The sequence below is a fragment of the Balaenoptera acutorostrata genome, chromosome 18, assembly GCF_949987535.1.
Source record: "Balaenoptera acutorostrata chromosome 18, mBalAcu1.1, whole genome shotgun sequence".
NCBI classification, from domain to species: Eukaryota; Metazoa; Chordata; class Mammalia; order Artiodactyla; family Balaenopteridae; genus Balaenoptera; species Balaenoptera acutorostrata.
The window spans coordinates 28,675,805-28,964,162 of record NC_080081.1 but is presented as its reverse complement, the minus strand read 5'-3'; the positions used below and the strand labels follow the sequence as shown (position 1 = coordinate 28,964,162).

Genomic DNA, 288,358 nt, shown 5'->3' with positions numbered 1-288,358 from the left:
TTAGAGTGGACCCTAAATCCAATGACAAGTTCCTTACAAGAGAGAAAATGGGGAGAAGACATAGAGAAGAAAGTGATGTGAAGATGGAGACAGAGATTAAAGTGATGCATCTACAAGTCAGGGAACACCAAGGATTGCTTATAGCTACCAGAAAGCTAGGAGAGAGGCATGCAGTGAATTCTTCCTCAGAGCCCCCAGATGGAACCAACATTGCTGATGCTTTGATTTTGGACTTCAGACTTCCAAAACTGTGAGAGAATAAATGCTTCTTGTTTTGAGCCATGAAGTTTGTGATAATTTGTTACAGCAGTCCTGGAAACAAATATAGATACCTCTCATGTTCCAAACATTTTTCAAGGCCTTAAGGTGACAGCAATGACCAACAGGTTGTGACTATCCTGTTTTTTGCTTCTCTGCAGAACTAATAACTTTATTTTTCTCTTTTGTTTTGTTTTGGAATTCTATATATGTCTTCTTTTGGAGAACTTTACTGTGGTGATATTTTAGGGAGATACTAGGAATATGAATAATCATACAATATTCTTTTATCTTGGAAATAAATCTGATATTTATGTAAAAGCCTCTCTTTATCAGTCTGTCTGCTTGGATCTATATCAATAGTTATTAAAAGAAAAAAACTGACAATATATCAATATCACTTTGACAATGAGAAGCAAGACCAGTTTTTGAGCCTACAGTGACTTTTAGTGGCAGTCCTTCCATGCTAACCTTTAAGTAAATATATCAATACTTGAACACAGATTTCACTAACTCATTGGTGAATGTAGATTTCACAGCCAGGGGAAAAAGACACATATGTCTGCTTTATTTGTACTGTTTAAGAGAAAAGGCATTTTCAGTTTTCTCAGATTAAAATGTTTAGGCTTCCCAAAAGGAATTAATTAATAATTAATAATTACAGTATTAATTAAAGGTAATTAATATTGGCATAAGGATGAAAAGAAGAAAATCAATGGAACTAGATAAGAGTTCACCACAGGCCTAGCTGTATATGGTCATCTGATTTATGACAAAGTTGACACTACCATATAATGGGTAAAGAATGATCTTTTGAATAAATGTTTCAGGGTCAACATGATATCCACATGAAAAAAATCAACTTTGACTCTACCTCACACCATACACAAAAATCAACATCCACATCACGGTGTAAATATGAAAGAAACAGTAACAAAGCTTTTAGAAGAACTACATCTTCATGATCTCAGAGCAGGTGAAAATGTCTTAGGGACAAAAAACCCCTTTTATGTTTTAACCTCTAAAACATACAAGGAGAAAATGGTAAATTTGATTATATTAAAATTAATAACTTCTATTCATCAGAAGACACCTCTAATGGAGTAAAAAGGCAACCCATACAGTGGGAGAAAGTATTTGCAATCATGTACTAAGAGCTCCTACCAGTTAAAAAGAAATAAGTATAAAAAACAATAGAAAAATGGACAAAATACTGGAATAGTCACTTCACAAAAGAGAATATCCAAGTGGTCAATATGTATGTGAAACAGTGCTTAATTTTACTAGTCATAAGAAAAATGCAAATTAAAACCACAGTGTGATCCAATATACATCTACTAGAATGGCTAAAATGGAAAAAGAAAAAAAATGCAAAATACTGGTGAGGATGTAAAGCAACCAGAATGCTTGTACACTGTTAGTTAGACTGTAAATAGGAATAATCACTGGACTATTCTGAAGAAATATTTGGCATATTAATATACATATCCATGGTCCTGTAATTCTACTCCTACTTATATTCCCCAAAGAAATGCAAGTGTGTATTCACAAAATGATATGCACAAAACTGTTAATGGTGGCATTATGTATATTAGCCCTTAACTGGAAATTTCCCCAATTGCTCATCAATGATAGAATCAATAATAAGTTGAAGTATATTCATATCCTCCATATACTTCAATGAGAATGAATACACTATATCTATATGCAACAACATACAGGAATTTTGGAAACAGGATTGAATGAAAGAAAGCAGACACAAAAAGTGTCTCTTCTTCCATTTGTATAAAGTGTTTTTTAAAATCATCATCTTTATTCTATTCTATTTTTATTGGAGTACAGTTGCTTTACAATGTTGTGTTAGTTTCTGCTGTACAGCAAAGTGAATCAGCTATACATATACATATATCCCCTCCTCTTTGGATTTTCTTCCCATTTAGGTCACCACAGAGCACTGAATAGAGTTCCCTGTGCTACACTAGGTTCTCATTAGTTATCTATTTTATACATAGTAGTGTATATACATCAATCCCAATCTCCCAATCCATCCCTCCCCGCCTTCCCCTTTGGTATCCATACGTTTGTTCTCTATGTCTGTGTCTATTTCTGCTTTGCAAATAAGATCATCTATACCATTTTTCTAGATTTCACATATATACATTAATATACAATATTTGTATTTTTCTCTCTGACTTACTTCATTCTGTATGACAGTCTCTAGGTCTCTCGACATCTCTGCAAATGGCACAATTTTGTTCCTTTTTATGGCTGAGTAATATTCCATTGTACATATGTACCACATCATCTTTATCCATTCCTCTGTTGATGGACATTTAGGTTGTTTCCATGTCCTGGCTACTGCAAATAGTGCTGCAATGAACATTGGGGTGCATGTATATTTTTGAATTATGGTTTTCTCCAGGTATAAGTGGTATTGCTGGGTCACATGGTAGTTCTATTTTTAGTTTTTTAAGGAACCTCCATACAGTTCTCCAGAGTGGCTGTATCAATTTACATTCCCACCAATGGGAATGTAAATTGATACAGCCTTTTCTCCACACCCTCTCCAGCATTTATTGTTTGTAGACTTTTTGATGATGGCCATTCTGACTGGTGTGAGGTGATACCTCACTGTAGTTTTGATTTGCATTTCTCTAATAATTAGTGACGTTGAGTATCTTTTCATGTGTTTGTTGGCCATCTGTATGTCTTCATTTGTATAAAGTTTGAATCAGTTAAAGCTAATGTATGGTGATAGAATTCATGAGAGTGGTTGTCCTTGAGGATGTTGGTAGTGACTGGAAGAGGTCACAAGGGTGGATTCTGAAGTGCTGGTTATGATCTTTTTCTTATTCTGGGTGTTGATAAGTAGGTGAGTCATTTTGTAAAAATTCACTGAGTTGGACACAGGATCTGTGCCTTTTCTTTATATATGTTATACATGAATAAATATGTTTCTAAGAAAAGTACATCCTTTCCAGTCTGTAATGTCCTCACTCAGGTTTTGGTTCTAAGTAAATCTCTTGACACTGCTTCTATTAGGGTTGATAAAAGTGTTAAATTCTTTGATATATATCTGAAGATGACTAGTATATTGAAATGCACTTCAGACCAGAGGGTCTTAAGTTTCCTTTGAACTCATTACAGTATCCTGTAAAGGTATCCACATAATGCTGCAGAGATTTTTGAAGAGAACAAGAGCTTTTACAGCGTCTGATATGGATTGTAGTCCTGACTTCAGTTCATGCAAGTTAATGAATCATTCTGAGATTCAGTTTTCTGATCTATAGAACAGGGCTACGAATATCAGTTGCTATTGTTGTGGGACCTAAATGAGACAATGTTTGCAAAGCATAAAGTGTGATTATTAAATATTTTTCTCATTTAGATGTTATGGAATATACCAAATTGAATAACATCTACTTTTTTGCTCTGATGAATATAATCTTGTGAGATGTATGAAATATTTAAGTAACTATAATACAAGCTAGAAAGTGAATCCCAGACACCAAGGTGATAAAGCAGGGGGTGGGGTGGTAGTGGGATGAATTGGGAGATTGGGATTGACATATATACACTAATATGTATAAAATAGATAACTAATAAGAACCTGCTATATAAAAAAAATAAAATAAAATTCAAAGTGAATCCCACAAAAGGAACATGTAATGTTCTTTGTTTAGATACATGAAACACTTTTATTTATATGCCAGCTACTATATAACTTTATAAAATCTGAGGATAACAGAATGTGTTGACAAGGAAGTGCAATTTGAGCAAGGCCATGAACGATGGCCTCGAATAATGAAAAAGAGTTGTTTGGACATATAAAGATGGTGGGATGTTCATTACAGGAAAGAGGGTAAAGAAAGTGTTAAGAGCAGAAAGTACAAGGTGTATTTCAGAAATAAATGGTAAATAAGTTTGGCTGGAATATTAGGTGGGTGAAAGGAAAGGAATAAAGAACAAAGTAGAAAAGGGAAGTAGAGGCCAGGTCTTGATTACCATAAAAAGTAATTTTGTCTACAGGAGATGAGAAGACTTACAAGATATTTGAGAAGATAAAGTCAGAGTTCATAGGGGAGCTTCATTTAAGAGGAATGATGTTAGATGATTGGATGCAGGCAGGAATGATGGTAGAGATTATTGCTTATATCTAGGAATACAACACTGTAGACTTGAAGAAGAGTAATAAGAGAATACAGAGAGAGGATACAGGATACAGTACTTGTAGAATCTAGGGAATTTAGGAGCTAGTGTTCATGGGAGACAATTCTTCATTTCTGCTTTTCTGGGCCTGGAGCAAAGTTGGTGGAAGTACCCAAGTGAATCAGTTTCTGGATCAGGCAGAATCAGGCAGGTTATCTATTTCCATGGAGATGATAGAAACAAAGAGTAATCAGATAGCAGGTGTAAACAATGCCCTCAGTTGAGATAAAATCAGTTTCAGAGAAATAGGGTTTTACATTAATGGATGCATGGCTGACCACAGGATCCAGAGGGATTGTGAGAGAAATTAAGTGGGAAGAACCAAACTTCTTCAGGACAATGGAGGGAGCAAAGCACAGTGCTTTGTGTTGACTCTTGTCGGGTGCTCACAGAAGGGCAGGGTGGCTCTTAAGGAATGCCGGACCCCAGATTCAGCGGAGAGGGAGAAATCAAAGATGATGTTATGACAACAAGTCCCTTAGGCTACAGTATTACAAAGTCTATTATTAGAAATGAGAAAGACAGAACAAATAACAGTTTCATAGTTGGTGGTGTGTATGTTTGGTAGTGTGTATGTATAAGTTTAGTTGGTGGGGTGTATGTGTAAGTTTGGTAGTGGGGGATGATATGAGGTGTTTAGGTAAATGGAGAAATTATGTTTGTTTTTGGTACATGGTGAGTTTGAAATGCTGACGGTTCATCCCATGGAAGCATTTAGAAGCAGAGAAAGACATAGATTTGTTGTTCAGGGCTTCTGTAGGTCCCGGACATACACCAACAGGTATCGTTATCCAGATCCTTGGTTGGTCAATGTTCCCAAAGTCTGAGCCACCAATGGGCTAGATTTGTTGACTTTCTGTTTCTGTGGGTCCTGGTCAATGTCTTCGAGTACTCTGTCCACAGCTTGGAGCTGTTTTCTCCCAGCATGCACAGGGCAGAGCCATTTGGCTCAGCCATGTGTATTTTCTAGTGCAAACTGTAGGGATTTACAGTTTTCTTAGGAACTTACTCAGAAGTTTCTAGGAATATGAGAAGATGGTTTAGAAGACTCTATACAGTTTTCTTGCCTCCCCATGAGTTTTCTTGGGTCTTGGTGATTATGGTTCTTCTGTTGGCCCTCTATGCAATCTATTCTCCTCTCTGCCCTGCTTTGTGCCCCAGAAGGCTGATAATCCCTGAGGACTGCTCCCTTTCTGAATTCTGATTGGGCTCAGCCAATAGGAAACACTGGCAGGAGATGAAAGAGCTGGAAGAGAGATAATCTGAATATTTAATTTCCACTCCCTTTCTTCTTTGGTAGCCTGTGTTTGGGAGTAGCTGAAATACTGCAGCTCTTCCGTGGCAGATCCTCCTCTGTGGCTGCAGACTTCATTGTGCTCTGATGACACTATTTCCGCTCCTTGCTTCCTTAACCAAAGTAACAGTAATGACTTCCTTTTGTTGTTAGTATCTCAGTGCCTTGATATTCTTTATTGGTTCCCTTGACCCTACCTTCACCCCTGTAATTATTCCCCTTATTAAAGTCCCTTTATTTGAATAATTGTTCCTGAGTCCAAGCTGGTACTGCTTACTGCACGACAGACCAATAAATCGAGAAATGAGGTGCTGGGGCAAGGGATAGCAACTTTATTTGGAAAGCTGGCAGACCAAGAAGATGGTGGACTTTTGTCCCAAAGAACCATCTTGCCTGAGTTAGAATTCAGGCATTATACTAAATGGGGAGGGAGTAAAGTCAAACATTTCCTGTTTCCCGACAGCCTCCAGAGGGGATGTGTTATTCACAGGTGGGCCTGGTCAGGATGTTTCCTGCGAACTATACAAAGGGACTTTAGTTTAATGCTCATTACCTGGGTCAGGGGGTAGTTTAGGCAGGGTTCCCAGAGATGGGCCATCATGTATAATTTAAGCTTATAGACAACATCCCTTTAGTGATTAAGGTGTAATAAAATACAAAGGTTCTTCCTTATTACAATTCCCCACTGTCAATGTTCATTCCACAATCTTGTGGGAAAAGGGACAAAGATTACTATTTCCTGAACAGAGGTGACAAACATTCCTTAGAATCTTTAGTCAGTCCTTTTTTATCTACAACTATTTGAACCTGATGAAACCCCTTAGCACTTTGTCTAATTTGTAACTGAACTTGGGGTTTTTGTTCCAGTTCCCAATACGTATACTAAATTCCTGTGCTATTTATTTGGACAAGATTAAATTGCTTGACCCTTCTCCAGCTACAATGGAACTACCATCTATTTCAGTTGGATAGGCAGACCTGTTGCAGGCAAACTGATGAACAGAAGTTAGTATATTGCCCAAAGTTTTAACATAATTGGCAACTGCTAAGTCTTCAAGAGCATTTATGGATTCTCCTGCCTGGACAGACACCTGGAATGGCCTACCATACAATATTTTATAGGGGCTTAATTTAAGGAGATGAGATTTAATTTAAGTCTGCGTCTGGGAGTCACTGATCCATAGCAGGGCAACTGGCAAGGCCTTATCCCAAGATAGATGAGTCTCCTGACATATTTTAGAGATGCTTCTTTTTAATGTATAATTCATTTTCTTGGTTTTTCCTGCTGATCGTGGTCTCCAGGATGAATGTAGTTTCAAAGCCTTAATCCAAATCAGGGGATAATTTCCCTAAGGAGGGCTTTAACCACTTCAGAGACTTTCTGTCCAGTGGGATATGCTTCCACCCATCTTGAAAAAGTGTCCACAAACATTAGCAGGTTATCTGAAATTTCTTGCAGCTCGAGACATTTGAGTAAAGTCTGTTTTCCAGTCTTTGGTGGGGCAGGTTCCTCTGTGTTGAGTCTCCCTCTGGGGAGGTCTGACAGCAAACTTTGGGTTATTTTTAGCACAAATCATGCAATTCTGAGTGATTTGCTGGGTGGTCTTTTGTAGGTTAGGTCCCATTATATATTTTTGAATCCATTGCAAAGTGGCATCTCTCCTGTAATGGGTACTATTATAAATGTGCTGCAGCATAGTGTCCAAGAGGGTCTCAGGGATCAAAACAATGGTGCATTACATTTCCAGTGAGGTGTGATCCAAGCGAAACCCTACTCTTTGACCCTCTCTTTGTCCCTTTCTGAATACCCTGGCTGATATTTTGACAGTCTGTGGGAAAAATGATCCTCTTGCCTCAGAGGATATTGTTTTAGATTAGGTGTCCCAGCATCCCTTTTTAATGGGATTCCTATTGGCCATGTGTTTTTGGCCTTCCCAGGGGTGCCATTAGCACACACTTCTGGTCTTGGGGGGGGGGAGGGGAGGGCGGGGAAAGAACTCTGTCTCCTTTCCTGGGGTTTTCATGAACGCCATCTGCAGGACTAAAGCGTGTTCTGGTGGGACTCCGATGTCAAGCTGTTCTGGTGAAAAATTTCAGGGTGGGGTCTATCAGAAGTTAATCAGCTCATTCCCCACTGTCAAATTTACCTGGGGATCCTGTGGGGAGTTAGGCACCTCAAGTCCAAGGGACCCCCTGGGCCTCTTCATTCAGAGTGTTCCTCTCTTTCTACCATATGAGAAGCTCTTGTCTAATTGTTTTCCTTCTTCTGTTTTAGTCTAAGGCAATCTGTTTTCTTCCCTCCTTACATTAAGCACATTGTTCCTCCCCCAGTGGTGGCTTACCTCTCTTTGGGTTACTCGCCTTCTGAGAATCCAATGCTGCTGCCAGTAAAGTGGCGTTTCATTTTGCATCTTCTTTCTTCTGTTGCTGTTCCCTGTTGAACACTCGAAAAGCAACATCTACCAATTGAGAAGGGTTCATTCCAAATGCACCATCTAATTTTTGCAAGTTTCTCCTGATATCTGAGGCACTTTGCCCCCCACCAAAGGGTCAAATTTACCATTCTAGCATTTTCAGGGGTCTTAGGAGCTGCATGAAGATGACATCTGTAGGCCTGATAAATTCTTTCCAAAAACTGAGAGGTCTTCATTTGGGTTTTGTTTTTTTAAGATTATTTTAATATTCTTTTTTAAAAGAATTTATTTATTTATTTTGGCTGTGTTGGGTCTTCGTTTCTGTGCGAGGGCTTTCTCTAGTTGCAGCAAGCGGGGGCCGCTCTTCATCGCGGTGCGCGGGCCTCTCACTATGGCGGCCTCTCTTGTTGCGGAGCACAGGCTCCAGACGCGCAGGCTCAGCAACTGCGGCTCACGGGCCTAGTTGCTCCGTGGCATGTGGGATCTTCCCAGACCAGGGCTCGAACCCGTGTCCCCTGCATTGACAGAAAGATTCTCAACCACTGCGCCACCAGGGAAGCCCTTTTTTTTTTTTTTTTTTTTTTTTTTTCTGCTGAGTTTCTTGAATTTTGTTCAAAGTCTTTTGCTTTGGTTCCCCTTTTCAAAGCCCTGGCAAGATGTACTAATAAGCAGAGTGTTCTAATAAGGGCCTTCCTCCCTCATTGGAGTACCAATTTGGTGCAGCTGTGAAGTGGGCTTCAGGTGTAGAGGATCCTCCTTATAAGGACGTTGCAATCTTTCGAATTAAACAAGCCTGAGAAAGCCAGCTGACTGGTCGTTTGCACGTAGGCCCCCTATGAAATAATGGCATAAGGGAAATTGCCTGTCCCAGAAATGGCTCCTGGCCCAAATTGGTCGTCCTGTCGGGTCTTAGATGGTGATACCAGACCAAGTCCCTGTGCCCCAGAGGCTAACACAGGATTTTCAAATTGATCCCTATGAAGAGGGGAAGTCCTGAGCCCCAGTGTCATGAATTGGGGCTGGGTAGGAACGGGAGGGTGGTGGGAGAGGTGGATATATTGGCAGAACAGCTGGAGCGGCTGGGACACCCAGCTCAGTCAGAGGAGTTAAGGTTTGAAGCAACATATCCTCACTCTCATTCCCTTCCTTTTCTTATTTTCCCTGATAACAGCACAAGTGCTTGCACATAAAAGATTTCTTTATTCTTCCCTGCTTCTTCATGAAATAACTATAGAGGCATCAAAAGCCACTGTAAGACCATAAATAGCAACTTATAACCTCTAACCACTATAAGGATGCCTTTTTGGCATCAACCAACTGGGATTACAATGCAATTGAAAAGAAACTTGCTTACTGCTGTGACACACAACAATTTAAGATCATTACTAGAATTATGAATGATATCATTTACCAGGATATACCAGAATTTTAGGAGTTCCATATAATTTCTAGAATGTGTATGTTAATAACGTTTAGCCATGATACATTTTAAGTTTTGTCACCACTTATTTGACAATGCTTCCCATGTAATTTATCATAACAAATAAGCCGAATTAGTTTAATATTCTCTCTAAGAGAGAGAAAATAATTTGTGTTCCAGGGACCCTTTGGAAAACCTCAAAGTTAGCTAGAGGTCAAATGAACTTCATTTAGAATTTGATCTTTGGAAAGTTTGTCAAACATATCAGAAAGTTTTAACCAGTGACAATCAAAGATCTCAATGCAAATACAGATCACTTAAAGAAACTCACAATCTATTACCAAAAGCAGTTCAATATTTTAAGAAAACTTTGTCCTCTTAGAGAACCAGATTCAGGTTTTGTATTACTTTACCTTTAAAATTCATTTTCTTTTTTTTTTTAATAAATTTTATTTATTTATTTATTTATTATTATTATTATTAATTTTTGGCTGTGTTGGGTCCTCGTCTCTGCGCAAGGGCTTCCTCTAGTTGCGGCAGGCGGGGGCCACCCCTCATCGCGGTGCACGGGCCTCTCACCATCGCGGCCCCTCTTGTTGCGGAGCACAGGCTCCAGACGCGCACGCCCAGCAGCTGTGGCTCACGGGCCCAGCCGCTCCGCGGCACGTGGGATCCTCCCAGACCAGGGCCCGAACCCGCGTCCCCTGCATCGGTAGGCGGACTCCCAACCACTGCGCCACCAGGGAAGCCCTAAAATTCATTTTCGTAATTACGTTCAGTCTTATCCTAGCCAATCTTGACCATGCATAGGACTCTTTTCAGTGTTCCTTCTCCACAAATCTTCCACAACTTTCTGTATCCATATTAATCTGTCCCTTACTTTCTTTTCCATTCAGAAACAGCCAGCTCTAGGACAAAAATCACCTTTTTCCCTTTAACAAAATACATTTTCATTCCTCATACCTTCTTTGCTGAAAACACACATCCTACATCTTTGCATACTAAAATGCTTCCCTCATAATTCTTAACCTTAAAACCTTAGTCTCTAGTGAAAACCAAGAAGTAATTGTAAACTGTCATACCAGTATTTCCTGATTGACAAACTTATGCTTTAGTCTTCCTCTCCTAAGGAGGCAAGGGTAGGTAAACTTAGACCTGCCCAGCAGTTAATGTTCTAATTTTATCGTATTTGAAATGACCCAGATAGTCAATGAATTCTCTTCTTAACTTAGTTTAGTTTCAAGTTACAAAAATCTGGAGAGACTATTTTAGATAGACATTCCCAAAACATAATTATTCCTATAGAGTTTACCAAAACATAATTATTCCTACAGAATTTACCTAAAACTCTTACCTCGTTTACTTCTATTTTATTACTTAAAAGCTTTGTCATAGTTATTTTTTTGTTGACAAACTTTATAACAGGAATAATAAAGGTCTTATTTGATTTCTAGTAAACTTAGGTACAATAAAAGTATTATAGTTAATGTTGATTACTCTAATGACATATCCATATTAATCAAACCAACAAGCTTAAGCTAACTTTAATACCAGATATTAGTTCAATACTGAATATTTCCTCAATCACATGACCCCAAAATTCATTCTGGCCAGTTTTTTATATTTGAGTATTTATATAAGCACTTAATTTCTTTTAAGCCAATTACATAGAGCTCTTTTTACAAATTAATTTTGGTAATGTCACACATCTATAACACACGTACAAACACAACCAAACACAGGGATCTCAGTTCCCATTCCAAAATTTTAGCCATGAATCAGGCACGACAATGTAAAACCCATCAGTTACAAAAGAGGTTGGACTCTGGGTTTCTGGCAGATGGGACAAATCAAGTTCACCTGTCTAGATGGCTAGACCCTTTTTACTAATATTTATGGAAAAGACACTTCTATTTGTAGTTTTGGGAGATTTTAGGAACCAAGTGGAACCTTTCTCTTTTTCCTGGGAATGTCCCACTCTTGGACAAGAACAGAGAAGTTTTTTTTTCCCCTGTTGCTTTCCTCTATTTAATATCAGTAAAAGTTTTAAATATCACAAAACTGATTTGGCTGTAAATGGAGAAATAGTACCAAACAAAATGAAATGAAAAACCCAAAGGACAAACAGAAAATCCTAAATAAACCCTCAAGTTTGGTCTTGGGGTTTTACATATACCAATGACACAGGAGACCGTAAATGACATAAGTAACACAGCAAGGGTAGCAGTACATGGTGTACAGTGTCCCAAGATACCCTGGCCTAAACCCCTTGTGGAGATCCTAAGAGGTCCTGTGGCCACAGGCTGTTACAATAAAATATATTCCTCTCACTCATGGGCTCATAGCTGTAATCAAGTCACTTATCCAAAATGTGCCTCAGATGACTTTCTTTAGGGATAGTTGAAACATTCCCCGTTTTTAAAGACAGAAATTCAAGATGAAACACAAACTGCACACACAAATGCTAGCATCCAAAGAAACAAACAAACCGGTTCACCAATTGGGTGAAAGTCCAACAACTGTTTCCTCTCTCCCAACAGGGAACCCCACCCACATACAAAACAAATTGGCTTATTCTGGAGGAAAAAGCCACACGTGGAGAAGAAATGCAACTATTTCCTCTCTCCAACAGGGTCCCCCAAACAAATTGGCATATTCTGGAGAAAAAGCCGCAAACAGAGAGGAAATAAAGCTCCTGGCTGTAAACACCAGAGTGACTTACCCTGCTCTGCGGAGCCCGTCAGCTCCCAAATGTCTATGATTCCTTTCTCCAGCGGCCAAGCTCTGGGACAGCGGGTACCACTTTGGAGAATTTTGAAGGGACGATCCTCAGGACAAGTAGTCTGGACAGCTGCTAGGGCCTTACTTGAAAATTCCCCAACTGAGGCCAGCTAGCTACGAGTAGCAACGCTTCTTTGTTTGAATCATTGTTATCAAGTCCAAGCACAACAGGCCAATAAATCAAGAGACTAGCTGTTGGGGCAAGGAAGAGAGACTTTATTTGGAAAGCAGGCAGACCTAGCAGGTGGTGGACTCATACCCCCAAAGAACCATCTTGCCCGAGTTAGAATTTAGGCTTCTTTTATACAGAAAGGGGGAGGAGTAAAGTCAAACATTTCCGGGTTCCGGTCAGCCTCCAGAAGAGATGTGTTAATTTCTTCCTCCCTGTAGTTATTCACAGGTGGGCCTGGTCAGGGTGTTTTCTATGAGCTAAATAAAGGTATTTTAGCTTAATGCTCATTACCTGGAAAGCAAGGTTCCAGAGATGGGTCATTAATGTATAATTTAAGCTTATAGACAACATCTTTTTATTGATTAACTTGTAATAGAATACAAGGGTTCTTCCCTATTGCATAATCTTGGGAGTGAGTTCTGTTTCTTTCTGGGACCCTGACTAGTACAGTCATCCCAAGGAAAGATGGATAATGGTCCCAATACTCCCTTATCTTCAAGTGAGCTATCACAGCCCATAGGAGTCCAAAATTTGAACAGAAGACCACTCCCTGTCACCAGAGCTTCTAAAATTTGATAATATAGGTTATTTAGCTTAATACCCAGACCTACTGGGTAAAGTATCCCTGAAAATGACATTACACCCAAGATCAATGTTATTATAGGATGAGGTTTAATAGATGATATAACCACTCTACAGATATCAAATAGGTTGGTTAAGAATCTGAAAGATCTTTTCAGTAATGTATATTATAGTGACCTGGACGTGGCAAAATTATTAATATATGTACTGTTAATGATGTGCTAACACTTTGAACTGAAGTCTTAGATTTACAACAAGGTATAGGCTTACTCAATATTGTTCCATAATGGTTATTGTAAATAAATTATTCATCTTATTTGATCTAATAAAATGTTTCGTCCATAGAATTATAGACAGGAGCCTTACTGAATGAATTTCCAGATTGGCACTTATTTGGGCTTTACTAAAACGTGATATAACTCAATGCATTAATCAATCCAGGATTATAAATATGGCACGCAAGAGCGGGAACTTAATTTTTCTGCTATAAAAAATATGTTGTTATACATTTAGAGGTGTATGGAAGACTGAAAAAGTTTTTTTTAAGAGCATGAAAAGACACGTACTTAATTGTATGTACAGACTAGGTACTACTTAGCTCAGTTTGACAAACATTCAGTAAACATCTGAAAATGATTAAGAATCTACCTCTTTTAAAAAGTCTAAAAGAAGTATGCAAAAATGACTAAAACACTGGAAGTAGGGGACCTTCCTGGGGTCCTTAAAAGAATTAGGAGAGTGTAAAATGAAAATAAAAGATTGAGGTGTCAATTAATAAATACTTTATGGGGTGACAGGCACTGGTTATTCATTTCCGCTGGAGAAATAACACAAGGTAAAAACTTCTGTTGTCTCAGCTCCTCTCTGATCCCTGGCTGGAATTTCTCAAATCCAAGGTATCTTTTTTCTCTGCTTCAACAACTCTTCTGGGCCCTGTACAGCTGCAGAGTAGAGCAGGGCTCATCCTAAGAGACAATCATGACAGATTATCCAACTGAGACATGAATCAATAGGGATGGGGCACAGAAGCTGAACCTGACCCCAGGATAGACCCTGGGGTACCCCACTAGGGCAAGAGTTCAGCGCTGAAGGGAGCAAGTTCTTTTCCCAGCTCTCATTGTGTCTAACTTCCTACATTTGTTCTGCCTCTATCATTCCACAGGAAATTTCATGAGGTCAGGAATTATATCTTCATTTTAATTCCCCACAGCATCTTTTAAGGAGCTTGATGCTTATATTATTCGTAATTGACTTAAAATCAAGTCAAGGTTGAACCACAGACACTCATGCTGATAGAAATGTGGAATCTTTTTTTTTTTGAGCATAAATCATTTTCCATTTTACTTGATTGAGGACGATAGTACTTGTTTTGGAATGAGGTTTAAATTAGATTATCCAATAAGATCCCTACTGGTACTAGAATTACAGAATTATATAGCAATTAGTGAGGCCCCATAATGCTGATTTCCTAAAAACACCCTGACGACTTTAAGGTACATATTATGGAGTAGACTGGATGTTGGATACTGAATCCAGGTCCAGCCAGGTGTTCTTTTCCTAGAAGTCTATTGAGTAGTTTACACGTGTTGTGTTGGGTGAGATTGGGCTTTCAAGTGGGCACCAGAGACAAAAAGTAAAGTCTTCCTTCCAGTATTCATGTAATTGTACTGATCGTCAGGTCTCACAGCAATAAGCATGCTGTAGAGTTGATGAGAATGCTGGTTGAAAAGCCCCATTAGAGATGAATGGGGTCCTCTCTCTCTTATTCATCTGCGCTGCTGGTAGAGTTAATGTTTTGAGTCTGAAGGACACTATGTTATCAGTTTTATTGGACAAGTGAATATAAAGGTAATTAAAGAGACCATACCTAATAACCCAACTCTTACAATTTAAAAGTAAGAAAGAGGCCTGATAGGGTACCAGGGATATACCTATCATCCTAATTAAGTGCTAACAAGACAGTTGTCCTCACTTTGGTAACTTCAGTGTATTCCCCCTGTTAATGGTCTCCATCCAGTGGACTCATCTACAATTCTTAATTCTTATCCACAGTTACCCTTCTTCATTCTCCACATGAGCAATGTTTCTAAAGGTTTCAGTGTTTAGCATGTGGTGTCCCCAAAGCACTCACCTCAAATTGCCCATCCACTTTATTCATTCATCCACCTTTTTACACCTTCCCCCTGCAGTTCAGGTTGGGCCAAATTGCCACACAGTTTGAACTTGTCATCTCTCTAGCATTTCTACTTTATTAAGCAAGCACATCTCATAAATGAAAACAAGAGAAGACGTGCGGCAAACCCACTCTCTTTTTTATTTAAATTAAAAAAATCACCTAGCCACTTGCATTGCTTCAGGGGAGTGTGTAGGGACAGATCAAATATGTAAATGAATCAGGTGAAGATGAACAAATGAATATTCAAATCCAAGTGGCAGTTTTCTAAATCAGAAGAGCCTTTTACTCTGGCTATGTTCAAACCCCTCGATATTGTGATTTAAGGTGCCTAAAAGACAGGAAATGCTGTTTTTAGAAATATAGAATAATAGTTACTGATGTTTGTCTTGTACAAGTCAAAGAAAAACTCGTTGCACAATTATCTGCAAACTTCTTGGTTTTATTTGAGAGTTTGTTTAGCATCTTTTTTTGTTATTTTCTTTTTTCAAAAAATTTTTATTTTATATTGGAGCATAGTTGATTAACAATGTTGTGTTAGTTACAGGTGTACAGCAAAGTAATTCAGTTATACATATACGTGTATCTATTCTTTTTCAAATTCTTTTCCCATTTAGGTTATTACAGAATACTGAGCAGAGTTCCCTGCGCTATATAGTAGGTCCTTGTTGGTTATCTATTTTAAATATAGTAGTGTATATATGTCAATCCCAAACTCCCAATCTATTCCTCCCCCCAAACTTTACCCCGGTAACCATAAGTTTGTTCTCTAAGTCTGTGAGTCTGTTTCTGTTTTGTAAATAAGTTTATTTGTATCATTTTCTTAGATTCCACATATAAGTGATATCATATGATATTTGTCTTTCTCTGTCTGACTTTTAATTATAAGAAGTTTGAATTCTGGGAAGGGATCTGCATTGACATTTTCTGTAAGGGAGATTAAGAAAGTTAAACCCTGATCAATCTATCAATATTTGCTGAATGTTAACTCTAAGAAGAAATGGACTAGCTATTTCTGTATAGCCACAGGCCTGGGTATAGTTCCATGGACAAGATATTAGGTTAAATTGAGGGGTCAGTGGTGAAATGATGACACCTTCATCCTGATAATAATTTACAAATAATAATTTCCTTCAGGCATAATAAACTACTACTGGGTGCAACAGCGTATGATCCACTTCCAAGCCATCTCCTCCGAATTCCTAGAAACTTCTGAGTAAGTTCCTAAGAAAATTATAAATCCCTACAGTTTTCACTAGAAAATTCATAGGGCCATTCCAAATGGCTCTGACCTGTGCATGCTGAGAGAAAATAGCCACAAGCTGTGGACAGAGAGTAATTGAAGATGTTGACCACTACCCACAGAAATAGAAAAAGTCAACAAGTCTAGTCTAATGGTGGCTCAGACTCTTTGGGAACACTGACCAACCAAGGATCTGGATGAAGATACCTGTCAGTGTATGTCCGGGACCTACAGAAACCCAGAACAACAAATCTATGTCTTTCTCTGCTTCTAAACACTTCCATGGGATGAACCGTCAGCAATTCAAACTCAACATGTACCATTTTCCCATTATTAGAAATGAAGAAGACAGAAAGAATAACAGGTTTTTGGTTGAGGCTGTGTGTGTAAGTTTGGCGGTGGATGATACGGGAGAGTTTACGTAGAGGCATTCGTTACTGTTCTCCTTATGGAGAGAAAGCATTTGAAGAAAAATGCTAGTTTAATAAATGTTTCAACTATTAAAATATTGGATTCATGATAAAAAGTTATTTTCATTTTGGAGTTAAGCTCTCCTTTGTGTAATAATTTTGATTCCTATTGATTATTGTTTCTTTTTTTAAAAACTGTATCTTATTTAGGGATTATTTGGGGCCCAGAAATTCCATATCCCTAATAACTTATGACTGTACTGCTTTATCTCCCGGTTGATAGTTGTTTGCAGGAGTGATCCAGTCTCAATGAAAACTTTTCCCTCATCTTCTTCCCAATGATGGGCAGTCTGTATCTGCCTTCTGCCAGCCAGATTGCAAACAAAGTATGCTTTCTGCAACTTCAGTCAAAATGTGTGTTCTTTTAACCTGGAAATGATGTTTGGTAAAGTTCTTTAGCTTAAGGAAAAATATTTTGTACTCTGTCACATATAATAATAACTCCCATATGCTTGAGTCCTGTTGATCACATTCAGGGATTTTCAGGCGAGTTTGTTTTGCTGTTACTGTAGTCAGTAACAAGATGCCAGAAGACAACTAAACTCTTAATCTGCATTCTGCCACTGGAAGACAAAATAAAATTCCAGTGGAGGAAGAAGAAGATTCTGTTTGAATTTGTATCATGTTATAGCTGCTAGCATCTTGGTGCTGTCTCCATGCCTCAGTGTGGGTATGTCTGTGTTTACTATCTCAGAGGATAACTGCTAGAAGGCAGGGACCTGGTTGGTGTCATTCTTGGTACAGAATCAAGAACAATGAAGCACTTGTTAAAGCTATTGGATATGATGTCCAGAATTTTCAATCTGGAGCTATCATTTGAGATGCTTATGGCTGTTTGAGCAGAGATTCTTGGGATAGTTTGTTGATTGGGGTTCCAGAGCTTAAGACTAGCCCTTAGATCCTAAACAAAAATTTCCCTGATTTCAGAGGTAAATTTTTGACTGACTTACTCTAACTAATCTCATATGACACTCATATATGTCAGCATATCAACTAAATGATGGAAATATACCTTCTTTCCTTCTTTCTTTCCTCCCTCTCTCCTTCCTTCCTTCCTTCCTTCTTCCCTCTCTCCCTCTCTTTTTTCTTTCCTTCCTTCTTTCATTCCTTTCTTCTTTCCTTTTTTCTTCTTCCTGAAACCGATGAGTAAATTCCTCCTATTTATTTGAACTTTTATATAGTCTCTCTTATTTATGAATGTTCCCATTTTATTGATGAAGAAATTAAAGTTCAAAAATATTGAATAAACCATCCATGTTCACACAACTCATATATAGCAGAGTCCAGATATGAACTGAAGTTTGTATAACTTCAAAGTTTCTGCCATTTATTCATTTATTTATTTTTACCACATTGGAACATATATAGTCTTCCAGTCTACTAACTGCCTTCTTTCCTTACAGGAAAATCTTCATGGAAAGCTCTATTATAACCAGAATTATTTATAATCAGGATAAGAGATAAGCAGGATGATTCAATACAGGGCTACTATAATTGAGCAAATTAGTTGGATTATATTTTATTTTTTCTGAAGGGATATACCTACCAGGGGAATCCAATATTTAATTTCATAAGTCAGAGAACCTTTTTACCTTTAGAGTGATATACTCTAAAAAATGTTTCTTCTTTGGGCTCCCCCTTTTTGTTAAGCCAGTTGTCCTTCAAACAGAACACAGTGTTACTAATGAGATGAAAAGAGACACTGCTGAGACCCTGAAAATGGCAGAGCAAAGGAGGCTGCGTATTTAATAATTTCATTGAACCACTGGATCCACCTTGGTACTGCTTATCTCCACCACTTACTTAGAAAATGAAAAATTATATTTATGGTTTCTGTCACTGTTTGTCAAGTTTTCTGTGATGTGCAGATCAAAGTTTTTCTAACCAATACACTGAAGTTTATGAGAGTGCAGAAGAAATACATTCTGACTAAATGTGTTAAACACAAACATTAAAATCACATTTGTGATGGTTTTGCATTGCTTATCCTTTTGCTTGGGTCATAAATTAGGTTTAAGGCTAAAGGAGTAAAGTTCCAAGTAGTAGAGTTTTTTTCCCAGCATCTGAAAATACTTTTAGTTTAGAGGTGTCCCTACTCTAGAATGTACTGTTACATGAGGAAGTGATCTTCCTGTCTCTGGAGATACCCACGTGGAGGCTGAATAACCATCTGTCATGGGTACTATGGAAAGGATGATTGTGCTGGCTGGGAGATTGGATAAGATAGTCTCTTCTAATTCTGAATAGCTATGATTTTCGAAGTCTTAAAGCCTGTAAATGGAAATGGCCTCTTCATCACATACCTTATTCACCAGGAGAGCTTGGACAAAGGAATCATATCCAAACTTTGGTTCTGTCTCTACCTAGCTTTGTGACTTTGAGAAAGTATTTTCTCCAGGTTTCTGTTTTACTCTATATAAAATGGGGAAAGTTTTTATTTTAAAAAATTAGAGACCTTCAAAATGGCGGAGAAGTAAGACAGGGATATCACCTTCCTCCCCACAAATACATCAGAAATACATCTACATGTGGAACAACTCCTACAGAACATCTATTGAATGCTGGCAGAACACCTCAGACTTCCCAAAAGGCAGGAAACTCCCCATGTACCTGGGTAGGGCAAAAAAAAAAAAAAAACAGAGACAAGAGAATAGGGATGGGCTCTCCCTCAGGGAGGGAGCTGTGAAGGAGGAAAAGTTTCCACACACTAGGAAGCCCCTTCACTGGTGGAGACAGAGGGTCAGTGGGGGGGAACCTTCAGAGCCATGGAGGAAAGTGCAGCAACAGGGATGCAGAGGGCAAAGCAGAGAGATTCCTGCACAGAGGATCAGTGCCGACCAGCACTCACCAGCCTGAGAGTCTTGTCTGCTCACCCGCCAGGGCTGGTGGGGGCTGGGAGCTGAGGCCCGGGCTTCAGAGGTCAGATCCAAGGGAGAGGACTGGGGTTGGCTGCATGAACGCAGCCTGAAGAGGGCTAGTGTGCCACAGATAGCCGGAAAGGAGTCCAGGAAAAACTCTGGAACTGCCGAAGAGGCAAGAGACCATTGTTTCGGGGTGCGTGAGGAGAGGGGATTCAGAGCACCACCTAAACAAGCTCCAGGGACAGGTGCAAGCCGTGGCTATCAGCGTGGACACCAGAGATGGGCATGAGACGCTAAGGCTGCTGCTGCCACCACCAAGAAGCCTGTGTGCAAGCACAGGTCACTCTTCACACCTCCCCTCCCGGGAGCCTGTGCAGCCCGCCACTGCCAGGGTCCGATGATCCAGGGACAACTTCCCCGGGAGAACACATGGTGAGCCTCAGGCTGCTACAATGTCATGCTGGCCTCTGCCGCCGCAGGCTTGCCCCGTATTCCGTACCCCTCTCTCACCCCGGCCTGAGTGAGCCAGGGCCCCCTAATCAGCTGCTCCTTTAACCCCGTCCTGTCTAGGGTCGGAAAAGATGGCCTCAGGTGACCTACATGCAGAAGCGGGTCCAAATCCAAAACTTAACCCCAGGAGCTGTGCAAACAAAGAAGAGAAAGGGAAATCTCTCTCAGAAGCCTCAGGAGCAGAGGACTAAGTCTCAACAATCAACTTGGTGTACCCTGCATCTGTGGAATACCTGAATAGACAATGAATCATCCCAAAATTGAGGTAGTGGAATATGGGAGCAACTGTAGACCTGGAGTTTGCTTTCTGCATCTAATTTGTTTCTGGTTTTATGTTTATCTTAGTTTAGTATTTAGAGTTTATTATCATTCACAGATTTGTTTATTGATTTGATTGCTCTCTTCCTATATATATATATATATATATATATATATATATATATATATATATATATTTCCTTTTTCTCTTTCTGTGAGGGTGTATGTATATGCTTCTTTCAGTGATTTTGTCTCTATAGCTTTGCTTTTACCATTTGTCTGAGGGTTCTGTCTGTCCGTTTTTTTAAAATTTTTTTGTATAGTTTTTTTAGTGCTTGTTATCATTGGTGGGTTTGGTTTTTGGTCTGGTTGCTCTCTTCTTTCTTTCTTTTCTTTCCTTTTTTTAATTACATTTTAATTTTTAAAGTTTGAATAATTTTTTAATTTTTAATTTTAATAACTTTATTTTATTTTATTATTATCTTTCTTTCTTTCTTTCTTTCTTTCCTTTTTTTCTCCCTTTTCTTCTGAGCCATGTGGCTGACAGGGTCTTGGTGCTCTGGCCAGGTGTTAGGCCTGTGCCTCTGAGGTAGGAGAGCCGAGTTCAGGACATTTGTCCACCAGAGACTTCCAGACTCCACATAATATCAAATGGCAAAAGTTCTCCCAGAGCTCTCCATCTCAACGCTAAGACCAAGCTCCACTCAACAACCAGCAAGCTACAGTGCTGGACAACCTATGCCAAACAACTAGCATGACAGGAACACAACCCCACCCATTAGCAGAGAGGCTGCCTAAAATCATAATAAGGTCACAGACACCCCCAAACAAACCAGCAGACACGGTCCTACCTACCAGAAAGAAAAGATCCAGCCTCATCCACCAGAACACAGGCACCAGTCCCCTCCACCAGTAAGCCTACACAACCCACTGAACCAACCTCACCCACTGGGGGAAGACACCAAAAACAACGGGAACTATGAACCTGCAGCCTGTGGAAAGGAGACCCCAAACACAGTAAGGTAAGCAAAATGAGAGACAGAGAAATACACAGCAGACGAAGGAGCAGAGTAAAAACCCATGAGACCAAACAAATAAAGAGGAAATAGGCAGTCTACCTGAAAAATTATTCAGAGTAATGATAGAAAAGATGATCCAAAATCTTGGAAATAGAATGGAGAAAATACAAGAAACGTTGAACAAGGACCTGGAAGAACTAAAGAGCAAACAAACAATGATAAACAACACAATAAATGAAATTAAAAATTCTCCAGAGGGGGCTTCCCTGGTGGTGCAGGGGTTGAGAATCTGCCTGCTAATGCAGGGGACACAGGTTCGAGCCCTGGTCTGGGAGGATCCCACATGCCACGGAGCAACTAGGCCCATGAGCCACAATTACTGAGCCTGCGTGTCTGGAGCCTGTGTTCTGCAACAAGAGAGGCCACGATAGTGAGAGGCCCGCGCACCGCGATGAAGAGTGGCCCCCACTTGCCACAATTAGAGGAAGCCCTCGCACGGAAACAAAGACCAAACACAGCCATAAATAAAAAAAATTTTTTTAAAAATTAAAAAAAAAATTCTCCAGAGGAATCAATAGCAGAATAATTGAGGCAGAGGAATGGATAAGTGACCTGGAAGATAAAATAGTGGAAATAACTACCACAGAGCAGAATAAAGAAAAACGAATGAAAAGAATTGAGGACAGTCTCAGAGACTTCGGGGACAACATTAAATGCACCAACATTCAAATTTTAGGGGTCCCAGAAGAAGAAGAGAAAAAAAAGGGACTGAGAGAATATTTAAAGAGATTATAGTTGAAAACTTCCCTAATATGGGAAAGGCAAGAATCAGTCAAGTCCAGGAATCACATAAAGTCCCATTAAGGATAAACCTAAGGAGAAACATGTCAAGACACATGTTAATCAAACTATCAAAAATTAAATACAAAGAAAAAATATTAAAAGCAGCAAAAAAGCAACAAATAACATACAAGGGAATCCCCATAAGGGTAACAGCTGATCTTTCAGTAGAAACTGTGTAAGCCAGAAGGGAATGAAAGGACATATTTAAAGTGATGAAAGGGAAAAACCTACAACCAAGATTACTCTACCCAGCAAGGATCTCATTCAGATTTGACAGAGTAATTAAAACCTTTACATACAAGCAAAAGTTAAGAGAATTCAGCACCACCAAACCAGTTTTACAACAAATGCTAAAGGAACTTCTCTAGGCAGGAAACACAAGAGGAGGAAATGACTTACAATAACAAACCCAAAACAATTAAGAAAATGGTAATAGGAACATACATATCAATAACTACCTTAAATGTAAATGGATTAAATGCTCAAACCAAAAGACATAGACTGGCTGAATGGATACAAAAACAAGACCCGTATATATGCTGCCTACAAGAGACCCACTTCAGACCTAGGGACACATACAGACTGAAAGTGAGGGGATGGAAAAAGATATTCCATGCAAATGGAAATCAAAAGAAAGCTGGAGTAGCAATTCTCATATCAGAGAAAATAGAGTTTAAAACAAAGAATATTACCAGAGAAAAAGAAGAACACTACATAATGATCAAGGGATCAATCCAAGAAGAAGATATAAAAATTATAAATATTTATGCACCCAACAAAGGAGCACCTCAATACCTAAGGGCAATGCTAACAGTCATAAAAGGGGAACTCGACAGTAACACAATCATAGTAGGGGATATTAGCACCTCACTTTCACCAAATAACAAATAATCTAAATGAAAATAAAGAAGGAAACACAAACTTTAAATGATACATTAAACAAGATAGACTTAATTGATATTTATAGGACATTCCATCCAAAAACAACAGAATACACATTCTTCTCAAGTGCTCATGGAACATTCTCCAGGATAGATCATATCTTGGGGCACAAATCAAGCCTTGTATATTTAAGAAAATTGAAATCATATCAAATATCTTTTCCGACCACAATGCTATGAGACTAGATATCAATTACAGGAAAAAAATCTGTAAAAAATACAAACACATGGAAGCTAAACAATACACTACTAAATAACCAAGAGATCACTGAAGAAATCAAAGAGGAAATTAAAGAAATACCTAGAAACAAATGACAATGAAAACACGATGACACAAAACCTATTGGAGGCAGCAAAGGCAGTTCTAAGAGGGAAGTTTTTAGCAATGCAGTCCTACCTCAAGAAACAAGAAACATCTGAAATAAACAACCTAACCTAACACCTAAAGCAATTAGAGAAAGAAGAGCAAAAACCCCTGAGTTAGCAGAAGGAAAGAAATCATAAAGATCAGATCAGAAATAAATGAAAAAGAAATGAAGGAAACATTAGCAAAGATCAATAAAACTAAAAGCTAGTTCTTTGAGAAGATAAACAAAATTCATAAACCATTAGCCAGACTCATCAAGAAAAAAAGGGAGAAGACTCAAATCAATAGAATCAGAAATGAAAAAGGAGAAGTAACAACTGACACTGCAGAAAAACAAAGGATCATGAGAGATTACTATATGCCAATAAAATGGACAACATGGAAGAAATGGACAAATTCTTAGAAATGCACAACCTTATGAGACTGAACCAGGAAGAAATAGAAAATATAAACAGACCAATCACAAGCACTGAAATTGAAACTGTGATTAAAATTCTTCCAACAAACAAAAGCTCAGGGCCAGATGGCTTCACAGGTGAATTCTATCAAGCATTTAGAGAAGTGCTAACACCTATCCTTCTCAAACTCTTCCAAAATATAGCAGAGGAAGAAACACTACCAAACTCATTCTACGAGGCCACCATCACCCTGATACCAAAACCAGACAGTGATGTCACAATGAAAGAAAACTACAGGCCAATATCACTGATGAACATAGATGCAAAAATCCTCAACAAAATACTAGCAAAAGAATCCAACAACACATTAAAAGGATCATACACTATGATCAAGTGGGGTTTATCCCAGGAATGCAAGGATTCTTCAGTATGCGCAAATCAATCAACGTGATACACCATATTAACAAATTGAAGGAGAAAAACCATATGATCATCTCAATAGATGCAGAGAAAGCTTTTGACAAAATTCAACACCCATTTATGATAAAAACCCTCCAGAAAGTAGGCATAGAGGGAACTTACCTCAACATAATAAAGGTCATATATGACAACCCTACAGCCAACATTTTTCTCAATGGTGAAAACATGAAACCATTTCCTCTAAGATCAGGAACAAGACAAGGTTGTCCTCTCTCACCACTATTATTCAACATAGTTTTGGAAGTTTTAGCCACAGCAATCAGAGAAGAAAAAGAAATAAAAGGAATCCAAATCAGAAAAGAAGTAAAGCTGTCACTGTTTGCAGATGACATGACACTATACATAGAGAATCCTAAAGATGCTACCAGACAACTACTAGACGTAATCAATGAATTTGGTAAAGTAGCAGGATACAAAATTAATGCACACAAATCTCTTGCATTCCTATACACTAATGATGAAAAATCTGAAACAGAAATTAAGGAAACACTCTCATCTAATACTACAACTAAAAGAATAAAATACCTAGGAATAAACCTACCTAAGGAGACAAAAGACCTGTATGCAGAAAACTATAAGACACTGATGAAAGAAATTAAGGATGATACAAACAGATGGAGAGATATACCATGTTCTTGGATTGGAAAAATCAACATTGTGAAAATGACTATACTACCCAAAGCAATCTACAGATTCAATGCAATCCCTACCAAACTACCAGTGACATTTTTCACGGAACTAGAACAAAAAATTTCACAATTTGTATGGAAACAGAAAAGACCCCAAATAGCCAAAGCATTCTTGAGAAAGAAAAATGGAGCTGGAGGAATCAGGCTACCTGACCTCATAAAAAGAAATGAAACTGAATTATTTGTAGTAAGGTAGTTGGACCTAGAGTCTGTCATACAGAGTGAAGTAAGTTAGAAAGAGAAAAACAAATACCGTTTGCTAACACATATATATGGAATCTAAAAAAAAAAAAAAAGGTTCTGGAAACCTAGTGGCAGGATAGGAATAGACTCAGACATAGGGAATGGACTTGAGGACACAGGGAGGGGATGGGTAAGCTGGGACAAAGTGATAGAGTGGCATGGACATGTATACACTACCAAATGCAAAACAGATAGCTAATGGGAAGCAGCCACATAACACAGGGAGATCAGCTCGGTGCTTTGTTGCCACCTAGAGGGGTGGGAGGGAGACGCAAGAGGGAGGAGATATTAGGATGTGTTTATATGTATAGCTGATTCACTTTGTTATAAAGCAGAAACTAACACACCATTGTGAAGCAATTATACTCCAATAAAGATGTTAAAAGAAAAAAGTTAGTGGAACAGTTCCTTGTTTTTTTAATGGCTTATTACATGGAGCTCCCTTATTTAGACCCGTAAAATAAGAGATACTCTGCAAACACTGGCAGATCTGAAGGAAAAAATACACAATACAATAATAGTAGGAGACTTCAATACCTCACTATCAATAACAAATATAACATCCAGACAGGAAATCAATAAAGAAACAACAGAACTGAACAACCCTATAGACCAAATGTACTTGATAGACATCTATAGGACATTTCACCAAACAGCAGCAGAATACTCATTCTTGTTAAGCGTCCATGGAGCATCCTCTAAAATAGATCACATGCTAGGCTGAAAAAACAGATCTTATCAAATTTAAGAAGACTGTAATCCACCAAAGTATGTTTTCTGATCACAATAGAATGGACGTAGAAATCAATAATAGAAAGAAAATGGGAAAATTTGTAAATACATGGAAATTAAATAACACACTCAAACATCCATTGGGTCAAAGATGGAATAAAAAAGGAAATAAGAAAATATCTTGAGACAAAGAAAAACACAACATACCAACTTACGGGCTGAAGTAAAATCAGTACTAAGCGAGGTATTTGTAGCAATAAACATCTACATTAAAAAAGAAGAAAGATTTCAAATAAGCAGTCTAACTTTACAACTCAAGGCATTAGAAAGGGAAGAACAAACTAAGCCCAAATTTAGCAGAAGGAAGTAAGTAATAAAGATTAGGGCAGCAATAAATGAAATAGAGGATAGAAAAATAGTAGAAAAAATAGAAGTAAGAGTTGGCTCTTTCAAAAGATAAATAAAATTGACAAATCATTAGCTAGACTGAGAAAAGAGAGAAGACTCAAATAAATAAGATCAGAAGTGAAAGATGAGACATTACAACTGATGGCACAGAAATTTTAAAAACTTAAATGACTATTATGAATAATTATATAACAACAAATTGGACAACCTAGAAAAAATGGTTAAATTCCTAGAAACATACAACTTACCAAGATTGAATCAAGAATAAATAGAAAGCATGAGGGAGAGAGGAGAAGATGGCGGAAGAGTAAGACATGGAGATCACCTTCCTCCCCACAGCTACATCAGAAATACATCTACAAGTGGAACTGCTCCTATAGAACACCCACTGAACACTGACAGAAGACCTCAGACCTCCAAAAAGGCAATAGAAAGCATGAACAGACTAATAACAAATAAGGCAATTGAATCAGTAATCAAAAAACTCTCAACAAAGAAAGCCCAGGACCAGATGGCTTCATGGGTGAATTCTCCTGTCCTTTAAAAAATTAATACCAATCTTTCTCAAAATCTTCCAAGATATAAAAAAGGAGGAAATACTTCCAAACTCATTTTATGAGGCCAGCATTGGTCTGATACTAAAATCAGACAAGGACACTACAAGAAAAGAAAATTATAAGCCAACATTCCTGATGAACATAGATGCAAAAATCCTCAATAAAATATTAGTACATCAAATTCAATAATACATAAAAAGGATTACACACAATTGTCAGGTCAGATTTATTTCAGAGATGCAAGGATGGCTCAACACCCACAAAACAATAAATCTGATACCCCACATTAACAAAATGAAGGGAAAAAGTCATATGATCATCTCAATAAATGCAGAAAAAGCATTTGACAAAATTCAACATCCATTCATGAAAAAAACTATCAACAAACTGGGTATTGAGGAACATACATCAACATAATAAAGGCCATATATGACAAGCCCACAACTTACATATTCAATGGTGAAAAGCTGATAGCTTTTCCTTTAAGATCAGGAACAAGACAGAGATGCCCACTCTTACCACTTTTATTCAACATGGTACTGGAAGTCCTAGCCAGAGCAATTAGTCAAGAAAAAGAAATAAAAGACATCCAAATTGGAAAGGAAGAGGTAAAACTGATGGTAGTTGCAGAGGACATGACATTATAGATAGAAAACCCTTGCAACTCCATCTAAAACTGTCAGAATAAGTGAATTTGTTGCAAAATCAATACACAAAAATCTGTTGCATTTTTATACACAAATTATGAACTATTAGAAAGAAAAATTAAGAAAAAATTTCACTTATAATTGCATCAAAATGAATAAAATACCTAGGGATAAATTTCATCAAGGAGATGAAAGATATGTACACTGAAAACTATAAGACACTAATAAAAGAAATTGAAAAAGATGTAAATAAATGGAAAGACATTTTCTGCTCATGGACTGGAAGAATTAATATTGTTAAAAAGTTTATACTACTCAAAGTGATCTATAGATTCAATGTAATCCCACAGAAGTAGGAAAAACCATCTTAAAATTTGTATGAAACCACGAAATATCCCAAATGACAAAAGCAATATTGAGAAAGAAGAAAAAAGCTGGAGACAACATTCTTCCTCATTTCAAAATATATTACAAAGCAAAGGTGATGGTATTAGCATAAAAACAGAGACATAGATCCATGGAACAGAATAGAAAGCCCAGAAATAGATTCATGCCTATATGGTGAATTACTTCATGACAAAAGGGCCAAAAATATGCAATGGAGAAAGGATAGTTTCTTTAATACATGGTGTTGGAGAAATTGGACAGCCATATGCAAAAGAATGAACCTGGGCCCCTATCTTACACCATACACAAAAATCAACTCTAAATATATTAAACACTTGAAAGTAAGACATGAAATTATAAATCATCTAGAAGAAAACTTGGGGGGAATTTCCTTGACATTGGACTTGGCAATGACTTCTTAGATTTGACACCAAAAGCAAAGGCCACAAAAGCAAAACTAAGTAAGTGGGACTACATCAAACTAAAAAGCTTCTGCACAGCAGCAAAAACCATCAACAAGACAAAGGGCAACCTAAGAAATGGGAGAAAATACTTGCAAATCATATCTCTGATAAGGGATTAATATCCAAAATATCTGAAAAACTCATACAACTCAATAGCAAAAAAAAAAAATCTGATTTAAAAATGGGCAGAAGATTTGAATAGATGTTTTCCCATAGAAGTCATAGAGATGGCTAACAGGTGCGTGAAAACATGCTCACTATCATTAATCTTCAGGGAAATACAAATCAAAACCACAGTGAGATATCACCTCACACCTGTTAGAATGGCTATTATCAAAAAAAAAAAAAAAAAGATAACAAGCATTGGAGAGCATGTGGCAAAAAGGGAACCCCTGCACACTCTTGGAAGGAATGTAAATTGGTGCAGCCACTATGGAAAACAGTATGGAGGTTCCTCAAAAAAATTAAAAATAGAATTACCATTTGCTCCAGCAATCCCACTTCTGGGTACATATTCAAAGGAATTGAAATCAGGATCTCAAAGAGATATTGCACACTTAGGTTTATTGCAGCATTATTTATAATAGCCAAGGTATGGAAACAATCTAAAAGTCCATCGGATGAATGGATAAAAAAATGTGTTATATTCTTACAGTAGAATATGATCCAGCCTTTAAAAAGAAGGAAATCCTGCCATTTGTGGCAATATAAATGCACGTGGGGGTCATTATGCTAAGTGAATTAAGTCAGACACAGAAGGACAAATGTTGTATGATCCCACTTTAATGGTCAATATAAAATGGTCAGACTCATAGAACCAGAGAGTAGAATGGTGTTTGCCAGTGGCTGATAGGAGGGGAAAATGGAAGGATGCTAGTCAAAGGCTACAAAATTTCAGTTATGAAAGATGGGTAAATTCTAGAGATCTACTGTACAACATAGAGCCTACAGTTAACAATGTTATATTGTATATGTGAAAATTTGCTAAGAGAGTAGATCTTATAAGTGTTCTTATCCCAGAAATTAAAAAAATAACAAATATATAAATACATAAAAGGGGTCATAGGAAACTTTTGGAGGTGATGGATAAGTTTATGGCTTTGATTGTGGTGATGGTTTCACAATGGATACTCATCTCCAAACTCCTCAAATTGTATACATTAACTATGTACAGCTTTTTGTATGTCAGTCATATCTCAATAAAGTGACTTTAGAAAGAAAAGCAGAGCATCTCTATTCTTCCAGAGGCCAGCCCGGTTCGGCTCCTCCCACTTCCCTAACACTTCACAGCTCTCCTGTCGGCCCCTGTGGGACTAAGGAGTCTCTACAACATAGTTTGAGCAATTCTCTCTGAAATGTTTCCGAGGTCTCTCTAATCAGAACCTTATATGATTTGACTATAGGATGAGCACAGAATCTTAGCAGGAAGAAGAGCACAGAATTCACACCCACCTCATAAAGGCAATCTGACCTGTTGCTTTTTTTTTCTCTACTGTTGAGTTAGTACTGATTGAAACTATTATACCTATTGACTCATGAAAGTAAAGAAGTTTTATCAAGGAGCTATTAAAATATATGGAGTCATTTTGTTTAGTTCTTAGGCTTTATTCAAATTTGAATATATGGTTGCTTTGAATGTTAAGTCTTCAGACTATTCTGCTAAATTGGTGATCTCTCTTTACAAATATTCTAAGACAAAAGTGTGCCCACTTTTCACATAATGAGGTTTTTGAGGCCAGATACAAATGATGCTATTCTTACAGTAGGGTGAAATAACCTGCTCACATCCCTGCTTTGTGTCTGCCCTAGCACTTGCCCTCTTCTTGAATGTGTGCCTTGAAGTAAATATGCAAAGTACAAATAGGAATTCCATTCCTAAAGAGATTTCTTTATGCTTGTTTTATACTGGTTTCTTACTTCACATGCAAGTTCAAGTCATAAAATGAATAGATGTGGCTTTTATTAAGCTTTGAAGATCTGGTGTGCTTCTATGTGAATATCATTTCATCTGTAGCATTTGAATTGGAAAAATCCTTTGTGTGATTTCAACAACCTTTTGTCCACATAGTTAAATGCACTGACAGAGCCTTTTGACAGAACCACAGAAAATTCTCTGCTGAATACTTAATCAGTTCCTAAGTTGGCTTGCTTCCACTTTTCCTTTCTTCAAAACTATGTCGCTAGACTGCTAGAGTTTTTTGCATTTGTGACTCTGAGAGCGTAAGACTAAATAACGTTAGGTATAGTCTATATCATATTTTTATCACACACATTCTCTATTTTATGCACACACATACATTGGGATATGTTAAAATATATGCCTATATTTTTGAAAAACATGTGTATGTTTTGTTTTGTTTTTTTTAAAGGATTTGATAAATTATTTATTTTTTTATTTTTAAATTTTTTTATTTTTATTTATTTTTATTTACTTATGGCTGTGTTGGGCCTTCGTTTCTGTGCGAGGGCTTTCTCTAGTTGTGGCAAGTGAGGGCCACTCTTCATCACAGTGCACGGGCCTCTCACTATCGCGGCCTCTCCTGTTGTGGACGCGCAGGCTCAGTAGTTGTGGCTCACGGGCCCAGTTGCTCTGCGGCATGTGGGATCTTCCCAGACCAGGGCTCGAACCCGTGTCCCCTGCATTGGCAGGCAGACTCCCAACCACTGCGCCACCAGGGAAGCCCCACATTTGTATGTTTTTACTAGTACATTCCTTTAGATTTGATAATTCTTAATTACTTCACATAATAATATTATTATGATATCTTTGAATATTAACACAGGAATCTAAATCAGATTGAATACTATTTCTAGGAATCAAATAGGATAATTATTGAGCAATGAAGAATTTATCGAAAATTGCTGGCAGACATACTGAATAAAGAATGAGGGAGGAAAGCCAATGACATTCAAAATTCTCTATCTCTCTTTCTAGTGCTTCACAGCAGAAACTCCTTCTGGCAGATTCTGTGGCCAAAAAAGGTAATAATCTTTCACTGTGAGTCCTCATCCATTAGATGTCTGGAGTGAGTGGAGTAAAACTCAACTGGTTGATTCCTACTTTTCCATCTACTAAGGTAATCAAATCAACCACATGTTTTATCATTGTGACCTCTATATAAATAGACTGCCCTTGAGGATTGTGGGTCTTTTGAAGATGGATCAAATCTTGCTAAAGTTCCTGTCTTACAGACATGGGAAATGGTAGGGCCATTATAATATGCGAAAATATTTTTTTGGATCTTAATTTTAATGTGGAAAGATAAAGTCACTTTTGTTTAAACAGGGATTGAATTTTGGAGAAACATTGCTTTGAGAGACACAGCATGCATTACAACATTATGACGTACTCAGCCAGATGTCTGCAAGACAGAAAATCACATGACTAATCAAGCCACGTAAATGTTCTCTAAGAAGGAAAAAAAAAAAAAATAGAAAAGAAAAAACAAATGTGTGTCAGACATTTCCTTTTTTTGGAGCATATTATTCCAAATCATATGGCTGCCTTATGTGTGTAATTTGTCAATTACAGCTTTTCCCCTCATGTATATTAAACTCGGTGATCATTCAAATTTTGGTCTTGTATCAAAATCTTGCTCTATGTATTTGTTTTTATCTATTTAATTATATGGTTACATGTGAATGCAGCACACAAGGCTCCCCAGGTATCTGTTAGGGCAGTTGTTAGGATGTAGTGAGAAATAATCCTTTGTCACTCACGGCAACTGTATATGGATTCCATTTACTCTCTTGGGATCCTGGCCCCTATAACTGAAAAGTATATGCATTTGACAATCCTGAGCAATACTGGAATCACTGAATAAATTTATCTTTTTCTTCTGTGTTGGCAATCCCACCGTCAGTGTGTCAATAGGTATTCACTAAGTGACCACAGTGTAGATCATAGTTTCTCAGCCACACAGGAAGGGTGGCATTCCTCCAGGGATGTCCTTACCTGAAGATAAGGGATAAGAGCCCTTTTCAGAAAAGGGAAGGGCAATCCCAGCTGGGAAAAATGGTCATGGATTTACTGTCACTTCACTCTATTTTTAACAACACAATCACTTCTCTGGTGACTGCTGCCCCACACAGCCTCTGGCATATGGTAGATACCCAATGCATAATTGCTGAATGAAAGAATGAATTCAATCTCAAGGGCATCCATTTCATTTTCTCTGCAGCTACACCTTCGGCATGGCAACAGCCCAGTCAGCACATTATTTTAATTTTTTTTTCTTATGCTAGTTTCCATAAGGCATTGGTCTATAAATTTTTAGCCCTACATAACTATTAATTAAGAAGTTTTGTGTGTGTATTCGCCAAATAAGTACTTTATAAATAAAATATTATGTTATATTATAAAACATTTAAAAAGTAGAATGAGATTAAGTTAATAGTAGTTCCAATATTTTAATTTCTGCATTACAGTAGGTTGTCTTCCTTGTCTCCATCCTGGATACTTGGCTAAAGGGGCAAAAGAAGAAAAAAAAATGCAGTTTCTGCTTTGTGGAGCTTATATCTATCTATCTATACATAGAGAGAGAGATATATATATCTATATATATATCTATATATCTATATATCTATCTATATATAGATATATAGATATAATCTCCTCTGGTAGACCAGATGAACACAATGAAGGGCAATGATAGAGAAGGTGTTTTTATGGCAGGGTGTACTAGAACAGAGTCCCTGTACAGAATTTTCCTGAAAACAGATTTTAAAGCATGTTTCACAGTCTATGACCTTTGATTTGTAATAAGATATTTCTGATGTTGCAGTAGGTTCAAGCACACTTTGAACTTTTCAATAGATATGCTCTATTCTGTTGGCATGACCCACATTAAATATTAAAAACAATTTCTTTTTCATGTTAAGGCTTCTTTTTTTCTTTTCCTGCAAAATCTGACCTCTTACAATTGACCTTCTAATTGCCTGACCCAGTAAATTTTACTTTTTGATGGGACATTTTTGGCTTGAAGTTTGATTCTGAAGAAGGGAGAGCATATGGGACAGATGTTCTATAAATACATTGTAAAGTTTCATTTACTTCAGGCATGCAGGATGATGTAGTGATGTATTTACAGAGCACAAACATAAGCACAGTGATTCTATAAATAATCCAATCACCTCAGTTTTCTTTGGGCCACCAATCTAGGTACTGATGTCATGGGAAACATCCTTTTACTTTGATGTCTATATCTCTCTTCAGGGCTCTTTGTTTCTCATTATCTAATTGTTCAATTCTCTTTTTTTATTCCCACTTCTTGTCTTTTATGACGTTAGGTCATATATATTTCTTTTCAGCATAATATGGCCTCCAAATGGAGGAAAAGTTCAATCATTTAGAGTAAAACTAATAACTATCCACAAAGCAGATTTATATAGTCATTTGTAGAGCAATCCACCTTAAAAAATGGTTTCAAAATAAATCCCTTCCAAGTCTCTATCTACTGAGTCAGATATATCTGCAGGGAGATAATGATGTAACATTTATCTGCTCATTTTTACTATAAGTTGACTATTTAAAATAATTATGTCAACAGAATTGTGGTCTTCATAGAGTCTGGGGGAAAAAACGACTCAAAAGGTACGATTGGTAAATATGTTTCTTGGACTTACCGTGGGTATTCAGAATAGTATAACAGGTGTCATAGTAAATGAATATATTGGCAACAGGCTTTATAAATCATCTCTTATGAATTTGGCTAATGTGAGTTAGGTCACCAGAGCAAAGTTAACTTTGGACCCACCATACAGAGGGCCAGAACCTGTATCACGATGAATCTACGAAGACATTAAACAATATGAAGCTCTGCCTGAGGTCTCAGCTGGCCTCTTTGACACTGTTCTCTAACTTTGGTAGTAATCCCAATTCTCCATCTGCATTGACTTCTATAGTAAGCATATTGTGTAAGTAATTTGTTTTATAGATCAGTTTCTCTCTTTGAATAATTATAACATACCTACCATGTATTAGTTATGGTAATGCTAACTGCTATAAGACATAAATCCCCAGATTTTAGTCATGTAATAGGACAAACTGCATTTTTTGTGTAGTTTATAACACTGTATCATATAACACTCCAGTGCAGACGTTCCTGGTGGGGAGGTGAAGTGCTTTGCCCCATTCAGTTAAAAATGGTCCAAGTGGATGGGGGATCTGCCATCTTCAACATGTGGCTTCCCATCACAGCAAGGAAGTGACATACATCACAGCTGCTCCCATTCCATGGGGGCAAGTCAATCACATGCCCATATGTAGATGAAAGGGTGAGAGGATTAGGAAATGTAATCTCTGCTGGGGTGGCCACTTCCCAGCAACAACTCTCCATTAAGGAAGGAGAGCATGAAACCTTGAAAAACAGTTAGCCCTCTCTGCCACAGTCCATAGCAAGATGGAATGTTCCCAAGGGCAAGAGAAATGTTACTGTAATCATTAAAAATCCTTTGCTTTGCCAAGAAAACCTATTTTATGCTAAGAACAAGGCATGCATCTTATAGTAACAGTGAAAGTTTAAATTATGAATATACAAAGAGATGGCCAGATCTGACAGTTAACTGCCTAATTTCATTGGTGTAGACAACTGCCTTATATAGACCTAACACGGATTTTTAATCTGAATTATCTAACTTGGTATACCACAATCTAAAATATATAAACAAACTCTTCACTTGTTTTACATTACATAAATATTTATAATACAAATATAATATGAATATGTTTTTTCTTCTTTCCCAAATTATTTCTAATTGATTGGAAGAAAAAGTGTTTGAATTTTCTGGATATATAATAGAGCAGAAAAATAACTTCAACCATTTATTTTACAGTTTTAGGATCTATTTATGGAAATATTCAATGGTGTAGAAAGAAATTCCATGTGATGTATTAAGTTACAGAAAATATCACCCAAAGATAAATATATATATTCCTTAGCACATGGTATGTTAGGAACATGGAAATATTTAATGGGCAAAAGATGGACTGAAGTAAATATTGAAGCTACTTTTCCATAAAAGGACCTGAATTCTGTTTTAATATGTAATCCAAAGTGTGCCCAGGCTTCTTGTTAATGCAATTTTTCCTTGAAGGTGCTTTGACTCATAATTCTGTATTTAATGAAACAAAAAACAAACACAGAACCAAATGAAATATTTAAAAAGCAACTTTTGAGTGCAGTTGCCTTTGTCTATTTTGTTTTTAATTATTATTATTTTAGAATTTTTGTTCTAATAAACTGAATTTCTGTCAGCCTTATATATAGATTGGATGGCTAAAGCTTTGAGCAGTAACGTGATCATTTTGGTTAGGGAGAAGAGTCTTTCCGAAGAATAGACCAATGTCACATCTAATTAAACAAGCGGGGTAAGTGTCAGGGTTTAAGGGCTGAGGATGGATTATGCATGAGTGTGAGAGAATACCCTATAAGATCTAGCTGGGTGTTTTATTAATTTACAGTTAACAAGGGGACATGGGTCTGGCCTAGGACAGTGAACCTGAGTATGTAAAGGTGATCAGTGAGGATTCTGGGGCTGCCACCTTCCTCTCTAAAGCTACTGTATTGAACAGCTAGAGTTAGGATGGTGATACAATGATGGGAATTGTTACTGATTATTAAGTACATCCTCTGTGCTAGGCACTGTGCTGGAGGATTAAAATATACTTTATTAAATTTCAGAACAACCTTGCAACCTTCTTATTCCCATTTTGTAGATATGGACCCTGAAGTTGAAGGTGGTTGGGTGTTCGAGGCCACATAATTATTTGCAGAAGAGGCAGGATTCAACCCACTTGTGTCTGACCCCAAAGCCCTTGCCCTTTTCCCTAGGCTAATCCTCTTCTCTCAGTGCGGTACCCACAACAAACTTTTTGGAGCCTTAGACAAGTTTATCATCATACTTTTGCAGAAGTCGGTCTCCCCCTTGCTCTGACATTAGTGACTGCCCCAGGCACTAGCATTTCACTGCACACCGCAGCAATTATTTATAACTTGGAGATTTGCAGCCTGGGGCTGGTTTACCGGAACAAAAACAAAAGGAACTCTTTTCTCAGTTGATCCAGGATTCTTTGACTCTTTGATCCAAAGGAACGCTGTCTTCTATAGGCAACGTGCAGGAAGAGTACACACAGAAGAAAGCCCTGTTCCAGGCCAGTGGCCTTGCTTGTTTTGTGTGAGTCTAACTTTCATGCTAAATTTCATCAACTTCAGCAATTTCTTTATGGTTACTTAAAACTCCCTGTGACTGTCGTGGTGGGGTAAGAGTGAGTGGGGAGAACTGAGGGGTGAATGGGATGGATGCCAGACATTGGCAGGTGAAATGTGCACCATCTTCCAAGTGAATTTATATTAAATCTTTGTCCCTAGAATGTTGAGAGAAATTAATACCTGTCATGGACATACCCCTGCAATGCTGCCTTCATCTCCCTTATTGCTTTTCCACCTCTGAACATTTCTTTAAGACTCAGCTAATGCTGCAACTATTCCAGGAATCTTTTCTGATCTTTTTATTTTCTTTTATTTATTTTTTACTTTTTCTTTTCGCTGTACTGTGTGGCTTGTGGGGTCTTAGTTCTCCCACCAGGGACTGAACCACACTCTTGGCAGTGAAGGTGCAGAGTCCCAACCACTGGACCACCAGGGAATTCCCTTTTCTGATCTTTTTATACCCAGGCCCAAGGGGGGCCAAACTATGCTCCCATGACACTCTGGTATTGCATTTACCAAATAAGTATTGCCATCAATATTTGTGCCTAATAATAATTTAAAACAAAGCACAGGTACGATGTTTTATCCATCTTTATACTGCCAGTACAGTACAAAAAAATTCTGAAAATTCTCAGTGTTTGAGAAGACCTGAATTAAGTTTCATGTATTTGTATAATAAATATTTGATGAACACGTACTTTGTGGAGATACAAAAAAGAGGAAAATCACACACTGTCTGCCTTGCTTTTCTGCTCCGAAGGCCCATCAGTTAATGAAGGGATGGTGACTTAAATAAAGTGAGAACCACAAAGCTGATTCTTAGCCAAGGAAAAACCAAATCATTACAATAATAACAATCTTGTAGGAACCATCCTAGGAAGTTATTCTTCTCTTTCAGTTTGTACATACTAGATTAATAGTTTGCATTGGGATTTGACACCTGAAGCCATTCAGACTTGTCTATAGAAATGGTTTCTGTCCTTCAATTAAGCACAAACTTGTATAACTATCCCAATTGAGGACAATTGAGAAAGGGGATATCCAATAAAATATCATCTTAATAAATAATCAGAGGACAAAAATGAACTAGTAAGTTGTTAATGACATCTGGGCACTAGTTTACATATGGAAGAACTATAGTATGCAAATATACTTAGACACGGAGTTAGACGTGCCCTCTTATGAAGTTCAGTTATTATCAATTTCTTCCCCTTCATCCTTTAATTTTTGTTGTATTTATATTAGAGTGTTTGAACTACAAGCTCTGGGATTAAGCTTCCTAAGTACTCATCTCCTTTGGAATACCTACTACTATCTAAATAATTTAGTAAACTGAAACTCAGTTTGCTCATCTGTAGACTAGAAATAATAATACTATTACCCGTTGTTGTGAAGACTGAAAAAATAATATCTACTTTAAGGATTTGTCATTTTGTTATGATTTTTCACCCCTGGACTTGAATTTTAATACAGAGCTTAAAAGAGCAGAGTGGTATGTCTCCATTTTTACATATGTTGTTGTTTTTATTTTATTGAAGACTATCAAAAAGGCTGATATCTGAAATTTTCCTGTTTAAAGAGGTTTCCATTTGCTACTAACATATTTTGTCTGCCCAGGGCCCCTATTCTTTTTGTGGACCTTGCTTTGTCAAGTATGTATTTCAAGTTGTGTTTGTCAATCACGAAACCAGACTATTGGCCATAGAGATTTGTCCAGGGGATGAAACAGATGACATGAAGTAGACCAGTGGTTTTCCTTAGAATCTTATAACTGAGCCAGTGCTTCCCTGCAGGCAAAGCTGTGAGATCTGAGACCCCAGAACACTGTTTTCCCTGCTGTGTAGAAAGAGCCAATCTGAGTAAATGAAGGTGACCTCAGAACCACAGAGATGGTGAGGCAGGGCATTCTGACACCCTTTGGTCTCTGGTTCCAGCCACTGCTTTGACCCAGCTGTGCCCTGCCCTTCATCTGGTTACTCGAAACTTCCATGATATTCTCCTGGTAGCATGTTTGATTTCAACCTGGGCTTCTATCATTTGTGACTAGTGTCCACTAACACAGAAGCAAATTGGTATGGATACTGATTGTTACACAAGACTAGTTAGAGGCTGCTCTCCTGTTCTTAATATTATTATAACATTATAAACATGGCTACATTTTTAAACACTCTTCATACATTAATTTAACAGCTGTGTAATATTCCATCATACAGCTATGTCAAACTTTATTTAATCTTTCCCATATGAGGGAAGTTGAGATAATTTCCTTATATAATGATCCCAAAATTGAAGGATATAAAGCTCTTGATACATGTTTCCAAATTATTTTCAAAACAAGTTGTAGCCCTTGGAATCTCATTGGCACAGTTTAGAAATGCTATTTCATTGCAGTATCTCTAGCATTGAGTACTAACACTTCAAAATATTTTGATTATTTGTGTTGGTAGAGTTCAAAATTTTCCCACATGTTTATCCTTTTCCACTTTTCTATTTAGTTCTCAGTACATTTCCTATTTACGTATATTGATGCCTTCTTAAAAATAAAGTTATTAACCTTCTGTAACATTCACATTGATTTTTTTCTTACAGTTTATTGCGTGCTTTAGCATTTGTTACTTTTTTATATTAAAAGGTTTAGATTCTGATGCTATCAAATGTATCTCTATTTTCCTCTACATTTTTCATCACTGTTAAGCTTAGAATATCTTCTTATGCTAGAGATCAGATAACTATTCACCTATTTTTTTCCTCTCTTAAAATAAATATGTTAAAAACATTCATCAATTCATCAATCTGGAATTCATTTTCTCCAAAATAACTTGTTAGCTGTCTGAAGACAATGTATTGAATAATTCATTTTTTCACTCAATGATCTATAATAAGATATAATCACACAGTATATTAAATATTCTATGTATGATAAAGTTGTTGTTCATAGATCTATATCAATCATCCTTCTTTTCAAGTTCTATAAAATCTAATTGTTATAGTTTTATATGTTTTGGTAAGAACAAACAATAATACTCATAGCTAATATATACTGAGTGCTTGCTAATTGTGCAGCAGACGTTAACAGTAAATATTTTTCCTCTATTATAATTTTTAAGGCTCTCAAAAACTTCTGAGTTTCTGGGAAGGTCCTCTTCATTGCTCTTGTTTTTTGTTTTTTGGATTTTTAAAATTATCTTAGCTATTCCTTCTTTTCAGATGAATTCCAGAATAATCTTGTGAAGTAATATAATATTTCCTTCAAATTGTCAATTGATATTTTTACAAATACTGTCAAGATTCCCTTCTGGATGAGTGCAACAGGGTTGGCTGGGGCTGGGATGCTGTGGGCAGGGGCTTGACGGGGGCATATGAGAAGCTCTCCACAACTGGAGAGCAAGGGAAGAAGGACACTTGGGTACCAAGAAATAACAAAGAGCAGTGCTGTCTGTTAGGAATATAATACAAAATATATAATATAGAAGTACATATGTAAATTTGAATTTTCAGTGGCCATATTCAAAATGTGAAAAGAAACAGGTAAAATTAATTTTAAGAATATGTTTTACTTAACCCAAGCTACCCCATCACCATTTCAACAAGTTACCAACATATAAGCTATGAATGAGACATTTTACATTCTTTTTTCATACTAAATATTTGAAACTGTGAGAATATTTTATACTCACAGCCCATCAGTCTGGACCAGCCACACTACAAGTGCTCAGTAGGACCTGTGGATGGTGGCTACAGTCTTGGACAGCACATGTCTAGAGAAAACCTCCAGTCTTAGGAGGATAACAGGGAGGGGAAAGATAGACTAGAAACAAATCTTCGAGGTGAAGTTGACTGTTCCACAGGACACCAAGGGAGCGAACTTAGATTCCCCAAAGAAGGAAAACCTAAACATAGATCCTTTTAAAAAGATTCTACATCTTGAGCTGGGAGTGAGTGGTGGTACATGTAGGGTGCCCATCCTGATTGGACAATGATATTGCATCTTATTACCTATTCTATAATTTTGGCATGAACAAATAATAGATAATATGCAAGTAGAGAAAAAATTGACATTTTTTTTTACACACACACACTGTATTTTATTTTTACAAGAGATAAATAAACGGACACCAAGCATTGTAAATGGATGACCACAACAAAAGCAACAATGATTGCAATTACCAAACATGAAACACACTCATACTATGTCATAATATTGACATTCAGTCCAGTAATCCTCCACTGTAACAGCTCCTTTACTTTGCAGTGAAAATTGATTTGTATATTTTTTGCCTCTGAGTCCTTGAGGGATTTTTTTTTATTATTATTCAAACAGAAAGTCACAAAAATTATAATCATCCTCATCAGTTCGCTGAGGCCCATGTAATTAATTTTTTTTCATCTTGATCTTTTGTTAGCACTTTTATGAATTCATCAGTTTTCCACTAGAGTTCTGAAAACGCTTATTCATTCAGTTCAGCAGTATAGTCAGTTACCAGAAACCCGTACTTGTCAGAGTCTTTTCCATGAATTTCTTGAAGATGAAAGCCTTTTATAGGAACATATTTGCAAAAGTATCAGAGTACACCCAGAACTGTCTGTAATTGACAAAAGACTTAAAAATGACCACGGTTAAAGATTTGATGAAAGTTCATAATAATGCAATTGACAAGGAAATTTAGTTATTTCTGAGATATACATTTTAAAGTAATAACTAGAATTATGACTTACAACATTATACCAGAACATATAAGATTTTTAGAAATTTCATGTAATGTCTGAAACATTTATATTAACATATTTCCATACAAATAACCCAAAGAAAGTTTAATATTAGTTGCTTTTTATTGTTTGTTTTTTTGTACTGCAGGTTCTTATCAGTCATCAATTTTATACAAATTGACATATTTTTAAAGTGAGTTTTTAGTTTTGTATATACTTAGGTATTTTTGGAAGTATCATGGGAATGAGAAATAAGAAGTTTGAAAAGCTTGTTCTGAAAATATGAAGGTATTGAGAGAAAAACTTACCTTCTTTTCAATTGTTTTAGAAGGGATTGTGAACTGTTTATGAATAACAGAACACTGAGAACTATTTCTCTGTGTATCTGTGGAGGAGCATAACAAAATAGAGGTTTGTTTACTTAACATGCATCTAGAAGTTCACAAAAAAAGATCCAGAACTAAGGGAATAAGCTTTATGCTTATAAAGTCAAGGCCAATGTTTTCAAGAAACAATGGTGATCAAATAATATGTCATTGAAAATGAAGATTCTTAATGTTGTAGTCTTTATTGCCTCTTGTTAGCAATCTCCCATCTGCTTCTGTTGAAAAGGATGGAAAGAGGTAAAGCAGATGTCTTCAGAAATACTAATGAAGAAATCTGAAAAGAGAAAATAGCCAAGATGTGAAAAATAGCAGGTTATATCAGCAGCAATAGTGGGGGTCATAGGTTTGAACAGATTGAACCATTTGCAGTCATCGTATAAAAAGCTGGTTCAATCTAATATAACTTTATGTTTTTTTTAAAGTTTCTGAAGATCCCATAAAAATAGCATAAGGGGTTTTGGATGTACAAATTTATTTATTTATATATTTGTTTATTGATTTATTCATTTATTTAATTCCAGATTGACCCATATGAAACGGCCATTTTTGAGGTCATGAATGGTCCACCATCAACAATTTCATACAGTTAAATATATAAGGTGTTGGGAACCTTATATTATCAGGAATATAGGAAAATTTAGAGAATACTTCAAATTCATTAATCTAAACAACTCAAATGAAGTAATCAGGCTGGCTATTTTATTAGGAGACAGTATATGTGCAATGTTTTAGAAATGGGACTCTGAAGTTAGGCTGCCTGGGCCCTGGCTCCACTAGTTACTTGCCATATGCTATTGGGCAAGTAATTTAACCCCTATCTTACTCAGTTTCTTTATCCATAAAATGGGGCTATTAATAAATTATCTTATTTACTCTTCCCCCAAACATTTTGAATGTATAGTGTTTGTGCATTATGAATGTTTAATTTGCATTACTTTTATAATTTACAAATTTATATTTATACTTATATATCAATTTTATAATATATATTTGTATAATTTATAAATGTATATATTAATTAATTGCACAAATATTATACATTCATAATGTTTGGGAGAAGATTGAAAAAGGTAATTGATGCAAAGTAATCAACACAGTGCTTGGCACTTAGTAAGTGCTCCGTAAATGTTAGTTATTTTTAAACAGTTTCATTGAGGTATAATTTACATCATAAAATTCATCCATTGTAAGTGGATTCAGTAGTTTTTCATAAATTTAGAGGGTTGTGCAGCAACCACTATAATGTAGTATTAGGACATTTCTCTTTTGTCCATTTGAAGTCAATTTCCACTTCCATTCCCAGCTCAGATAAACACTGACCTGCTTTTTGTGTCTCTAGATATGCATTTTCCTAAATAAGCTATATAAATTGAATCATGCAATATATAGTTGTTTGTGTTCAGCTTATTTTATCTAGCTTAATATTTTTGAAGTTCAACTCTGTTATAGCGTGTAGCAGTAGGTTATTCGTTTTTATTCCCTTGTATCATAGACTGCATTTTTATCTATTTATCACTTGATGGTAGTTTCCAGTTTGGGTATATAATGAATAAGGCTGCTACGAACATACAAGTTTTATGTGGACATATGTGTTCATTTCTCTTGAGAATTGCTAGGTTGAATGGTAAGTTTGTGTTTAATTTTGAAAGAAACTGCCAAATAGTTTTCCAAGGTCCTGCACCATTTTATGTTCCCACCAGCAATGCATGAGGGTTACAATTTTTCCACATCCTTACTACCACTTGCTGTTGTCTTTTATATTACAGCCATTTTGTGTGAAATTGTGTCTCATTGTGGTTTTAACTTACATTTCCCTAAAGGCTAATTACGTTAACAGTTTTTTAAAAAATGTGTTTATTAGCCTTTGGTATATCCTTTTTTTTTTTTTGGTGAAATATCCATTCAAAAATGTCCATTTTTGGGCTTCCCTGGTGGCACAGCGGTTGAGAGTCTGCCTGCCAATGCAGGGGACACGGGTTCGAGCCCTGGTCTGGGAGGATCCCACATGCCGCGGAGCAACTGGACCCGTGAGCCACAACTACTGAGCCTGCGCATCTGGAGCCTGTGCTCCGCAGCAGGAGAGGCCGCGATAGTGAGAGGCCCGCGCACCGCGATGAAGAGTGGCCCCCGCTTGCCACAGCTGGAGGGGGCCCTTGCACAGAAACGAAGACCCAACACAGCCAAAAATAAATAAATATTAAAAAAAAAAAATGTCCATTTTTTAATTGGGCTGTTTGTCCTTTAATTATTGAGTTATGTGTTCTTTTTGTATTCTGAACATAAGTCCTTCATACGATATATGATTTGTAAATATTTTTCCCAGTCTGTGGCTTCCCTTTTCATTTTCTTAATAGTGTCTTTTGAAGAGGAAAAATTTTCACTTACAGTTGAATTTATCAATTTTTAATGGATCTTGTTTTTTGTGTCATATCTAATACATTTTTGTCTAACCCCAAATCACAGAGATTTTTATTTATTCTTTTAGTGAGATATAATTGACATATAACATATTAGTTTCATGGGTAAAACATAATGATTCAATATTTGTATATATTGCAAAATGGTCACCACAATGAGTCTAGATTTTTCTCTTCTAGAAAGTTTCTATTTTTCTAGGAGTTATACAGTTTTAGTTCTTACAGTTAGGTATATGTTCTATTTTGAGTTAATTTTTGTGTATGGTGTGAGGTAAGGATCTAAATGCTTTTTTCTTTTTCTTGTTTTTACACATGTGTGTCTTGTTTTCTCAGCAGCATTTGTTGAAGACACTATCCTTTCTGTCATTGAATTGTGTTGGCATCTTTATTGACAGTAAATTGATCATAACTATAAGAATTTATTTCTGGACTTTCAATTCTGTTCCACTGATCTACATGTCTATCCATATGCCAATACAACACAGCCTATTACTTTAACCTTATAGCAAGATTTGAAATTGGATAATTCCAATTTTCTCCAACTTTTTTTTTCAAACTTGTTTGGACTATTCTGGGTTCTTTTAATTGTCATCTATATTTTAGGATCAGCTTATCAATTTATACAAAAATTCCTGCTAAGATTTTGATCAGGATTTCATTGATCTATAGATTAATTTGGTGAAGAATTGTAAATTTTAACAATATTAAATCTTTCAGTCCACAAACATAAAATATCTTTTTATTTAGATCTCTTAACATTTCTGTCAGTAATATTTTGTAGTTTAGTGTACAATTCCTACACTTTTTAATTAGATTTATTCCTAAGTATTTTGCTCTTTTTGAATCTCATGCCAGTGAAGTTTTTTTCCTAATTTTTCTTTTGATTATTTGTTTCTAGTGTATAAAAATACAATTGATTTGTGTAAGTTGATATTTTAACTTGTGACTTTCTTAAATTTTTTTGTAAGTTCTAGTAGTTTAGGATTTATATATCATATATATTGTATACATATTTCATATAGATCACACAGGAAGGTGTCATCCTCAAATAAAGACAGTTCTACTTATTTATTTTTAATATGTATACCTTTATTTTTTTCTCATTTGACTGTTGTGACTAGAATCCAGTACAATGTTGAATAGACATGAGTTATATTACACATTTTTGTCTTGTTTGCAATTTTAGGCAGAGCATTTATCTTCTACAAGTTAAGTTTGATATTAGCTGTAGGTTTTTTGCAGATGCCTTTTATCAGGTTGAGGAAGACTGTTTCTGCTTCCTTCTCATTTGTTAAGAGTTTTTATCATGAATAGGAATTGGACTTTGTCAAATGCTGCTGGTGTCTGTTGAGAAGAGCATGTGGTTTTGTCCTTTACTATATTAATACAATATGTTACATGAAATGACTTTCAGATTTTAAGCCAACATTGCACACCTGGGATAAATCTCACTGGGTCATGTTGTATGGTTCTTTTTCTTTTTCTTTTCTTATTTTTCTTTAAGATTTAAAAAATTTTTATTTATTTATTTTTGGCTGAGCTGGGTCTTTGTTGCTGTGCGCAGGCTTTCTCTAGTTGTGGTGAGTGGGGGCTACTCTTCATTGCGGTGCGCAGGCTTCTCATTGCAGTAGCTTCTCCTGTTGCAGAGCACGGGGTCTAGGGGCACAGGCTTCAGTAGTTGTGGCACGCAGGCTCAGTAGTTGTGGTGCATGGGCTTAGTTGCTCTGCAGCATGTGGGATCTTCCCCTACCAGGGCTCGAACCCGTGTCCCCTGCATCAGCAGGCAGATTCTTAACCACTACACCACCAGGGAAGCCCCTGTACAGTTCTTTTTATACGTTGCTGCTTATTTCCTTTCTTTGGTATCACAATTGTGCAAAACCCCCTTAAAGTAAGTAGAATACTTGATAGTTGATTCCTATGGATGATTGATTTCTTGTCTCCAATATATTCTAAATCAATCTCATTGGCAGATATATGGGTACCAGGAGTGCCTACTCACTGCTATGACTCCCTGTCTCCCACACAAACCTGAATGTCTTTGTCCTGTGGCTTTGTCCTTTCTTACTCATCTCAGTGAAGATTCTTCTGCATGCTGTGGGAGCAGAAGGGCTTTTTAAGCATTCTTCTCTATAAATGACTTTATATTAGCAGTCTTAACTGAAAATAGTCATTTTCGGACAGTGCCCTGATGTCTTGTGTAATATATTCAAAATGTCTTAACCACTTAACTGACTTCCACTTACATGATTCTGTGGTTTAGCTGCCACTCTATTACCTCTGTAAACAGGCTGACCATTGCTCATGGCTTGCTAAGCATTCATGGGGAACAGGCTACTCTCCGGTAAACCCAACACTTCTGTTCCCACCAGTTGAATTGTATACTAGCAAGAGTCAGTTGTGCAAGTTTCTTAAACTGTTTATTCCAGACGTGTTTGTTATTGTAGTTGGATAACTTAATTAAATATTTAAACCAATGAAATGCAAAAAGAAAGAGATTTTCCATGGAAAGTAGTTTCAGAATATTGAAAAAACACCGCAAAGTAGAGGGATTTAAAAAATTATATTGAATTAAAGTTTGGTGAGATAGTTGCAAAATATTGGGAGAAAAATAAAATTTGTGATTCTGCATTAAGTTTGCTCTTTGCAAGTACTGTTAAGTTCTAGTTTCACTTAGAAGAATTTCAAAAGCAACCCTGAAATTCATAGATAAGTCTTTATGGGAGTTGTGCAGAGAATGGATCCAATGAGCAGATCCAAATTCAAGAATTCCAGAGATGTTGGTTCTAGATCAGAAGACTGGAAAACGAGTGTATAAGAATATTAAGTTAAATACGATGTGTTTGTGTGTACACATATATTTCCTACATTACTTGACTTTTCAGTAAACTATGGTCTATAAATCCTAATTGTGTCATTTAGTCAGAAAAGAGGTCTTGCACTAAACCTCGCAACATCCCCGCGGTTCAGAGGTTGGGGCCATTATTTAATTATTTTATGTCTTGTCTACATAATATGCCTTCAGATTGGAATGAGGCACAATAACAGAGCATGTGGTTTAGAGAAAGCAAACTACATTATTTTACTTTGCTTCTATAATTTGAATGTAAGGAAAAATATGTAGGATAAGTAGCTAACTTCTAACTTAGATGCAACCGTATGCCTCTCAAGGGGCAAGAGTCTTTGAGGACCATGATGAGCTACTGAAGTTTCTTTGCCAATGTCAGTGGTTTTTGGAAATCGAGGTGGAGAATGAAATAAGAAAATAAAGAGATCTGAAAGCATAACAAATGATGAGAGATAGGGTTAATTTTTAATTAGAAACAAGACTCCAAGTAAGCAAATTGCAAACCAAGTGAAAGAGTCAAGCTACTCCATGGTAATAAACTCTGAATGAAAAGGAGAGTTGGCCTGAGAATCCATTCTTGTGTCATTGCCCTATTATGTAGAGAAATATTCATCCAGAGCCAAAGTCCTTTTTTTGTGTGTGTGGCTTTGATTATTCTTTTTCTGGCAGTAATTTGGCCAAAGGCTTTTTGGTAGGTGTACATACTTGAGAAAAAGACCGTTTTGTTAGATGACTTCTTGCCATTTAATTAAGAATCAAGTTTTTAGTCTCATTGCAATCTGATTAGACTATTGTCTTAATATGATAAAGATAGGAAATAAATGTTTTTTAAAAAGACAACTTTCTGAGGACAAGAACAACCCGCCTTTCCCTCCGTTAAATCTCCATTAATAACGTGTGAAGAAGCAATAACAAAGCACTCAGTGTTCCCTTTAGAGTCTCCTTAAGAGCCCAGTCTGTCGGTAAGAAGCTTTCTGTTGCTAATGTGGGCTGAATTACTGACAAAGGTCATTGTTAATGGTCTGCTTCAAGACTTGAATCCCTGGAAGGGAAGCATTTCCTTGGATGGCTTTGTAACGTGCTTGTCAAATATTTTGAACCATTTAACAGAAAGAAGCGTTGTGATGACAAGACACAACATGGCCAGTTCTTTGGATGCATCTGCCAACAGAGTAACGCGATGATCCTTCTGGGCTCCAGTAGCTCAGGCACAAATGCAAACTCACGTGTGGAGTACATCTTGCAACTCGGTTTTAATGTTTTGCCTACTGAATTCTTAGTCTTGACTGGGCTTATTGGTTTCCTTTGTATGTGTTTCCTTGCAGAATATATTATTAATGTTTTATCCTAAATAATATACTTTTTGGTTAATCTTAAACTTCTTTTGGAAGGCTAATAAAGTCATATTATTATAAAAGTATGTCTTTTTACAATCTCGAAAAAACACTGGAACATTGAGAAAGAAAACCAGATGGAATCTCCCTTTTTCTTGCTGATCTAGGATGGCTTCTGCCTGCAGTGGCTTGAAGAAGGGTTTCGGTTCCCAGCCAGTGATTGAGGTTGGGTCATGGCTGTGAGAGCAGCAAATCCTAGCCACTAGACCATTGGTCAGTGACAAGGCCCTGGCCCTACCGCTTTGCAGAAAAAGAATTCCCACAAAGACGGAAAACAGTGAAACAAGTAAAGTATTTATTTAGAGAAAAAAAGAGTTCAGTATGTGTGGATAGACACACGGGCGGGCTCAGAGAGAGAGTCGCGCCCTCATGGCAGCTTGAATCACTTTTATGGTGCATTTCTCCCATGTTTCCTTTGACCAATCATTTTGATTTGCCTGGTTCAGAGTCCATATTTGGTGTATCTCAGGATTTTCCCATGTGTGTGCACGCATCTCTTAGCCAAGATGGATTCTACCGAAGAAGCCTATGGGTAGTTGACATCACTCCCCTTTTGACCTCCAAGGAGCCTTTCTGCGCATGTGTAGTCAGGGAGGTCTCCTGACTTCGAGAATGAGGAATATGTGGTCTCTTGTCTTCTATCTGGGCAGGGCCCAGCCTCCTCCCTCAATTGTCCTGTTATTCCCGTCTTAGAGTATCTGTCCACAAGGAACGAGTTTAAACTGTTTGCCCTGGGGGTCCATCTGTCTCCTGCCTCATTGCCAGTTGAAGACTCATTTTCAGTTTCTTCTCTGAAGCCAAATACAGTAAATATCCTGTTAGCTTGTTTCTCTCTGGGATATTGAATCTAATGCTAATTTATTCAGGGGATTAATGAACCTATTGTTCTGACTTAGCAATACATTTGCTTTATGACTGCCAAACACTGTTCTAAAAAGCCACATTAACCACAATATCCATGATGATTGCTGGGCTCAAAGATATGACTTGCCATATAAAATGGCACTCACTTCTAAGAACCAAAGATGATCAATATTTTTATCCATCTTTTAAATCAATTGAAAAAGAAGGATGAGAGAAAAAGACTTTAGGCTTAACTGAGACCGGGAATTGAGTCCACTTATATATTGAGTACTTGTTTATTCTCACACCATCTGCAAGAACTTGGAGGAAGAAGGCAATATTTATTACTTCTTGCTCTTGGTTAACAAATACAGGGAAGAGGTGGGGGTGAGGGTTAGGGTAGTAAACTCCAGAGCGACCGAGTTCTCAGAAATGCGCTAATATCTTCATCTCTTTCTTTTTTGTCTTTCTTTTTCCTCTCTCTTTTTTTTGTCTCCTCCTTCCTTTTCCCTATTTTTCCTTCTCCTCTCTTCCCCACTCCCCCATGTTGCCCATGAGTAGTGATTATTGCTTAGTCCTTGGGAACACATAAGACTCAACTGGCTACTGACCCTAGGCACTGGACAGATCCTCTCCCTCCTTCCTCTTATTCTAATCATCTGTCAAAATTCCCTTCTGACTTAACAGGTATCATTCTTGGAATTAAGAGCAGGGGAAAAAAGTGTTCTGGAATCTAGTGTTACAAATGAGAGCTTTTGGATATTATTAAATGGTCTATTAATCAAATTATTCCTGGCAGAGTTCCAAATTTGTTGGCATTTAGTTCAGTTACTGTGTTTAAATGAACAAAACAGAAATGCTTTTCTTTAAAACATAATTTATAATTCAGATTGATTTTACAAATTATTCTGTAATAATCATTTTCCAGACAGAATTTTCAGTGAGAAGGTATATCTCTTATTCACATTACTATTCAGAAATTCTGATAAAATAGTTTACAGATCTGTTCCCTAAGAAATCTTAAACTCTGTCTATCCTTTGATTATCCTCATTAACTCCCTCCCAATTCTCCTACCACCAAAAAACAAGTAAAAGCCTCAAAAAGTATGCTTTAATTTAATGGATGTGTACAAATTTTTAAAATTCACTAATTGTTTTATTCAGGGTTATCGTTGTTTACTTGTTTCTCACTTTCATTTCTTTTAACATCATCTTCTACTCATTCTCCATTATTACAACATATGCAGTCTCAATGGGTGAAAATCCACATGGATCCCCTTTAGCCAATGGATAGGCATTAACCAAAACTAGGTCAGTCAGACTCTTTAGCTCTGATATTTCTATCCAGGACACAGTGATGGAAGAATAAGAAGTCATTGGAACTGACTTATCATGGAAGAATGTAACCATTAATTTCTGCCCTCATTCCTGTCCTTTCTAAGTCTTGGATACTAAGTTTTACTCACGATTCTACTTGTATGCTTCCACTAAATTCCCTTTGTGTTTCATTAGCTGGAGTCAGCTGCTTACGACCAATGACCCTAACTGACCCACTACTCATCTACTTCCTTCCTGTTTGGTTTCCCTTCCTTTTTCTTCCTCTTTCAGCCTTCCTCCCCCCACCCCCCTTTCTTTCTAGTCTCACATTATTCTTTCTCTTGCTTGGAGGCTTTCAAGGATGAATGAAAAATGAAAAAAGCTAAGACAAAAATAGAAAAACAAAAATGTTTTGAAGGTGTTTAATCATGACTGCTTTATTTTTCTTTCCAATTTAAAACTGAGAGTTCCTTGACCATATATTGTGTATAATTCCAAGTCTTATCTGAGTACATATGAATACTATTATTAATAGCAAAAAAATAATAAGTGAAGCAATTTAATCTTCCCTTCAAAACTATGCAGTACCTCCAACTATTTTACAATTTTGGCCCATTAAAACACATTTATAGCTTGTCTAAAATAAATAGATGATTTGATTTATTCAGTATTTATTTTCAAGGGATCTGCTGCCAGATCTGTGTCTTACTAAAGCAATTAACAACGTTATTTTTTGAAGTAAGCATTTAACGTCTTCCCTGCAGCAGGCTGAAAGAATTCAAGTTTTGACGTTCAGTCTTTGCCTATAATTAAAGGTAAATTTAAATATTATCACAGTAGTAGAGGAGCCACAGTTTACAATGTTTACTTGAAAATGAAGTGAGTCATTTCACTGAGTCAATTGCTCTCTCTTATGCTTGCATGCATGATCAACAGAAGTTTGTGTTTTTTCCTCAGTTCCTTTCCTCAGATATCCAACAGCTGTTCTTTCCTTCAGACTGTAAACTACATCTTCCTGTTTTACCTTAACTGTTTTGCCCAAACTGCCTTAGATATAATGGCAATTCAAAATCTAAAGATTTTTGGTGTGGCCAAGGCAGCTGAGTAGGAAGACCCTGAGCTCACTCCTGCCACAGGCACATCAAAATCACAAATATTTACAGAGCAACTGTCTATAAGAATGACCTGAACACCAGCAGAATAGGTTTTCCACAACTAAAGATATGAAGAAGGAACCACAATGAAAGAGGTAGCAGGAATGGAGGCTTGGTATAATCAAGACCCACACTCCTGGGTAGGCTACCCACAAATGGGAAGATAATCACAATTGCAGAGGTTCTTCCCAAGGAACAAGGGATCAAAACCCCACATCAGGCTCCCCAGCTTGGAGGTCTGCACCAGGAAGATGACTTCCCCGAATGCTGGGCTTTGAAAACCAGCAGGGCTTATATTTGGGAGAGCTGGAGGGCTACAGGAAATAGAGACTGCCCCTCAAAGGGCGTGTGCAAAATCTCACACTCTCTGTAGTCCTAGTTCAGAGGCAGTAATTTGAAAGGAGACTGGCTCAGACATACTTGCTGATCTTGGAGAGCCTCTTGAAGAGGCAGGAGGCAACTGGGACTCCCCCTGTGAACACAGAGATGGCAGCAGCATTTTTGAGGACTCATTCTACCATGAGGACACTGGTACTCACAAGTGCCATTTTGGAGTCCTTTCTCTAACCTATTAATGCCAGAGGCTTATGGGCTTGCACCAACCCTGGGTCCCCCCCCACCACCGCTAGCTGCCCCAGGTCCTGGTCCCATCCATCAGCAGGCCAACACCAGTCCTGGGACTCATTAAGCCAGCCATCCAGCCTCGCTATCTGTGAACTGGCAACTACCATACAAGGCAGGGCCTGACAGCCAACCTGTCTGCGGGCCAGTCCTGCCTACCAGTGTGCCCACAATAGAAGGCCCCACTACAGTAGAAAGGCCCACACAGTCCACATAGGGGGCACCCCTAGAGCATACAGCTCTGGTGGCCAGAGGGGAGTGCACTGCTGGGTCCCATAGTACATCTACATAAGGCTACTTCTCCAGGACTGAGAAATGTAACTGACCTACCAAATATATAAAAATAAACACAGAGAATTAGGCAAGATGAGGTGACAGAGGAAGATGTTCCAAACGAAGGAACAAGACAAAACCCCAGAAGGACTAAGCAAAGTGGCGATAAGCATAATTACCTGATAAAGAGTCCAAGGTAATCATCATAAAGATGCTTAACAAACTTGGGTGAAGAATGGGTGAACACAGTGAGAAGTTTAACAAAGAATTAGAAAATATAAATAGGAAGAAAACACAGCTGAAGAATACAATAACTGAAATAAAAAATATACCAGAAGGGATCAATAGCAGATTAGGGGACTTCCCTGGTGGCGCAGTGGTTAACAATCTGCCTGCCAATGCAGGAGACACGGGTTTGAGCCCTGGTCCAGGAAGATCTCACATGCTGTGGAGCAACAAAGCCTGTGTGCCACAAGTACTGAGCCTGCGCTCTAGAGCCCACAAGCCACAACTATTGAGCCTGAGTGCCACAACTATGGAAGCCCGCACACCTGGAGCCCATGTTCCACAGCAAGAGAAGCCACCTCAATGAGAAGCCAGCACACTGCAACGAAGAGTAGCCCCCGTTCACCGCAACTAAAGCCCGCGTGCAGCAATGAAGACCCAACACAGCCAAAAAGAAAGAAAGAAGGAAATAAAGAAATTTATATATTAAAAAAATAGCAGATTAGATGATTCAAAGGAACAGATCAAAGAGTTTTACAGACAAGCAAAAGTTAAAACAGTTTAGCACCACTAAACCAGCTTTACAAGAAGTGTTAAAGGGACTTCTCTAAGCAGAAAAGAAAAGACCACAACTAGAAATACAAAAATTACAGAAGGAAAATCTTATTGGTAAAGGCAAACATAAGTAAGGGTAGGGGATATAAATGATTACTTATAAAGTTGGTAGGAAGATTAAAGGACAAAAGTACTAAAATCATCTATATCCACAATAAGTAGTTAAAGGACACATAAAACAAAAAAAATGTCAAATATGATAAAAAATTAAATGTGGTGAGAGGGAGTAAAAATGAAGTAATAAATATATTACTATGAACTTGCTGCTAACCACAGACCAATAGATACACACACAAAAAAGAGAAAGGAATCACATTTCCAGTTGCATCAAAAAGAATAAAATACCTAGCAATACATTTAACCAAGGAGGTAAAAGACTTGGACTTGGAAAACTATAAGACATTGATGAAAGAAATTGAAGATACAAACAAATGAAAAGATAGGCCATTTTTAGGGATTGGAAGAATTAATTTTGTTAAAATGACTATACTCGCCAAGACAATCTACAGATTCAGTGCAATTCCTATCAAAATATCAATGGCATTTTTCACAGAGCTAGAGCAAATAGATCTAAAATTTGTATGGAAACACAAAAGACCCCAAATAGCCAAAACAATTTTGAGAAAAAAGAAGAAATCTGGAAGTATACTATCTGATTTCAAACAATACTACAAAGCTTCAGTAATCAAAACAGTATGGTACTGGCACAAAAACATACGTGTAGATCAATGGGACAGAATAGAGGGCCCAGAAATGAACACACATTTGTATAGGCAATTAATCTAGGACAAAGGAGGCAAGACTATACAGTGGGGAAAAGACAGCCTCTTCAATAAATGGTGTTGGGAAAACCAGACAGCTACATGCAAAAGAATATGACTGGATGTTCTCACACCATACACAAAAATAAACTCAAAACGGATTAAAGACTTAAATGTAAGACCTGAAATTATAAAGCTCCTAGAAGAAAAGATAGGCAGTGTGCTCTTTGACATTAGTCTTAGGTGATTTTTTTTTGGATGTGATCCCTCAGGCAAGGGAAACAAAGCAAAAATAAACAAATGGGACTACATCAAACTACATTGCTTTTGCACAGTGAAGGAAACAATCAACAAAATGAAAAGGCAGCCTAGTGAAAGGGAGAAGATATTTGCAAACAATATATCTGATGAAGGCTTAATATCCAAAATATATAAAGAACTCATACAACCTGACACCAGAAAAACAACGTGTATTTGTCCTCAAGTCCATTCTCTACGTCTGCATCTTTATTCCTATCCAGCCCCTAGGTTCTTCAGAATGACTTTTTTTTTTTTTTTAGATTCCATATATATGTGGTAGCATATGGTATTTGTATTTCTCTTTTTGACTTACATCACTCTGTATGACACTCTCTAGGCCCGTCCACCTCACTACAAATAATTCAATTTCATTTCTTTTTATGGCTGAGTAATATTCCATTGTATATATGTGCCACATCTTCTTTATCCATTCATCTGATGATGGACACTTAGGGTGCTTCCATGTCCTGGCTATTGTAAATAGAGCTGCAATGAACATTGTGGTACATGACTCTTTTTGAATTATGGTCTTCTCAGGGTATATGCCCAGTAGTGGGATTGCTGGGTCATATGGTAATTCTATTTTTAGTTTTTTGAGGAACCTCCATACTGTTCTCCATAGTGGCTGTATCAATTTACATTCCCGCCAACATCGCAAGAGGGTTCCCTTTTCTCACACCCTCTCCAGCATTTACTGTTTGTAGGTTTTTTCTTGATGGCCATTCTGACTGGTGTGAGGTGATACCTCACTGTAGTTTTGATTTGCATTTCTCTAATAATTAGTGTTGTTGAGCATCCTTTCATGTGTTTGTTGGCAATCGGTATATCTTCTTTGGAAAAATGTCTATTTAGGTCTTCTGCCCATTTTTGGATTGGGTTATTTGTTTTTTCGATATTGAGCTGCATGAGCTGCTTGTATATTTTGGAGATTAATCCTTTGTCAGTTGTTTTGTTTGCAACTATTTTCACCGATTCTAAGGGTTGTCTTTTCGCCTTGTTTATGGTTTCCTTTGCTGTGTAAAAGCTTTTAAGTTTCATTAGGTCCCATTTCTTTATTTTTGCTTTTATTTCCATTTCTCTAGGAGGTGGGTCAAAAAGGATCTTGCTGTGATTCATGTCATGGAGTGTTCTGCCTATGTTTTCCTCTAAGAGTTTTATAGTGTCTGGCCTTACATTTAAGTCTTTAATCCATTTTGAGTTTATTTTTGTGTACGGTGTTAGGGAGTGTTCTAATTTCATTCTTTTACAAGCAGATGTCCCGTTTTCCCAGCATCACTTATTGAAGAGGCTGTCTTTTCTCCATTGCATATTCTTGCCTCCTTTATCAAAAATAAGGTGACCATATGTGCATGGGTTTATCTCTGGGCTTTCTATCCTGTTCCATTGATCTGTTTCTGTTTTTGTGCCAATAACATACAGTCTTGATTACTGTAGCTTTGTAGTATAGTCTGAAGTTAGGGAGCCTGATTCCTCCAACTCCGTTTTTCTTTCTCAAGATTGGTTTGGCTATTCGGGGGTCTTTTGCATTTCCACACAAATTGTGAAATGTTTTGTTTTAGTTCTGTGAAAAATGCCATTGGTAGTTTGATAAGGATTGCACTGAATCAGTAGATTGCTTTGGGTAGTATACTCATTTTCACAATGTTGATTCTTCCAATCCAAGAACATGGTATATCTCTCCATCTGTTTGTATCATCTTTTTTTAAATAAATTTATTTATTTATTTATTTTTGCTGTGTTGGGTCTTCGTTCCTGTGCGAGGGCTTTCTCTAGTTGCAGCAAGCGGGGGCCACTCTTCATCGCGGTGCACAGGCCTCTCACTATCGCGGCCTCTGTTGTTGCAGAGAACAGGCTCCAGACGCGCAGGCTCAGTAGTTGTGGCTCAGGGGCTTAGTTGCTCTGCGGCATGTGGGATCTTCCCAGACCAGGGCTCGAACCCATGTCCCCTGCATTGGCAGGCAGAATCTCAACCACTGCACCACCAAGGAAACCCTGTATCATCTTTAATTTCCTTCATCAGTGTCTTACAGTTTTCTGCATACAGGTCTTTTGTCTCCTTACGCAGGTTTATTCCTAGGTATTTTATTCTTTTTGTTGCAATGGTAAATGGGAGCATTTCTTTAAGTTCTCTTTCAGATAATTCATCATTGGTATAGGAATGCAAGAGATTTCTGCGCATTAATTTTGTATCCTGCTACTTTACTAAATTCATTGATTAGCTCTAGTAGTTTTCTGGTAACATCTTTAGGATTCTCTATGTATAGTATCATGTCATCTGCAAACAGTGACGGTTTTACTTCTTCTTTTCCAATTTGGATTCCTTTTATTTCTTTTTCTTCTCTGACTGCTGTGGCTAAAACTTCCAAAACTATGTTGAATAATAGTGGTGAGAGTGGGGAACCTTGTCTTGCTCCTGATCTTAGTGGAAATGGGTTCAGTTTTTCAGCATTGAGAACGATGTTGGCTGTGGGTTTGTCATATATGGCTTTTATTATGTTGAGGTAATTTCCCTCTATGCCTACTTTCTGGAGGGTTTTTATCATAAATGGGTGTTGATTTTGTCAAAAGCTTTTTCTGCATCTATTGAGATGATCATATGGTTTTTCTCCTTCAATTTGTTAATATAGTTTATCACATTGATTGATTTCCGGATATTGAAGAATCCTTGCATTCCTGGGATAAACCCCACTTGATCATGGTGTATTATCCTTTTAATGTGTTGTTGAATTCTGTTTGCTAGTAATCTGTTGAGGATTTTTGCATCTATGTTCATCAGTGATATTGGCCTGTAGTTTTCTTTTTTTGTGACATCTTCATCTGGTTTTGGTATCAGGGTGATGGTGGCCTCGCAGAATGAGTTTGGGAGTGTTCCTCCCTCTGCCATAGTTTGGAAGAGTTTGAGAAGGATAGGTGTTAGCTCTTTTCTAAATGTTTGATAGAATTCGCCTATGAAGCCATCTGGTCCTGGGCTTTTGTTTGTTGGAAGATTTTTAATCACAGTTTCAATTTCATTGCTTGTGACTGGTCTGTTTATATTTTCTATTTCTTCCCGATTCAGTCTCGGAAGGTTGTGTTTTCTAAGAAGTTGTCCATTTCTTCCAGGTTGTCCATTTTATTGGCATATAGTTGCTCATAGTAGTCTCTCATGATCCTTTGTATTTCTGCAGTGTAAGTTGTTATTTCTCCTTTTTCATTTCTCATTCTATTGGTTTGAGTCTTCTCCCTTTTTTTCTTGAAGAGTCTGGTTAATGGTTTATCAATTTTGTTTATCTTCTCAAAGAACCAGCTTTTAGTTTTATTGCTCTTTGCTATCATTTCCTTCATCGCTTTTTCATTTATTTCTAATCTGATCTTTAGGATTTCTTTCCTTCTGCTAACTTTGGGTTTTTTTGTTGTTGTTCTTCTTCTTTGTGTAATTGCTTTAGGTGTAAAGTTAGGTTGTTTTTTTGAGAGGTTTCTTGTTTTTTGAGGTGGGATTGTATTGCTATAAACTTCCCTCTTAGAACTGCTTTTGCTGCATCCCATAGGTTTTGGGTCATCGTGGTTTCACTATCGTTTGTTTCTAGGTATTTTTTAAATTTCCTCTTTGATTTCTTCAGTGAGCCCTTGGTTATTTAGTAGTGTATTGTTTAGCCTCCATGTGTTTGTATTTTTTACAGATTTTTTTCCTGTAATTGATATCTAGTGTCATAGCGTTGTGGTTGGAAAAGACACTTGATACAATTTCAGTTTTCTTAAATTACCAAGACTTGATTTGTGACCCAAGATATAATCTATCCTGGAGAATGTTCCATGAGCACTTGAGAAGAAAGTATAATCTTCTGTTTTTGGATGGAATGTCCTATAACTATCAATAAATCCATCTTGTTTAATGTATCATTTACAGCATGTGTTTCATTATTTATTTTCATTTTGGATGATCTGTCCGTTGGTGAAAGTGGGGTGTTAAAGTCTCCTACTATGATTGTGTTACTGTCAATTTCCCCTTTTATGGCTGTTAGCATTTGCCTTATGTATTGAGGTGATCCTATGTTGGGTGCATAAATATTTATAATTGTTATATCTTCTTCTTAGATTGATCCCTTGATCATTATTTGGTGTCCTTCTTTGTCTCTTGTAATAGTCTTTATTTTAGTTTATTTTGTCTGGTATGAGAAATGCTACTCCAGCTTTCTTTTGATTTCCGTTTGCATGGAATATCTTTTTCCATCCCCTCACTTTCAGTCTGTATGTGTCCCTAGGTCTGAAGTGGGTCTCTTGTAGGCAGCATATATACAGGTCTTCTTTTTGTATCCATTCAGCCAGTCTATGTCTTTTGGTTTGAGCATTTAATCCATTTACATTTAAGGTAGTTATTGATATTTATGTTCCTATTACCATTTTCTTAATTGTTTTGGGTTTGTTATTGTAAGTCATTTCCTCCTCTTGTGTTTCCTTCCTAGAGAAGTTCCTTTAGCATTTGTTGTAGAGCTGTTTTGGTCATGCTGAATTCTCTTAGCTTTTGCCTGTCTGTAAAGCTTTTGATTTCTCTGTCGAATCTGAATGAGGTCCTCGCTGGGTAGAGTAATCTTGGTTGTAGGTTTTTCCCTTTCATCACTTTCAATAGGTCCTGCCACTCCCTTCTGGCTTGCAGAGCTTCTGCTGAAAGATCAGGTGTTAACCTTAAGGGCATTCCCTTTTATGTTAATTGTTGCTTTTCCCTTGCTGCTTTTAATATTTTTTCTTTGTATTTAATTTTTGAGAACTTGATTAATATGTGTGTTGGTGTGTTTCTCCTTGGATTTATCCTATATGGAACTCTCTGCACTTCCTGGACTTGATTGACTATTTCCTTACCTATATTAGGGAAGTTTTCAACTATAATCTCTTCAAATATTTTCTCAGTCCCTTTTTCTTTCTCTTCTTCTTCTGGGACCCCTATATTTGAATTTTGGTGCATTTAATGTTGTCCCAGAGGTCTCTGATACTGTCCTCAATTCTTTTCATTCTTTTTTCTTTATTCTGCTCTGCAGTAGTTATTTCCACTATTTTATCTTCCAGGTCACTTATCTGTTCTTCTGCCTCAATTATTCTGCTATTGATTCCGTTACAGCATTTTAAATTTCATTTATTGTATTGTTCATCATTGTTTGTTTGCTCTTTAGTTCTTCTAGGTCTTTATTAAACGTTTCTTGTATTTTCTCCATTCTATTTCCAAAAGTTTGGGTCATCTTTACTATCATTACTCTGAATTCTTTTTCAGGTAGACTGCCTATTTCCTCTTCATTTGTTTGGTCTGGTGGGTTTTTACCTTGCTCCTTCATCTGCTGTGTGTTTCTGTGTCTTCTCATTTTGCTTAACTTACTGTGTTTGGGGTCTCCATTTCACAGGCTGCAGGTTCATATTTCCTGTTGTTTTTGGTGTCTGTTCCCAGTGCGTAAGATTGGCTCAGTGGGTTTTTTAGTCTTCCTGGTGGAGGGGACTGGTGCCTGTGTTCTGGTGGATGAGGCTTGGTCTTGTCTTTCTGGTGGGTGGGACCACGTCCGGTGGTGTATTTTGGGGTGTCTTTGGACTTATCATGATTTTAGGCAGCCTCTCTGCTAATGGGTGTGATTGTGTTCCTGTCTTGCTAGTTGTTTGGCATAGGGTTTCCAGCACTATAGCTTGCTGGTCGTTGAGTGGAGCTGGGTCTTAGTGTTGAGATGGAGATCTCTGGGAGAGCATTTGCTGATTGATATTACGTGGGGCCAGGAGGTGTCTGGTGGACCAATGTCCTGAACTTGGCTCTCCCACCACAGAGGCTCAGATCTGACACCTGGCCAGAGCACCAAAACCCTGTCAGCCACACGGCTAACTGGATGTGTTTTCTTGTTGTGAAGTGCTCCAGAGCTTGGTTTTCAGAACTCTCCTCATTATCTTCATTCACCCTCCATAGAAGCACTCTCATCCATTTCTACAACTAAAGATACAAAGGAAGCAGTGAAAAGGAAGCAGTGATCCAAGTCAGAGTATGAATTTAGTTGTGACTTCTCCAAAAGCCTCTAAATTTCTCCTCTACCTATAACAACTGGAGTCTTCTTTAAGTGTTTGTTTTCAATAAATCCTGAAATGACTTTCATCCGAAATAATCTGAAGACAAGAGGCTTCATTTAACAGCCTTGAGGAATTGATGCACAGCCTGATACTAATCCTGGTGGCAAGGAAAAGTCCACAGTTCAGCAGTGAGAGAACTTTGTTCTTGTTAGTCTTGGATGGTCTCCTGCAGAGGCAGCATGTGGCTGTGGCTCACCACAGGGATAAGGACACTGGCAGCAGAAGTTCTGGGCTATTTTATTTTATGTTTTGACCAAAATCAACTCTCTATTTTTATAACTATATAAATGTGATCCAAATGTGTCTACCACTAATTTTTCAAAAAGAAACATGCAATAAATAAGCAAAATACATCTACTCACTGATGTGTATATGGGCTCCATATATGTCTTGTTGGGTTTAATTACAGACCATTCACAGCAATACATTTTAGTAGAAAGTGTAGCATGATGTTAAGCCATTTTAGATTTTGCATGTACATGGTGCACTTCTGGCTGATGATGAGAAAAGATTCTCAGCATTACACTGTGAAGATGGGCATGATTTTACCTTTTAAAAATTACCTTTTAACTTATATTTTCTAGTGAACAGGAAATTTCTGGAGCTATATTAACTTACTTTAAATCTATATGTGATGATGTAGGTCTTAGGCATCTCCCACAAACACCAGGAGAAATAGTTTGTGGAACAATATGTAGTAATTACCCATTATCACTTCTCCAATCATACTATCTAGGTATTAAGTGCTTAGGGACATACTCCGTTCCCTTGACTTCATATTTGCATAGGAAGGTTTTCCACTGGGAATAAACTCTTCTGTCTTTTCCACCCATTTACTCAGGCAGGCCTCACTAAGGGAAGTGGCATGACTTATCTGACTGGGGAGACTGGAAGAAAAAATGGACAAAGTTTATAAGGAACATAACTCAATTCCTTTTTCCTGGTGCTCTTCAGGATCAGCTGCTTTCATCTTAGAGACTTTATAGGAGTAAGCGCTAAAAAACGAAAGGGCTCCCATTTATCTGCATTGCCAATGAAGTCCACTGAACTAATAGATCTAGAGCTCCATTTCCCAAGAGCTTTGTCAGTAATAAAGCTGATATTTTGAGTTCCATTGCTTACATCTGTCTCTCAAATGGTTTAGAACATGGATGAGGAAAAGGAGAGTTCTTTATTAGTCTCTCAAACTCTAGACCCAAGAAAAGGAACTGCTCTATGAGTCTTTCATATATAAATACATACATTGTTTTTGGTTTGCTTTACAACACATTACTAGATATATTCCTGGAATGCCTTAATAGAAATTGAAGTGATTTCAGAATAAATTTATATGACAGAGCTACATGGTGGAATAGAAATATCTATTTTAATATCTAGTTAAGTCTTAACTATTCAATTTTAGAAGATAAAGCTCTGTTCTATTTATATTACATCAGAAGATTTCTAAGAGTTTTTTCTGGGCTGTGATTTATGTTATGGGGTGTGCCCAATGCCCTGTATACCTTCTGTAAGGGACTTTTTTGCTCACTGTGGTAAGTAAATTAAGTTAGGGAAGTTTCAGATTTCTTAATATAGTTACAGACGTTAGAAGAATCCTAGACAAAACAAGGCTGACACCATCAAGATCCTCCAATGGTTTTGTGGCATACTTTATATCCTATAAAAAAAATTATATGATATTTTTCATGTAGTATTTTTTTAAGCTTCTATGTTAGATTTGTCTACTTAGTCCAATAAAACATTTACTAGGGAATTGTTACAGTTTTACATGGAGTACATAAATGAGAATAATGGACATTAATATCACAGATTTTGTAACATAAAGTATGGTTATTTAAAATGTGCAGTGCCAGTTACTGATTCCATGAATCCCTGAAGAGACTACCAAAATAACCTGTTGATAAAGCAAAGCCAAGTTAAGTATTACCTCAGTAAGCGAGACTTCTACCTTGGCAGTCTTTGTAGCTTTTCAGAAGAGGAGAAGTTGATGGGACATTTATAAGATTTTGAGGGTTCTGGTTTAAGGAACATCTTTCAATGTAGGGTAGGGGGACTGACTGGGATGGAAGCAAGTTTGTAACAAAATAGTTTAGGATTGGTAGATGCAGTTAGGTGAGGGTTTTAAAATGAATCTTGAAGAGTAAATGGTCGATTGGGGAGCCTAACACAGCAATCCAGTGTCCTGAGAAGGGGTATTTACTCTGAAAAGGACTAGTTGAGTAGTCTATTATTGGAACAAATGGAATTTTGGAAAGTTTCTCCAAAAAGCAATTAAGTTATTTGCAACTTCATCTTCCTGGGCAAGAGTTTATTGGGATAGTAAAGTCTTGTTAGAGCAAGCATTTGAATTGTAAAGCCATTTTGATGTAAACAGTATGCTATGCGGTGACTAATAATGTAGGTTCTCCACAGCAAGTTTTTGTAATGTAATTTTCAGTGACATTTAATTTTTTTGTCATTTGTTGATTGTCTCAGGATATAAATAAAATTTATCAGAAAGGGCAATTTAGAAACTATTGTTAAGTATTTTAGAGCTAAAAGAAATGGAAGCAATAAAAAATTTGGACTTTTTAAATGGCAGAATAGAAAAATGAAGACAGTTTTTTTTTAGATAGAATTGTTTTGTTGGTTATTTTCCTTAGGAGTAATTTGTAGTCTGTCTGTGATTTGTAGTGCTTCCAAAATAATGTCACTTTTATCGTACCTTCCTCATAGCAGAAATCTTTATAGACAGTAAGCTTATTTATATATTTTTAAATTCATGTTTCCTGGTTAGGAGTTAACATTAACAGGTGACATTAGTAATGCCTCTGTAAATTTAGAATTGGTATTTTGGCAAGTCATTTGTTTTTGAATATGCCTCATCTAGTTCTATCAAACCCATCAATGAATTTGACTGAAATTATTAACTGACTATTTCAGCATAATGTACATAGCTTTGGTATGAGTAGAAGTCAAAGCAAAATTAAATATCTCAGAGAAGTGAAACAGGATTCGTGATCCTTAGAGAAAGAGGTGCCATTGGAATAATTTTATGCATTATTTTGAACATCATAAGAATTCCACAGCAGGTGTGTCTGGCTTGTGGTTTTTGTCTCTTCTTTCCCTTTAAAAAATTTAACTTGATAGTTTTCATTCCTTTCCTCTCATTTTATTAAGTAGGTAGCACAAGAACCCAGATCTTCACTTTCTTTCTTTAAGTGGGGAAAATAAACATTTTTAAAGGTGAACAAATTTAATAATAAAAATATATAACACATGTTATGTTGCTTGTTTAATATTTTAATATTCATTATTTTCATTTATAGTTTCCAATTCCTACCTTTCAGATGCTAAGAAATATAACTACATAAAAATAACCCTGGGGACAATGTATATTGCTTCTGGTGTATATATATATATATATATATCATGAGCTTTCTGGGGACTTCAGCTAAGTCTCAGTATAGAGAAAGTAGTGGAAAAAGTCCTAAACAAAAGTCCATATTACATTCTAAGAAGACCAAGTATAATTGTGAAACATAAGCTCAGTGTTCATACCTTTGTGTGTCAACCCCCCTCAGAAGGACTGTTTGTTCCCAAATCAATCAGGTTGAATAAAAACTGAGTAAGTGGCTCTGAAGAGGAACCACATGTAGCTTTCAGGTACAGCCAATCTTGTAATAATGATCTCAGTCTTGGAACTACAGATTAATTCAAAGCTCAGGGTCCTAAGATGTGGATCAGGAAGGGAACTCATGGTGGAAAGAAATCGATTCACCTAGAAGATGGTTTAAAAATAGCTGAGTCTGTCTAATGCATGGTCAATCTATAAGACCCATATTGTCACCAAGGCAAATGGATGAGTTTTTCCTTTTCTTCCCAGACTTCAGTTACAGAACATTGTTTTCCTTTTCAGGACTCATTTTGATTTTTTTTTGGGGGGGGGGGCATGTTGTGTTGGAATTCATCACATGAAAACATTAATCTTAGATGAAAATTCTCTCAAAATAATCCATATGAGTTTATCCTTAGTAACTTTTTATTTGAAGACATAGTTTACTCTTTTATTTAATTGAGCTATATGTGTACATCTGTTTATTGTATGGTTCACATGTGACTATATGGCCATCATCAAAAAATCTACAAACAATAAATGCTGGAGAGGGTGTGGAAAAAAGGGAACCCTCATGCATTGTTGGTGGGAATGTAAATTGATACAACCACTATGGAGAACAGTATGGAGATTCCTCAAAAAACTAAAAATAGAACTACCATATGATCCAGCAATCCCACTACTGGACATATACCCAGAGAAAACCATAATTCAAAAAGACACATGCACTCCAATGTTCATTGCAGCACTATTTACAATAACCAGGACATGGAAGCAACCTAAATGTCCATCAACAGATGAATGGATAAAGAAGGTGTGGTACATATATACAATGGAATATTACTCAGCCATAAAAAGGAACAAAACTGGGTCATTTGTAAAGGTGTGAATGGACATAGAAACTGTCATACAGAGTGAAGTAAGTCAGAAAGAGAAAAACAAATATTGTATATTAACTCATATATGTGGAATCTGAAAAAATTGGTATAGACAATCTTATTTACAAAGCAGAAATAGAGACACAGATGTAGAGAACAAACGTATGGATACCAAGGGGGAAGGAGGGGTGGGATGAATTGGGAGATTGGGATTGACATATATACACTATTGAGACTATGTATAAAATAGATAACTAATGAGAACCTACTGTATAGCACAGGGAACTCTACTCGATGCTCTGTGGTGACCTAAATGAGAAAGAAATCCAAAAAAGAGGGGATATATGTATATGTATAGCTGATTCACTTTGCTGCGCAGTATAAACTAACACAGTATTGTAAAGCAACTATACTCCAATAAAATAAATAAATAAAAAGAAAAGAAAAAAAAACATTTAACTTACCAAACTCTAAATAAATTAGGCCAGATATGCATGTTATCTTGTCCCACAACACTATAGAAGATCATTACTTAATTTTCCATTTTTATTTTAAATTAAGAGGAACAAATGAAAGATAAATACACAGCTTGTGAATAATGTGGAACCTCTAACTTAATCAGCCATGCAAGGAATTTTTGGACTTCATGTGTAAGTTCCAACAGGTATAATGACATATCCACTCAGAATCAGGAAGCAGATTTAACTAAACAATTAGTATTTTTTAATCTCAGTTTCCATTTTGATTGCCTTTCCTATTTTATTCTGAATTTCAACAGATCTCATGTATACTGTGCAAACCTTGAGTTAAAATCCTTTCCCTATGCCACAAACTAAACTTACTTGTAGGGAGTTTAAACTAAATACCTGATTCTGCTAAAACAAGCTTATACTTTACTGCATTTTTCTAATATCTTTAAATTTGTTTTCCACATGTGACAAAATATAGTCACGATAATTTGACAATAAAAGCTGAAGGTATAGGAAATATTTGAGTATGTAACAGAGAGGGAAATATAGAAAACACTTATAAATATGAGATCAAATCCTTTAAAAATAATTTCAAATAAATAAAGAAAAAATACTTTAAATCAAGAGTCTGCATTTTATTTTTATTCTATTTTTTTCCAGTTTTATGGATATATAACTGACATAGTATATAAATTTAGGGTGTACAACATAATGATATATGTCTATATTACAAAATGCTTACCACAATAAATTTAGTTAACATCTATTACCTCGTAGAGCTACAAAATAACTTTGATATCAGTTGTAGTCTGATATCACTTGGAGGGGAGAGGGGAGGGAGGGGTAAGTCATAGGCCTAGACTGACATTCTGAACCCCAAACCAGGCCTATGTTGTCTTGGGAAGGCTAGCTCTGGGCCCAGCGTAGTTGATGCTGGCAATCCTTCTGAATTAGCTACCGTTGGATGGGGAAATGGCTCACTTCCTTGAGTAAATGAAAATGAAAGGGAGAGCTGAATGATACATCAGAGGGGGGAAGGGCAGTGCTTTTGTGACCCCATTTAGGACAGAGAAAATATGTGCCATTTCCTTGACACAGAATGGAGCATTTCATGTGTAGAGAATAAAGGGGAAGAGAGACCCAAGAGAGGCTGGGGGTAAGCTGGTATTAGTCTATGCAGAGATTTTTAAACCATGGGACTGATTTTTTTAAGCTTTTCATTTTGAGACAATTAGAGACTTGCATGCATTTGTGAAAAATAATACAGGGAGAATCAGTGTACCCTTTACCCCATTTCCCTCAATGGTAACATCTTGCAAAACTACAATACATCCAGATATTGACATTGGTACAGTCTAGATCCAGAACATTTCCATCACCAAAACGACCCCTCATGTTGCCCTTTTAGAGCCACTTCCACTTTCCCCTTGCTCCCACCTTCTTCTTTTGCTGGTGCAAACACTACTCCGTGCTTGATTTCTATAAGGGCAAATGCAAGTCTCTGCATAGTGAGTCTGAAGAGCAATTAATCCTTCAAGGTAGATGTTTTGCAGCAGTTAGAAATCTCAAAGAAAAGTTATGCAATTGGTCAATACTAGTTTTGGAATGTCAAAACATATTGAAAATTCTTAACATGAATTTGATATTCAGCTCTAAAGAAATCAGAAAATGAGTAAACAATTGATAAAGAAATCAATAGATGAATTAATAGCAAGACTGGTCAGCCACTTAAAGCCTAGGTAGCTAGAAGAGATGTCCAAGAACCTCTCCCAGAAGGTATTAAGAGGGATTACAAATGTGGAAAAAGAAAATGGAAAAGAGGAAGATGGAGTGAATCATTTGTATTTATTAGAACAAACAGTGTTTCTTTGTATGTGGGTATCCTTGCACTTAGCTAGTCACCTTCATAAACTGAAAGAATGCAGTTTCTATGGGTCTGGAACACTGTGAGAGGGGAGGAGATACAGGATGAGGGGGGCAAGTGCCCTGGGGCAGATTTGAAGTGTCACAAAACATGACACAGATGCTAGAGAGCCAGGGGAAAAGAAAGGTCACAAAAAGCTTAGGTTGGACTTCTTTAATAATTTTGGCCATGAATGTGTTTTAAGATATGGATAAGTGGGCTTCCCTAGTGGTGCAGTGGTTGAGAATCTGCCTGCCAATGCAGGGGACACGGGTTCGAGCCCTGGTCTGGGAAGATCCCACATGCCGCGGAGCAACTAGGCCCGTGAGCCACAACTACTGAGCCTGTGCGTCTGGAGCCTGTGCTCCACAACAAGAGAGGCCGCGATAGTGAGAGGCCCGTGCACCACGATGAAGAGCGGCCCCCGCTCGCCGCAGCTAGAGAAAGCCCTCGCACAGAAACGAAGACCCAACACAGCCAAAAATAAATTAAAAAAAAAAAAAAGATATGGATAAGGGAGAAGAGAGAGTATGGGTCTGTTATTTCAGCCTTGGTGCACAGTGGAATCACCTGTGGAGCTTTAAAAATGATCAGTGCCTCAACATCATCCTCAGAGATTATGATTTAATTGATCTTGGGGATGGTCTGGGCATCAGGATTTTTAGCAGCTCTCCAGGTGATACTGATGGACAGCCAAGATAGAGAAAGACTGGTTAGATGTAGACCTGTTCAATATTGTGAGATTGATGGTTTATATATTTATGTATGATGATTCTTTTATTGTGAAAGAAATTGAGTTAGGGTAAACAAGTTAGTTTACAAATAAGACCATTGGAATCAAAATAAAACAAACAAATGAAAAAACCAACAAATTTAGAGCATCCACAGAAATGACTCTGAACTCCCCCTATATATTTGAATCATCCCAGAGAGCACTTAAAATATTCCAGTACCTGGCCCCAACCCTTAGATCTGGGCTAACTCTGCACCAGACATCCAGTATTGTTGAAACAGAAGATTGTAAGGAGCAGCTGGGCTTGAGAGCTGCTGAAGCAAATTGCAGTATTCAAATAGACGCTACCAAGCACCTGAAATAAACATATTACCTCATTCAGACATTAAATGGAGTGGTTCCTGGCAACAAATTCAAAGGGAAAACATGTTACATGGCTTCCATTTTCTGGATGAAGTATACTAAACGCTCCTTTAGAAATGACATATTTCTGGAGTAAAATTTAAGGTTGAATTTTCCAGGATTGACCTTTGTGTAAGGTCTTGAGTAGTGACTTATGGCTTCAACCAAAGCCTTTCAATTGACACTGCCATGCTGCTCAAATGAATACTTCTTATAGAGACCTGTTATGGATGCAGAGGATATATCCTTAAAATGGGTCTGTGAACGAAATTTTGGCTAGGTAAAGAAACAAGGAGACCTGAGAGAGGAAGGTCTTTTATTATTAAACTAATTTAGCTATAACCCAGTTACCCCATTAGAATTAGTTTGCATCTCTTGCTTGGGGAATCATTGAGTAGCCAGGAATATTCCTGAAACCTGATTTGCATGGGTACCCCAGATTTCCATGAAAAGGTAATATAAACATTTATCTCAGCTTTGGCCAAGTTCCTTAGTTACTTGAAGTTACTTGCCTGGGAGACATCCTGATGAAAGTTGGGCAAGCAACTTTCAGGTAAAAGGTTACCTCTAAGACTTGAAAGGTAAGGACCTGACTTCTGCCTTAAGACCTAAATAAAAGGGAGCTGAGTTGTCATCCAGAAGTGTGACACTAAATCTTTCTGCAGCACATGTGCCCCAGAGCATGTGGCTCTTGTAGCTAATATAGAGTATCTGCTCTAGGTACCAGAAAGAGAATTCAGTCATGAAAGAGCTTCCAATCAGCACTTGATAAATGTGCAAAATATCTGAGTTGAGGAAGAATCTAACAGACATTTTTAAGTTCCTCAAGTTCTGTCCCTAAGCAGCCCTCTTGGTAACCTCCTGGTTGTCTAGTTACTGTTGGCTCATCTCTGTTAATTGGTTCGAGTCCTTCTTGAATTTATGGGCGCCTAGCCCCACTGGGATTAATGGTAGGAAACTGTTAATGAAGAATAAGAAAAATAAATTAATAATTTCCACCACTGTGGGGAGTCATATTCTGAGTCCTCATCTTTCTAGATTAAAGATTGGAAGGGGTGAGTTATTTAACTCCTTTATGCCTCACTTAACTCATCTGTAAAATGAAGATAATAATTGTACTAACTGGTAAGGTTGTTGTAAGAATTAAATGAGATAATGCTTACCAGGGGCATTACACAGTTCCTGACACACAGAAATCATTCGATAAAAACTGTGTTTGGGCCTTCCCTGGTGGCGCAGTGGTTGAGAATCTGCCTGCCAATGCAAGGGATGCGGGTTCGAGCCCTGGTCTGGGAAGATCCCACATCCCGCGGAGCAACTAGGCCCGTTAGCCACAACTACTGAGCCTGCGCGTCTGGAGCCTGTGCTCTGCAACAAGAGAGGCTGCGATAGTGAGAGGCCCGCGCACCACGATGAAGAGTGGCTCCCCACTCCACAACTAGAGAAAGCCCTCGCACAGAAACGAAGACCCAACACAGCCAAAAATAAATAAATTAATTAATTAATTAATTTAAAAAAATGCAACTGCGGAAAAAAAAGCAAAAACAAAAACTGTGTTTGTGGTTATCACTGATGTCTTCATTGTCACTATCATCATCATAATCTCTGGAGTGAAATGCAAAGGTTTCCCAGGTGGGCAAGACAATAAGATAGACATCTATTTCTGGAGTGTCAATTTTACTAAAATATTGAAGACTTGGATTGGAGAGAGAAACATTTTTTATTAAAACAAATATAAATATATTTTGAAATAAATTTCAAAAATCCCATGGATATTTAGGCTAAACTATGAGTAATTGGTGCTTGCAAAATGTCATAAATCTGTGCAACTTCATGTTAAGTCTCAAGACCTCAGAGGTCACATATCCTCTCTCTTCTGCCATCCGTGGAGCAGAACTCTAGGATCAATTGCATCTTTTTTAAAAAAAAAATTTGTTTCTATTTCTTTATTTTATTTTTGGCTGTGTTGGGTCTACGTTGCTGCACGCGGGCTTCCCCTAGTTGCGGCGAGCGGGGACTACTCTTCATTGTGGTGAGCGGGCTTCTCATTGCGGTGGCTTCTTTTGTGGAGCACGGGCTCTAGGCACGCATGCTTCAGTAGTTGCAGCACGCAGGCTCAGTAGTTGTGGCTTACAGACTCTAGAGCGCAGGCTCAATAGTTGTGATGCACGGGCTTAGTTGCTCCACCACATGTGGGATCTTCCCGAACCAGGGCATGAACCCTTGTCCCTTGCCTTGGCAGGCAGATTCTTAACCACTGCGCCACCAGGGAAGCCCAGTTGCATCTTAAATAGTTCCTTTCTCTAGAAGAGTTGAGCATCACTGTAATTCCCACTGGAATCTATAGTGCACTGTGAGTTCCCAGTGAATGGTGGGGTTGATGTGGTACTTGAGGAGTCAACTCAAGAGACAGATGAACAAACTGGGTGTGCACGCGCACACACACACACACACACACACAAAGCCCTGTATACTGGCAAGATCTGCTGTAGGGAGACAGCTGTGGAAGCTCTGTCTTCCTAAGAACAGCTGGGAGAAGGAAGAAACCACCAAGCCCTGGTGGTAACTGCAAGGGCAGCCACTGATGACCTGCTGCCCAGAGCTGCTACGAGAAGCAGCAGGTGGGGCTAATCCCAAGAGATGGTCCTTCCAGGATTCTCCACACCTCTCCATTACCTCAGCATGAATTACTTGAAGGAAGAAGCGTGTGTGTGCGTGTATGTGTGCACGCATATCTCATGCCCAGGGGAGAGAACCAGGAAAAAGTTAAAATTAGATTGGGATTTGTGGGAAGTGATGTTTTTTCTTAATCATCATCAAGGAGAGGGACTGTGTCTGTAGTGCATTCCAGTGGGACTGGATGCCTGGGAATTCAGAGGGGAACTTTGAACCAAATAAAAGCGAGTCAATAGGAAGTAGGCAGCCAATGTTGGTGTCCAAGGGAAGAGGGCTTACGGAAGGACTTGAAGGAGCAAGTGATGCCACCATTAGCCATCTCTGAGATTCTCTCTCAACTCTCATATATTTGGAACCCTTATCAGATACTTGATGGAATCGAATTTTACTTCTTAATTTGGTAGAGTAGGTATCCTGTATAGACTGAAGGAGAGCCATATTGAATGGATGCCAAGTTTAATCCTTTAGTTGTGACCTACAGGAATTTCTCACTCCTTCTGTGTTTGGACAGAAGTGGAGCTTACAGGTGGAACCAGAATTTTCATCAGAGAATTGCACTTCTCAAGCACGTGAACTCATGCATGATATAGTCTTTTAAAAACATTGATATAGCAGGAGCCTGCCCACAGGTCTCATGTGCATCTTTTGAGCCCTGCTATTCAAACCAGTTTACATTTTTAGTTGCCTACAGCATCAAAATATGAATTATGTAAATATTTCTTATAAGTACATAATATACATATATAATACATATATATGTATACACATTGAAGATATATATAAGGATTCAAGTTGCATTTTCCTACTTATATTTGTAATAGAATCTAGTAATAAAGAGATTAAAACCTTTTTTAATTAGTTACATAAAATGGATTAAAGTTTTATAAATTTTCTAAAATTGAATGGAAAGAAAATTAGAGTCCACAAAATATCATGGAGACAAATTCTGATTTTCATTAAGTTTTTCTGTTTTGACTCAAAAGAATCTGAACAATATCCTGTTATAACAGGGGATTGCAATGAATGTCTGAAATGAAACAGGTAAACAATTTTGGCTCAAGTATACTTAAGGTGGCTAGACAAAATATGAACTCCTATAGCCTAAAGCTTAAAGTGTGGGTCTCCTAATATGAAACATATAACTAATAATTTCATCCAAAATCAGAATACACTGAAACTTGATAGGAAAATGATAAAAATCTTTTTACAGTGAAGGGCATATTGCAAGGAAACTTCTAGTTTACTTCATTTTCAGCAACATTGCTTACTGAGTCACTGCCACGAAAGCTTGCGGCCGGCTTCCTCTGATATCATTCTTCTTTTTAAATTTTATATTTGTTGCAGACTAGTCAAACAGATTACAACTTTATTTCTTTGAATCAGGCTGCCATGACAGATTAATTATGCTGAGTAATAGAGTATGAATTCTTAAACCAATGACACTGATGCTTATCATTGCATATGACAAATTGACATATTTCCATTAATTACTGAATGAAGGGTGGACTTAAAGCCATGATGCTGTAAAAGTGGGCTCATGTGGAATTTGTAGTTAATCAAAATAATTTAAAATGGTTTACTTTTTAAAAATATAATTGAAAAAATTTCCATGTCAGTTGACACACATCTTTTGGGGGGTAGGGGATATACGTGGATAGTTAGCCTTTTGTCTCTTTTCATTCAGAATGTTGGTAGATCTTTGTGGGAATTGTTCTTTTACAGATGTTGGAGAGTCATAGTCTTAAAGATCTGTACATGAAATCATCATATGACCCCATATTCTGCACTTGCTTTTAGATTGTTTGTTTAGGATTTGTCCCCTGTGTTAGTCAGTGTCTCCTAAATATGTTCCTTGTAAAATTTTCCTATAATTTAGGACGCATGAAAACTTTTTCTTGATAAAATCTTTTGTGTTCTGATTTTGAAAAACGATATTTTGGCATGTCAGCCTGCATATAAGCAATTATTATACCCATTCATAGAAAAGATATAGATCTGGATTTATTTTTTATTTGTCTTTTTCAGATATCTGATATATTCTTACTTCTAAATTATCAACTTCTTTAACTTGCATTCTTTGTCGTGGACTGCCTCAAATCTCATGTGGAAATCCAGTTGCTGTAAGTAGAATATCCATGACTTTTTCAAAGTCCATGCAAAAGTGTGACTGGGTTATACCAAATTTTTGACCCCAGTTGATCAAGTCATAGTAAAGCTGTAGTGTTTGTGCAAATAAGTGAGTATATACAGGAATATGGCCTTTTAACGTTTGCTGTCCTTGAAGAAGTTTTTAGGATAACAAGGCTGGGCGGGGCCACATTCTTACAAGACCAGCTCTCTGTCACAAGGAGGTTCATAGCAATGCAAATGTTTCTTGCTTATGGCAACGCAAATGAATTTTGTCTGTTAGGGGAAACAAATCTCTGTAAATCTGATTCTCATTTGAATGGGTTTTAATATCTTCTGTAACTTCTAACTGGGCCCTCTTGGTTATTTGAGAGGTCTTATATCTAACCTCAACCCATATCTCCTGGAGTCAATGTGAATGTTGGAAAAGCTAGTCTGAGAATGGTTAAGAACAGCTCCAAGTCAACTAGTGGAGACTGGAAGGAATGATGGGTGGAGAAAGAGGCCACCTTCTGATAGGCATCTGACTGCCTATATGCTGTGTCTGTGTAATCTCCTGCACTTGGAAGAGCCAGCCTTCTGAAAAGGGGAGTGATATTATCTCCCAGGGAAACATGAAAAGAGAATAAACAATGCATTCCTCTTCATTAAAGTACGTCACACAGTTGATTTTTTGCATGTAAGAGTTTACCAAAGAAAATCTGGAACCACTAAATGCTACTTGCTCAACCAGGACCCTGTAACCATAACACTTAGCTCTTTGGAAGAAAGAAGGAAGCAAGATGAGGAATAATTTAAATTAGCCAAAGTCCCTCTAGATAGCAGATGCACACCTTTCAGTCCTGAAGTCAGTGATGTTTGTCAGTTTTTAACTCTATAACTCTAAGTTTTATAAACATGAAAATGCTATATTTTCCCAGTTGTGTGGGAGAAGAGATAAGCTGAACTGTCTCAATATCAGGGGTTTCTCATTCTCTTAAAGGTCTCCTAGGAAAATCCTGGGAAAGTAGTGACTATACTGGAGAAAAAAAAGCAATACGTTATTAGGCTCTTTGTCAAAATCATTTCTGTGATTATTTGTCCTTCTGTTTGAGAGTAGACAAATAATCAAATACTTTACACAGAACTGTTAGATACATTAACCTTGGATATTTCCAGGGAAAATCAAGGGCAGATACTCCCAGATCAGTTAGACTGACTTCATGAAATGCTTAGCAAATGAGAAGTTTTTGGAAAAGTGTATTTGAAAGTCCGGTTGATACATAGCTCCTTGTTGATCTCTCCTTCTCTGGTGAACCATCAAGCATCTGCTCTGTTGTTTTATAAGATTTAACAGTTCTTTTGATGGAAGCAGACAACACATTGACACTTGAAAGGATGAAAGGCAGAGCTCTTTGTTACCTACAACACCAAAGGAGAGAAGACAGCTGGGCAGTGCTATCCAAGGGTTTGTAGCTGGGGACAGGGTAACAGCTGGCTGGAGCTGTAGGGGATAGTTTATTAGGGCAGGGGGGTGGGATTATCTAGGTTTCTGGGCTCCCTGTGGATTGGCTAATTTGAATAGTTTCAGGTCCAGGATAGAGGTGCTGTTTCTGGTTGCTGGCTACCTGGCCCTGGTGATTAGGGGTGTCTTCTTATAGTAGCGTCAAGTGTGAGATCCTGAAGGGGAAGGGGTTGGGGACTTAATCAACTGTTTAAGAAAGAGAACTGATTGGCCTCTAACTAGTCAGGACCTCAAAACCAGGTCAAGGTAGCATTTAAAAAAAACCAACTATATTCCATCCATGCCCACAATTGTGCTTGGGCTTGACAGGGCTTAGGGTGTATAGCAGGTGTATGAGAAGATGTGCTACTATTAAAGAAGCTCCAGAATAGGAGGATGATTCCTGAGATCAAATTCCCATTTGTACACGACTGTTCTGCAAGGTGCATAATGAGGAGAAAGTAAGGTATCGTGATTACTTCAGATTCTGGTTTGGAAAAATTCTGCGTGAGTTTCTGTAGTCTGTATTCCTCTTTACTAATTCCATGTGAATGTCTGCTTCTCTTTTTAAAAAAAAAAAAACACCTCATTGAGATATAATTTAAATACCATAAGATTTATCTGATTGAAGTATGAAATTTAATAATTTTTAGTAAATTTACAGAATTTTGTAACCATTGCCACAATCCATTTTTAGAACATTCGCATTACCCCAAAAGGAGTCCTGCATCTATTTGCCATCAGTCACCGTTCCCGCTCCAGCCCCAGACAACCACTAATCTGCTTTTTGCCTGTGTAGAGTTGCCTTTTCTGGACATTTCATATAGTAAGTGGAATTGTACAATAAGCGGTCTTTAGATCTGGGTTTTGTATCTAGCTTTGAGTTAGCATAATGTTTTTGAGGTTCATCCATGGTATAGCACATATCAGCACTTTATGTTCCCTTTTATTGATGAATAGAATTCCATTGTATGGACATACCACATTTTGTTTATTCATTCACCAGTTGACGGACATTTGGGTTGTTTCCAATGTGAGGATATAGTGAACAAGGCTGCCAGGAATGTTGCATACAAGTTTCTATGTGGACCCATGTGTTCATTTCTCTTGGGTAGATACCTAGGAGTAGAATTAGTTGGTCATATGATACATTTATGTACAAATTTTCCAAAGTGGCTGCATCATTTTATGTTCCCACCAGCAATGTATGAGAGTTCTAATTTCTCCACATCTTCACCAACACTTGTTATTGTTTGTCCTTTTGATTATAGACATTCTATTGGATGTGTGTGAACATTTACTTCTTAGTCTTGGTGTCGGAGGATGGAGGGAGCAAAAAGTACCAACTGAACTGAGAAGGTATCTTGAGACTGAAACATGAGGCAAGCAGTTCCATATAAGCAATGGATCAGTTTATTATAGGGTGATTTACTCACGGGGTGGGATCCAGTGGATGATGATCTGGAAGCATTCGCAGCTGTGCTCCACCCGCTGAGGAGCCATTGGGACAATTTTATAGTTAACCTAGGGTATGGGGGTACGTGCTTGGAAACAGGAAATACATTCTTAAGTAAAGATTTATGAATGGATGACTAGTCTCGTGGGTGCTGGGAATACATCAGCAAAGGTCTTCATCATTGTTTGGAGACTAACAGAGCATAGAGGCCACCTGGACCTAACGATTATTAAACAATACTAACTACAAAGCCCTTGACGACAGAGAAGAGATTTACTACACAGTACAGCCCTAGATAGGGTTAGTGAAAGGACAGGAGGAGTTGAATGGGCCCAAGATGGCATCAGTTATGCTAACAGCCATACAATTGGCTTGATAGTGTGTTTGCAATATATCTTTACTCCAAAAGTCTCTTCTATTCTGTGAGATGAGGATATTACCTCTGTCTCGGAGCTTGTTTCCCAACCTTAAGGGGAAAGGATTCAGTTCCCTTTTATTAGGACTCAAGGATCCAGGAAATGGGATTGTACTGTGTTCTTTCCTTTTATGGTCCCAGAACATATGAGGGACATTTCCATATTGATTCCCTGACCAGAAAGTCATGAAAAGGTCATATGATAGATAAAAAGTGAGTGCTTATTTCAAGCTTCATCTGTGGTAAGTGATTCTATGGTGATAAATACCTCAGAATTAATTGCTTTTGCCCTGTTTTCCTTGGTTAATTGGCAGCACATAGCTAAAATACTTTGGAGTGAGAGATGGCAGACTTAGCCCAGATTATCTGTGTTTCAAAGTAGATTAGTTTATGGGGGAGGAAGTTGGTCTAATGAAGTGAAGTTTGGATGATACTGGACCTTGACCAGGTTCTGGGACATAGTTACCTTATTCATAGCATAGGAATGGTAAACAATCAGAGGATTTCAAAACTGTTTTTTTAGTTGAAGAACTCTTTCATCTAGAAGACTAATATATTAATCAGAAATAAGAGCATTTACTCCGTTTGGAATGGGGTGAGAAGCCAAGTTCCTAAAGTTTTGCTTTCTTTGGGTGGCTATTCCTCTCTCGGGTAGCACAGTTACAGAACCCTGGGAATCTGCAGTAAGGAAAGTACTGACTATATCATCTGTGAAATTCCCACTCAGCAACTAGGAATCTATAAGTATATCGCTTTTCAATTCTAGGAAAAGTTTTCTTCTGATGCGTTGTATAGATTTTATCTCTGTGAATAAACAATTGGCCTTAAAGAAGCTCAAACAACTTATTCATAATATTTTACATAAAATTCAAAGCATATAATGCTACTAATAGTCCAGAACATTTTGTAAGGGAGAAATTGTGCCATAAAAGCTTGAGAGATTTTCTACCCAACTGCACTCAAAGAGTTAGGATAGAAATGCCTGTAGTTTTTGTAATAAAATCTCTTGGAAGGAGTCATTCTTAACACATGATTCTCATAATGAGTGAACTTCTTTCATATATTCACCAAACTATTTTTTAAATTTTTATTTATTTATTTAGTTTTTGCCTGTGTTGGGTCTTCGTTTCTGTGCGAGGGCTTCCTCTAGTTGCGGCAAGCCGGGGCCACTCTTCATCGCGGTGCGCGGGCCTCTCACTATCGCGGCCTCTCTTGTTGCGGAGCACAGGCTCCAGACGCGCAGGCTCAGTAGTTGCGGCTCACGGGCCCAGTTGCTCCGCGGCATGTGGGATCTTCCCAGACCAGGGCTCGAACCTGTGTCCCCTGCATTGGCAGGCGGATTCTCAACCACTGCGCCATCAGGGAAGCCCACACCAAACTATTTTTGACAACTAGTACACACCCATCGCTGAACCAGGTACTGTGGAGTCTATTTAATATATGTGCAATTTCTTTGATGTAGAGAGTATTGTCTCAGTAGAATACGCTAGTGGGATTTATTGGAAGAGGACTAGACTTTGTTAACAATTAAGGTCAGATTTTTAGAACTCTGATAATTGTCCTTCGTTTCTGCTTGAAATCAGCTCTATCTGTTGACACTCAGCTACCCTGGGAACACCCTTTGGAGAACCCAGAGCACCTGATAATATCATAATTAAAATAAGAATAAGAGGTGATCTGTGCTTCCTTATGGGGAAATGGGTACAATTAAGATGTTGAGATTAGGAAAAAAGGTGAATAAACAAAGGATTTTATGTGTGCTGGGAAATTGGTCCAGAAATTATTTTAAGTAAATTTTGTAGTCTCAAAAGTTAGAATTTAACCTTTCTTGCCATTAGTTCAGTTTGATTATCCGTGGAACATTGGTTAAATTACAATAAAGAGTAGAATGGCATTTTTACCCTAAACTTCTAAAGTTTCTATTTTCTTTTTTTTTCCATTTATTTATTTAATTAATTTATTTTTGGCTGCGTTGGGTCTTCATTGCTGCGTGTAGGCTTTCTCTAATTGCGATGAGTAGGGGCTACTCTTCGCTGCATTGCGTGGGCTTCTCATTGCAGTGGCTTCTCTTGTTGCAGAGCACAGGGTCTAGGGGTGCAGGCTTCAGTAGTTGTGGCTCGTGGACTCTAGAGCGCAGGCTCAGTAGTTGTGGCGCACGGGCTTAGTTGCTCCGTGGCATGTGGGATCTTCCTGGACCAGGGCTCGAACACTTGTCCCCTGCATTGGCAGGTGGATTCTTAACTACTGCATCACCAGGCAAGCCCCTCTATTTTCTTTTTAAGGGAAAGGGAGACTTAGCTAAATTCTGAAGCAGGGATCCAAATATTTTTACTGTCTCTTATAATCCCACTCTCATCTCCTGAGTCTTGGACTTTGTCAGGTATCTAGAAGGAGCAGGGAATTCAAATGGCATTTTGTGGATTTAATAAAATGTATATTTTGTTTAATAAAATGTATATAAAATGTGTATCACTGTTTCTACCTTTATAAAATTGGAATAATAAACTTTTCTTAGTTATTTGAATTACAGAAAAGACTGATTAAAGTAGAGCTTGTTATTATTGTTTCTAAACTGCGTTGTTCATTACTGAAAAAACACACTTATTGTACCCGAAGTTATCCAGTGGCTTAGAATAGCAATAAAAGGATGCACATTTGTTTTCAGTAGGCAGTTTTAAAGTTGGTATTATGCAATGTTCAGGAGGTAGATATACTCATGTTTACTTGTTCAATTGCAAAACATTGCCAGGAAAAAAAATGACTTGCTTCCTGTTCCTGAGTTGTTGCTATCTTATTCCTTTCAAACAGACCAGGTCAATTATCCATAATCTAATGTCTAAAATGCAAAGAAATAGGAAAGTTCACTTTCATCATTTCACCCTTATTTGATGCACTTTAAAATGCAGAATGTTTTTTTAAGTATATAGTTGTTGTCTTTTTGATTTTTAATTTAAAGAATCTAGAAGAATATAACATACCACGTGGGCATCACCTCATGTCTTTTTAGATACACACGTTGTAGAAAATCTGTCCATTTGTCTAAGCAGTTATTGGACACAGTAGTTCCTAAGTAGAAGACAGTATGATCTACTGGCAAGAGCACAGGACAGGGAGTCAGGAGACCTGAGCACTTATTCTGGCTCTGTGTCCAACCAGCTATGTGATCCTGGCAACAACAGTCAACAATAACTGGCCTGGAACCAAACAGGTTCATCATAAACACTTGGTGAATGAATGGATTAACTCAGCCAATATTTGTTGTGTGTCTATCATGTTCCACGCACTGCTGTATGTGCTAGGCTTAGAATAGTAAACCAAATTCCCTGCCCTTGTGGAGCTGTGATTCTATCTGAGAAAGATAGACAGCAAAACAAGTAAATGTATAAGGTGGCAGATCTGATAAGCATTGCTTTGGGGACAAATAAAGCAGAGAAAAAGGGTGCTGTAGATTGAATGTTTGTGTCCCCTCAAAATTCATATATTGAAACTTAATCATCAATGTGATATTATTTGGAGGTGGGGTCTTTGCGAGGTGATTAGGTCATGAGAATGGAGCTCTCATGAATGGGGTAATATCCTTCTAAAAGAGCCCCAGAGAGCTTCCCTGGTGGTGCAGTGGTTAAAAATCTGCCTGTCAATTCAGGGGACACGGGTTCGAACCCTGGTCCAGGAAGATTCCACATGCCGCGGAGCAACAAAGCCTGTGAGCCACAACTACTGAAGCCCGCGTGCCACAACTACTGAAGCCACGTGCCTAGAGCCCATGCTCTGCAACAAGAGAGGCCACTGCAATGAGAAGCCTGTGCACCGCAACGAAGAGTAGCCCCCGCTCACCACAAATAGAGAAAGCCCACGCGCAGCAATGAAGACCCAATGCAGCCAAAAATAAATAAATTTTTTAAAAAAGCCCCAGAGAGCTCCCTCGCCCTTTCTGTCATGTGAGGACACAGGGAGAAGACAGCCATCTGTGAACCAGGAAGAGGGCTCTCACCAGATATCAAATCTGCTGGCCCTGATCTAGGACTTCCTGGCCTCCAGAACTGATAAAGGAGGCTGCTACTGAGGAAAGGAAAGGGTTTTATTTTCTCATCCAGGGCTGGGTTTTAAAAATGCTTTGTGGAGTTGGAGGTGGGGAGTCTCTCTGTGAATGCTCGTGTGTGTGTGTGTGTGTGTGTGTGTGTGTTTGTGCGCGCGCGCGCATGTGTGCGTATGGGGTGAGGTAAAAGCAGGGTGAGGTAAGTGGTTAGGAAGATTGCTCTCTGGCTCAACTTGCAAGTACTAAAATTTAAAGGCATGAATATGTGCAGATCCTGGCTGTAAGTGATAGTTAATAGCTGCATGAGGCCAGCTATCACATGCTCATAAGATGGAAGGGACATGTCTCTTCATATCCACTATTTATCAGCTCCCTTTGCATATCACGTATTTATTACCAATCCCTGAACAAGAAAAACAACATGCAGCATCCTGATTTTGTATTTTCCTTTTGGTTTCATACTACATGTGGTCTTACTCCTTACCTTTTCTTTTGACACAATTGGTTTCTTAGGAACCACAATATTTGGAAAAGGATACACTAGAAATCCTTTTGAGTGATTCATAACACTTCTCCTAAGTAATAGAGCTGAAGGTTGAAGCCAGGTAAGTGTGTGGAAGTGCTTTTAAAGAGATTTTACCATTTGGGATGATCATTAGAGACAAGAAAAGTAGGACATTCCTCTCATTGTCCCTAAGTGGTGGATTGTATTACAGGGAACTCATCATGACACACAATGGTGGGTTTTTTGGATTGACACTAGCCTCACTTACTGGTTCCCAATTGCTGTTGTGAGCTGAATAGCCTATAGTTTTTTTGGATGTATTGGGGTTTATCTGAATTTATTATTCTATTTGTTGTGTCTTGATCTATTGACATTGGTTTACAACAGATTGAAAACTTAAAGGTGACCTTCAAAAAATAATTTCTCAAGCAATAGTCCTGGAAACAAATGATGTGCTGCTTTTCTCTAAGGTGATTTCTTAGTTCGTATTTTCTTGGTAAAGGCAAACTTAAAATGGTTTGTTAGACAGAGTACATGTTTGTTAAGATGTCTGGCTGGGTAAGTGGAAAAATAATTGTTTTACAGAAGAAAATTGAAAAATCAATCTAACTTCACTATACTATCAATCTCCTTTTCCATGAAAGAAAGGAAGTTTGTCTGTGCAGGTGGTCTGTTAGAGTCGAGTCGCTCTACTGATGACAGGTAAGATGTGGTGTTTCCCCAGAACACTGGGGTCAGAATAGGCTCCTGGCTTGAGGAAAGATGAAAAAAGTACTCTACTGGGATAGCTCTTCTTATCGCTCTCTCCCGACCAGAGTAAATGAACAGAAGAAAAGAATTAACTCAATTCAGGAAAGAATTATAAAACCAAGCAATTTATTAGAGGACAAAAAATCTTTGAAAGATTTCATGTAGTTGAATTATTTGTCCAGAACAAGAGAAAGTTTAAGGCTGAGTAAACAATTATCTTAAAATTATTTCAGAGAGTATTTTTTATAGAGGATGTTTTACTCATTTAATAAATAGTTCTTGGGCACTTGTGCCAAGTGTACAATGGTGAGTAAGGTAAGACCCTTACTCACCAATGAGGGTAAGACCCTGCCCTTAAGGAGTTTTGCCTGGGAGAGAGCCCCTCCCACAAATCAAGTAAATGAACAAAAGATAAAGGAATCACAAATTGTGATAAGGGCTATGAAGGAAGCATGCAAAGGGCTCAGACAAAAAATTAAAAAAGAATCTACTTTAGATAGGAAAGTCTTTTCTTTCCTGTCTCAGCTTAAATATTCCCTTTAGAGGAGGCATCACATTTAGGAGAGATGGCATTTAAGCTGAGATCTGAAAGAAAAAAAGGAGCTAGCCATGCATGGTAAACAGTGGGGAGGAGGAAGAGTGTTCTAACGATTTTGTACGTGCTAAGGCCCTGAGGCAGAAAAGTGGTTGGCTTTGAGGATCTCCTGGAAAACCATTATGCTTAGGTGATGGGAAGAAAAAGAGAGTGACTCAAGATGTGGTTGGAGAGATAGGAGAAGTCAACATCATGTAGGCTTCATAGGTCATGTTAAAGACTTTGGATTTTATTCCAAGCACCAGGTGAGTTTATTGAGGGGTTAAACTGAGGTAGTGACATGATCCAATAAACATTTTAAAATATTATAATTTTACAAATATGGAAGTGGAGAGACCAATCAGTAGGCAGTTATAATACCCAGGTGATGATAGCTTTACCTGCCTTGCAGAGGCAGAGAAAGAGGAAAGTGCATGGATTTGAGAGACATCTTGGAATAGAACCCAGAGGCAGAACTTTCTATTGCATTGGACATGACAAGTACGGAAAAGGAAGGAATCAACATTTCTATTTTTTGGGGGGTGGGGTGGTGGCTGGTAGTACACTTGGCTTAACAGAGGCATACTGAGAGTGGTGAGGTGGAAAAGAGATTTGTTGAGAAAATCAAGAATTTTGTTTTAGATATGTCATGTTTCCTATGTTCATGGGACTCCCAAGTGGAGAAGCCAAAAGGATTTTTTTTTTTTTGGCCGCGTTGGGTCTTCATTGCTGCACGCAGGCTTTCTCCAGTTGGGGAGAGCGGGGGCCACTCTTTGCTGAGGTGCACAGGCTTCTCACTGCGATGGCCTCTCCCATTGCGGAGCATTGGCTCCAGGTGTACGGGCTTCAGTAGTTGTGGCTCGCAGGCTTTAGAGCACAGGCTCAGTAGTTTTGGCGCACAGGCCCAGCTGCTCCGCGGCATGTGGGATCCTCCCGGACCAGGGCCCGAACCCGTGTCCCCCGCATTGGCAGGCGGACTCCCAACCACTGCGCCACCAGGGAAGCCCCCAAAAGGATGTTTTAAAGAGAAGTATGGAGCATCAGAAGAGGCCTGGGTTAATGATACCAATGTGGAAGTCAACAGCTAATTCAAGGCTGTGGGAATGGATGCAATCAGCTATGAAGAGAATGGAGGGAGAGAAAAGAACAGGCGAGGAACCCAGCCTCCATGAGCATGATAGAGGCTGGGTCAGGAGACAGAGGAATCTAAGGAGAGACGGTCGATGAAGCAGAAAGAAAACCAGCACATGGGGCATGGGAGTCATGAAGAGAGTGTTTAAAGGAGGGGATAGCAGTCAGTTGTGCCAATTGCTTCTTAGAGGTCTGAGGACAGAGTAACTAATGCCTACTGAGTTTGACAACATGAAGTTTTGGGTGATCTTGACCCAGGCGTTTCCTTGGATGGTAAGGCTGGAAGACCATATGCATTAGGTTGAAGAACTAAAATGGGAAAGAAGGACATGAAAGGTAACCTTCTGTCCTACGTGCTTAAGACTCAACCATGCATCCAACACTGGTGATTTAGGAATAATTTTATGACAGTCAAAATTGATTTCCTTTTTAAAAGAAATGTAGACTCTCTCCTTCTTTGAAAGCATTTTAAAGCTCCACAGTTCTTGATATATCCAGAATGCTCAATGGTAGTCTAGCTACCAATATTTATTGTGTTATCTGAAATAGAATTTAAAATTTGTCATCAATCACTGTTTTTTGAGTTTTCCTGCTTACCCAAGTCATCTAATAAACAAAAATTTAAATCTGTACTTAAATGACTATAAGCTGGTGGTCAGCATTTCTGAATATCCACAGTGAACAAAGTATCATGTAAAGCACCTGGGGAGTTACAAAAGAGGCAGAGGCATAATCACAAAGTTCCAAGGAATTTACAATTTCAACTCAAGCTGTGGCCCAATATTTATAGAAAACAATTAAGCAACTTTCTCTCATAATAATCTCAACAAAGTCCTGTTGTCCCCACCATGGTTTATTATGAATAAGGAAGATTTTCTGTACAATTAACGAATTAAATATCATCTATTTCAGTATTCCAGAATGTATTTTGTAGATATATGGTTATGTGTGTCTCAATAACAACTTTTTAGAAGCGGAGGAGAAAACAGAGACTCGAACCAAGATTAATCAGAAGAGTTGTTTCTAGTATAATGTTATATGCCAATTACATCTCAATTTTTTTAAAAAAAGTTGTTTTTCTCTCTCTCTTCCAGTCTAAACCCAATCTGTCCTTGTAGAACTCCAATCCCATCTCCTCACACTTTCTCAGGGTTTTCTTCTTTACACTATCCCCCAAATCTTCTGTATCTTTTACCTCTCCCTCTCTAGCAGTTTACCCCCATCATTATGTAAACTCTCAAGATTCTCACATATAAAAAAAGACAAATGAGTTACAAGCTCCTCAAGTTTAAGAGATGCCAACTCAAATACATGTTCTCCCCTCACTCCTGGCATGCACACACACACACACACATACACACACACACCCTTCAAAATAATTTCAGGCTTCCTTTCCCTTGTGATTTCCCCCTCTCCGTGAACGACATCACCCAAGCCAGACACCTGGGATGTGTCGTTGACTCTTTAATTACCTGACCCTCACTTTTCATTCATCACTAGGTGAGGTCCTGTTGACATATCTTCTAAATATCTCTTTAGTCCAGCTACATCTTTCCAGGACTATTATCCTAGTCTAGGGCACCATATCTGTCACCTAAATCACCTATGACCTTTTAACTGGTTTCTGGAATTCCAGTTTTGCTCTCTTTAACTGTCTACAGTGCATCCATGGTGATCTTTCTAAGTACACATCCCTGGATTAAAAGTATTTAGTGTCTCCCCATCACTACCCAGGTCAAATCTGAACCTCTTATCTTTGAAGAGCCTTTCTGAACTAGATTTGTTCACCTGACTGTCACTGTTCTCTTGCCCTGATGCTACACACACATACACAAACACACGTACACACAGAGACATACACACAGTTCAGATACACACGCACGTACACATGCACAGAGACATACACACCCATGCACATGCATGTGCGTACATAGAGACACACACACACATCTTCAGAGATAATGTTCTCGCTCATCTCTAGGCTATGCGGTGCTGTCTTCTCTCCTGGGGGGAATTTCTTTGTTTATGACCTCTGTCTAGCTAACTCCCACTCATGCTCAGACTTCAGCCTAAATGTCACCTGCCCTAGGAAGCCTTCCCTAAGTGCCATAGAGTCTGGGTTCCTCTGCGCTTTTCCTGTCAGAGTTCTTACTGAGCTCCATGTTGTGTGATTGATTTTGGGGCTGCTGATAGGAATAAAGAAACAGTGTTGCTTATCTCAGATTTATAACTTGGCTTTCTCCACAATCTTTTTAAAACGTACTGAACAGCGAGTTTCCAAATGACTACAATGTCAATTTAAACAACTGAAATAATAAAAACTTTCCTAGTCTAAAAGTGACTAAGATAATGCTTATTCATGTCTTGTTGATTATACTATGTTTCAACCTCTTGGCAAAGATCATTTTTCTAGCACCACCTACAACATATTAAAATGAACTTCACTTTCAGCCATTGTTTTCCTTTTCCCCTGTTTCCTTTGATTTGCCAAAAAGCTTATACTTTCAAGAATTAATTTAGTAAGGCATTCGAATTTACCTGCTTATTATATTGAATGTATTATAGTTTTAAAATCCCCTTTGGAATTTATTCACTTAATCTTTAGTCAACATTACAAAATGCTTCTATAGTATCTGTTTAGTAAAATAACCTTGTCATACTTCTGCCAACTCCAAGGAATACAGACACTCTGCAAATAATAAACACCACTGTGATTAATAAGCAGCATAAAAAAATCTAGCCAGAATGATTATAGAGCGTATGACCCAGGAAATACATTCACATGCCTCACTCTACCACTATTCCATTTTTCAAAATTAATTTTTATATTTATTAAACTAACATATGCACCTAGTTTACTGTAAGAAGGTTTATAATGAGTAATAGCTGCTTCCTGCCCCTTCCCCATATCCTTTGCTTTTGTGAATTCTGTACCCTTAAATAATAACTTTCTTTTTTTCCTAGCCTTTTCAGGCTTTTCCTTTCATATTCCTAAATAACATACTTTTACTGCTATTCTTGGTTTTTCAATTAGGTGTTATCTATATTTTTCCTGTTTGTTTTACTTCTTAAATTATAAACTATAACACAACTATAGAAAAGGGCATAAGGCATGTATACTTAAAGAAATAATTATACAAATTTAGTAGTATATAAAGTGCATCATATTTTATGTCATATGTATATAATAATATATGCATAAAAATGTAATTTTATATAGTACTTATATAATATAATGTATAACACATGTGTAATATAAATAGTGCTGAGGTTGAGAAAACTGTAGTAGAGTATTTCATTGTATGGCTATACCAAAAACTCTAGCCACAGAAAATTATCATAGAAATTATCATAGATGGAGTTAGAGTTTTTCCATTTTAGGCCTAAACAGACAATACTTCTATGAACATTCTGATATTTGTATCCTGGTCACATAAGCAGTTTCTCTACAAGTAGAAATTTTGGTCATAGGATAAGCATATCTTCAACTTTTCTAGATAGTCTGCAAATTGTTTTCCCAAGTTGGGTGTTAGGTTTTTGCCATAGAAAATTAAGATTTACCTTTGTTGCACCATAACCATCATATACACTTTTCTTCCCCTTTTCTTCCAATTTATTTAGATCACAATTTTATTTGTGTCACAAGACTATTTAAAACAGTCTTCGGTGTTCATATTGACAACATAAATTAACTTATATCCATGTCATGTACCTATTATGATTATTTTTCCCTGCAAGAAAAAATTTTGGAGATGAATAATTGTATAATTATTCTTTTTTGTTTGCTTACATTCTATGTAACTGTTATCCATTTATCCTTAGATGCTTTCATAGACTTATAAACTCCTGTAAATATGGTCAAACATAAAAAGCAATCTCTCTGTTCTACTTTTTCTTGGAGAGATACTTCCTCTGGTCTTCAGCTCCTAACTAGATTAACTGCATTGTAGACAGGTTAAACAGTATTTTTTCCCCCTCAATCATCCTGGGAATAGTTTTTGAGTCTTTCCTGTGCTGGATTCACCTGTTTCCTGGATTCCTTAATTTCCTTCCTCAGTTTAGCTTAAGCACATTTTGGGAGAATAGCTTTACATTCTACTTTCCCTCAACTTCATCTCTGAAATCCTTTAATTTGATTTGATTTTATTTCTCCCATCATATTTTCATTTTCCGGGAGCATTTTTTCCATCTTTGAATGTCCCTTTTATTTATACAGCATCCAGTTTTTGCTGTTTGTTGTTTATTGCTCTGGGAAAATCAATTACAATTTTGTTGTATTTTTTTCTTGTGCTCTCCGCACTTTTGTTTCCTCAGTCTCCCCACTTTTTTCTCTTTGTTTCAGGTTCTTTCACTTCAGACATTTTCCTAAAATGTCTACTGGTCTTTGCCTGCTTGTTCAGATTTCAACCTGTGGCACCAAGGGGCAGATTGGAAATTCTATGTGTGTGGTGGGGCAGAAAACCCATTTCAGTGAGAACCTTGCTCACCCTCAATATTGATCCCTGTAGGTATTCTTTTCCTTGAGTTGAGCTGGTTATTTCCCCAGAACAGAATCTTCAGTCTCTTGCCAGGATGTAGAAGGCTGCCGTCACTCTTCTGGTGTGTCTAGTGGGGGATGAGGGCTGAAGCTCTCACTGTCTATAAGGCAGGTCTTTGCTTAATCCTTCTGATTCCAGTAAGGGGCCTCCGTCCCTTCCCACCTTCAGCTGTCCTCATTGTGTGACCAAGTCCACGGATATCAGGCACAACCTCTCTGGAAGATAAGCTACATGTCTTCAGCTGACTCGGAGCAATCACTGGTTGTACAGGCTGGAGATGGATGCTTGAGTCTGATCTCTTAGAATTTTAATAGAATCTTTTGTTTCTCGCTTCACTTCCGTCCCTTGTCTTCAAAGACACATGCTCCTCCAACTCCTGAGCCTCTTCTGGGCTGTGAAACAGGTCGGCTTGCCTCCCTGGCAGACACTGTGTAGGGAAAGCCCAAATCTGACTCTGTGGTCCCTCATCTCTCTGGTTTTCATCTTACACAATATCGTTAACATTTCTAGTCAGCTGCTATCTCCTCTTTCATCTCTGTCTTTGTGGGTTTATACCTTTAAACATTTTTTTCCTGTCATTTTAGAGGAGTTTTGGAAGGAGCATGAGGAAAAAAGCATATATTTTTAATATGCTATCTTTAACCAAATGCTTAATCCTTCTCTGTTGCTAAGGTGACATGCTATATGACATATATATAAAATGTGTATTAATGAGTTAATAGGAGATGAGAAAATAGAGATATGTTATCATCATCATCTCTCTCTCTCTCTCTCTCTCTCACACACACACACACACACACACGCACACAAACTGCTCCAGATGAGTTCTCTGATGTTTCTCAAATTGCCAATTTCAAAGGTTCCTTTGAACATTCTCATTTTACTCTGATTGACAGCCTACTTCTTTGTTTTTGCAGTACCTTCCCATGACTCTGGGGACACCAGCCTTCCTTGTTTCTTACAGTGTCTTCTGAATTTCTCTTCTCTGTTCACTCCTCATGCATTTGTGACTCCCGTTATTTTATTCTTTTTTTCTACTTTTTCGGATTCTCCTTGAACATTTCCTCCCTTTAATTAGCATCTCTAAACCACGATAAACACATTTTCGTCTTGCATTCCGATAGAGCTCCTAAGTTTCTCCGCTGTTGCTCCATGGTACCGTAAGCTCATTCTACCCCAAACAGATTTCTTTTTTTCTCCTCCAATTCAATTGCTACCTCTCTTTTCCCTTAATGCTGTTTATCTAAGTTAGGGGCTGGCAAATGTTTTCTGCAAAGGCCAGATAGTAAATACTTTAGGCTTTGTGGGCCGTGCAGTTTCTGTCACAATTGTGCTGTTGTAGTGAAGGGCAGCTATAGTCAACATGTAAACAAATGAATGTGGTTGTCTTCCCAAGACTTTATTTACGAAAGTTGGCCAGTAGTCTGGCTTTGGCTTGGCCTATAGTACGCTGATCCCTGATCCAGATTAATGGCCATCCAGCCAGAAACCTCTTAAGAACTTCACCTTACACATCTATCTGCTTCGTGGGTTACAATGACCCTGTCTTTCCAGATCTGGTTTCCACCATCTTCACACACTTTCCTCCCTCAGACCCGCATCTCTCTCGCCTGTCAATTGCAGTAGCTGTTTAACCCACCCCCTTGCTTTCCATCTCGCAATCCTGCTCCACATTGCTTCCAAAGCAGTGTCTCATGAGAACAGAATTTACTCTGTTATTTCTTGTTTAAAATACCCAGTGTTCTTCAAATCTCTACACTGCAGGGCTTCCCCAATTTTAGATGTATAAGAGCTACTTGAAGTCTTTGTTAAAGACTTCTGGGTCCCACCCCAGAGGTTCTGATGATATGAATCAGAGTTGAAGGTCAGGAATCTGCATTTTAAACAAGCATCCAGATGAGTCTGCAGCAGGCGGTCCTCAGATATTTGAGAGACACTGGCCATGGAAAAGGGCAAACCCTTCTGTGTGGAACACAGGCCCTGTGATCTCTCCAACCCCACCTCTCACAACCCCTCCTTTAACGTGTTGCAGGTCAGCCCTTTTCCTGAACTGGCTGTGCTGGTTCACCCCTTCAGTTTCCCTATTAGATGGTCATTTTGCCGGTAATGTCAGTAACTCCTGGTCTGCTGGGAAAACTTCCTTTAAAGCTCAATTCAAAACTTCCTTTAAGGCCCAACCCCTCTGATGAGTTTCCCTGAACTCTCGATTCTTACTGCATATGTATCTATATTCTAGTATCTATAACTAATTGCTTTAATTTGTTTAATTTGTCTATTGTGATTGTGAGTTGCTGGAGGGCAGGAACTATGTCTTCTGCATTTGAGTATACCTACGTTCTAGAGGCGATAATAAAATTATGTAGTAAGTACGCTAAAAATTTGTTGATTCCATGTAAGAATTAGGTTGGGAATATTAACATCTACATTTTATAGATAATTCGACTGGAACTCTAAGATATTAACTGACTTGTTTGAGGTCAACCATAATGATGAAACAATCAAGGATATCATATTTTTTTTTGACTTTTGATGCTTTTTCCATTACACGTGCTGCCTTCCTACCGTGATGGAGTTATTCCCTGTGCTTAAGCGAGCCTTGAATCCTGAAGGTGTTCAGTGAGATTTTCTGATTTGGGTATGCACATTCGATCTGTTGGTTATTTAACGTTGTCACTTCTGAGGCTGACTAACGACTGAAAGCAAGTAGGTCCAGCCAGATACATTGTTCTTCACAAGCTTGGCCTCTGCACTCTTTGGATTTCGGGATATTTCCATCTTAGAGCTGCCACATCTTTTGGTTTTCTTCCAAGAATCTAAATTGTATTTATTCTGCCTACATTTACTATAATGAATTATGTGGGCATGATTATTATTTTTGTAACTTGACAACTAACAGTTCAAGAGAAGGTAGGCTCTTTTTGGTGACTCCTGAGGGAGGATTCTGCCTGGGTTTTGCTCTCTTGTACTTCTCATATAGCTCCTGAATTCAGAACACCTATATCTCAAAATACCCAGCTCAGATTAGGCAGCTGAAATCCAGCAAAGGTGAGGGATAACTCATAGAAACCTCTGAAACACTAGGCTGAGTTTAAGATAATGATATGGGAAAAGAGTAAATGCTAATTCTAGATTATTTTTGTCAGGGAAAGAAAGGGATTATGTGCTAAGAGATACAGACACGTGAACCTCAAGAGCAGTCAGTACACAGTTATTTAGTGGTCACTTCATTTTGCCTTGTATTAAATTTTGTTATCATTTCTATCTCCTGTCAAGTAGGAACTTCTCATCTTATCAATTTCATCCCATCTTGCACTCAAAAGGAGCTTATGAACTGAAATGAGTGATTCCAAAATCTCATTTCAGCCTTTCAACTTTCACCTATGGTACAATAATGATTAAACAATGAAATTGCTCCAAAGGCAGGAAACCAGAGATGGGAAGACACAAGGTGCCATTGGAAACAATCAATCAGATAATCAACCTCTGCAAACTGAATGTATATATCTCTGGTTACTCACCACAATAAAACATAATAGAAACTTGGCATTTGAACGTAACAGCTTTCATATTTCCTTGCTAATTGTGTGTTTCACATAAATCATGTCCATTTGTAACATTTATATTTCCTTTAAACACTAAATAATAAATTAGTATTAGTTATTGCCTGCACAGTGAAAAACAAGCTGGTCTTTCTTTAAAGCAATTTAAATTTTTATTGATTTTGTTTACATAACATAGAATTAGCAACTACAGTAGTTGCCACTTTAAGTGACCCCAGAAAAACAAAATATATAATTACTTTACATGGTTATATTACAATTTTATAAAGTTAGCTACAGCATACCCATGCTTTGTTATAAACTGTATTCCTTTGGCCATATGTTGTAAGCTGTCAATACTAACACGCACCCCTATTAGCAAATATAAAGGAGAAAACAGTCTAAAATCGCTTATAAATCTTTTAAGTTTTACATCCATGTTAACATTATTTTTGTCCATTGTTATATTATACAGTCCTTAATACTAGAAAGTATGTTTTAAAGTTAAACAGTAGCACCTTTTCCCATATTGATTTTATTTATGCTAAGAAATCATGCTTGTTTCTTACCAGCCTTTGTCAGTATGTTAAAATTTTGAATCAAACATTTTTAGAAAAGCTACTGAACACAATTTCATTATAAATAATGCATGTATATACTATTTGTGTGCAGTTTAAAATTTGGCAAGATGATTACAGACCACAACTCTGACAGGGAGAAGGAAAGGGTATTATGATGCAGATGAGAAACAAAATGAATGGTAGTAAAATGAGCTCAAATTTAAATAGGAATAAAAAATATATTAACGAACTGAAAACAGTAGTAACCCAAAGTTAATTTAAAATCCGGTTTGAAATGTCTTTCGTGATGACAAGCATCTGAAAAAGTGATTGGGAAGAAATTAATAAATAAGCCTGGGATTTGTAAATAGATTCCATGTGGCACGAGAATTAATTACTGTCCTTTCCTTCTGGCCCCATTATTGGGGTTTTGGTAGCATCACGTTAGATGCTGGCAGAAAACAACATTGCTCGCTTATTCTCAACATGTGGCTGTGGCCCTGGGTTACCAAAAAAAACCCAAAAAACCACACAAAAAAAACAAAAAACAAGGGTAGAAACTCTGTTATATTTTAAGACAGAGTTAAAGCTCTTGGGCCCAATTTGTTCCTGAAGCCACTGTGAGAACATTGCACTGTTTTGCTGGAACAGAATCAGGACCTTTTGCATTGATGTGACGGGCAGTGACGAACATCAGGCTAAGGAAGGGAATCTGTCCCCATGGGTTTCCTCCCACCCCATCTCATTTCCTCTGTCTTCCGTTTTCTCTTGTACATACTTTCACACACATCTCATCCAAGTTAACCTGAGGCACTTTGCTGGGGAGATGAAAGAATTAGGCAAGAATGCACAAAGTAAGAGGTTCTTAACAGTCTCAAAAAGCAGTTTTGCCTGTAAGTGACAGGAAAGCACCACATCCAGAATTCTTTTCTATTAGTTATTTACACAAATAATATAAAAATTAGTAATAAGCTTTACAGGTAACTGTTACATTGACTCTAATATCTATGATCTTAAAAATAGTATTTTAACTATCGTATGATACATTGCCAGAGACCATCTTAACTGCAGCAGGGGTGAGAAAAGATGCTGCTTTCTCCTTTGCCATGTGGACACTGCTCCAGGCAACTCACATTCTGTCCATTATGGGGTTCCTGGCATCTCTCCATTGTAAAGGTATGAACACTGGGGCCTGCCCTTCATTTAATCATCTACACGTTGTGTATTGTAGGTAAGTATTTACAGATGACAAAACTAAACAAATAGCATTTAAACTACAATAGTGAAAGAAGAAGAATGTTTTAATAATCCTCAAAAAAATTGTAGGTAGTATTTTCTTTGCAGAGTACACGAATAGGAGATTTCAAAGCAGTGTTTTGGGACGGCATTCCAAACCTTCTCTCTCTATCCCTTTGTGACATTTGATCTTATCTGAATGTAAAGTTGAATATTTTCAAAAACTTCAATCTCGCTGATACTCCCTCCTGATCATTTAAATATGTCTCTAACATCAAATAAATACACCGGCTGAACTGCTTTCATATTTTGTCTCCAATTAGAGTCCAACCAATGGTGTGAGGCTATTAATAGAAAAGTTCCTTTAAAAGATTTTTAAAATTTTAAATTGAGTAATTTAAATTTCATTTAAAAATTCTGTTTCGCAGCAACACATTTTTCCTTTGCATCAGATTCACCTTAATTTAAAAAATAAACATCTTTAATAGGAATTCTGAGTGAGCTCAATTTAAACTTTAAGTGGTGTATGAATATACCAGAAGTTCTGAAGAGCCACATTGAAGTGCTGACTGTAAAGGATTAAGTGCTTTCACAATGAGGCTTTCTTAATTCTCATCGCTTTTCTTCTCAGGCTGTAAACAGCTCATAAAATGTCATGAGTAACTCTGAGTGTTAAGAAAACTAATCACTCTTACATTTTTACATTGTTTTGTGCAAACACACAGTTGTTTTGTTTTGTTTGGCGGATGCCTCATTGTTTTAATGATTTCTGTCCAAAGTAAAGAAAATGAATATTCCTTCTTTCAAGATGAGCTGTATTTATTACTGGAACGGAAGTTGTCATATCCGTGATCATTAGCTTTGAACTTTAAGCACGACTGCTTTTCCTCCAAGGACTGCTTTTCTTCAAATGACTGGCACCAACAGCATAAGCATGACTGTACAAAACAAAGTAACTCGTTATAAGTTTACATCAGTTACACTATCACAGCCCTTCCTACTCTCCAGAATTCTGGCTTTCTTTGCATGATATGCAATTCTGCCAGTTTCTTTCCATGCCCTCTTATTTCCCCCTTAAAAACATATAATGACATAAGTAGCATATGATAATGTTTTTAAACTAGAAAATACAGAGAAGAAAAAAATGTACATAATTAAACTTCCTCATCTTTTAATTAAAATTGAAAGAGAAAGCCACTCTTAATTCTTGATACTTACTCTTGATTACTTGAGAAATACTTTTAATATTTGATAAATACATAACTCAAGACTTTTTCCTATGCAAATGGAAATATTACCACACACATATATACACATGACTGTATATGTGCGTGTTTGTGGACGTGTGTGTATAATTATGTTAATAAAACTGGACTATACATACTATCCCATGGCCTTGACAGTGACATAAACATCTTTCCATGTCAATAAACTTAATATTACATCACCATTTTTTTCAGCCACGTGTTTAATCTCATGTGACTTTTCAATACTGTTACACAATAAGGTTATAAAGTCTATGTGTCTCAGTTTTTAGTCATCCAAATTTTTTCTTGGATTTTTAAAAATCCTGTTCATTCTGTTTGTTTTCTGAGAATTTATATGTATAAGAAAATGTGAGTTCCATTGCTTTCTGTTCTGTAAAATGAGGGACCTGATCTGGTGACATTCTCTGCTAGCTCTAAAATCTATGAGTTTATGAGTAAGCAAAGAATTTTATAGACTGCCTTTGATTTTACAAGGAAGCTAAGTTCTCGGTTTTCCAATAATGAACTGCCAGTGGAGCCAAGCAGAACCAAGGCACCACGCCCTCCAGTACAAAACCGAGCAGTTAATAATTAGGACAATAGAGCCACAGACTCAGTGTCTGATGCACATTCCCGAGTTGTTTTACAGGTACGGTAACTGCCACCAGAGGGAAAAAGCTAACTCCACGATGACCAGACTGTAACCATGACATAAACTGCGCCAGCCTGAGCAGTACTGAATCTATGGCTAGCACAAGTCCAAGAGCGAGCCTCAAGAGAATGGGATTAACATTACTGCTCATAATAATCTGTATCTTGGTGGGCAGCAAAATAATTGTAGCTTGCTCTGCCCGTATATGTAAGCACGCAACTACAATAAAATTGTCAGCAAAGAGATGTTACAGACCCATGCTGACATCTTCCACTCTGAGAATATGGCGTCCCATATCAGCATGAAGAAGTTACAGAAGATAGACCTTTGCCCCTAATCCCATAGAAATGGAATGGTGTTTGACAGTGGGGAACTGAAAGCAGCTCTTTTGCCCCTTTCTTGTTTGCCCATTTCTGTTCCCCTCTAACCCTGAAAGAACTTAATTATAGGAATGAGATCACTAAGCAATTGAAACTAATTCCTGACTTATGCTCTCCTGAATGCACACCATGCCTTGTCTAACCTGTTGATTCTCTTCCTAGATAAAAAGAAGTAAGACTAGCTCTCTACCCACAGTAGCCCCCGCTAAGCAAGCCTGCATGCAGACCGCTGGGGCAAGATAACATCTGAAGAGAGAGCCAGCCAGTCTGTCCTCAGGGGAGAGGCAGAACCCAACCTCCGGCCTTGATGATTCATTGAGATTCTTCCCCTTCCATGTTTCCCTTTAAAAACTGTCATGGCTGAGCAGAATCTTTGGTGTTGGTCTCTGGACACGAGTCCACCATATCCCCAGACTGCTGGCTTTTCTGATTAAAGCACCTTTCTTTTCTACTGACACTTGCCTCTCGAATTATTGGCATAGGAGTGGTGAGCAGCTGAATCTGGGCTCTGTTACACCAGGGACAAGTGAGTCATTCCCACATAAGGGAAGGGAATATTTCATGTACGCTAGATTGCTGAAGGAGTGAATGAATGGATGGATGGATGTTACACACAAATGCAAGCAGGCAAATGAGGAATAATTTCACATATTCCACATCATTCTCTGCTATAGAATGAAGGCAGAAAAGTGGAGGTAAAACCTGAATTAAACTGCTTTGTTTGACTCGTTATGGTCACCTCTGTATGAAAAAGAAACTAACTTAGTTATAATCTACAGTGTGCTGCATAGTCCAAAATCTTCCAAAAATGGGAACAGTGCCTTTAATCATGTGTAGCTCTTATTTTATCATGTGATATTTGTCAGACATCAATGCATGCAATTTTTATTCATTTTCTGCGTAACTCTATGAGTAGAATTGATTGGTTGAGGCAGCAGGGAATGGTTGACTGGGATTTGTAGGCAGAAATCAATTATAGTGATTTATGAGCAAAATTCACATCTAAAAAGAAATGTCTAGGGCTTCCCTGGTGGCACAGTGGTTAAGAATCCACCTGTCAAGGCAGGGGACACGGGTTCGAGCCCTGGCCCAGGAAGATCCCACATGCTGCGGAGCAACTAAGCCCGTGTGCCACAACTCCTGAGCCTGCCCTCTAGAGCCCCCGAGCCACAACTACTGAGCCCACGTGCCACAACTACTGAAGCCCATGTGCCTAGCGCCGGTGCTCCACAACAAGAGAAGCCACTGCAATGAGAAGCTCGCGCACCGCAACGAAGAGCAGTCCCCGCTCGCCGCAACTAGAGAAAGCCCGTGCGCAGCAACAAAGACCCAACGCAGCCAAAAATTAAATAAATAAATAAATAAATAAATAAATAAGAAAGAAATGTCGATCATGTAATACTAGGGGAAACTGCAAAACAATTGACTAGATCTCTTTGGATAGAAATATTAATAGTTTGGAAGGGTTATATTTGATGCCAGATTAAAAAGGGCTTTTGATTTTCGAATACTCTCTTACCTTAAAGCAGTTTTTGAATCTTTTGCTCACCAAATACAGAGCTATTGGGTTAATACAGGAATTCAGGGAGGCCATGTTGATGCCAATGTAGTCCAATACCAACAAAAAGCTGCAAAAAATAATACAAGACATGTCTGTAAAAAAATATGCTGCTATGAACATATATTCTTTACAGAATTTTGTGTTTTTGTGAACAAAATAATTAGCCATTTAAAATGGTTTTGACTTTATCACTAGTCTTTGCCTATTATGATCTCTCTCTCTGCCTCTCTCTCTCTCGTTCTCTGTCCCTGTCATCGCCCCACTGCCCATGCCCAATTCTCTCGTTTAAAATGAAATCTCGGGACTTCCCTGGTGGCGCAGTGCTTAAGAATCCGCCTGCCAATGCAGGGGACACGGGTTCGAGTCCTGGTCCGGGAAGATCCCGTATGCCACAGAGCAGCTAAGCCCGTGCACCACAACTACTGAGCCTGTGCACCTAGAGCCTGTGCTCTGCAACAAGAGAAGCCACTGCAATGAGAAGCCCACGCACCGCAACAAAGAGTAGCCCCTGCTCGCCGCAACTAGAGAAAGCCCGTGTGCAGCAACGAAGATCCAACGCAGCCAAAAATAAATAAATTAATAAATTAATAATTTAAAAAAATGAAATCTCTTTTGGAAGCGCTGAGGCTGGATGAAAAGAAAGGATTTATGGGTTTCCTTGGTGGCGCAGTGGTTGAGAATCTGCCTGCCAATGCAGGGGACACGGGTTCGAGCCCTGGTCTGGGAAGATCCCACATGCCATGGAGCAACTGGGCCAGTGAGCCACAGCTACTGAGCCTGGCATCTGGAGCCTGTGCTCCGCAACAGGAGAGGCCGCGATGGTAAGAGGACTGCGTACCGCGATGAAGAGTGGCCCCCGCTTGCCGCAAATGGAGAAAGCCCTCGCACAGAAACGAAGACCCAACACAGCCAAACATAAAAATAAATTAATTAATTAATTTAAAAAAAATGAGTAGAGGCTTCTTCCTTCAACTCTACCAAAAAAAAAAAAAGAAAGAAAGAAAGAAAGGATTTACAAAGTGCAAAGGAGGATCAGACCTAATGTTTTCAATTGTGCTACTCACTCATTTGGACAACCCTGGCTCTCCATTCCCAGTGTTCTCCTAAGTCCCTTTACTTCTCCCTTGGAAATAGGAGTAAAGGTAAAAAAATGGCCATCTTAATTGCTCCCTAAGGATTAGAAAAATGGTACTCTCTCTTCTTGCCAATGAAAGGAATCAATGGAAAAACTTCTGAATGGCATTTATTTACACAACTATTTCTATTTTACCTTTCTTACCTCAAAAGTTCACATCTATTGGGATCGTTCCGATCATAAAGAGTGAGCTTCAAAATCCTGCTGAGGTGAAGAGGAAGCCAACACAGGGCAAAGACAAGGACCAGGCAAAATACTGTTTTGGCCACTTCCCGTCTCTGAAATAAAACCACAGTCAGACACTGAATAGATGCCTCATTATAATCACAGCGTTCTCGCTTTCCAAACAAAATATTTAATATCGTTTACAAAAAATCAGTGGCATTTGTAAAAATTCAGGACACTGAGCTTTAAACTGAATAGCTAATGTGAATTAGACAGAAAATGATGAAAGATTCATCTTTAAAAAGTAATGGCTCTTTTCACATCTTTTTAGACTATGTAGAATATCTCCAGATAGATAATATAAAAAATATTCTTTGTATATTAAAAAATACCAGCACAAGAAAAAGGAAGTATGCTGTGGTGTATGATAATTTTAGTTTCTTATCACCATGATAATTTTCATATTCATAATCAGGATTGTAATCATGAGTCAGCAAATATTTCTATTTCCTTACCTGCTTTAAGTGATCGTTTAAAGCAATTTGCATGCCACTCTTCTTTCTCAACATTTCACAGGTCATCAGGGTATAAAACAATGCAGTGATGGCCAATGGCAAGCAGAAATAGAAACTAAATAGCCACCAATCTTTAGCTGTCTTGTAAAACTATGGGGAAGAGAGAATGTTATACTTAATATTCCTCTGTAAGAAAATCTTACATATCAAATGTTGAATTAAAAAATACTCATCAAGGAGAAATTATCTTCTAAAGTCGATCCATTTTGTAAATACTATGTAGAATCTTTCAGGCCACGTCTGCTGAACAAATAATTAAATTAAATGAAACAAACTTTTCCTAAAAAGCATTTCAAGTCTCTAAGGATGTGTGCTATCATTACATATAAAAATGTAAGCAATTGGGCAAAATTTTAAATATTTGGTAATTCAAATATTTTTGTCTTCACATATGCAAGTTATCCTTAAGGAATTCTTTGTGTGAAATACCACATCTGAATGGGTAAAGATATCCTAGTGTTTATGGGAGTTTTTCACTTTTTAACAAGCTTGTTTATGGGAAAAGCAGGTAGGAAGAGGTCTATATTAATCATTTACCTAAGGGATGTATACATCTAACCTATCAACTAAAATTCAAAGCTGCTTGTAACATGCCTTTTCTCTTATTCTTTTTCTGCTCTTTTTTTCTTTTCCTTCTTAAAATTGTTGTTCCAGGTATGTCTGTGTTGGAGCAGAATTTATGTAATCTATGCAGTACTTTTCCCATTTTAACTAATAAGAAACAAGAAAACAGCAGTCTCATTCTCAATTTCTTTATTCTTTTGTTTACCGTGATCTATACATATATTCATAAAGCTTTATCTCGTCTTAATGCGTAAAATAGAAAATAATCATTGATGACATCTGGACCAGCCCCCTTTGTATTAACTCCTCTTAACCCATTCTGTTGGGAAGAGCCTTTTACACTTAGGATCTATCTTCTGATGACCAGTATTACCATTCTTTTCCTATTTTCTGATTAAAAGTTCTTGAATAAATGGCCAAGATGAAGTTCTTTGCAACGGCAGCTTTCCCTTTAGAGAGAGGACAAGCTTGTTATTCATACTGAGCTTCACGGATTCACAGGGATTCCGATCAAACCAGCCATACCAGGGCGACTCCTACTTGATCATTCCCTGGACCACACACTCCCTCTGATGACCGCTGTGCTGCTTCATACAGAATATGTAGTAGCTGCCAGTCCTTATGGGAATTTGAGTAGAAAAGCTATAAATTCAAATCGATTCTCTCATGTAAACTTGGTTTATCTGTATTCCTGAGCACCAGGGGATTCTTGGAGAAGTAGTGACCCAGCTTCTTGCAGCCTGGGTCATTAGTCACCGTTAACCCCACAGCCCTAGGACTTACACTCTTTTTTTTTTTTTAATTAATTAATTAATTAATTAATTTTTGGCTGTGTTGGGTCTTTCTGTGCGAGGGCTTTCTCCAGTTGCGGCGAGCGGGGGCCACTCTTTATCGTGGTGCGCGGGCCTCTCACTATCGCGGCCTCTCCTGTTGCGGAGCACAGGCTCCAGACGCGCAGGCTCAGTAGTTGTGGCTCACGGGCCTAGTTGCTCTGCGGCATGTGGGATCTTCCCAGACCAGGGCTCAAACCCGTGTCCCCTGCATTGGCAGGCGGATTCTCAACCACTGCGCCACCAGGGAAGCCCCGGACCTACACTCTTAATTCATGCCAAGGACAGTCATAAATCAGTAGCTTCCCAAGAAGAGGAGATCAGGGGAAAAATAGCTAAATATTTATAAGGCAACAACAGAAAGGGGGACAAAAAGTAAAATTTACCTGCATGAAGGCTGTTTTCTGAGTGGGATGGAGCAAACAGATTCTCAGATAACTTCCTTTGTAGTCAGTGGTAATCATATCAAAACCCACAGCTTCAGGGACAGCCAGGACCACGGAGACCACCCAAATTAAAACAATTTCTACTGCTGTCCATTTTGGAACCCCGATTCCTTTAATTCGACTCCAAGAAGCAACAGCTCGATATCTGAAGAGTAAAACATAATCATTTGCCAAGCTGGCAGAGACTAGTTTTATTGAATTACACAGTTTATTTTCTAAGTAGCATAGCAATCGCTAGGATAGCGGTCAGGATATACCTGGCTTAGATATATGCTCTTACCTGTCAATACTTAGAGCGCATAGACTCAGCACAGTGATTCCCACAGAGGCCTTCTGTATGAAAGGCACCAGCTTACACATCTCAACTCCAAAGGGCCAGTCCTCGGCAAGTAGCTGCATTGAGAAGACATGAAGCTCTGTTAGGGAGATTTTCACAGGGCGCCCTCTGAACTGTATGTATCACTTAGTGGAGACAAATGAACACTTAGAGTTAAAATAACAAACTCTAGTTCTTATTCTTTTTCTCATAGACTACTCCTTTGAAAAGCACTTGCGTTTGATATCTGGAACAAGAGAGTGGATCGGGAATAATGAAAGGGCAGCCGGTTCAGGAGAACTAGCTATACACAGACAGTAGCTTAGGGTCAAGGTCTCCTCCACTGCAGGGCCAGCTGGGGCCAGTTGCTTAAGTTCTCCTTACAAGATTGGGCCTGCAGTGCTGAAAATGCCTCTCATACTGTTATAGAGTCTCAAATACTCAGCTGGTGGCCAAATCAAAATAAGGTTAACTAAAAATAGGTGACGTGGGACTTCCCTGGTGGTCCAGTGGTTACGAGTCCACACTTCCAATGCAGGGTTCCATCCCTGGTGGGGGAACTAAGATCTCACATGCCATGTGGCACGGCCAAAAAAAAAAAAAAAAAAGAAAGACAAATGTCTCCTAGCCAGAGAGACTAGACGACTCCTATGGAGAACAGTGTGCGTGTTCGTGTACTTATTCTTCACTCTAGTCAACCTGACTGCTCTGTAACTCAGCACACAGCTCCTTGAACCCAGCAGGCACACTCATTCCTTAGGGCTTCACTTGAGGTTCTTCCTTATCCTGGAAGGCTTTTCCCCCAAAGATCCACTTGGCTAACTCCTTGACCTCCTTCAGGTCTTACTCAAATCTCATCTTTTCAACATAACCTACCCTCACCACACTATTAAGTATAGGAACTGGTCAGGCCTCCCCTTCTCCCTCATCCTACTCCACTTCCCGTTTCAGCAACAGCACTTATCAGCTCCTATTGTATATATTATAACATACTTGTTTGTTTGGTTAAGTTTTTGCTGTCTGGAACCCCTAGCCCATCAAACAGAAAAGAACTTCTGCAATTGCCTAGTACAGTTCCTGACACACAGCAGATGCTTAAATATTCAGGCCCCTAAAATATATAGGCAGTGGCTATCCAGTGAGCAAAAGACTTGTTTCTATACATATATTTCCGTTTATCTGACTTCAGACTATGCAACCATCTATTGTTAAACTCAGTGATTTTCTTTTTTAGGGCAACTGGGTGTGCCCCACCCTGGTAAATGAATCACTTTAGGTAAACAACTGGGTCGAATGTTCATGAGGTTTTGAAAATAAAGTATTTCAAATCTACGTGTCTGTGTGTGCATTTTAATGTTTTAAAAAATAACCTTCCAAAAGTGAAAACTATTTTGAAACACAATTGAGTCTTTCCGTTCTTTCACTCGTGAAGGTTCTTTGTGGAGTTTGTCATGCTGGGTGATTGTTCTGTAACTAGAGCAGCACCCAAAGCTGAAATGTGTGTTTCAGTACGAATATGACTTGGAGCTCCAACATGGAACCAATTTCATTTCTAAGGTAGACATGAAAAGTTACACCGACATGTAGAACAAATGTTGGCATACTTACAGCAAATACGCTTTTTCTAGGGTCTGAAAGCCTGCAAGGCCAGGCAGGCAACAGAAGAGTGGAGGAAGCCAGGTGTAAGAAAGTCATTGGTGTCAGCAAATAAAAGGGAACAGAGGGGTCTGGGGTAAATCCTGTCTAAAAGGAGCTGCTGCTAATAAACTTGATGTGATTTTTGCCAAGAGATCCCCAATACAAAAGTATCTTGATTTTTAGCCCCAAATTGGAATTTTTATATAAAATCTCACAATTTATAAAAATTGTCAACTAATTCATATTTTAAAAAAAAAAACTATCAGATAACATTGTATTAACAAAATATTTTTATGTGTCAGACCAGCCTCTAACTTGTGACCTCTGGATTAATGAGCTGACTTATAACTCTGCTTGTTCATTCATTCATTCAGCGAACATTTATTGAGTACCCACTATGTGCCGTACACCATTCGGAGTACAGAGTGCCTATCAGTGAACAAGGCAAACTCCCTGCTCTCATGGAGCTTACAGTCTAGTGAGGGAGGCAAACACAAAACACATGAATACTTAATATGGTGTCACACAGGGGGTGTCACCATATTGAAAGATTATGGTGGAATTTAGGGAGCTTTCTTGATAGGCTTCTCAGCAAGGTCTCTCTGAAGAGGCAACCTGCAGTAGGGACCTGACTAAAAAAAGTAAGCCATGCAAAGAGCATTCTAGGCAGAAGAAAGAGCAAATGCAAAGGCCCTGAGGTCAAAAGAAGCTTAGTGAGAGGAAGGGACAGCAAGAAGGCTCTCAAGTCTGGGGTCGAGCGGTCCAGGCCAAGTGTCTAGGAGATGTAATTGCACAGGGAGGAGTCTGAATGGTTTTTTCTTTTTTTTTTGTTGAGGAAATCCATTGCAAGATTTTGAACAGGGAAATGGAAAATGGCATCATCTTATTTATGTTTTTTAAAAGATCACTCTGGGGACTTCCCTGGTGGTCCAGGGAATCAGCCTTCCAATGCAGAGGACGCAGGTTCAATCCCCGGTCGGGGGACTAAGATCCCACGTGCCGTGGGGCAACTAAGCCCGGCACGCCCCATCTACAGAGCCCACGTGCTTTGGAGCCTGCACACCACAACTAGAGAAGCCAGCGTGCCACAACTAAGACCTGCACAGCCAAATTAATTAATTAATTAATTAAAAAATATAAAAAGATCACTCTGGAAGCTCAATGTAGACTAGAATGTAGAGTCAGGAAAGGAAGCTTTGATGAGAGATTGTGGGCTGAAACTTGTGGTGCCCTGGGACTGAAAAAAATGGGTTATAGACTGGATATGTATTGAAAGCAGAGGTAGCAGGACTTGTTGATGGGTTGGATATAAGATATGAGGAGTCAGGAAACTCAAAGGGGTTGATCATGTGAATGGTGGAGACATTGGCTGAAATGGGGAAGACCCAGTGTCCTGCAAGTCTGAACCAGCTATGAACTCAAGGTGCTTTAAAAGACTTGCCAATTACCCTTGGAAACATAATAAAAAGATTCCAAACAGTTAAAACTGCCAGACCCAGTTTGGTACAAACTATCCAGGTAATATTCTGTCTAATCATTCTGATTGCCTTTATATGCATTGGGGCAGGGGGTGGGAAGCAAAACTAACACACATATGGTACTTACAAGGGACTAGGCACTATTCTAAGCCCTTTACACATGGTATATCATTGAATTCCCAAAGCAATCCTATGAGGTAGTATTACTATTACCCCCATTTTATAGGTAAAAAAACTTAGGGGCACTTAGAACTTTATTAACTTGCTGTGTTGATTTTAAATATGCCCACAAAATCTTTGATAATCCTCCCTTCAAAAGATGAAGCCTCATTTTCCTCCCCTTGAACACGGGTTGGACCTAATGATTTGCTTTTAGTGAATAGAATGTGGTGGGTGTGATGGTGCGTGACATCTGAGACTAGTTCATAGAAGGCGTTATGGCTTCCTCGTTGCTCTCTCTTGGATCACTCATTCTGGGGGAGTTGCCGTGTCAGGAGAAGACTCAAGCACCCCTATGAAGACTCCAACAGGTGACAAGGAACTTAGGCCACCTAAAAACAGCTGGCACTAATTTGCCAAGTGTGTGAATGAAAAGATCCTCCAGCCTCAGGCAAACCTTCTGATGACTGCTGCCCTGCCAACATCTTGACCCTCATGAGAGACCCTGAGCCAGAACCACCAGCTAAGCAGCTCCTGAATTCCTGACCCACAGACAGAGTGTCAGGTAATAAATGCTATTCTTCAAGTTGCTAAGTTTGGGGGTAATTTGCTACTCGGCATTAGATAACTAACATATTTGTCCTTGGTCACTCACTTAAGTAAGTAATAGATTCACATTTGAACCCACGTGGTCTGATTCTAGAATCTATAATGTTTTGAAGAAGCTGATCTTAGATGAAAAGTGTTTAGAATTAAATCAATAACAGTATTTAAAAACCCACAACTATGTGTCAAACAATGGTAAAGTATGTAGATGTAGAGTAAAAATTTCTTCTAACCCCCCAGCTATTTTATTCATCTACTGTCCAAAAATTCAGATAGTGTCAAGTGTTTTCTTGTCTTCAACGATTTCCAAATATGCAAATATTAGTATCACGTAGGTACAGCCATCAGATGAATCAAGATGAATGAGTGTCCGGTCACTGAAGGGAGAGAAGTCTGGCCAATGAAAATGAGCTCTGCACTGAATCCAGGCCCTGTTTTGAGGTTACTATTGTTTTTGGCTCAGCCTAGAAATTGGATGATTGCTCTTCATACCAGTGGGAGGCCTGCAGCCCAACCTCTGACCCAAGTTATCACAGAGGACAGGGAAACACAAACTGAAAATTGTAGCAATTCTCTTCAAGTTCAACACAGAGATAGTCAGAAACCTAATCACAGCTGAGAGATTACAGTTTTCTAATCTACCCTTCCAAAGGGAAAGAGACTGAAAAAAAACTCTTCGCCATTTCAACTCAGACCTGAATGCTGCCAGTCCTGAGAGGCCACAGAAGGTGGGGGGACGGAGTGCCCACTTCTATTATTTTGCAGTCAGTCAGAAGGATGACTTTGGCAACCTCTGCTTCTCTGATCAGAAGGCTTTGTGGAGACACCAAGAAGCCTGATACCCTGTGACAGAGACCACGCCTACTGCCGAGGCTCAAGTCTGTCTGAATGGCCTCCAGCCTCAAGGCCTTGGCAATTTAGGGCTTGGAGCTTATTTAAAATGCAAAAGATGTCAACCTCTTGTTTAATGATAAACAAAGCCCTGGGTAGGGAAAAAGCTGTGAACTTAAAAAAAAAAAAAAAATCACTCTCAACCAAGATGTCATCTTTAAAATTTGGTGAAAGTGTTCTTAGAGATTTTTATAATTCCTGGAAATTAACTATTTCACTATTTCTTGACAAAAATAATGACATCCAACATCTATAATTTGAAGTCCAACAATACAGCTTTCTTCTAGGTAGAGGAAATTGATTCTCCTTTATTGCAAGAGGAAGCAGCTCTAACTTTAAACCCAGCAATAATATATTCTTATTCCTTATTTGCAGTTTTCCCCATTCAGTTAGATAATTTAAGGGCACGATCTAAATACTGAAGACAAATCATGCATGTAATCAAATCTCTCTGATCCCAAAAAGAATGTTAGAGTTCCATATTGTCTCTAGGTCCCTGCCACGTGAATTAAATTTTAAGGTCCTGTTTAAAACTAAGTTTGAATATATACTACCTACCATTTATCAAATGTGAGCCAGTCAGAAAATACTCCCATAACTGACACTGGTTTTCACATGGTGATGGCTCATCCAAGGAAGAGCTTTTGTTAGTGTTGGTCCTAGGAGCAATGTGGTGACCATTTGACAAACGATAGCCTGTCCTCATGCTGGCCCCTTTCGCCTAAGGCTTCTACTGCTTCCCTAGCACATTTCTTTTGTATGAGTAAAGTAAACACAAATAAATAAATAGACACTAGATTGAAAAAAGACTTGGTCATACTGACTACAAGGTTTCTACACAAGGATGGCCATGATTTCATAACTTTATGTTGAAACAGCTGTTTGAGAAAGAAAAAAGTCAACAGAATCTGAAAAAGTATTTTATATCATATTTAAAAATTACTTTTATATTAAATATATATTATATAATTTTTTAAAAACTTCTAAAAGGATAAATAACATGAACAGAAAATAAATATCCTTTCTGTAAAAGTATGATTAAGTGAGTGCTACAAAATCTCTCCAACTGGGGGATTTATATTTTTCAATTCTTTTTGTAATTAAAAATTACATTCTCGAGAAATTAAATGGAGAAAATCCTATTAATACACGCCACTCTTAATGCCCAAAGGCATCTAGCCCTGTAGAGTCAGGAAATGCCAAAGTTAACCATCTTGCACTAACAAGTGCTAACTGCCTCATTAACCATATATACCATTTTCCTTTCCTATTTTTTTTTTTTTAAATTAACAGTATACACTGAGCTTTAACTGTTTCTTTGTTTCAGAATATTCTACAACATTTTTAGTGCCTAGCACACAGTGACCGCTCGTTAAATGTTGTTGAATAACAGTGAATGAATGAGTTCATGGACAAATAAATGAATTTGATCATAAGGCAAAAATCTTGTGATAAAACTTCTGTCATGAACTTTTCAGTTCTCATATTTGAAACAAATTCTTTAGAGAATTGGGATGATTGTGCATTTTATATATTGATTGATTTTTGTATTGTCTAGTCCTTGCCCTCCTCCCTTCCAGATGATCAGGTCTTCTTGACACATAGAGCCAGGGCCTCTGGGATTGAGGCGTTGGCTCTTCTCTTGGACTTCTGTCTTCCAAGCAGGCCGGAAAAGGTGGAAAGCAAAATTCCTCCCCTCCCCTCTCTCCCCTACTCAAACCTATCAGGGAAATGACTTTTAAAAAACAGAACCTACTGTTTCTCACTATCTGATGGGATTCAGTGAGGTGCTTTTGTTGTAAATTTGGTGGAGATGGACTCAGGAAGCATAGAGACGCTGTAAGAGACGGTCATTTAAGAAGGTAGGTGAGCAACACATTAAAAATGACAACTAGGGCTGCTTTGCCGGATTGCTGTCTGTTCCATCTCGTGATGAACTGTGAACATTTCTTTCAAATGACTGGCATTATAGAAATGTTTTTACAGTCAGAGTCAAAAGAAGGAAATAATGGAGTGGTTGTGTTTCACAGGTTTGGGGAAGGGTGTATTCTTCTGCTTTTATCTCTGTTTCCTGTAGCAGATAAGAGTTTTTCTGCAATTGAACTGGCGTCTTAATAAGATAGTACACCCTCATTCAAGGATTTCCCATGTCGGATCTCCCTTTCTTTTTTTTTATTCAAACATACAGTGAGAATTTAAGCTGCTGGTCAATTGCATAGAAAATATTTTCTTGACATACGTTGCACCCTTGCCCTTGGGGACGAATATCAGTTACCAGTTCCTTCCTGGGTCCAGTAGAATGCACTTAATCACTTAAAGATTAGGCCATGTGGGTTAGAATATGTGGATGAGGAATAATGTCAGCTTACCCCCCAGGGGTACCATTTAAATACCACAATATGAACAGTGCCCCCTGGAGCTGTGCAAGGCAGAGGCCCTGTCCTAGGAATCTGTTGTGTGCACACTGGCAAAGAGAGGGCTTTCCACTGCTCTGGAAAGATTCCTATCACTTGCTGAAATAGAAGAATGACTCCATTAAAATGAATTAAATTTCTGGAAACAAAATCTTTAAGGGAAGCAAAGAGATAGAAAAAAAGATAAAAAATAAATATGTCTTAGAGAAACTTAAGTTCACCTTAAATATATATCCCTACTTTTGTTACGGTGAAATTTATTTCCAAGTCTGTAGCAGGCCAATAAATAAATGGATTGCTACTCTCCTATTACCTGAACTTAAAAACTTATCCACAGTTTGTGCTTAAAACCTTTCATTGACATGTCACATATTTTGAAAAGATTCAACTAAGAGCATTAAGACATGCTATTCACAAACCTAGCTTTATGGTCAGATTCACTTAGCTGAACTGGATCTTCTAAGATCACTGTGACACCTGAAGGAACTAAAGAATTATAACCTGATGGCCTCATGGCTCAGAAAGTGACTCTCAAACTTAAAGAATTCAACAAATCTTATTAAGTATTTTCATGTCTTACTTAAACCTAATTCTATCCAGAGAATGGCTTATGGGATAAGCTATGGTGAGAAAGCGTTTGATTACCACGGAATTCAAAAGCCTGTTAATATAATTTGAAAACACTGTTTTGGGGGGGAAGAAGATATGTACAAAGTAAACGTCCAGAGAATAGGCTTCCTTCTTTCTGGAAACCATGATGAAGCTAAGGAGGAGAGAAAGAGAGGGGACACGAGTTAGGAGGTGTGAATATGGCTGGGGGACTCAGGGACAGAACACTGCTTGATAAATGCTTCTGTCAACTTTGCTAATACACTTCTGACTCAAGAACAATCCTCTTTCTCTCTCTCTTCTACCATCCCAGTTTGGCCGTTTTCTTGTTCCTTTACATTTTCCCCAGAGGATCTATAGGGAAAGAGAAATAATAACTCTCTAAAGTAAAAGCACTGGAAAGGAAAAAAGTCTGAAATTAGAGAAATTGCTGACTAAGGTATATCCATACACCATGCTCAGCTACCTCCCAAACATAACCAACCTCTTCTTAACTTTGCAAAGTCCTGAAAGAGAATGTTTCACATCATAAATTACCTCTAGAATCTTATTTCAGCTCAGGCTTTATCTGTCAACACCCTTGAGAGCACTTAATCATTGATTAGCATTTGGCATGTTTCTCTAAAAATCATCAACTATAGCGTATTAGCCATACCTTATATGGTTTTCTTTGGAAAATGAAGACCCTGTCTCCCTGGCCTTGAAACAACATGGTCTTGGCTGTGTCATCCTCTTGTACAACTATGGAAATGCCTTCGATCTTGAACGATTCATTTAAAATGAGCAAAGAAAAAAATGTGAAGCCTTTGATAGATAAGCCTTACCACATTGAAAGAAACATTGCCTTGACATTTTAAGAGCCTTGGATTTATGGAGTGACCAAGTGGCAGATCAAAGGCAAACACAGGAAGTACTCTAGAGTTAACCTGGGGAATATTTCATTGCCCAAGGCCAAGAGTTTGCCCACCATTTTGTCGCAGCCAACATGTGAAGCAGTGAATCAGAAATAGGAAGTCTTGAGTTTCTGGGCTATTTGACATCTGCTGCTATTGACCTATTATTCTGTTATGGCCAATATCCTCATACATACAGAAAAAAGAACAAAATTTCCCCCCCTTTTTTTGGACAGTTATAAAAATATAACATCTTTTGTTAACAAGCATTTGTCTGGAATTGATCGTTGCAGGCACTATGCTACGTGGGTGTTGGGGGGTTAACTTTATTTATTAATTGACTCAAGGTCATTCAATGCTAACAGTCTTACTCTTTATTAACACTTTTAAAATGTTGATACTTCAAATGTGCTTAATTAACACTCCTTAAAAATTTTGTTGCTTTAAATAAATGAAACTCAAAGTTATCTAGGTTCTGTTTTGGGTACAAAATGCTTCTGCTACGAAGATGTCTTTAGACATCACAAAAATGTCACTAAAATATCTCAGTTACTTAACTGGAAATATGCACAGTGTTATTATCTTGGGCAAAATTAGACTCCTCTACCCAATGATACCTTTACTTCTTGTATTGCTCTATATGCATAAACTGCATTTACTAATCAGAAAAGTATAACTTCGAAAGTTAAATTTGCTGGTCCTTCATTCACTTTTACTTCTAAGTATGAAATTAGTTAATTATATGCAGACTTGTTAAGTACTAGAAGTAGTCTAAGACTGGGTAGTGAGAAAGGTGATTTTGTTCAGAAAGACAGCTTTGATTGTGTTACAAGCAGGAATGTCTGACTACGTGACAAGGTCACTTCGCTCCAAACTCATTTGAGGGTTCAGTGAAGCAATTCCCATTTTGACATACCAGCATTTTAATGTTACACGTACCCCACCTTAAGTAGTTAAACGTTAAAGGTCAGTAGTTTTGCTTCTCAGAGCTATGAAGGCAGCCTCTTTGACTCTAATAGTAGCTTACGAAGTCTTAACAAGAAAACTATCTAGAGGCACTCCAACGGGTCACCAGCTCAATTTTTAGAAAGCTCTCCATCACCACTAGACATCTGATTATACTTGGATCCTTATCAAAGTCTGCCCATGTAGCTATCTGTCATCAGTTTCCAAGGAGATTTGTTTTCAAACTCAATTTGCTTACACATAAAGGAAGCTATATTTATGTTATTTATTATATTTATATTACATTATATTTATGTTAACTATATATCTATTGAGTCAGTTATTCCATGCAAATACAGTACAAAGAGAGTGAACTTGTTATAATTTAAAAACTCATTGTTTGCTCAAGCATTTTTAACTTCTTAAGATGTTAAGAGAAGTTAAAGGAACTTTAACTTCAACCTGCAATCAAGGCTTGTTAAAAATCACTGCTAAACTAAAGCAAGCCATACCAACTAACCAACCAACCACCAACAACATAAAAAACTTCACAGCATCTACAAGTATACCCAGCTCTTCCTATACAGCTTTGACATTGGTGCTACTCCAACTTACTCTAGGCTCCTATAGGCAACAAATGTCTAGATTATTCCATTCACTTTAGTCTACACAGGAATGGCACAATAAGTAGCTTGTGAATAAGGAGATACTCATCCTCACATCAGATGCTTAAACACTGGTTTTGGGGTCAGGTACATACATGGACCATGTAAATACTGGCATAGTGACCCATGTATGTATTAAAGATAGACATTGATACATATATATGTATATGGAGATGTTACATAAAATAGTGATTCAAACTAAGAGTACAACAATAATTTTGGGGTACAGTACGGCAATATCTATCAAAGTTACAAATGCACATATCCTTTGAGTCAATCATTCTAATTCTAGAAATTTACCCTTCAGATATAGTCACACATGTGTGCAAAGCCATATGGACAAAGATGTTATTTGTAGTCATGTTTATAACGGCAAAAGCTGAAAAAAAACCCCCAAGTTTCCATTCTTATTCACACACACACACTCACACACATTCTAATAACATTTATTACTGGCTTACTTTGTGCCAGGCACTGCGACCAATGATATTCACCTATGTACTTATGCATCTATACATTCTTATAACATTTAATATATTTATATATGCATATGTATACATATATATTTTTAAACATCCTCTTTGGACGCTTGCTTTTTCATTTTTCATCTGGATGCTCTTATGTAATGCAGTGACAGCCCTAGTGTGCGCTGCTGAGAAGGAGAAACGAGGCTTTTATTTCCAGCAGGTTCTCATGATTATCTGAAGCTCTTTTAGAGCTTCGATTTGCTGAGTCTCCCACAACACCGATCTATCAGGATTGCCTCCTTGACACAGGAGCCCTGGTGAAAAGACTCTGTCTAGAAGTTTCCAGAGAAACAGTTCCCTGAGGGAGTCAAAGCAGAGTAGACACATTCTCTGGGGTTTGTCAGCCCTCACAGCAGCCTCTCCCTGTGAAGTCCCATCCCGTTCTACAGCCGCATCAAGGAACATGGCTTCCAGCCAGATCTATGACATTTTGTGGTTTGTCAACTTTACTGAACTCTCGATTTACTGAAGTCCAGATTAATGTAATAGATTCACGTTGATGTTTCTGGGCCTGTGGGTAAACCAACAGAGGAGCTGTGGGATTCTATGAACCCTCAGAAATTGTGAATGTACATTATAGTATCTATTAATTATAATGTATATATAAATTATCTATTTATATATTAATTATATATAACATATAAGATGGATAATTAACTGGATTCTCAAGAGAATAATAACACCCCACAAAAACAAAATTAGAAATCGCTAGTTTAGAGATTCAAGTCCCCCACCTTAGGATAAATTTAAATGGCACTCATAATTCACTTCAATTGCTTTGTATGAAGTATAATACTTGACTACTCTGTAATTATAAATGCATTTTTTTAAACTTATATGGTGTCACAATTATTTAAGGGAAAATGGCTTTTAACTAGCCCTGGATTAGGTGTTTTTGTAAATAAAGCCTTTAGAATAACAAACAGTGACACTATCAATATCATACATTATGGATCATCTGAAGGGGATTTCAGGAGATAGAAATCTTCAGATGGCTCAAATTAAAACTGAAAATGCTTACCAAGTATCCTACTATGTAGTAGTGTGTCCCATAATTGCAGGGCTGCACTCAAATGAGGTCCTAACAATACTCCAGGTTGGAGAAGGGCAATCTATGCTCAGCTCACTCTGCAGGGGGCCAGAAGGACCACAGGTTCTAGGGCCAGAAGGCCTGGGTTCAAGCCCTAGTTTCATCACTTTCTAGTGGTGTGACATCGACCTTCTAGTGGTGTGACATCGAGCAATTTACTTCTTTACCTCTCCAAAATGTAGTTTCCGCATAAACCAGGGGTGATAACAATACTTCTTCCATAGGGTTTGTTGCAGTGATTTAATGAACTAAACCAAGTACTGAGTACATAATAAATGGTAGCCATTATTGTTATATTATATCTCAAGTGACACATATTTATGCACAATATAAAAATAAACCAAAAGCCACTATGTAGGGTTCACTGATGGCAAACCTAGTGATGGGACCTAATTCTATGTGATGGATTTGTTCATGACCAAAAAGGATGATTACATGGCCAGATTTGTAATGACTCAGTTTGTTTATTTCAGAAATAGAAACGCAGCTTTAACAGACTGAATGGTTTCAGGCAAAACGTTGTAACTTCCTAGGGAAATCATAAAGGAATTTGAAAGGAAAGGAAAAGCTGTGTGTCCTTTGGGAGTAGGATATTCTCTGGCTTATCGAATGTAATAATTTAGCCAGACAGAGAAAGTAAGATGGTCCTGGAAGAGCTGATTTACATCTGATCTGGAGGCAAAATGCCCTCAGTCCAACCTTCCATACAGCACGTCATCTGCTGGCTGACTTAGGAGGGTTTCTAAATGGGCTGACCATGTGGGGTTTCCTGGGACCTTCCTAAACAATCTTTCACAAAACTCTGTGCAAGCCGAGCAAAACTAGATGTAATCTCCCTTTTCAGAAGGATCTTATCACTCATTTAAAATTTCTCACAACACCTTGTACTCTAAAATTTCTCAAGTCAGTTTTGAGGAATTGAATTGAAATTCTCCTGCCACATTGGAATGGTAAGACTTCGTCTGCAGGACTCCTAAAATGGGTTCCTTCTGGCCTAATGGAGCTGTGGCTGCACTTAAAGGACCCATTTCAGCCTGTGCTTCTCCCAGGAAACCCTCAGAGTTCACAAGGGCTGGTAGCCATGCAGGAATTTAGGATTTCATCTATTTATCCCTCATTTCTGGGAGTGTTGCCTTCTAGGACCTGGATCCTAATCCAAATCCTGTCTCTAAACCTCAGAAATCTCTAGAATTCCTTAATGTATGCCTTGTTGGATTAGGATTTCCAGAGACTCATAAAAGGCAATTTAAAGGCTTGCCATCTGGTGACTTCTCCTGCCACAAAGATCAAAGTATCTCCCACAATCCTTTCCTAAACCAACATGCCTTTTCCTGCCCTTGTACTGAGCCCAGGACTAGCTTTAGGCAAATCCCCAAAGTACATTCCCGGTCCCTTACACTTTTGATTCTGTTTTTATGCATGATTTCCTATTGCTGGTTATGATGGGGAAGCAGAGTTTTACAAATTTGCATCATCCTTTAAAATTTTCCAGCTCTTTCACTTAGGCTATTTTTCTTAACACCACAAAACCCCAGTCGATGGGCACTAGAAACTTTATTGTAGAGTTGAGGACACTGAGGCCCAGAGATGTTGGGAAGTGTCCAGAGTTTCAAAGCGGGAGTCAAAGAGTGTAGGGGTTTGCGTCCTGCCCTAGCTCTTCAAGCCCGTTCCCTCTGATGCCTGCGGTAATCACATAATGATGTTAGCTACTGAAACTGTTAGAGACTTTATGTTCAGTGTCCTTGGTTTTGTCCACAGTCATTGATGGGGTGCAGTTTGCACTTTGGAACCTGACAGATTGAGCCTGATTCTCCTCACCTCCATCACTTACTCACTGTGAGACCTTGAACATCCTATCATCTGTTAAATGGAGTAATGTCTACTCATGGGTTGTCAGAAGGAGTAAATGAAAGTAACACATCTATCCCAGCGCTTGGCCCATCGTAGGCATTCAGTAAAGGGTAGGTACAGTATGGTCATTCGCAGCAGGTGAACTGTGTTTTCCTACTCTCCTGTCTGGGTCTCTTTCTTCTAGGCCGTTTGTCTCCTAAAAACCTATTCGAGCCCCTCTACTGTTAGGGTCCTCTAAGAAAATGCTTCCCAAGGTTCGTATGCATTTGAATCACCTAGGTATTTTAAGATGCAGATTCTGATTTAATAAGTCTGGGTTGGACTTGCAGTTCTAACAAGTTCTCAGGTGATAACAATCCTTCCAGTACATGCACCATCAGTTTCTCAGTAGAGAGAATGTACCTTGTGAGCTGGATTTAGGGACAAGGTCCTTCAGGACCAGTGGTTCTCAAACCTTACGTGCAGGGCTTGTTAAAATACAAACTACTGTGCTTCACCCAGAGTTTCTGGATTAGTAGGTTTGAGGTAGGGCTATAAGATGTCATTTCTAACAAGTTTCCAAATTATGTTTATGCTGCTGGCCTGGCGACTATGCTTTTTCCCGGCTTAGCAGTGGGCTACTGAAACCAGAAGGAAACTTGGTTCCAATGATTACTGACTTCTAGGAAGGGAGGGATCTTCGTGACTAAGCTTCCTGCAAAGGCTCTGGCATCTCCCCCTTCCTAACGGTATGCCCTCCCATCACGATATTAGCAGGCACCCTTTACCTTGTAGACATTGATGGGGATGTCAATGACGATGTGCAGCAGGTCTCCCAGGGCCAGGCTGGCTATCAAGATATTAGGGCCGTTTCGCATGCACTTGTTCTTGTAAATGATTCTCAGCAGTGTGGAGTTTCCGATGATGCCCAGCACGAACACTAGGCAGGACACCACCGTGTTGATGTACTTGAAAGTCTCCTTGATCTCGATGGGTCTTTCGCACGGGGGCGGGGGGAGGGTGCGCGGTGGGGTTCCCACCATTCTCCCTCCTTTCGGCATCTGCGGAGATGCGGACGACCGCTGCACGCTGGCGTTGGACCCCCTGGGCCAGGAGGTCTTAGTTGGGTGCGCCATTATCTCTCCGGCCCCCAGAAGTGGCGGAGTGGCCCCGGCCGGCGGGAATCCCCTCTCTTCAGCCTGGACCCCCACCACGCCGCAGGCAAGGATCAGCGCCAGCAGGGCGCGTCCGCACAGGCTGGGCAGCGGCTGCATGCTGCTGCCTGCTCCGGGGGGAGTCGGGTGGCCACTCTTCAGCTTTCAGTCTGGAGATCAGCAAGGGAAGGAAGACGGGACACCCGGGTCAGCTACCCCAGCCACGCCCCTGCAAGCGGCTAGCGCAGAGCGCAGCCGCGCCCGCACTATCCGCGCGCAAAAGTAACTCAAGTTTGCGCGCCAGTTGGGGGGGGGGCACTCTGGCGCGTGTGACCCGCCCGAGCCCGTCTCCTGCCCTTCCAGAACCAGCTTTCGCTGGTTTTTCTCCCGTGCGTCTCCCGAGGGGTAAATGACTCGCAGTGGGGCGGGGTATTCTGGAAGGGGTGTGACAGGGAGGAAAGGATGGGTGTCTAGAGCAAAGCTTTGAGCTCCTGTGTTCGTTCTGGCTAAGGGCGCGTGGGGACGGGGGGAAATCAAGGCACCTAGAGGCCAAGGGATGCGCCAGTCTCTGCATGTGACTCCTCGGGAACCCGGGATACCCTGTGTCTGGACGCCCAGACTCCTTCCTCCCCGCGGGTGAAAGCAGCTACTTCCCGGCTGCCTGCGCTCCGGCTCCCCCGGACCCCCCGCGAGTGTGCCGGCTGACTCGGAAAATCTCTGGGACATCTCAGTTCTGATTGGGAGAGTATCTGCATTAACGCGGAAGCTTCTGTGCCCTCCAAGTGGCTTCAAACACTCACGCGCTCTCCTTCGCTCCAACTCCATTGTAATTCGCTGTATCCATACATAAAAAACAAAACAAAACAAAAAAATCCCCGAACAAGTAATCCAAGCTGAAGCCCCAGGATAAGGTTCCATCACTGATTTTAATGCAACACCAAGCCAGAACTTTTACCTCGCGGACCGGACGCACCAGGCGCAGGGGACCTCCTTCCCGGGACGCACTTGGCTCGCAGCTGGGCTCCAGGCTACCCTGGAGCGGAGCGCGCCTCCCTTCAGCTGCGGGCGGATCTGGCTCTGACGAAACGCTGAGGGAATGCCTGACCGTGTAGCCTCCGCAGCTTGCTCGGGATCGTTGCTGTCCCTAGACAAGTACCTTTATTCATTCGTCCCTTCCCCATCAATCACCGCCAGACTCCTCCCGCCCCTTGCGACCGCGCGGCAACCTTTCCCCTTGAGCGACGCCTGGACTGCATCAGCAGGACCTGCCCGCTGCCCCAGGGGGCAGTGCTCGGCCCGCGACGCGTCCTGAGAGGCTGCGGAGTTGTCATGCTCCTCAGGTCTTCAGATGATGAGCCCAAACCAAGGGCAAGTTTTCACACACCCCGCGACGCTCGAGGCTTCAGACTAGACCCGGGCTCTGAATTAAACGTGTTTCAAGCCCGCTAGGACTTTTCAAAGAAAAGTTAAGTATCCCGCCGTGATACCTAAACCTTGATTAGTTGTTGGGAGGGCGGGGGAGAGGCTGCTTTTGGTTTTGCCCTTCAGTTTCAAGTTCGCATCGGCCCCCACCCACACGGAAGAGCACGATCCTTTCTTCTCAAGCCCTGTCACTGCCCTAGGAGAGAACTAAAATTCCTCCTTCCTTTTCTCTAGCAGAGGCTCTTCTCTCTTCCTGCGATCTCTTGAAGTGTTATTGTCAGCCTATCTCCGGATTTTATTACTGTCGAAGGACCCGACACCTATAGGGGGCATGAAAATCATCAGAGAGCTGCCATGCAAATTTAGAATATTTATTTATGAGGCAGAGCCATAAAGTAAACTCCTCCTATCCATACTTGAACTCAATTTTTAAGGGGTAGAAAGAATAATAGTGCCTGACAGTTTTGGCCAGAGATTGTATAAAAGAGAAGTCAGAAATCCAGGCTGCCCCATGTACACTGGAAATTACTCTGCTGTCCTCCAGTCAGCTAAGTCCCTGTTGGATCTGTGAAATTTCAGAGCCAGAAGGAGCCACTCATTGTAGCAAATTCACGGTAGAGTCCAGGTGGGTCATTCTTGGCTTCACAGCTGGTTAATGGCATAGGTGGGACAAGCATCTTGGATTTTTTGTGTTCTATGCAATGCTTTCTGGGAAAGTCGAAGTAGAAAATCAATTTCTATTTTAAAAAGGTGAACTTTAAGTTTGAAATGTGGTCTAAAGAATATGATTAAGGACTAATGCTAAAGGAATGAGAAATATGGTTTAGGGTTATGAGTGCTAATTCCAGCGCTAATTCCAGTGCTGGCTATTTTGATCTCAGTACTCATCCTTCTTGTCTTGGTAAAAACAAGGTCAACATTCAGTCGCTTCAAAGCTGAGCCGAGTAACAATATAGAGTGTGATGTGAATGAGGAATTACATGGATGCATTTGGAGTATGAATATTCTGCCCTGTTTTGAACCTGCCCTTCTTCCCATCGTACCTAGAGCCCTACAGATGGGGCCATCACTGAGATCTCACTCTCCTCTTTTCTCTTAGCACTTTAAGACTGTTAAATACAACTGAGCACTTGATCCCACTGAGGCTTTTTTTGGCTCAATATTGATTTCATGTGTATTCACTTCTTTTTCAGGACAGGGACAGAATGATAGGTTCTTTCTGGACCATCACAATGTACCTGCCACAAGGGGAGCTCAAGAAATAATTTTTATAGATGTGATAATTACATTTAGGTTACTCAATTGAATTATATTTTGGTAACTCTAGTCATAAGTCTCAGGGTCAAAGCTAAATAATTTTAAGGTAAACATACACATTCCTCATCTGGAATTTAAAATACAGTACTGGCTACCTATTACAGGACCTACTAGGCACCTCATCCACAGGATCTCATTTACTCTTTCACAGTAGTCTTTAGGTTAGGAATTGTTTTTCATGACTTTATAGATAGTGAAATGGAGCTTTAGAAGTGCATGTAAGGTCACATAGCTGGTTAGTTGTGAGACTGTGATTTGGAGCTAGGATTTGAATCCGAACCTATCTGGTTACATAGACTGTGCTTTCGATTAATTACATAGAGTCTAAACAGATTTTATTTTTCCTAATTTGAGGAGGCAGTATTTTAGACATCAGAATATTTAATTGAAGTTTAACCTTAAATTGAGTGAAAATGTAAAAGTAACCATGTGAAAGATTTATTATTTGATCCTCATGAATGACCTTAATCAAGTCACAAGAAATGTCTCAATTTCCCCTCTTGTAAAGTGGAGGGAAAGGATTAGATGATCTTTAAAGCTGTCTCACTCTAACACATCAGTTTAACTGATAAGCTAACTGATCCTATAAAAGTGGCCTGAAAAGCAAAGAAGCAAGGCGAGATCATATGCCAGACCTTAGTTTTCTTCTTTGTACTTTCTCTACTCATGCTTTGAGTACTACTACTACAGATACAAGAGGTTTTTTTCACCTGATGACTTAAAAGCCCTTATTAATAAACTTTATTTGTAAATTTGCCAGTAGTTAAAGTGCTGTGTAAACGGCATTTGTAAATAGGAGTAAAAAGTTGGATCAAGTTTTAATAACCCTTTCCTGAAAACTTTTGGGTTTGAACTAATTTTGCTGTTAGCACTGATGAAGGATATTTTTTTGACTTCGTAAATGTGGAAACTTTTACAAAGTTGCTTTTACGAAGACACTTTTTGAAGTGTCCTAGGGAGTATGTCAAAATCCTAGATTGGCTAAGATCACCCGTCAAAGACAGAAAGCATGGTGAAGAACAATGTCCCACAATCCTTTGAAATGCTTTAACTAGAAGGTCTTGAGGGCATGCACATTCAACAATGCACTTCAGAATTCATTCCTCAGAGACGTTTGCCATGGGGAGCTTGCCCAAAGCAAACCTTTTCCCTGGTAAGAGAACAAAGAAAAGCCCTTTTAGTCATAAAAAAAACCCTAATACTTTCATGTGATCCCCTTGATATGAATGTACCTTACGAAATCTACCTGGCAGTCTCTAAATCATGAATGCTGGGGAACACGGTGTGTGAAAAACAGAAAGTGTTGGTTCAATTGCTTCTCCACACATGATGATCAAATAGTGGTTGAAGGAAAAGCAGATAGAGGATTTAAAGTGACTGTACAAATCAATAGCAAACAGCCTGAGACTTTCTATTTTGGGATTTTTCTCATATATTAAGTGACTGTAGCTATTTGGGCCTTCTGGCTAAGGATGCTTTTTTAAGTCTTTTAAAGTTAAGGTATAATTCATATATAGCTAAATGGACAGGGCTTAAATGCACAGTTTGCACTTTTGGAAGAGTTTTGACAAATGAATGCCTCCCTATGACCCACACTTAACAGGGATTTTTGAAAATGCATTTATTCTTCTAAAGTAGCAACATTTGAATATTTTGGATTTGGATACTATTCTATTAAAATTTTTATTTAGATATTATTTCTGCTCTATTAACTTATTTTATACATATTATCAGTTTCTGTAACTGAAACATGATTCATAAATCAGAGGTGTGCTTGTAATTGAAAGAATCTAAGATTTGAAACTTTATTGATGATTGCTTAATAATGCCCCTAAAGTAATAAAAATTTGATAGGCTTATAGTAACTAGAAATAAGACATAATTAGTTCTTTTCTGCTTATAGAAAATATGAGAAATAGCAAGGCCACACTTCCTTTTTTTTTCTGTTTGAGAAAAGCAGTGTAGTTCAGCTACCTTAGGCTACAGTCTACTTTAATTAAAGGATTTAATTAAAGGATTTGCTCTCTTGCTTGTGGCTTAAGTAATTTTTATATTCCTTTCTTTGATGTATTTTTTTTCAACACCAGTGTCAGTAAAAGAAAAAATGAGTATAACCTGGTCTACAAAATCCTTAAAACTGTTCACAAGAACTATTTAGCACAACTTAAAAATGTATTAGAAATTCCTTTTAAGCCAGCAGTCCAACCTGGCTCACTTAGTTTGCCACTGCACACTTGACATTTATGGAAATTATTCTTAGGCCATTCAGTCATGGACAAAACACTCCCATTCTCTGATATTAGAATAATCCCATCATGTGTCAGGAACTCCTTTGGGGGCTGTTATTTCAATGATATAAAATTTATGATGAATTTATGGATCTTTTCCTCTATTCTCTTTAATTTTCACCTTTCCTTATTTCCATTCTTTTAATATCCTAATGGTGTGTCCAAAAGGATGTGAAATAGTCAAAGGAAGTTAGAAAGAAAGGAGAGAGAGAAACTTGGGGATTTAACAATACCCTGTTGAATAAAGGAGAATTGCTATTTTCTTAAAGAAAGGAAAAGTTCTTTGCAGTACAGAATAGAGTGTGCTAGGAGATGAGAAAAAATTTCTACAGCAGGCTTTTTAAAAAAATTGTATTTCATCAATGAGATACTTTTATTTCACTTCTGCTAATAATTAAGGTCTGGATTTTAATGAAAATCTTTTCAGTCAAATTCTGTTGACATCTTTAAAAAGTTTCCTATCCGTTGAGATCTAGTAGTAGAAGAATAGAACTGCCTGAACTAAAATGTAAAGGGAAACAGTGAATTTCCTGAAAGTTCACTTACCTTACAAAAGATGAATAATTTTATCTCCAGTCCAAACTAAAATAAATAACTCAGAATTATGGCATCTTTGTTAAGGTGAGGGATCATCAGGGGCTTTCAAAGCGGTGCCCGATTTCATAAGGCTGTTTTTGGTCATCTCCCTTAGAGACGGATGTGCAGAGAGTTGCCTCTTCTCTTTCAGGCCTTCGAGGAAGAACAGTTATTTCTACCTGTGGAAACAGGGATTCTGAAATGGTTTTATCAGCTGTGGATTATTGAAATTGCTCACATGCTTTCATAGGAAATGCACAAAAGACGTATCCCTTCAGGGGCTGCTGGTCCAGATGCAAGGCTGGCATTCGAGGGGCCACTGCAGAGGCAGTGGATATCAAGTAATAAGCAGGGAGGCAGGCAGGATAGAGCAATAAGGAATCCAAAGAGTGGTTCATCCTTTGAAAATCTACATAGTTAATTTTTTTATTGTGATAAAAAACACATAACATAAAATTTACCATCTTAATCATTTGTAAGTGTACAGTTCACTGGTGTTAGGCCTTGTTACAGATCTCCAGTTTTCATCTTGCAAAATTGAAACTCTGTACCTTTTCCCTCTCCTCCCAGGCCCTGGTAGCCACCATTCTAATGTTTCTATGAATTTGACTACTTTAGATGCCATACAGTAATTGCTTTTTTGTGACTGACTCATTTCACTTAGCATAATGTCCTCAAGGTTCATCCATGTTGTAGCAGGTGACAAGATTTCCTCTCCTTTTTAGGCTGAATAATAATAATAATAATGTTCCATTGTATACATATAGGCAGGGAGGCATATATATATACCACATTTTGCATATCCCTTCTTCTGTCCATGGACATTGGGTTGCTTCTACCTCTTGGCTATTGTGAATAACGTTGCAATGAATATGTGCTGTGGACTGAATGTGTGCCTCCAAAATTCATATGTAGAAACCTAATCCTCAGTGTGATGGCAAGTAGGAAAACACAGGCTGGGACTGATGAGCAGAAAGCCTTGGGCCAAAACTGGCGAGCAGGAACCATATGCTGGGGTTTTAGCAAAACTTTCCTGAGGGTGGGAGCCCCGGGTGTTCTGCACACACGCTGCTGGGCACACAACTTGAAGCTGAGTTTCAGTCCATGTGAAAGCTTCCACCTTTATCCTTGTGAGGCAATACCTGTGGGCTTCCCTGGTGGTGCAGTGGTTAAGAATCCACCTGCCAATGCAGGGGACACGGGTTCAAGCCCTGGTCCCAGAAGATACCACATGCTGTGGAGCAACTAAGCCCGTGTGCCACAACAACTGAGCCTGCGCTCTAGAGCCCGTGAGCCACAACTACTTGCTCCTGATCTTAGAGGAAATGCTTTCAGTTTTTGACCATTGAGAATGATGTTTGCTATGGGTTTGTTGTATATGGCGTTTATTATGTTGAGGTAGGTCCCCTATATGCTCATTTTCTGGAGAGTTTTTATCATAAATGGGTGTGGAATTTTGTCAAAAGCTTTTTCTGCATCTATTGAGATGATCATATGGTTTTTATTCATTAATTTGTTAATGTGGTGTATCGCATTGATTGATTTGCGTATATTGAAGAATCCTTGCATCCCTGGGATAAATCTCACTTGATCATGGTGTATGATCCTTTTAATGTGTTGTTGGATTCTGTTTGCTAGTATTTTGTTGAGGATTTTTGCATATATATTCATCAGTGATATTGGTGTGTAATTTTCTTTTTTTGTAGTATCTTTGGTTTTGGTAACAGGGTGATGGTGGCCTCATAGAATGAGTTTGGGAGTGTTCCTTCCTCTGCAATTTTTTGGAAGAGTTTGAGAAGAATGCGTGTTAGCTCTTCTCTAAATGTTTGATAGAATTCACCTGTGAAGCCATCTGGTCCTGGACTTTTGTTTGCTGGAAGATTTTTAATCACAGTTTCAATGTCATTACTTGTGCTTGGTCTGTTCATATATTCTATTTCTTCTTGGTTCAGTCTTGGAAGGTTGTACTTTTCTAAGAATTTGTCCATTTCTTCCAGGTTGTCCATTTTATTGGCATAGAGTTGCTTGTAGTAGTCTCTTATGATGCTTTGTATTTCTGTGGTGTCTGTTGTAGCTTCTCCTTTTTCATTTCTAATTTTATTGATTTGTCCTCTCCCTCTTTTTCTTGATGAGTCTGGCTAAAGGTTTACCAATTTTATCTTCTCAAAGAACCAGCTTTTAGTTTTACTGATCTTTGCTATTATTTTGTTTCTATTTCATTTATTTCTGCTCTGATCTTTATGATTTCTTTCCTTCTACTAACTTTGGGTTTTGTTTGTTCTCCTTTCTCTAGTTCCTTTAGGTGTAAGGTTAGATTGTTTATTTGAGATTTTTCTTGTTTCTTGAGGTAGGCTTGTATTGCTCTAAACTTCCCTCTTAGAACTGCTTTTGCTGCATCCTTCTGCTGTTTGCCCTCTGGTGGATGAGGCTATCTAAGAGGCTTTTGCAAGTTTCCTGATGGGAGGGACTTTTAGTGGGTAGAGCTTGGTGTTGCTCTGGTGGGCAGAGCTCAGTAAAACTTCAGTCCACCTGTCTGCTGATGGGTGTGGCTTTGTTCCCTCCCTGTTGGTTGTTTGGCCTGAGGCGACTCAGCACTGGAGGCTACAGGCTCTTTGGAGGGGCTAATGGTGGACTCCAGGAGGGCTCATGCCAAGGAGTACTTCCCAGAACTTCTGCTGCCAGTGTCCTTGTCCCTGCAGTGAGCCATAGACACCCCCCGCCTCTGCAGGAGACCCTCCAACACTAGCAGGTAGGTCTGCTTCAGTCTCCTATGGGGTCACTGCTCCTTATCCCTGGGTCCTGATGAACACACCAGTTTGTGTGTGCCTTCCAAGAGTGGAGTCTCTGTTTCCCCCAGTCCTGTCGAAGTCCTGCAATCAAATCCCGCTGGCCTTCAAAGTCTGATTCTCTGGGAATTCCTCCTCCCGTTGCCAGACCCCAAGGTTAGGAAGGCTGACATGGGGCTCAGAACCTTCACTCCAGTGGGTGGACTTCTGTGGTATAAGTGTTCGCCAGTTTGTGAGTCACCCACCCAGTGGTTATGGGATTTGATTTTATTGTGATTGCGCTCCTCCTACCATCTCATAGGGGTTTCTCCTTTGTCTTTGGATGTGGCATATCTTTTTTGGTGAGTTCTAGTGTCTTTCTGTCAATGATTGTTCAGCAGGTAGTTGTGATTCCTGTGCTCTCGCAGGAGGGAGCGAGCACGCGTCCCTCTACTCTGCCATCTTGAACCAATCCTCCATTATGGTTTATCACAAGATATTGAATATAGTTCCCTGTGCTATACAGTAGGACCTTGTTATTTATCCATCCTATATGTAATAGTTTGCATCTTCTAATCCCAAACTCCCAGTCCTTCCCTCCCCCACACCCTCTCCCCCTTGGCAACCACAAGTCTGTTCTCTAAATCTTTAAGTCTGTTTTTGTTTTGTAGATATGTTCATTTGTGTCGTATTTTAGATTCCACATATAAATGATATCATACGGTATTCGTCTTTCCTTTCTGACTTACTTCGCTTAGCGTGATCATCTCTAGGTCCATCCATGTTGCTGCTAATGGCATTATTTCATTCATAAGAAATGTTGTTCTTAATTGCATAGTTCTCTATTCCTGGTGGTAGAAGTCAGAGATTCAATGATCACTTTGGGAGCACTGAGCCCTCAGGTCCTTGATCTGGGAGCTTGAGTAAGTTCAGAGATTTTCAAGTTGAGGTAGGTTGAGGGTTGGACTCTTGAACTGTATTGTTGGACTCAGAACTTGTTCTGGATTCGTGTAGAAACTGGGCAGGCCTGAAATTGCACAAGAAGGGTATTAACAGACCCATCTGGGGGGATGTGAGGATTGGGGAAGTCTGTGTCTAGAAACTAGGTCAAGAGTTAACAAGGGTGGGAGTGCTCAAGACAAATTTAAGACAAATTTCCCCTTTTTGACCATTTGGTAAGAGACTAGCCGTGGAATTTAGGTGAAATAGACAATCAGGAACTTCATAGAAATGTTTTCATGATATTTTTCCAATTCCAAGGTAGTTGAAAAAGTAGGTAAATGATTATTATCACTGCGGTGCTTTGGATAAAATTTATCCTGAGTAAGAGCTATAACATCTTTAGACTTTCACAATTTCTTTTCTTCTAACTTTATCCATCTATCCATCCATTCATCCCTCTATCCATCCATCCATCCATCTAGATACTCACACTGAATAATCCATACCTTGTGAGGGAGTCAAGTATTTGTAGAAAAAGGTTATTGTTACTCAGGTATATTCAATCTTTTATATGCAAGCAAGAAGACAACAGTTAAATTAATCTTTTGTCTTATAAAATTTGGGAGGTAAATAAAATACCACTTTTATTATATATATGTATATGTGTGTGTGTGGATTTAATATTATATATGACTATAATATATCATCATATTTTCAAAGCTGTAATGTTAACCACTGTCTTATGTCAAGAACAAAACGTCCTGATCTTTACCACCAAGAAATATTCTGAGGAAATATTTCATCCCTTTTGTTTACCACAGGGTGGTATTGTTACCAAATATTTTATATATTTTTTTCATGACAGTGTTTTCTGGTGTAAAATTAGTTAAAGTACATGATATTTTAAGGAGCTTTGTTTCCAAAAGGAATGTCTTTTCCTGAAAAGGTTTACCACTGAAGGCATCAACAATGTGTTTGGCTTAAAACTAGTTCTAAAAACACGTATTTAAGTTATTCAATCTGAAATATACAAATGCAAATGGATTTGCCTGAAAAACAAAAATGGCCCCTTCCCTTGGAATTCCAGACATAATACAGCTTCTTGGAAGTCTAGAGAAGATCAAGTCTGAGAACAATGTGATCCTTACCTTTACTCTAGGGATAAGCTGAATTTGCTCGAGGGATAAGAAGCAAAGGCAAAATGTCATTGTCTTGGTAACATTTTCACCAAATTATTTAAGAAGAACTAAAATATTTCTAATGCTTAATTTAACAATATTCATCTTCCAATTCCCAACTGTTAAATTAATTTCTGTAAGTATCAAATTTACTTCAAGCCCAGGCCATTAGCAGAAGATACAAAGCAATAATGACTGAAGCATTTTCAGTTGTATTCAAACATGTATCAGGTTGAAATTTTAGGTGCAGACACTGATGAAGGTCAAAAGGTGAGTGACTCATTTCCTGTACTTGTCACTATGCTGCTTGTTACAACAGATTTCTGGAAGTGACTGACAATGGAAATAATCATGCAAAGGGATTGTTTGTTTTGCATGAGCAAATGAAATGTGGGCCTAGTACCATGAATTGTTTTGATTATTAGAAATCCTCAGAGCATATGAGTGAGACGACCAAAATATACAGGACTCGATCTCCCTAAACAGTCACTAATATGATGTAGGGGAAAAGGGTAAGATAAATACCTAAGATCTGGTCATGGTAGGTGTACCTTTCATCTATACATATGTGTGAATATTCTTTGATACTTAGTGATGTTACATTGGCTTCAGCTTGGTCTAATAACACAGCTCCTGTTCTCTTTAGGTGGGCTTTATTTTTTAAAAAGTACATTAGAAGACTTCCCCTTCTTTGGTTTATTTGCTATTATTTTTTGGCTGAGATTGATCTATCTATCTTAGAACTATGAGGTATCAACTCTCTTAATTCTTATATGGGCTAGATGTTTCTTAATGACCTGAAGACATATTTGTACATGGCAGGCAAATTTTCCAATACCTTCTTGATAACAATCTTCTTTTTAAACCTCTGGATTAGAAAAAGGAGAGACTCATGTCCCCTTACAAGGGAGGTAGCCTGGAAAAGATAAAAGAGCATGGACCTTGGCAACTCTGAATCCTGGTTATTTACCTAGCTGAAAAGCCTTACGTGAATCATTTTACCTCGATGTATCTCCTGGGTAAAAGGGAGAATAAGAATAGTGACTCCACTGTAAAATTTAAATTCTACAGTTTGTAAAGCATTTAGAATAGTGCTTGGGATAAACTGACCATCTAGAAATATCAGAGATCATTTTTATTATTAATACATTTTCTGGTTGCTTGAAGGTAAATATTAAGGTGGGGACACTGCATCATGGAGTCTCTCTGGCGAGGCTTGCTTCTAACAGAATTGACGCATGTATGATTGATTGACAGCTGAGTTTATGCAATCCCTGGTTGTTGTGCTGAATTGCTGTCTTTTGATGGTCAACTATATGATGACCAGAAGTGAGCAAGTCTGACCATCTCAGTGATAGTTTAACTGGTCTTCAAAGACATGGCCATTGTCTTTATGACCAATTCAATGATAACCACTTGAAAACCGGCCAAGAAAACTGAAAACTGTGAAAATTAGTTATATAGATGCTGATTTTGCATCACTTACAGAGTTAGAGCTACATAGATTCAGTTGCCTTGTTTATTCCAGTAAGTTCTTAATATGTACTTTCATATAAGAAGTGTGCTCCAGTAAGCTACTTTTGGAGAGGAGTGTATAAATAACCGGTTCATTGGGCTGTCAGTTCTAATTTTTACTTCAGAATACTTTAACATTTTATATTTAATATGATTAAACATCTGTAACATGGCACCACAAGTTAGCATAAATGATTTCTACTTTCTTTGGCTGTTTGTTCTCTGGAAGACAATAGCATTGTGATGGAGAAATGGTTTTGGGTAGAAATTTCCATGTTGGTGGACATGTACTATCCATCAGTGCAGATCTGAGACCAAAATCATGTCAGAAATTTTGATAGTTTGTAACATACTAACTTTTCATAAGTATATGCAGAACGCTATTTAGAAAAATCCAGCATTTATTGATACATCTGTTATGTGCCAAAATAGAACTTTTAGCAGTTCTGAGATGTTCTCAGAAATAATGAGACTTGGCTAAACGCATGCAGTGCTTAAAGTGTAGTCTTTGAGGAGTTTAACATGCACAGCTGGGTCTTGTTATTGGTGCCAGTGGAATTTGGAGCACTATCTATTTTATGACATTTCTACACCTATTTTTACCTTATAAGGTAAAGACCCAAACTCTAAATGTGTATTATACATAGGCCTATATTTAGCAGCAAAATACTGATTTTTGCAAGCCAAAGATAAACAGAAATTCAGTCTCCAGATGGTATTTTTGAAAAGCAGCATCTAAATAGTTGCTGCCCAATGTCTTGATGTTGTTGTTGACTAAGATAATTCCAGCCTGTTTTCCTAAAGCCATTATGTAAAGCCAGATTTCTAATTTTTTTTTTTTTTTTTACTTTTTTTTAAAGTATTTGTTTTTTTTGTTTTTTTTTTTTTATTTATGGCTGTGTTGGGTCCTCGTTTCTGTGCGAGGGCCCCCTCTAGTTGCGGCAAGCGGGGACCACTCTTAATCGCGGTGCGCGGGCCTCTCGTCATCGCGGCCTCTCCCTGCGGAGCACAGGCTCCAGACGCGCAGGCTCAGCAATTGTGGCTCACGGGCCCAGCCGCTCCGCGGCACGTGGGATCCTCCCAGACCAGGGCCCGAACCCGTGTCCCCTGCATTGGCAGGCAGACTCGCAACCACTGCGCCACCAGGGAAGCCCCAGATTTCTATTTTTTAATACAACATCTAAAATACTTACATGGATAATTGACACTAAAATCAAATGAAACTTCAAGTATTGTAAGGCCATTGATGAAATGGCTCCGTTTTATTAGAGTTTATGTTTAAAGTCATGCCCCCAAATCTTCCTTTCCTTATATTGGTGAGGAATTTTTCAAATTTTATATAAGAAGTTATATTAAACAACAACAACTTTTAATCAAGCTGCTTATAAATGATACTCTTGGAGAAGCTTCCTGACCCATAGAGGTTTCTTCCTCTGTCTTAATTATGCAGCGTTGTACCCTCAATGAGACCAATGTTTGTACCATATGACAGCCTTGCTGGCCAAAGCCGATTGGTGGGGAGGTACCAGACCCAAGCTGTCCTACTGTCCTATCAATGTCCTTCTCATAGTTTTTTTGTTTTTGTTTTATAGTATGTCAGGGAAACATTTTTTCACAGCAGATGTTAGTGGTGTCTCTCAAATGGCAGGGGTCAGTGCGCAGTTAGGAGAATTTCACAGCTACCCAAAAAGGGTGGGGAAGAGCTCTACTGACTTTGAATCCCTCCATCTAGTTTTTTTTTTTTTTTTTTTGAGGTCTAGCCATAACCTTCCCTTTCCTTAGGGTTAAAATAGTGGAACATGAAAAAATTCCTCTTTTTGCTAAATTATGTTCAGTAGAGCATCTTTCAGGAAGCATAGTAGTCAAAAATAGTTATGACTGATACAAAAGTAAATTCTGTTCTATGACTTGCCCCCTCTTATTCTGACAGATTGTACACTTTTCTGTTTGACAGTTGTCTATCTCACTCCACTAGAATATAAGCCTACAAAGACAAGAACTTTTTCTTTCTTATTCATTACCATGTTCACTGTGCCTAAACAGTGACAGACACATGGTAGGTTTTCAGTGAATATTGGTAAGTGAATACATTACCAAAATTTAAAGATGGTTAGCCATCAGCATATCTCTTTCCTGGTGGCAGAGAGGAGGTGCTTATCTCTGTCAAATATTAGGGGACTGAAGAATGAATTTGTGTATGTGCACTGATAGTAGGAGGATTGGAAACAGAAATTAGTTTTTCAATGAATGATGGCTGACTCAGATGACCTGGCTAACCTACCTCCTTCATGTCTTTGTTAATACGGAATTTTTTAATGAGGAAGACTTTCCAAAGCTGCACTACATTAGGCCTCTTAAGGGCTTTCTTATCACAACAATTATTACACTATATTGAGATTGTTGTTTGCTTGTCTGCCTCAATGTATCCAACAATTTTCTCTACTTCTAATACTGCCACCATCATAATCACCATCACCACACCCTTATCACCACCACCATCACCAACACCACCAAGTCATCACCACCACCATCACTACCATCACCAAGGATTGTAGGTCCTTTGAGATCAGGGGCCATGTGCATACATACAAACAGGGTAGGTTTTGAACAAATATGCTTAGGTGTGTATCAGAGGTTGGAAACATAGAAATATATGGCTAATGTCTCTAAAACTTAACTGAAAAAAACCCTTCATGGAATGCTAGAATTTTTTTCTTTTGGAAAAAATATTACTTGAATTTTCTGATTTTCTATTTCAAATGTATGTGAATGCTATTGTGATTAATGTAATGCAAAAATTTATTGAAGTAAACTGCAGTGGAGAAAAAATTAGAAGCAACTTACATGCAACCATTAAAAAATTGGTTACAACATAATTTTATTACATCCATAGTAGGAAATACTGTTTAGTCATTGATGATTGAATAAAGTATCAATAGATCTATATGGAAAGATGTTCACAATAGATTGCTGTATGGAAGAGTCTGCTTCAGAACAGAATGTATAGCTCCTGAATATTTTTATGAATTATATGCACACATGTGCATGCACACATGCACATACATGCATATATGTAAAAACATAAAGAAAAATTTAAAACTATAGACAACAAATCATTTATAATATTTATATTGGGGGTGTGAAGTATGTAGAAAGCTTATGAAGGACTCTTATATTTTGGTTTTAGAAGTATGTGTTGTTTAGAATACATTTTAATTAGTACGCAGTTAGTTACTGTGGCAGCCAGTCTCTAAGATGGTCCACCATGATCTCTGCTTCCTGGTGTTAAATCTGTGTGCAGTCCTTTGCTACATTGTACCAGGGTTGATGTGTTGATCTGTGTTATCAATAGAATGTGACAGAAGTCATAGTATGTGACTTCCAAGTTTAGGTTATAAAAGACCCTGCATCTTCTCTCTTCTCTCTCTTCTATGTCTCTTTCGCTCTCTCTGTGTTCACACACACACACACACACACACACACACACACACATATTCTTGTCTCAATCCTCACTTGATCTGAGGAAAGCCAGTTGTCATGTTACAAGCATTCATGTAGAGATGCTCTTCCTATAGAAAAACTGAAGGCTCTGGCCAGTAGCTAATGAGAAGCTGAGGTCTATTAACAGCCATGAGCCAGAGCTTGGGAGTGGATCTCATAAACTTAGTCGAGCTTCAGATGACTAACTTCCCAGTCAACAGCTTGACTACAGGCTGATGAAATCCCTGGGCCATAACTGTCTAGCTGTACCACTCCTAGATTCTTGGTCTCAGAGACTATTTGCTATAATAAATGTTTGATATTTTAAGCTATTAAACTTTGGGGTAATTTGTTACGTAGAAATAGATAACTAATACAGTTAGTAAGTACTTACTGAATGAATACCTGAATTAACTTTGATTTCAAAAAATATATAATTGTATTCAAAGAATGAGAGACCACTTTTAAAAACCATTGAATCCATGGCAGTTCTATGTCATTATGTGTGGTCTCAATCCACAGATATGAGAAGTAAAATTGCTGTCGTATGGAGGAAGTGTTTAAGACATATATTAACATTGTAAGTATTAATATCATATTTGAAAGGGTTAGAAACACTGTTGTAGACTATTGTTTATAAAATTGAAGTGATTCTGATTTAGATTCAAAGAAAAGCAACCCCTTTTTGTAAAGTGAGTTATTTTTTACATAGCCATATATAAATATTTACAACATATATACTCATTTGTGTATTTGTATGTGTGTGTAACATAGACATACACATAACTGACATGCTAATAGAAATTAGGTTGTTTACAATCAAATGTAAACTGAAGTCCAAATTATAGTAAACAGTGAAAATACATTATATATTAATGTTTTTCTCATTAAGGAGGTATGTGGTTACATTCAGAAAAATCCACCTATTTACAGCTAAGTGTTTATTGGATACATAGAAAACCAAGGTACTTTGGGTAAACATCTTCAGCTGGCTTACAGGACCACATTAACTGGCCAGTGATGCTGATGTGGGTGAAGGGGAAGAGACATTTAGTAAACAATAGCAATATATCTATTACCAGAAAAGAATTTGCTTTACAAGGATTTAGGGAAACTTCTGTCATGAGACACTGACTTTGCTCTTTAGAAACGAATGCTCAGGTTACTTTGTTATTTGGGAAAAGATTTTCTTAAGATGTTTTTATTTTTTGCTTTGATGCTGGGCTGCCCTGATTGGGGGCAGGGGCCAGCAGGCAGTGCAGTGGCGATGGTGCTTGGTTACTAGTTTTTAAAATACATGTAATATCTGAGGGAGGAATGGTTTGCTACACTTTTTATTCATAACTTTTCCTCCATATAATAATTCTTTTCCTTGATGCTTAAATTCCTAATAAAATTCTTGTTGAATTGAATACAATTCATGCATTCATTTCACTCATCCATTCGTTTACATATATAAAAAAAACCCCACAACATTCTGAATGTCTTTTCAGACTGTAAATATTTATGCAAGTGTTCTTCATTGAATACTACTTCTTTGAATACTACTTCCTGTTTCCTTTCACACCTTTTTCTCTCTACCTATTCTAGGTTAGAGTATATGCCATGTCATTTGGAGTAATCATTTCTTATCTGGGAAAACCTAGCTTGCAAGTTATCTCTTACTGTTGGCTATGGAATTTGGGTACATGTTGAGTTAAATGAGAATTTCTTGCAGGCCTGAATTCTGTGTATTCTCTGATTACTCACTAAAATATGCTGATGAAAAATGTCAGTTCATCTCCAAGGTAATCAGTTTACGTGATGCCAAATATCCTTGTGTTTGACAACTTCTTTGTTAGGTCCTATATTTGAAATTTTTCCTTTGGATTTTTTGATTTTGAAGGTTCTATCTGTATCTTTCCTTTTCACTTGTGGTGGAAAACTCTGTCCAATCACAAATTTGGTGCCTTTGATCAGGGCCCGCCTTGAAGAGCGGGTAGCTATACTTAGGGTGTGATGAGGGTTCAGAGACCTGACCTGTCACAAAATTTCAGCATATAAATGACATTTGGAAAATTCTGGTCTGCGTGTGAGATGTTGAGAATTCCACTGTCAGGGAACTCTTGTGAAAATTCCTACAAAGGGTTATATTAAGTAATTTTCAGGTGGAAATTTTCCTTATCATCTTAGAATTTTATTCTGAATTCTCAGTACACACACTGTACAGGTTCTGTGACCCACAATACCAGGTGTGTGATTTTTCCCAGATACAAAATACAACGGTAAATTGTCTTCTGCTTATAAAATTGAAAAATAAACTTATTTAAAAATCTGAACAGAGAAAATAATAAAGAGCATAGAATACCATCTTATAAAACAAATATTTAAAGAAGTAAGTATGTAGGCAGTATTTAGAACTTGGTCACTAATTCCTTAGCTTAGTAATAAGACTTAACCATAATCTTAGTTTTTTTCTGTCCATCAGGATGTTTGTTTATTAACTCACCCTGAAACATGTCTTTGAGCCAAATCTTTGTCATGATTAGAATTTAGCTGCCAAGTCTTTGGAGCAAGTTAGCATCAAACTTTCAGACTACTTCCCTTAGCTACTCTAAGCAGCTTATTTTCCTTCTTGGACTGTCTGAGTTATTTAAACAGATGATATTTGTTTGTACTTCCAGGTTTCTGATCTTTAGGAAATCTGTACTACTTTCTCAGTATCTTCTCTGCCCATTCCTCTCCTAAGAGCTGAAGGAAAAAAATGAATCGACCACATGGGGCTTGTCTGTTCTGAAAATATAAGATGATTAGTTATGTCTACTTGAAGTGAAGTAGTCTCTGTGTTATTATTACATAGGAGTTAAATATCCTTTCATCTAATAATAGTTATCTCTGGTTAAATACATTGGCTAGAGTAGGTCAAATCATATAATAAAAGTTCTCTTTAATAAGAAGCATTAGCTCACAGACTAATTTTTATACAACTGTTTTCTGAAAGACTCAATTCTGTTTGTATAGATAAAAACAAGACAAAATAACATCAGATTCCAATTTTATAACACAGACATAAGTATCTTGGCAAATTAGATTATCAGAAAAATGTGAAGAAAGAGTCAGTTAAGAACAGGGAAGGAATAGACCCAAGGGTGGAGACAGAAGTCCTGAATTTTTGACACCGTCTCAGAAAGGAAGGCTGAAGAAGGTACAAACATGAACAGATGAAACAAGGATTCCGGGGATTGAAGATGCTCAAAGTCTCTGAAGTAAAGTGCACATCATAGACAGTTTCACCTATTTCCTAATCTTTTCAGTGTCTCTCCTTGGATCTAATTTATCAGAACATATCTACATAGTGACATGTGAAAAAGATAGGAGAAATATCAATCTCTATTACTTATTTAACAAGGTTTATTATTTAAAACAATACTAGTAGCAATAGTTTTCATTTATTTAGTGAAATCTTAATGACATATCAGTTACTTAATTTCTCTATGTGTATGACTTTATTAAAATCTTATTTAAAAACCCTGTGAAGTAGGTATTTCCCAGCATTCAAAATGAGGAAACTAATGCAAAGAGAAAGTAAGTCTGGGCCTACAGACATAGAGCAAGTAAGTGATGGATGGAGAATCTGAGACTAAGTCCATCTGACTGCAATCCCACCCTTTTCTCCAAAGGTTTTGATCATGCTCATATTGACAGTGCATGTCAAGGTCTATTCACAGCTTCCACTGACATACTTATAGAAAAAGACAATATATACAATCAAAACCAAAAATACTAAGTGAATCATTCCAATGATTGGTGTTGGTCAAAGCAGTTTTTCTTTTAATCCCTTTGTAGGTGGAACTCAACTTTAATGTTTTAGTAACACAAATTTAGAGTTCAATTCAAATCTCTCCAAGATTAAAGCAAATGAATAAGTCAGGAGGCATAATGACTTCTGGAAAACATCCAGTTGTAATAAATCTGTCATGACCAACTAAAGAATATATCACATTAAAGAAGCAAACTTTGATGTTTTGCCACGTATTAAAACATGCAAATTTCCCTTGAGTGGCATTATGTATATTTAAGAAGTGTTGGTGACAGGGCTGTTTTAAATGTTCTGCAAATGTCTTTTTTTTTTTTTTTTCAAGTTATATCAGGAGGTCCCCTCTTTATTTATTTATTTATTTATTTATTTATTTATTTATTTTTGGCTGTGTTGGGTCTTCGTTCCTGTGCGAGGGCTCTCCCTAGTTGCGGCAAGTGGGGGCCACTCTTCATCGCGGTGCGCGGGCCTCTCACTATCGCGGCCTCTCTTGTTGCGGAGCACAGGCTCCAGACGCGCAGGCTCAGCAGTTGTGGCTCACGGGCCCAGTTGCTCCGTGGCATGTGGGATCTTCCCAAACCAGGGCTCGAACCCGCGTCCCCTGCATTGGCAGGCAGACTCTCAACCACTGTGCCACCAGGGAAGCTCTGCAAATGTCCTTTTATGGAAATATTTTTTCTGTGGTGATCTTAAGATGCTAGCAGCTCCTGTGCCCATTTCAAAACACCCGTGGATATCGTGGATAGATAAACTTCAAAATTTAATTTGTGGAACATTTATTCTGGTGGGTAGAAAAGTAGGTTGGAATACTGTATTGGGGACTTTTAACTTCTATGACCTTCAGCAAATTTTCTAATCTCTCTCAGTTTAATGTTATCATTTGTATATTTGTCAAAATAATACCTTCTTCACAACTTTGTTGGGAGGATTAAATGAAGTCATGAATGAGAAAAAATGCTTTGTATATTTTAGGTGCCCCAAAATGTCTATCTTAAAGAATTGCTGTGCAAATTAAATGAGATGATGATGGTAAAGGATTTGCACAATGTGAGCACTCAACAAACATACATGATTCTCTTTGTTAGGCATTCTTTTAAATTACGGTAACATGTTGGACTTAAAATTGTGTATAGACTCATGTTCTTATGTAATGCACTTCATGTTGATATTCACCATTACTACAGCTATCTCATCATTAATTTACTCCAGCAATGAATAAGCAAACACTTATTGATTAACCTCTAGGTTCTGGGTACTACGCTAGGCACTAGAGGTTGAACATACAGAGGGGGATCAGATGTTATTATTGCCATAAAAGAGATTCATGGTAGGCATGTGATAAAGGTGTGAAACATCAGAGAGAAGGCAGAAAAGGGAGAATGGTTAATTCTAACAGAAAGAAGTATAAGAATTTTTTTAATAGGGACGATCATAATGGAGCTGAGTTCCAGGTAGAAAAGAAAGATAGGAAATTTCAGAAAAATGGAGACTCGATAAAATTCTCAGAGATATAAAATTTCCAAAGGTACCTGGGGAGCTTCAATGTCAGTATGGCTGGAATAGAGAATAGAAGAGGGGCATTGAGGGCAATAAGGGTGAGATTTGAAGGATCATGGAGGCTCCAGTACACCAACCTAAGAAGACTATGGTTTACCTTTTAGACTTGGGGAGCATGTGAACTCACAGTTGGTGTCATGAGCATATTAGTATCAGAAAATCTCATTCCAAGCCAAGTAAAGGACGGATTGGATGTGTGTATGTGAGGGGGTAAGTGAGGATGCACAGAAAGCACTTCGGCTAAAATTATCACAGTCCCTGAGAAAGATGAAGAGACTTTGGCTTCAAATATTTGGAGAGGAGATGGATGGAAACTGAGGAAGTCATTTATGACTCAGAACTCACAAGATGTGGTCTCTCTATGTGAGTTGAAGGGAATGAGGAGTCTGGAGGTATTCTGGCTTGGGTGCATGTTTAGTATTATTCATTAAGAGAGGAAGCCCAGGAATTCTGGGGGGAAAGATGGTAAGTTCAGGTTTGGACTAGTTTAATTGAAGATGTCTGGGAGATATCCAGGTGTGATGTCTGGGTGAAAATTGGAGGTGTGAGTCTGGAGCTCACATCTTAGACGCAGATAAATGTTTGAGACTTATCAGCATTTAATTTGGATGCTTTCATCCAGGGTGGCTATGGGAAGTGAGTGCTGAAGCCAGCCCACAAAAAGACTGAGAAGGGATGGCCCAAGAGGAAGGAGAGTAGTCAGAGAAGACCAGGGAAGGAAGACATTGAAGAAGCAGCCCCGAGGCACAGTGTAATGGTAATTGAAAAGTCCATTGGAGAAAATTTAGTTTGTTTTCAGCCTCTATAGACACTCACTATTTCTGGAAGAAAAACTTCTTAGGAGAGAGAGGTGCCATGGTGGGTTTGTCTCTTCTCTCTGAGGAAAATAAATATCTAGAAACGACCAGCGTTCACCAGGAGACACAACTGTTTGAATTGCACTATTTTAATTGGTTGATGTTTAATTTATATAATGTCAAAATTCTTTTAGTGTTATATCAAATAACTAATACTTGCATGATGTTCACAAGATTCTTTCACATTTGCAAGTTCATTTTTCTCCTAGCAACCTCATTTCTATTTTATAGATGAGGATGTTTCTCTTAAGCAGGTTAAATGAGGGTGCACAGGTTACCAGAACTGGGTTAGGAAAGCTGGAACAGAAATGTCTTAGTCAGGTCAGGCTGCTATAACAAAATATCATAGGCCAGGTGGCTTAAACACAGACATTTATTTTTCGGAGTTTGGAGCCTAGAAGTCTGAGGTCAGGGTGCCAGCATGGTAGGGTTCAGATAAGAGCTTTCTTTTTGTCTTGCAGAGGGCTAGTTTCTTACCAAATCCTCACATGGTGGGGGGAGAGAGGAGAGAGAGAGAGGGAGAGAGATCTGGTGTCTCCTCCTCTTCTTATAAGGGCACTAATACCATCATGGGGGCTTCACCCTCATGACTTTATCTGAACCTAATTACCTACCAAAGACTCCATCTCCAAATGCCATCACACTGAGGGTTGGGACTTCAATATGAATTTCGGGGGTGAGGGGGCACAAACATTCAGTGCACAACAAGAACCATGGTTTAAAAATTTTTTAAAGGGATAAGAGTTGTTGGTTATTGGAAGCCTTCTAAGTATGTACAGTAGGGACAGGGACAATTGTTTTACACCCTGGAATCCATTTGGCACATGGTAAATGCTCAATCAATATTTGTTGAACTCATGCTCAAATAAAGCAAAAATTCTTGCTGGGACTACAACATCATTGTGTACAATACCATTTTGAGTATAGAGTTATAAGGTCAGTTAAGTATTAAGTTGTGGTTTCATGAACATCCACGAAAAGAGACTGAAGAATAAAAGACTTTGTCAATGTTATGATACAATTTGACACAATTTTAAGATTATTGTATAAGGGGCTTCATTACTGTGTGGTAATATTAACAGGAAAAGCCTATAATAATACTAGCTTATGTTTACTGTGTTTATAATGAACCAAGCCCTGTTTCTGTTGTTCTGTATTATCTCATTTAATCCTCACACCAACTCTGAGAGATGGCTAATTCCAGATGAGAAATTTCAGGGGAAAGGAGGTTAAATAACTTGCCCAAGGCTGGACAGAGATAAAGCTGGTTTCAAAAACCCAAGAAACCTGAGTCCAGTGCCTACTCATTAGCCACTAGGTTATACATATGTACAAATCTACAAATAATAAATACTGGAGAGGGTGTGGAGAAAAGGGAACCCTCATGCATTGTTGGTGGGAATGTAAATTGATACAGCCAGTATGCAGAACAGTACAGAGATTCCTCAAAAAGCTAAAAATAGAACTACCATATGACCCAGCAATCCGACTCTTGGGCATATACCCAGAGAAAACCATAATTCAAAAAGACACATGTATCCCAATATTCACTGCAGCACTATTTACAATAGCCAGGACATGGAAGCAACCTAAATGTCCATCAACAGAGGAATGATAAAGAAGATGTGGTACATATATACAATGGAATATTACTCAGCCATAAAAACGAATGAAATTGGGTCATTTGTAGAGACATGGGTGGACCTGGAGACTGTCATACAGAGTGAAGTAAGTCAGAAAGAGAAAAACAAATATCATTTATTAATGCATATATGTGGAATCTGAAAAAATTGGTATAGACGATTTTATTTACAAAGCAGAAATAGAGACACAGATGTAGAGAACAAACGTACGGATACCAAGGGTGGGGTGGGGTGGGATGAAGTGGGAGATTGGGATTAACATATATACACTATTGATACTATGCATAAAGTAGATAACTAATGAGAACCTACTGTATAGCACAGGGAACTCTACTCAATGCTCTGTGGTGACCTAAATGAGAAAGAAATCCAAAAAAGAGGGGATATATGTATACATATAGCTGATTCACTCTGCTGTGCAGTATAAACTAACACAGTATTGCAAAGCAACTATACCCCAATAAAAATTAAACAAACAAACAAACAAAAAAACCCCAAGAAACCTGAGTCCAGTGCCTACTTGTTAGCCACTAGGTTATACATATGTTTCAGATGAGTCAAACAGGCTTTTCATAATATTTCTCCTTTTCTTTGATTAGATCATATTGCACTGATTAATAAGGGTGAAAATCTGAATAATTTTTCAGTAATGTTTACAGCAGATAAAGGCCAACTGACATCACTATACAAAGAATTAATAATGCACCCAGTCTTAGTAATGACTATGTTTACCCACATCTAACATGCAGGTAAAAACAAAAATATCAGTAAGGTGTTTTTTCTATTAATTGAAATCAGTGGAAAAAGGAAATTGAGAATCAAGGTGTTTTCAGAAACATTGTTATTTAAGGAAACACTATTTGTTCTCCTAATTATATAAATTTTTTTCCTAACAGACTTGATTATTCTTAAATTATTTTACATTAATTATATGAATAATATTAGTTCAGGGAGTATTACGCTTTTGCAAAAATCTGCTTAAATAGTTATTGCTAGGGTAAAAGTTCTTTTTTTGCTGGAAATGGTTTGCCTGCCATTTAAGGCAACATCAGTCAGTCTAAAATAGAAATCAATTCCTGACTTCTGCAACTGCTACATATTGTAGTTTTACACTCTAGTTAAATATTCCTCTTTCTTTTACAAAAGCTATTCTTTGATTTAACTGCCTGAAAATGTACAAAACCCTGTCCTGTAGAGCAATATTTTGCTGTGTAGATATGATAATTGAGAAACAGTGATTTATCTAAATTATCTCTAATATACAGACAAACTTGACCATATTAGATTATACATATCTCATCATATTAAATCTTCTGTAGAGGCTTGACTATTGTTAAAACTCAGGGCATTAAAGGAGTCTTACTGTTTGGGTAATTTCCATGACAATGGAAGTTTCTTACATACCCAAGGATTTCATTTTTCTCTTTATAATCCATGGAACTCATCTATTCCTTTTCTTTAGCCTATTTAATTTTTCATGGAGGTGTATTGATGTAGTTTTACCAGTTTAAGTATTTCATAAATAGTACTGCTTTTGATTTTAATCAAACTTTAAAAGATGTTCCCTAGTTTTATTGTTCTAAAATTTAGTCACTCAGCCATGTTTTTTTTTTTTTCTCTATTCAATAACTTAATGGTTTTATACATTTTTATCTCATCCTCCTCTCAGGCTTTATCATTCCTGATTTTATGAACTCTAATTATTTTTGACTTTTCCTTATGGAAGCCTCAACTTCCCCTTCATTATCTTAGTTTCTCCTCCATGGAGTTTTACGTTTCATTATTTATTTATTTCTTGACTTCAGTAATCAGAAATATATCCACTATCCTGAGTTAGGATGCTAGAGTTTTGAATAAGTGAATAGATTTTTCTAGAAAGTCTCTAGAAAATTTTAAGAAAATTGTTTTCTAAAGAGACAGCCACCAGCACTTTGTTAAATTTCTGTAATACAGTCCTTTTACATCGAAACAAGTTTGGGAGAGACACAGGAAATTTCAGAAAACCTGAGAAAGTGTAGCCCTAACATTGGAGATGGTCAAACTCTGGCTAAATGGCCACTTAGAATCTAAATAGTGAAGCTCATGGAACGATCTGTCTCATTTCACACTTAAACAGTCAGGAGGACACAGTGCAAAGTGACATCTGTAAAATTTCAAACTCCCAGATCTTTTGGAGGCTAAAATACCAATCTTATGGGAGTAAACTTTTGGAATATTTACCAGGTTGTATGAGTGGGCAGAAAGATGTCCAAATGAGCCCCAGCATAAGCCGTGATGCTCCGAAGGAAGTGTTATTCAAAAAGTGTTAGAGAATTCTTGGCCCTGGATATTGAGTCAATCTAAAGTAGGGGCCTGGTTATCAGTAGGATCCATTCTCTGAATGCATCCATCTAATATGCTGCCTCGGACATGTGAGATTCCCATCAACTCGGAGATCATATCATTCAGTGGGCTTTAAGAACTCACTGCCCCCAGCATAAACTTAATCTCCTCCCTTCATGCATTAGATGGACAATTTTTTACAACGTACAAGGCACCACGTATAAATTACATTTTAAAAGAAATTAGAGCTCACTTACCAGAGGAGATAAAGAAGGTGAACCTAAATTTAGATAAAAAGCAGAGAGTATGGTAAGTGCATAATAGAGGTATAAATAAAGGGCTGCGTTCTTCAAAGACAGAAACTCACGTACAGTTGATAGATTAATGAAGTTGCTTTCATTAATTAAAAGATGAACGGAATTTCAAAAGGTAGAGTGGAAGGAGTAGTATTCCCAGGCAGTGGAAGCAGTATGAATAAAGGTGCCAAAGCATATTTTAGTGAACAGCAAGTCATCCACTTAAGCTAGATCTTAGAGGATTGGTGCTTGCAAGTTGGGTGGGAGCCAATCTCAGAAGCTAGGATGAATTTGGCCGAACTACTAGGCTGTGGGATTGGATTTAAAAAGCCAGGAATAAACCACTTTTGCTATAGCTGCCTTGGGTAAATAAGTGGAGTTGGTAAACTGAAGGTTGAGATTTGGTAGGAAAATTTCCAAGTGTGAGATCTTGGAGAAGTTGCAGCTATTGAATGACTGAGTGAATGCCTTAGGGTTACTGCGAACTCAATGCTCTTTGTCTTAGAAGCCTGCTGCATTAGAGCTGGGGGCTGTGGTAGTACTGTCTTGTGTTGATATCTTGGATCTCAGGGATTGATGGCTTCATTGATGTGTGTGTGCGTTTTGTGTTTTGTATAACTGACTTAATTTTTAGCTTTAAAAATATATAGATCCTTCCTGATGTTGCTAAAAACAGAAGAAAAACGGAAAAACCCCAGGAAGATCTTGGGACAATCATTTGGGCTCTTTTTGATTAAACAAATTAAACAAATATACCTACTTGCTGATTCCTAAGACAGAAATGTGGACTCCTGTTTTCAGCTCGAACATTTATAAAGAGCTTAGAAGTCATTACTGCCTTCCTTAAAACAAGAAAAAGCCTAACAAATTGAAAACCAACACCTTTTCTTGGACCCATCAGAGAATTGAAATCACAGGGCAAACTATCACACCAAAATCTGGAGAGACAGGCAAATCCAGAGAGGAAGCAGCCAATGCCTGTTTTCCTGGAACAGAAGCCACATAAACTGGGCTCTCATATGACAACGGTGGGTTATAGCTGAAAGCTGCAAAGCTCAGACTCTCTAAAGAAGAGTACTTAGGAAATACCAAGTCAATAGAGGAGACAAAAATCAAGGATGCTACAGGAATTTGAAGTCTCTGGAACCCACAGCTACAGCAAATATTAAACACAGCCCAACTTCTAAAGCAGATCAATAGAAAACCTCACATTAAAGGCCTTTTTCACTCAGTTCCTATTAGCTGGTACATTATGTCTAGCTTTCAACAAACTACTACGAGTCATGCAAAAAGCCAAGAAAAAACACAATCTGAGGAGACAAAGCAGGCATCAGAAACAGACTCAGATATGACACAGCTGTTGGAACGATCTGAGAAAGAGAGTCATGCTTTACCACGATTTATACCATTAGTCATCTCCTGAGATTTACCGTGCCACAAATCCTGACTCAGGTCTGAAGCACTAATAATTACAAAATAAGACTCTCTTAAAAGCCACAAGTATCTGAGCTATTATATCCATTTTGAAACATCAGAGAAACCAAATTCAGAAGCCCTGCAGAGAAACTGCACACCTGCTTCTCTCTAGAACAGGTGTTATCTAAAGAAAAGGGCAAAAATCTCCCAGGATAAGTCAGACTAAAGTTCAAGGGTATCATCTTGAAGAGTTTGCTGTCCTCAGCTTTTTTCTTAAATGTTAGGCAGAGGGAGGGTGTGGTGCAGAGGGGAGAAGGAAGGAAATGATCCACTTGGCATGGTGTAAAGCTAGATGTGTCATCACTTTCAATGGTTTAGGAACTTGAAGCAAATATAGTTATCAACACATAGGAAAGGGTTTATATTTAATATCGTTTCCTCTGGAAACCTCCAGTTTTTCCAGCTAAGATTTGTCCTACTGTTCAGTTGTTTTGGTTCACTCTGATTTATTGCTGAGCTCATGAATCATTTGCCTCTCCTATAGAAGAAGAAGAAGAAAAAAAATCCCTTCTCCACTGATTTCAATTCTATGTCAGGGGCTGTGTGTGACACACAAAGTGATAACCTCACCACAGGTCATAAGCCTGAGACCAGAGAGACCAATGTGTAGAGTACAATGACAGGAATTCAAGTGAGCATGGAGCAGAGTTTTTATTTCCCCAGAGATAGCTGTGGGGAAGACAAGGGAAACACACTGACGTTATTAGTGATGTATTTATAACCGCCGGCACCTCCACCCTCAGCTCCATTGTTGAACTGCCATTGTTATTTCCATAAAAATCACACTAGGCAGTTTCAAGTTTATACAAATGATTTGTTTCCACATTTGCAAGGGTGAGAAATGGTTCTTTAAAGCGAGCATTTACTTGAGCAAATGTTTCAACAAGTCCTATGTGGTTACAGGATGGAGAATACAATCTAAGACCATTCTTTAAAAGCCTTAACATAACTAAATAAGCTTTCCTAAATTAAAAAAAAAAATTTTATTAAAGTTTCAACATCGCTTACAACTCTGAGTGTAACAAATATGTGTAATGTGTGTAAAGAATGTGTATTTAAACTGGGGATTTATTTGAGGCTTTTATTATAATAACCAAATGTATAGTAATAATAACACTGATGATAGCTTCATAGATTTTATACAGTCTTTGCATTCATCTAAGAATAGGGATGGATTTAATTTAATTTAATTATTGTATTTCCTATTGGATGACCACCTCAAAAATTTTAAGGTCAATTAAATTCATTTTCAGCTCCAGAAAACTTTTAAAACATATCTCTGTATCAAATACATCTGGTGAATTTCTAACTTTTTAAATAGCCATTAGAAAGGAATGGGTACTGGTTGTGAGAGAATACATAAATGCTTTTGTCCTAAAAATATCTAAACCTTAACAAGACTACTTAATAGTGTCTTGCAAGACACATTCAGTTTTGCTTTCAGTGATCAACTAGTCTAATTCTCCCAAAAGTCTCTGATGTGCTAGAAAAAAATCTTTGAGAAAAGCAGAAGAGAGATTTGCCTTTGATTGAACTAGATTTCTTTTGGTTTCAAATAGAATTTTTAAAGCTAGAGTCAACGGTGTTGTGGGAATAACATACTTGGGTTTTGGGAGTCAAAGAAATCTGGCTTCAAGTCTCTGCTCTAAAAATAGGATTTAACTTGGCTTTGCACACCCAGATAGCTCCCTGAAGTCCATGTTCTTATTGGAGCTTGGGGATCATTGCAGAGGGCAGTGCTTTGTACATGGTAAGGTGCTCAAAACCTGCTTCTGCAATTCTCCATGCCTTCATATAGTGGTTTTTAAGGAGATTATCAAATGGATGATAAATAATGAGTTAATCTGATGGAGTTCACACCTGATGGCTTCTATTTTCTCACTAAAGTGGGAGTTTATCAAGACTGTCTAATGACGCAGACTGAAATGAAGGTTTAGAGTAGCTGTTGTGCCCCTGTCTACATAAACTTGATATCCTCACTATAAGGATATTGATACTCTGGTTTTTTCATTCAAACTTAGGACTTGTAGCAGTCACATCTCTACATTTTACTACAAAGAAAACCACAGCTAAATAGTTGGTGAGATAAAATTAATGCAAGTGGAAGTACTTTTTTAGCCACACTGAGAAGTTAGAACCTACACCAGCATGTGATGGAAACCTTTTTGAGAAGACTTAGTCCTTGACTCTTCTTGGGCATTGGTTTTTTCCAATTTTTCACCATTTTTTAATACTGCAGTCAGAACAATTTTATGCATAGTTTACATTTATATTTTTATCAGTAAAATATAATTTAATTATGGAAAAATGAGTACAGAACAGAATAAAATAACAACTAAAAATCACCTCTACCTTAGCCACTTAGTGGTAACTGATATTAAATTTTTGGTCTATTTATTTTCATTTTCAAAATAAAAATATCTATGTTCATTTATGTCTTTTGAAAGTTTTTTTCTCCTAGGTCATAGTGCCTTAATTTTCAAAATCTATTTATATATTGTGAATAATGAGAGAAGATCTGTTTTATATATTTCTCTAGTTTGTCATTTGCCTTTTAATATTTTTTGTTTGAACTAACAAAAATCTAAACTATTACTCGATTAAATCTTTAAATATTGTCTTTTTAAATTTTAAAAATCAATTTTATACATAATTAATCTTTATATATCTTTACATTTATAAATGTAACTATTCACTAACAAACTCTTAATTTTCTCATTTTCCTTTGTTTTCAAAATTTTAAAATCTTTCTAGGTGCATCTGGGATTGATTGTGATTTTTAAAAGGTAAAGATGTAACTTAATTTTCAGCCTTAAATATAGTCTTCCCCCCCAAAATCATATGTTGAATAATACATTCCTGTTGAACTAAATTTTGAAGGAAAACTGGGAGTTAGAAGAAAATCTTTAAAAAAGAAGCAGAAGCAGAGAGGTTCTGTTCCCAGAGAAGAGAGAGGTATAAAAACTGCAGTAAGTGATGATAAAAAGGGCAGGAATAAAAGGGGGAAAGAGACAGTAAGCAGGGTCCAGACCATGAAGTGTGCTGAACTCAGAAATTTGAGTATTATGTGAAAAACTATAGAGAACAACTCTCTGAGTACACAGATTTGGACCCAGTTTCCATAATATTCACCCTATTAGCAGTGATTAAGATAAATTAAGGGAGATAAGTATCCAACCAGAGCAAATCATATGAAGCTATTACAATAAACCAAAGGGCTTATATGTCCCAGGGACTATTGGGGAAAGAGGAACAAGCAGAGGAAAGGAAGTCTATAATATACAGAGTGGAGGAATTGCCAGAGTTGAGGTTCCTGGGACCAGAGGGTTTCACATAAATCAGGGATGAGTGACTTTCGGGAAGGGGGAGGGGCTGTCAACAGTGATAAATGGTAAATGATAGCTGCTATATGCTAAGGGAAGAAAAGTTTTCCATTGTAACCAGTAATGTAGAGGTAATGTTGTTTCATCAGAAGTGTTTCAGTTGAGTGGGAAGGAAGGTTATATTTCAGGGCAGGTTCCTCTGGCGGATATCTGTGATACTGTCTGCTGGCATTTCTCTTATCCTACTTGGAATTGCCACCTTTCACATGGCTACCACAGGGCTGCCACGGTAGCATATGAACTCTTCCTGACCTCAGCTGATTGACCTAGAGGCAGGCTCTTGACTGCCTGGACATTACCCTTGCCACGGTGATTTGTCCATGTTGAGTCCTGGGGCCCAACTAAGTCAACTGGTGCCTTTTCTAGGGATTTTAGTGTGAGATTCAGACAATAGAGTTTAGACCCTCCCTGATGATAGAAGATGTGTGTGGTAAAATTCAGGGACCCAAGGTCCTAAAATGTGAAGAAAGTGCAACTGTATTAAGAGAAAATGAAGCCAAATGCAGAGAGATGTAGAGCCAAGGTAGAGAATCCAGGCAACAAATGAGTCTCTGATTGTTCCTGAGTCTTGGCCGAATCTCTGCTCTTCTCATACTTTGGTGTTTCACCACTTTCTTGTGTTATGGGAGTAAGTAAATTCCCCTTTTTGTCTAAGCCAGTTCAGTTTGAGTTTTCTTTCACTTGCAATTAGAATGTCCTGACCACTACAGCCAAATGATGCTTATAGCTTGCCAATCACTGGAAGAGTGATGGGGTCAAAGACGAGATTTTTTCCTTTAAGATGGGAAACAATTTGAACATGTTTATGCTAAGAGGGGAAACCAGTTGAGAGAGGGAGAGACTAAGGACATACTAGAAGAATAAGTATAAGTGATGGGGTAGGGCCACTGGAGACAAAGAGGATGGGACCTAAAGTACGATAGAGAGGCTGACCTTGGACAGAAGGAGGGGCCCCTCTTTCACGTAGATGGAAGGAATAAGGGGGTGGAGTGGGAACAGATGCCAATACGGTTATAGGTAGTGAGAAAGGAAGTTGACAAGATCTGACCTGTTGATTTTCATGCCAAACTGTCTTTGAAGAGGCTGTATCATTTTGCATTTTCACCAGCAGTCAGTGAGGAGAGTTCCTTTTGCTCCACATCCTTGCCAGAAAGAGTTGTTTTTTGAGAAAGGAGTTGAGGCTGAGAGAGTATCTCAGACGTGACCAGACAGAACACTGCAGGGAATGAAACCAGGAGAGAGCTTGTTGGGAGAAAATGAGGCTGGTGACTGGAAGATGTAGAAAAGTAATTAAAAGTGAACAGAGCGAGAGAGTTTGTTGTGCATGTGTCGACTACATTTTTTAAAAATCAACATGAATAGGTGGACTGAGAAAGGATTGTGAAGTCGAAGAGGTAGGAGAACCAGGAGAGTAGTGTCAAGGACGCTAAAGGAAGAGTTTACAAACAAAAGGGGGGCTAAGAACGGTGGGGTCATTAAATTGCATGTAGAAGTCACTCCAGGACTACATAGAGGTTTTCAAAGTGGACTACTCACACATCAGTGGGAAGACTGTCCACAAATTTTGCTAGATGTTTGTTTATTTGAGTAGCTAGGACCTCAAGAAAACCAAAAAGAGTGGTAAGGTCCGTCTGCAAAAATCTAATTTAACCTGATAGAAATTAAAGTACTATAATATTCAGTGTTTTAGAGTAGAAATATTCTGGGCAAAGAAAAGTGTTTAAATGAGAACAGAGACCCTCTATTAGATAATACGATTGCATTTTTTAGAAGTAGAAATCCAATTTTACCCCTAATCTCATGATGCCTTGGACCTAAAATGTTTTTATCCCATCAAGAGGCCCTTGTATTGCTCTGTAGATTGATATTGTACCCCCTGCTGCACTGCTGATTTTCAAGGATGTTCTGTAGAGGTCTTGGCCCCAGGCAAACAGCATTCCTTTGAGGTTAACCCAAACAGGGCTTTATGGAAATCACTGTATGGGGGACAATGGCCCCAGAGGAAATGCTTAGGGAGTCAGCTGGCTCACCAGTTTCTAGTCAGCCTTAGTCCACAGCAGGCAAAGGCATCTCAAAAGGGCACTGGATTCCAAACTGTAAGAAAAACAAGGAAGAACATCCATCGTATATTTTTCATCATCTTTATCATTTGGTTGTTTATCTTTAGAGATACTTTGAACCAACCAAAAGGTAAAACATTACCTCTAAGTAATACCTTAAAATGATAGAATTTCTCAAATTTGGTTTAGATTTAAAGCTAAAAACTAGACTGGAGGAAGCAAAGAATTCTATTAGATACTTTCATTGTGAATATTCAAATGATCACCGCCTTTGTAATTGACACTATCAAGTTGGTCCAATTAAGTAAACACCATAGGCTTATTAAGATGAAAAACATGTATATTATATATGTGTTTTTAAAGACCAGATGTATTTTAAGATACATGTATATTTTTTAAGATTATGAAAGTTATATATCTTTCAAAATCTATTTATTTCAAGGTCCCAAAATAAAACAGTTATTTAGGGAAATGAATCAATCTTAAAAAGATTTGTAGAATCGGACTACATGGAGAAGAGAAGTATTGTCCTTATACAACAAGGATGAACATGGCATCTTTAGATGAATGAAGAGACTGGTTTCTAGAATCTAGTAGATTAGACAGAAGTGAAATAAAGAGTTTGAGCCAAAGGGTAGGAAACATTTAAAAATAAGACAGAGGAATTTACATGCAGAATGGCCTTGAATAGTTTATGAATGTTGGAATGGCATAAAGAATAGCATGACGATGGTAAGAGGGATGAATTTGGGGAGATGTTGAGGTAAGAGGTATTAGGTAGGAGTTGATTGCAGGAATCCAGGGACCAGGTAATGAATGTCTGAACTAGGGCAGCTGGGACAAGGAAAATGAAGAGGAGAGGACAAATTTAAGAATCAATTCAAAGAAAAAAAATTGTTTCTGACTTTCTTTTAAATTGGCATTAAGTAAAAAATATATGGTAACCCTTTCTAATGTGTAGTATTTTTTAAACTTCATATTGTGGAGAATTTCACACCTATACAAAAATAGATAAAATATTATAATAAGCCCCAAATGCACCCAACAATCAACAGGAAACCAACCCTGCCCCTATCTATAGCCCCACTTATTTCCCCTTATTTTTATATATCATTTGTCATACTAATATTCAGCAATGGTCATGATAAATTTTATTAAGCTTACTTCAAAATCTAGTTGCATTTTTATTATTTTTTGGAACTTAATGCTATAAAATAAGTTAATTTTTTCATGGTGCATAGGTATATTTTAAATAAAGATTGGAAATGAAGAAACTAATAAACCTGTTAAGTCAGATCTAGCTACGTCAGAAAAACTTTGAATAATTCAAGAAAATGGCTTAAGTTTCTCCTATTTGGGATCCAAAACACTATTTTACACAATACTTAAATACAGGTAAGAAACTTCCATCTATAACTAGTGAAATTGCCTTGTAAGTGCAGGCCCTCAGTAAACATTTATTCAATTGACTGTTGAAATGACAACGAAAAAGTCAGGTAGTGGAATTCAAGTAGTGGCTGAGTTTAAGCAAAAGGCAATATAACTACTGACATTACTGTTTGTTTGTTTGTTTGTTTTGAATTTTATTTTATTTTTTTATACAGCAGGTTCTTATTAGTTATCTATTTTATACATATTAGTGTATACACGTCAATCCCAATCTCCCAATTCATCCCACCACCACCACCACCCCACTGCTTTCCCCCCTTGGTGTCCATATGTTTGTTCTCTACATCTGTGTCTCTATTTCTGCCCTGCAAACCGGTTCATCTGTACCATTTTTCTAGGTTCCACATATATGCATTAATATACGATAATTGTTTTTCTCTTTCTGACTTACTTCACTCTGTATGACAGTCTCTAGATCCATCCATGCCAATACAAATGACCCAATTTCGTTCCTTTTTATGGCTGAGTAATATTCCATTGTATATATGCACCACATCTTCTTTAACAATTCACCTGTCAATGGGCATTTAGGCTGCTTCCCTGACCTGGCAATTGTAAATAGTGCTGCAATGAACTTTGGGGTGCATGTGTCTTTTTGTTTTTGTCTTTTTTTTTTTTTGAACTGCATGGGTCGACTTATATGTGGATCTTTTTTTTGTTTTAACATCTTTATTGGAGTATAATTGTTTTACAATGGTGTGTTAGTTTCTGCTTTATAACAAAGTGAATCAGCTATACATATACATATATCCCCATATCTCCCCCATCTTGCGTCCGAGGGGTTCCCTTCTCTCCACACCCTCTCCAGCATTTATTGTTTACAGATTTTTTGATGATGGCCATTCTGACCAGTGTGAGGTGATACCTCATTGTAGTTTTGATTTGCATTTTTCTAATGATTAGTGATGTTGAGCATTCTTTCATGTGTTTGTTGGCAATCTGTATATCTTCTTTGGAGAAATGTCTGTTTAGGTCTTCTGCCCATTTTTGGATTGGGTTGTTTGCTTTTTTGATATTGAGCTGTATGAGCTGCTTGTATATTTTGGAGATTAATCCTTTGTCAGTTGCTTCGTTTGCAAATATTTTCTCCCATTCTGAGGGTTGTCTTTTCATCTTGTTTATGGTTTCCTTTAAAAGCTGTGCAAAAACTTTTAAGTTTCATTAGGTCCCATTTGTTTGTTTTTGTTTCTATTTCCATTTCTCTAGGAGGTGGGTTATAAAGGATCTTGTTGTGATTTATGTCATAGAGTGTTCTGCCTATGTTTTCCTCTAAGAGTTTGATAGTGTCTGGCCTTACATTTAGGTCTTTAATCCATTTTGAGTTTATTTTTGTGTATGGTGTTAGGAAGTGTTCTAATTTCATTTTTTTACATGTAGCTGTTTAGTTTTCCCAGCACCACTTATTGAATAGGCTGTCTTTTCTCCATTGTATATTCTTGCCTCCTTTATCAAAGATAAGGTGACCATATGTGCGTGGGTTTATCTCTGGGCTTTCTATCCTCTCCCATTGATCTATATTTCTGTTTTTGTGCCAGTACCATACATCTTGATTACTGTAGCTTTGTAGTATAGCCTGGGGTCAGGGTACCTGATTCCTCCAGCTCTGCTTTTCTTTCCCAAGGTTACTTTGCCTATTTGGGGTCTTTTGTGTTTCCATACAAATTGTGAAATTTTTTGTTCTAGTTCTGTGAAAAATGCCATTAGTAGTTTGATAGGGATTGCACTGAATCTGTAGATTGCTTTGTGTAGTATAGTCATTTTCACAATGTTGATTCTTGCAATCCAAGAACATGGTATATCTCGCCATCTGTTTGTATCATCTTTAATTTCTTTCATCAGTGTCTTATAGCTTTCTGCATACAGGTCTTTTGTCTCCTTAGGTAGGTTTATTCCTAGGTATTTTACTCTTTTTGTTGTAATGGTAAATGGGAGTGTTTCCTTGATTTCTCTTTCAGATTTTTCATCAGTAGTGTATAGGAATGCAAGAGATTTCTGTGCATTAATTTTGTATCCTGCTACTTTACCAAATTCATGGATTAGCTCTAGTAGTTTTCTGGTAGCGTCTTTAGGATTCTCTATGTATAGTATCATGTCATTTGCAAACAGTGACAGCTTTCTTCTTCTTTTCCCATTTGGATTCCTTTTATTTCTTTTTCTTCTCTGATTGCTGTGGCTAAAACTTCCAAAACTATGTCAAATAATAGTGGTTAGGGCTTCCCTGGTGGCGCAGTGGTTGAGAATCCGCCTGCCAATGCAGGGGACATGGGTTCGAGCCCTGGTCTGGAAAGATCCCACATGCCGCGGAGCAACAAAGCCCGTGCACCACAGTTGCTGAGCCTGCGCGTCTGGAGCCTGTGCTCCGCAACAAGAGAGGCTGCGATAGTGAGAGGCCCGCGCACCGCGATGAAGAGTGGCCCCCACTTGCCGCAACTAGAGAAAGCCCTCGCACAGAAATGAAGACCCAACACAGCCATAAATAAATAAATTAAAAAAAAATAATAATAGTGGTTAGAGTGGGCAACCTTGTCTTGTTCCTGATCTTAGTGGAAATGGTTTCAGTTTTTCACCATTGAGAATGATGTTGGCTGTGGGTTTGTCATATATGGCCTTTATTATGTTGAGGTAAGTTCCCTCTATGCCTACTTTCTGAGGGTTTAGGCTGTTAATATTTTGAACAAATGATGAAGTGTGAATGCAGAGCAGTGAATCTTGACCTCTTATTGTATATCAGAATTGCCTGAGAAGTTCTGAAGACTACAGTTGTGTAGATCTTATTCCTAGAGATTCATATTCAGTTGTCTGGAGTTAGGGAACAGTTGTATGTATCTTTAAAAATATTCTCAGGTGACTTTGATGCATGGCCCAGTGTAAGAACCATTGCTTTAGCCCAATTAAATCAGAATCTTCATGTTAGGATATTGGCATCAGTAATTTTCATCTTTTATTATTTTTTTAAATTACTTTTTCTTTTTATTGGCCTGGCCATGCGGCTTGTGGGATCTTAGTTTCTGACCAGGGATTGAACCCAGGCCCTTGGCAGTGAGAGCTCATAGTCCTAACCACTGGACCACCAGGGAATTCTGGCATCGGTAGTTTTTAAATCTCCCTTTTATTCCAAACTGCAACCAACACTGAGAACATTTGCTTTATACCAGTGAGACTAAGCCAGATCTGAAGATGCTCTTCAATGGTTTTGAGCAATGAGTCATCCTCAGGTGAGAGCTGTGAAGGAAGAACTTCATATAAATGTGAAGGTTTATGTTCAAGTGTGTTTTCCAAAATACCACCATCTTCTCACTTCATTGCCCTATCTGATCCAAGCACTTTGAGTGGGAGGTAATGTAGGATGTGGATTTACAAAATGGTTACCCGTTGATTGCAGCTGAAACACAATACCCGGATGGTAAAGTGTGTTCTTGGGGAAGAGGAGGGGAGTGTGGAGGTTAGAAGGAGAGAATCATGATCCTCCACAGGTAACCTGAATTACTGAGGGACTGAGGGAGATGAAGAAGAGCATAGATGACCCAGCTCCTCCCATACTCAAGTCTCTTTTCTGTCATCCTCCATTAGACTTAAAATCATACAAATTTGGTAGTACCTCTGTGCCTGGTGATTTCCTAACTTTTTGGATTCTGGATTGGCTCTTATGAATATCAGGAGACAAAAGACTAAACTCAGAGAGAGAAAATAAATAAGAATTGAAAGAGAAAGGAGAAGTTGGTGAGAGATGCACCAGCATTGTCACTCTACAAATGATTTAAGTACCTTTAATTATGTGAATATCATTACTTCCGATCAAATGATTCTTAACCTTTTTTCCTCTGTCTTAGACCTCTCTGAGAATTGGATGAGAGCTATAGTTCTGTCCTCTGAAAAAATGCATATGTCCACAGACTCAAAAAGGTTTGCATACCATTTTTTTCTACAGTCTTCCTGGGGTCATCCCTAGATGACTACCCAGTATTTCACAGCCCAAATCGCTGGCTGCTCCTTTGCAGTCTCATCCCGTCATTAACTACAGCTGTGTAAAACATGAAGAGTCAAAAGTATTTTGATCTTAGTTTTTGTGAAAGGTAAGCATTAGGGATAAGTATGAACATTAGATTAAAAAGACTCCATGTTTCGGGCTTCCCTGGTGGCGCAGTGGTTAAGAATCCGCCTGCCAATGCAGGGGACACGGGTTCGAGCCCTGGTCCGGGAAGATCCCACATGCCGCAGAGCAACTAAGCTCGTGCGCCACAACTACTGAGCCTGCGCTCTAGAGCCTGTGAGCCACAACTACTGAGCCCAAGTGCCACAACTACTGAAGCCCATGCGCCTAGAGCCCGTGCTCCACAATAAGAGAAGCCACCGCAATGAGAAGCCTGCGCACCGCAATGAAGAGTAGCCCCCGCTCGCCGCAACTAGAGAAAGCCCGCACACAGCAACGAAGACCCAACACAGCCAAAAATAAATAAATAAAATAAATAAATTTATAAAAAAAAAAAAAAAAAAGACTCCATGTTTCATTTAAATTAATTATTTCTTGAGGAAATTAAGAAATGCCCAAGAACACTACAGTTTTGGTGTCAGCAGAGTAATCAAAGCTTAGAACAGAAGGAAGAAACAGTTAAATATGGGAAGAAGACAGACACAGGAATGACTAGAGAACCAGATGGAGGCTTAGTAAATGTAATTCTGTTATTGCCCAGAACTCCAGGATCCTCTGAATTTGTCCTAGAGATTCCAGCAACCTAAGTAACAATCAGAAGAGCAAAGGCAAATCAAAAATTTCCTTCCTAAAAAAAAAGTTTCTTCCTAAACATATTCTGTCTTTCAGACCCTTTTGTGAAAGGTAGGAGAGAGAAGGGCATAGTTCGATTATTGGTTTGCAGATGTTGGAAATATTGTGCCTGGAGTGCTACATGGAAAACATGAGAAGGGGAAATGTAAAGATCTAAGTATTAAAAATGCGTTCCTAAAATGTAATCAAGAAAGGCTTTGCTAGAGACAGTAATGGGATTGCTTGATTAATGACTACCTAGGGCTCAGTAAGAATTCACCCTCCAGGACGCAGAGATGGTGAACTTGCCCCAGGAATTTCTCCTTGACCTGCTCTGTTGGTGCTGAAGAAGCGCTTCTTCCCTGGCCCCCTAAAAGCATCCTGTCCTTCTTCTATTGTTGCACAAACTATACTGTCCTACATGAAGTGAGTAGATTTCCCCTCGCTGCAGTGTGAGCTTCTTTGTGCTGCCCTGTGTCCCACAGCAGTGTTTAAAGTAACACATAGGAAGTGCTTCATCAATGTGTCTGTGAATGGAATGGAACTGATCTGAACTAGATTTTAATGACAAAATACGACTAATTCTAAGAAGCACTTCTCAAAATGATATTAGTTAGAATGCACAAAATGACTAAATTCGGAAGCAATGAAATGCCAATTTTAAATAAAAACGCAGAAGAAATGTCCCGTGGATGTCCTTTTGGATGCTTTTCTCATAGTCTCCTAAAAATAAAAATTGGAACTTCTTCTACGCAATTGGTCTTTCAACACAGATAAGCATAGATCTGGCTGGGTTTGTTACAGCAATAAAATTATTTTTCTATCCCTGATATTTATGCTTGTTTCTGAGAACAACTAGCTGAAATGGTGACATTTGTGCAGTTGACTAACGGTCAGATACATATGTATTGAAGTAGTATTATGTAACCCTAAATAGCTGGAATTCCCAAAGGGACAGCAAAGATTTTTTTGGATGACATGCCTTATTAATCAGGACACTTAAGAAATTCTCTAAATAGTCCATGCACTAACAACTGTGGCTTAAAAAACCCTGGTTTGTATTTTAAATGTCTTTCCTTTCCAAAGAGGTACTGAATTCAAGTTTAACATCCTGCTCCCGACAAAAATGAAATTCAAATGCATTTTCCTATAAATGTGAGACAAAAAGATAGTGTACCATAAACAGTTCAAGTTCATTCCTTCAATTAATGAAGAATTGTGTCTGAACTCAGATAACAGATTGCCTTATAAGTGGTGTTACACTTTAACTATTGTATCATAAAATACAAAATAAATAATTTCCTCCCATCTATTTGCCTATTTTTAGGTAATTTAGATACAACCTGAAGGTTAGTTTAACCAGAAACCTATGTTTAACAACTCTCTGTTACATTAAGCAAAACTGAGGATATTTTAAATCGGTGATAGAGAGTGAGAGATGTTATTCTCTCTAGAATTAGAAGGCTTTTATGTGGAGTAAACAGCAATAACAGACCATTTTAATTATACATTTACTCATAAAAAGCTTTCAATGTATAATCTCATTTGATATTAAAAAAAATTTTATGAAGGTGATAGTATTCCCCCCAATTCATGGTTGAGAAAAATAAATTCAAAGACTCATTCATTCAACAGATATTTATTACATTTTTATTTTGTATCAGACAGGTGCTAGGTTCTGGGAAATAGAAAGTTGAACAAGACACACTTGTTTTGTGCCCTTATGTAATTTATATATTGGTAGTAGAGACCAATAAATAAATAAGAAAACAAAAATAATTAAAACTTTTATTAAGTGCCATGAAGGAAATAAAGAGAATGCGTGCTGGGCGATGTGGGGAGCAGGAGAATGACCTTAAATAGGATAATTAGCCCAGGCCTTTGGTCACATAGTCAGCTGGCCATTGGCAAGTCTGGGCCATACTCATGTCTCCTGGGCTGGTGCTGTGTCAACTGTTTTATACGGGCAAAATTGTGAACCACTCCCAAAAACAGTTAGGCACTTTGGGAAATGACATTATTTTTTTTCAGTCCCTGATTGCCCTTGTAGTTGAACAAACAGGCAGGAGTAACAGGAAACAGCCTGCCTTCACCCTTCCACAGTTTGGGACATCCTTAGAGTTCCTTCACCCCTTGCTATTGTGAAGTGAAATCTCACTGGTCCCTAAAGTTGGAGAGTTTGATGCCTGTCTCATACGAAGCAGCGTCCATTTCCACCCTGTGGTACCAGGTCCCTGCTAGTTCTATAACTGTAATGTAACTGGACCTTCTGTGTCACTACCTCTCTTTTGTAAATACTACATTTCATTAAGCATTTTTCATAATACAGGAATATTTTCAGGTAAACGAGAATAAAAGAGTACTTATTTCCAAAGTTAATTCTGCAGCCAGGTCTATGGTTGAACTGTAAGATGAGAAGCTAAATTTAAATACATGCTCAGGATTGCTGTTTGCAAAGACCATTTATTCTTTCCCAACAGAGCTGGGAAAGCAGCTGAGCAAAATGGAATTCCAGTTTTTCTAGAGGGTTGTTATAATGACAGGAGTTCGGTACAATCATGTCTATTTACTCATCCCAACACTTGGTTACCTCCCTCGTGACCCTAGGGAGCCTGAGGGAATGCATTCTGCATGGTAGCCTGGGTATGAGAAGGTTCTAAGAACTTACTGACAATTATGCATTGTATTTCATTATTTATCCCACTGGGGTAACGTGAATCTCTCTGATGTCCATTGCAGGCTGATCTGAGGCCCCAGTTCACAAGGAAAGTCATGAGGAACCTTATCCTGCTTGCAAAGCCTCCCCTTCCCCCTACTATATAATTTTCATTTATTCAGTAGGGATAATGGGGGTAGTTTTTATGACTAAAAACTACCATTTTGTTTCCAAGAGCTTAACTCTCTTTTAACCTAGTGCATTTGCTGTACATAATGTACCTCGTGTTATCAGAAATTTGGGATATTTGCTCTGGAAAATTTTAACAGCTTCAAAGTGTAACTGAACAGCCAGAAAGGTTTCGACGAGGTCAGCTGCATTCCACCAGCACCAGAAGCCTTCACATATCTGGCATTGTAAATAAGTAAGGGACATGATGTTTGAAGATGTTTGCAAAAACGTGGTTTTCTTTGACCTGTGCAAAATCGATTGGAATGTTTCTGTCATTCCAAGCTATGGATAAGGTACAATTCCAAGACTTTTCAAGAATGATGTCTCTATTTTCTAGTGGGTTCGTATAACTATTCAGATTGTTTGATGTAGAAGTTTAGGACAGAACATTTGCTTTATTCAAAATTTTTCTAAAAGTGATACTAAAACAAAATTGTTTTTATACGCATGCTCATTGAGCTTGGGTGGTTTCAACTGCGGCGAGCTTGAAATTCTAGGCTCATTGAAAAACCAGGAATGTCAAATGTAAGAAATAAGCAAAAATTCTAGAATATTCCAGTGCCCTGGTGGTATTTTTTGGGTAAAGGGGGGGGGCTTTAGACTGTATTCCACCAGCACCAGAAGCCTGCATTACTGTAAAATTGTCTGTGAAGGTGTGGATTGGTCCCCAGCAGCAGGGACTTGCCGAGGAGTGTCCTGTTGAAGCAGCAGGAGGATGGCAGAGTCTCGGGTTCGAGTCAGGTAGGAGACGTGCGGTAGGAGGCTGTGGTTTAAGGTGGCCAGAGAGTGAGCTGCTAAGAGGTAGTGTTGGAGCCACGTCTGAGAAACAGCCAAGGCTGTGTGACCAGGAGAGACAGGGATGACTTGAGGAGTCTTCCCGCACCCTTGCTGCCCCTGCAGTCAATTTCCCACACCCCAGCCAGGGAGACCAAAATATATATCCAAGTCAGTTCAAGTTGTTTCCCTGCTTAAGACTTTCCAGTGTCTTCCAGTAACTGAATGAAGTCCAAATATATTTCCAAATATAATTTGGAAGATAAATGCCAAATGAATTCCTAACTCCTTGCCACTGCCTAAAGGGACCTAAATGATCTGTCCTGGTAAGCTCTGCATCCTCCTTTTCTACCCCTCCCCCCGACTCCACTCCGGCCATCCTTGAACTTGCCAAACTTAATCCTTCCTTGGGGCCTCCCTCTTGCTGAACCACACTCTACTCCCCAAGACTGCAATGTGCTACCCCAAGATTTTTGACTGTCTCGCCCCCCTTGGCTTCACTAAAGTCTCCCTTCTCATGTCTTTTCCTTTGACAGCACTTCTCTAGGACATTTTCTAAGACAGTCTCTCCACCCCTTAACTTTCTATTCCCTTATGCCAATTTATTTGTTTTCAGCTTTATCGCTTTCTGCTATTATGTTATATATTTATTAGTATGACTCTTTCTTAACTGTCTTGTACAAATCTGTAGCCCTAACACCTAAAATAGTTCCTGGTACACGGTAGATTTTTGATAAATATTTGATGATTCACTGAGGGAATGGATATTAGCTGACATAAATAAGAGGAAACAACCTGATGATTTGGGCTATGACATTTCTAGCAAAGAGAGTCATGAGAAATGGGATAAGGAATGAGGTACAGAACAGAAAGAGTGGTTTAAGAAGCTAAATTTTGGAAGTGAGTTAGAATGTGTTTTAGAATGAACTAGACATAAGAGACCCTAGATGACAGTCTCTGATGGTCAAGAGTGAGGGATCCCATCTAAGACTTGCACCATGTCTGGTCCAGCTACATTTTGATTTTTTTTTCTTAAAACATCACAATGCATTTACGTTTCCTACATGAAAATCCCTTTATTCTGTGCACCTCAAGGCAAAAATAAAAAGATGTAGCTTTTATAATTTTGGTTAAATTTGGAAAACATCTTATGTTTGGGCCTTTCTAAATTCCTATGCAATTGTTTTTCTAAAAGGTAAATGGGAGAAAGAGAGAGAGAGAAAGAGAGAGAGAGATTGATTTCACTTTCCTTCTTTGATCAGTAGGGCCAGGATAACTTCCAGCAGCAGTGTTGGGTGAGAGGAGCAGGAAGCAGGTTGTGCAAAAGCTGAGAGAGGATGTGGGGAAATTAATGTCTTTTCTGAGAACGTAGCAGAGAGGCACATGTAACTATTGACAAAAAAACACCAGTAGGAACGTGGCAAGGAAGTAGAAAAACTGACTCAGCAAATTCTGAGGTTTGAAAATTTTCTTTCAAACAGAACTGGTAAAGTGCGATAATATAGTAGAAGATAAGGGGGTCATAAGTTTATTTTCTGCATCTGTGACTCTGTTTCTGTTTTGTAGATAAGTTCGTTTGTACCCTCTTTTTAGATTCCACATATAAATGGTATTATATGATATATGTGTTTCTCTGTCTGACTTACTTCACTCAGTATGACAATCTCCAGGTCCAGCCATGTTGCTGCAGCTGGCATTATTTCATTCTTTTTTTATGGCTGAGTAATATTCCATTGTATATATGTACCACATCTTCTTTATCCATTCCTCTGTTGATGGACATTTAGGTTGCTTCCATGTCTTGGTTATTGTAAACAGTGCTGCAGTGAACATTGGGGTGCATGTATCCTTTCGAATTATGGTTTTCTCCAGATATATACCCAGGAGTGGGATTGCTGGATCATATGGTGGCTCTATTTTTAGTTTTTTAAGGAACCTACATACTGTTCTCCATAGTGGCTGTACCAGTTTACAATCCCACCAACAGTGTAGAAGGGTTCCCTTTTCTCCACCCCCTCTCCAGCATTAATTGTTTGTAGATTTTTTGATGATGGCCATTCTGACCGTGTGAGGTGATACCTCATTGTAGGTTTGATTTGTAGTTCTCTAATTATTTCTCTAATAATTAGTGAGGGGGTATGGGGAGAGGGATAAATTGGAAGATTGGGACTGACATATACACACTACTCTAATAAGGACCTACTGTATAGCACAGGGACCTCTACTCAATACTCTGTAATGGCCTATATGGGAAAAGAATCTAAAAAAGAGTGGATATATGTATAACAAATTCACTTCGCTGTATGGCAGAAACTAATACAACATTGTAAATCAACTATACTCCTATAAAAAGTTAAAAACTTTAAAAAATAAAAGTAAGGTATTATTTTAAAAAAAGATAAGGGGAAAAAAGATACAAATATGTGATTCTATTTACCAAGAATTTTGGTTATATTTCCTTCTTTTTTGGTTATATTTCTTCCAAGGGAAAATAAAGTTATTATTTTTAATCATAAGGTAATGTACATTTAGAAATTGGAACCGTTAACAGTTGATAATCAGTGAAAATATACTAATAAAGACTGAATTGAACACTTCTGGGGATTAATTGACTTTAAATTAATAAATAGGAAATCTGTGGACATAGGGCTTTCCTGTGGTTTGTGCCACATTTGAAAAACTTGTCTTGGATGGCTTCATCATGGGAAAAAAAAAAACTGGTTTGATCAAAAGGAAAATTGTTAGGTGAAAGGGTAAATACTTGGAAGATTTAAATGGAAAGTTATGAGCTAAAAGCAATAGGGGGAAATCCATGCAGTACGTCTTGCTATATGCTAGAATCTGAGTGTGTTTGATGAACTGAAGTTTAAAGAGTTTCTGAGAACTTTTGAAGCCATGTGCTTTGCGACATTCCCAGGATGACTCAGCATGGGAAACTTCAAGTCAGTCTAAGCAGGCAGATCGTTTCGTGAGGGGCAAAACCCTTCCTGCTTCTGAGTTTCAAGGGAGAAAACAATGAAAATGGAATCTACTTGCTCTCTGAATTGTTGAGAACAAAAATGTTCTGAAAGAAAACAAGAGGGGTTTCAGTGAAGAGAACCGTTATTACAGGGAGCTATTTAGTCAGGGGAAAAGTTGTAGAAGATCTTTAATGATATGAGTTGTCGGTATAGATAATGGGAAAATAAACACAGATATCTAAGACTAACTGACAGGATCAGAATATAAAACCACTTAACAAGGTAATGGAATATTAAGAGATTTGGAGTCAGGTAGCCAGAGTTTGAATACGAGACCTACCACTTTCTAGCTGTTATTGAAGCATAACATACATTCAGAAAACTGAGTAAATAATGGTACAGTTCAATGACTTTTCACAAAAGAGACATATCCATTTAACTAGCACTCACAGAGATTGAGAAGCAGAATACTAAGAGCATCTCACAAAGCCCCTTGGCACTCACTTCCTGTTACTGTTCCCAAGATTATCCACTCTCCTGATTTTTAACACCACAGATTCATTTTGACTGATTTGTCATAACTTTTATGAATAGAATCAGTCAAGATGTATTCTTTTCTATTTGATTTCTTTCAGTCAACTTTATGTTTATGTGATTCATTCATGTTGTTGTGTCTAGCTGTAATCTATTGGTTTTCACTGCCTAATTATATTCTCTTGTATACATGACCACAATTTTAAAAATCTACACTTGATGGACATCTGGGCTGTTTCTAGGTTTTGGTTATTCTTCACAGTATTGCTAGGAACATTCTTGTACATGTCTTTTTTGTTTAACATCTGAATATATCAATATTTGTATTAGTCTGCTAGAGCTACCATAACAAAATAGCACAGAATGGGTGGCTTAAACAACAGAAATAATTTTATCACAGTTCTGGAGATTGGAAGTCCAAGATCAAGGTGCTAGTAGGTTTTGGTTTCTCCAGTGGCCGCTCTCCTTAACTTGCAGACAACTGCTTCCTTGCTATGTTCTCACATGGTCTTTCCTCTGTGCAGACACTTCTGGGGTCTCTTCCTCTTCTTACAAGGACACCAGTCCTATTGGATTAGGGTCCCACCCTTATGACAGCGTTTAACAGTAATTGCTTCCTCAAAGGCCCTATCTCTAAATACGGTCACATTGGTGATTAGGACTTCAACTTATGAATATGGGAGGCCATGATTCAGTCTATAATAGCATTTCTGTGGGTTATACACTTAGGAGTAAATGATAGGTCACTGGATATGAGTATATTTAGGTTTAGTAGATACTGACAGTTTTCCAAATTGGTTGAACTAATCTGTACCCCTAACAGCAGTATACCAGGGTTCCAGTTGTTTTGTGATCTCAGTAAGTATAGTGTTTTCTTTTTCATTTTAGCTATTCTAGTGGGTATGTAAATGATATATCATTATAGTTTAATTAGAATTTCCTTGATGATTACTGAAGTTGGATATCTCTTATATGTTTATTAACCACTTGGATATTCTCATTTGTAAAATATCTAAGACTTTTGACCATTTTAAAGTTTCACTATCTGCCATTTTCTTACTGATTCATAGGAGTTCTTATCCTGAGAATCAGTTCTTTGTTGAATATATGTCTAGCAAATATCTTATGCCACTCTGTGTATAGCCTTTTCAGGTGTTAATCATGTTTTTTTGTTTTTGTTTTTTTTTGCCCACTGCATGGTTTGAGGGATCTTAGTTCCCAGACCAGGGATCGAACCCATGACCCCTGCAGTGGAAGCACAGAGTCCTAACCACTGGTCAGCCAGGGAATTCCCAGGTGTTAATCATGTTCTGATAAGCATAAGTTCTTAATTTTAATAGAGGAGTTTAAGTAATAATTTTTTTCTTTTATGGCTAGTGCATTTTGTATCTCATTTTAGTAGTTTTTGCTTAGCTTCAGGTCATGAAGTTTCATTTTGATATTTTCTTTTTTTTTTTTTTAAAGATTTATTTTTTATTGATTAATTGATTGATTGATTGCTATGTTGGGTCTTCGTTTCTGTGCTAGGGCTTTCTCTAGTTGTGGCAAGCGGGGGCCACTCTTCATCACGGTGCGCGGGCCTCTCACTATCGTGGCCTCTCTTGTTGCGGAGCACAGGCTCCAGACACGCAGGCTCAGTAATTGTGGCTCACGGGCCCAGCCGCTCCGCGGCATGTGGGATCTTCCCAGACCAGGGCTCGAACCCGTGTCCCCTGCATTAGCAGGCAGACTCTCAACCACTGCGCCACCAGGGAAGCCCTGATATTTTCTTTTTAACAGTTTCATTGTTTATCTTTCACATTTAGAACTCCTTAACATTTAAAACTAATTTTTGTGTGTTCTGTGAGGTTGGGGCTGGGGTCATGATTGACCTTCTTCCATATAGGTATTCAACTGACCCCAAACCATTTATTTAAAGAGACCATTTTCCCCTACTGCATTGCACTGTCACCTTTGTCATAAATTAGGTGATGGTACTAATTACGGGTCAATTTCTCGGTGTGCTCTTCTTTTTCACTGGCTATGTATTTATCCTGAGCCAATATCACACTGTCTCAAATACTATAGCTTTTTCTTTTTTAATTATTAGCACCTTTAATTATTATTTATTTATTTATTTATTTATTTGGCTGTGTTGGGTCTTCGTTTCTGTGCGAGGGCTTTCTCCAGTTGCGGCGAGTGGGGGCCACTCTTCATCGCGGTGCGCGGGCCTCTCACTATCGCGGCCTCTCTTGTTGCGGAGCACAGGCTCCAGACACGCAGGCTCAGTAGTTGTGGCTCACGGGCCTAGTTGCTCCGCGGCATGTGGGATCCTCCCAGACCAGGGCTCGAACCCGCGTCCCCTGCATTAGCAGGCAGATTCCCAACCACTGCGCCACCAGGGAAGCCCCAATACTATAGCTTTATAATAAGGCTTGACTTCTTACAGCAAACTTCTTTGTCAAGGGCTATTCATGGCTCTTTGCATTTTCAAACACATTTTAGAATTAACTTATCAATTTCCATAAAATATCTGCTAGGATTTTGGTTCGGGTTATAATGAATGTACAGATCAATTTAGGAAGAACAAATATTTTAAAAATATGGAGGCTTTCAACTCATGAACATGGTACATCCCATTATTTACTTAAATCTTTGATTTCTATCAGTAATTTTTTATAGTTTCCATTGTAGGGGTCTTACATGTCTTTCATTAGATTTATTCCTAGATATTTTATGATTTTAAAATGTTACTGTAAATTAATCAAGTGTTTTAACATTTCCATTCATACCTCTACATATGGGTATTTTGGGAATTCTGAATAATATTGATCCAAAGATGATCTAGGCAAATGATATAATCAAGTAGAGTCTTCATTCATGCCTTCATGAATTTGTTTATTGAATAAATACACGTTTTTTTTAAACATCTTTATTAGAGTATAATTGCTTTACATTGTTGTGTTAGTTTCTGCTGTATAACAAAGTGAATCAGCTATACGTATACATGCTTCTTGTATACTAGGAGTATAGAGGGAATAACAAAGTATTATAGAAGTAATGAAGAGATGAAACTACTTTGAAATGAAGAATATTGAAGGATTATCAGAATAATCAAAGCAACCATATTGAGAAGTAGTATCAGAAATAGCTAAATCACTTCACAGGGGGACAGTAAAAGCAAACTAGGACATCTGAGCAAAGTGAAGGATAGTGTGAAAGAGAATAACTTGGTAATATTATGTCTGAACTTTCAGTTGTGGCAAATAAAATAAAAACTATTAAAACTTCTCATAAAATCATATCATACAAGTTGGTGTTTAACTTCACCCAGAAGGTAGGAGCCTGGGTATCCTGTGCGATCAGTATGGCCTAAATTTAAGGGATTTTTCAAAGAATAGGAGCCACAAACCTAACAACCAGTGACCTCCTCTAGGTGGGAGCCACAAAGGGCCTGAATGAATATGAATTCAAAGACAGAGATTTATCTGGAATTTATCTGGAAAGCACTGGGGTGGGAACTGAGACCAACCCAGCTCCATTATTTATTTATAAGGCTGATATAGGAAGTATGGATCCTTTTGCTTTCCAGAAGGACTATAAACAACTTCTGCTCCATTCGTTTGTATAAAAGATACCATTGAATTTTTTTTTTTAAGTAGACAGGAATAAAGTCTAGTTTCATTTAGGATATGTGTCCATATTACACATTATCTAAGGGTAGTTATGTTGCCCATCGACGCTGGCAAAGCCAAGACATCTAAGCAAATGTAAGAACAAGGAAAGGAAGAAAATAAAAGTGCAAAGCGTTGAGCAGTGAGGATTTTGAGCTCGTGAGAGTTCTGAAAATATGTGTAATCTAAACCAGAGATAAATGGATATAGTGGAAGGAGCTTTGAACCAGGAATCAAAACTAGTCTCAGTTCTCATGCTTTACTAGCAGTGTTATCTTTTTAAGCTAATTAACCTCTCTGACTCTCAGTTTCCTGACCTATCTCAAATGATTTGATGTGAGAGCTCTTCTCAATGATAAGGTATTATATACTATCAGAGATGGTGGTTTAACATCACTTTACTTGTATCACTAAACTCATACAACAACCGTTTATTGACTACCACTAAAGCACCAGTTCTCAAACTTTTATGTCTCAGGACCCCTTTACACTCTGAAAATATTGAGGACCCCAGAGAGCTTTTGTTTGCATGGGTTACATCTCTGGTGTATGCTGCATTAAGAATTAACACAGAATAATTTTTTAAAGTATTTATTTATTTAAAGTAAAATGAGCCCATTACATGGTAACATAAATAACATATTTGTATAAAATAATTGCGTCTTACAAACAATTTTTTTCCCAAAGCAAAACCACATTTGGGGAGAAGACATTATTGGCAGTATTTTACATTTTTGTATATCTCTTTCATGTCTGGTTTAATGAAGATGACTGAATTCTCATATCTGTTTCTGCATTCAATCTGTTGAAATATGTTGTTTTGGTTGAAATAAAGAAAATCAGGCCTCATGCAGATATGTATTAGAAAAAAGAAGAGTATTTTAATAGCTTTTTTTGGATAATTATGGATATTCTTTGACTCAAAACTTTTAAAGGCTGGGTACAATGTGGAATCTGAACCCATATCAATGATTTTTTCTTGCTCATTATATTAAATTCGTTAGATCGTCTTGCTCTTTGAATGGCTCTTTCCCCATGCATGATTCTGTAACATCATTTATTAGTCTGCTTTAAAGATTTGCCAAATGTTGGTGCATTTTATTATACAACATTTAAAAAATCATATTTGTTAATATCACCACTATTTCATTAGGAAATCTTTTAAGTATTATAATGCTGTCTAACTCAAGGTTATAGATGCAAGTCTTCCAAAATTCTAATTTTCACTTGAAAGCTTGAATTCAGTTACAGGCAACAAATACTATCAGTTGTTTTTCAAGTAACAGTCTTACTTGGTTCATTTTGAGAAAATGTCTGCCAAATACCCAAGTCTGAATAACCATAGTTTGCCTGTTAAATGTTTTTCAAGTGAAAATGGTGTTTCATGAAAAAAGCAGCTAGTTCAACTTCCAACTCAAACAATCACACCAGTGCTTTTCTCTGCGACCATCATACTTCTGTAGGCAGCAGAAGTGCTTTATTTGTACTTCCCATTTCATTACATGGACGTCTTCAAGACATGAATTCAAAGACAGAGATTTAATAAAATTAATTCTTTTACTGCTTCATCAAGGATATTCTTAAGTTAATTGGCTCTTCATTTTCCCCTCTGTGAATGATGGAGGTCAAGTATTCAATGATCCCAATACAGTTTGGTTCCACTGCTTTGATTTATGCTAAGGTGCCAGAAGTTTCCTTTTCAGTGTAAATGTCAATACAGTGAAAAGGAAAGTGATGTCTTTTTATTTTTATGAAAATAGTTTGACCTTGAAGTCTCCCTGAAAGTGTAGCAAGGGACTCCAGGGGTCTGCTGACCAAAGAGCCATGTTGCAAAGGATTCTGAGCATTGTCTTTAGTTGTCAGTAGGAAAGAATGCTGTCCTCTTTGTCCTTGTCTTCCTTGGGTAGAAGGAAGATAAGCAAGAGTTCATAGTCAGGTCCCAACATTTTTCAGCCACATCTGTCCTTATTCCTCTTCTGGATCCTCAGTTCCAAACAAGGTGCTATCACTCCCTGCTCTTATTCTTTTATAGTAAATTTCTCACTGTGTTGCATTGTCCATTATTTGCCTGATTAGCCCACTAGATCAAAGTAATTTGTGTGCACTTGGGTGTTTACCTGTCTGGTCCACATTCATTGTATATCTAATTGCCTAGCTCAGAGCAGATCCTTAGTGAATATTTATAAAGTGAAATTAACATGATTCAATATTAAAATACTATAAAAGAACTTTAAATAAAATGCCATAGAAGCTGAGACTATAAAGAGTTTAAATTTAACTGTGAGGGAGTGGAGGAAAAGGGGGCCTGGGAACACTTCAGAGAGGTGCGTTTTTGTATGTCGTCTGAACAAAAACGATGTTGTACTTTTCCTGTGGGATTTTAGGAATGAACCAGAGCATAGCCTTCTTGCTTATGCTGCTATGATAAATGCCCTAGAGACAATGATGAGAGCTATGACATAGAAAAAGGGACTTTTGGGAAAAGGTCTTGAAATTTGGGGCGTTACGCAAGAGGACATGACGTGTCTTGCCCAGTGAATAAAGCTCTACTGAAAACTTTTAAAAGGAGGCTGAGTTGCTTGGACCATGTAAGAGACAACTTTCCAATACTGGCGTGCGCGTTCAAAGAGTGCCGATCTCTTCAAATACAACATTGTGAAAACAAAGTTTGCTCATTCATTCTGTTCACCCGGGTATGAAAGATTCTGAGTTGCTAAGTGGGAGGAAGTGTGGAGAAGCAGAGGAAATACTCAGGACCAAGTAGAAACAAGAAAAAGATTTGCTCATGAGTTTATTTTATTCCTAGTTTAGTGATAGAGTGGTAAAAGGTCTTCATGAGTAATAAGAAAGCTGCGTTCCTCCCCTGAAGCATGTTCTATTAGGGAAATTTACATATAAAAAGATGACACTGATTATAAACAGTCTTTATTCTGTTTCCAGAAGGGAGTGCACTTCTTACCTGTTTAAGCAGTTATCTATTGTCTTCATCTTTATCCCTTAGGATGGAAATTTATCTAAGATATTTTAATCAAATCCCTGTCTTCTAGAAGATATCATTGAAACAAACTTTCTCCCGTCTTTCCTTCCTTCCTTCCTCTTTCTCTCTCTCTTTCTTTCCATCTTTCTTTCTGTCTCTTTTTATTGAAGTCTAGTTGATTTACAATGTTGTGTTAGTTTCAGGTGTACAAAAAGGTGATTCAGTTATACATAGGTATATATCTATTTTTTTCAGATTCTTTTCCTTTATAGGTTATTACAAAATATTGAATATAATTCCCTATACAGTAGGTCCTTGTTTGTTATCTATTTTATATATGGTAGTGTATGTATGTTAATCCCAAACTCCTAATTTATCCCCCCCCCCCATTTCCCCATTGGTAACAATAAATTTGTTTTCTATGTCTGGGTCTGTTTCTGTTTTGTACATAAGTTCATTTGTATAATTTTTTTTAGATTCCGCATATAAGTGATATCCTATGATATTTGTCTTTGTCTGGCTTACTTCACTTAGCATGAAACAAACTTATCTTGAAAATATGGTGTCATTTTAAAAACCAAGCATGTATACTGTACTGTGTAGTGATACAGTCCTGGCTTTTCTTTTTCTTGCCTCTTGTGTTTCAATATGACTTCTCTGTATTGTCTCTAACAACCTACCTCCACCTGACTCCCAACACTGTTATCCTAGTTCCCCAGCTAATCTGCACTGGGCAAATAAAGCAGATAAGCAAACACATTAAGAATTAAAATATAAATAAGAACAAGCAAATCACATGATTAAGAGAACCTATCCTGGCACAACATTTACCACATATGGGCAAATTAGTTGACCTCTCCATGCCTCAGTTTTCTTATCTATAAAACGGGTACAATAAGAAACCATACCTTATTATGTTACTGTGAGGATTAAATGAGAACTCTTAGAAGGGGCATGGCACATAATACTAGATAAGTGTTTACTATTATTGTAGTTGTTCTTAATTTAGCACTAAGATAAAGGCTAACAAAATGGGAGGTGTTATTGTGGTGGATCTGCAGAAGTAATTTGTGTTCTCAGAAGCATTTCAGTTTCATTTGGGACCACGTATAATGGTTGAGTTCCTGCTGTGTAGCCTCAGGAGACTGGCTGACTGCATTCTCATTCAGCTCATAGTACAATATCTGAATCGTTCTGTCAATCAAGGATCCTTTTTTATAAATTTATTTTTTTATTAAAGTATAGTTGATCTGCAATATTATATTATTTTCAAGTGTATAGCATAGTGATTCAGTATTTTTACAGATTATACTCCATTAAAAGTTATTACAAAATAATGGCTATAATTCCCTGTGCTATACAATATAACTTTGTTGCTTATCTATTTTATACATAGTAGTTTGTATCTCTTAACCCCATACCCCATACCCCTATCTTGCCCCTCCTTACTTCCCTCTCCCGACTGGTAACCACTAGTTTTGTTTTCCATACCTGTCAGTCTGTTTCTGTTTTGCTATATGTTTGTTTTATTTTTTAGATTCCCTATATGTGATATCATACAATATTTGTCTTCCTCTGTCTGACTGATTTCACTAAGCATAATACCCTCCAAGTCCATGGCAAAATTTCATTCTTTTCTATGGCTGAGTAGCATTCCATTGTGTATATATACCACATCTTCTTTTTCCATTCATCTGTCGATGGACACTTAGGTTGCTTCCATATCTTGGCTATTGTAAATAATGCTTCTATGAACTTTGGGGTGCATGTATCTTTTCTAATTAGTGTTTTTACTTTTTTATTTTTTTGGATATATACCCAAGAGTGGAACTGCTGGATCATATGGTAGTTCTATTTTTAGTTTTTTGAGAAACCTCCATACTGTTCTCCACAGTGGCTGTACCAATTTACATTCCCACCAAAAGTGCATGAGGGTTCCCTTTTCTCCACACCCTCTCCAGCATTTGTTATTTGTGGTCTTTTTGATGACGGCCATTCTGACAGGTGTGAGGTGACATCTCATTGTGGTTTTGATTTGCATTTCCCTGATGATTAGTGATGCCGAGCGTCTTTTCATGTGCCTGTTGGCCATCTGAATGTCTTCTTTGAAAAAATGTCTCTTCAGGTCTTCTGCCCATTTTTTAATTGGCTTGTTTGTTTTTTGCTGTTGAGTTGTATAAACTGTTTATATATGTTGGAATATTAACCCGTTATCAGTCATATCATTTCAAAATATTTTTTCCCATTCAGAAGGCTGTCCTTTATATGGGACTGAGCAATTTTAATGTAAAATGCTAAGTGCAGGACAAAAGTTACCACATCAGGTCCCAATGGAAACTGTGCTTTGAGGAGAGGGAGTGATGTCTCTTTCCCTGGTTAAATGAGGGATGAACAAAGAGATCTTGCCGTGGGCAACCCCTGCACTGGTTCTGCAGTGTGATCCTAAGCTGTTTCCAGCCCCAAAGGCTTCAGTCTCTGTGAAACTGTGCAAATCAGACCACAAGCCACTTGGAGACCACACAATGACAGCTGGCACGCCAACACACGCTGGAGGTCATTGCCACAGCTCTGGGTCCTCTGGGGCACTTCAGGGCACAGACCAAGCCTTGGCCTTGGATGCTCATGGGAAGTTTGGATATGATCCATGTAAATCCCAGTCAGGTAGACCACCAATCTCCTGACAGCTGTTGCTTGGCAGACACCAGCTCAACCCACTTCCAGAAGGGCTTTCACAGCACTTTGGGGGCACTTCCAGGCCAGATTTTGGGGGCAGCAATGGTGGAGGCAGCAGGCTCACCTGGGCTGGAGCACTGCCCCACTGGATCTGAGTGTCCCAGAGGGGTCGCCTATGGCTGAACCTAGAAATGAGTGTGCCTGGCCTGTGCTTTGAGCAGCCTCACTCTCCCCCCACTCGCCCCCTCCTGCATGTGCATATTGTGTGACAGTGAGTAGACTTCTTCCCAGATACTGACCAACTTCAGAAATCGAGCTTGTGGTACTTTATGAAAGTGTGTGGAATTTTAACCCTGAGTAGGTAAGCCTGCCTATTGTAAAACATGGTTATTTATTTTTTAACAAGTAAAAGTAATTTTTTAATTGAACATCAGAAACTATCTACATATTCATAAATAATGCTTTTTAAATTAAAAGACAGTATTTCCATGAGTTGTCTGAGAAATGAATGTAATCATATTAACTAGGAATTAGTCTATTATTATGTTGTTAGACCCTAACATCGTCTTTATGATGAAGGAATGCATATGTACTCACATACATTCATATACACATTCCTAGATTGTGTGTATCTATATGATTATATATCATAAATCTATATTTTGATTTCTCATTTTTTTCTTTAAAAACATCCTTTCATTCATGCCTAGTACTAACTCTCAGACAAAGCATGTTTTTAAGGATTAGGCTCTTGTTTAATAATATCAGAAAGCTGTAACCCTGAAGTATTAGCTGATTAAAAAATAAAAATTAGTGATTCTGCAGTTAGCCTTTGGCTTCATTTCAGTATTGGGTTAGTGATGTTCTACTTCTAGCTGGGTTTGAAAACTTACCTAAAATTATATCCCTTATTGATTTTTTTTAAAATAAATTTATTTATTTATTTATTTATTTATGGCTGTGTTGGGTCTTTGTTTCTGTGCAAGGGCTTTCTCTAGTTGTGGCAAGTGGGGGCCACTGTTCATCGCGGTGCGCAGGCCTCTCACTGTTGCGGCCTCTCCCGTTGCGGAGCACAGGCTCTAGATGTGCAGGCTCAGTAGTTGTGGCTCATGGGCATAGTTGCTCCGCGGCATGTGGGATCTTCCCAGACCAGGGCTCGAACCCGTGTCCCCTGCATTGGCAGGCAGATTCTTACCACTGCGCCACCAGGGAAGCCCTCCCTTATTGATTATTAAATTTATCCATACATTATTGTCACGGCTGTTAAGCGAGAAACTTAATTTGCTCTCCTGAAGTCAGTTTAATTTTCTGACATTTCACTAGACTGTACTTTCCTGAACAGCAGCTGTCTTTCTACCTTCCTTACTCCAGTGCCTGTCACATAAAAGAGCTTAATACATGCTTCCTGAAGAAATGTCCCCAAATCCTGCTTCTCAGTGTTAGTTTTGAGCCTTGAGAAGAATGACAGCCTTGGAAAAGTAAATTTAAAAGTTAGAATCATCAAAATGTATGTGAACTATCCCAAAGTAAGGTTCCCATGTACTTCCACCATAGGGTTTATCTTTCTTCATTTTTATCATTTGTCTCTGTATGCCCCACAGAGGCTACCATAACTGTACATGCCTATCTTTCACCCTTTCATAACACTTCTGCTAAGTTGATGAAGAGTCCTCTCCTCTTAGAAACAACTGTGGCACATATTGGAATTTCCAAAGCCATCAAACTCCCATGGTATGCCAGAGACAGGTGTCCATGGGAGTGGAAATTAGCAACCCCGGCTGCAACCACTAGTGTACTGCAAACCCTGCCAAGGCAGGACAGGGGGACATGGGTGTCAACTGGATGCCGGTCCATCCCCTCAGGCTTGAATAAGAATGCTCTACTACCAGGAATGGAACAGGTCTGTTCAAGGTCACAGTGGACAGTGGGCTCTTCTGTCATTTTGCTACATGATCCAAACTCCCAGCATTTGAGGGAGACTCAGAACGTGAGCAGAACATCCCAGTAACGGGTGCACATGACTCTGGCAAAACAGGTACCTTTAAAGACCTTGCCATTTATTCTCCCTGAAAGGTTGCTCCACGTGGCATGATAACAAAACTGGTATCAACAGTTTGGGACATGCACTGGTGAATACGGGAATGGGATGTTTTCAAATTTATCGAATGGAGTGAATGCAGAAAAACTTGTTTTACAGTTGCTGCAGATTAGCCTCAGAGAGAAAAAACCTCTACTAGTCATATCTATCATGCTCTAAAGGGCACTGTCTACTCATACACTTACTAAAGCTATTGTCTGCTGAATTTAAATAACAAACACCAAAAAATTATAGCCTATCTATTGAAAATGGGAACTGTTTGCAACACTTTTTACATCATAATGTAACAAAAACATATTCCCCTCTCTCTCCCCCCCCCCACACACAAATTTGCAGCAGAAAAGGACAACAATAACATGTATAATTTTTACTGGATTATGCTCTAACTTAGATGTCTGAATTGTGCACAATTTAATGATTACAAAGTACCCAAAATGCTGCTGAAATCAAGTCTCTATATTTAACTTGTTACCCCACGTCCATCTTCCATGGTGGTCTAACTAGATACTTGCCCACTGTGATTATTGACAGAAGGTTCTTCCATTTTTGGAGAAACCACAGTTACTAGTTTTAGCTGTAAGAGCTCCCTTTCTCCTCCTCATCAGCAAGCCTAGGCAAGATTCCACAGACTGTATTTTTTCCTGTCTGTCCCCACCTACAAATCCTTTGTCTATTCAGGGAATAGGAAAAATGCAGGAGTCCCCTTTGTGAATCGTTTGTAATCAAAAGTCCTTTAAAAATTCTGATTAGGACAGGAATGAGTGGTATAAAAAGAAGTAAACTTGTGGAAACTGGAAATGGCAAGGAGTTGAGTTTTCTTCTCATTCTTTAGCACAAAATTCTGGGCTTACAACCTTTAAAATCCTATTATGAAAGACAACCACATTACAAAAAATTGAAAATAATACAAATATTAGTGATCCCAGTAATTCACTCCATAACTTTTTTTCTTTGGATTAAAAAAATACAATTTTTTAGGGAATTCCCTGGTGGTCCAGTGGTTAGAACTCAGCACTCTCACTGCCAGGGCCCCAGGTTCGATCCCTGGTCAGGGAACTAAGATCCTGCAAGCTGCACAGTGTGGCCAAAAAAAAAAAAGTACAATTTTTAAAATCATGTCCAATTAAAAAACACAGAGTCGTAAAATAAAAGAATAGGAACACAGGATATGCACTCAATTGAAATATTTTGAAGAAGAAAATTGACAACTGTTGCTTTGCAGCAAATATATGATCTCACTAGCAAGGTAGAAAAATGAGGAATTCATTATCTTTTTAAAAAGTCATAGGTAAACCAGCACAGTAGTTAGGAGCATGGATGTTAGAGTCAAACCTTCTGGTTCCAAAGCTTGACTTTGCCACAGAACTCTTCCTGTAAGCTTGGACAGGTCACCTCAGTTTCCTTTTCTGTAAAATGACAATACTCATTGTACCTACTTTGTCATGGTTTGATGAGTTAATAATAGGAAATACTTAGAAAAGATCCTAGAATATAATAGTATATGATGAAATTAAATTATTGTTACTATTCTTCAGTTTCTAGTATTTTTAAAATAAATACTGACCCACAATGAAGAATAATTGTATTTCTAGTCTCTGAAAGGTTCATTAAATAATAATGAATGATAAATTCCTTTTTCAATTTGAAAACCAAATTTAGTAATCTCTCAGAATATTATTATAAACTATGTTTCAGAATTAAAACCCTTCCCCACAAAGAAGAATATACTTTTCTATGTTCTGTGCTATCATTTGATAGGAGGAAGCTATTATACCAGGAGTTGGAAACTCTACACTGAGAAAAACCATTCACGCTGACTGCAAATGTTACCAGTGGGAGGAAGATTCTAGTATACCTAATTTCATCACTGATAAATCTATGAGTGACAATAGGTCTGCCTTTGGACTAAGTCTAAGAAATTCTCTTCTCACATGCAAAATATTTTTGGTATTGATAAGGCAGCCAGTTTCCTGCCCTAGAGATTTTGTCAGATAAAATCAGGTTTTATCAGATTTCATCTTATTTTATCAGATACAACTCCCGATTTTCTTTTAACCTAAGTCATGATTATAATCTTCTCTGTGCAAGAAAAAGGGAATATTTTTACTACATCATCTGTGATAAGATTTGTGACTAGTTTTTCCCGCAAAATATTTAAGTTTTGAAATTATTTCCTCTTTCCTCCAGGACACTATAAATAAACTTTTCCTATGTGACTATTTGGTTTTCTTCAAAATATATTAGATCATACTTATCACAGCCATATTCCCTATTTCAAGTAGAGAAGATGCTGTGTATCGCCTAACTTAGCAGGACTTTTTGTTCAGATTTCCAGATAAGGCATAAAATCGGCTTTAAAAATAAAAAGGGTAGGCTGTTTCCCACAGAGTCCACCGGTGTTCATAGGATGAGAAACTGGCCCCCGTGTTGTTTGATAAAAAAGGAATTCCTAGTACGGAGCTATTTTTAGTGCATCTGACGGAACATCAGTGCCATCCACATTTCCTTAACATGTTGTGCTATATTCTCCCCCCGAACATTCCAGGATTGCTTCATTACCCAAAGTAACAGGGAGAAGTCACTTAAGATTTTTCTCTCACAAAGGAGAAATGAAAAGCTGTTATTATTATACTAACACATGTTTCTCCTTCTGCATCAAATATACAACAGCATTTGTACCTCTGCTAAAAATGATCACACACACTGAGAGATGGACCAAGCCCTCCCGGAATTTTTAATTTATTTTGTGACTGCAACATCAATATGTTTAATTACATGTTTATTTCTGTCTACATTTTGGATGTGGCCCCTAGTGCCTAAAAATAGAACTTTGTGTTACTTTGCTGCATTGATTTCTTTTCCTAAGCAATTGACTAAGTTAGTTGTTGACTTCTTTGTATAGTGAGATCTTGGATAAAAACAACACGCTGTCTCTCTCTTTTAAATAGAACACAAAAACAAGTAAAGAAATGTTTTTAAAAATCTGTTAAGCAAAACCTTGGTCAAAGTATAATCTGATTGTCCATACATAGAAAGCTTGTATTATAATTGTTCTTGAACATAATTGTAACATCTCTCCCCCTTCCCAAATATGCAATTTTGATTTAACACCAGGTTGATAATCACGACCAAAATTAGATTTCTTGATCATGTACAGACAGATAGCAAATTTGCAGGTTAGTAATGCAAATGGAAAGAAATAATTTTGGGTAATTTCCTTCTGACTAAAACTACTTTTATCACAGCTCAGTATCCCTGTTATCACATATAGTTTCCAAGACTTTATTAAAGACATTTGTCAGAAAGAAAATCTGGATTACAGGTAAGAGTAGTTGGATATATTCATATATATATATACATAAACTATAATAGAAGTTGGAACTGTGTATGGCTATGTGTGTGTGCGTGTGTGTGTGTGTGTGTGTGTGTGTGATAGCGTATAGGATCACATAATAATACAGTTTTCCTAAAGTTAGGAACTTGAAGGGTGACTATCATATAATGCCACACTCTTTGAGTTGCAAAAAAGTCTACTGAACTTTATAGATTTGAGGTTTAAAGCTTAAAGTTTTCCTTTGAATTTTTTCATTCTAAAACAGTTGACCACCTGGTTTTTAAAAAGAAGGGTTTCAAAATATTGCAAAAGTGAAATGACTCAGAAAACAAAATCCAGACAAACTAGAAATAAATTTTAAAAATTAAAATACAAGTTTATTTTAAAAGCACATACGTTTTGCATTAAGGGGAAAGTGTAGCCTTCCCAATCATCTTTTTCTCTCAAATATTCAGAATGCATTTTTAGCACATTGTGCCAACATTCAAATGTCAGTGGTTCATTATTTTAAAAACAGCATCTCTTTTAAATGACGAATATCGAAATATAAATTCTATTCTTTTCCTAGGGTCTTGTACACAACGTCTCTTTTATGGCTTTGAGATCATTGCTAGGAAGCTTTTAAGTGTTCTTTTTGTATTCTTTTTTGGAATTCTGCATAGGAATTAAACCTTTTTTTTCCTGCTTGAGAAATGTTACCTGAGAGAAAATCACTTTTCAACTGTTGTGACTCCTTAAAATTTGTTTCTTCTCTTTTGTCGACAATACCCTTCCCAGCATCAGTGAGTTTCAAACATCTCTGTTTTGATTCAGGGATAGAGTATTATCATTTTTATATTAAAATGAAGAACATATTTGGGGATATATTGACACCTTGTCAGATGTATTAACCCCAGGGAGGATGTAAGGAGGGACACAGGGATGAATAACACTCTTGCCTGTGAGTCTCTACCGAGGGTTAGGAAAACATCCTGGCGTGTCCTTTTGTAGCTTATTGGTTTCCTGAGCTAAGTTAGGGATTAGGATGAGAGGCGTGGCTGAATCTCTTCCTGGAGATTGTGATTCTGAGACTTGGAGGAACTGAGACCCAAGTTTCCCACAGCAGAGCCAGAAAAATAAATAAATAATAATTAGGCCTGCACCTCTGACATTTAGCCACTCCTGTGGGTATTGTATCTGGGGCCTGATATATTTTCTTTTCCTAGTTGAGGCTGTAACTGCTTAGAGCAAAGAGCAGATATTTTGTTTGCACTAAATACATACATATTTTCTGAACTCTACAGATAATAAATAAAAATAATAACCAAATCCTTAAATTCCACTGAGGCTGCATGGGCCCTCTCCCTTGCTAGATAATCTGTAGGGCAAGGTGTTCTTATAAATTGATTCAAAAGGGACTACAGAGTGATAAATTTGTGGATTTTGTCAGAATGAGAATTTGTGCTCAAGATTTCATTAACCAAACCATTTTTGTAGATCTGTTATTATCACAGCAGAGTTTGGAAGGGCTTGAAGTTGCCCAGAAGTTTACCTATTCAATTCAACAAATAAATAGGCACCTATGATGTGCTAGGCTGGATAGCAGATGCTGGCGGGTATAGAAATGTATTCTAGTCTCTTATTTCTCTCATTTTCTCTTTATAGCTGGACCTCAACTTATTAAAAAAAAATAGAAAGCCCACACCCTTCAGGGAGAGGATTCCTGGGGCTTTGGAATTCAACACCTTTGTCCTGACTTCACCCCTACCAGTTGTGCAACCAGAGCCTTGGCCTCTGTAAGTAAGCATGGTCTTCATGCATGTAGGACAGGTTGTAACAAGAGTTGTAGTGATGTATACAAGGTACATGAACGGGCACATGGTGACTTCTCTTATTTTCAAGCAGTAGGCAAGGCTGGACCCAGAATTCACTTCCAAGATGGAAGGAACTCAAATTCTCTGTTCATCCTGAAGAGCTAAAGAATTCGTTCCTTTTTTTTTTTTTTTTAATTGAGGTATAATTGTTTTACAATGTTAATTTCTGCTGTACAATGAAGTGAATCAGCCATACATATAAACATATCCCCTCCCTCTTGGGCCTCCCTCCCACCCTCCCCCCCATCCCACCTATCTAGGTCACCACAGGGCACCGAGCTGAGCTCCCCGCACTACACAGCAGGTTCCCACTAGCCATCTGTTTTACACATGGTCGTGTATATATGTCCATCCCAATCTCCCAGTCCATCCCACCCCTGCTTCCCCCACAACCGTGTCCACACGTCCGTTGTCTACGTCTGCATCTCTATTCCTGATCTGCAAATAGGTTCATCTGTACCATTTTTCTAGATTCCACATATATGCGTTAATATGTTGTTTTTCTCTTTCTGACTTACTTTACTCTGTATGACAGACTCTAGGTCTATCCATGTCTCTACAAACAGTATGGAGTTTCCTTAAAAAACTAAAAATAGAACTACCATATGACCCGCAATCCCACTACTGGGCGTATACCCTGAGAAAACCATAATTCAAAATGAGTCATGTACCACAATGTTCACTGCAGCACTATTTACAATAGCCAGGTCATGGAAACAACCTAAACGCCCATCGATGGATGAATGGATAAAGAAGATGTGGCACATATATACAATGGAATATTACTAAGCCATAAAAAGGAAGTCATTCCTTTTTAAAGATATAGTTGACACTCTGAGGAGAACTGAATGCTGACTGAAATAAACCAGAATAGTAGTTATCATAAAAATTCTGATAAAATTACTTGGTATTCTTATACTTAAGAGCATGCCTATCCTAGGCAGAACTGAGAAATTACTTTGGTTTGTTTTCTTCACATTCACATCTCATTCAGGTTTCTTTCACAACTCACACCCTTACTTCCCAGAAGCTTCTTTCTCTACCCTAACACTGTTAAGTAGCCTATTATAGTGGGAAGCAAAGTCTCTCTGAGGTGTTGGCTGATACTGGTTAAAGCCCTGTCAGCTTACCAGCTGCTCTACATTTTAATGGGGGGTCTCTAGAACACACAGGACTTTTCAAACCCAGGGAATCATGCTATCTGGTGAGGCAGACTGTCTTTTCTATAGCTACTCTCTCAGAAAGCTCATCCATCTTTATGACATTAACTTCCATTTCTATCCTTATGATTCTTAAAACTATGGGTCAAGCCTGCCTCTCCCTCCCAAATTCTGATTATGCAACTTCTTAACGGACATTTCAATTGATTCAACAGATATTCATGAGGCATCTCTTATGTGTCAGGTCAAGATCAATACCCGAAAGGTATTTCAACTAGAATACCTTCTCTCTTGTGACTGTTGAGGGATCTCTTTACTCTGTTCTCCAGCATTTTGTACTATGCTTTGTCACCAAGTCCTACCAATTCTTCCTTGAAAGAATTGCCATCACCTTGTACTCCGAAGTTATACTAGCTGGCTGTTCCAGAAACAAGAATCTTACAGCCACAGTGTGTTACAGTTAGCACCTGCATACAGATCTCCTTCACTTTACAGAAGTGGCTCTGAGCTTGGCCACTCTACAGCCTGTGACCTTGCACAACTCATTAACTTTAATCTTGGTTTAATCATCTCCAAAATCAATAAAACCTGCTCTGACTCCCTCACAGGATTATTATAATGATCAGTTGAAATAGTGCTTAGGAAATAATTTTATATGTCATATTTATTTATATTACACTGATGTGAATATAAAGTCTTCTTGTTTTCTATCTTGTCTTGAGTCAGACAGACTTGAGTTCAAATTTTGAATCCTCCACTCATTACTCATGTGATCATTAGAACCTCCATCTTTTCATTTACAAAATGGAGATGCCAACCTCCCTGCAGCTCGGTGGAAGAATTAAATAGAGGAACACCTGGGAGTGCACCAAGGACCCAGTGCCAACTTGTGTGCCACAATGCTAATTTTTCTTTCTGTTCTCATTGGTTTTGTTCTTTGTACAGGTCTTTCTTAATCCAACCTATATAATTTAATTCTATTTTTGGAGCAACCTTGTATTAGCTAGCCAGATTGGTCAGTGAATTAATTTTCCGTGGCTGCCATAACACATTACCACACACTTAGTAGCTTAGGACAATGCAGATTTGTTTTCTTACAGTTCTGGAGGTCAGAAGTCTGAAGTCAGTCTCACTAAGCTAAAGTCAGATTGTTCCTTCTGGAGGCTTCGTGGAGTGATCCACTGCTTTGCCTTTTCAGCTTCCACAGGCTGCCTGTGTTCCTTGGCCCTTCCTTATGTCACTCCCAACTCATGCTTCTGTCGTCCCATCTACTACTTACTCTGAAATCCTGCCCTCCTTTTCCAAGGGCCCTTGTGATGACATCATTGGGCCCATCTGGATAAACCAGGATACTCTCCCCATCTCAGGATCCTTAACTTATACACATCTGCACATCTGCAAAGTCTCTTTTGCCATTCATGGCCACATTCACGGGTTCTGGGAGTTACGAAATGGACATCTTTGTTGGGGGAGGGGGTGTCATTATTCAGCATACCATAGTCATTTCCCAACGAAATACAGGTTTACTATGACCATTGTTACCTTTCTCTCTTTACCTATTTAATTACTCCTTCCTCAAAACTTCCCTTTTTCCCTTTGTCCAAATTCTACTTATTCTCTCTGAAGTGTACAGTTAAATCAATAGATCAGTAGATCTCCATCTATTAAAGTTGGGTTCTGTACCATATAGATCAATGCTTAGTTATGTGCTAATGTTTACTATTTCTTGCCAGATTTAGGCTTCTCTCAGGCAGGGACACTAAACGTCCTTATACATTGTTTTTAAAACCACACAGCACTCCTTCTTTCATATATTCATTCATCAAGGGGTTATCAAGCATCTACTAATCTGCCAAAAGCCAGGCCTTGCATTCTATGCAGGAAATACAAAGTTGAACACAGAATAGTCCCTATCTTTTGAGAACTCATTGAGTGATGGGGGTGTGGTAGAGACAGTAAAGCTCACCGTGTACTTTTCCCGAAGTTCTCAGTCACCTTACAGGTCATGAAATGTGGGCAGTGGTGATACGTGTCACTTCTGGATTGTGGTCACTTGTGGGTCTTTGGTGTTGTTCTGTGCCACTGGGTACAGCTACAAGATGGTGGACTTCCAGCCTGAGTTCCTGAGAGACTGTATAGCAGAGCTTCCTGAAAATTCATGTGGGACATGAAACATGTGGGAGATGCAAGATTTTGCTGTGTTGAACCACTGAGATTTGAGGGTTATTTGTTATTATCACATTCAGCCTGGCCCATTCTAATTAATACAGAAAAAGGCACACATGGTCCTCTTTGGTGTAGTGTGACAGTGCAGCTAAGAGTTGGAAGTGGAAAATTCTGTGGAGGAAGCACAGAGGGAACATTCGAGGTGGCTCTTAAAGGGGGACTGGAAAGCCTGAGATGGATAAGGTGTGAGAACAAGCATTTCCCCACAAAAGCAAAGAGTACACATGAAGGCTTGGAAGCCTGAGAGAGAGTCCAGTCAACAGAGAAGGGACACAATTTCTGAGGGAGTGCTTCCACAAAAGCAAAGAGTACACATGAAGGCTTGGAAGCCTGAGAGAGAGTCCAGTCAACAGAGAAGGGACACAATTTCTGAGGGAGTGAGAGGGAGACCAAAGGTCAGGGCTGGTGCGTGGAGAGAATTGTATAGCATTCTAACGCATTTTATTTTCATTTTGTAAGCTAGAGGTTCTCGAAAAGCTTTTTAACAACTGTGTTCATTTATTTCTGCTTAACATAGTACAAGTACATTATATAAAGTTGGAAAGACATAGAAAAACAAATAAAAAAATTATAATCAACGTTCATACTGTCACAGTGGGCAAGAACTATTAATGCTGCTTTTGTTTTTCCTTCCTTCAAATATGTGTATATATATATATATATGTGTGTGTGTGTGTGTGTATATGTATGTATACATATACATACAAATACACACACACACACACGTCTATATATACATATTTGACTTTTTTCCCTAAAAACTGGAACCATGTTTTATAGGCGTTATTTTGTTTGTTTTTTCACCTTTCCAACTAAAATTCCTCAAAAAAAAAAAAAAATCTCAGTTTGGGCTGATAAAATTTCAGTGACTAAAAGATATACCATAATTTATTTAGCTATTTGGCATAGAGGAAAAAATCCATTGTTACAGAAACTATCCTTTTAAGTAGACACATAAAAATTGGTTTTATTGAGGAACAATTTACATTGAGTAAGATTTACCTATTGTAAGTGCAAATTTGAGGAGTTCTGACAACTGTATGCAGTTGTGTAATCACCAGCACAATCAGGATATAGAACATTTTTATCACCACCAAAAAGTGCCCTTGTGCCTCTCTGCACCACTATTTGCTGTGTCTTTCCACGGTACCTTAATACTCAAAGCATTTCTTTTCTAGTCTGTAGTCACGTGGGCCTCTTGCACCGCCTTGTATCTCAAGTGCTCTGGGGAGTGAACGCCTGGCGCAGTGAAGTGCTCAATATAGCACCCAATTTAGTTTTGTGACTGCCATGTAAACTACACGCTTTTACATTTTTATACACCTTTTACAAGTGAGGAACCTACGTTTACACCTCGTCATCACCCGAAGTCTGTACTTTAACATAGGGTTAATTCTTGGTGTTGTATATTATTTGGAGACTACGTACTTTTTAATTTGGTGAAACTCTGCCAAGCCATTTATGTTAACGCAGGAACAGATAACTATAAAAACACTATTTCATTTACATAGATCTTCCTTACTTTTCTTTTGTCTGTTTCTAAATTCACTGATAACTGTCTTCCCCTTAACATATCTTTGTTTTCCCTTTTGCAACTTCTTGCATTGAATACTTAACTCATTAACTTTTCATTTTTAAAAACAAAACCATTCAAAATTATACATTTATTTTTGTTATTAACTTCTAGTTTCATTTTGCATTGAAGTGAAAGAATATGTTTTTCATATTTTCTTTTTTGAGGGGATTAAAGAGGCAGTTTATTGATAGTTTCATGATGGCCTTGTATAAAATTAATGTTTGAAAATATTCAAACAATACTTGAAAAGGAGATGAATTCTAAATATTCGTAAGATACCATTTTCCATATAAATATCTTTCCTTTCATTAATAGAATCAAATATTGTTAACATTCTTACATTAAATTAAATAGTAATTTAAATTCTTATTTTATTATTTAATACTCTACCCATTTTACGTCTTTAACTGAAGCTAAAAATACATAGAGAAAAGTGTATAAATAGTAAGTAAACATTTCAATAATATCACAAATAAAACACAGCAATGTAACCTCTAGCTAGGTCAAGAAATTTCTCCCCATGTCTTTTCTATCTACGTGATTTGTCAGACCCTGAGAGACGTATGTACTTACTGTTCCTAAACCATTGTTCAACATGGACATACTCAAGTCCCTCCCAAGAGCTACTAATCTCAGTCTCAGTGGTACATCACAGCACCTGGGAAATTCTGGGGCAGAATTTGGGAACAGATGTTTTTCTCCCTGAATTTTAACTGTTTTGATTTATCTCCATATTCAAACTTTCACCAAATGATGCATATTTTCTAAAAGCCGTGTTTCTTCAAATAATTCATGCTACTGCAGCCCTAGTTTGAGAGCTTATTATTTCTCGCCTGTAGCAGAATGCAAATTCCTCACACCATCTCCAAAGTTATCTTCCAAAAAAGAGTTAAGTCCAATTAGTCCCCTCTTGAATATTTAATGCCAACCAGTGCCTATAGAATAAAGTTTAAGTTTCTCAAAATGGCATCCAAAACATGTCATTATTGGGCCCATTCTGATTCCACAAATTTCTCCTCTCAATCCTTTGCTTACTCATCATTCCTCAAGTACAACTTCCTCAAATTCCTCAAAATGGTACCCCAGGCCTATCAGTATTTGGGCCCATGCTCCTTCTACTCATCTCTCTTCTCACCCCTTATAAACCACATAATGAAACTTGTTCTTCCTCAACAGCAACTTAACATGTTAGTCATTCCACCTGGAACGCCCTTTCCCTCCCTTCCTTTCTTATCTCAATTCTGCTCATTCTGAGAAACTCCCCACCCAACACCAGCTTTCCCATTCCCCAGTGATAATTAGAATTACACTTTCATCTAAGTTTTCACCATCAGATTTTAACAAGTTTTCAACACGACATCTGCCTCTTCTTGTAACTGAGGCCACTAACTGTTACTTGCAATCCAACTCCACTCATATTTCTAAGACTTACCTTAACCTTGTTGAGGAAGAATTTCAGAGGGTCTGGGTTACAAGGTCATCCTTGTTGTCATCCAATATTACTTTTTTTTTTTTTTTTTTAAATTTATTTATTTATTTATGTATTTATTTATGGCTGTGTTGGGTCTTCGTTTCTGTGCGAGGACTTTCTCTAGTTGTGGCAAGTGGGGGCCACTCTTCATCGCGGTGCGCAGGCCTCTCACTGTCGCGGCCTCTCTTGTTGCGGCCTCTCTTGTTGCGGCCTCTCTTGTTGCGGAGCACAGGCTCCAGACGCGCAGGCTCAGTAACTGTGGCTCACGGGCCCAGCCACTCCGCAGCATGTGGGATCTTCCCAGACCTGGGCTCGAACCCGTGTCCCCTGCACTGGCAGGCAGATTCTCAACCACTGCGCCACCAGGGAAGCCCCAATATTACTTTTTGACCCAGTATTGGAAACTAGGTTTTGGCCTCCTTCTGGGAACCATAATTTCCATTTATGGAAATTAGATTCCAATCTTGTTACTAATATTCCTGGTACCTCTCTCCACCTGTAGGATCACTCCTTGCTATTGCCAAACTCACTCCTACCTAAAAAGGTCCTGGCGGCATCCCCAAATCCCACCACACAGGCTGGGTCTCTTGTTCTGAGACACCTCCCTCTTGCTGATGATTGCCCTCCTAGCTCTCCAGGCGTTGGCTTTGGGAAGATCGGAATCTTCAGCTGTGGCCAGCTGTTGCTAATCCTGCAGCCACACTCTGGATTGCCACATTGATTTAAAGTAATATCTTTTCAGAGCTCACATTTAGCATTGTGATGTATTTTATACACCACACATATTTTTATATCTTAGGGAAAATGCAATTAATGTGACGCTAGATAACATTTTTTTGAAAGCTTTATTTTGCTCAAAAGGGTCAAAGTTGTGAGCTATCTACTTAACTATGGCTATTGAATGCCTTGGTTCATAATGTCCCAGTGTTTTTACAAAATATTTCTGTTTTTATTTCTCTTTTTAAGAGGGAAAGTTGAGTGCCTAAAGAATTTACAAGAATAAAGTATTTAATGTTTAATGGCCTTGAAATAAGTTTTTTTTCCCCCCCTAAAACATTGTTAGTCATAGACACAACTTTCAGCTTTATATTCTTTTAAAAAAAATCTGTATTTTAGGTTTATCCTGTATGGGACTCTCTGTGCTTCCTGGACTTGATTGACTATTTCCTTTCCCATGTTAGGGAAGTTTTTGACTATAATCTCTTCAAATATTTTCTCAGACCCTTTCTTTTACTCTTCTTCTTCTGGAACCCCTATAATTCGAATGTTGGTGTGTTAAACGTTGTCCCAGAGGTCTCTGAGACTGTCCTCAAATCTTTTCATTCTTTTTTCTTTATTCTGCTCTGCAGTAGTTATTTCCACTATTTTATCTTCCAGGTCACTTATCTGTTCTTCTGCCTCAGTTATTCTGCTATTGATTCCTTCTAGAGAATTTTTAATTTCATTTATTGTGTTGTTCCTCATTGTTTGCTCTTTAGTTCTTTTAGGTCCTTGTTAAACGTTTCTTGTATTTTTTCCATTCTGTTTCCAAGATTTGGATCATCTTTACTATCATTACTCTGAATTCTTTTTCAGGTAGCTTGCTTATTTCCTCTTTATTTATTTGATCATGTGGGTTTTTATCTTGTTCCTTCGTCTGCAACATATTTCTCTGTCTTTTCATTTTGTCTAACTTACTGTGTTTGAGGTCTCCTTCCCGCAGGCTGCAGGGCTGTAGTTCCTCTTGCTTCTGGTGTCTGCCCCCAGTGGGAGAGGTTGGTCCAGTGGCTTGTGTAGGCTTCCTGGTGGGTGGGACTGGTGCCTGCGTTCTGGTGAGTGGAGCTGGATCTTGTCCTTCTGATGGGCAGGGCTGCATCAAGTGGTGTGTTTTGGGGTGTCTGTGGGCTTAGTACGACTTTAGGCAGCCTGTCTGCGGATGGGCAGGCTTGTGTTCCTGTCTTGCTTGTTGTTTAGTGTGGGGCATTCAGCACTGGAGCCTGCAGGCAGTTGGGTGGAGCCGAGTCTTGGGCATATACCCAGAAAAAAAACACAATTCAAAAAGACACATGCACCCTAATGTTCATTGCAGCACTATTTACAATAGCCAGGACATGGAAGCAACCTAAATGTCCATCAACAGAGGAATGGATAAAGAAGACGTGGTACATATATACAATGGAATATTACTTAGCCATAAAAAGGAATGAAATTGGGTCATTTGTAGAGACATGGATGGACCTAGAAACTATCATACAGAGTGAAGTAAGTCAGAAAGAGAAAAATAAATATCATATATTAATGCATATATGTGGAATCTGAAAAAATTGGTATAGACGATCTTATTTACAAAGCAGAAATAGAGACACAAATGTAGAGAACAAATGTATGGATACCAAGGGGAAAGGGTGGGGTAGGATGAATTGGGAGATTGGGATTAACATATATACACTACTGATACTATGCATAAAATAGATAACTAATGAGAACCTACTGTATAGCACAGGGAACTCTACTCAGTGCTCTGTGGTGACCTAAATGAGAAGGAAATCCAAAAACGAGGGGATATATGTATACGTATAGCTGATTCACTTTGCTGTACAGTGTAAACTAACATAATATTGTAAAGCAACTATACTTCTATAAAAAAATCTGTATTTTAATGTATAGTAAAGTTTTAAAAATACATCAAGGTTTGTATTCTTCCTTAAGCAGAATCCTTGAAAGGGCACGTGATGGGTTACAGATTTTGTTTTTAAAAATCTGACTGTGGGGCTTCCCTGGTGGCACAGTGGTTAAGAATCTGCCTGCCAATGCAGGGGACATGGGTTCGAGCCTCGGTCTGGGAAGATCCCACATGCCGCGGAGCGACTGAGCCTGTGAGCCACAACTACTGAGCCTGCGCGTCTGGAGCCTGTGCTCCACAACGGGAGAGGCCGCGACAGTGAGAGGCCCGTGCACCGCGATGAAAAGTGGCCCCTGCTCGCCGCAACTGGAGAGAACCCTCGCACAGAAACGAAGACCCAACACAGCCAAAAGTAAATAAATAAGTAAATTTATTTTAAAAAAAAACTGACTGTGTTAAATAAAATAGAAAAATAAATTAAAAATGAAAATTTAATATAAGTTTAAAATTATATGACCATTATCCAGATACAACAACTGCAAAGAGAGAAAAGATGCAAGTTTCTCTTTTCTTTTTTAATGCAATAGACGCAAAGTTCTTGACAATAAAATGAACCTAAATACATGCTATATAATAATCAACTCCCCCTCTCCACTCTGGCTCATCCCCAGTCACTGCATGGATGAAGCATACCCTCTTCTCAAACCTCCCATTAGAGGAGTAAGAAACATGTTATGTATGGTAAGCAAAAAATAAAGTTCTTTTTCTCTCCTATTGCTTCATCCTCTCAGTAACCCAGGTGTTGTAGGCAGCCCAGTGTTCACCAGAACAGATGACCGGGGAAGCCATCACAGTCACCTGAGGGGTGCCCCTTCCCTAAAATAGCTTTCCCACTGCCTGCCACGTGCCAGAATTCTGCCATTGGAGATTAATTTGGGGGGTGGGTAAGGCTCTCTATTTCCAAGAGTGAGCTATAATAATTATATTTAAACATTTTTATCTTTCAGAGTATAAGACCTTCAAGTCCTAAAATATAAGACAGAGGGACTTTAAGTTGGCTAGGAGATAGAGCTGAAACGTAAAGGAAAAGAAGACCTAGATAATACAAATGAACTTATTTGTAAAACAGAAACAAATTTACAGTCATAGAAAACAAACTTATGGTTACCAAAGGGGAAAGAGCGGGAGAGGGATAAACTAGGAGTTTGGGATTAGCAGATATAAACTACCATATATAAAATAGATAAGCAACAAAGACCTACTGTATAGCACAGGGAACTATATTCAATATCTTGTAATAAACTATAATGGAAAAGAATATGAAAATGAATATGTATATGATGAATATATATAATGAAATATATAATGAACATATATTTATAAAAGTGAATCACTTTGCTGTACACCAGAAACTAACAACAACATTGTAAATCAACTATGCTTCAATTTAAAAAAAAAAGAAGACCTAGCCGATTGAGAAGATAGTGGGTGACTCAAAAGGACAAGTGTCTCTTTCCTTCTTTTCTTTCCTTTCTTGCTCTCTTTAGTCTGGTTTGAGTGGGTGGCCCCTAGAACCACCCAATCACACCAGCACATTCAGGCTTTTCTCAGCCAGGTAGTAGCAAGTGAAATTCTATCCTTGTAACTCTTTAGTCTTATTCTCTGTCTTTAAAGCAAAAATCCAGAGAACAAAGAAACTCAATCTTTTTATTTACGTTTTATACCTTGATATTTTAAATTACACTAATAGAAAAGCAGCCAGAATCCATAATTATTTGGAAAAAAGCATGAGGAAAGGGGAGAGATCTTTATTGAGCTTATGTCAAAATATAACTTGCTTTGAAATTTCTAAAGATGAAAAATTACAGTGCATTGCATATAACTTTATATCATTATAATAGCTGATTCTTTTCATAATATGCTTTCTAAACATTTCTTTTTAAAACACTTTTGCTTTAAAGTAATGTTCTTTCAGAACTCATATTGATTATTACTATATATTTTACAGAACCTAGTATAGTTTTCTGTCTCAGAAAAACATAATTGAACATAATGGAAATTGAACACTAAGTGAAAATTGTGGGAAAGCCTTATTTTGTCCTGAAAGATTGAAGCTGTGAGGTATTTGAGGGTGGGATGCATTTAATGCCATCGTTAGTGCCATATGTACATGATTCTGAGCTCTTTACATTTATGATCAGTACAATGACGGATAAGGCAGGCACTATTACTGTCCCCATTTTACATGGAGGGAACAGACGATTGAATTATTCCAGAGCCACAGAGCTGGGGTTTGAACTCAGGTAGTCCAGAGTCAAGATCAGAAGCAGTACTTTAGGTCACCTCTTTGGGACAACCTTGTGACTATGGAGAAAGGAATATTCGAGGATGAATCTTATTTTATAATGAGCTTCCTCTGGTGGGAAATGTATTTTTCTATTCAACTCTACAGGGAAAGGAAAAAAGCAAAAAAACAAACAAAAAAAGCACTGGAGTCTATCATTATATTCTCTTGATATACATGTTCATTTGTCACATTTCCCTGATGTTTCCCTAGTCATTATAGGGAAACAGTGGTCCAAGCTTAGCTCCTTCAGCCCAGCCCTGTGCTGTGGTTGTGTCTGGACCTAGTGAGGGGAGGTTGCATGACAGACTGGAGAACTTCCTGAGAAAGGACTTCTCACAGGCAGACAAGATACCCAGTTAAAAAAAAAAAAAGCCTTAGCTCTCGGCAAGAGGGACAATTACAAATACAGCATGAGATTTGGCTTCATCCATTTATCTCCTAACCCAGATGCTCATGGAGTCATGTCCACATCCTGTGAGGGCTGTGGGGCTGTTTCAGTAGGAACTTTGTGAGACTTTGTGCTCCTGAGGGCACGAGGAGCGCTGCTTTGATTCTTCTACCTTTCTGAGAAAGGGGTTCTCTCTCCGCCGGGTGCCGAACCCTATGTGACATGCTGATGAGTCCGGCAGCACACGCCGTGGGCACCTCCAGAGGAGCACATTGGTGGTGCTGCACCGGGATGATGGCGGGCTGCCCGATCAGAGTTGAAGCAAGAACCCACCTCTTGCTTCAAACTATATTTCACCTTATCAAAATATACATGCTCTTGGCTCCAGGCCATGGGGACAGGGACATCACTGGATACTATGGTGGTTAGAAATGGTGGCTTTGGAATGAGAAAATGTAAGTTGAAATCCTGGATTTGCCACTTTCCACTTCTGTGACCTTAGATAAATCACTTAACCACTCTAAGCCTCAGTATTCTCATCTATAAAATGGGGATAATGACAGTTTCTACTTTGCACAATGGTTGATTTAAGTCAGGGATTGGCCAAGAGGCAGAACTGAGAATAGTATGTAAATAACTGCATACCATTTAAAATGTAACTATTTAAAAATTTAAAGGCTATTTTTATGTATGGCTTGTGCGCCATACATAGACAGTCAATGGACCGGATTTGGCCTCTGGAATGTAGTTTGCTAACCCCTTTATTAAATGAATGAGCTACCGTGATGCCTGGCACATAATGAGTAGTAGCTCATATGACTACCATTATTACTTAAGGCTCTTGCACTCAAGTAAAGCAAATCTTGAAAGCGAACCCAGAGGCTGGTTAAATTATGTACTTATCAATGACAGAGAATTTTTATTTTCTTAGCAATAGAACCTCCCCCTATTCCCTCAAACCTATGCAGGGATTTTCTTCCTTCCTCCCGCCCTTCCTCCCGCCCTTCCTTCCTTCCTTCCTCTTCTCTCTCTCTCTCTCTTTCTTTCTTTCTTTTTCTTTTTTGAATGAAGACTTTCATAAAAGTTCTGACACAGAAACTCCCAAGAGGCAGTCTTTGGAAACAATAGGTGACATGTTTTTTAAGGTGGAAAGGAACAGCTAACTTCTGATTTTCTTTCCTTTCCTTTTTTTTTTACTTGTTGGGGTTTCCAAACTGAGAGTGAAAGCTGAATTGTTCAGTACAACAAAAGAAATGATAAGGATTGTGTGTCTGTTGGCAGATGGGTATAGAGTTAAGGAGACGGAGAGATACTTGGATTGGAAAGGGGCCTTGAGGAAAGAACAAATGTGGTTTAAATAAATATTTTAAAGTACACTGAAAACTTTTCCCTATTTTCCCCAAAACTTGCATTATTTGCTCATGTTTTGTTAAGCTGGATCTCGTTTAGGGTGAGAAAATAGGGAATGTGAGAAGGGTCTCACTATGGACACAGGGCAAAGCCACAGTCAACCATGGAGTCTGGTCACCTGAGTTTCATGCAGTTTAGTTCATTGATTGAGAACACAGTTTAGGGGTCAGAACTGGTTCCAACCTAAAACTCCAGGTTTTTTTTGGTTTTTTTGGTTTTTTTAATTAGCAGTACAAGTTGGGAAAGCTACTTGACTTCTACCAGTGTTAATAGCTTTATTTGTAAAATAAGTAACACTCACTGTTTTCCTAATGAAATAATGTCTGTATAATATTTAGAACAGTATCTGCTAAGGAATGCATGGCCTCGAAGGGCTAATAATTATTGTACATCTTAACAGTGTACACTGGGAGACATTGCTGGTGGGAATTGCAGGTAATCAGGCCAAGCAGCTCCTCTGGGGGCAAAGGCTATGGACTCTACAGGAGGACGTCAGAGGCAAGAAGACCACAATGGCATAAAGTATCAGTGATGAATGTTCCTGAAACTCTTCTGTAAAAGCCACCCAAAAGCAAATGAGGGGAAGTCTGTAGTCCTGGGCTCTGGTGGAGCAGCTCCAAACAAACCCCAGACATGGGCTATCAGATAAGAAGAGGTTCCATGTTTAGACTTGTTGGGTCACCCCAGAAGTACCAGTGATGGCTGACAGCACTTGCCTATTGAATCTTTTGGATTAGATAATTCTCTGTGATGGGGGCATCCTATGCATTGAAGAGAATTTAGCAGCATCCCTGGTTTCTACCGGAGAGAAGCTAGTTAGCACCTCCTCCAGGTGGGAAAACTGAATATGTCTTATTAGCTGGTAGCCTAACGTCCCCTGGGGAACAAAATCATCCCTGGTTAAGGAACACCGATCTATGTGGACAGTTTCATTCTCCTCTAAGGACTTTCAGAAATAACCATACTGGGTGGACTTTATGGAAAACTAAAGGCCCTTCAGGAGCAGGTGGGGGAAAAGCTGGTGAAACACAAGTTACACATACAGGATACAAAAGCTGAAGGATATGCACACAAGAGTAAACTGTATAGGGCTTTTTCAGGATGTGTGATTTCTTTTCTCAGTCTCAGAATAGAACTGAATATCCTGAAGTATAAACTGTTAAGTGTTAGCTTCTGAATCCCAAAAGTCTAGAGACCTTCTAATGCCATCTTTGGCCCTTAGGGCCTTTACATTTGCTGTTCCTTTGCTTAAAAACCTCCTCCCTGAGGACCAGTGCCTCCACAGCCACCTTTTTTTTTGCTCTACCATTGTATCCTGTGATGGTTCATTTTATGTGTCAACCTGACTGGGTCATGGCGTGCCCAGATATTTGGTCAAATACTATTCTAGGTGTGTCTGGGAGGGTGTTTGTGGGTAAGATTAACATCTGAGTTTGTTGATTGAGTAAAGCAGACTGCTTTCCCTACTGTGGGTGGGCCTCATCCAATCAGTCAAAGGTCTGAATCGAACCAAAACACTGGCCCTCTTTCAAGTAAGAGGCCACTCCTCCTGCCTGATTGGTTGAGATGGACCCTCAGTCTTTTCCTACTTTTAGACTCAAACAGAAATATCAGTTCTTGTTGGGCCTAGAGCGTGCTAGCTTTCTAACTGGAACGGCTTTCCTGGTTCTCAGGCCCTCAGACATGGACGGGAACTACACTATTGGCTCTTGGGTCTCCAGCTGTCCAACTTCAGATCTTGGAACTCTTTAGCCTCTACAATCACATAAGTCAGTTCCTTATAATAAATCTCTCTATATACATGAAGATGTATATATGTATAATGTCCTGTTTCTCTGTAGAATCCTAATATACAACCGCCACTCCCCGTTCCTTGACCAACTCCTCTGCATCTTTCCTATCTCAGCCTAGATATTATCTCTGAGTATCCTTCCCTGAACCTTTAGATTGACTAGATGCCACTTCTTTGGACTCTAGCCTGCTTAGTGGTCTATTGCATCCTTTAAAGTTTCCTCAAGGAAGAAACCATATCTTGCTCCCTCATGTAACCCCACGGCCTAGCGTGGTATCTTAGATAGAGCTGGCAATCACAAGGAATTTGTTTAATAAATGCTTAATTGCTTAGTAGGAAGTAAGCATGACTTGAATAAACATATTTTTATGTTGTTTAAAAATCTCTCTATATTTCAGCTACTACTTAGGAACAAGTACCATTTTATTAATAAAGCACCGTAGAAGTCATTGCTATTTCTTGAAACCAAGAAAAAAAAAAAAAAAGTGATATCAGATTTAGAAGCAACCTGGTGAGTGGGAAAGGATCCACTAATGAGGCTAAAACCTACTATAAAATGTGAAAGTTGAAGAGCCCTTACCTTACTTTGGGTAGAATAGTGTTCTCTTCTGCATTTTTTAAAGATTGTACTTGGAAACTATTTTCCCCATTTTATGCCCTGTTATTTATTGTCCTGCTCAGTGTATTTTTGCATTAGAGGTCTATTCATGCCTGGTTTGCCCTGAGGGAAAGGATGATACAGAACTCTCATATGTCTCTGTTACTATGTATTATTACTTGGAAAATGTCAAGGCAAATGCCATGTAAATAAATAAAATGCTCCAGACTCTTTAGCTCTCACTGTTAAGCAGTGGGGGAAAGAGCAAATGTTTAAGTTTTAAGAGATAGACTTAATAAAAAGCTGCCATTTTCCATAGCGTGGGAGAAGAAGCATATTCTCCTCAAGCATGTGTAATTTGGCATTGAGGATTAATAAAATATTTTTGATTCTGGCTTTGTTTTCTGTTTGTTGTTATTTGGTTTTATCACAGCCTGGCAGTCTCAGTTCTATTGAATTTAGTGTATATATTCAGCTATCAAGTAACAAAATTAATCTATTGAAAGGATTTTTATCTTTTATTAGGAGAGGCTAGGCAAAGCTGTTTCATTTTCCATTACTCTGGGGACTCATTTTTGGTTAATCTCTTTCTGATTTCCCCAATCATGTGGAGAATCAGTAAAATCCAGTGAGATTCACCTTCCTCTAAACTCCACATGAGGGAACTCAGTTACTTTCAGACAGGGTGAATCTCCTCCCACGTACTCTCTTTAGGGTAGGGTATGGGGAGCTTCAATCTATTTATATCTTCTGGGCAGCTGAGGGCTGACATGTAAATGTGGAAATTGCCAACACAAAGAACATAGTGTAATTATTTGGAGAAAATTACAGAGCGCACTTTTTCCCCCCAGAAGGGTTGAGAATTGAGTGTGCTGGTGAAATGAACATCTTTGACAATAGAGACTCACCACACTGTCCCTAAAGCTACCCGTAGACTGTCATAGTACTTGCTGCACATGGATTACAATCTTCACACAATTAATATCCTAGACCTTGGAAGACACCGTTCTAGTCACATACTATGCGATAGCTACTCACCAAACATGGCCTCTAACGAACCATGCCTCCCAATATTCAAGATCTTGTACTGACCTCTTCACATTGAAGCTGGGCTGATCCTGTGACTTGCTTTCCCAATAGAACGGGGTAGAAGTGACAATGTGTTTGCATTTCCGAAAGCCTGAGTGGTCACGTAACAGGTCATATTGTTCTGAAGGAGAGACCTCGTGAAGATACTATATAGGAAGGATATATGAAGAGAAGGCACTCTGAGTCTGTATGGAAATAGAGGTAGAGACCAAAAAAGAGAGAGAGTGAGAGGGAGAGAGAGAGACAGAGAGAGAGGAAGAAATCCAGCTGCCCCAGTAGCCCACCTAAGCCTAGCTATCCCTGCCACGGTGCCAGGCACATGAATGAAGCCATTGTGGACATTCCATCTTTGAAACTGAATATGCAGCCACTATTTGACAGAAGTTGCCTGAGAAGCTACAAGCAAGACCAGCAGAAGAACTCATTTGACCAAAGTTACCAAGTAACTTAGAAAAAATGCTGCGATTAGAACTCACATCTCTGGATTTCAGTTAAGACGTCTGTTCATTTTACTCTGCTGTTACTTTAAATATATGAACACTTAAAACATCTCTGTGACCCAGGAATTTCACTTTTGAGAACGTATCATTAGGAAATAAAGAAAAAACATTGTGCCTAAAGATGTTCATCACGTATTATTTATAATAACAATTGGAAACAAAGTGTAAGTCAAAATATAGAGGCACAGTTAAGAAATTTGTCTACACTTAAACAAATAACATGTGGCTATTAAAAGTGATGCCTTTGAATAGCATGAAAAACACATGACATAATGTTAAGTGAAAAAAGTTGGAGCACAACGAAAGCAGGACACAAAATGCTTTATGTAAGATCCTTAAAATTAGTACTTTTTTTCCCCAAAGACTAGACAGAGAAAGCATATTGAAAAGATATCACCAAAAAATTAACCATAATCAATAAGAAGTAGTAAGACTAAAGGATACATTTTCAGCCATTTTTCCTGTATTATTTCCATATTTTCATAAATATATTGGAAAAAATAAATGTGTACTGTAGAGTAAAACTCTACTGATTTTAATTTAATGTCTTTTATTTAAAAGACACTTTTGGGGTTTCTCTGCCCTTTGAACAATACTTGTCATTTTACAGTCCTTTGCTGACAGAGGAGAGAAGGAATATAATGTGTGATTTATTGCTTCTCCTATGGGTTCTTAATATGATCCTGATGTCAGCTTAATTTAATTTGTGTTTTTCTTATAAAAGAATGGAACAAAATAAAATTCCATTCTAGTTATTTATATTCTTTGCTTTTTTCCCTCAATTCTACATAATCAGATTGTAAACAGTATTGCAAATACAAAATGTATGTCGTTTGCTATATGAGAAAATTAAAATATTCAGTGATTACTTTAACTTGGTATTCCTCTTCCTATTTTCCATATCCAGTTTCTAAACTTAGAATGGATTAGTTCAAAAAAGAAAACTGCCTGTCTCCTTAGAGAAGAAGTTACTGCTGTTGAAAGTTGTTACTAGCCTCTTATTCATTAACTAATTTACAGGTGAGTTGTTCACTCAAATGCTTACACAACAAACCTATTCTCAAATTATTTATTTTTATTGCTAAAATTTTATAGTTGGTATGATATATTGGAGAATAAAATATCAAAATTAAAGCTATTTTTATTTGTTAGCAACTATTTTAACATGTGAAATCTGATTAACACTTGAAAAATCTAATTTAGATGTTCTAAATCAACTTTTAAATATGGATTCTCAAGTCCCCATCTTTATTGCTGTTGCTTACACTTTTAATTTCCCCAGTGCCTGGCTGTAACCCAGAACAGGTTTAAATACAGTTCAAATATCTGAAAAGGCTGATAATTTGAATCATAATACTACGGTGGAATAAGTAAAACAGGGAAGAAATACCTCTTAGGCAGGAAACATAGGTCCGGGCCCAAGGACAGTCTCCTGCATATGCATTAGGCAGAAGGCAAAGCCACCTCCTTGTTTTGCACTTAATGAGGTCATGAGGCATGGAGGAATGGCATCTAAAACAGAAACTTTGTAGCATCTGAGGAATGGCATATGAAACAGAAACTATAGCATCTGAGCAAGAAACTCTTGACCGTGAAAACTATGGAGCATGCGCTTTGAGGTAGGAGATAGATAGGCTTTGGGTTGACCTGCTGCAACCTGTTTCACGCGGACTTGGAGATAAACTATTGTTGGACTATGAGCCCTGATTGGGTGAAAGACAAAGCACCGCCCTCCCCGCCCCGCCCAGCCCAGCCCCGCAGCTCCGTCATTTTTGTGGTCAAGGAGATTTCCCAGCCCAACACATGCGCAGAGGGGGTCTCAAGTTATCCTCTAGTAACCTTGGCCACATTGTAATATCCTTATAATATCATTAGCATTGCCGTTTTGACCTCCTCCCTCACACACCCCCTGTGGTTTTCACTTAGGTATTCATGGAAAAGATCAAAAAAGGAGCTTGGTGGAAGCCCAGATAAGGAATTGCAGATGACACGATTATAGGGGAAGGAAAAGGGGAGTCACCCTCATCTAAACCCCAGAAGATTAACCCCGTATTAACAACCTAACTGCCCCTATTACACACTCTTCACTCACAAGAATGCCCACACTCTTTTTCTCCAAGTGTGTAACTCCTGCTTCTGGCCAAAATAAACTGCTTCTTTGTGTGCTTTCCCACACTTACTGTGCTTCTGATAAACTCTGTGCCTGCTTTGCAATCTCGGTCTCTTTGGGGAATTCTTCCTTCAAAGAAGACAAGGACTGAGGTCCTTCTCGCTACCGAAAACACCTCCACTCATCTCCAGTGAAACAAAATTCATTGAATTTATGTATTTTATTAACTTTCTGTGTCACCAAAACTGGCAGGTGTGTTTTTCTCCCTGACTTTTAGGATCATAGCTCTATCATGGATGATTGAAGTTGCTGGATACTTTCTCCTTTAGATAAATAAGGAAAAACACATAGTTTGGAAAAAGTGAACAAGTCTATATAAGCCAGCATAATTATCTATAGTAGCTTATTTTATTTTATTTATTTATTTTTTTAACCTGGAGAGTGTTTATTCTTTTTTTTTTAACATCTTTATTGGAGTATAATTGCTTTACAATGGTGTGTCAGTTTCTGCTGTATAACAAAATGAATCAGCTATACGTATACATATATCCCCATATCCCCTCCCTCTTGCGTCTCCCTCCCACCCTCCCTATCCCATCCCTCTAGGTGGTCACAAAGCACGGAGCTTTTAAAGGTTACAGGCACTATTCTCAAGGTTACTGACTAGTGAGAGAAAGATATGTAAATACATTGCCCCCCAAAAAGTCATTACAATATTATGATAATCTGTGATAACTACTGTATTCAGATATGTTCAAATCAGTGGTTACATGTGTAAAAAATTAATAAACAAAAACCTCAATTAAATAGAGTTGGGAAACCAGAAGCTCTCATGCCCTGCTACTACAGCAGAGCCCAACAGGAAGAAGAAAGACTCCCCTTCTTTACTGGCAAGGACTCACCCAATGAAAAGCCCTGGAATCATTGTTTACTATGGCTCTCCCAACTTAATTTTCCTCTGTAAAAGCATTCTCCTTCCCTTGCTGTGCAGGGAAAAAAGCATGTGACCGCCATGGTTGCAGATTCTGAATTGCAATTCCTTGCTGAATAAGGAATAAACCCATTTTTACTGGAGAAATAACTGGCATTCTATTTGTTTTAGGTCAACACAGGGATACAAAGTATGTCAGCATATGTCATTAAAGCATTCAAGAATAGAAAAAAAAAATCTCTTTGTTATAGAACACATAAACACATTTTGAGAGAACACATAAACACATTTTGAGTTTGAAACGAGTGCAAACACTATAATCTGCGACATCAGTTGTTAATCTTATTCCTAAATATAATCCAATCTTTCAGAATAAGTTTGTTTCCATTAGTAACTTATAATGCATGAGATTTCATCTTTAGATGACTTCTATTTTGAGCTGTAGCCTGAAAAATTATATGATGAGGAAATTAAATATACTTTATTTTAAATAATTTATACCTTAGATTTATTCTGTGTAGTCTACCTTGAGTCTGCATACTACTACATATATAATAACAGTTATTTATCAAAGAAGATATCTGCTAGAAGTTGTAGATTGGACATGATACTCAGACAATTTCTGGTGCCTGTCCAGTTCTTATTTCCTCCAGGAGAACTATTATGCACACAGGGGTGTGCTCCTGAAGACAGATTTTAAAAATATGTGACTCTATCCCTCACTACAGATGACTGGATTATAGGGAAACACGTGCTCAGCTGGGCCAATTATACTCTCTCCCCCCTGATTTTGGAGTTGGAACACAGCAATTTGGGCCAAGTGTGCGTGCCAGACATTGAAGGACATGCAAACTTAGTGTTCTGGGGCCGAAGCTAAGGCAGCCATAGGGCAATTACTTTGCGACAACATGAACTGAGAGATAAGCAGAGAGAACTGATCTTCAGCACGAAGCAGGATAACTAGAGACAATGGGAAAAAGCTACATTTTCAGTTCTGGAGAACTGCTCTGTCTCAGAGGTTACACTGAGTCTTTATAGTATTTTCCACTCTTTTTCTTAACTTACTATGCGAATCTCTGTTTCTTGCCACCAAAAAAGCTTTGCCTAAGTCAACAGCCTTTTTCTAATTTATAGTAATGTGTAAGTGCCAGTTTTGCCAGTGGTATTCCGTAGGAGACACTAAGCTCTTTGGTTGTATGCTTTGAAGGACAGGGCCCTTATCTTACCAATTCTTCATAGGTCATAGCACAGTGCATAATATAGAGTAAGTGCTCCCCCAAGCTGTGCTTAATTAAATGAACAAGGGGGGCCTAAATGAAAATTTGGTATATCTGCACCACCCATTTTGTGATTTGCCCAATTATTCTTGATACCAGTGGATTGTTTTCATATTTTTTTACTTGTTTCTTTACATTTGTAGACTGTACAATTGACTTGTGCCAGCCTAGCTCTAAAGTGTTTTATGTCATTAAATCACACAGGAGGGGGAGCTTGTGTTCTCATTTAACTTTCAATCCAGACATTTATAAGGGCTCTGAAAAACAAAGAACCCTCTAGGCTACTGTAATGTTCATGGCCTTTTCCTACCTTGCAAGTTTTCATAGATACCTTATTTGGAGTTTGTTATAGGTCAGATGAACTGAATGGATGAGATTTTCTTTCTCTCAGAGTAAGAGGCCATTATCTTCCATAGAGGATTCAGTCAGTAACAACCAGAACGCCCCCTCCCCTTTCCTTTTTAGTTGAATAAATCACGGTCATGACAGTTCATCCATTTTTACTTTGATCCTGATCTTCATTGAATCATACTATACTGTTTTCCACAAATAGTGATTTTTCTGCACCTAGGGGTGGAAATAGTGGCCATAGGGAAGGGGAGGGAAGTAGACAAGGTCAAGGCAAGAGGGGATAGTATTGAATTTTACTTCTTGAAATATAAATAATTGCTGGAGAAGAGCAATGGAGATTAATGGAGGGACACTTTGCTATTAAGAAATCAATTTTTTTTCACTTTTTCTCTGCTCTCAAACAGTTATTGTAATCATCTATCTTTATCCATTGATATGTTTGCTAAGCAGGCATTAACGTTGATATATCAATGTTAGACAAGATGAAAGTTGTCTGCTAACTTGTGTTTAATGAGTTCTGAGTCATTTTTTTCATGAAAACCACAAAATCAAAGACAAAATTCTGGAGCTGGAAGAGCTTCAGGAATTACATAATAATTATTCATTTTGTCATGAATATTAATATTTGTTTCAATTCCATCTTATTCAAACATTTCGTTTCATTTTGTACATGAGAAATACAAGGCTTCATGATGAAATAACATTAATTGAAAGTTAGTGGCTAAACCCAGATCTTCTGACTCAATGCCTTCCCCGATACATGACAATAACATTTCCTCAGATTTTTTGATGTTTATTGGTGATGACTAGTATACATATTTCTATGTTTACCTGAGTGTATAACATTAAATATCCTTCAGTCTTGGAATTTGCTCCTCTAGGGATGTATTCATTGCTCTGAAATCAATCTATAAATTAATTCTGCTAGTTGGCATATTCATACATAATGGGCACTTACTCTGGTTTCTAGAAGAAATCTGGTTGAAAAATAATTTTGTGAAAGTTGAATCATGTATGATTAGAGAATTTTGCATGTACTCTTCCTTTCCTGCTTTCTGTCATTATAAGTAAGTTTTCTTGGTTAAAGAAAAATAAGTGAGAATAAATATTTAGAAAAAAGTCTGACCTAACTTAAACTTCAAAGTTTATTTATTCCAAAGATATGAATTTGACATTCATTCTAGGCAAAATCTTGACTGGATATTTAAAGGACTACGAAAATTTAAGGAATAACTACTAGGATATCACATGAATTTCATAAGACATTTGGAAGAAGTCACATCCAACTAAACTCATGTCCCTCTTTCACGGGCTTACCTTATTGAATAGTCAAGAGTATATAACAGGCAGATGACAAACACTTAGAGGCATTTGCAAAGCATTTGATAAGTTTTCGTATGAGATTTTAGTGAAAGAGATTGGAAAATATGGACTAGATTTAAAACAATTAAATAGATTTGAAAAGAGTTGAATAATTTTATTCAAAATTGTTCAAGTAATAATAATCTTGTAGCTATCATTTACTGAGCACTTACTATGTGCCAGGCATTGTACTAAATATATCTGTTATCTCATTTAATATTTAATGTGATATTTAATGTAACCTATGAGAGATATATTCTGATTTTACAGATGAGGAAACTGCAGGTTAGGGAGTAAGTAAACTTTTCCAAAGTTACTCAACAAGCAAAAAGGGATGCCAATATGTGAACATAAGTTGTTTGATTCCAAGACCTTACTCTTTACTACTAGATTAACATAATATTAGTGGAAGAGACTAGTTTAGTTCAGTTGAATTATTCTCCTTGAATGAAATATGGAGAGCATACCCCAGTGATGTAATTATAATATCATATCATTTTATTGATATTAAACTATAAATCATTTATTTTTATTTCTTATAGTTTTGCTTGATTTATTCCATTAATAACATTTTATTGGGCACTTAGGCTTTGAATCAGGATCTAGAATGATATTGAAAACTGGTATTATGAAGTTGAAATGAACAAGATACAATTTAACAAACATAAATGTAAGAACTACTGGCTCTTGGGTCCAAGAAAGCAAAGTAAGAACGCCTGAGAGAAACAATGTACGTGGCTTAGCATATGTGAGACTCTGATTCATAATAAAAATATATATTTGTCTTTTGTCCCTGGCACAGAGCTCCTAAAACCCTTGGAATTTCTTAAGCAGTGAGAGCAATCAAGGTGTCTTTTGTTATGTTAATGAGGTAACTTTGGTAAGCTCCTAGGTAACCTACAGAGGGGCGAGATGGTTGCCAGGAGAACCAAGCAAGTGATTAGAGGGTTGGAACTTTCAATCCTATTCTGAATTCCTGGGAGGGAGAGAGGTTGGAGATTGAATCAATTGCCAATGGCCAGTGATTTAATCAATCATGCCTATGTAATGATACCTTCATAAAACTTCAAGAGAATGGAGTCCGTAGAGCTTCCATACCTTGCCCTATGCATCTTTTCCATCTGGCTGTTCTGGAGTGATACCCAATAAACTGGTGATCTAGTAAGTAGTGTTTCTTCTGAGTTCTGTGAGTCACTTTAGCAATTAATTCAAGCTGAAGAGGGGGTTGTGGGAACCTCTGATTTACAGCCAGTCAGAAGCCGGAAGTGGGGGCAGTCTTGTGGGACTGAGTCCTTACCCTGTGAGACCTGAGGCTATCTCCAGGTAGATAGTGTCAGAATTAATTACTTTGTCAGAGCTAATGGCTTGATGGTGTGGAAAAAAAACCACACACACACTGGAGCATGTGTGAAAAAGACTTTGGGGTTTTGGTTTATAGTCAGTTCCAAGAGAGGCAACGCTTTGATGTGGGAGCTCAGAGAACTTCTGTGATCACAAGAGTATTAATAGAGGGACTTCCCTGGTGGCGCAGTGGTTAAGAATCCGCCTGCCAATGCAGGGGACACGGGTTCGATCCCTGGCTTGGGAAGATCCCACATGCCGTGGAGCAACTAAGCCTGAGCACCACGAGAGCCACAACTACTGAGCCCACGTGCCACAACTATTGAAGCCCGCGCGCCTACAGCCCATGCTCTGCAACAAGAGAAGCCACCGCCATGAGAAGCCCATGCAATGCAACGAAGAGTAGCCCCCGCTCACCACAACTAGAGAAAGCCTGCACGCAGCAACGAAGACCCAACGCAGCCAAAAATAAATTAAAAAACAAAACCAAACCAAAAAAACCCCAAGAGTATTTACAGAACAATGAAGGGGGCAGTGCCAGACTGTTTTCCACTGATTGCATTGAACGCCTCTGGAATTTTTAATTCTAGGCGCTATAAAGCATATGGACATGTGTGCATATGAAATTGCTAAAAGGGCTGAAATCCTGTCATAGAGAAAATAAATGAGGAATGTTTTGGTGAGGGAGAATAGCATTATAGCTATCTTTAAATATTAAGAGATCTTCCAAGTGGAATGTGGCCCGATACTGGTATACTAAGGAGAAGGTTTGGGCCTACGGATGATAACAAAAACAGTTTTTTGTTTTAACAGGAGGAAGACATTTTTGATGGTGCCGTTTCAAGACAGCACGGGCTGCCGCATTAGGAGGTGGATATTTAGCCGGAGAGGCATTCAAGCGGACACAAAACAGCAAAGGTCAGAATTTTGATCAACAAATACAAATTGTCTCCTTCCTAAGAGAACTCTAAATTGTGTGGTAAAAGTCTATAACTTCGGATACAGAGGGTTGAAGATGCCAAATAATGTTACAGATAATCTCAAAGGCAGCCAGGGCAGACCTACTTCTATTGGTATTTCTATGCTGTTCAACCTACTTAATTTGCTGGTGCAAAATATTTTGCATATCTGAAAATAGGGCTTTACATATATTTGCCCGGAATAACTGTGGCTTGCTCTAATAAAGAGTTCCTAGGGCTTCCCTGGTGGCGCAGTGGTTGAGAATCTGCCTGCCAATGCAGGGGACACGGGTTCGAGCCCTGGTCTGGGAAGATCCCACATGCCGCGGAGCAACTGGGCCCGTGAGCCACAATTGCTGAGCCTGCGCGTCTGGAGCCTGTGCTCCGCAACAAGAGAGTCCGCGATAGTGAGAGGCCTGCGCACCGCGATGAAGAGTGGCCCCCGCTCGCCGCAACTAGAGAAAGCCCTCGCACAGAGACGAAGACCCAACACAGCCAAAAATAAATAAATTAAAAAAAGAACGTGAATTTCTTAAAAAAAAAAAAAATCCTGCTCCCCCACTGCAGACCAGTTGAAATCAGATCACTGGGGTAGGAAAAAAAAAAAAAAAAGAGTTCCTAGACTTTATAGAAATTTAATAGAGAAAACAAAGTAGTCAATCTGGTAAAAAACATATCGAAAAATATGGCTGTGTGCCATCTATCATGTGATATCACTTTCTATGTGGAATCTAAAAAATGATACAAATGAACTTATTTACAAAACAGAAACAGACTCACAGACATAGAAAACAAACTTGTGGTTACCGAAGGGGATGGGGGGAGATAAATTAGGAGTTTGGGATTAACACATAAACACTACCACATATAAAATACGTAAACAACAAGGACATACTGTAGAGCACAGGGAACTATACTCAATATCTTGTAATACCTATAATGGAAAAGAATCTGAAAGGGAAAATCCTATCTATTTATCTACCTATCTATTATCTATGAGTCACTTTGCTGTACACTTGAAACTAACATTGTAAATTAACTATACTTCAATTTAAAAAATCATTAAAAACAAAAGAAAAATATGGACTTTTTTGGTGGCGCAGTGGTTAAGAATCCGCCTGCCAATGCAGGGGACACGGGTTCAAGCCCTGGTCTGGGAAGATCCCACATGCCACGGAGCAACTAAGCCTGTGAGCCACAGCTACTGAGCCTGCACTCTAGAGCCTGTGAGCCACAACTACTGAGCCCACGTGCCACAGCTACTGAATCCCGCACACCTAGAGCCTGTGCTCGCAACAAGAGAAGCCACCGCAATGAGAAGCCTGTGCACACAACGAAGAGTAGCCCCTGCTCGCCCCAACTAGAGAAAGCCCACGTGCAGCAACAAGGACCCAATGCAGCCAAAAATAAATTAATTAATTAATTAAATTAAAGAAAAATATGACTATGTTCCACATCTCTCCCAGTCCCAGTCTGGTCCCTTCTTCTTATTAATTTATTTTTGTTTGTTTAATTAAAACGAATTAGAATCAGTAAACAGCATTTGCACAGGAACTTCTGGGAATCATAGTTGTCCTTCTTTTTATTTATTAGACAGTCATATAACCTGCGGTGTATCCATCTGCTAAAAGTCATCTTTTCATGGTGTTTTGAATCAGAGAATGGTTGCTCTCCACTGCGGTTTGATCCTCCTCTTCAGGGAGCACACATTACAGTCATGCTTTATTTAAGAGAAAAAGTATCAAAAAGCGGTTTGTCTTGTGACTTTTTGACTTCTCCTCATCCCCTTCCAGCCACAATCTTCTCCCTCCTTCCAGACTCTGGGACTTGAATGTATAATTGCAGCCCGTTGTCTGCAACGTAATTATAGCCTCATTGACTTGCTGCACAGCAGGATGACAAGAGTGCTGGCTGTCAGACAGGGTCAGAGGTCAGCCATCACCCCGCGGACTGCAGGCAGCAACCTCATCAGGATTCTCGGGAAGCCTCCTCTCAGCCGTGGGACGGGTCCGCAGCTGCCTGTGTGCCTCAGCAGATGACTCTTTGCATGAAAACACGGACTGTTTTCAAGACACAACATCCCAAGAAGCCATTTGATTTCTTGTTTTCTTATTAAAGACATAACAACCATTCTGAAGTGAAAGAAGCTATTTTCTTGTGCTTTCCATATAAATTTCAAGTGGAATCTGTACATAGCCAGCATTAAAATATTACATCTATTTTCCTTCATACAGTTAAGATTTTTAACTAATATTTAAAAAGAAAGTTAAATCAGGAGGCTACATTAGGATGGAAACTGCTATGTACTAAATAGGAAAATAACTTGGACACAAACAAATGAATTGTATTCAGACTGAAAATCCTATAGATCCTGTAAATAAAGGATCATAAAATCATGATGTAAGAAAATAAAAAGCACATCGTATGTCAGTTAACCTAATCTTACAGGTGATGAAAGAATATTCCTTAAACAACATTTCTTATGTTTCATCTAGTCTGGATTTAAGTCTCTGATGGGATGCAAACTCAGATATATTTTTAGAGAAGGAATGTTTTAATATTACTGAAAGATCGTTCAATCCCATTTTCAAATATTTGAAATATTTCACGTAACTGATATTTTCAAAACTTTAAACAGACATACTGATCTAACTCATGGTAATTTCAATGAATAAATCTGACAGAAAATATAACTGAGAATTTGCTCATTGAGTTTTCAGATAATACTAAACTAAGTGACAATGTTAATGTCTGAGAAGCCAGGATAAAATATAACATGACCTTGAAAAAAGTGTTTAATCTAAAAAAGAGGACATTTAGTAAGGTGGATGGGGGACAATAAAGTTTAAACACAAACATAATGGGGGTGGGGAAATAACTCAGTAAATTTTGTTGTTAATGCACTAAATAAGAGGTGTGAATAAAATACTTTTATGAAACATGCTGATGTGATATCAGGATTGAGTAAATGTGTTAGGCATCAGGAAAATAGAAAAATACTATTCTATTTTTACAAAAAGAGACTATTGTATTTCATTTCTATGACTTCATTATATTATTCATGTCAGGGAGCTGTAGTGACCTCATTTAGTCAGAGTTTAGAGCAGCATTTTAAACCTTACAAAGTCAGCAGGTCATCAGAGAAAAGTCATTTTTAGGTTTACCAGGCTGAGGTGCAAACATAGAAATCAGGATGCGGTATAACACTGAGTAAGCAAACAGGAAGTGAGAGCAGTAAGAAACCTAAGGCAGGCTGAGTTAGATGGCCGCGGCAGGGTCAGAGACAGAGGAAATGAGAATCAGGCTGTCAAACCAGAGGTGTGAGCACCAGGGGTCACAGTGAGTGTGTGGGAAGCCCCAGTCCAGTTCTCTGCCTGCAACAGGGGTGTATGAGACACAGACAATTCCAAAGATCTGGTTGTATGACCTCCTTCACCTGATCCTTCTGGCTAATGCTAAGAGAACTACCACCAGTACATATCTCCATCATAACAATAAAAGTCTCCTTTATGAGGGCTTACTATGTGCCAGGACATAGGATAGGGATTCATTTATTCATTCATTCCTTTATTCTATAAATATGTATTGAGCCTAGAATGTGCCTGGTACTTTGATAGTATTAGGATACAATGGTGAGTAAAACAACATGGTCCTCAATCTCATAGCAAGGGTGAGACAGATATTAATCATATGGTGTCTATAACCTAAATAAATATAAATATACCTATAATTAAAAGATGTGATAAGTGCTATTAACAATAGAAAAGGACACCTAGGAGACCTGGGGCCCTGACTTGCTCTGAGAAAGTGTTGCAATTGGAATGATGAGTGGAAAGAGCTAGAGAAAGAGGAGAGAATGGGTACTCTGGACAGAGAACAGTTCTTGGAGTATGTGAGAGCCAGTGAGGTATCAGGAAGAATTCCACAAAGAAGACTGGGGATGTGGAAAGAGGCCAGATCACACAGGACCTAGCAGAGTATCTCAAGGAATGACAGGAAACTGTTGAAGGCTTTCAAGTACTGATATAACATGATCTAATTTTTCTTATGATAACCCTGGCTACAGTGTGAAGAATGGGCTGGAACGAATATGCAAACTAGTTAAGGAGTCAGTGGCTTGGCTCATCATGAGAAAGAGAGGGAATAATAATTTACGCAGCGCTCGCAACCTAGTAGGATCCGCATTTTACAGAGGAATAATAGAGGCTTGGAGAGGTTCATTTCCAAAGTCACTCACTTACAGTGGGAGAGATTAACTCTTTCATGTTTAATCTTTCTAGTTATATAACTCATTGAAGCAAGATTCATACAAATGTAGAATTGGAATGGGAACTTAGATCCTATGTAAATTAATTCATTGATTCATTCAAAAATTTGTTGAGTGGCTATTCTAGACACATATTGAAAAAGTCCCTCTTCTAATAAAGCTTTTTAGTGGATGAAAATGGTAATGGATTAACAAACTAGCTACCTAAATGTCAGTGATACAGTGATAGCAATAAAACAAGGTCATGTGATAGGCAATGATGGAATGGTTCCTTTTGTTCAGTGGTAGTGAGAAAGGCTTCCTAAAACCAGAAAATGAAGTCAGCGTGAAAGAGGGCAACAGAAAGAGCCTTTCAGGCAGAGGGGATTGCTGAGACAAAGACCATGAGATGGGGACAAGCATGACATATTTGAGGGACAAAAAAAACCTCAGGGTGGACTTCCCTGGTGGCGCAGTGGTTAAGAATCTGCCTGCCAATGCAGGGGACACGGGTTTGAGCCCTGGTCCGGGAAAATCCCACATGCCGCGGAACAACTAACCCCATGCGCCACAACTACTGAGCCTGTGCTCTAGAGCCCGCGAGCCACAACTACTGAGCCCATGTGCCACAACTACTGAAGCCCATGCACTCTAGGGCCCGTGCTCCGCAACAAAGAGAAGCCACTGCAATGAGAAGCCCGCGCACTGCAACAAAGCATAGCCCCCGCTCGCCACAACTAGAGAGAGCCCGCGCGCAGCAGCAAAGACCCAACACAGCCAAAAATAAGTAAATAAATAAATAAATATATTAAAAAAAAAAAAAAAAAAGAACCTCAGGGTGGCTAGAGTATCAGGGAGAGTGGCACAGGATGTTTGAAGAGATCATCGGGGTCCAGGTTCCAAAGGACCTTGTAAGTGTGGGGTTTAGATTTTATTCCAATTGAATGAGAAGCTTTGGGAAGGTTATTAAAGAAAACAAGGTAAAGAAGACAGGATATGATTCCAGTTTTAAATGATCACTGCAGCTGCCATGAGGAGGGTAGATTGTAGGGGGCAACGCTGGATGCTGGGAATGTCATCAGGAAGCTGCCTCGCATGCCTCCCAGGTAAGAGATGATGGTGGCACTGACCAGGTGGCAGAGCAGTGGAATTGGAAACAAGCGAATGTTTGAAGACTTCATTATTATGGAAAATTTCAAATAGATACAAAATTAGAGAAAATGGTAAAGTAAAATCTGATATAGCCATGACTCACAGTTAACCATTATCAACTCATTGCCAATTTTGTTTCTTCTATACCTCATCAACTTCTTTAGATTTTCTTGCAGCAAACAGTATGCCATTTCATCCATAAATATTACAGTATGAATCTCCAGTAGACAAGGGTTTATATTTTGAACAGAATACTAATTTATACCTAAAAGTGAACAATAATTAATTCCTAATGTTATCAAATGTCCCTATCAGTGTTCAAATTTCTTTGTCTTATGAATTTTTTTCAAAGTTTGTTTGAGTCAAGGTCCTCATGTTCATATATTGCATTTGGTAGATGTGTCTTTTCTCTCTCTCTCTCTCTCTGTCTCCCTCCCTCTCTCTCTCTCTCTCTTAGAAAACTAATATGCCTATGCTATGCTGGGCACTGTGACAGACTGCTACAAGGTATGCAACGATAACTGTGCATGAATCCTGCTTTCAGGGTGCAGGCCTAGGATGGTTCAGTCATTCATTTATGGAAACAGAGGAGGTGGAACTAGATTGTGTCTTAAGAGTCCAACCAGCTCTTCTCTTCTATGTGGAAACAACCAGCCACAGACCTCGTTCTTTCTTCTGTTCTTCCCCTTCACTGAAACAACACACACTTGGAAGTTACATGATGAACTGACACACAGCACTTCAACTTGTCTGTATTGATATAGAATCATTGACTTAAGCTGGAATGTTGTAAGATGAACAATCTTAACATTTGCTCAAAATCGTTATTTTAAGAAGTATCCAAAATCTACTAAAGGCACAGAATAAATACACTATCATCCAGATACAGTATTCTGGTGTTCTCTTCTCAATGTACAAATATGAACGTGAGTGGATGGTGGGCCACAAGGTAGAGACAACCTGAATCCCTGTATCACGACATGGAAGATTGCAGGCTGATCAGGGACACCTACAGTGGACTATTAAGTGTCAAATAAATTTTACTGTGTTAAACTAAGAAGTGTGTGTGTGTATGTGTGTGTGTGTAAAAAATAAATGGTAACAATTCTGCAAACTTTGATCTTTATAATCTGAAAGTTTCACATATCTGATCAAAATCCTCTTATAGGACATCAAGATGTCACTAGTACTTCAAATCCATGTTATAAAAAGAAAACATAAAACTTACATGCAACTTGGCTTTTTATTTTGCAGAAATAAAGTATATCTTTACTTATAATGTGTCATTTTCAGATCACTCTTTGTACCCCTTTATTCTGTTATAAAAATAGTAACGAGATAATTTTTAGCTCTAAGTAAAGAATTTCCAAGTTTATTAAGCAGTTTTATTTGTTGTTGACCCCAAAACACATAGCTAAATTTCCATCCACTTTAATAATTGTTTGATCCCCCAAAACAAACATGATGTAACAAGTATAAACAAAATCTGTGGTCAACAGGTAATATTTTCCTTTACATAATTAATTGACAGTAAATCAATAGGCAAATTCACTTAAATGTAAAAAATAATTTTCTTTCATTATACAGTAATGGATATTATGAAAGGTTATAAATAAACTATGTAATAATATTTAATAGTAAACTAACCTAAAATGAAATGTTTTCTTACTAAAGGCCACCTCTTTCCCATATACCACACAAAAATATTGAATGACTTAAAAAACTTTACAAGAATTCACAAGATTATATACATATGTTTTAAAAATTTATTTTATTGAAGTATAGTTGATTTACAATGTTGTGTTAGTTTCAGATATACAGCAAAGTCATTCAAATATATACATATACATTCTTTTTCACATTCGTTTCCATTATGATTTATTACAGGATAGTGAATATAGCATAAGATCGTATATTATTGGAAAAGGAATTTAAGAATCAGGAAAAGTGAGGTATGATGGTCTGATAAATTCAAATATACTTTATTAGATAAGCATGTTAATGATAAGAATTGATAATAACAATGTGATACTATTATTTGCTTTTCATTTGGGTTTTATTTCCTGATTTATTGAGCCTTCTCTGAGAGGGTAGGTATCACCTTAACATGATTTCGTTTTGATTTCTCCAGGCTGGTCTGCCAGACTCACTCTCTCCTTTGTCCCATCCTCCCCTCCGCCCATATTTGATGAGAACCCACTATGGGTCAGGAGCTGTTCAAAGCTCAGGCATTGTACTGTGAACACGATCCCTGACCACAAAGAACATTAGGTCTAGTGAGTAAAACAGACAAGTAGCAACTTAAGTGACATTTATAATGCGGGGCGCTGTACACTAAGATAGAGAGCAAAAAGGATGATAAGGAAACAGATGGCAGACGCAGCCAACCCAGACTGAGGAGGTGAGAAAGCCTCTCCAAAAACCTGTCTATGTCGGAGCCCCAGTGCTGCTGAACAGCTGGCCAAGCAGAGTTCAGGAAGTTTTCCAGACGAGAGTACAGCAGGGGTTGCAGGTACAGTGCAGGGCATTGGAGCTGGAGCTGTAAGCACAAGCCAGGTACCTTATAAGCCATGGACCTTACATGCCTTGTTAAGAACTTTAGACTTCATCCTAGGAGCAATGGGGAGCTAAGAAAGGATTTTAAGCAGGAAAGCAACACGTTTGGTTTGTGTGGTAGGAAGGTGACTCCTGCTGTACATAGGGAAAGTGGAGGTGGGCTGTCTCATTACCAGTGGTAGAAGGAATCCAGGAAGACATACTGATGGCCAAGCTAGGGTATTGGCTGTGGATGTGGAAGAAGTGGACAGATTCTAGAGACATAAACAGGGCCTCAGTTGGATTTTGTGACTTTAGAAAAAGAGGTGGGAGTGGAAGTCTTTTTGTATTATACTTTATAATCACATATTTTAAGACTGAGTGGGTTTCTGTTCCACTCTTGAGACCAGGCCCTTTTTTTCATGCTAGCCCCTCATCTGATCCCATACTGGGGATTCTAGTCCTATCTCTGACCTACATGTAAAGAGAAAAGTCATCCAAGCCTCTTGATGCTGTCCCACATCTAATCTCCCTCTTCCATCTAGGGGCCAGAGCAGCCCAAGTTCGCATTTCAAATATCTGTTTGTTTTAGTGTCTGATTGTTCCTCATTCTTGTTATATATTAGGAGTTTAAAAGTTACTCATGATGACCTAGAGGGGTGGGATAGGGAGGGTGGGAGGGAGGCTCAAGAGGGAGGGGATATGGGGACACGGGTATGTATATGGCTGATTCACTTTGGTGTACAACAGAAACTAACACAGTATTGTGAAGCAATTATACTCCAATAAGGATGCATTAAAAAAATAAAAATAAGTTATTCATAATTTGAGATAGTGGATCTTAACGCATCCCAACAGATGAAGGTTTTGTGTAAATCTCTTCCCGCTCCTTTCAGACTCGCGCTGTGTTCTCCAATGCTCCGTGTAACAGCAACCACATTTTAATGCAATGACAGCTATGAAAAAATAAAACTATCAGTCACTGTCAGATACTTTACAAATGGAGACAGAGGAGGGGTTCTGTTCTCTGTGTAACAAGGACAGAGGAGAAAGGTCAGTGATATATCATGTGGGTTAGAATTTCCCCTTAAGCAATCTTCTGCTAAGACTTGCTCGCAGTGTGGAAGCTTTTGTCTGGACAAGGACCTTGACGACTGCTCCTGCACTGAAGGCTGCAGAGATTTTAAGTCTCTGCTCTGTACAGTATTGAAGGAAGGAAAGAGTGCCTCTCAAGTGGATTTGGAGAAAAAAATTAATTTTTGCCATTCACGATGGCCAGGAACTAATATTAACAGTTGTTTAACTTATGAAAAATTAATTAGATGACATAAATTATGTATGTGGGAAAAAGAAAATCTATCAATGAGTGGTTTGAGGATTCAGAAGACCACTTAAATTGATAACAAAAGGTATTTTGTGCAGCAGGTCACTTTTGGGGTGGGCTTTTGTTCCTCCTTTGTGCCTGAATATGATGAATACAGAATTGTTCTTATGCAATTCCCTGGTAGTGAGGGATAGTCATTTCAGTAGAGTTTATCACTATGTACTTGTCTGCTGTTTGGACGCATAGAAGGCAATTGACAAAAATTTAATAGAAAAGTTGGAGAACTGAACTGGAATGTCTGAATACTGAACCCATGTGCCTGGCAACACAGCAGAGCCTCATAATGCGTCCTTCTCCCAGATCTCATGAGAAAAGAACAAACACAGTGATCCAGGAATTCAAACCCATACATGTAAATGTAAAAAGTAAAACAACAGACTGATGCCAAAAGTAGTTTAGATTTATTTTTTTAAATCTTGTAGAGTGATAAAACATATTTTCTTACATAATATCAGTCTTAATGGACTATTTAATTTACTGTACTTTTTTTCTGGTTAGCTTCATCTTTTCCATACCAAGAAATATAGGCAGTGGCAATACCCTTGAATAGTTGCAAATTGGAGCAGAATGGGTTGGAAATGTTTAATGTCGCTTTGAAAGACACATTGTAACTATGACTACCAATTAGTAGTATGTCCTTTTTAAAAGTTCCATAAATCTATTTTTGGAACAATGTGGGATATAGTAATTAAATGTAAATAAATATAGTTTAAATTCAAAATAATTTATTTCTAGTTTAAATTCTGTAATGAAACAAAAATAAATTATAACTGAGGAAATCTTAGCTATTCTAAGTTAATGATATATTTATCTTTGGTTCCAATCTTGATGCATATGATTGGAATCTTTAGTATAAATTAAATTATATTCTTCAATTAGTATACCATAGATGGTTAAGCATTAAATGAAAAATCTCAAATTCCTGGTACTAGCTGACTTTCTATAGCTGTTTCTCTTTTATTGTTTTCCTTAATCTCAAAAAAGATATATTTTCTTTAATTAAAGAAAATAGCTTAATTAACACTAAGCAAAAGTGTCTCTAGTAAAATTGAAAGAAATTAATGAGTTTGTCCTGGAATTAGAGAGACTCTTAAAAGGAAAGTACAAATACAAATACCTAAAGGATAGTCTAAAATCAAGAGAATACTTTCGCCTGCATATTTTAGCAAGCAGGTAGGCATTTATAATCCCAGCTGAGTGTGACTTCTTTTTTTGGGGGGGAGGCATGTCCAAGGGCTTCACTGTGGTATGGAATATGGAACATGCAGTATACAACTGATTTTCATGGTGATATTACCATTGAAATTTTATCATACATCTATGGTTCTACCAAAGAAAAAAATATGGATAAAAGTGTTCATTGCATATGTACTGTCAATTCTAAGGGCCTCTTTTAATTCACAGATGCCCAAATAGTAACTTAAAACTGAGTGACTGAAATGTGTCTCATTGTATTTTGGGCCTTTGCAGTGTCAAATCTACAGAGACAAGTGCACCTGGAGACAAATGACCAGACACCATAAAACAGAAGCTTAATTATGTTCACTTACATTTTCAAATTATTCCCAACAAATTACCTTGGGTAGGTGATACATCCATCAAGGCAAGTTTCTAATTTCATATTCACAGTAATGTTCTCCTGTAAACTCCTCTAATAAGGCCTAACTAAGTTTTCCTTGTGACCTCACTTAGCTGAAATATTGCAGGCTGTGTGTCTTGTAGTGTCTCCAGTTAATTTCTGACCTTGGTGCTGCCTGGGCACAATGAGACAAGTGAAGGGTGGAGATCAGATTTAATTTTGAATTTCCGGACGGCTGCTGGTTTGTATCTCAACTTGAACATTACTTAAACATGTTATTTTTGGTCAATGACTTTTCATGCAGCATACTGGGCAAATGTAATTAAGTGGGCTAAGTTTTGTTCTCAGCTGTCCTCTGAGTTCTTGCATGGGAACTTGGAATCTCAACAGGAAACACCTGTATGGTAGTTGTATACCAATCCTTTCCAGAAAATTAATATATAACGTTGTTCCTGAGCCTTACAAGCCCTTCCCCAAATAGAAATGCTCAGCTGTATTTGAAGGCTGCATTTTTAATTATTACTAAAAATTCAACCTCTCGGCTTATAAGTGAATCTTTTCATGAGGGTATATTACACTTAGCTATATGAATGGTCAGCCACATCATTCATTTATTTCATCATTCAATTTTAGAAAATCTGTATTCAACCAACCTGTATTGAATGCCTACTCTGTGTAAGGATTGTGGAGGTATACACAGAGAAATCAGATCTAGGTCCCACCCTCAAGAGAGATTAACAAGAAAAATATTATTGTCTTAAATAGAGCCCAGTTAATCCCTTCTTAGAGACAACCAGCTGATATTTGGATAGGCCGTTTGCTTTGTAAAAAATCAAACATGATTTTGTTGAAATCATGCTGTTAAAACACAATGTGAGGGCTTCCCTGGTGGCGCAGTGGTTAAGAATCCACTTGCCAATGCAGGCGACACGGGTCCAAGCCCTGATCCAGGAAGATTCCACATGCGCGGAGCAACTAAACCCATGTGCCACAACTACTGAGCCTGCACTCTAGAGCCCATGTGCCACAACTACTGAGCCTGCATGCTGCAATTACTGAAGGCCATGCACCTAGAGCCTGTGCTCCACAACAAGAGAAGCCACCACGATGAGAAGCCCGTGCACCGCAATTAAGAGTAGCCCCCACTCGCCGCAACTAGAGAAACACCGCGTGCAGCAATAAAGACCCAACACAGCCATAAATCAATCAATCAATCTATATTTTAAAAAAGATTAAACAAGAATCTTTCTTGCCTATAAGAGAATTATACTTAAAAAAAAAACACAATGTGAGCTTCTGTTTTTGGCAATATAGAGATCAAACATAATTTTAAAACTCAAAAAATCTAGAAATGAAGAATACACATAACAAAACTATTCTTTGAATTTCATAGCTGAACTCCGGATGAAGTTGGAGAAATCCTCAAAGCCAAAAAACTAAGAGGGTTTGAAAACAAAAGTGATAACTCAAGTTGAACATGAGGCTGCAGTTATCCTGGTAAAATTTGAGGTTTACCTTACTTAGAGGTTTGGGGTTTTTTTTTTGTTACTTCTTGAGGTTTGGGTTTTAATAGCTCAGTGGGCTTAGGAAATAAGGCCTTGAGCTCAAGCAAGAAGGACATCAAAATTGAGATCCCAGCATAAAGTTGAAGGTCTTGAAAAGTTGTATCCTTAGTGACAGGGTAGACCAGAAAGCTCATCTGTTGCAATAGAGAAATGGCAGGGATATTATATCAGTGTCCACCTCAGCTCAGGATAGGACAAAAAGTTTCGCCAAGAACCTGCAAGTACTGACTGCCCTCATTCAAGTTTAGTATTTGAATTTACTATAACAGACATATCTAGATAACATTAAGCTAAGAAATTAATTTGATGTGGCCAGGGATCAATAGTGCCCTATGCAGTATAAACGAAGCAAACACAGTTCCAGTCAACAGTGATACATGTTTAGCCTAGACCTCACAGCATCCCTACATAGAAATCATCAGGTTATAATAAAAAATTAGTATTCATATCTAAAATATACAAAGAACTGTTAAAATTCAACACTAAGAGAACAACTAATGCAATTAAAAATGGGCAAAAGATCTGAATAGGCACCTCATCAAAGAAAATACATGGATGTCAAATATAATAGCTATGAAGAGATGCTCCATATCATATGTCACTAGGGAACTGAAAATTAAAACAACAAGATACCACTACACACCTATTAGATTGGCGAAAATCCAAACATCGACAACACCAAATGATAAGGAGAATGTGGAGCAACAGGGATTCTCATTCATAGTTGGTGGGAATGCAAAATGGTTTAGAAACTTTGCAAGACAGTTTGGGAGTTTCATACAAAGCTTAACATAGTCATACCATATGATCCAGCAATGACATTCCTAGGTATTTACCCAAATGGGTTGAAAACTTATATTCACACAAAAACCTGCATACAGATGTTTATAGCAGCTTGAATTGTCACTGCCAAAACTTGGAAGCAACCAAAATGGATAAACAAACTGTGATACATTTCTACAATGGAGTATTCAGTGATGAAAAGAAATGAGCTATTGATCCATTAAGAGACATGGAGAAATCTTAAAAGAATACATATACTTCAGTAAAATTTTTTAAAATCCCAAAAAGTTTTAAAAAGCATACTGTAAATGAAAGAGGCCAGGCTGAAAAGCCTATGCACTACTATATATTGATAATTTCAACAATGTAACATTCTGGAAAAGACAAGTGCAAAAGAGATAGTAAAACATTAGTGATAGTCAGAGATTCAGGGGGAGGGAGGAGGAGAGATGAGTGGTGGAGCACAGAGGATTTTTAAGACAGTGAAACTATTCTGTGTAATACTGAAATGATGGATATATGACATTATACGTTTATCAAAATCCATAGAACTGCATAATACAGAGTGCACCCTAATGTAAACTATGGATTTTAGTTAATAATAATGTATCAACATTGTTTTTAATCAATTATAGCAAATGCACCACACTAATGTATAATGTGAATAACAGGGGAAACTGTGTGTGTGGGCAGGGGAGGAGGCATATGGGAATTCACTGTACTTCTCATTTTTTTTTATAAGTCTAAAACTTCTCTAAAAATTAAAGTTGATTAATTTTTTTAAAATTACAAAACACATAAAGAAAGAAGCTACCATAAAGGGGAGTCAACTGGAACAGCTAAAAGAGAAATAGCACCTTGGTAATATCAAATAAGTGATTTATTAGAATATAAAATTAGAATGCTCGAAATGCTTAATGAGCAAATATTAAAGTGATCAAGAAATAAGAAAAGATGAAGAAAAAGGATTATTTGAAAATTAGCCAATAGGTATTCTAGGAGAAAAAGTTATAATTGAAATGAAAAACTTAGTGAGAACACTAGACTTTCACTTTTCAGCCAAGGTGGAATAACAGGGACTATATTTAGCATCCCACCTGAACCAACTTAAAAAAATGAACAAAATATAAGAAACAATGGTTTTCAAGACACTAGATATCAGATATCAAGGGACACTGATATATGTGAGACAAGAAACAAATAAGGTGAATACTACGGTTGCCTGAGATTACTGTCTTGAAAGAGTTTCCAAGCCATGGTGCAGAGAGGGGGAACCCAAGCAGAACCCAGCAGGCTCCCTGAGTTCAGGAGATGGAACTGATAGTCCTGGGAGACCAAGGTAGCTAGACACTGCAGGATAGACAACCTGAAAGGAGAGAGCTGTACAGACAGAACTCTGGAGTTCTGCAGAGGAGCTCCCTCGAGTATTCAGCAGAATTCTGCCTATGCATGTGGGGAAACTACTGGAGGCTGGAGCTCTTGAACCACTCAGAAGGATTAGAAGTAACAGTGCCTGATGCTTATAGAGGGCTGAGAATAGTGTCTGTCCCACTAAGCTAAGTGAAAAGTCCCAAAATTTAAAGGACATTTGGTAAAGTATAGAGAAGAATCTTGCCTCAGTAATATGGAATAAAGAGCCCTAGACTGAGCACTGCTTCAGTTTTACCCAACAAATTTTTAAAATGAGACCAAAGTGATCAAACTGTTTCCAAGTAACCTAATTAGATCCCAGAGAGAGCTCATAACTGTTTTTGGGAACACAAAATGCCCAGCATTCAATAAAGCAAAATTCAAAGTGCCCTGAATCAAATAAAAAATTTACCAGGCATGCAAAAAAGCAGGAAAATTCCATTCATAATGCGGAGATAAATCAATCAGTTGAAACTAACCCAGAAATGACATAGATGCTTGATCTAGCAAACAAAAACTTCAAAACAATTATTATAACTGTGTTCCATATGTTCAAAAAGTTGTGTAGAGACATAAAAAGGACCTAAATCAAACTTCCAGAGATGAAACTTATATGTGTTAAGCAAAAATTATATTGGATGGGATAAATAACTATTAGACACTGGGAAAAAAAATATGAGTAAACTTGAAGACATACCAACATAAACTATCCAAAATGAAAACCAGAGAGAAGAGAGAATTAGTACAAAACAAAACAACAAAAAAAAACAAACAGAGCCTTAGTGAACTGCAGGACAACTTCAAGTGTTTTAATATACACATCATTGGAATCCCTTAAGAAAAGTACAGAGCAGGAGACAGAAAAAATATTTGAAGAAGTAATGGCCAAAAGTTTCCCAAACTTGATGATAACTATAAATTTATAGATGAAAGGATCACAATGAAGCCCAGGCATAAGAAACATAAAGAAAACTACATCAATGCACATCATAATAAAATTGCTCAAAAGCAGTCATACAGAAAAGTCTTAAAAGGAGGCAGAGAGAAAAACACATATTACATGTAGAGAAACAAAGATAAGCAAACTGTAGCTAGAAACAATGTAAATGACAGTGGAATAATAATTAAAATACTGACAGAAAAAAAAACCAAACCTGTAAGCCTAGACTTCTATACCAAATCAAAATAATGTTCAAAAATGAAGATTAAAAAAATTCTTTTTCAGATATAAAAAGGTGAGAGAACTCACTGCCAACAGAGTCTCACCACAATAAATATTAAGAAGAGTTCTCTTTTTGGTGGAGCTAATGGCAGACTCTGGGAGGGCTCACGCCAAGGAGTACTTCCCAGAACTTCTGCTGCCAGTGTCCTTGTCTTCAAGACAACACACAGCCAACCCCCGCCTCTGCAGGAGACCCTCCAACACTAGCAGGAAACTTGCACAAGCCCCTTAGAGAGTCTCATCCACCAGAGGGCAGACAGCAGAGACAAGAAGAAGTACAGTCCTGCAGCCTGTGGAACAAAAACCACATTCACAGAAAGATAGACAAGATGAAAAGGCAGAGGGTTATGTACCACATGAAGGAACAAGATAAAACCCCAGAAAAACAACTAAATGAAGTGGAGATAGGCAAACCTTCCAGAAAAAGAATTCAGAATAATAATAGTGAAGATGATCCAGGACCTCAGAAAAAGAATGGAGGCAAAGATCAAGAAGATGCAAGAAATGTTTAACAAAGACCTAGAAGAATTAAAGAACAAACAAACAGACATGAACAATACAATAACTGAAATTAAAACTACACTAGAAGGAATCAATAGCAGAATAACTGAGGCAAAAGAACGGATAAGTGACCTGGAAGACAGAATGGTGGAATTCACTGCTGTGGAACAGAAAAAAGAAAAAAGAATGAAAAGAAATGAAGACAGCCTAAGAGACCTCTGGGACAACATTAAACGCAACAATATTCGCATTATGGGGGTCCCAGAAGAAGAAGAGAGAAAGGAGCAGAGAAAATATTTGAAGAGATTATAGTTGAAAACTTCCCTAACATGGGAAAGGAAATAGCCACCCAAGTCCAGGAAGTGTAGAGAGTCCCATACAGGATAAATCCAAGGAGAAACATGCCAAGACACATAGTAATCAAACTGGCAAAAATTAAAGACACAGAAAAATTATTGCAAGCAAAAAGGGAAAAAAGAAAAAAAGTATACAAGGGAACTCCCATAAGGTTAACAGCTGATTTCTCAGCAGAAACTCTACAAACCAGAAGGGAGTGGCATGATATACTTAAAGTGATGAAAGGGAAGAACATACAACCAAGATTACTCTACCCGGCAAATATCTCATTCAGATTTGATGGAGAAATCAAAAGCTTTACAGACAAGGAAAAGCTAAGAGAATTCAGCACCACCAAACCAGCTCTACAACAAATGCTAAAGGAACTTCTCTAAGAGGGAAACACAAGAGAAGAAAAGGACCTACAAAAACAAACCCAAAACAATGAAGAAAATGGTCATAGGAACATACATATCGATAATTACCTTAAACGTGAATGGATTAAGTGCTCCAACCAAAAGCCACAAGCTTGTTGAATGGATACAAAAACAAGACCCATATATATGCTGTCTACAAGAGACCCACTTCAGACCTAGGGACACATACAGACTGAAAGTGAGGGGATAGAAAAAGATATTCCATGCAAATGGAAATCAAAAGAAAGCTGGAGTAGCAATACTCATATCAGGTAAAATAGACTTTAAAATAAGGAATGTTACAAGAGACAAGGAAGGACACTACATAATGATCAAGGGATCAATCCAAGAAGAAGATATAACAATTATAAATATATATGCACCCAACATAGGAGTACCTCAATACATAAGGGAACTGCTAACAGCTATAAAAGAGGAAATCGACAGTAACACAATAATAGTGGGGGACTTTAACACCTCACTTACACCAATGGACAGATCATCCAAAATGAAGATAAATAAGGAAACACAAGCTTTAAATGACACAATAGACCAGATAGATTTAATTGATCTTTATAGGTCATTCCATCCAAAAACAGCAGATTACACTTTCTTCTCAAGTGTGCACGGAACATTCTCCAGGATACATCACATCTTGGGTCACAAATCAAGCCTCAGTAAATTTAAGAAAATTGAAATCATATCAAGCATTTTTTCTGACCACAACACTATGAGGTTAGAAATGAATTACAGGGAAAAAAACGTAAAAATCACAAACACATGGAGGCTAAACAATATGTTACTAAATAACCAAGAGATCACTGAAGAAATCAAAGAGGAAATCAAAAAATACCTAGAGACAAATGACAATGAAAACACGACAATCCAAAACCTATGGGATGCAGCATAAGCAGTTCTAAGAAGGAAGTTTATAGCTATACAAGCCTACCTCAAGAAACAAGAAAAATCTCAAATAAACAATCTAACCTTACAGCTAAAGGAACTAGAGAAAGAAAAACAAACAAAAGCCAAAGTTAGCAGAAGGAAAGAAATCATAAAGATCAGAGCAGAAATAAATGAAATAGAAACAAAGGAAACAATAGCAAAGATCAATAAAACCAAAAACTGGTTCTTTGAGAAGATAAAAAAAATTGATAAACCATTAGCCAGACTCATCAAGAAAAACAGGGAGAGGACTCAAATTAATAAAATTAGAAATGAAACAGGAGAAGTTACAACAGACACCACAGAAATACAAAGCATCCTAAGAGACTACTACAAGCAACTCTATGCCAATAAAATGGACAACCTGGAAGAAATGGACAAATTCTTAGAAAGGTATAAACTTCCAAGACTGAACCAGGAAGAAATAGAAGATATGAACAGACCAATCACAAGTAATGACATTGAAACTGTGATTAAAAATCTTCCAACAAACAAAAGTCCAGGATGAGATGGCTTCCCAGGTGAATTCTATCAAACATTTAGAGAATAGCTAACACCCATCCTTTTCACACTTTTCCAAAAAATTGCAGAGGAAGGAACACTCCCAAACTCATTCTATGAGGCCACCATCACCCTGACACCAAAACCAGACAAAGATACTACAAAAAAAGAAAATTACACACCAATATCACTGATGAATATAGATGCGAAAATCCTCAACAAAATACTAGCAAAAAGAATCCAACAACACATTAAAAGGATCATACACCATGATCAAGTGGGATTTATCCCAGGGATGCAAGGATTCTTCAATATACGCAAATCAATCAATGTGATACACCATATTATCAAATTAGTGAAAAAAACCATATGATCATCTCAATAGATGCAGAAAAAGCTTTTGACAAAATTCCACACCCATTTATGATAAAAACTCTCCAAAAAGTGGGCATAGAGGGAAAGTACGTCAACATAATAAAGGCCATATATGACAAACCCACAGCAAACATCATTCCCAATGATGAGAAACTGAAAGCATTTCCTCTAAGATCAGGAACAAGACAAGGATGTCCACTCTCACCACTATTATTCAACATAGTTTTGGAAGTGTTAGCCATGGCAATCAGAGAAGAAAAAGAAATAAAAGGAATACAAATTGGAAAACAAGAAGTAAAACTGTCACTGTTTGCAGATGACATGAAACTATACATAGAGAATCCTAAAAATGCCACCAGAAAACTACTAGAGCTAATCAGCGAATTTGGTAAAGTTGCAGGATACAAATTAATACACAGAAATCTCTTGCATTCCTATACACTAATGATGAAAAATCTGAAGAGAAATTAAGGAAACACTCTCACTTACCACTGCAACAAAAAGAATAAAATACCTAGGAATAAACCTACCTAGAGAGACAAAAGACCTGTATGCAGAAAACTATAAGACACTGATGAAAGAAATTAAAGAGGATACCAACAGATGGAGAGATATACCATGTTCTTGGATTGGAAGAATCAATATTGTGAAAATGACTATACTACCCAAAGCAATCTACAGATTCAATGCAATCCCTATCAAATTACCAATGGCATTTTTTGCGGAACTAGAACAAAAAATCTTAAAATCTGTATGGAGACACAAAAGACCCCGAATAGCCAAAGTAGTCTTGGGGGAAAAAAACGGAGCAGGAGGAATCAGACTCCCTGACTTCAGACTATACTACATAGCTACAGTAATGAAGACAATATGGTACTGGCACAAAAACAGAAACATAGATCAATGGAACAACATTGAAAGCCCAGAGATAAACCCACACACTTATGGTCAACTAATCTATGACAAAGGAGGCAAAGGTATACAATGGAGAAAAGACAGTCTCTTCAATAAATGGTGCTGGGAAAACTGGACAGCTACATGTAAAAGAATGAAATTAGAACACTCCCTAACACCATAGACAAAAATAAACTCAAAATGGATTAGAGACCTAAATATAAGACCGGACACTATAAAACTCTTAGAGAAAACATAGGAAGAACACTCTTTGACATAAATCACAGCAAGATCCTTTTTGATCCACCTCCTAGAGTAATGGAAATAAAAACAAAAATAAACAAATGGGACCTAATGAAACTTAAAAGCTTTTGCACAGCAAAGGAAACCATAAACAAGACGAAAAGACAACCCTCAGAATGGGAAATAATATTTGCAAACGAATCAACGGACAAAGGATTAATCTCCAAAATATATAAACAGCTCATGCAGCTCAATATCAAAAAAAAACAAACAACCCAATCAAAATATGGGCAGTAGACCTAAATAGACATTTCTCCAAAGAAGACATACAGATGGCCAAGAAGCACATGAAAAGCTGCTCAACATCACTAATTACTAGAGAAATGGAAATCAAAACTTCAATGAGGTATCACCTCACACCCGTTAGAATGGGCATCATCAGAAAATCTACAAACAACAAATGCTGGAGACGGTGTGGAGAAAAGGGAACCCTCTTGCACTGTTGGTGGGAATGTAAATCGATACAGCCACTATGGAGAACAGTATGGAGGTTCCTTAAAAAACTAAAAATAGAATTACCATATGACCCAGCAATCCCACTACTGGGCATGTACCCAGAGAAAACCATAATTCAAAAAGACACATGCACCCCAATGTTCATTGCTGTGCTATTTACAATAGCCAAGTCATGGAAGCAACCTAAATGCCCATCGACAGACGAATGGATAAAGAAGTTGTGGTACATATATACAATGGAATATTACTCAGCCGTAAAGAGGAACGAAATTGGGTCATTTGTAGAGACATGGATGGATCTAGAGACTGTCACACAGAGTGAAGTAAGTCAGAAAGAGAAAAACAAATATCGTATATTAATGTATATATGTGGAACCTAGAAAAATGGTACAGATGAACTGGTTTGCAGGGCAGAAATTGAGACACACATGTACAGAACAAATGTATGGACACCAATGGGGGAAAGCAGTTGCGGGTGGAGGTGGTGGTGTGATGAATTGGGAGATTGGGATTGACATGTGTACACTGATGTGCATAAAATGGATAACTAATAAGAACCTGCTGTACCAAAAAATAAATTAAATAAAATTCAAAAAAAAGAAATGCCACATTCTAAAAAATTTTAAGTTATTGAAATCATCAAAAATTGACTTTGAACTAAAGTACCAATTTTTAGATTACAAAAAGTCTTGACATCAATTATCACAAGCTTTTAATTAATGTCTCAAAGAATAACCATCAGCATATTAACTGACATTTTAAAAATATTAGTATAGTATCAATTTTTAACATTTATTTTAATTGAAGCCACCGACTTCCATTGTATTAGTTAGCATCTGTCATAAAATAATGTTTTACTGAATGATTTTCACACTTTTGTGTTTTTCAAAGTATTATCACTGTCAATATTTTCAACACAGTTTTATATGTATATAATATACAATTTGTGTGTATAATGTATGTGTGTGTATATGTATGTATATATATGTAAATAAGTACTATATGCAATAAAGTATCATTTAGTTAATAAAGCATTGATCATCACAATATAAAGTTACAACAAAAATAAAGAAAAGAAGAGTTCTTAAGACAAAAGGAAAATGATACCACAAGGATCTGTAGATCTACACAAAGGAGTGAAGAGCAATGGAAATGGGAGCTACATAGTTAAACATACATCCAATCTTTCTTATTATTTAAATCTCTTTAAAAGATAATTGACAGATTAGACAAGATAATGACAATGTTGTATGGGCTTTACATCATATGCAAAAAGCACAGAGGTCAGTAAGGAAAAAACTGACAATACTATTGCACGTTTCTTATATGTTCAGTGGTATAATATTACTTACAGATAAACTGGAGACTAAAAAATGTATAGTCTAAAGAAACACTAAAACAACAAAAACGAAGAGAAGATAAAATCAAATCATTTAAAATGTTTAATCTAAAAGAAGGTAGAAAAAGAGAAAAGAGAACAAAGAACAGATTGGGACAAATAGAAAACACTTAGGAGGAAGAAAGATTTGAACCTAATCATACTGATAGTCACTAAGTAATTGCAGAGATACATCATGGTCATGAGTCCGAAACTGAATATGGTTAATGTTAATTCTCCCTAAACTGATCTCTACATTTAATACAATCCAAATAGAATTCCTAACAGGCTATTTTGTAGAAATTGACAAAATTATTTAAAAATTAATATGGAAATGCAAAGAATCTAGAAGAGCCTAAATGATTTTGAAAAAGAAGGACTAACACTATCCGATTTCAAGAGTTATAAATCTACTCAAATCAGGACAGCATTGTATCAAGATAGAAAAACAGACCAATAGAACATGATATAGAGTCCAGAAACAGACCCATACATATATGGGAAATGGATTCTGATGAAGGTGCAAAGGCAACTCAGGGGAGAAAGAACAATCCCTTTAACAAGTGGCGTTATAACAGTTGGACATTCATGTGCAAACAAGAAAGAAAAGAAGGAAGGAAGGGAGGGAGGGACAGAGGGAGGAAGGAAGGAAGGAAGGAGGGAAGAAAAGAAAGAACTTTAATCCATATCTCACACCATATACGAAACTTAACTAAATATGAGTCATGAACTAAACATAAAGCATAAAACTACACAGATGATAGATAAACACATGTAAAGATGCTCAACTTTAATCATTAAGTAAATGGGACTTAAAACCACAATGACATACCACTACACACCTAGAAGAATGACTAAAATCTAAAGAGATTGACCATACCAAGTATTTGCAAGGATGTGGAGGAATTGGAACACAACTATATTGGAAAACATTTTGGCAGCCTCTTAAAATGGTAAACAGTTAGATATTGAAATCATTAAGAATGATGACAATTGTATAGGATAGAGTGACAGACGTCTGCTTAAAGCACACACACACACACACACACACACACACACACAAAACTTTTAAGGACTGACATGAATAGCCCTGGGATTTGTAGATATGTTTAACAAAAGTACAGTGACTAATCTTCTAATATGACGACAAGAGCTTCAAAAATGAGGCTTTTTCAGGAAGTAAGGAAGGGCAAGCATCTGGAAGTGCCAATGAGGAGTAAGACATGCACTTAATCATCTCCAGATCCAAAGACAAGAAGACTGTGGAGAAAAAAGCTCTGCTGGAGAGGGCTTCCAGGGAAGAGGATCTTTGGGGACGGCCAGGGCTCCCTCAGACCAGGAAGGTCAAGGGAAACATAGGGAAGAGAGACAGAACATATAGAGAATTTTGATGATGACAGATTGTGGTTCCAAGAAATGCTGACAGAATTGTTTATGAAGAGACGTTGTTTATCTGAGGACTATGAATAGATTTTATTCTGTAAACTGTGTACGAAGGCAGATGTTTATGTGTAGACTGTGCCTGTGGTTATGTTCCCATTCAATGAAGACATTTTCTAGAACACTTACCTAAAACATTAAAAGAAAAGAGGGATCTGTCAGAGTATGCACTTATACATAGTCCCAACCTGGAGCACACTCCATGTCTGTTACTTGTATTTTGATTGCTCGAAGAGAACTTTGAATAGAGTCTTAATACTCACATAATATATATTAAGTATACTGCAATAAAAATAGTAATCGTGGCTATACCATTTAATTTTGCATATTATTCTGTCCGTCAATTTATGTTTTGTTTTTATACTCTCATTAAAACCATAACAATGTTTAAGAATTTTTTTTACCAACTTTTGTTTGAGCAATGGTCATTGCTTAAAAACAGGCCTATATAGAACCTGCCAATTATTTGTCAAAGTTCTTAGAATAAGTATGTCATTGTTTTATTGCTTCTATCATCATAGGTATCACAGTGGGTAGTGAAACTTAACACACCTTTAAAATTGTTCTGAGTTCTACTAGCAGTTTGTAGGACAAACTTCCCTTCAAAAAAAAAAAGTCGTGTTTGAAGCCTAAATTCATCCAACAGACAATACTCAGGGGTGTAGTGTATGCTTGGCTCTCTACTAGGCAATGAGAATGCAGAAATGAGAAACACAAAGTCCTCATGGGCCGGAGGGTCACCCTCTGGTGGTGGTGATGACAGTGAAAGGGATCAGAGAAGTCAACAGTTAACATCAAAGTAAATAAATGTCATAATTAGAGATACGTACAAAGATCCATGGGGACCCAGAGAGAAAAGAGAGAGAGAGAAAGAGAGAGACAGAGACAGACAGAGAGGGGTAGAGAGAGTGGGGTAGGGTGGAATCTCTATTCAGGGGAAAGCTCCTCAATGAAAAGGGATGTAATAGATTGAGCTAAATTTAAAAAACAATTTTTTAAAAATTAAAAAAAAATTTTTTATACAGGAGGTTCTTATTAGTCATCAATGTTATACACATCAGTGTATATGTGTCAATCCCAATCTCCCAATTCATCACATCACCACCACCACCACCAAGACCCCCGCCCCGCCGCTTTCCCCCCTTGGTGTCCATACGTTTGTTCTCTACATCTGTGTCTCTATTTCTGCGCTGCAAACCAGTTCATCTGTACCAATTTTCTAGTTCTCACATATATGAGTTAATTTACGATATTTGTTTTTCTCTTTCTGACTCACTTCACTCTGTGTGACAGTCTCTAGATCCATCCATGTCTGTAAATAACCCAATTTCGTTCCTCTTTACGGCTGAGTAATATTCCATTGTATATATGTACCACAACTTCTTTATCCATTCGTCTGTCAATGGGCATTTAGGTTGCTTCCATGACTTGGCTATTGTAAATAGCACAGCAATGAACATTGGGGTGCATGTGTCTTTTTGAATTATGGTTTTCTCTGGGTACATGCCCAGTAGTGGGATTGCTGGGTCATATGGTAATTCTATTTTTAGTTTTTTAAGGAACCTCCATACTGTTCTCCATAGTGGCTGTATCGATTTACATTCCCACCAACAGTGCAAGAGGGTTCCCTTTTCTCCACACCGTCTCCAGCATTTGTTGTTTGTAGATTTTCTGATGATGCCCATTCTAACGGGTGTGAGGTGATACCTCATTGTAGTTTTGATTTGCATTTCTTGAATAATTAGTGACGTTGAGCAGCTTTTCATGTGCTTCCTGACCATCTGTATGTCTTCTTTGGAGAAATGTCTATTTAGGTCTACTGCCCATATTTTGATTGGGTTGTTTGTTTTTTTTTGATATTGAGCTGCATGAGCTGTTTATATATTTTGGAGATTAATCCTTTGTCCGTTGATTCGTTTGCAAATATTATTTCCCATTCTAAGGGTTGTCTTTTCATCTTGTTTGTAGTTTCCTTTGCTTTGCAAAAGCTTTTAAGTTTCATTAGGTCCCATTTGTTTATTTTTGTTTTTATTTCCATTACTCTAGGAGGTGGATCAAAAAGGATCTTGCTGTGATTTATGTCAAAGAGTGTTCTTCCTACACTTTCTCTAAGAGTTTTATAGTGTCTGGTCTTACATTTAGGTCTCTAATCCATTATGAGTTTATTTTTGTCTATAGTGTTAGGGAGTGTTCTAATTTCATTCTTTTACATGTAGCTGTCCAGTTTTCCCAGCACCATTTATTGAAGAGACTGTCTTTTCTCCATTGTATATCCTTGCTTCCTTTGTCATAGATTAGTTGACCATAGGTGCGTGGGTTTATCTCTGGGCTTTCTATCCTGTTCCACTGATCTGTATTTCTGTTTTTGTGCCTGTACCATATTGTCTTGATTACTGTAGCTTTGTAGTATAGTCTGAAGTCCGGGAGTCTGATTCCTCCAGCTCTGTTTTTTTCCCTCAAGACTGCTTTGGCTATTCGGGGTCTTCTGTGTCTCCATACAAATTTTAAGATTTTTTGTTCTAGTTCTGTAAAAAATGCCATTGGTAATTTGATAGGGATTGCATGGAATCTGTAGATTGCTTTGGGTAGTATAGTCATTTTCACAATATTGATTCTTCCAAAACTTTTTATTTTTTATTTTATTGAAGTATAGTTGATTTACAATGCTGTGTCAGGTTCTGGTGAACAGCAAGATGATCCAAATATATATGTATATATGAATATATTTCTTTTTCAGATTCTTACAGACATAGAAAACAAACTTATGGTTACCAAAGAAAGGGGGGTTGGGATAAATTAGGAGTTTGGGATTAGCAGATACACATTACTGAAAAACAAATAATAATCATCATCATGGTAGTAGGGAGACGCTCAGGACAGAAAACCCAGTGGGAGAGGAGAGGGGCTCAGGCCAAGAGAGCTGAAGGAGGAGATGCTCTCAACACACTGCCCAGCAAAATGAAAGGAGAGTGTGCCAAGAGACCAGGATGAGGAGGCACTAATGCAGATGGCATTACTACCCGGCTGGGAGGCAGGGCACAGCAGAAGACAAGACTTCCTAAGGTCAGTATAGGGGGAGAAGCAGGACTCAGGCCAGCCGGCCTGGGGTGGAAAACGGCGGCAGTGAAGTGCGGTTCTTACCTGTGTGGCAGCTCAGGAGGATCCGGCCTGGTGTGGGGTCGTGGTTGTGAAGAGCAGCGCCTGGTCGGGATGCTGGACTCCAGACAGAAGCCTGAGAATGGTGTCTGCTGCTGGGCCGAGACTCTGGAGTAAATGGCAGCAAAAGTTCAGACCTCTGAGTCCTGGAAGCTCTAAGAAGCAAATGGCACGTTGGAGCATTCTGGGTCTGGGCAGCCTCTTCCTGGTGGGGCTACTTCTTGGCACGTTTTCCCGCAGAACCACGGTCTGAGTTCGTCCACTGACCGGGCCAGTGCATCTCGTGAGTCCCGTGGCGGCCTTGCTCCCGGGTGCACGGCATCGATTTTGGCCCTTCTGGGCCACCATCCTCTGAGGTCTGAGCGGGAACCCCGGCTGCCTCCGAGGTCAGAGCCTCTTCACTTGCACACCGTTTACAGAGGGCAGGTCAGTGTCCCCAGGGATGATGAAAATGGAGGCTGCGGTGGAGGAAGCTTTCGTGCTGCTGAGAAGCTCAGTGGGGCCGGGTCACTCGAGACTGGCGGAATCTGGGCAACAGGACCAGAGGTGCCAGTCCTGCCGGTATCCATAGCAGCAGGGGTAACCTCGTTCTTATGCCCACCGGCCGCCTCACCCTGCAAGAATTCAGACTGCTACTGCTTCTCTCCTCCTCCCAGCCTGACTAGGTGGCCATGACGCCAGGTTCTCAGAAACACACTTCGCTGCTAATGCCGGCTCAGGTGGAGCCCGGGTTAGCGGAGCGAGGAAGCGGGGCGGACTCTGGTCGAATCCTCGCTTCTGATTGGTGAGCTGGATGTCGCAAGACTCTTCTGTCTTCCCAGAGCGGTCCAACCCGGATCCTTCTGGCCGCAAACGGGAGAGCGTGCACCACCGCTTCAGAATCTGCCCGGCACTGGTCAGTAATATGAATATCCTCAGTCTTTAAACATAGCCCCAAAAGTGTGTGACTGTGTGTAGGAGGGCCGAGCTCTTTCGAGTGACCCCACATCAGCATGTCAGCATCATTCTGGTGGCTCCAACTCAAGAAATCACTTAAAAGAAATACCGCACTGGTCAGGAAAAGATAATCCCCTAGCTAGGTCGTCCTCATGGAATCTGGTCAGAACACTGGGTCTATGGATGACCCCAGAGGAGACAGCCCTGGGACTCCTCCTGGCATCTGGATCACCCCCTGCCGAAGTGGTGTGGGTTTAAGAGTTGAAGCTTGGCTTTCTGAAAGGTGAGAAACGGGATGAGGGCCACGCTGTTCTTGAAATGTTCGGCACTGCCGCCTCGGTAGTTCCTAGGCACTAGCTGGAGTTTTAAAAATTTAGCTCAAGATGTTGAATATGGTTCTCCGTGCTACACAGTAGGACCTTTTTGTGTATGTGTGTGTGTGTGTGTGTGTGTGTGTGTGTGTGTGTATGGAAGAGTGTATCTGGGGTTTTGGAAGTTTGGAAGACTGCTTCGGTCCACCTGGCCCACTGAGGCACAGGCAAGGATTGCTTGGGAATAAGAGTGGTACTGCCCTTAAATATACAACATTTGTATAGACTACATAGTAATCTAGTAATGAGTGTATGCTAATTTATTTGACCTTGTTTCATTCTTGGCCATAGATGTGTAGTTTCTGTTAATATAAATATGTTCTGATGCACAGACTTTAATATTTAGACATTTATTTTAGTTATTATTACAAAAAGTTTGCATGTTTAGTACCCAAAACAGAAAAGCAAATGTAAGAAAACTTGCACCTGAATTCCCACACACCCATAGGTAACTACTGGAAATGTTTAAATATATGTTGGCAGAATGGCCATTCACGTAAAAAACAAAACCAAAAAAACCCCAGATACACACACACACATATGTATATATAAACAAAAAAGGCCTACTATGTAGCATGGGCAACCATATTCAACATCTTGAGCTAAATTTTTGAAGCTGGGTTTGCCATGTAGAAAAGGCAGAGTGAGGAGAGGGTATTCCAAAAGAAGGGAGTGCTATGTCCAAAAGTAGTACAGAGTCATGGGGTACAATAATTGTAGTTCAGTATGGCTGGAATATGTAATTAATGGGGGGAACAACGGACATGAGGCTCAAAAAGAAGATACCAATCAATCATGAGGGGCTCTGCCTGCTGTGGGATTTGTTCATCTCTTGGTGACGGATGGACTTTGAAGGATTTTTTTTAAGCAGGGAAGGGGCAAAACTAGATTCATATTTTCGAAGATCATTTTGGCAGTCATCATCATGGAGTTACTGACTGCTTGCTTTAAATACATTATTATGGTTAATCCTGAAAATCACAGTGTGAATGAAATATTATTGTTTTCCACATTTCACAAATAAATGATTAGGGAACTTGTCTAAGGTCACTCATCTATTAAGTGAAAAAGCAGGGATTCAAACCAGGGCAGTTTGAACTAAGCTCCCTCACTCCTAACCACTACATTTCATTGCTTCTGAGTAAATTCTAGTGAAGTGTGAGTGATCAGGGATGGTCAAAGAGATTATTGAAATAAAATAGGTAAGAAAGTGGTTGATAAGAAACAAATCAATTCAAGAATTATTTAAGAGTAGAGTTTCCCACTACCTGATTCTGAATTGGATCCACCAGCATTTGAAATGTGTGGGAAGTATGTTGAGAAATATTTTATATTTTTAAGTAAAAAGTATTATTATTGTGTTATGATATAACTTTTATGCAAGTCTTCTTGCTCATTCTCTGGGGCTACATTGTGATAACTCAGCTTCTTTGCTGTGTGGTTAGCTTAAGTATTACTGTACAATCAGTGCGGATCACTATGGCCAACTGTGTTAATTTGAATTTATATGAGCTTCTCTAATGTGAGGCAATGTATAGACACACTATATCATTAAAATTTTTCTTTTCATAAATATTCATGGTTTTGTTCAGCTTTTATCTTTCTCATAAAATGCATGTTCCTTTTGGGAAAGAAATATTTGGTGGCTTTAATAGGCTGGCTACCCTAAATCAAGAAGTTTGTTCAGCACTTTCTTGCGATCATTAGGAACACCTGCAATAGTTTGTTGTTTTGGAAGTTACATTTGCATTGCAGAAGTACTTTTTCTAGTTTTTTATAGTCAATAGATGTAATTTTAAATTTATGTATGAAACACTAAATACCAAGAGTGTTTAAATATCTGGTGATCTGGTTTCCTTCTGATAATTCACTACAGCATGCCTTAAATAATTACATCTGGCTCTGGATAGCTTCCCCTCTAACTCAGTGAAAAAGGCAATGTCACATGACCAACCTAGACATTCCAGCCTACCTGTTACCCATTGTCTGACCAGTCTTAGCTTCTACCTCATACCCTTACTCCTTTTTCTTGGTTACAATGACTGCCTTGCTTTTCCTCGAACAAGCCAAACACGCCGGGCCTTTGCAATTGCTATTCTCACTATCTGGGATGCTCTATCCTACAGTATGCATATGGCTGGCTCCCTCACTCCCTTCAAGCCTTTGCTTAAAATCTCTCCTGATGAGAAAGGCCTCCCAAACCACCCTCTATGTAGTACTTCTTTCAAAATTCTCCTTCTTACCCTGTTTCATTTAGGTTCATTGCACTTATCCTCACCAGATATACTGTATTGATACATATGCTTGTATATTTGTCTGTCTCCTAGCACTAAGATGTTGAATAGAAAAAAGCTTACGTCTGTGTGTCTCTCCTTTACTACTCGCCCAGAACACTTCACTTCAGACACTTCTGATCACCAAATGTGTGTGGGGTTTTCCCAAACCAAGCAATTCTCTGTAACCCTAACATGTGTCCTACAGTTCAACTTGATTCTGCCACTTAAGGTCGGATCCCATAGGTTAAGGGCTCAGCCCTACAAGACTGCCACCCCCTTCCCACCTACATCAGACACTGGTTGCAAGTCAAGGTTGTCACCTGGGCTTATGACAACTGGCTATGATTTGGAGGTTCCCACTGAGCCCCTCCTCAGTTTTGATTAGTTTGCTGGAGCTACCTTCAGAAGTCAGGAAAACAGTTTACTTACTAGATTACCGGTTTATTATAAAAGGATTTAAGTCAGGAACAGCCAGATGGAAGAGACTCATAGGGCAAGGGATGTGGTAAGGGGCACAAAGCTTCCATGCCCTCTCTGAGCTTGCTGCTCTCTCCACAGCTCCGCGTGTTCACCAACTTGGAAGCTCTCTGAACCCTTCTCCCCAATACCTTGAGGATTTTTATGGATATTTCATCACATAAGTGTGCTCAGTCATTAATTCAGTTTCTAGGCCCTGCTCCGGAGAAGAGAGCAGGTGTTGAATGTTCCAAACTTCTGATCATGGCTTGGTCTTCTTGGTGGCAGGCCCCTATCCAGATGCCCACCAAGAGTCACCTCGTTAGAACAAAAGACAATCCTATCACCCAGGAAATTCCAAGGGATTTGGGAGCTCAGTGTCAGGAACCAGGATCAAAGACCAAATATTAGAACAAAAGATGTTCCTAGTGTTCTTATCACTTAGGAAATTACAAGAGTTTTAGGAGCTCTATGTCAAGAACTGGGGGCAGATATATATATATATATATATATATATATATATATATATATATATATATATATATATATATATGTATTTTTTTCTATTACCTCACAAATGTAATCTCTATTAAGTTAATACCCAAAGCATAATATTCACTGACTCTGAATAGAAAAAAATCTATTAATAAATGGACAATATTAAATCTTTTTCTCCTTAAATATACTGCTTCTCTAAATTTGTTTAAAGTGGTTCAATATTCTTTTTCAATTACCACATCCTGACAACATAGGAGGGATATTTAATGTTAGGAATAATCTATCCAGGGATAATTGCAAATTTTTAAGTTAAGTCAGTAAGGCATAGACTTGGCATTGTTTAGTTTTTAATATACCATTAATCTCTTTGAAAACAAAATGATGCATTTTTGCAAAATAAAAACCATATCAAATCTATCTATCTAGTCTATCTACTAAAACATGAAGAAATTTTAGGCCGTCATTAAGAAACTTCTTATATTGTCAGTACACCCTTTGTGCCATATGGTTTCTTAAGTACTAAGTGTTTTTTCTTGGTGATAGCTAATGGAAGAATCTGCAGAACCAAATTGCCAAGTTGGCAGAGTGGGAGTGAGAGAAGGAGTTAATTAAGGTTTCATCTGTTGGTATCTGGGCAGGTGGCCATTTCATTAACCCAGACTGAAACTCAGATTGAAAGTTCAAGATATGATTGCTGGAAAAAAGAGTAGAGAAGGAATAATATGTTGCTTTTGAGATACTGTTGCCCAGTTATAGTTTCCCAGTGAGAGGCAATCAGAATTATAGATCTAAATCTTAGGAGTATGTTCTAGAAATAAAAATTTTATAACTATCAGAATATATACAGTCATTGAGCATAAGGGATGTTACTTGGGGGGGGGGCTGTATATGTCAAGATAAGAAGGTGGAGAATATTGTATAATAAATGCTTAACCCACTAACTGAATCATTCTTACCCCTGTTGTAATAATTTATCTTTCTTTACCTGCATTCATATTCTTCTGTTCTTTGCTGTATGTTTTTGATGAATTCCCTTTTTTCTCCCTCAATCAGTTACGCTAGTTGTTTTTATTTTATTAATTTATTCAAATAATCAACTTTTAGTTAACATCTCAATAGTCTTTTTTTTTGCTTTCCATTTCTTTTACTTCTACACTTATTTTATAATTTTGGTTCTACTTCCTTTGGCTTTATTCTGTTGTTATTTTTCTGGTATTGAGTTGAATGCTATGGAAAGAGAAAATTATAAATCCCATTTTCTTTAATACAGAAATTATAAATTTTATGTTCCTTGATTCAGGTTTTGATTTTGTTAAATTCTATTTGGGTGTTAAATCATGGTTGAAACCAAAGACTGAGAGCCTCTAATTAGCACTCATCAGTGAAAAGCTTTGGCAGAATAAAAGATTGTTGAAAATAGTGCAATGGGGACTTCCCTGGTGGCGCAGTGGTTGAGAATCTGCCTGCTAATGCAGGGGACACGGGTTCGAGCCCTGGTCTGGGAAGATCCCACATGCCGCGGAGCAACTAGGCCCGTGAGTCACAACTACTGAGCCTGCGCGTCTGGAGCCCGTGCTCCGCAACAAGAGAGGCCACAATAGTGAGAGGCCCACGCACCGTGATGAAGAGTGGTCCCTGCTTGCCGCAGCTAGAGGAAGCCCTCGCACAGAAACGAAGACCCAACACAGCCAAATAAATAAATAAATAAATAAATAATAATTAAAGATGCTAATAATTAAAAAAAAATCTATAAAAAAAAACAGTGCAATGTATGTTGGTTAGCTATTGGCACAAAAATGCTGCACAGCCAGCTACCCCCCAAACTCAGGGACTTAAAGCAATCATCATCTATTCTCGTAAATTTGTAGGTTCACTGATCTATGGGCTCAGCTGAGCGGCTCTGTTAATCTCAGCTGGGCTGGCTTTTGTGTCTAGGGTTCAGCTAGAGGTTAGCTGATCTAGGCTGTGTGCGGATGTGGTGGTTGAACTCTGCTCAACTAGACATGTTCTTCTCAAGGTGATGGCAAAGGTGCAAAAGAGCTAGCTCAAGAAGGCAAGCACTTTCCAAGTCTTTGGTCACATGACACCCAATACCATTCCATTGCAAGTCATGTGACCGAACCCACAGTCCAAGGTGAAACCACATAGTCCTTTTTTGTCAGACTGCAAAATCTCTTGTAACAGGGCATGGATACAGCAAAATGAAGAACCAGAGCCTTTACTGCTAAAACACACACACATCCCATATATAGCTTGATTGAGTAAATAAAAGCTTGACAGTATGAAGAAAATAAATCTAACCTATGTTGCTATAAAAGACATTTTCTATCAAATTTTAAAATACTTTGAATGTTGTAACCATCCTTTTTTTATATCCCTGTCATCATAAATGTCTTTGTTCCTTTTCTTTTTCAGAAGTCCCACTGAAATGCACATCAAGATTTAATTTTATCTCCTGTGAAATTAACTGTTCATCTCAAAGCCACACATGTCAGTTGGTGGTGAAGAAAACATTAAATCAGCATCTATAATTGGATGTAGAAAATTAGTATTCCATTGTTAGAAGGAAATATCCTAGATGCTGTCTGTGATATTAATATTGATAATTCAATTTTTGTTTCTTGGTATTTGTCAGGTTTGTTCTTTTTTTTCTCTTTCTTTAACTTTTTGAGTCATTTCATTTTAGAAGTGTTTTCATTTTTTAATAGTCTGGTCAGATATCTTTTAGTCAGAAAATTTAATCCACCAATTTTTATTGTGGTTATTCATTTATTTGGAATCCTATCTACCTTCTAATTTTTCCCTTTTCTCTTTGTCTTCTTTTTTGTTTGTTTTTGTTTGACGTTTCCCCTCTTCTTTCTGCTTTCTATTGGACTGGTAATTTTTTTCCCCTTGCTAGTTTGGAAGCTATAGATTATATTTCTACTCTATTTTCACATACGTACTTGACTATAACTTTCTCTAACCCAAATGTTTTTCTCTATCTCTTGCTTCTTCTTGTATGAGACAACGTACTAAATTGAATCTCCCTCCTGTTCCCTATCCACCTCCATCTGATTGGTGTACCTTTGAATGTAATCAATCGCTATTACTTTATGAGATTTCTCTCTTCATCTTTGGTAACTTGCATTTTCACCGTGGTGAATTTAAACATGGCTTTATTTTCATTTGACCTGCTTGGCACTCAGTATTCATAGTCTGAATACTCATATCTTTATAAAAAATGTTTAAAATTATTAGCTACTTGCTCTCTAAATATTGTTTTTTCTGCTATTCCCTCTATTCTCTTTTTCTGGAGTCCCATTTAATGCATGTTTGAATCCTCTCACACCATTTTCCATCACTATTAACTATGCTTTTATATTTTTAATCTCTATCCTGCTGCAATGCTCTGGAAGAACATCTCAGTATTTTTTCCTTGTTCACTAATTTTCTCTATTTCTGGGTCCAGTGTAGAGATTTTTGGTGTTTTTTAAAATTTCAATTACTGTATTATTTATTTGTACTATTTTTACTTCACTATTTTTCATTTTCTGTTCTCTTTGTTCTTATCCTATAGTTTCCCTTTTTGTCCGGTGGACTTATGCCTTCTTATATCTCTTTGAAGATCCTTAACATACATACTTTAAATTGATTTTCATATTGCTCAATTATTTTTCCATTTTATTAGATTGAATTCATCTCATGGCTGTTGTTCCTACATTGGTTTTCATCATGAATTTTAGAATATTGGTTTCCAGGTTCATCTTGACTGGAAGTCTGTCATGTTCTGTAGTGTGTCTTAGGACCTCTGTCTCACGGTGATATTGTAAATAGTGCAAATCCAGATGCCAGACTCGTGGGTGGTATAGTCTCTGCCCTGATTTCTAGGCCCTATTCACTTCCTCTTGTTTCTCTAGTGATACAGTTTTATAAAAGCTCTAACCATCATTGGTTCACATAGATTGTGAGCACCCCTGTTCTGAGCTTCAGCTCACGGCAGGGAGGGCTCACTGAAGCTCCAAGTTTTAGGCTGTGCGTTCTGGCATAGTCTCATCTTGTATGTGGCACTTTTAATTTTTATTACCAGAGCCAAAACTGTCAGCAGTCTCTACGTGTTTCCAGTTTTGGAACCAGCAAATCCCACCTACTGCTTTGTATTTCTTTTCCATTTATGACCAAGAAATTGTACATCTTGTCTTTGAGAGTGGTTTTGACTTCCCAGTTTCTTTTACTTTGTTTCAATTAAAATTCATATGGGAAATGGGTATGAATTTGTGAACTTAATTAACACTGCTCATTTTTTGATAAGATGGAAATGACAGAGATATTTAAACTTTTTTATTCTGAATATCACAGCTGCTCTTATTTAGGCAAGTGGTTCTGTGGCACTTGGATAGGCAATGAAATAGAGTTTGGTGTAATTCCTCCACAAAATAAAAATAGGACAGTCTAGTTACTTTTTGAAATACATGGTGTACTGTATATACCCTGTTCAATGCAAATATTTGTCTGCTGAGGTTCATGGCATTCTATTTCATTTTATTTATTGGAGACCTGGGCTTAATATTTCATTCCCTCCCAAAGACTAGATGTTCTCAATGTAACATTCAGGGAGCAGGACCAAGTATGCTTTGAGTATGCTTTGGAACCTTGTTATAAAAGATTAATGATCTTTCATTCAACAGGTTTTTTTTTGGTCTTCCTTCAAATGTTCACGTGACCGATAGCTTATCCATGTGCATTGTACGTTACAAATGAACTTGTCAGAAAAGGAATTATAGATGTCCGGGAACCAGAGATAACTTAACCTCAGGACCCATTTCCCATGCCCCACCCCTGGATAATGTGCAGAGTGTTCTTTCGTTAGGAAGAAAAGGTTTTCATTATCATCAGACAATGATTATTGTAGTAAGTTGGTCCCAGGATTATAGAGATTTTTACATATTTTAAGGTTTACTTTGCTTTTCTGCTGGGAGTAATAGCATTGCAATAAATGCAATGTGAGTGGTTGTCCTTAAGCTCCTCATGTGAGAATAGCATGTTTGAGGACATGTTTGTAATGGAAAACTAAAGATCGTGGATTGGATTGCTCTCCAAAGGGGGATGAAAAGTAGAATGGTTGCAAACACCCTCCACCCAGAGCAACTTCATTGTAGAACATTTCCTGTTTCTCTGAAGTTGACAGTTACCATTTTACATAGCATGTAAGCCATCTTTAAACAAAAATTCAAACTGTTAAACAGCTCTCATTATTGTACAGAATTTTTAGCAACAAAACCATGGGAAAAAAGTATTTCATGGGTATAAAATAGGAGAGGCAAGATTGACCAAAATTGAGATTGAGTTAAATTAGGAGATTTTCTCTTATTCAGTAAGCCCAAACTTTAGATGCTTATAAAAGAAGACGATGAGGACAGTCCAAACATGCTCATAGCTCCCCACATACACTGTTAATCAGGGGAGAGTTGTCAGACCTGGAGACAGAGGAGTCAGGAAAAGGGAACCTGGGATTCCAGGCCTCCTAAACACAGTGACTGCTCCACAGTTTCTGAAAAGAAGGGCTTAAAGCTATTTTTGTATCACACTTTTTTCATTCAATATAGAAAAGCATCAATTATCCATATAAAAGATTGTGGGGAGGGAGGCAGTTGGAGATTACAGGTCCCTCACTTTCTTCCCCCATCTAATGCCACCAGGTGCTACTAGCTGTAAACACAACCGAGCCTGAAAAAAAAGAGTATACTTTGTGTCCCATAAGCTGTCCTTCAGTCTCACTCACTGAGTGATAAGAAAATGCAAAAAGCCTGTATGGACAAGTTAAACGTTTCAGCCAGTCTATGAAACAAGACAAGAGGAAGATGTCCAAACTTGGGGCATCTGAAATATGATCTTGGGAAGATTGAAACAGAGTAGGTCAAGCCACAGGCTGTGTGGGTCACCACCAGTGCAAATGAGCAGGTGTAGGGTGTCCTAGTCCTAAATTGCTATAATAGGTAAGGTTGACGTAAAAAGCAATAAGCCAGTTTTATAAGTATTCAGATGCACCAAACACAACCAAAAATGTGAGAGAAATATCTAATAGACTTTTTTTGGAGGTAAGAATGGGATTATATTGTTTAAGTTGGCACCAGATGAAAATCAAAGTGTTCTCCTGCCTAAATGGGAAAGGCTTCAAAATAAATTTGGTAACTCAAAAATAAAGGTTTTTACATTAGACATGAGATAACTCTGAGATAACCAATGAACTAACTTTCTAATAAATATAGATTTAAAAAAATTATCAGTATTCTTGACTGCTTGCATGAAATTTTTGTTTGTCTTAAATAATTTTGAAATGGTTTTTTATTCATAAACTTGATGCAAGTTTACAAAATTTACTGTACATTGCCAAATAAATCTGCAATGAGAAATAAGGTCCAAAAAAAAAAAAAACCCCAGAAAACAAATCATGGGGGTGCTTGGGGTGGTGGTGTGATGAATTGGGAGATTGGGATTGACATGTATACACTAGTATGTATAAAATAGATAACTAATAACCTGCTGTATAAAAAATAAAATTCAAAAAATAAAAATTAGAATTACCATCTGATGCAGCAAAATTCCGCTTCTGGTTATATACCCAAAACAATTGAAAGCAAGGTCTAAAAGAGATACATGTGCACTCATATCCATAGTGAAACAGGGGGGAAGGGGGCAGGGCACAACCTAAAAAAAAAAAACCGAAAAAAACCAAAGCATGCCAAATGTGCAGCTACAAAAATTATCCACAAAAAGCTCACAGTTGCCTGTCATTCATAAACAATTTTGAAAATAAATACTTTTTTTAAAAAGTCTTTTATTTAAAAAATTATTTATTTATTTAGTTGTACCGGGTCTTAGTTGCAGCAGGTGGGCTCCTTAGTTGTGGCTCCAGGGCTTCTTAGTTGCGGCATGTGGGCTCCTTAGTTGTGGCTCATGGACTCCTTAGTTGTGGCACGCGAACTCTTAGTTGCGGCATGCATGTGGGATCTAGTTCCCTGACCAGAGTTCGAACCAGGGCCCCCTGCATTGGGAGCGTGGAGTCTTATCCACTCCACCACAAGGGAAGTCCCAAGAATAAATAACTAGTAAGATTTAGACTCTGTTAATTGGAAATTTGGTGGGCTTATTTTAATGGCCAAGGATGCTGGATTTGTCAAAGAACAATACTGAAATCTTTTAAATAAGTATCTTTCACTAAATATAATTGTCCATGTTTAATTATTACTCTTTTCTCCTTTTTGAGGGTCTGCTGTGACCAAGGCACTGTATGTATATAAGGGAGCACAGGCTCTGTAGACAGACCTGTTGTGTGACCTTCAGCAAGTTATTTAACCTCTCTGTGCTTCATTTTCTTATATATAAAATGAAGATAATATTACTTATTTCAAGGACTGGTAAATATTAAAAGTTTTAATATGCTTAAAATATACACAAGGTGCCTGGCACATATATATAAGTTTTAAATAAATAAGAGCTACAAAGATAATTGCATTTTACCTTCACATATTTTTTTTAGTTTTTTTATGAATATTTTCATGTGTACTATTAATTACAATATTCCTGTAAAATAACCATTGTTAACCTTACTTTTTGAATATGAGACAACAAAAGAGGTTGTTCAAAGCCAATCAACCAATAAGAACCAAATTTAGAAGCAGAGTTCAGGTCCCCTGGCTCCTGCTCCAGGATGCAACCCCCTGCCCCTTGAAAATTGAGTTTTAATTAAGTCTGTGTATAAGTCACACACACACACACAAAATGTGAGAGAGAACTTTGGATAAGCAAGGAAAATAATCTCACTAAGAACGAACTTCAAAGAAGAGAAGTCGTTATTTAAACACGGCCAAAGAAGTGGACATAGCACAAGGAGGAAGCAGTTAATCCAAAGGAGGCCACCAGCTTGTTTTTTATTTCTCAGTATATTGAGCACAATGTCCATCTGTGGCTAAGGAAGAGACCCAAGCCCTGAGTCTGTGTTAAGGGGATCCTGAGTCTGTGCTAAGGGAATCTTGAAAGTCTTCCCCAGGGTGGCCAGTACTTTGCTGCGAGGCAAATGTCGCCACAGACCCTGATACCCGCTGGGTGAAGGCAAGGCAGTGACTGTTCATAATTAAATCATTTGTAACCCTTTATCTTGTTTTGGTTCTTAGAAACAAATCAAGGACACCACAAACAGAATGTAAATTGGCCTTTGTAGTCTTGCCCTCTGGTATAATTAGCAGATGTCTGGTCATAAGGCAGACCAGTGCAGGAAAAATCTATTTATGTAATGAAATATGCTATTTCCACATCCTCTGGAAAGTGCTTCTTCAAGTTTCTGTGTTCCTCTTGTTGAGATGACTTGGAAAGGGGGTGTTTTACCATGTTGATTCCAGCATAGAATCCCTGGACCTGGAGTCTTCAAATTATAAAGGAACATTTAAAAAATATCAACAAATGAAATGGAAATATAACATGTGTTGTGAGCTTTCCTAAAGGAGTCTTTCCTTAGATCTACAATCATGAAAACACTGACAGCATGTATTAAAAAAATGCAACTTTAATATTCAATAAATATAGCATCTTTTGTTAGAACAAATGTTTGAAACTTGAGGTATATGGAAGAGAGAGAGAGAAACTTTCAGTTGAAAATGTTGGGAATCTTTCCCTAGTAGACAACAAAGGCAGGCCATTTTCAGATGGAAGAGAAAAAGAGATGAAGGTATGAAGGTTCAGAGACTCATAAAGGAGGAGAGAAACACCGGGAGTATAAACTCTGTAGGCACTGTCGCAAAGACTTATCAAGGTCTGGAAGGCAACGTTTCAGTGCAACTTGGAATTAGAAGAGAGAGATGCTAAATTTTGTTTGGCTACCCAAGTCTTCTCTCATTTCATATGCCAAAGTACACTTCATTGAAAAAGGTGGAAAAGATTTCTAGCAGGTATTTTATAGGATCTCTTTACAATAAAAAATGTTCAGAAGTAGAATGCATAGCCAGCTGTAAGCTGGCAATCTGCCAATTAACGTAAAGTTTACAATCAAATTTAGCTATATGTAAAGTAGTAAAATTTAAGGTGCGATATTTTAAAGCTAAGGATATAAAACCAATAATTAAAAAAAAAAATAGCAGCTATGCTGAGATTATCACAGCCCTGGTGGTACTGCTAAAATATTAAGAGTAAGACTTGTGTCCATGATCAGTGTTGTTTAGAGGATGATTAAATAAAAAACTCCAGGCAGACTTCTTTCAAAGCTTAGATAAGATGGATAATTTTATTAAAAAATACTTGCGACTCAAATTGACCCCAGTAGAGAGAATGCCTAAAGAGACCAGTTGCCACAGAATAAAAGGGAAAGTAGTTAAAAAGCAAGTGACCTTGATGGCTTAATGCAAGACTTGCTTCATCCTCAAAAGTACACTTTAAAAATCATATAATCTCAATGTTCCTTAATTATTTGATTGCAGGGAAAAAGAGGTAAAACTTTTAAGTTTATCTAAAAGTTAGTAAAAGATTTTTTTCCCAAAACTTGACAGATTTCACCAAAAAGAGAAAACTGCAGACCAAGCCCATCTATTACTATCTGAGTAAAAATCTTAGATCAATTACTAGCAAATAAAATTCAACAATGCATTAAAAACTTAAACATTCTTACCAAGTAAGATTTATTCTAAGAATTGAAGAGTGGTTAAATATTAGAAAATCCATTAATAAAACCTAACACATTAACAGAGTTATGATTTTAAAAAAATCTTACGGGCATTTCTGTTCTTCATAGATGCAAGAAAGGCATTGGACAAAATTCAACACCTATCGTGTTTAAAAACAAAAGCACTCAATAAAGTTAGAATTGATGAATAAATCCTTAATATGGCCATGTATATTATAAGCCTCTGTTGAGCTGGACTGAGTTATATATGCTTCTCAATACTACATAAACGTTTTAAAAATTGAGGGAAAGTATTACATGGATTTAAAAAATGGAAAATAGTATTAAAGAAAAAATTTTTTTTCAATATTAAAAAATAGAGCAACAAATCCATAAGATCTTTTAAAGCTGGGGACTAGGCAGAACCTGGAGAGGGAGACAAACCCCAGGAGAATCTGAAGTGACATCAGTAGGGCCTGGAGGCCTTCACCAAAGCTCTTCCTAAAAAGTGAGTCCATAATGAGTGAAAGGGAGCAAGGGGTGCCCTCTGCCACTTGAACTTCCAACCACAGTGTTCCTTTTGTTTTTTTATTCGCATCCAGTTTTTGATAATTTGGATGTCTCTAGAGTGATATTGATAATTTTAGATATACTGTTTTTCACAAGAATCAGTTTAAGAAGTGGGATGTAAAGAGAAGTCCATACATTATTAATCTTAATACCCTGTCAGTAAGATCCAGGTTTGCCTCCTTCCACCTCACTTAAATATTTTTTTCCCTATTCCTTTGCTGTGATCTACACATTACTCCGAAACTTTTGTCTTCCTGGAATTCTTTTAAAAATTACCACATCTTGTCAATAATTTTTAAATATGACAATTCAATTTACTTTGTAATGAGAAACTGTAAAAGTATTTTGAGAACTTGAAAGTGATATATAAGGAAAATGTTTTGTAAGTATATTTCAATTTCACATATAACAGAAGCTTAAGGATAGCAAAACTGTTGGTAATTTTGCATCAGAATGTATGCTATTTGTCATGATTGTGTAAACACCTCTAATCCATTACTTCATTTTTCTAGCCTCTTTTGGACAGACATACAGAGAAAGGAGGATTAACATTCCTCTGAATACAAAAACTTGGGATATTCTTTCCCTTTAGTTGAGGGAAAGAAATGCAAACTGCATAGGAAAAGAATCAATGGTCTGTAACACAGGCATCTCGTCAGGTTGACAGTTTGAGTAAACCACAGGGGCAACGCCATTGGATGGTGCATTTCCTGAGGGTGGGTACCATGTCTGTTTTAGGCACTGCCATGTCCCTAAGGCCGAGCAGTGTGCCTGGCACATGGTGGATTAGTGATGTTGGATGACTGAATGAATGATTGTTAATGATTTGGCTAAGTTGACAACCTTTTCCTCCTAAATATTCTCCCCATGCCACACCGAAAGTCACATAATATAAACTTCTTTGCAGAGGAATGGCTTTCCTCAGTCAATGCTAAATAAGTAATAGCGACTGACTACAAAAAAACTCCTATTCAAGTTAGAATGAATGTCACCAAGGCCATTTGACTTAGCCATGTCAAAGTTAGGAGTCAGACAAGAGGTTTCCATTTTGAGGAAGCAAATCAATGAGGAGTTAAAGAAAGTGTCTAGTTATCAAACTCAAAATTCGTAATCAAAAACTGAGCATCACCTGAAAATTGTAAGCTTTTTAAACAAACAGAAGGACATGGAGGTACATGTTTCTAATTAGATTCACTTATCTAAAATCTTTCGCTTTCCTTAGTAGCCTGACGCTCACAGCATAAGGTCAATGTGAGATTAGTGATAAAATACACAGGATCGTAGCGTTCATAACACAGCCTGCTTGGGAAGATGTTATGTGCATGACCCACGGGCAGGAGTGTTTATTTCAGCCGGTGACAAACATGACAAATGACATGCCACTCTGACATCATTGCTACTGGTCACTAGAAATGCTGGCTGAACATCAGCCCAGAACCCAATTCCCACAGGTCCACTGCCAAACGTTTTGAATAAATCCAGGCAAGTTTACAATTTTTGCTTTGGCTGAAAAATATTCCTTTCCCTTGGCTGTCTAAATAACTTCAGAGTATTTGAGGGGGGACTGTCACCTCCCATGCCTAAAAAGTACTGTTAGTCTTTTTACAAACATCTGTATTGAAATATAATTCACATATCATACAATCCACCCATGGCTTTTAATGTTTTCAGAGGCGTGCCACCATGACCACAATCAACCTGAGGACATTTGCATCACCCTAAGAAAAAATCCCACACTCCTGAACCATCACCTCCGGGTCTTCCTACCCCAGCTCTAGGCAAGCACTAATGATTCCCCTCCCCGGCTCTGAGGCTTGTTTTTGTTGTTATTTGCTTGTTTATTTGTTTAGTGACACGCTCAACTGTTTTAGTGAAGTTTGTCTCTCCTGAAGTGTGAAACCCTGGGTGTCTGAGAGGGCACAGTCACACAGTTATCTGAGATGACAGCATTTGGAGCAGGGTTCTGTTTGAGTGTCTCCTTTCCTGATCATTCGGCCTCATTTGGTATCACACCCATCTGTTAGGCACCACTAATTACCAGCTGATTACTCGATAGTTTTTGACAATGCCCTGAGGCATAAATAGCTCTGTAGTCTGATCCGATTAAATTCAGAAAAGAGTGTATTTTTGAGAACAGTCTTTATCTTTTGTACTCAGGAGGGTACTTCTTAGTTATCTCTTCCTCTGTTTCTCTCTGGTGAACTAGCTAGCCTGTAGTTAAGCTTTTTACTCCTAATTAAGAGGAGCTATTGTTTTCAAGAACACCATTAGGCTTGAACCTCACCAAACTCTATTTCTAATAACGACTTTATCATTTCCTTTGGAAAAAGCTTCAGAGGTCTCTTATAAACTGCTTCTCAACCTGAGCAAAATCTCTCACTCCTATTCCAGGACAAGCTGCAGCAGTTAGCCTCTGGTCCTCTGGTCCTTTGACCTGACTCTTCTGGTGTGGAACTTCTGCTCTATGATTGAGTTGATGTCAGGGTGATTAGGACCCCAGTATTCTTGCCAGCCATGGCTGGAGAAGACCTTCCAGGTTCTAAGTGAGGGCTGGGTGAACCTCTCAATAACACTCAGCCAACCTCCAGTAATACCTGGAGTTTATCCTCTTCAACTTGGAGTTGGAGGGAATGAGAAATTCTGGTGATGAAACCAAGGGGGGTCCTGGGGGGCGCCCAGGCACAGAGACCTTTCTTTTTTCTAAGCTCATCAGCACAAACAGAGCTTTATTTAATTACAAGTGATGTAACCTATGTACACATTTGTTTCCCTTCCAAGTTTAACTGCTAAAATTACCCTTACAGAGATTACATTGTAAATTGTATTTCATTAGTAATTTATTAAATTTGCCTGTCAATTGACACATTCTGTATGGAGCCTTAAAATGATGCTTTGAGAGTTTATTTACAATCATTGAAAGCGACAGTTCTGTCAAACAGGTAACTACAGCTCTTTAAACTCACAACATACATATATTTAAACATTTAAATAGAAGTCCATTTTCTTCAAAAGTAATTTTCTACTGCTTTTTCATAAATATAAAAAGACAACATCTGTACTTTAAAAACCTATATTTAACCCAAATCAAGATTTTTCTACAAATGATACCTCTTTCCAAAAAGTTTAAAAGATATCACAAAATAATGTGATGTTAAACTAAATAATTTCACCATGGCCTAGTACTTTACTTTTAAGAAATACTGTGCAGTATTTCTTTTTAAACTTTCATGCTAGATTTCAACTGTGTATATGCTATGTAAACATACCAGATTAATCCAAGTCATTCATATTTATGCAGTAGACTGTCATATATGACCAGTTACCATATAAACTGTCATACCACAATTGCAAAATGGTAAAAGGCAATCTTTATGAAAACTTAAGAATACTTTAGTAAAAGGTAACCAACGTCACTCTAATTTTCTATAAAAATTACCTCTCTTCCTCCTACCTTTTTTTCCCCTTTGAATGGTACCTTTTATAGCATATCAACACACAAAGGTATTTATATCACTTTTACTTAAGTTAGCTTTTTAAATGACTGTTTTCTTTTCTGAAACACTGAATTTATCAAAAGGCACCAAGATTAGAGTCCTATGTAGTTTCAGAATTTTGTTCCTTTTTAAGTTCCTCTAGAATAATTTTTGTCATAAAAGAGTAACTCTAAGAACCAGAAGAAAATGAATGGTACAACACAGTAACTTGAAACTTGTACCATCCAAAATGTATAAATTTATTAATAGATTCCTTGAACTTTTCATTTAGGACAAGAAGTCAGAACAACCTTCTGAACATAAACATAAAAATAGAGCACATTTATTAACAGTAGGAAAACTCTAAGTTTATAGAGGTATTAAATCTTACATAATAACATACAGCCAAAAGCATTAGAAATTCACAGCCAGATAGATATTCTGAGGCATTATCCTGAAAACATGTCTGGTACATAGCACAAACATATAACAAAGTATGGCGTTTATTTCACAGGGAGAAAAGATAGGTTTCATCACAGAAAGATTTACTAGATTTCAGAGATATATTTTAAAGATAAAAAAGAAAAACAAGATTCACCCCTAAAATAAAAAAGTCTTTATATATATAATCCATTATTAATAGTCTTTATGCTCTTACAATGTAGAACATTTAGAAACTTTTGAACTCTAAAAATTTTGATCTGTTAACCTATTTGGTCTTAACACATTCTAAATTCCCTTCTAAGAATCACATTGATGTCCAATACGGAGGAAACAATTCTATTTCTTTTTCTTCTTCTTTGGTGGTTCAGCCTCAGAGCTACTATCTGTGCTGCTGCTTCTATTACTAGAAGAGCTGGAATCTCTTCTGCATCAGAGGACGAGGAAGAGCTTGTGGAGGAGGCTGAAGATGACCTGGAGGAGCCTTCATCAGCGTCACTGTCCTCTGAGGAGGATGAGGTAGACTTCTCTTCACGCTCTGATGAAGAATCACTGGCTGAACTGTCACTGCTATTGCCACTGGAGCTGGTTACACTCTTAGACCTTTTTTTCTTGGTCTTTCTTTCTACAGTAGTTTCTCCAATGCTTTCTTGTAATAATAATCTGTTTTCTTTTTCTTTTAAAGCTTTCTTTAGTTCTGCTGTGTTTTTTTTTTTAAATTTATTTATTTATTTATGGCTGTGTTGGGTCTTCGTTTCTGTGCGAGGGCTTCCTCTAGCTGCGGCAAGCGGGGGCCACTCTTCATCGCGGTGCGCGGGCCTCTCACTATCGTGGCCTCTCTTGTTGCAGAGCACAGGCTCCAGACGCGCAGGCTCAGTAGTTGTGGCTCACGGGCCTAGTTGCTCTGCGGCATGTGGGATCTTCCCGGACCAGGGCTCGAACCCGTGTCCCCTGCATTGGCAGGCAGATTCTCAACCACTGTGCCACCAGGGAAGCCCTCCAATGCTTTCTTGTAATAATAATCTGTTTTCTTTTTCTTTTAAAGCTTTCTTTAGTTCTGCTTTCTTGAAGACCTATGTAGGTACTTTCTTTTTTCCTGTGCATTCATACGTCCCATGCCCAGATTCCAAGCATTTCTGACATCTTACATGTTGCTTACTTGCTTCCGCTTGTCTCCGGGCTGTGAGCCGATGCATGGGAGTCGCCATCTTCCAGAGGCCTGTTTTGTACCCCGTTTCTTGCAGGCAAGACTCCAGCCTCTATGACCTTCCCCGAGTTCCAAAGGGCAGATTTGAACAGTTGCTAATCAAGGGAGGAGAAGCCAAGGAACCACCTGAGGCCAGATTAAAGGGACCAGAGAAGCTCATCAAGATTGGGAGACCCACCACCTGAGACAAGATGAAGGGAGCACACGCCCTGCACACACCCTAATCGTGTCATGTCAGAGATCCCACCCTTGAACCATTGTTTATAAAACCCCTCACCAAATCCTCTGGGGTTGGGACACATAGTTTTCTGAGGCAGGACCCCACTGTGTCCCCCTGTGCCTGGAAAAACAACAAAGCTATTCTTTTCTACTTCACCCAGAACTCTGCCTCCGAGATTTGATTCGGCACTGGTGTACAGAGAGGCCGAGCTTTCGGCATCAGTGACTTGCCTCTCTCAATGAAATATGGTAACCCTTCATTGGAAGCTGCAGGGAGGGAGAGCCCATTTCTTGGCTACATTCACCTGGATTGGAGTTTCTGTCAGGATGAACTGAGGGTAGAGACGGAGCGAGCAGGTTGGCTCAGATGTACAGGCTCTCAATGTTCTTACTGAGTTTTAGTAGGTTTCTCGAATAAGTGTTTCATTTGCTGTATGCCATTAGGACAATTTCCAGACACTCAGTTGTTGTTGTTGTTTTACTTCTTAAAAATACTGTTCACTGGTTTTGCTTGTTTTGCCGGAGAAAGGGTCCAAAGATCTCCTCCTGCTGTTATCTCGGAGGTGAATCTCTGATCCCTTTTGAGTCTTTTTCATGAGATTCTTTTCTTTGTCATCTGGACTCTGTGTATAACCCATGCTGAAAACAATGGCAAGAAAATTTAGTGTTTCTTTGAAATCCTCTAAGTGTTGCAATTTATTCTATCATTATTTTACAGATGGAGAAAAACCATTATTAAAAGATTTTTTGTGGATAGATAATGGAATTAAGGAGAAAATTAGTATAAATAACAATTCTTAGTGTATTAACTCTAAAACCTTTTGGTACATTTAAAGCTATTTTAAAGATTCCAAGCTGTATCACTCCCTGTGTAAAACAATAACCTTTTATTTCTGTAGCTTTAGTATCAAAGTTGGAAGAAAAATATGACTATCTATTGTTCTCATCTCCTTCACAGTCCAAAGTATAAAATTGCAGAAGGGGTTAGAATATTATTAGCATCTTGAAGAGACATTAAAATATAACTTTCACTAGCTTTTCATGTAAAATAATGATATTAACTAATTTCACCTCTCAGTGTTGTAAAGATTAAGTTAAATACAAGCTCATATATGAAAGGTCAAAAAATCTGGTACCTTGTCTACAGTAGACATTCAATAAATGTTAACTTTCCATTGCTTTCTTTAGAGCCTCAGACATGTGAACTGAGATTCATTATTTCTCTCATTCTGAGATTATTCTAAAGCCAGGTAATTGAGGTCATGACTGAAGGCAACCTCTCTGCCATTTTACAGTGAATTAAGCTGAAGTTTGTGTTGCTCCGATGATGACAGGAGAAGATTTATGTCTGTTCCTTTCTCTCAATTCCCAGCACTTCACTTTCTCTTCAATCCAAATGAAAAGTTTCACAATACTTCTGTTTTAAATTCCAAGTTGCCTGATGGTCCCACCCATCACATATAGATGTAAATTTACAGTGGCAGATCAGTTATATAAATATTCTTAAAAACCCTTGTTGTTAGGAGACTCACATATTCATTTATCCATTCAGTTGTTTATTCAACAACTCAAATTATGTGTCAGGTGATGAATCTAATATCTCTAAGACACAGAGCCTACCCTATAAAACTCATAGTCTGTTAGGGGAGCTAGGCATTATGGCATGTGCTATGTAAGGGATTTTTACTAGGCAATTTGGGAGGAAGAGGAGGCGTGAGTTACATAAGAAGTAAAGACATGATCCTCCCTTCCTTATTTTAAGGATCAGTCCTTAAATATTCAATATGTATTTAAGAAAAACATAAAATATATATATTAGTGGGGATGGAATTGGAAGATATGTGTATATGTGAGACTTTTTGAAGCATCCAGACAGATCACGTGTTTAAACCTATAGAAGCCAGGTTACTGTTCATTTAAGTCAATAATCTTGAATTTGGAGACTCAGTCTTTCATATGTAAAAGTGAAACTATACCTGAAATTTAAGGAGAAAAAGTCAGTGACAGGTTGAGGGCCGTGAAAAACTGAATTGAGAGAGCCTTTTTCTTAGAGTGGAAAAGGAACATCATCTACTTCACAGTTATTTCTACATAGTTATACTCATTCTCTTTCCTCATTTATTTCTGGATGAGAGGTGGAGGAATAAAGCATATCCTGAGAACTATCCAGGGTGGGAAAAAACAGTATGGCCAACATCTTGACCATGTGGATCTCAGGAAAAACTCTTTTCACCCATCAGCACCCTGCTTGGGAACACGCATAAGTTAGGACTGCCTTGAGGAAGACTATTAAACACTAGGATGACTATCAGGCCCACTGAACTGAGATAGTCTAGATGCTCTGGTCAGATTTTTGCCTAGAACAATACTATTGACTTTTTGAAATTAATCTTTATAATCCTTGCCTGTTACATATGAGGAAATTAAGACTGAGAAAGCTGAAGTGTCTTGTCCAAGATCATACCATTGCATGAGAGAGAGGTAAGAACTACAACCCTGTTTTTAAAGTTAGACGTCATATCCCCAATACCAGGCTGTCTCATAACTGGGAAAGGCAGTCTTCACTTCTACAGAATTTGCTAGTGTTATCATATTTCGGATCCCTCCCCGCCTTAATTTTACCCAATTGATTTGACACTACAAGTCCCTATACTCACAATTTTGCATACCAGGAAAATTAAAACTATTGTCTGCACTTGAACTGGTGGGAGCCAAAGAAGGAGAGGAAAAGTAGCCTCTCTTCTAAGTCTTGGATGGTCATAACATTGGAGTCACTTTAGTGGACAAATAGTGATAGAAATCCAATTCAGCATACACTGACTGAATGTTCATCAGGTTCATGTCTACACACTGTAGATACTGAAGGAGAGAAAAAATACAATATGGGAATTTCAACATGTTGTCACCCACCTGGTCTTGGTTCACTATCAAATTCATGGAAAAGGAACTCTGTAGACAGAGATGGAAGGTAGACCCTTTCAAGAAGAGATTTTTCTAAATATAATTCACCTGTATTTTGTTTACTAATATTTTCCCAGTTCCTAGCACAGTGGCTAGCATGAAACAGCTCTTAATAATATCTGATGGATAAATGAGTAAATAATGCAAAATCTTTGTTTCACATTTTGCACCATATTGTATTGGTATCCTGTAATGTGTTCCCAAAAGCTTCATCCCAGTCAACCTCAAGATTGACTACCAGGATTCAAACTTTACAAAGATTTGCTTGACTTGCTGGTTTCATTTAATCATTCATTGAACATACTCCAGATGCTAGGAGCACGAAGATGACTTGGACATAGGCAAAAATATGGAGGCAATTAAGACATAATAGTTAAATACCTGTAAAGATGATATATTATTAGAAATATATATCAAAATTGGTAACATAGAGATTGAACCTAATGAATTTGCCTAATTGGGATTGAAGGGGGTGCTCTTTGGTCACATCTTTACTGAGGTGATAATGGAATAATAAACTGGAGTTTGCAGGGCAGGGGGCAATGGGCAAGATAGACTAATACTACACTCAGGGAGAAAATTGTGCTATTCACTTATTAACATTTATAGAGAAAGAAAATTATCCAATCACTAGTGACCACAGAGCAAATTCACGGTAAAAGAGGAATATATTAATCATGATTACTGTTGATGACTTTTAACTTTACAAACGTTGGCAACTTCTGGTTTTTAATGACTACGTGGTAGTGGTTTTTTAATTTCCTTTGAAGGCAAACATTTTAAATGAGAAGAACCTCCTGAGGGCTGAGAATATGCCTGGTTCTAGAGTTAATATCCAGAGACAAGTTTATAATTTGTTTCTACTCTTAAGCTTTCGATGATTTCCTAGATATTTATTTTATTTTTAAATGATTTAAAAATGAACCACAACAAAAGTCCTGTGAGAGACTGAATATACAAACAGAAAATGGCCAGGCCACACGGAGAATAGAGCTCTGATCTACAGCCTCTACAGCAACCAGGTCAGGAAACCAAACCACAACTTCTGTAGCATTTGGTCCCAAACAGCCAGGACTTGCTCAATTAAGGCCAGCTTCCTTAATTTTTGTCACTGCTTCCATCTCAAGGTCAACCAGAAAAAGCCAAATATGCTCCCCAAACTAATCGCATAGGATGCCCCACTTCTAGTTAGCCCACCTCCAGCTTCCCCATTTCAAAAACTTGCAGAGTATACCTGAAGCCTTCCTTGTTTTATCAGAAAACTTTCCCTCTCCCCTGCCTGCCTCCCTCTGAATCTCTGCCACGTGCTAGGGACGCTGGCTGACTCTGTCCCTACAGCAACCTCCAAATGAACAGCCTCAGCATATTCTGTTTGGGTGGTCTTTATTTATTTCCACATCTGAATGATGCAACAGTCTTATTGCATCTACCTGTTCCACCTACATTCGTCTTGTTTAAGTTATAACAAAATGTGCAGTTTCAGTAAAAAGAGGGAGGGTCTTATTTGAAACAATATGTTGTGTTTAGAATCTGGTGGGACTGGCAGAGGTCAGAGGGGCCGGTGCCCTGAATGTCTGGCCACTTCCTAGGAGATTTGGGAGGCCCAGAGTCCCTTGTGTAAATTTCCTCTGCCCCAGGCTTCTCTCTAATGAACTAAAGGGAACACCCATCCTCAGATAAGGCAAGTAAATAGTCCATTGTTTGCTGTAAATTTAAGAGTATCTTTAGAGGTTTTATAGGTTACTCTTATCTCCTTAATATTTCTGAGATGGATCCTAGGCTTCAAGGCTGGGAAAAATAAACACTAGGCATTGTGCTTCTAAAAGGGTAGAGGAGGAAAAGTTAGGAGCAGGGCAAGCTTTATTGGGAGGTAAGATGTCTCCAGGCTTAAGTATAGGCCAGAATGCTTTTAGTGACAGTGGGAATTTCCCCATACTTCCAGCCTTACTTAGTACTACTTAATACAGCTGTTGCTTGGTATGGGGTGGGGGACATTAGTTCCAGTATCCCCACACACACCCTCCCCCAGTACCAAAATCCGTGGATGCTCAAATCCCTTATATGAAATGGTGTTGTATTTGCATATAACCTATATACATCTTCCCACATACTTTAATTTTTACTTAAATTTAATTTTTTTAATAAAGGCAGAAAACAGAAAAGGAATGCTCCTTTTCATTAAAACAACAACAACAAAACTAAAAATCAACCCCAAAAGCAAATGTTCTAAGAGCTTTCTAGGTGGCAGGCATTATGAAATTTCTCCCATACGCTTTAAATCACCTCTAGATTACTCATAATAACTAATACAATGGAAATGCTATGTAAGTAGTTGTCAGTGTGTGGAAGATTCAAATTTTGCTTTTGGAACTTTCTGGAATTTTTAAAAAAAAATTTTATATCTTCAGTTGGTTCAATCCATGTGTGCAGAACCAGCGTATGGCTTTTGGTGTAAGTAAACTGAAAGGGAGGAATCAGCTTCTAAGTGGAAGCTACTGTGTAATTACTAAAGGAATCCAAGGTATAAAGGTTCTAACAGATAGCAAGCCTCAATGTAAATGCAACCGGGATATTGATTATATTAGAAACATTTGAAACTTTTACAATGCCTTGCAACTTCTTATAGGGCCAGATAGCATTAGGGCAGTTCATATTGGAAGTGTTTCCTCAGGAAACCAGGGCAGATAGAGTGGGAAGAGCCAGCCTAAGAGGCTGGTGGCACCTGAGGGGTCCTTGTACACATATGATTTTCCCTTTACTCACTAACTGAGTGTAAACTTTGTAATGCTTTTTTTAATTTTCAGGGAGTGTGTCTTATTAAACTCTGAATTACTCTATTTTTTGTTGTTGCTGTTGTTTTATTGGGCGTTTTTGTCTTCAAATTTAGCCCTAATAAAGACTTTCTTCGTCACTACCAAGTATGACAAAATTTGAATATATTTATTAAAAAAAATTTTTTTAACATTGGACCAAAGTCTTTTAGAATGTTAATACAGCCTCAGAGCTTTAGTTCTTAATTATACTGTCAATTAAATTCAAGACAAGCTCAGCTAGGGCCTACTGTGGATGCCATGCTCTATGAGATGAGGGGCTATGTGAAGGCCAACCAATATGTACACAAATAATTACAAAGTTGTGCAGAGTGATAAATGACATCAGAGATGTAGGAACCAACTCTTGTGGCAATCCAAAGGATGACAATATTACTGTAATAGGGAAGAACAAGTCTGACTCCATACTGGATCTGCCTCTTTTACTTTAAGCTTTGTATTGTATTGCCTTTGCTACAAGTTAATCACTAAAGGGATGTTGCCTATAGCTTAAAGTACACATAATGGCCCATCTCTGGAACCCTGCTGCCCATGCCTGAGTGTTAAGCTAAAATACTTTTGTTTAGCTCACAGGAAAAATCCTGACCAGGCCCACCTGTAAATGGCTATAGGAAAGAAGAAATTAACACATCCCCTCTGGAGTCTGGGCAGAACCAGGAAATATTTGCAACAACTAATTGCCTTTTTTACTTTACCTCCTCACCTCCCCCTCTTTGTTCTATAAAAGAAACTAGCATCCAAACCCGGGCAAGACGGTTCTTTGGGACACTAGTCCACCATCTTTTCGGTCTGCTGGCTTTCTGAATAAAGTCGCTATTCCTTGCCCCAACAATTCATCCTTCAATTTATTGGCCTGTCGTGCAGTGAGCGGTACAAGCTTGGACTCAGTAACATCACTTCTGGTTGGGACACACTGGGAGCAAGCGTTTCTAAAGAGGTGATACTTAAATTGAACCTGAAGGCATTGGTAGATTTTGAAAGACACTGATGGTAAGGATATTGATAGTTGGAAGTACAGCAATGGGAAAGGAAATTAGAAATCAGAAGGAAGAGTTTGAGCCAAAGCAGAGAGCTTGAACGGGCCAGAGCAAGTTTGGAAAACAAACAGTTGTCAGCTGTCTAGGACACGTGGACTGTAGGAAAAGGAGTATAAAGCCAGGGAGGTAGATTGGGTTCTGATTATAGCTGGAAAAACCATGTGAAGATTTAGTATGATACTATAGGCATGGAGGAAAGTCACTAAAGATTTTTATGCAGAGAATTAACACGATCAAATTTGCATCTTAGAAATACCGTTTTGTGTTTTAGGAAGATGTGCTACATTCAGATTAGACTTATGATAGATATGCATGATAGATTTTGCTAAATATGCAGTGATTTATGAGTAGTGATATGCAGTCATGAGAAAATGTGGTAAATCAGCATAAATGCAAAGAACATTTAGGCCTTGGAGGTACACTAATTTTATTTATTTATTAGGACATATCACAAGATTATTTACAGTGCTTCATAACTTGTGCTTTTAAAAAAACAGAGGGATTTGAAATTAATCTTCTCTGGATTACTGCCCAAGTGGTTTTAGGAAAGAACAACTTGAGGAGCAGCTTCTTGCTTTTATAAGTTGTTAATTTTTCTGAAACATTTATGAATCTAGACCATGTGAAGATGGGCTTTTGGCACTCAGATTTGCCATTTCTCAGGCCTTTCCACATGCCCTGGAAAACTGAGTGAGAAATGGGGAGAATTTTTCTTTTATGCAGGTAAAATAAAGAGAAAAATTAGACTACTAATCAACTCTAGTTGAGTAATTTTTATTTTTATTTTTATTTTTTTTTTAAAGGCTTTTTTCTTTTTAATGTTTTTTTTAAAATTAATTAATTAATTTATTTATTTTTGGCTGTGTTGGGTCTTCGTTTCTGTGCGAGGGCTTTCTCTAGTTGCGGCGAGCGGGGGCCACTCTTCATCGCGGTGCGCGGGCCTCTCACTATCGCGGACTCTCTTGTTGCGGAGCACAGGCTCCAGACGTGCAGGCTCAGTAATTGTGGCTCATGGGCCTAGTTGCTCCACGGCATGTGGGATCTTCCCAGACCAGGGCTCGAACCCGTGTCCCCTGCATTGGCAGGCAGATTCTCAACCACTGCGCCACCAGGGAAGCCCGAGTAATTTTTAAATCAAGGATAAGAAAATGCTAGGCGTTGGAACTGTGGTCATATGAAAGAAAAAAGTAATAAAATGTAAACATTTTACTCATATAAACACCTACTGTGCCAGTCACCAAAACACTGAGCTTTTCTGATTTCCCATGGCAGGTTGTGATGACCCCACTTCCACTGGGTTTCCTCTTTGGTCAAATCTGATCCCGTTGAAGAAAGAAGGGAGCTCTGGATCACGTGAGTCTTACTGAGTCTTACTGAACAATACTGAGTGGATCTACTCTGTCAAGGTCCTAAAGAGATGAGAAGTAAAGGCTTGAGGTACTTTATTCAGGATTCTAGGAAGCCCTCTATTTGCAAGGTGGTTGGAGTGTCAGAATAGACCAAAACTTCAGAATGACTCATAAAACCTTTATATAAAATATCCCTGTCTGGAATGATCTGGAGATCTTATGATTCTGGTGTTGGGTTCTCACAGACCCTGAAGACCTTTCCTTTGCTCCTCTTCATTTAGCCTGGCTACCCTTTCTTCTCACCCTTCCTCCCAGTAAATCAGCCACTTGCCCAAGGCCTAGGCTGACCGCTGGATGTATTCCAGCTGCTAAATGGGGTTAACTTGCTCAGCCGTGCAAGTGGATGAGGAGGCCTCCAGCTGGAACATCTAGGTTAATTATATCTACTTTTACTCCTTTCCTTGCCATTGAATAAATTTACTAAGTGTATTCACTTAGAAAGGCAGCCTTGCTTTTACATTTTTGATAGTCCAGTCTCAGATAGTGTAAAAAATTATTAATGGGAAATCTCTATGCCTGCCACTCAATTTTGCTGTGAACCTAAAACTGCTTTAAAAAATAAAGTTTATTAAAAATTATTAACACACCATGATAGCATTTTTTTTTTAAGGTTTGCATTTTTTTTTTAATTTATTTATTTATGGTTGTGTTGGGTCTTCGTTTCTGTGCGAGGGCTTTCTCTGGTTATGGCAAGCGGGGGCCACTCTTCATCGCTGTGCGCGGGCCTTCTCACTATCGCTGCCTCTCTTGTTGCGGAGCACAGGCTCCAGACGCGCAGGCTCAGTAATTGTGGCTCACAGGCCTAGCCGCTCCGCAGCATGTGGGATCTTCCCAGACCAGGGCTCGAACCCGTGTCCCCTGCATTGGCAGGCAGATTCTCAACCACTGCGCCACCAGGGAAGCCCCCCATGATAACATTTTTACTCATCTGTGATAGTTTTCTTTTTATGACTGATGAAAATCATCCAGTAAATAACTACTGCTCATGGATGTATATATAACCATATCGCCATCTGTCAGGGGCTGTCCTGGGAACCAGATTTTAGGACGAGCATTTGTCATAAAAGACAAAGGGTGCTCTTCACAGATAAACTATACCATTTGGCAATGAATGGAATTTAGTTTTTTCTTGCTTTTAGTATATAGAACAGCAAACCAAGAAAGTCAATGTATTTTTTCCTTCAAAATCTGAATGAAGAATTTCTTAAACTTCTTGGAAAATACTAACAAAATTAAACTGTTGGCAGGAAAATTCCTCCACATCAGTCAAATTCTGTTGTTTCTAATTATATCATTGTAATAGACAATGATAAATATCTTTGAAGATCTGAAGTGCTTGGTATAATTATAAAATGATAATGATAAAACAGCATATTATTCATACACTGTCTCTAGTGGAACAAGTGGGACTGATGTACTGAAACAAAAGATATCAGATGATTCACTGATTTTAGATTTGATTTTAAACTGGCTGAAAGGTTTTGATGAAAGATAAATATGACTTAGAAGAGGAGGAGCCTATGTGCTGTTCTCTTTTTACTGCCTCCACAAGAAAAACTCAGATAATTATAAAATGAATAGACCTCATCAATTTCTATTGTACCTTTTAATCAAAGGACTGTAGCAGATATTGAAGGATATTCATCTGTTTTCTAACTTAAATGCGTGGTTTAATCAGAAGCTACATTGTGGTTCAAAATGGAAATAAAGAATTCGATGATATATTCATTTCTTCATATAAAAGACTATTATGTTATGAATAGATTCCATACTGTAAGATAGCATAGAAGTTAAAAACTGGCAGGACACATTAGGTCATTTGGTTGATCTCCATACTGAGGACAGCATTGTTTGGTACAATATACTTTTCAGTGACTTGTAATGTCAAAATATTCTAAAAGACTTAAGTCCAAGCAAAAATATCTTGTAACCCTGCAGTTGTGAAGTAACTCAAAGTGATGGGAGATTAGATTACTTCTCAAAGCACCATCTGTGCCCAAAAGTCTACTAATGCATGAAGAAGTCATTGAGAAAAGCAATCGTTAGAAGAATAAGAAATATAAAACACTGCCACAGCAGAATATGGAGCTGGAGAAGGCAATGTTTAAACAACCTGGAGTCAAGAGAAACTCAGACATGCACTCAAGATGTAGAAGATATCCCCTAGGGATAGACACCCATAGTTCCTTTAGACCTGATTGAAATGATTAGAAATCACACTGAAATGTGAAATGACTTCTATAGCTATTGTGTGTGGGAGAAACAGGAGAAGCAAAGACTTCAAAAGGTTGAGAGGGAACAGCCGGGCCAGGCCATGTCCTTCCTGCCATGTAAACAGCTTCTGACAAGCCATATCCTCAATGAAGCCCTACTATGGGGATTAGAGAACTATTAACCTCTCCGTCAAACGATATCTAGACATGGATATGCAGACCTACTCTCCCCAGTCCATCTCCTACCTCTTTATTTCCTATTCCTAGTGAGGAGCAGAAAATAAAACACCTATCAGGGATTCATGTATGTCTTATAATCCACCTTCACAGTAACCCTATGAAGTAGATGGGTTCCATTTAGCACATCGTAAAATGAGAGCTTCAAGGTATTGAGGAACTTGACCAAGGTTAGGCAGTCACTGGTCTCTCTGATTCCAAAACTATGCTCCCTCACCAAGTGCATCTATGTGCTCTCTAGCATACTTTTATCATGAGTTCTAAAGGAATGTATGTCAATGTCCACATAGGAATTAGTTAATTATTATTTGCCCCTCTTGTCTGGAGGCTCATGAATGTGTGCCCATATTTTAGATTACCTGCTTTATGTATTGAGATACTCCTAGACTCTGGCCTCACACTCGTAGTTTAACTTCTGATTCACTGAAGACACATTCTCAGGCTCTTTTATAGCATGCCCTCCTTTCTCTAACTTCTAAACTCTAGAGTTCCTCAAAGGTAAGTCCTAGGCCTTCTTCTGATTTCTCTCTAAATTCTCTTCCTAGATTTTATCTATTTCCATAGCATTATATTTCATCTGTAAAATATAAATCCAGGATAAACCCCATATTTACATTTCTAGCCCGAAACTTTCCCCTAAGTTTGACTCATATATCCAGCTGCCTCCTTAATAAGTCCATTTAGATATCTCACAAGCATTTCACATGAACCCATCTAAGATAAACTCCTGATCTTTCACTGTCCCCAACTCCCACACTTTCTTCCTGGAATCTTCCCCATATCAATAAAGGTCACCATCATTCCACCCAGCTGCTCAAGCAAAAAATCTGAGTTGAGATGAATACCCAGCCTTGTCCCATTTTCAGCCTTCAGTCTGACTTTCCCTACCCTCCTGAGGATGGAGTTTAATTCAAGGATTCCGTAATAGTAAACTTCAGAGACTTTTTCTGGAAGTTCTGGACACAGATTTTTCTTTCTCACCTTTCAGTACCATGGCAAGGGGGCTGCCAAGAATGGAGTCAGTGCTAATGAAGCAAAGTTGTGAAATGGAGAGAGAGAAGCTATTTTGCAGCTAAGAAACTATTTCCTAATCACATCACACGAGGCACTAGACCAGGTCTGGAATGAATCTAACCCTACTTCTGGACTTTTACAGTGACTTTTCAATTTAACAGACTTTTCAATACTTAACCTGTAATTGTTTATCTATTTCAATTGAGTTTTCCACTCCTTGCAACCCAAAGCATATTAACACAGTTGTCTATGTGAGTCTCAAGAAAGTGGAGGAGGGGGAACCAGATGGTAATTACATCAATGGACAAATTAAAGTCTGAAAATGGATCCATGTGTATGTAGAAATCTAGTATACAGGCAAGGTGAAAGTTTGAAAATCTGGGTAGAAAGGGTGAACAATCCAATAAAACTGCTTTGAGACAATTAACTTTGAATTTGGAAAATTATTTGTAGACTTTTACTCCTCACTATTAGTAAAAATGCATTGAAAATGGCTTAAATATCTGATTATAAATACTAGATATAGTAATAAATGAATAAACTGACAAACAAATCCAAGAAGCAAACACAGAGACATGTACATATTAACTGGGGTAGGGATGGCTTAAACAAAAAACTATAAACAAAGTTATAATGGAAACACCATAAATGAAAAAGACAAATTTGGTTCTTTAAATCAGAATTTCAAGATTTTATGTGACAAAGACATGCTAAGACTGTTAAAAGAAAAATAAACCAGGAGAAAATATTAGCAGAATATATAATAGGCAAAGAATTAATATTTAAAACATATAACTTTCACAAATATATAAGAAAAAGACAACAAGATAGAAAAAATGGTTAAAGAATTAAACAGATAACTGACAAATATGGAAAGACAAATGATCAATAAGAATGTGGAAAGCTAGTCAAGTTTTCTAGGAATAAGGGAAACTATCGATATTTGGACCAAAACTGAGCTAGCCCTTTTCACTTGCTAGAATGGCAATAACTAAATAAATCAGTCAGCCAATCAATCAAAGTCAGTCAGTCAAAGTCTTGGCCAATGCATAGGTAAGTACTCTGTTGGTAAAACTATAAATTAGTTCTATTTTGTGATCAATTTGTTTCTATCCAATTAAAGTGCACATAGCATATGACGAGCAATTTCACTTTTGGCAACTATTCTAGAGTAAGACACATGATGTTTTCATGTGAACAAGTAATCATAGATGAAGGTGCTTATTGCAGCCTGAGTCTTAACAGAAATACAAAAGAGAAATTTTATATAAATGGAAAGGGCTGAACAATTTATGGTATATTCGTATTGTAGGATGTACTGCAGAAGTTAAAAGGAATAAGACATAGATTTATTCCTAGAACTTTCTACCAGATGTATTGTTAGAAGCACAATGCAATTTGCAGCATGACACAGAGTAGTACTTTTAAATGTATACATATAAAAGAAAGAGAACTCACGAAAGTGTGCCGTACATGTAAATATAAAGAAAAAGAAACACTAAATTATAGCTATGGCATGATACATACCGGAAAAATATAGGCATAGAAAAAGTTCTGAAAGGGTACACACCAAATTCTTATTTGTGGTTGACCCAGAAGAGAGACAAAGACTAGAGGTGGTAGTCAGAAGGGACTTCGTTTAACCTGTTATATTTTAATTATTTTATTTAACTAAGAAAAAAGCTATTTCTGTATTTCCTATGGAATTAAAATTAATAATTTCTAAAAGAATCTCTTTTGGGATGTTTTCTATACTTGGACAGCATGAACTTGAAATGGAAAATAGAGGCAGGAACCTGTTGCCAGATAGACGAAGGATCATTATGCACTTTTCTTTATCATGTTTTGTTTTAATAAAACTATTCTTTCTGGTTCTGCCATGTGCTGTACTTGAGTGTTAGGGAAGCAAGTTTTGACTGGTGAGAAGATAAAGCCCAGTGAGGAGCCGAGTGCAGAATTTCCAGGGATGATACTCATGTAGGAAAATCATTTAGAGTCGTCTTCTGGTAGGCACAGGGGCAGAGCGTGGCCAGGATTATAAGACCAGCCTTTGGAAGGTATTTAACACCTTCCTCGGATAAACAGCTGAGACCCAGGAATCGAAAGGTCCTGGGACAGCATCATTGGAGAAAAGAGGCAAGTGTTTGATGACAGCTGAGTTCGTTGACAAAGAAATCATTCCTTGCTTCAACTTACTCACTGTCAGCTCTAACTTCAAGATCAACACAAAGTGTGCACAGCATTTTCACGTTTTGTTTAACAAATCCCTATCCCGCTGTTTCCACCCCGGACCCCAGGAATCCATTCTCCACCCAGCGCCCAAAGCGATGATTTAGGAAATCTACTCACTCAGGTCACTCCCATGGCTTCTCATCATACGTGGAATGAAACCCAAATCCCTCCCGGAGTCTCCAGGCACCACGTGATTCACGCTAGCCCTGCCCCCCAATCTTCTGCCCACACCTCCCCCACTCACTCTACCTCCACTACCGGGACTTCTCACTTTTCCTTAAACATGGATGCATTTCTACTACTTCCTATTCCTGGAAATCCGAAATTATTCTTCCCCCAGACATTCCTATCTTCACTTCATTCACGTCTGTTTACTTCCCTTTCAAATGCTACCTTCTGGGAGACTAGACTGCTTACATTGCTATACTTTTCATCATGGCACTTACATACCTGATGCTGTATTTCTTAGATGTCTTTCTTGTCTTTGTGATTGTAAGCTCCAAAGGAGTAGGAAATTTGTCTCTTTACTTCTCTCCTGTACAACTAAGTCTAGAATAGCGACTGGGCATTGTAAATTGGGTTTTTAGTGAATGAATGAATTAGTAAACAAAGAATTGGAACTAAGAGACTAACCCAAGGTCACAATCCTGCCAGAGCTAGAAGCAGAATTTGAATTCCAATTTTTTAAACTCAAACCCAGTGTTCTTCCTATTATACGAAAAATGTCACAGTTATTTGTTTAAATGATTTTTTTTCCGGTTATTAGGCTATTTAATAAAGGATTATAATGTGAGTGATTTTTTCTTGGAAAAATAATATATGAATAGACTAGGATTAAATACCTGCTTCTGACAGCCACCTATGCCTGATGAAAACCTTCCTTAGGGAAAGGAAAGGGGGTGGTTGCTTGGGGCATGGGAGAAACCCATAATCGGTGGGAGTGTCAAGATTTGAAATCCAAAGCTAACAGGTTTCGAAGTTACTGTGTTCCATTTGCAATACTTGAACCATGAATGTCCATTAAATAACGAGGTTGAAGAGATCTATGGCACATGAATATTTGCATTCAGATGATTCTAGGACGTGTCATTTCAGAACTAAAGCAATGGGAATAATATCTTCCAATGTTGAGGTAACCTAAGACTGTAGTAAGAAAGTAGCACTTCTAGAAGATTCCACCTGTCACCTGGTGACTAATTGTTTTCAGACTTAGTGCACAGGAAGGGATCATATCCTAAATGTAGGAGACTTTCACTGGTATTGGAAGAAGTTATCAACTTCTGGATTTATAATTTATCTGCAAAATAATTCAAACAGTTCCCTAAAATCTGGATGTTTACCATGAAAACATACCATTGGTCTCAACCAACAACACTTAGCCCAAAGAACTTGGGTCCTGAAAACAGTTGCTTAACACTCTTGGTGTGCAGAGTCCTGGCCCAACTGTACCTTTTCTGGCTATCTCAAGACATTAAGTACATCATTGACTAATGCACTGTGTATAAATCCACCCATGCTTGTTCTAAGAGTAATCTCTCTCCCTCCCTGGCTAATTTTCCTATGGTAGATTTATTCCGTTTTTGGGAAAATGCATTTACCCCCTTTCCAAATATTTAGGTCAGTGAACTCATTTCTGGAATTCAGAAGTCTGGAGTCTTTAAGATTTGGCAGATAAAAGATGATCCCTTTTGTGACTGTAGCTTAAATACAGTGAGTTGTGCACATGCTAATGGAATCAAAACGTAAGCTTACACGTCCAGACTTATCTCAACATTCTGTGTTACCATTTAAAGAGAGCAGTTTGTGTCAGATCTAAGAGGCAGGGACCTTATATTACACTAGTTTATGACTAAGTCAAATGCATATCTGCTCTTTAAATAATGTATCTTATTATATCACCACTTGAGAGGGTATAAAGACAGAAGGAAATATATCAAATGAGTTATTGGTATATTATAATAAAATGCACTTGCAGTTAAATAATCTGTAAGGGAAAAGTTCCAGAACTCATATTGAGAAAATTCAATTACTATTCTCCATATATATATATATATATATATATATATATATATATATATATACACACACACACACACACACATATGTATATGTGTGGATATATATTTCAAAATTAAATACATATTGTAATTATCACAAAAATCATTACATTTTATTTCAAACCTGCTAGGTGCCAGATACTCAAGACAATGAGACTTAGAAATTTGTTACTTAGTTTGTAAGAGGGTTCCACTATTATCCAATATGACTCTAACGTGCAGAATAGCTAATATTTATTGAGTGTTTGCGAAAATGAAGTACTCTACCGAGCTCTTAATCCTCAAAACAACTCCCTGTGGTAGGTACTATTCATATTATCATCCCAGCTTTACAATGAGTAGATCAAGACTTAAAATGAGTAACTGTGCCGAAGGTTGACAGCTAGCCTGACAGGGAGATGGGACTCTGTCCCAATGCTGTCAGCCAGAATTCCAGGGATTTTAGAACCTCTTGTGTAGGGACCATTCTATTTCCTTCAGTGGTCAGGACTGCTGCAAAGATTGAGATAGGCGTTTAGGGAAGGGGTGGTGGATTGCAGGCCAAGTGAGATGTCCAAGCAGGCCTACCGTCCCATAGGCTCCCCCTGCTGCACCTTCCAGGAATTACCTCTGATGTTGCTCAGGGAAGCAGCCTAAGCTGGAAGCTTTGAATGATGATGATTCCTGGGAATTATCATTTCCTTTTCCAAACACCTAGATCAAGCAGGGATGATTGACAAAAAGATTAATTACAACAAATAGAAGGTATAGTCTACCCTTTTTGTGTTTATCTGAGTTGGCCACTGAAAACCTATTGACTCACTCTCATTTTGCTTTCTTTTCTGTCCATTGCTTATGAATTGTATTCTAAGACTGTTGTCACCTAATTTACTTAGTCCATGTTGCAGGAATGCCACTATCATATTCTATGAGGAAATTCTACTCTCTGATGCTGTCTTTGGGGGCTGTGTAATTTACTTATGCAAAGGTCATGCTTATGGGGTACAGCATTCTCTTCCTTTGCATTCAGGAATTGAGAATTGTATCTAGTTTTCTTTCCTCAATCTTCTAAATTATTTTTACTTTATGTGTTGCCATCAGAGTCATGAGAGGGTGCCAGTTGTCAATCCAATACCCCTTCTCTCCTTTCTTACTAACAGAATGACAATCTTTAAGTGACCATAGGGCCACTTAAAATAATAATAATTCCCAGGTAGCTTGAGGCTGTTGTATCCATCCAGTTTGGATATGTAAGAGCAAATGTGTTGTGAGAAACTTCCAAGAAGACTCTTTAAAGGGATCTTAGAGGCAGACTCATTTAGCTTTCTCTTATTTTTCTTTCTGCTGTCTGGAATGTGGGTGAGATGGTTGGAACTCCAGCATCCATTCTGAATCATGAGGTCACCTTAAATCTGGAAGCAACACATCAAAAATGGTAGAGCAGAAAGATAGGAGAATCTGGGTATCTAGTGACTTCATGGAGCTGCCACACCAACCCTGGACTTTCTGGCCTTAGTCTTCTTCTACGTTAGAAAATACACATTTGAGAGTTTGTCACTGTTATTTTGGTGTTACTGTTATTCCTAACCTATATAAGACACTTTATAAGATAAAAATAATTATAATTTTTTGAGGGAGAGCCAAGTATAGTACACTATCCTAGACTTGTTATAAATATTAAACTGTATAATTCCCACAATAACCTTATGGAAGAGCTAATGTAATCTTTACTTCATAATTACAGACAATAAGCCTCAGAAAGTCTTATTTGAATATTTACTCAGTTTATACAGTTAGGAAAAAACAGAGCCACAATTTATCTTATTAAAAAAAAAATTATTTATTTATTTTGGTTGTGCCATGCGGCATGTGGGATCTTAGTTCCCCAACCAGGGATTGAACCCCAGGCCCCCGCAGTGGTAGCAAGGAGTCCTAACCACTGGACTGCCAGGGAATTCCCAGGGCCACAATTTAAATTCAGATCTATATAGTAATTAGATTCTACACCCTACTCTTTTCTCCTTTAACAGTACTGGCTACCTGTGGCAGTTTATTCATATCTCTACAAACTCTCTGCCTTGATTCAAATCCTGCCTCTGCCTTCTTGGCCTCAGGTCATTTAACTCTAAGCCTCAGTGTCCCTGTAAAACAAGGGACCTATAAAACAAGACTATTAAGAGTCCTTATTTCTTAGGATTGTTCGGAAATCAAGTACATTAATTCATAAAAAACACTTATCAAAGTAGTTCACACATATAATCTTGTCGATAAATATTTCCATTGTATAACTTCATTATTTCTACATTGTAGTAGCATTAATAATTTGTATGTCTGTCTTACTTAATAGATTCTAAGGTCACAGTGACAGGAAATATACTTTTGTCACCTCTGTGTCCCTTTTAGATTTTACACAACACTTTGCACTTGTTAAATGTTCTATAAATGTTAATTTAGTTTAACTTATTTGAAAAACAGTATTGTGGGACACACTTTGCTTGATAGCTTGTTTAAACTTTAGTTTTATGATTATTTAGGTGTATTTTATGATCATTTTTGTGATCCAGATAAGTAGTTAAGTCTGAAGAATGCAGTTTGCCTGAGTGAAACAGAGGTCAATTATCACTCATTTCTTTAATCTTGTGGTCATTAGTTAATGGGATTTAACCATAAAAGCATTAATTTACAAAACATTTTAAGAAGCCAAAACTGTTTCATTGCCCATATTAACCATTTTGAAATATTATACTTAGGCCAAATTCCATTTTAATTTGTATCATTGGCTTATAAGAAATAAAGAAAGAGTCTGTGTTATTTAAATTTAGCTATAAAATACAAGAAAATCTTTGTTTTGTCCATGTGAAAAAGTTCTAAAACTGACAAACTCATCTATTATTCTCAAAACTCAAGTTTTGATGTGAAAGAGCGTCACAATAGTTCTTTCTTCAAAAGCCTATTCCATAAATGTATCTATCATAAAACATAAATAACTCAATAAAATTTGCACAAATATTTATTTTTCTCTTAGACATATTTCAATAGGACAATCTTGGATTAGATGTGAAATGCTATAAAAAGAAAAAAACTTAAAAGTAAAATATAGTTCAGTGTCCCTAAGGATCTCACATCTTAGGGCATAATCTTCCAGAGTTATCTTCTTTATTCGTTAAAGAAACATGTGAACTTTGGATGAGGTGACATATTTTAGCAAAGGAAATTTCAGTGCTGAGAGCATGAACTTGAATTCAAACCAATTAAAACATAATTAAATTTATTTCTCAAGGAAAAAGTATTTTGGTAAGTAAACAAACAAAATGTTACTGAATCCCATTCTTTACCACTAGCAGAGGTTTTGATTGTAGCTATTTGATAATCCACAACAGGATTTTTCCTGCTGATACGTTTTATACACAGTTTTTCTCTGCAGCACTCCATAGGAGGTGGTAGACGCCAACGTAAACAGTTTATAAAATGTTGTTCCGATATACCCTTGTGTTGAAGAGTTGATTACGGAGGGTCTTTGTAATCCAATTATTACATGACTGGGACAATATTTTGAAACTAATAATTTGATGTTTTGCATTCTTCTCTCCCACAAATCATTTTCCTTGGAAGCCATTATGCCATTTTGCCTAGGGAAGCAGGGAGGGTAGATACTTCTAAGGGAAAGAGATGCCAAAACAATGATCAGTGACCAAGTAGAACCACCATCACCTCAGAGTTTCTTTAAGCAGCACAGATCCACAAAGACCCTTCAGTTCCTCTCCACCCCATGAGGCTCCAAGGGGCTTATGAGGCAAGTTTTATTTATTTTCTTTGTTGGGGGGTGAGGATCAGGGTAGTAGGATAAAAGGTAGAAAACCAAAAAGAAAATATGTCCCTACCACATACTTTGGCTCAGTTATTTTAAGGACATTTCATTTTATTATTTATTTATTAATTTTTTTGAAATGGGTTAAAGTTTTATTTCTTTTTTAAACTTTTTATTTTATATTGGAGCACAGTTGATTAACAATGTTGTGTTAGTTTCAGGTGTACAGCAAAGTGATTCAATTGTACATATACCTGTATCTATTCTTTTTCAAATTCTTTTCCCATATAGGTTGTTACATAATATTGAGCAGAGTTCCCTGTGTTATACAGTAGGAGGGACATTTCACTTTAAATTGATTAAACTTCATATTTATAGCCAAGAAATTCTTAAAATAATTTCTATATGTTTTCTCCCTAGACATTGTATTTTTTCTCTTTGAAAATTCAATTTGGGTCTTTTTATATCTTCCATGTTTCTCCTCAAAATGCTTATGTTTTCCTTTACCTTCTTGAACATATAAAATATAGTTATAACAACTCATAATAACTCTCATGATACTCTTGTCTACAAATTCTATCAGCTGTGTCATTTCTGGATCTGTTTCAATTGATGGATTTTTCTCCTCATTCCGGGACATATATTCCTGCTTCTTTGTTTGCCCGTAATTTTTTACTGGATTCCAGACATTCTAGATTTCACCTCAGTGGGCACTGGATATTCATGTGTGTGTAATATAATATCAGTTCTTGAGCTTTGATCTGGGACACAGTTAAGTTACTTGGAAAGAGTTTGATCCTTTCAAGGATTGCTTTCAAGTTTTGTCTGGCAGGTCCAGTGAAGTCTTTAATCTAGGGCTGATTTTTTTTCCCCATTCCTAAGACAATATCTGTCTTCTATCCTATAATCTGTGAATTATCAAATTTCCCACTATGGCAGCTGGAAACAAACTATGCCTAGTCTGTGTGATTATTCTGAGGGTTGTTATGCCTACTCCTTTCCAGTGGTTCTTTCCCCAGTGTCAGGCTGAGGGAAACTCTCCCTAGGTCTCTTTGGTACTCGGCCCTGAGGACTCTTGGCCTCCCAATTCCATCTTGTCAACTCAGGAAGACCACAGGGCTTCATCCACATTCCCTTTCCCTGCTCTAAATCCTGGTAATATTTCCAGGCAATAACCTGGTACCATCATAGGACTCACCTTTTGTATGCCCTCTTTTAGGGATCACCATCTTCCACTGCCTATTGTTCAATGTTTGAAAACTATTATTTCATATATTTTTTCCTTTATTTATTTTTTCATTGTTTAAAAAGGCAGAAGAGTAAATCTGGTTCCCTGGACACCGTCTTGGTAAGAAATGGGTCTCTCTTTTCTTAATAGCTAAAAAATAGTCAATTTTATCTGGAAAATTTGGAAAGTCACTATACCAAGCTATGCTTTGTAATAAGATTGTTCATAGTCTTGAGTTTTCAACACTTACTGAAACATTAAATCATTTTGTCAACAAACATTTGTTAAATGCTTACTATATGGCTGGTATTATGCCAGGAACTGGATTTCACAGACTTAAGTTTCTAGTATTTTAGTCATTACTTCTCTAAGGTACATTTCTAGTTTATTTTTATAATCTTAGAGATTTTATCGTCATTAGTATGAATTAATTTACATGACACAGTGTATCAGAATAAATTTTGCTCCTTTCCAAAGTTGTTTGGTTTTTCTTCAGTTATAATTGGCACTGTTCATGCTAATGAAAATTTTAATTTCTATATATTTTCACATATAATTACTAATTTTAGTTGAAAACAGAGGAGTAGGGAAACACTTAAAAATTCACAGAAAAACAACAAAAATGATTAAGAGATTGAGGGTGACAAGAATAAAACTTTAAAAAATTAATTTAAAAAAATTTGCACAAAAACCACATTGACTCTTGGCTCAATGTGTGTGTTTCTTGGCTGAGCGACAGTTGAGAAGGGAAGAAGGACAATACCTCTTAAGTGAAGTTTGGGCAGCAATAGTGGAATCCCAGGTATTGAATGTGCTTTTCTATCTAAATGAGGGTCTCTAAATACTCAGCATCTCTCAATTAATATACCTCCCCCTAACCCCCAAAAAAGTACTCTTGCTTTGTTTCCTGGTTGTATACATAGCATATCTTCATCTTCAAAAAGTCAAACAAAACTTAAAAGAGTATATATTTTTAAAAATAATCTTAAATCTCATACTCTGAAGTAATCAGCATTAATTTTTGATGACTCTCATGTTATATAAATAGCAAGCATAATTTCATATAAAAAGAATTATACATTCTTTAAAATTATTTATGGTCAATTTTTTTAAAATTAATTAATTAATTAATTTTTGGCTGCGTTGGGTCTTTGTTGCTGCACACAGACTTTCTCTAGTTGCAGCGAGCGGGGGCTACTCTTCGTTGCAGTGCGCGGGCTTCTCATTGCGGTGGCTCCTCTTGTTGCACAGCATGGGTTCTAGGTGCATGGGCTTCAGTAGCTGTAGCTCGAAGGCTCTAGAGCGCAGGCTCAGCAGTGGTGGCACACAGGCTTAGTTGCTCCGCGGCACGTGGGATCTTCCCGGACCAGGGCTTGAACCCATGTCTCCTGCATTGGCAGGCAGATTCTTAACCACTGTGCCACCAGGGAAGCCCTATGGTCAATTTTTGTTTTAAAATTCCTTTCCCTCTCTCTCTCTCACATATATTCCTATTTTTAAATTAGTTAATTAATTAATTAAGGTTACTTTCCCTGGAACCAGGGGTTAGGTTAGCCCTTCCAAAACCACATGGAATGAGAGTGGGGAAGGCTTCTTTTTCCAGAGAAAATTAGAGGTACCATTAGCAGAGCAAGGTGGATGGATGCTGGGCAATTAGAAACAGCAAATGCTCACCGCATAAGGATTCTGGACATGGAGTAAAGAGACATATTAGCTTTGTGACCTTGAACAACAGCCTTTAATTTCTCTGAGCTTTAGCTTCTTCATCTGCACCATGGGCTTTTGGAAACTAAATGGAACATGTATATGAAATGTAGAGTAGGCATTCATTGATTTGTCACTACACTCCTACCTTTCTGCACTCATTCATGTTTTCAACAAGTATTTTGAATGCCTGTTATGTGCCAGACACTCTACTAGGTGCTAGAAATGTAATGTGGAGGAAAATTGGATGCATCCTGTCCTCAAGGAGCTTACAGATGTGGATACAATAGATACTAATGATAGAATCACATTCATAAATGTTAAATTACTTGATAAAGAGGCATGAAGGAGAAAGCTACCTGAGGAAGTAATCACTGTCCTTAGATCTAATGAAAGGTCAGTAGTTGACTAGTTAAGGAAGTGGGAGAGTTTTCTAGGCTGAGAAAAAGCATCTCAAGGCCCTGCAGTGGGAAGGGGCAATGCATGTTTGAGGAACTGAAGGGAGGCCTGCGCAGCTAGAGTGCCGTGAGTGAGGGGTTGTCCAGTGCAGACAAGGCTGGAGACAGAGTTGCCTTGAGGGACCATAAGAATTTTGTTTATTATCCTAAGAACAAAGGGCAATCACTGATGTGTTTTAAGCAAGGCAGTGAATAATAATGTTTGCATTTTGAAAAGAACACTTTCAGTGCAGTATTAGAGAAGTGACAGCGGGAAGGTGGCTGGTAAGAGTGGATATGAGTAGAACAGCTGGGAGGCAGCTGGGGTGGTCCAGACCAGAGAATCTGGCCACTTAGACCAGGCTAATGTTAGTGAACATTCGGAGAGGTAGATGGATGAAGGTAACATTGAACAAACAAGAATGGCAGGACTTCATGATGGCCTTGACCTGGGAGGTAAGGGAGAAAGTGTAGGTGCCAGAAATGAGTCTGATATTTTTGTTTTGATGAGGGGATGAAAGTTTTCACCATTCATTGCTGTGGTTTGAAGATGTAGTGGGGAGGATAGCCAGAGAACTTGAATTTGCTTCTGAATGTTGCTGAGTTTTAGATGCTTTTGAAGAATCCAAATGGTACGTAGTTGACAGGTAGAAGTATGAGTCTGTATCCCAGAAGTGAGATCTGGGCTGAAAACATAAAATGGTGTGGAACATCTCTGTGTGTAATAATTTAAACTACAGCTGAGGAAGTGATCACCTCAGGAGAACAGGAAAAGAAGTCCTTTCTTACCATTTATATTTGCATATATTAAAAATTAGCCCACAAGATGTCATAACAAAAGCTACGTTGTAAGTACTGCTGAAGTAATAAAAGTACTTATAAGTACTATAAATAAGTACTCGATATACATATTCACATTTCATGTATGTTTATGTAAATATTATATGAAATCACTATATATAAGTATGTATAACTAATACTTCATCTAAGTACTATATTTTTTATAACTATTACTTTGAAACAGTTTCATTACTCCATATTAATGGTCATTGGTTCACCTGTTGAAGATTTAGCCTATAGGTCATTTTTTTCCCCATTACCTTCGACGTTAATGATGCCATTCTAGTTTTGTAAAACAATGCAATATATGACATGCTTTTTATGTCTAAAGAGTCTTTAGCTAATCCCTTGGTAATACACTTTTTTTTTTTTTTAATTTATTTATTTATTAATTTATTTATGGCTGTGCTGGGTCTTCGTTTCTGTGCGAGGGCTTTCTCTAGTTGCGGCAAGCAGGGGCCACTCTTCATCGCGGTGCGCGGGCCTCTCACTATCGCGGCCTCTCTTGTTGCGGAGCACAGGCTCCAGACGCGCAGGCTCAGTAGTTGTGGCTCACGGGCCTAGTTGCTCCGCGGCATGTGGGATCTTCCCAGACCAGGGCTCGAACCCGTGTCCCCTGCATCGGCAGGCAGATTCTCAACCACTGCGCCACCAGGGAAGCCCTGGTAATACACTTTTGATAATTATTTTTGTGGAAGTTATAGTCTTCAAGGATTTATGCACTGAGACTTGGCTGTAGATTTATTAATGATTTATTAATGTCCTCTCTTTGCATTACCCTGTGTTGGTGGTCTATCGTACACAGTTGCTGCTGTGTTTTTCTTTTCCCTTCACGACAGGCCTGAGAGTGAAATTAATACAAAGATTTATAATTTCCTGTTTTTCCTTCCCTGTACTATCTTTTTGTAACCTTTAGCTCATATGTGGCCATTTCTTTAAATATGTGAATTTGTAGGGATTTATACTGCATACAAAATTGACAGTGCATTGACCTTACTTCTTACTTATAGTACTGCAATTTGCAAAAATTTCATTGCAAACGATGGACTTTGATGGTTATGGAAAACATCCAGAAATGCAATCTAGACCCTTTGGATTAAATAAGAAGCAAAATGAGTAAAGTAGATCATACAAAAGGGATTTTTTGAAGTGTCATTTTTAATCTTAACAATTCATGTGAAATTTGCCTTTTTGTCTAATGTAATCATATGAGTTTTAATATATATATATATCACACTCAAATTATCCATAGTTATTGATACAATTATGTAACTTTATCTCTCAAAATCTTAAAGTAAAATTAACTTGTCAGGAAGATATACCATATGTATCTTGTAGTGCTTACATATTCTGTGGCAGAGAACCAATGGGGTGTAGACCTCAGTGTTAGGACACCATATACTGCTTTTGTTTAAATTGTCCTAAGGAGCATTTAACTTTGGTTAAAAGTTTTATCTACAACAGCAAAATGGGATAAAGATACTGCAAGTGTCTGTTTCATTCAGGCAAATGATTTGAACATAGACTCATAGTAAATTAAGTTTCATTTCTAGGAATTGAAGTTGTACTTCCAGATTATGTTGCCTAGTTTTTTTGTTTTTTGGTTTTTTTCATTTTGTAGCATAAGTTCTTCAGTGATAAGGGTTGCTAGCTATTTGGTGTTTTAGCATCCAACACAGTACGTGGCACATAAGAGGTGATCAGAAAATAAATGTTACATAAAGGAATGAAGATGGATAAGTGAATTACCTGTGTTCAGTATGCTCTAGCTGTAGTGCTTTCTGATCCACTTTTTAATTGGCTACTAATATATGGAATCCATTTGGACAGTATTGAAAGGGTTCTTAAAAATAATGTTCAAAATTTCAAGTGTATTTTATAGATTCTCAGAACATGCTAACATAGCCTCATAGCATACAGTTATTGGACATTAGGGGGAAAATGGTATTTAGATGATGGAGAATATCCTGTTAAATTTCTAAATTAATTTTTCTTATAGATGTAAAAGGTTGAAATACAAGCCTCAAGAATAAATGAGACTGTGGTTTTCTAATTAAATGAAATTCATTTCTAAATATCTGCTTCTTATTTTTTCATAAACTGTGCTAAATGTTGACATTACTTTGGAGGTTGTCTTCTACGGCTTTATTCTTAACTACTCTGTATTTTTTTCTTTTATCCTTTATTGTGTATTATCTTTAAAAGTTGTTGCAATTCTTGAATAGTTGCAAATTTTCAAAGACTGGACTCTTATCATTTAATTATCTCCTTAAGGTGGTTGTCTAAAAAAAGGTATCTTCTAATTTTAAATATAATTTTAAATTAAGTCAGAGGAAGCAAGGTTTGAAGTAAATATATTTTCTTAAGTTAATTTTAATTTTGACAGCCTGCAGCTATTAGCTAATTATGGAGAGCTGCCTAAAAGAAAAACTCATTAGTATGTGAATAATAAGGCATGTTCCTCATGTTCAGTTCAGTGTTCTTATGAAAAAAATCTTGCAAGTAAATATATCCACAGTGTTTTGAATTCACCAGTGTCTTGAATTTACTGGACTTTCAAATTTTACTACAAAAGAGAGTTTTCTTCACAGTAAATTACGTATCCCACCAAAGCTCCATTTTAATGCAAACTAAAGTTGAAACAGATGGAGTAACAATAGGTCAGTCATGTAGCTGAGATTTTGTGAAGCTTTGGAAATGTATAGTATATCTTGATGTTAAAAAGGATTCATTTATATCATTTTTATATCTTTATTATGTCTTCATAGGGGTCAATCTGTGAAGTAGATGAAAATGATAATACATGAAGCCTTTACTGATTTTATGAGACATTAATCCACATTTAAAAGGATGTCAAAACACTTCTACTTCCAGGAAGATGTAGTAAATACATTTTTCTTCTTCATTCCCCTAAGTACAATTTTAAAAACTTGGACATTATACATAAAACTGACACAAGAAAACTGAAAAGTAGAAAGACCAGTTAGGGATTTGGGGACTCAAGGAATGATGCGTTGGTCAGTTCCCAGGCTTTTTTTTTTTTTTTTGGCCTCATATATTCCAGACTTGGGGCTGGAGAAACCAGAAACCAGGGATACCAAAGAGCTCAGACAAAAAAAAAAAAGAAAGAAAAGAAACAACAAAAAATCCCAAAACCAAAAATTCAACAAAAGTCTGCTTTCTCTAGCCAAGGACCAGGAAAAGGGCAACCTAGCTAGACAGAAAACCTTTACATAATAACCTTCTATTACAGGCAAACAACACAGATTAAACTGTGGCCTCACTCCTACCCCACCAGCAAAGGTTGAGTGAGGGCCCTAGATCTCCACTTTTGCCAGGCTGTAATAAGGTGCCTCCAAAACTTCATCCTCTAGAGAAAAACAAAACAAAACTCATGTTCACACAAAAACGTACACACAGATGTCCATAGGGGCTTTATATGTAATAGCTAAATCTGGAATCAGCCTACATGTCCTTCAGTGGTTGAATGACTACGTAATTTGTTGTATGTCTATACCATGGAATAGTACTCAGCAGTAAAAATGAATAAACTGTTGTTGATACATGTGACAACCTGGGTGAAGCTTCAGAGAATTATGCTGAATGAAAAAAGCCAATATCAAAGGCTACATTCTAATTAAAACATTCTTGAAATGACACCAGCATAAAAATGGAGAAGAGATTATGGTTTCCAAGGGCTAAAGAGGGTACAGGAAGGAAGGGAGGGAAGTGAGCGTAGCTGTAGAAGGGCCACATGAGGGATCTTGGTGGTGATGGAAATGTTCTCTGTTTGACTGTATCAGTGTTAATACCCCAGTTGTGATATTGGACTATAGTTTTGCAATGTATTGCTATTGGGAGAAGCTGTGTAAATGGTACGGGGTTCTCTCTGTGTTATTTTTCTTACAACTCCGTGTGAATCTACAATTATCTTAAAATTAAAAGTGAAGTTAAAAAACTCAGGTGAAAGGTAGCCATTTTCCATGAATGAGATCAGATACTACAATTCCTCACACAAAGAGGAAAATTTCCCACTTACATTGATTCTTTAACATGTTCCTCTCATGAGTTGTTTAAACCTCTAATACCTGGTTTGGCTCCCCCTGGATTTGAAATGTAGGGGGCACAGGTGGGGATATGGTGGTCTTAAAAACCAGAGGGGCCATGTTGCCAAGATCTCTCCTTAAACTTCCTTTAAAGATTCCTTGGTTGTCATTTGGCCAAACTTTTAAGTACCTTCAAATCCCAATTCTCGGTTATCCACTCCCTACTGTCTTAACCAGCTTCCTTCTTGAGATAGTTTGAGGCAGTCTATGAAGAGTGCACACAGAGTCAGCCCATTAAAATAAAGATAAAAACCAAGAGTTGTGTAATGCAGGCAGGGAGAAATGGGAGACAAGATATTGTATTAAAAAATCTAAGTCCCCCACCGCTTTTTGGGTAAAAATGAAAAGAATTTAATCTTGGCTTTCTGGTATCTTTAGCAAAAGGGACACCATGATGGTTTACATAACTTCCGTCATGACATAAAAGTGAGTATATTAGTTTATGAGGAGAGAGAACCTTTTGCTAGGAACAAATTCTGAATGCAATTTATTGCATGGATCTTAACTAGTGATCTTTAACAACAAAATTTTTTTTTACAAATGTGCTTTTACAAAAACTGCATATTATAAACTGTGTGGCTGGTCTAAAAAAATATTAAAGAATAGAACCAAAGAGCATTAAACAAATGATAAGGCCGTACATTGAATAAGGCCCAGGGATTTTTCCCATGGTGGATAGAGAGGGGAGGGTCTAGACTGAGCCACAGACTCAGGGCATCTGGCTGTCTGGTTGTCACCCTGAACTCACATCTAATCATCATACACTGGCCTCTACAGTCAGCTTAGTGTCCTCACCATCCCCTGCCTGGTAGCCTGACTGTCACTCCTGTGTCCCTGCAGCACAACGCATCCCTTGAATAAGGGGTCCTCATTACAGCTCTCCTCTGCTTCTCTACATCCCTCTTTTCCCTGGCTTTCAAAACTGGGTCCTTCAGGATTCATCACGGTCTACACAGATTCCCCAGCTACCCAAGTTGCTTTCACTTCCATAACTCCTGTTAATGTAATTTCTAGAGCACAGTGCATAAGACTTGACTCTATAGATGGCTTATTATTTTTCCATGCATGTTGATTATATATTCCCAGTGAGACTGCAAATGTCTTGAGAGAAGGCTATATCCACCTATCTACTGATCCACCTCTTTGCTTATAGGTGCAGTCTCCAGAGTGAGTCTAGCTGGATTCCTGGCTCTGCCACTTGCTAGCTTTGTAACCATGAAAAATTGCTCACTATTTCTGCGTCTTTGTTGCCTGATCTGTATGGATGTGGGGATAGTTGAACTACATACCTCAAGGGTTTGTGAGAATTGAATTAAATTATACATGTATTGCCCATAGAATAGTATTTAGCACATTGTGAAACATCAGTAAGGTTATCTATTGTCATCTCTTCTCTGTATTACTTAGCCCTGTGTGGGAGAATCGTTATCCAACCTCATATAATTAAAAGAATATCCTAAAGACAGAGCCTGCAAGCTTCTCACCAGAACATAAGTCCTCCTTTTCATTCTGTGTCCTCAGCTGGACCTTATTTCCCAACTCCTTTTGGGACTGAGGGTTGGCCAATAGAATGTGAGAAGGAGTGATACGTATCATCTCAGACCTGATTCATTAAAAACTTCCCACATGTACTCCTCCATACTTCTGGCCAGTTAGAATGGAGATGATTTGAGACGTGGGAGTCACGTGTTGAAGATGGCAGAGTCTCTGTCAGCCTGTCACACCAAACTGTTCACCTACCTGGTCAGTTGTGTCAGGCTGCAAGAAATAAACTAGTCTTGAATAAGATCCATAATGCATTTCTTGGGTCTGTTTGTTATAGCAGGTTATACAACCCTGCTGTTTCTCACAATGAGGAGCTCTAACAACTGTGCATGTGAGAAGCAGCTTGACATAAATCAATGCCTCTATCTTAGCATATCTGCCCAGTTGTCTTCTAGAGTGGGCCTCCCATCAAGCAACTGCTTATTTCCTGTCTACAACATGTGTACATGCATGGCTAATGTCTCCCACCCAGCGATCTCATGGGATTGCATCTGGGTCTTAATTTTATCTCTATTAAATAAGATTGCCTATCTTTCTTGAGTTTATCTCAGGATCCTCCGAAGCAAAAATTGCCATTTGCTGTGCAGCCCCAGTTTTAAGTAAGAGCATCCCAAACATTAAACACCACCCCCAAAATAGGTTTAGCATTTTTCAAATGACTTGATGACACAGACATGTATGTGTGTGAACATGTGTATTGGTTTGTTTGTGACTTTCCTAGGTCATCTAGCACAGGGCTGGCTGGGCTCAATAACACATAAATTCACTGATCGGTTGAACACAGCCTACTCCATCTTCCCATAACTGCCAGAGCTGAAGTAAAGTGTTCTGGGTAACAGAGGAAGTTTATAGGTTGGAAAAGGTGGGTATGCTTGAGTAATCACTACTTTCTGTTATTGGAAGGAGACTTATTCTGCTTATTCATGTTTCTCAATTCTCTTTCACTGCTTTGCTCATTCAACAAACTTGGCTTTGTTTGAGGTGATGGGCAGACAAAGATGCATCAGTGCATATGATTCTCAGGAGAGGTGCCAATGCATCTGCCCATCTTCGGACTTTACTGAACAACCTATTCAAGAGCAACTTTATGGGATATTTCTACATGGGATTGGAATTTTAGGATAAGAAAACATGTAAGATAAGCCATCAAAATAATACTGACTGAGAAAAATTAAGTTCCAACATGGAAAAAAAAAAAAACAACAAACCTTTAGTCAGGGTCAGAAGTGGATGCTTTCCTTGAGATATAAAAGTTTGGGATCCCTTTTAGCACCTTTCTAGTTTGGGAACTGAACTCCCTGCCCCGGAAAGTGAAGTACATGAGCTATTTCTTTCTGTGAGGCACCTGAATTATAATAAAGTGACTCTAGAACTACTACCAGCGTGACTCAGTCCAAGCTGGAATGAGGGCAATTGTGCGCCCTGTGGCTGGGAATTCTCAGATTCCTGGAGTAGTGTCAGAATGACAGTGCCTTGACCGATAGAGGCTTGTTTCATCGCTGGTGCTCGATGGAGGGTGAACCAGCACTAGTAGCCAAAGAAAGTCAAGGTTGAGCAATGGCCACCCTCCTTTTCTCCTCCCATTTCCCTTCAGAACTGCCTTCTCCAAGTCCCAGCAGACGTTAGTGTTTGTGGGATGACATTGCAGATGGCTGTGTCAGGACAAATTTGTGAGTTCCTGAGTTCCTCTCTTCTCCCTTTCCTTCCCCTCCCTGCAGCTGACAGTGCTGGAGAAAAAGAGAAGTGTCCTCATGGTTGGGACAAAGCAAGAAACAAGTCATGAGTTTGCTATTTTTTGAGGGGCTACTGCAACATTGCACAGCGTCGCTCATTAGGCTAGTAGTCTCAGTATGACACAGCATTTTTTTTTTGTCCCTTAAATGCAGTCTTAGAATTTTTAATACCACTCTAAGTAACTCATCATAAGACTGAAACCTTGATGTCTCCTGATCCAACACAACACAGGAGTCAAGTACCAGCTGTGTAGTAATACTTTTAAAATACAGGATCTTGGTCCTGAGGCTTGAGATACAAAACAATTGATATATACCCATTTGGAAATTTATTAAATGCTGTAACTACATATTCTCCTACAGTACTTTTTAGATCCAAAAGTTAGTTCTTAGAGAAATCATAGATAGTTATTCTAGGAGTGGGCCAAATCAGGTAGGCCCACTGACAATGGAGAAAGATAATCTATTTTCAACCTCAGTTTGAATGTAGATTCCTTCTCAAATAATCCTTTGAGCTTACTCGTTGGACTTTGAAGGAAATAAGAGCAATACTATAAAATATGATGTATAAGCATGTGTATCTAAACATTGTTTAGAATAGGACTCATTGAAAATAACCTAAGTACCCACCAGTGTGATACTGGTCAAAAGAATTATATTAGATTCATAAAATGGAATGTGTTGGATTCATTTAAAATAATATTTTATAAATATAAATTTATTTAAGATAATATTGTATTATTATTATTAAAAATTGAAATCAATTTTTAAAGTGTTTAGCATAAGAAAATGGTAACAAACAAAAACTATATATTAATGTGGTAAAATAATATTACACATGTATGATATTTTATTAAAAATATAAATATATATATTAAAAGTTCTCACTATATTATCATAGAAAAATACTATCTCAGTGTTAATGATTATCACTTCATGGTAGAATTACAGATTTTTTTCTTTCATTTTCTTACATATAGGGTTGTGTGTTTGCGTGTGAGTGTGTGTATGTAAACATGTATTGCTTCTGCCACAAAGATAAATTAATATTAAAATATTATAGATTTCAGGCTGAAATGGAAGAATAAAGCTGGAGCTCAGAAGCTCTATCTATAGCAGGTAACAAAAAATGAGTCAAACATAGTAATATATAAATAAAAGTATAAAATATAACCAACAATCAAACAAGTTCAAAATGTGATGTTTGAGACAAAAACCACAATTTCTCACATGGAGCCGAGTATAGCAGCTCCTAACTTTACCTCCACATTCAGGTAGTCATGTTGTGTAGAAAGTCGAATCATCAAAATTCTCAGCATTCTCATTAAGATCTGTACCCACCACTGCCAGTTTACAGAGCAGGAAGCAGGGTGAACTGGGAAGATGAGAAAGTTACTCCAAGAAGAGTTAAGGACAAATCCTGTAGAGAAATGGCCACATTAGCAGAGCCAATAGAAATGGACGCAAAAATCACTGGAGAGGCTTGAGATTATCCAGGACTTCCTGATGAATTTTGGAAAAAATTCAAAGCCCCAGTACATTCCCTTTCAGGACTAAAACACTTTCCAAACTAGGTGAAATGATCCAGAACATTTAAGAAAATCCCAAAGGAGAGAGCAGAGCTGGTGACCTTCAATGAAATATACACACAGACCCGGCTGAGTCCTCCCCACTCCCATTTCCCTTTCTCAACATCACCAGTGCCTCTAGGCTACAGAAAATCAGATGGAACCCTGCTCAGCCTTCAAGATGGTGAAGAAGGGCAGACAAACAGGTTCTAAATCCAGCATGGTGGGGATCAAGAAAAGATTTAAATGCTTAAAGGAAAACCACTCTACTCACAACCCTTCTGATATCCAGTGTGTGGGTTTTCCACACCAAGCAGTTCTACGATTCTCCGTAGTCACCAAGTGGTGTCCTACAGTTTAATTCCATTGTGACCCTAACTATCCGAAGTTAGCACAGATTCCACAGGTTAATGGCTCAGTCCCACAAGACTGCCCCCGGCTTCAGATGCTAATCACAAGTCCCCAGGTTACCTACACTTCTGTCCAGCCTGGCTACCAATCAGAGATTCCCACAACCCCCTCCTCAGTTTCTATAATTTGCTATAAAGACTCACAGAACTCTGGGAAACGCTTTACTTACATTTGTGGGTTTATTATAAAGGCTATTGTAAGAAATACACATGAGGAGGCAGATGAAGAGGAACACAGGGTAAGGTTTGGGAGGGTCCTGAGCTCTGGAACTTCACTCCTTGTATAGTTGGGGTGTGTGCGTTCACCAATTCAGAAGCTCCCTCAACCCCGTTGTTTAGGGTTTTTATGGAGATTCCATTATGTAAGTATGATTAATTAACTCAATTTCCACTAGTGATAAACTCAATCTCCAGCCCCTCTCCCCTCCCTAGAGGTCAGGGGATGGTACAGAGCATTCCAACCCTCTAATCACATGGCTAGTTCCTCTGGCAAACCCAGCCCTCACCCTGAAGCTCACCAGGGGTCACCAGCCACCAGTCATCTCGTTAACACACAAAAAGGTACTCTTACCACTCTGGAGATTCTAAGGGTCTTAAAAGCTCACTCAAAAAATTACAGGGGTTTTAGGAGCTTTGTGCCATGAACTGGGGACTTAGACCAAATATATATTTCTTCTTCTTCTTCTTTTTTTTAATATTTATTTGGCTGCACCGGGTCTTAGTTGCGGCATGTGGGATCTTTAGTTGCAGCATGCGATCTCTTAGCTGCAGCATGTGGGATCCAGTTCCCTGACCAGGGATCGAACCTGGGCCCCCTGCATTGGGAGCGTGGAGTCCCAGCCACTGGACCACCAGGGAAGTCCCTATATTTCTTATTATATCAGTATTACAATACTATATCCAAAAAATAGGTCTGGGTAAATGTAGGAGAAATTCCTTTTAATTATGCTTGTCCATTTTGCCTTTCTCTAATATTTCATATTTAATTCATCAGCTAATTCTGTCGGCTCTACTTTCAAAATATATCTAGAATCCAACTACTTCTCACCATCTCAACTACTAACGCTCAGGTCCAAATCTCCATCACCTCTTGGCTTAGTGGGGACTGGTCTCCCTACTTCTGCACCCGCATCCCCTAGAGTCTTGTCTCAGTGCAGAATGATAACTATAGAGATGTTGGTCAGTCTCCTTCTATTTCATTAAATGTTGTCCTATCTCACTCAGAATAAAATCCAGGGTCATTACTAGGGCCACAATACCCTACATGGATTTTGTGACTTCTTGCCCTCTCTCTGCCCTGCTTACTTCCCTCCAACCACACTTGCTGATTCACACTTGGGACATGCCAAGCACGCTCTTACCCGAGGCCTTTGCATTAACTATTCCACCACCCTGGAATGATCTTCCTCCACATGTCTGCATGGCATTTTATAACCACACTTAATTCACATCTCTGCTCCAATATCACTTAATCAGCAAGGCCTTTCTCGATCACTCAGAATATAAAAGCACCCACCTTTCTCTCTTTATCTCATTTTAATTTTTTCATAATATACACCATATCCAGCTATAATTAATATATGCAGTATATATTTTTATGTGTATATAAAATGCATTATGTAAATACTACATTGGCTGTATATCAATATATAAAAATACCTATCGAGAGTATATAAATATGTATACATGTTGCCTTATCATCTGACACACACGCCCACACACACACAAATGCAAACAAACTCCATGTGAACAGGGACTTTGTTTTGCCAGTGTTATAAGCCCCATGTTCAGCACAGTATCTGGCACAGAGTGGGTGTCCTCACTAATTATTTGTTTAGAGAATACTCAACAATTAAGGGAAGCCAAAGATACACAAAGAATCTTTAAATATCTAGTAAAACATATCCATGTAATAGTAAACGTTTTTTAAAAAAATTAATTAATTTATTTATTTTGGGCTGTGTCGGGTCTTCGTTTCTGTGCGAGGGCTTTCTCCAGTTGTGGCAAGCGGGGGCCGCTCCTCATCGCGGTGCGCGGGCCTCTCACTATCGCGGCCTCTCTTGTTGCGGAGCACAGGCTCCAGACGCGCAGGCTCAGTAATTGTGGCTCATGGGCTTAGTTGCTCCGCGGCATGTGGGATCTTCCCAGACCAGGGCTCGAACCCGTGTCCCCTGCATTGGCAGGCAGATTCTCAACAACTGCGCCACCAGGGAAGCCCCAGTAAACTATTTCTGATTGAAGGAATGGCAAGAAACATGCAGGTATCCTCATAGCTTTGCCCACATGAAAGCGAGGTCCAGAGATATGGAATCATTTGCTCAGGGAGGTACTGAGGTGTGAAGGAGACCCTGCCTGGGCTTTGGAGTCGGGCAGAACTGGAATCCACTGCTTCCTGGCCCTGTGACCTTAGGAAAGTTATGTAAGCTCATTGTCCCTTTACTTTCTCATGTGGAATATTTAGGCTTCACACCTTGCAGAACTTGTCAAAATAATGAAAAGCAATACTGAATGCATGGAATTTTTCTGTTGCTATAGAATTAAGACAGGAATCCACAAATGAATACAAAGAGGCATTAAAGACTCCCATTGTAAAGAGAGATGAAAGCAACTGGGTCCTCCTTCCCAGCCCCAGCGCGTACTATTGTGTTGGCCCAAAAAGTTCATTCGGATTTTTCCATACCATCTTATGGAAAAGCCCGAATGGACTTTTTGGCCAACCCAATAAATGCAGCAGAGTTAAAACAGCCACCCCAAACAAAACCATTCTTTCCTACCAGAGTGGGAGAGGAATCAGAAGAGAGAAGGCCACTGGGGACGTGGGCCTTCAGGGGAGTTTAGTGTTAGTAATGAAAGATTTTACTTTCCCACCCATGAAGGAGGAGGACAGGTTCTCCTACCCAAGTGATAGGAAGGCTCCCACAAAATCACAGACACTGAGGATGTCCACGGAGGGGGAAACTGGTGTCTACTCCCTGGCTGGATGCTTACTGAGCCATGGAATGTTCGGGCCCATCATCTTGCTTTGGTCAAGTGAAATAGAATATGGTGAAGGAGTTCAGCATCACCTGGAATTTTAAATGTTGCATCCACGACACTGGTGACTGCTCTTCTTCCCAAGATCCCAGGATGATCAAAGCTTATTGGTGCAGAATACGCTAGCATGGGTAGTGGATCTGGGGAAAAAAAAGGATATCCAGCCCTGTTCTCCACAACACTTGGAAGACCTCAGTGGTTCCTGTGTCTCCATATGAAGGAGAACAGAGTTCAAAAGGGGAAGCAGAAGATTCAAAGCTGACC

General features: G+C 38.0%; 1 protein-coding gene, 1 long non-coding RNA gene and 1 pseudogene across 5 annotated transcripts; 1 reads left to right on the top strand and 2 right to left on the bottom strand.

Moving 5' to 3' along the window:
• Nucleotides 1–92,330: 92,330 nt before the first annotated feature.
• EDNRB (endothelin receptor type B) lies at nt 92,331–117,833 on the bottom strand. 2 transcript variants are annotated; one of them, XM_007186240.3, is made up of 8 exons: nt 117,696–117,833; nt 116,375–116,910; nt 101,806–101,918; nt 101,466–101,670; nt 99,626–99,775; nt 99,090–99,223; nt 97,769–97,877; nt 92,331–94,908 (listed from the first exon to the last, which is right to left on the bottom strand). In XM_007186240.3, exons 2-8 carry the CDS (start codon nt 116,858–116,860, stop codon nt 94,774–94,776), a joined length of 1,332 nt encoding a protein of 443 aa, XP_007186302.2. In that variant the 5' UTR covers nt 116,861–116,910; nt 117,696–117,833; the 3' UTR covers nt 92,331–94,773. The 2 variants fall into 2 exon arrangements, with proteins under 2 accessions (XP_007186302.2, XP_007186303.2); XM_007186241.2 differs by lacking the exon at nt 117,696–117,833 and adding an exon at nt 117,541–117,689.
• Nucleotides 117,834–117,981: 148 nt separating this feature from the next.
• LOC130705627 (uncharacterized) lies at nt 117,982–238,667 on the top strand. 3 transcript variants are annotated; one of them, XR_009005954.1, is made up of 4 exons: nt 117,982–118,205; nt 179,359–179,489; nt 204,912–205,016; nt 238,587–238,667. It is a non-coding gene; the product is annotated as an uncharacterized LOC130705627 (long non-coding RNA). The 3 variants fall into 3 exon arrangements; XR_009005952.1 differs by lacking the exon at nt 238,587–238,667 and adding an exon at nt 211,000–211,419; XR_009005953.1 differs by lacking the exons at nt 204,912–205,016; nt 238,587–238,667 and adding an exon at nt 188,796–189,008.
• Nucleotides 238,668–250,625: 11,958 nt separating this feature from the next.
• Nucleotides 250,626–251,494, bottom strand: LOC103009820 (zinc finger CCHC domain-containing protein 10-like; annotated as a pseudogene).
• Nucleotides 251,495–288,358: the final 36,864 nt, after the last annotated feature.

Coding starts and splice junctions, on each gene's coding strand:
- EDNRB (XM_007186240.3), bottom strand. CDS start 116,860: ATGCAGCCGCTGCCCAGCCTGTGCGGACGCGCCCTGCTGGCGCTGATC. Junction 101,919..116,374: donor TCCCCATCAATGTCTACAAG/GTAAAGGGTGCC, acceptor TTCTCAATGCAG/CTACTTGCCGAGGACTGGCC. Junction 97,878..99,089: donor AATAGATGTGAACTTTTGAG/GTAAGAAAGGTA, acceptor TATTTTTTGCAG/CTTTTTGTTGGTATTGGACT.